The 288,358-nt window shown below is 46.9% G+C and overlaps 1 protein-coding gene across 2 annotated transcripts; it reads right to left on the bottom strand.

Annotated features, from left to right (window-relative positions):
• Positions 1 to 179,473: 179,473 nt before the first annotated feature.
• On the bottom strand, positions 179,474 to 281,387 carry LOC146859283 (uncharacterized). Of its 2 annotated transcripts, XM_085649964.1 has the most exons (7): positions 281,252 to 281,387; positions 258,404 to 258,448; positions 247,228 to 247,299; positions 223,292 to 223,392; positions 215,513 to 215,662; positions 207,507 to 207,676; positions 179,474 to 180,058 (listed from the first exon to the last, which is right to left on the bottom strand). In XM_085649964.1, the coding sequence occupies exons 3-7, from the start codon at positions 247,297 to 247,299 to the stop codon at positions 179,913 to 179,915; spliced, it is 639 nt and encodes a 212-aa protein (XP_085506090.1). In that variant the 5' UTR covers positions 258,404 to 258,448; positions 281,252 to 281,387; the 3' UTR covers positions 179,474 to 179,912. The 2 variants fall into 2 exon arrangements, with proteins under 2 accessions (XP_085506090.1, XP_085506091.1); XM_085649965.1 differs by lacking the exon at positions 258,404 to 258,448.
• Positions 281,388 to 288,358: the final 6,971 nt, after the last annotated feature.

The following is a 288,358-nucleotide window of genomic DNA, read 5'->3' as shown; positions in this document are numbered from 1 at the left end:
CCTGGCAGTTTGTGCTGGACTGTCCCCATGAGGAGCAGGGTCAAGACTGATTTTCCGATGGCTGGGTAAAAACTGGAATGACATGTCAAGCAAAAACCAATGGATTTAACCCAGATCTGTGACTGGGGTAAATGATTTGTTCAGCCTTCTTTCCATCGTCTGTTCTTTTTGTATTCGTGTGTATATCTGCAATAAAATTGCTGCCATCTTCAAATGTTTAATTTTTAAGATCATATGCACAAGAATGTCCCTTCTCTGGTCGAATGGTTGCTTTTTCACTGTGTAAGACAAAGCTAACCACAAGCGATACCGGCTGGGCAGGGGTTCCTAACTGTATAATGGTGATCCTCTCATGAACATGTTCACAAGGGAAATACTCAAATGGTGTCCAACCCGTAGTTACGGGTGGGAAGGGATAAAAACCCTTTTCTTTAAATAGCCCTCACTCACTCTAATAGTGACATGCTTCATCATAGGTCTCACCCCGACTGCTGAAAGTCTGGGTGGACTCAACCGTGTTTTAGGGAGCACTTAGGATATCTTGTATGGGGGCGTACTATTAAAGATAAAATTCCTCCCACTACACAACTCACTGCCGCCAGTTACGAAGATCATTTTCCAAATTTGGAGGCAGGCTCTACGGAGGATGGGGTGGTGGAATAGACTGACGCGGGAGACTCCTCTCTGGAACAATGAGCGATTGCCACAACTGGCTACTCTATCTGGGTTCCATGGATGGGACAGTATTGATATCTCTACTCTGGGAGATGTAATGCAGGGGCCGGTCCTGAAGTCCTTTCAAGATCTACAGAAAGACTGCCAAATGCAGAGAACTCAATTCTATAGATATCTTCAGTTCCGGCATGGTATTTCCCCTAGTTTGGAGGGCTTAGAGTCGCTAGCTGAGTTCAGCCCGATTGAGGAGAACTCTAAAATCTACCAATCTCTGGTTACCCATAGCTCCCCCACGCTACAGAAGCTCAGGGAAGCCTGGGAGGGTGATATTGGCTCGCTGGAGGAGGAGGACTGGACGGAGGCCCTGGCCTCCCCGTGGGGGGCTGCCATAAATGTACGTTTGCGCCTTATTCAGTTCAAGTACCTTCATCGGGTATGCTTCACTAGGGTTAGATTGTGGAAGGCGGGATGGTGGCCTCCCCTATATGTCTCAGGTGTGAACGGGAGGAGGTTACCCTGATGCACACGGTCTGGTACTGCTCTGCCTTGGCACGATTTTGAAGGGGAGTTATGACCTGCCTCTTGGAGGTGTTGGGCTGGGACCTTCCCCGCTTGCCGAAGCTGGTACTCTTACATGTTATAGAAGGGGTGGGGGACAACCTATATGAATGTCATCTTATGCTACTTGGGTTCACTCTGGCCAAAAGAGACATCGCTAGGTCTTGGAGGGCACCAGCAGCGCCCTCAGTGTCCGCATGGAAAAACAGCCTGGACTTTTGCATGGGCTTGGAGATTCCCATTTTTACAGCAAGAGGGTGCCTGCACAAACATTTTAAAATTTGGAAGCGATGGGCGGACTATCAAGGCCTGCAGTTGGAGCCCGTCTCTACGACCGGGCTCCTCGACCCAGCTTAATCTCCTCTTTGTTGGTGCAAGATGTAGTTTCATGTGTAATAGTGTGCTGCAATCTTTGATGAAGGTACATTTCCTAATAATGTGTTGCTCTAGGGAAGACTTTGGTGCGAGGGGGGGAAGTTCTTGGGTTATTGTTTATTTTGTCGTTTTTTCATCTGTATTGCTCTCCATTTCTCCTTGATTGCTTATGTAAAAGTCAAAGTCATGATGATATACGTTTATTATGCAGACGTTGCTGGGTTACTGAGCTCTGCTTCATATGTGCTACTTGACTAATAAAATCTGTTTAAAAAAAAAAAATCCTCTCCCACTCCTAAAGAAATCTTTAATGGTGGAGTGGGGGAAGGTTAAAATATATACAAACAGGGTGACTAAGGATGTGATGGTCCTATGACCCTTATTCTAGCACCAACATGTTTCAGCCCTAACTATCTGGCCTAAATAGGTCTGTGGCTTTCGTCAGGGTGGTTTGTAAAGAGGTTACTACCCCCAAAGACGTGCGTGCGTGTCGACAATTTGTTCCAGGCACTCTTACGTAAATTTAAAAAAAGGAGCAAGCCTAGTACTTGCCACTGGTTTCGTGAGGAGGTACCCCTGTAACTCAGGGCACAGGTTTCCCAGAGGGAGCGCGGAAGGGAGGCCTTATTGTCACACTTTTGTCAAAGGTACTCCCTGCGTAGACCTAGTAGTCCGCAGGCTTCTCGGCTTGCTTCTTTAAGATCACCATCCTGGGATGGTAGCTGTGCATCGCCAGGCATGGGTGGCCATCTTGGATTAATTTTCTTTAAAGCAAAAGAAAAAGTAATTCAATACAACTGCAGTTAATGCAAACACATACGCACAAATGGGCACACACAGGCAATCATCTTGAAATGGTTAAAAAACATTCAAAGATGCCTTCTGTTGTATCTGCTGCAATAGACAGAGTGCAGAGGTGGCACGCGAGTGCTGTAGGAAACTTAATTTTTAAATAAAAAAGAGCAGGGGCAAGAAAGGAAAAGCACAGCACGTATAATAAGAAGAAAGGGAAAATAAATATTCCCTTATGACACCAGCAGTTGAAGGATACAACTCATCTAGTCAACATATAGTGAGACCAAAACGCTCCTAGAAGCGATAAACACAAGAATAGGGAGACAAGCCTGCAAATTAGAAGCGGACAACTGAAATGGACCAGAAAGCCATCATGCTGTGAGCAAGAATGAACACAAAGTCCACTCTAAGTCTATACTGGTTACAGTATGTGTGTTGCCAACACATATATTGTAACCTGAAAAAAAGAACAAGGAAGCATATTTACAAAGAAGTGACGGAGCGCGTTAGCCTTCTTTTTTTTTGTTAATAAATTCTTTTTATTCGTTTTAAACAGTGTTACAATACATGCCAGCTCATCCTTTCAGTTAACACACGAGACATTTCACAATATAGCGGTGACCCCTTGATAACGGCACTTTCAGGTGTATTTTTTTCCGGGCCCTTCTCTGTTTCTGTCTGCTCCTGCTAGTTCAGTGGATGGGGAGACTCAGATTTCCCCTCTTTATTAATTCAATTTTTCCCATTTCTTATCCCACTTTTTGGGTCAGCGCCTACTTTTGAAGACCTCCTTCTCTGCTACCATACATTTATCCATTTCGTTCGCCCAGTTTCTCATTGTTGGTGGGTTCCCAGCTCCCCATCTCATAGCTATACTATGTTTGGCTAGTGTAAGCCCCAGGGTGGCCCAGTGCTAGTGAGATCTGTGGCATCCCATACATTTAGCAGTCCGAGTTTGGGTGTGAGCGTGATTTCTTTCCCCATTGCGTTTTGCATTTGTCATGTGATCTTTTACCAGAATGGTGATATGTTGGGGCAGCTCCATAGTACATGATGGAATGTTGCTTCCTCCATGCAATGCCGGAGACAGCGTGCGTTTTCCATGCGTCCAAGTTTGGTTAATATGGCCCCGGTTAAATACGTTCTATGTAGAATTTTAAGTTGAATCAAATGGAGTCTGAGTGGTATGGCCACGTCATGGGGGACATTAATGCAGTTTGCCAATCGTCGTCTTCAAGCAGCCCTATGGCATCCTGCCAGTGTTCTCGAAGTCGTGTGAGTGGATCTGGTAGGTTATTGTACAGTTTTTGGTATGTCATTGATATGGCATTTATCAAGAAATAAGGGGAAAGTAGAGGTTTAAGGTTAGGTTCACCCTCCACTAATATATTTATCAAAAAAACTACCTGAACGAGTCAAGTAGACAGGAACCTAACCGGGAAAGACAAAAGGTGTAGGAAACAATTTGATCCTTAAGGACACCGTTTTTAGAAAGAAAGGGAAAGATTATCTCTTTCTATAGTCCCCTCACACACCAGGGTTTCCCCACGGTGACATGCTTCATCATAGGGGTCCTCCCAGTCCTCTACGGACTGAGGCGTGCTACGACTTGCGGTGTTACGTAGGAGCACTAGAAACTTGTGGACTATTTGTAGTGAAAGTGAAATAGTGGTGGAGTGGGATAATTAAAATAATCAGCTAGTGGGCTACAAAATAAACTTTATTGGTGCTCTAAGCTGAAAAAATTAAAAACGGGGTAATATGACAAGGGACCCTAACTGTAATGGAAAGGTGTGCCTAGCATATATTCAGGTCAACTAGTTTCGAGCTTCCCCAGCTCTTCGTCAGGACTACACTGGGACCAGCCCAGTGTCGAGAAACTTGCCACTCCTAGTCAACCTCATTAAGGTGCAATAAGTGTGATGCCACAATAGTAAGGCATGCGTTTTTTTTAAAAATACATACGTAATGTACGTCAGCACAATGGTCTGTAAGGTACAAAACAACAGTTAATTAGGGAGAACAAATATATATGTATAATGTAATACGTAATTGTCACTAAAAATTTGTGAGCACACTACACCCAAGTGTATGCACACTTTCTTATCTGACGTGCCGCTAAGTGAAAAAAGAGAAGAAATGCAATTATTCACTCCATGCCGGCACGGTGCTGGAAAAAGTGTGCTGAAATTCATAAAATTATTAAGTCTGACTAAGTACACACATAAACATACAACACAGAACATGTAACATACTTAAGGAAAAGCAACACTGTGCCTCATGGTCACTGGAGGGGATGCGGCGATCTCGTACATCTAATGGAGGATAGGAATCGAGATCGTTAGGGAAAAAGGCGTGTTCCGTAATGACGGATCGCCCTGCGGGGTGAGAAGGAGACGGAGAAGGGTCTCCTCGCACCGTACGGGTATGGAGAATGATAGCACTTACTTGTACGTTGAACCCCGCATACTATGACACCTACTCGAAGCCAAACCTCACGGACCGCATTCTGGCGTGTCCTCGTTGCTGCACTGTTTTAATGTGCTGGCGAGCGTGTCACAAGGGTAGAGAGAGAAGAAAGAAAGCTCCGATGCCGGTATGCGAGTGGAGCCGCCATCTTGGAAAGGGATGAGACTGGGTGTTTAAGTATTGTAATTTATTTCTAAATAAAGTCATTATACTTCACATCGCTCCGGAGTAGGTAGGCAGTCACTCGCAACTTTAAACGAGTTATGAGGGCAAGATATGGAGCGATGTTATTATAAAGTTATTTATGTAAGGAAAAACTCGAACTTTATTGAGAAGGCAGGCTGGAGCAGCTCAGCGATAGGTCAGTAAGACCGGCTGTGATGGAAGCCTCCATCTTGGAGTGGGATGGGGAGGAAGTGAATATTGTTAAGGAATGAGATGCTAGTTTCAAATGATTTAAGTAGCAATGGGGCTGTGGAGAGATAGTAAACGAAAACTGCAGGCCCCCAACGCCTGCTCCAACCCCTACCAGAGGGCCATTTCCCATGCGGTAACTGCAGTGTATGTCACCTCACAAAAGTGACCAAGACAGTGAAATGCAACAATGGGATAACCTGGAATCTTCGGTCTTTCACAAACTGCAACACAACAGGTGTAGTTTACTTGATAACCTGCGTTTGTAATTTCCACTACGTAGGTATGACTACCAGGAAAGTAAACACCCGAATGATTGAGCACCGTAGTAATTTCAGGTGTAAACGTGATAATACCAAGATGACCACCCATTTCCTGGAAAAACGACACACACCCAATGACTTCAAATGGGTTGTCTTGGAACATATCAAGAATCACCCCAACATGGAGAAACAGCTACATGAGAAGGAACAACGTTGGGTGTTCAAGCTACGCTCAGACAACAGGGGTCTTAACGATGACATACCCTGGTGCCAGTTCACTTGACCCACCATCTCTGGTATACCAGCAGAATAAGCCATTAATATCTATCACGTTGGGCATTGCGAAAACCTCGCTTAGTGATATCCATTATTGAAATATTAACATCGTTCCATTAGTCAATATCCTTCCTTCATGGTTTCACTTCTGTATTCTGAGTCACCCTAAGTTGAGAGTGATTACTATCTCTCCACAGCCCCATTGCTACTTAAATCATTTGAAACTAGCATCTCATTCCTTAACAATATTCACTTCCTCCCCATCCCACTCCAAGATGGAGGCTTCCATCACAGCCGGTCTTACTGACCTATCGCTGAGCTGCTCCAGCCTGCCTTCTCAATAAAGTTCGAGTTTTTCCTTACATAAATAACTTTATAATAACATCGCTCCATATCTTGCCCTCATAACTCGTTTAAAGTTGCGAGTGACTGCCTACCTACTCCGGAACGATGTGACGTATAATGACTTTATTTAGAAATAAATTACAATACTTAAACACCCAGTCTCATCCCTTTCCAAGATGGCGGCTCCACTCGCATACCGGCATCGGAGCTTTCTTTCTTCTCTCTCTACCCTTGTGACACGCTCGCCAGCACATTAAAACAGTGCAGCAACGAGGACACGCAGAATGCGGTCCGTGAGGTTTGGCTTCGAGTAGGTGTCATAGTATGCGGGGTTCAACGTACAAGTAAGTGCTACCATTCTCCATACCCGTACGGTGCGAGGAGACCCTTCTCCGTCTCCTTCTCACCCCGCAGGGCGATCCGTCATTACGGAACACGCCTTTTTCCCTAACGATCTCGATTCCTATCCTCCATTAGATGTACGAGATCGCCGCATCCCCTCCAGTGACCATGAGGCACAGTGTTGCTTTTCCTTAAGTATGTTACATGTTCTGTGTTGTATGTTTATGTGTGTACTTAGTCAGACTTAATAATTTTATGAATTTCAGCACACTTTTTCCAGCACCGCGCCGGCATGGAGTGAATAATTGCATTTCTTCTCTTTTTTCACTTAGCGGCACGTCAGATAAGAAAGTGTGCATACACTTCGGTGTAGTGTGCTCACAAATTTTTAGTGACAATTACGTATTACATTATACATATATATTTTTTCTCCCTAATTAACTGTTGTTTTGTACCTTACAGACCATTGTGCTGACGTACATTACGTATGTATTTTTTTTAAAAACGCATGCCTTACTATTGTGGCATCACACTTATTGCACCTTAATGAGGTTGACTAGGAGTGGCAAGTTTCTCGACACTGGGCTGGTCCCAGTGTAGTCCTGACGAAGAGCTGGGGAAGCTCGAAACTAGTTGACCTGAATATATGCTAGGCACACCTTTCCATTACAGTTAGGGTCCCTTGTCATATTACCCCGTTTTTAATTTTTTCAGCTTAGAGCACCAATAAAGTTTATTTTGTAGCCCACTAGCTGATTATTTTAATTATCCCACTCCACCACTATTTCACTTTCACTACACATAGTCCACAAGTTTCTAGTGCTCCTACGTAACACCGCAAGTCGTAGCACGCCTCAGTCCGTAGAGGACTGGGAGGACCCCTATGATGAAGCATGTCACCGTGGGGAAACCCTGGTGAGTGAGGGGACTATAGAAAGAGATAATCTTTCCCTTTCTTTCTAAAAACGGTGTCCTTAAGGATCAAATTGTTTCCTACACCTTTTGTCTTTCCCGGTTAGGTTCCTGTCTACTTGACTCGTTCAGGTAGTTTTTTTGATATTGATATGGCATTCCTAGTCATGGGCTCGGACAATAGTCTATCCTCTAGTGGGGATGCTGCCAGTACCTCCTCCTGTGCGGGTATGATTGCAGTGAGTGCATGTCAGATTTGCTTGTACCTGTACACTTCCCGCTGGGTGAGATCATATTCCTTTAGCAGGTCTGAGAAACGGAGGATTGTCCCTTTTTTCCACAGATCACCAACAGTTGAAATTCCGATAGGGTTCCACTTGTCGAAACTCGGCTGGGTGCACAACATGCCCAGTTGTTGTATTAACCCTAGTGGAGTAGCTTGAGTTATTGTTTCGTGCCATCCGAGTGTTTTGTTTGCCTTGTGCCATATACTAACCATAAGATCTGTGGGGGTTGTATGGCGTTTATTTTTTTGGTTTGGAATATAGGGCCCCATTATATCCTTCCCTTCCCATTTGTAGTCTATCCAAGTGAAGTGCAGGTTCTGTTCGGGGACTGTGTACCCATTTATTTATAACAACTAGCTGGGCCACCCAATAAAAGAGTCTTAAATTGGGAAGTGCTATTCCGCCGTCATACCAGCTTCTTATGAGTTTATGTTTGGTTATGCGTGAAGTCTTGCCATCCCAGAGTAATATTCTAAGTTAATTTTCAATTTTTTTAAAATAGGCATCGGGAACCCCGAATGGACTATTTTGTAGGATATGTAGGAAACGCGGCTGAGCCAGCATTTTGAACAGTGCCGCCCGTCCCAGCAGCAACAAGGGCAGCGTCCTTCAATATTGCACATCATTTTGCAGTCTGTCTAGAGGATTCACTAGATTTTTGGTATAGAAAATTTCCGGGGCCATAGATATATACTTAGGTATTGGAAGCCCTCCTCTACAGTTGTAGCATCACATTCTTTTGGCAGATTTGGATTTGACCCATATAGTGTGAAGATTACTGAATTGTACCAGTTTATGGAATATCCAGAATATTTCCCAAAATTTGTGAATATGTTGAGGACTCTGTTTATCGATCTCGCCGGCGACGCAAGATACAACAGGATATCGTCCGCATATAGGGATATTCTGTCCTCGTGTCCCACTGCCCATTTTAGGCCTCTTAGGATTGGATCTTCCCTGATCCAGGTTGCGAGCAGTTCCAACATCAGGGAGAAAATCAGTGGTGACAAGGGTCATCCCTGTTTCGTGACTCTCCTCAGTGGGAATGCCCGTGAGGTATGGTTGTTTACTTTCATTTGTCCCTTGAGGTCAATATAGAGAAGCTTGACCCATTTGAGAAACTTGGGGCCAAACCCCATTCGGTGCAGGACTTCAAATAGATAGGGCCATTCAATTGTAATAATGCCATTTTGGCATCCAGTGTTACTATTACTGCATCTTCTGCGATTGTGTTTTTCCTGGATAGGACGTTATGTAGCCTACGGCTATTTAAAGCCGTGTTGCTCAATCCAGGTGAGCAGAGGAGGGTAGGTCTTTTGCACTCTCTGCACCGAAGCTACGTGAGTACAGTTGTCTCTTTTGTACATTGCCTTTCTACACTATGGCCATCTTGGTCCCCTTGTTTGACTGCCTATTTTAATCGCAACTACCATTAGCTTGTTCCTACAGTTAGCTGCTGCGCGCTACCCTCTGCTTTTTTACCTATGGGGCATTTTTTATTGATTTAAAGACCCTTCGCTCACACCTGTGGACATCCTATCATTTATGATATGCTGTGTGACACCAACACAGACTGATTTTATGTTGTCTGTCCCATGTATGTCCACTTGCCTGTGATGTCATCACGTGTGAAAGTATGTTTGTTTCACTTTTTTCACGATTGTGGTGACTGATCAGCGCCTTCAATAGCATGTGCATGTCCACCTTTGGAGACACCGCCATTCATTGTGCTAGACAAGCGCTTCTGGTGACGCATTGGACCATACATGCAAAATATTTGTATACTTTGTGTTCTTTTTATTCTTCTCCTTTATCTTTTAGGTTGGATGGTCCATTTTTATCTCTCGTTGAACCAGGTATCTTCTTTTAGGGGAATACCTACATTACACATCACACCTTTTTTTAGGTCCTGAAGAACTGCCGCGGATCCCTTTTTTGGCCCAACGGGAGCAAAATATGTCGACCTGACCACACTCACAGATTTAGGCTATTGGGGTACATCATCCACCTGCAGGACCTCCAACCTTATTATAGTTTTTTCAACCCTACCAAGTGAAACACCATATTAAATTCCAGTCTGGTATCTCTTAGACAGTTTTAACCTCCCTTTACTTTACTACACACACTCACTCCTCCCCATATATTCATGATGCCCTCACAGAGATACCTCTCATCATACACCAAACAAATAAAAAGATCTCCACTAAAGCAACCCTTCGGGGAGCCCATAGGGCATTGCAGCACCGGCCCTACAAGAAGCATGCCTGATGATGAAGTGTGACATCCCCAGGGATATGTGAGGGCACCAAGAAATAATCCTTAGGATTCCCATTTCTCAGTCCTCCCCTTTCTCTTATTTGCTTTCTGATAGGAATAGTACCTCCACTGCTTGTTGTAGAAAGCCGGGGCCTATTTGTTGGGGGGGCCCACACTGCGAGCAGCCTGGGCACAGGAGAGAGAGCCTGACAAACGATGCTGTCTTGTGGAACTGGATCTGTGCTCTCCTCTTGGGCCCCCTCCTACCTTCTTGCCAGAGGCTATTGAGTGGTGGGGTTTGGAGTCGGCCGGGTTGCACGTGCTACCTCTGGGGGCCCCAGAGTGATGGCGGGCGCGATCTGCAACAGTTTGCTGATCCATGATCCTCCAACTTGCCAAGGACAAGACATCCTGTACTGAACAGGGCATGTTGGAGAAATTCGTGCAAGCTGCCAAGAAGCCTACAGATGACCCTTAGGATGGTGGAGGGTCTCACCCTACCGGGCCTGCCACAGAGGTAATACTGCAAAACCAAAGGGGATGATGGACGGAGTGTTGAACATTGCAAGCACTCACCCCCAGTCAACTGATCTGGGTTTAATCCATCATCATTCTTTAGCTCACTCCGCCACCCCAGTTCAGAAATGGCCATATGCAAATCAGTGTGACCCTGTGCCTCATGGGAACAGTCCAGCCCGAACTGCCAAGCCATGTCTTACCTGGACCGGAAACAAGCATCCTGGGACCGGTTTCTGGCTAATCAGCCATCATCAGCCAGGCTAGCTTGAATCCAGTGACAAAGTGAGCAAGGGACCCTCGTCTGGGCATACCTTGCCAACTTAGGGCGAACAAAGCAAAACCAAAGGGGATGATGGACGGAGTGTTGAACATTGCAAGCACTCACCCACAGTCAACTGATCTGGGTTTAATCCATCATCATTCTTTAGCTCACTCCGCCACCCCAGTTCAAAAATGGCCATATGCAAATCAGTCTGACCCTGTCCCTCATGGGAACAGTCCAGCCCGAACTGCCAAGCCATGTCATCCCTGGACCGGAAACAAGCATCCTAGGACCGGTTTCTGGCTAATCAGCTGTCATCAGCTAGGCTAGCTTGAATCCAGTGGCAAAGTGAGAAAGGGACCCACGTCTGGGCATACCCTGCCAACTTAGGGGGAACAAAGCAAAACCAAAGGGGATGACGGACGGAGTGTTGAACATTGCAAGCACTCACCCCCAGTCAACTGATCTGGGTTTAATCCATCATCATTCTTTAGCTCACTCCGCCACACCAGTTCAGAAATGGCCAAATGCAAATCAGTCTGACCCTGTGCCTCATGGAAACAATCCGGCCCGAACTGCTAAGCCATGTCTTCCCTGGACCGGAAACAAGCATCCTGGGACCGGTTTCTGGCTAATCAGCCATCATCAGCCAGGCTAGCTTGAATCCAGTGGCAAAGTGAGCAAGGGACCCACGTCTGGGCATACCCTGCCAACTTAGGGCAAACAAAGCAAAACCAAAGGGGATGATGGACGGAGTGTTGAACATTGCAAGCACTCACCCCCAGTCAACTGATCTGGGTTTAATCCATCATCATTCTTTAGCTCACTCCGCCACCCCAGTTCAGAAATGGCCATATGCAAATCAGTCTGTTTCATCCAGGTGCACAGGGGTATACATTCCTTTTTGGGGTACACAATACCTCCTACAATCTGAACTATTTCTTTGTCACTGAGACACATTCACACAGCATTATAGAAACACAAATTCTCCCTCGATGCCTTTCAGACCACTTACCTGTTGTGCTTACACTGCGATCTGGCCGGCATCAGACCCCCTGCACTTGTGCTTGTCGACGACATTTTCACTTCACAATGCCAAGCTTATCTTGCAAATTGAGTACTCTCTGGGTTGTTACCTCGAGGAAAACTGAGGCATGCTGTCCTCTCCGGCACACTCTTGAAAGCGATGCTGGTGACTCTTAAAGGGGAGATCACTAGTTTTCTGACTGCTAAGAAATACAAGAAACTTCGCAAAATCTGAGAGATGGCGGTGGAGATTTGTCAACTTGAGGAGCGGTTTGCTGCCACCCTTCACCCCATCCAGCAAGGAGACACTGACCTGGAGCGGGAGCGGCTGTGCAGAATCCTGATGGATGACTCTAGGTTGGTGTGGCTCACGGCATAGTTGTGTCTATATAAAGAGGGGACAAGGCTAGCAAGCTCTTATATCACCTATGCTCGACTGTCACGTACAGTGATGCAGTAGGGAATAAGGTCACTGGGGATGAGAAGACCGTACAACAATTTGCGCAAAACTATGCAGCGCAATACACTTGCGGCGATATACTGCCAGACCAGCTGATCTCCCAATTTATTACTGACCTGCCCCTTCAGGTACTCACTGCAGCTGACAGACAATCCCTGGAGGGTGAGATGATCAGTGAGGAGCTTACGGCGGCCTAGGCCCTTCTCTGGTCCCATGTGTTTCCCCAGCAAATTTGACAATTTCTTCATGCCCATGCTGATTGCGGATTACGAGGGGGTAGTTAAGGAGGTGGCTGAATGTGGCAGGCTGCCCCCTATCTTTCACAAGGCTGAAATAGTGGTGATTCGGAAGGCTAGGAAACCCCCAGAACAATGCACCTCATATAGGCCTATCTCCCTGCTCAATATAAAGTGAAAATCTTTGCCAAAGCCCTGGCAGATTGCTTGATCAGCGACATCCCCTCTTTCGTGCACCCAGACCAGACCGGATTCATGTCTAAGCTGGATACCCAGCACAACATTTGCAGGGTGCATAACGTCATTGCTATGGCGTCCCAGATTATAGAAAGGGCATTTGATTCTGTTAGCTGGACCTATCTATTCACTCTTCTGAAGTCAGCTTAACTTTGGCACCAGGTTCATCGCCTATGTTCAACTTCCCTACATTGACCTGATGGCACATGTCCGGGGTGGGAGCAGCGTTGTCTTACCCATATCATATTCGGAGGAGCACATGGCAGAAGTGCTCATTGTCACCCTTGCTGTTTACGAAAGCGATAGAGCTCCTGACCGAATGGCTGCACATCGATGCACAGGTGACAAAATTCAAATGGCACCCGGAGTTATCAGACTGCGTTGCCCTGTGCGCAGACGACACAGCAATATTCTTCACACACCCTGAGAATTTGGGCCCAGGAATAATACAAATAATGCAGATATTCTGGAAGACATAGGCTGTGTGCTCAACCCTTCTAAATCTATTTTCTCCCTGGTCACAGCTCCATAGCCAGCTCTGCGATGGGCAGCTGATGTAGCAGTGGCTGCCGGGGATTTAGAGGTGTATGTCAAACCTGATGTTGCACTGGCCTGGATGATGAACATACAGCCGTAGTTGGATAGACTGCAGGCAGAAGTAAAAATGTGGTCCACCCCCCGCTGCCCCCACTGGGCAGGCCCACCATCTTCAAAATGGGGTCCCTCCCCCCGTCTCTATCAACTGCAAAACTACGATTACGTCCTGCCCAAATCCTTCTTTTCTCATCTTCACTCTAAACTCAGGGGCTTCATGTGGGATCACGGGGCTCCTTGTATAGCACTTACTAAATGCTTTAAGGACACCTGCGATGGTGGAATTGCAGTTGCAGACGTTGAAAGTTATTACAGGGCCTCCCAACAAGTAGTTATAACCAAATGTTGGTCAGACACTCAGGGACCCTGTTCATGCTACAGAGAAATGGGCCCTTGGAGACATGGCCACACCACATCTCCTATACGGTGGGATACTCCCGCCGGCTCTCGCCCTGGCAACGAGGGTGGTGATCTTGAAGCGGCAGACGACCTTGAAGGCCCCTGCATGGGACAAGAGACTGACGGCCAGAAGCCCCTGTGGGTGGGCACCATGCTTCCACAGGTAGCACAGCTGCCAGGTTTTCGAGGCTGGGATGCTGTAGAGATCTGTCTTGGGGGACTTGCATGAGGGGGTGACGCTTAAAACTATCAAGCCCTGCATGAAGAACATGCTCTCCACCGCAGCCAATTTTTCGGCTAGCTACAGCTGCAGCACACCCTCCGACCCTATGTCGCAGACCTAGACGAACTCAATGGCTTTCATTTGCTAGAGGTCAAGGCATCTTTGGTGATCACAAAGTCTTGCAGATGGGCCGCTGCTTGATCCGGAAAACACGTGCCTCATTTGCGGAGTTGCGCTCTGCCTGGGAGCAGGAGCTGGGAGCCTTGTCTGATAAGAACTGGATAGAGGCTCCCGCCTCCCCTGAGAGTGCGGGAATCTCTGCATGACTGCATCGAATTCAGCTGAAATATGTACACAAAACCTACCTTACACGCAGTGGCGTAGCTAGAGCTTATGGCACCCAGGGCTATCCTTCAGATTGCCGCCCCTGGAAGGGGGGGTGTTGCTGGGGAAAAAGGACGCTAGCTCTTGAAAGAGGACCGAGAGACACGTAGTATCGCCGCTAATAGTTACCTCGATCATGCAAGTTACATGCACATACATGACACGGTCCAAGGCTACACAGTTGAAAACACCGGTGACTGGCAGTGACTGGCAGTACAAAAGAGAACACACAGACTGCATGATCTATCTGGGGACTCAGAAAAACCGCATGTGACATCCATCAGAGAGCTGTGTGAACAATTACCTGGTAATCCCCTCAGCACAATGCAAACATGCACATACATGACACTGTTCAGGGATCCATCATCTACAGCCGACATTAAATGACCATTCATCATGGTCCCCCATTAAAGCAGTGCACTTTGTGATCTGCATGGTACATGTTCTTTGCAGCAGGCAAATTAACCCTCTGTGCTACCTTTCCAGGAGTCAATCCTTCCACTAGACAAAACTCGGATCTCTCTCTAGGAAGAACATTAATCACTGAAGTTATCATGACATTTTTATTGTTTCTGAAAATTGCTGGAGGCCAGGAAGGTGGCAGCAAGTTTTTTTAAAACCATAATATACTTGCAAACACTACGCACCCACCCGAAATAGGTACCCAGTGCGGTCACACCGTTCGCACCGCCCTAACCTGCTCAAGGTTCATGTGACCTCAGTGACAGAGTCACAGTGACTGGATCACTATTGCTCTAGGGTGTGGTGCTTCGTAGGCCTGCCCGCAAGACTGGAGATGATCTTCAGTGTGGATTGTGGTGGACAGGCCTTCAAGGTTAACTCACAATTGACACCACTATGGCACACCTGCTTGTGCTAAGACATCAAGCCTTCTAAGGTCTAGTGGGGCCTTGTAAGGTCTAGCATGGGAATATGCTCCCTCAGTAGAGTGGTCTGGTGGACTGGTCATGAAGGCTGAACCCAGTTCCCCAGTTCCAAATTCGACAGCTGTGGCCATAGTGCCACATCCTCTCCCCCACTGAACACCATACTGCCCCACTGAGAGAAACTCTCACTGCCTTCAGCTACAACCTAATTGTGCCCGCTATAAACACTTGGATGTGGCTCAATTCCAATTATGCACTTGATAAGAGTAATATGCTGCCTAAAGAAAAAAAGTAAAAGCAAACACTGTTAGGGAATGCAAGATTAAGTAAAGCATGTGAAATGTAAGCAGAAACAACATGGTTACCTTAACGATCTCTCACTCACTATTCAGAAATCAGTGAGTGGTTTTACCAGAAAAGTTAAGGACATGACTACAGGGCCCTGAAGGGAACCGTTTCAATGTCCATTGCTTATATCCTTAATAAACGTAAGCAGTATGGTTTAAAAAGACCACATCCATAAACAGAGCCATGGTACACATTTTGTTTTCCAATCCACCCATCAACCAGGCATTGCAGTACCTCCAGGAATGGTGCACTTCCCCACCTGGGGACAACAATGCTGTTCAAAGAAAGACGAGAAAACAAAAGTAGCGCTTCACTGGCAAACTCTGTCAAGTGAGGCTGATGTGTTTGGATGTGAAGACAACCAATCTGGCCACTTTGCAACCACTCTGTCTTACTTTATTTAGTTATGTATTTATTTTTCATATTTAAAACCTTCTATTTCTCTCCATCCCGCTGCACTTTGGAATAGAAAAATGTCAGAAAAAGGGCATTTCTCGCAAGAGTGTTTTTCTTTTTTGGATCCATTTCACAGGGAAGCAACTAAATGAAAGAAGGAAAGAGAGGTTGTGAACCGTTTCTTCAAGTCACGGTTTTCAGTAAGTGAGGAGCAAGACAGAAAGAGAGGGAATAATAGGAACAGAGGGGGGGACAGCTGCCAGCACAAAAAAGAAGAGAACATTGCCCGAGTCCTATTCCTTCTCTGCCCGTCCCCGAACGTCCACGAAAGCAAGCCGAGCCTTATCTGAATACCTTTGTCCGCCCCCAAAATAGTGCCGCCTGGGGCGAACCGCCCCCCTAGGTACGACACTGCTTACACGCCACAGGCTCTGCCGAATGGGGGGGATCGCCTCGTCCCTATGCCTGCGGTGCCAGTCACACTGGGGATTATTTGCACTATATGGAGATGCCCTAGCCTTCGCCTGTTTTCGGAGGGGGTACTGAACTGCACGGGGCACGTTTTGATGCCGATCCCACGCGAGCCGAGTTTATCCTCCTGCATATCACCGAAGGCAGAGCACTTTCTCGGTATGGCCTGATACTTCCTTGGATGGGCTTCCTGCTGGCCATGGGTGCTGCGCGCCACTAGAGGGCGGAATCTCCGCCGTCGGTGGCGGAATGGAAGAGAGGAATGCATTGGTGAATGGTCAGACAGCAGTCGGTTTATGCAGCCAGGGGATGCCCCCAGAAGCACGGCAAGGTCTGGAGGAATAGGGGCATATTACTGACGGGGAGCGTTCTGCTGTTCCAGGTGTTGAAAATGAAATAGGGTCATCCGTGGGGCCTGGGAACTGATCTGCACATGATGCATGAATACGACCTTTCTGTTCGGGGTGGGGAGGTGGGGAACCAGGGGCACAGCGCGTCTATCATTATTCTTGTCTTTTATGTTACTATAGAATGCAAAACCAAATCAAAGCTTTATTTAAAAAAACGTCTTGGAACAGGCAGAAGCCAGCGTGCATACAAAACTGATAGTTTCTTATGTTGATAGTTGGGCATGGGCATTTCAGAGAGGCTAATGAGCATGCATGGCCTGCTCACTCTTAATCCACACATTCTAAGGCAATTGGTGGGATTTACATTTCAACATAAGCTTTATGTATCTTCTTTCTCCTTACTTTATTTAATCTCTTCTAACAGACCCCTCTGTCTTTACCTCTTTCTATCTCATACCTATCTCTGCAGATCTATTTATGTACCAACCTCTCTACCTCAACTCTCTCTGTCTCACCTGTATATATATCAGCCTAATATACTTTTCTTTGCCCCAGCTTTCTCACAACCTCACTTCTTTTCCACTCTTTTTGCCGACCTCTACATCTTGACCTCTCTCCCCCATCTCTACCTCAACTCTATCTCATTCTATTTGCACTTCACTGCTCTTATTTCACCTCACCTCCTTGTACCTCTCCTCCATCTTCTTAACCATCCTCTCAACTGTATCTTTTTCTTTCCCTCAACTTTATATCTATCTCCACTTCTCTATACCTTGTCACCCTTTTCCTCCCTACCACACCACTCTCTACCTGATGTCATCTCTTTCTTTGCCTCACATCTCCCTAAATACCTCATCTCTGTCTACCTTGCCTCTTTGTCTCTCTCACTCTCTCTCTCTCTCTATCTATCCTCTCAATATAACTCACCATTCATTTAATATCCCCCATTCCACTTCACCGCTGTCTCTTTTGTACCTTGGGGCACTCTACCTCCTCTTTCATTATCTTACTCCATTCTTACTGACTCTCTTTCTCAATCATCACTGGTGTGCAGTGGTCGCGCAGTGTTGACGTCACACGCTGAAGCTTCAGCATGCGAAATGAGGAAGGGCAAACGGCTGTCCCTCAGTGGCTCCAGTGGCGGGACCCCGGCAAGCGGATATCAGGCCCTCACCGCTGGGCTCGCACAAGCCAGCTTTGCCACCAGCCCTGTGGGCCCAGTCGGTGCTGAGACCTCCAAGCTGTTACGGGTGCTACAGTTCTTTACCCTTCTTCTCGCTTTTCCTGCTTCAAGGTGTGGAGCAAACCTGAGCAGCTGGTAGAGTTACTAGAAATAGAGGGGCAGGTTTACAAGCCCCTTGCGACACTTTTGCGCCACCATTACATCACGTTTGTGACGCAGCGGCAGCGTAAACAATGCGCCACGTTGTGGCACATTTACAACATGATGCATCTAGGGAGATGCATCACTTTGTAAAGCCCTGTGCCACATTATACCTGCGTCCTAGGCTCCCAAATCAGAACCCTTGCGAACCTAGCTAGAACAACACAACCTGCTTCAACAGTGGTGACACGCGCAGGCTGCATAATCAGCTCCTCCAGTGCTACTGACATTCCCCGTCCGACAGCCACCCAGTGGGCCAGGATTCCCATGGGGCCAAAATATTACTTTTGCCCATTAAGCCACCCAATTTGGATGAAACAGGTGATCCCATCCAATTATTTGGCGGCACAGAACCAAACGACCAGTCTCTTCTGGAGATGTTTTTTTTCCTCTGAGTCCCTGGTCGGACCTCCAATCAGGAACAAAAAAACGCAGCCTCAGTTCTTTTTGTGCAATGTGGCCATAATTGCGGCAAAAACTCCAGTCCACTGTTTCAGCTCTAAACTATCATTCTGACAAATGTGTTGTACAAGTGGATCTCTTGAACTCTTTAAAAGTATTTACGGCAGGTATTGACAAGAAGCTGGACAATCCAAACAAACTCATTGTAAGAGCACAATCATCAATCAATCTAGTCCAGTCTATTTGCTGCTGTTATCCTATCATTGACTGCTTTTCATCACTCCCGATGTTTCTCAACACTGTTTAGGATGAAGTCATGGGACTGTCTGGCATCAATGGCAACTGCCCAAGACCCACGCATGTAGCAAGCAACTAAGCAAACACCATTGACTACTGAAAGCAAAACCATCAAGGGAGCTCTTGGCTTAGCGGCCTGAGGCCAGCCCCACTGCAGCTGTCACTTTGGCTTCCAGCATGGCCCCCAATGGTCTACATTCGCTCCCCGAGAACAGTAGTGCTGACGACCTGCAACAGCTTCGCCATGTTAGCAATACCCCTGCCCAATCAATAGACAGGATCGCTGACTCAGCAGTGGTGCGAATTCAATCACTTCAATCACTCCGAGCTGGTAGTCAACCCCCAACTTCTAAATCAACTGTTATTGTCGTTTACAACCGCCTTGACCACTCAGTAAGAGGGAAAAGAGAAGACTCCGGAAACAACTAAATAAAACCAGTGGTAACAGCACCTCTGTTCCCACTGTTCCCAAATAAACACACAGAGCATGCCTGAGTAATGGTGATCAAAGCATCGGGCAACAAACTCCATACACCACCATAAGTACAGAGCCTGTAGGATGAATGGGAAACAGAGTGGATCTTCGCTGTCACTGTATGCTCCTTCTCAGGAACCCTTTGTCGGATTGCTGGTGGCTGTCTCTACAAAGCCACAGAGTCCACCAGAAGCTGTGCAGACCCAAATGCCCAGCCACCAAGGTGTGGATTCAGAAGCAGAGATGCCAAGGAACATCAATCTGGGTGCAAGCCCGCACAGCCTGCAGGCAACTCAAAACCACTGCAGGAAGTATTACGGCCCCTGACACGGGCTCGCAGTGGCGTTACCCAGGCTTGGAAAGACTAGTTACGAGTAGTGATAAGCAACACACCAGGGTCAATTAGTACAATACAACTACATCCCCAACTGCCCACAGTCCAGACGGCACATAGCCCAGGTATCATACCAAGGACACCACTGGTAGAACAAGACTCAATCAGGCCGTGAGATCAGCAGCAGTAAGGAATCTCACATTCCACAAAAGCTAAGCTATTGTTCGTTCCTGAGTATCGCTTGCAAGGCGCTCATGACATCTTAAATAGGAGCAACATCTTCAGACTACTAAAAGTAACCCTTGGGTTGGGCGCCCTAGAATCACGGTACATTGTGTCGATTGAATTTCTCCCGCCAGGGGCTCTCATACTTCAGAAGCTACACTTGTAACATTCAACTCACCCACCTGGGCTCAAACGTTCTTATTCCGCTCAGAGACTTTCACTGCATGGGGCATTAAAATCCGCCCGTATGCAGTGATCGGCTACCCAACTGTGTTGGCCTAATCAAAACCCACCCTTGAGTCGCGTATAAACAAACCATACTCAATTTTCAAAAGTGCTCACAGCTGTGTGGTCACAAATTGCAGACCACGGAACTCGACAGCTATTTCTCACTTCAAGAACAACTGGAACTGGCTGCGCACAGCCTTGTCCAGCAGACATTTGGACTGAATTGAACACCCAGCTCATACATTCTCGACATCGCCCTCACCAGTATTGAGCTCCTGGAACACTGGCAGAAAATGCACTCTTCTGATCTACTTGCCTTTATAAGGGCCATGACATCCTCGCTCTGCAGGATACATGGGCCGTGCAGAGCCTCCCCATAACAGGCTTTATCGAACACAGGAAATTGGCGCTCAGAGATTAGAAATTTGTCAGACCAAAGGGTGGTTTATATATATTCATCTCATGCAATCTGCAAAGTAAAGTCGAATTGATACCCTTACACGAGAGCTGGCTCTCAGGAATCAAAATCATTACTTGGAGACTGGTACACCCCCTGGAAGAACAAAGCGGTCAAGGCTCGATCACTTAATAACAATTTTAAGTGATCTAGACAGAGATTTCTCCCAAGCTGACTACTCGATCACGGGGGGCTCTAACACCAATCTTTTTAAAGAGAGGGCCAAGGACCCTGAAGGCCTCCTACTAAGGTTCCCACAGGATATCACGGAACAATCAAGGCCTAGGGGCCAGTCACCAAGCACATTAGGCGAATTTCTGGTTTTGCAACTCAACAGTGTTGGTTACACAGTGTTGAACGGCAGGTTTCCACAAGATATACCCCCGAACTGGATAAGTGCCAAAGGGAAACGTGCTCTTAGACTACACCTCCAGCAATACAGAAATGTTCCCATACATTGAAAGCTAATGCATTGCTCCTCACACAGAGTGACCATCGTCCTCAGATAATCACCATCGCCAGTAATCTAGCATATCATATTCCAGCTAGAGCGAGACACCGTGGTGTCTGTTGTGATAATCTAAAATGTATAAAGTGGAATTCCTCTGCAGTAACACCATAATGGAAGAGTGCGTGTAGCTAACCGCTCAAGCCAAGCAAAGTTCCAGATCTCCGATAGGGGAATGGTCGAATCTTTGTACTCAATTGTTCACCAAATTTGATCAGTCTGCCCACCAACACGTTCGTCCAAATCCAAGTACCACTTTAAAGTAGACTCAGGTTCTAAAGAAAGCACGGCCCTGAGCAATGTTCAGAAGAATCCTGGGGTTGCAGAGCTAATCATCGTACACAAAATGGTACAAAAAACCTACAGACAGGCAATTCATGCAGAGAAACAAAATAGACTCAAACATGTCTGGTGCATTCTTTTATGTGCGAGTAAGCAGCCCAACTTAAAAACCTTCTGGATCCTGGTAAACAAACAAATGAATGGAAGCCGTGGTCTGGGCAGCGCGAACATCGCAGACCTAGTATGGGCCACGTTTCTTATCAGACATTTCCTAGCAAGTGATGGGAAAGACCACTCTCCCAATTATAGCACAGAAAAGTCCATCTGCAAATCCCCTGGAGCATCTGCCCCAAGCTCAGGAACATCAGTCCTTTTCCACATCAGTTATACATCTTTTGTCAAGTGTGTTGGTTTTGCTAATCTCAGAGGCAAGAACTGATTGGGCTCCAGAGTCTAAGGGCTTGCAAAAAGCCCTCTTTAAATTGAACACCTTGTTTTTGGACAGAGGGTTAACCAAGCTCTTTCATTATTGCCTGCAGAGCTCAACTATACCTTATTCATGGCGTGGGGCAATAACCCATTCCATCCACAAAGGAAGCTCTCAATCAGACCCCAGTAACTACAGGCTGATCACATTACTCGACAATGAGGCCAAGTATTTCGCCAGCTTTCTCCTGGAGGACTTGAAGCATTGGGCGGAGTTGAACAGGATTGTTCCAAAAAATCAATTTGTTTCAGAGCATAGTGTCTGTTACACTCACAAATCTAGTAGCCCTATCAATTCTAATTGACAAGGCAAAGTCCTCGATAGCACTGTTACATTGCTGCTTTGTGGACTTCAAGGCGGCCTTCAATTGTGTACCAAGAGGGGCACTCTGCTCCAAAATAAAAAGTGGGGAATCCCCCAAACCTCTTGGACCCTATAATCCAAATGCACACCAACACCTGGATTTGAGTCTAGTTGGAGGATGCCTCGCACCTGTCCACTAAAATCCCAACATCACAACATGTGAAACAGGGATGTGTGGTAGCCCCCCTACATTTGAATCTGTCCATCGCGGATCCCCCACAATATTCTTGACACGGTCAACTGCCATCCCCAAGGATTGGTGGAGCTCAGATCAGCAACTTCCAGAACGCTGATGACCTCGCCTTATTCAGTCTCACAAAGGTAGGTATACAAATTTGCTTAATCAGCTGCACACCGACCCAATCACCAACAACCTGGAGGTTAACCTGAAGAAGACAAAGGTGGTCACATTTGGCGGAAAAAGGTACCAGGGGAAATTGCATCAATGGCTGTGGCTCTCCAAGCGACCCAATCCAAACTCTCATAAACATTACTATGCCCAACCCTTTACTCAGTGCTAGAAGTCTTGTGAGCCGAGGTCTCTGCCACATTATCTTACGGTTTCGAAATCCATCTGGGCAAGGATAGCAGCTTACTGAATGAACATATCACAATAATCTATAAATGTGTTCTGTGCCTGCTGAAGTCCTCATCCGCCGCTCAGACCAGACTGGAACTTTGCCTTTTTGACCTATGAGCGGTGGGTGCCGGTGCGTTTCTTAATCTGTGCCACAAGTTCCGAAGGGTCAGAGCTGGTACTCTAGAGGCCCTGTAATTAACCTACATCGGCACCAGCAGCCCTGCTGGGTCACACCACCTATTCTGTGAGCAGGTCCTGTCTGCAAACGAACTGTAGGACTTAAACCAGAGCCAATCTGCATCAGGGCCGGACTGGCCATAGCAGGCAATGGGTGTTTCCCCGGTGGGCCGGTTTTGGGCCCCTGGTGGCCGTTTTTGTTACCGGGTGTCGGCATTATCGGCCCCCTGTAACAAAATCGGCCGAAACAGGCCTTCGCAAACTGCTCGGCTGCACCCCCCCCATACACCAGGGGGGGCGGCCAAGCAGATTGCCAGAGCCGGTTTCGGTTCCCAGTCCGGCCCTGATCTGCATGTGAATTGAGTATTTAAAAACGCATTAGTCTCTGGTCCTATCACGCAGACAGAGCAATCTTAGCCAAACGCAGGCATGCATGGGCGGCTGTGAACTCTTATCGGCCTGCTTCACCTTCCTCATACCCGATACCTTGCCTGCACATACTCCAGTCATCTGAAGCTACGATTTCTGGCATTCAGGCTGGGCGAGTGGCTATTTTTGAAGCACACAGCCCGCTTGCGCCGCCAATGGAAGGAACCAAATGCAGGGGCTATGACCAGTGTGATGAATATATTGATCATGTCCTGTGCCTCTGCTCAACCTTTTTAGATGAGCGTAAAGCAAGTCTCCGGGGTGAGTGGAACAGGTTGGGAGTTCGATCCTATGGGGAGGGTCTTAAAGCAGCACTTAACCCAGAAAACACTGCCTTAAACATCCGGCTGACTAAATTTGTCCATCTTGTATACAAAAGGTTTAGGGGCTCGGGTGCCTTGTACCAACACCTTATAAGTCTCTCCCTCGTGGAACTGTTATTTGTGTGCTTACCCATTGTTCAGAAGTGTGCCTCTGCAAATGAGCCAGTTACCACCAGTTTTCTGCTTTATTAAGGTTAACTTCACTTATTCCCTATGAACAATCAGCTGCTATTTTCAAGCACTCTCACTTTCTTAAAGCAGTCAGATGTAATCAGTTTGCTGCCAGTACTTGAAGGCACTTGTTAAATTATTCTGCATTCATGTATTTATAAATTTTTATCTGGGTCTTTTTATAATATCTTACTATTCTGTCTACTTTTATAAAAATTGATTGGTTTTTGCCAGTAATGTAATTTGTAAAGGTTTTACCATATACAATAAAGATTTTTATTTTTTGACTCTCTTTCTCGACCTCTTTCCCATTTTTTTATCAGTCTCTATCTTTTTCTCAGCACTTCCTATTCTAACTCAACGTGCCCTCACTAGCTCACCATTCTCTCATTCTGCATCTCTCACTTTAGACATCTCTCTTTCTCACCTCTCTCGTTGCCTCACAACTCTCTCTATCCCACCATCTCTCTTTCTCTACCTCTCTGTTCACTTACCTTACCTTTGTGTACTTCACCTCTTTGTTTTCTCAATTTTTGTTCTCTCCTTCTAGCCATCACCGCACTCAAGCCGCCCATAGGAGAAGGGGGAGTGGGATGACCAACGCGGGGGAGAAGGCATGGCCTGCTGCACCAGCAGACTATACTTAGAGGGGCAAAGCCCCTGCGGGGGTGACTCTAATATGAAACGACCCGACGGAGCTAAGGGTGAAATTAAGAAAGGCCGCTCCAGACTCCAAAACTGTGAGGCGGATGTCTGCAGCCGTCGTTAGGAAATGAAGAAACTTATCTTGGAGCGGGAGAAGGTGCCGCTGCCCTGCAGGAGGTCTCAAGCCACGTGTAGCCAAGTGGCGGCCTTCATAGAGGGTGCCCAACCCGGCAGGTGAAGAGAGCTCATTGCCAGCAGCATTGATGAGGCAGCACTGGATGGGCCCAGCACTCGGCCAGTAATGGAGATGCGACCGCTGAGGAAAAGGCCTGGTTTGTACCCTTGCTGCGATGTTCTGCAGTAGCGAGCCTAGCTCCCAGTAGAGAGGGGGAAGACCCAACATGGAGAGAGAGAGAGCGCTGAGCCAGTGGAAGGCAAGAGCGCCACCTAGCAGTAGCTCCGTACACCGCGCCGAGGCCTCTCAAGAGACTATGGGGCATATTCTCAAGGACTTATCGGCGTGTTATTGGCACTTCAGCGCAGCAAAAGTGGGGAAAGAATTATCACCCCATTCTCAAGCTGGTGCAAACTGCTGATAACGCCAGTTTTCCAGCGATAGCTTCCGCAAAAAACATCGCCACGGATGAGCGCGACAACTAACGCTAATGATATGCAGAGTAGGCATTCCCGTGCAAAAACACACGAAAACACCACTTCCAATATTATCAACGCCCAGCCAGATCTGCGATGCAATCCAAAAACAGGCGATAAGGCGCATTAGCAGCAGGGATTTAACACCTGCCTTTTACTGGTGTAAAGCAGAATGACTACCTGCAGTATGAAAGGGAACCCAGCCCAGAGCCACGTCTGAAGACCGACACATGTCATGGAGCTACTGATCATGCAGCTCGGAGGCCCAAGAGGTCCACAACACCCACCGCCACCAACCCCATGCCCCTCCCCGAACACCCCTTCCCCCGACTACCACCGAGGCAGTGCAGAACAGAACAGCGGACGTTCTGAAAACGGCATCGCCCCTCAGCCACACAATAGCAGAATGTGGGGAGAGGTGGGAACCAAGTATGTGTGAAGGAGGCAAGTCACCCATGAATAAGAATGCACACAATGCCATGTGTGGCGGTGATGTGGTGGACAGACCTCAGTATGCAGAGCACAGACCTGTCCATGTGGACATATACTGCTGGTGTGTGTAGTGTTGTGGACCGTGGACGCAACCATGTTACCTCAGTCAGTGGGGAAGACCTCGGTCATGTAGCTGTGTCGTCCCCCCCTGGAAGCGTAAGCGGAGTGGGCTGGTCTGGCGTACGCCAGTCCAGCTTAGGAGTGTGATTAAATAGGCCGGGGCTCTGGGCGTGGTTCACTTCCGGGATGGCCAACGTGTTTGCCAGGGCGGCGTCCCTCACCCTGCCATGAGTCTGCCGCCGCGACCGCTGGCCTCCTCAGCAGATCGCTGGCATCCGCGACACAGGCCCCCAGCGAACCCAGCAGCACAGCACCGCGGAGTTATGTCTGTGCTGACTACTGCCTTCAACCTACACTGCGGTCCGCAGGGCTCACAATTCAGATTGAGTCGCGATTGCAGATGACGCAGTCCAGTAGGCAACAAACATTGCTACCAGTACGGCCAGCCCAGACCACGCATCATAGCAGGCTGCGCACCCCCTGAGCGCCTCAGGTGCCACTAACTCTGTGCACCACAAGTCAACGCCACGTGGCCTTATTGAGGCAGAATTCAGTAGGCAAAAGACATTGCTACCAGTGCGGTCCGCCCGGACCACGCATCATCGCAGGCTGCGCACCCCCTGAGCGCCTCAGGTGCCACTAACTCTGTGCACCACAAGTCAACACCATGTGGCCTCATTTAGGCAGAATTCAGTAGGCGAAAGACATTGATACCAGTGCGGCCCGCCTGGATAACGCATCATTGCAGGCTGTGCACCCCTTGAGCGCTTCAGGTGCCACTACCTCTGTGCAGCACAAGTCAACGCCACGTGGCTGTAGGGGGAAGCGGCGTTTACTTCCCATGCATTTCTTCGCATGCCGTTAGTACGCGGTCGTTAGTACGACCGCGTTGTTAGTTACCATACCGTTTGTACGCAATTCGGAAATACGAATTGCAGTAAGGGGGGGAAGGTGTTGGATTTAAAATCCAACACCTTCCCTAGTGTCCGCATAGACTGGAGTTGGAATAGTAAATTATACTATTCTTACATCCAGCACCCCCTTACTGTAATTCATAGTTCCGAATTGCGTACAAACGGTATGCTAAATAACAACGCGGTCGTACTAACGACCGCGTAGCAACGGCATGCGAAGTAAACGCATGCGAAAAAAAGTTATATATTCGGCTGTAGGCCCCTGCTGATCTCTGCCTTCGGCGTACACTGCGGTCAGCAGGGCTCACACACATGGAATCCATTCCTGACCTTCATGGATGACGCATCACCGCAGGCTGCGCACCCACTGAGTGCCACAGGTGCCACTAACTCTGTGCACCACAACTCATGGACCCTTTATGATTGAGTTACGTGCTGTGGACTGCGGACGCAACCATGTCACCTCAGGCAGTATGGAAGAACTGGGATGATGATGATGAAGATGTGGGGAGAGGTGGGAACCAAGTATGTGTGAAGGAGGCAAGTCACCCATGAATAAGAATGCACACAATGCCAAGTGTGGCGGTGATGTGCTGGACAGACCTCAGTATGCAGAGCACAGACCTGTCCATGTGGACATATACTGCTGGTGTGCGTAGTGTTGTGGACAGCGGACACAACCATGTCACCTCAGGCAGTGGGTAAGAGCTTGGACATGTAGCTAAGTCGTAACCCCCTGTAAGCGACAATGTTGCAATGTAGCATGCACCTGGTGCTACATTGGGCTCGCACGAACGGAGTAATGAAGGAGCGCAAGATCGCTCGGGTTCCAGGATCATACATGCCAAGTGTTGTGTGTATCTGTATTGCCGCAGCATGAGCCAAATGCCTAGCCACATTAGCAGTGCCAGTTCAGCGAGGCATGTACTCTACAGCTGTGTCCGCCCTATCCTTAGCATAGGCCTACACTCACGTGGCCCACCACCATCAACGGCCAACGTCACAGTGTCGTTGTCAGGCTTGTGCACATGCGCAGACAGGCATGACAAGACTGTGCCGTAGGAGTGCAAGTGATGTAATCGCGCATTGCACATAAGTAAATAGGTTCGGGGGGAGGGAGGAGCAGCTGTGAGGCAATGTAACACACAGTGATGCCGCTCATATATCACATGCAAGACATGTCAAAAATGAATCCCAAAGTCACACTCATCCCCCCCCCACCCACAACAAGCCACATCACATTTCATGAATGCAAGCAGATTACAAACTGACACTAGGGATGAAAGCTCCTTTGTCTGAACTATCAGGCGGAAGCACATCTGCACCTCCGACCTCGGAATTGCATGTGCCCGGCAACCTCTGACAGATACTATAGCAGCTGATGCCGACTCCCACACTACGCACAGCTCGACGAGAGACCAACGTATACATACCCCACACACAGGAGTCCTTGCTCGAAGTTATCTTGCATGGAATGGCCTTCACACTTACTCCCACAACATCCCAGGCGTTCAACCGGTGCACACTAAAACAACTCATTGATCCGAGATGTGGCATTTCATCCACAGAACTGGCGCAGGTCAGAATAGTGCCACTTCAACAAGAGCCACTAACGCCATGGCCGAACATCCCAGACACATGCACAACCCCTGTCACGTGGAACTGTACCGTGCACGAATGCTGCAATTTCTGGCAGCACTGCCATTGGCAGTGCTGTGGATCAGTTACCGACTAAGCTTCTGCCTTGCCAATGTCACATGCATTCAGCCTGTGTTGCATTGTCGATCGTGTGTATTCGAGTGGTCCATGGATGTCTGCCTGTCCAACAGGACGGTAGCTAAACTGGATTTTGACATGTGTGTGCGCCCCCTGTTGACCCACGTCTAGGAGTGTCACCGTGATACCCGTTTATGGGATGCCTTGATACTTGGCATACATGCTGGTAGCTGGACCTGGGAGATTGCACAAATCCTCGTGTGCAGTGACCACATTGAACCTCTCCCCTATTGGGCAGCAGTGCTAATTGGTGTAAGGGGGTGGACGCATCACAACTGTCCGGACCTGCTAATGGATCGCCTCCCCGTCCTGTTTGATGAAGTCGACAACGGCCTCATGTTGGAAAAGTTAGCCTATGAAGCTGCAATCGCTTTCATGGACGAGTAACTATGTACCTGCCGCCACAACAGATTGGAACATATTGCACATGTCCCGACACCTTGTTGCATCTTGGAGATCTGGTCACATATCCCACGACAACAGTAGACATTGCTGCATTCGCCTGGACTCTGAATACATGAGCGGACAACAACGCGGCTTTACACACACCTGTGAAAGGTGAGGCACTACCCCGGAGTGGGCAGCGGTGCTTGGCAACGTTTTTCATTCTGACATACTGCTGCATTGGTCTGCATGTTGTGGCATTTATCTTTCCCGTACTGACACGCATATGCTAATAAAGTCTATGCACCTTCACTTGTATTCAACTGTGATGAGTGTTGATTTGAATGACAATGTGTCTCAATGCCTATCTGGTTCACGGCCATACATGCGCATTGATAGCATTACCCAGGGAGTGCATTTTTTGGAATCCCTGTCCCTACATTCATCTATACTTCCATTCTTGATTGATCATGGCCATGACACATCTGTGTGAATTGTAATGTTTTATTCACATTCAGTGGAGTGTTGAAGCTGGACCAGTACAGGGCCATGCAAACCCCACTTTACATTGTTGGGCCGTGGAGGGCCAGCCAGAGTCCTTTCGGGATTGACAAGTTCATAGGGAGTGGAAGACTACAGTCCGCAGTGTGAATGCTGTCATTGGTAACCAAACCAAATATTTCATTCCATGTCAAGGTCCAAGGTGAGTTTCGCTCAGTGCATAGGGGGACAGTGGGAGGTGTTATTCCAGGTCATGATGCAGAGGGCAGAACCAAGCTGAACCCGGCCATATGGCAGAGATGAATGCTACCACTTCATTCTAGCCACAAAGACAGATTAATCATCATCTTCGTCCTCTGATGTGCCAGGTGCCTCACATGCGGGTGGTGGTGTTTTGTCTGCATCACTGTGTGGCAGTGACACATCAGGGGACGGAGGTGGAAAATCTGCCACACTGTGTGGCACTGACACTTCAGGGGGAGGAGATGTGGATGTAGTAGTAGCACCAGCATCCATCCACGCCAGGCCTTGTGGTGGCAATGCCATGACGAGGATCCACAGGGCATGGAAGATCACGGCTACATCTCGCTGGTGTGCAGCCGTGGCAAACATTCTTTCCGCCTGCATCCGCTCCGAGCTCTCCATTATTCTCCTTATGTGTCCCAACTCACGGATGACATCGCTGGGGCCCCTCTGACTAGACAGTTGTTCTTGGCTCAGGCTCAGAGTCATGACTCCAGCGATGTCAGCCATGGCTTGTTGTAGAGCAAGGAGCGGACAGTGGGTGTCCATTAGGGACTGTGAGTTGTCGCTGATGGCATCTAGTTTGGCAGCCATGAGGTCGAACCCCACCCGCAGCTGGTCAGACATCTCCTCCTGGCACCCTAACACACGGCATAGGAAGGCCATGTGTTGTTTGTGTGGGTCCTGGGAGACAGCCGTGGTGGTGGGTGCTTCCTGCTGTGTGGTCTGTGCAGGGGGTGGGGTCTCATGGATGCAGCTGGGCTGCCCTGCTCCTGGAGGTGGGGTGCCGGAGCTGTCCCTGAGCTGTTGGAGTGCGTCGGTTTAGATGTTGGGGAGGTCCTCTTCATAATCAGTGCTGAGTTGTTGGGTCTGCTCTGCAGGAGGTGTTGATTCTCCCTCTGCAATGTGAAGGGGTAAGGGGGGTCAGGCTCTGCAGTTACCTCTGTCACCTCTGTCCTAGCTTTTTAGCGCGTCGCTGTTTAGCGCTGCTTTTTAACTAAATGTCCTTCTGCTAGCGCTTTTTTATCCTGTGCTTTGCTGCTTGGCCTGGGGGCAAGGGTTTCCACTTACCTGCACTTAAAGTGTTGATGCACCGCCGTTTTGGCGGGTCCGGGTCCCGAGGGGGCATATCTCATCAACTTTGGCCGCCATTTTGGATTGGGGCTGTTGGCGCTTTTGCGGGCGCCATCTTAGAGCGTCTTGACGCTCGCTTCAGTCCAGGGGACGCCTATTTAAGGCGGACTCGTGGGGTTTGACGGCGGTCAGGCTCTGCAGTTACCTCTGTCACCTCTGTCCTAGCTTTTTAGCGCGTCGCTGTTTAGCGCTGCTTTTTAACTAAATGTCCTTCTGCTAGCGCTTTTTTATCCTGTGCTTTGCTGCTTGGCCTGGGGGCAAGGGTTTCCACTTACCTGCACTTAAAGTGTTGATGCACCGCCGTTTTGGCGGGTCCGGGTCCCGAGGGGGCATATCTCATCAACTTTGGCCGCCATTTTCGATTGGGGCTGTTGGCGCTTTTGCGGGCGCCATCTTAGAGCGTCTTGACGCTCGCTTCAGTCCAGGGGACGCCTATTTAAGGCGGACTCGTGGGGTTTGACGGCGGTCAGGCTCTGCAGTTACCTCTGTCACCTCTGTCCTAGCTTTTTAGCGCGTCGCTGTTTAGCGCTGCTTTTTAACTAAATGTCCTTCTGCTAGCGCTTTTTTATCCTGTGCTTTGCTGCTTGGCCTGGGGGCAAGGGTTTCCACTTACCTGCACTTAAAGTGTTGATGCACCGCCGTTTTGGCGGGTCCGGGTCCCGAGGGGGCATATCTCATCAACTTTGGCCGCCATTTTGGATTGGGGCTGTTGGCGCTTTTGCGGGCGCCATCTTAGAGCGTCTTGACGCTCGCTTCAGTCCAGGGGACGCCTATTTAAAGTCGTCCTCTCCGCGCAGCGGGAACGCGCAGCTGGGACGCCGTCGCCTGGCCGGAGTCGTGCCAGAGTCCTGCCCGTCTGCGCCCGTCCGCGCTAAGGACGCGCGGGACTCTGGCCAGGCCCTGCTGGTACGAGGAGCGGTTGGTTATTTCCAGCCATGTTGACATACTCTTGTGATACCCTGCGTGACCTGGGGCGCCGGACTGCTGGCTGTAGCTTACCCCTCCTACATCCATTGGACGGTCCCTATCATTGTGCTGGATGTCAGTGGTTTTTGGAGCAAGCTACCTCTATTGCCCCCACACGTCCGGTGGCAGCCGTTTGCTACACCTGCCCGGAGCATGTTCTCCGCATTTTTAGTTTTAATGCTAGGTCTCTGGTGTCACATTATCAGGCAGTATTTGACCTGTTGCAGGATGCAAGCCCGGACATCGTGGCTATCACCGAGACATGGCTGAAAGACGAGGACGTAGCCATTATTAATCTGGCATTCCCCCCTGACTATACAGTCCGTACCCTTAATCGATCTTCTAGGGGAGGGGGAATTGCCCTGGCTATTCGTTCTAGTCTTACTTGCTCCTGGACCGCACTGACCATTGCGGGATGTGAAAGTGCGCTGTTTAAGATTCTGGTCACTCCACACTTTTCACTCTCGGGGATGGTGGTCTATCGTCCCCCAGGGAGCGAGGCGGCGTTTCGCGCCGCTTTCCCGGATGTGGTCAGCTCCTTGGTGGTGGGGTGTCCCAATTTTTCGATTCTGGGGGACCTTAATCTCCATTTCGATAGACCTAACCTACCCGCGGTCAGTGGCATTCTCACGGATCTGGAGGCCTTACAGTTGTTGCAGCTTGTTCAGCAGCCCACCCACATCGGTGGCCACACGCTAGATCCCTTCTTCACTAATTTGCCTAATGCTTCTATCACTGCCGTCTCGCCCCTGGGTTGGACTGATCACTCTTTGGTCGCCATTAGTACCCCTTTGTCAGGTAGGACTGTCATCCCTCCTGCAAAGCTGATCGTAAGGCGGCACTGGGGCAAGTTACGGTTGGAAGATCTGCACCGTGTCCTCGCTGCAGAGCCATTAGATCCGTTTGTAACTGTTGATTCAGGTTACGATGGGTTCTGCGCGTGGATCTCCAAAGCACTAGATGCGCTCATTCCACTCACCGCCTGTAAGACCAGTGCCAGAGAATCTAGCCCATGGTACGATGGCGCCCTACGTGCGCTCAAGGGCAGTTGCAGGCGTGCAGAGAGGGCTTGGCGGAAGGCGTACGATTCGGGGAAAAAAGCTATCTATCTCGCCTCCGTCAAAGTATACCATCGGGCTGTGTGCCGTGCTCGGGCATTGTATTATACTGCCGAAGTCGGCAACAGCTCTAACCCCTCGAAAACTATTTTCAAATTGATGAAGGATCTTCTAGCTAAGCGCCCCGATGCCCCGACGACGGGCTCTACTGCTCATTGTGAGGCTCTCGCGGTGTTCTTTCAGGAAAAGGTCCAAAACATCTATATGACCTTTCCATCCACAGGACCCCCAGTTGAGTCTCCGATTTCCATCTGTGGAGACACAGCCCTGCACTCGCTTCCCCTGTTGACATTGGAAGGGTTTAACATCTTGGCAAAGCAGGTGAAATCTGGGTCCCCCGCCGACCCTCTCAGTTCGGCTCTCTTTAGAGATGAGTCGTTCGTGGGTCGGACCGTGATACACTCCCTGATTAACATCTCGTTGGAGTCGGGCACGGTCCCCCGTAGCTGGAAGCGGGCGATGGTTTCCCCCATCCTTAAGAAGCCCTCATTGGACCCAGACAAGCCTGAAAACTATCGGCCTATCTCTTTGCTTCCCTGGCCTACCAAAGTAATGAAGGCCCATGTCAACAAAGTTCTCTCGGCCCACCTCATCCAGTTTAACATCTTGGATCCCACCCAAAATGGCTTCCGTGCTGGTCACAGCACGGAGTCTGCCCTTCTCTCCATGGCTGAACACCTACGCACAGTGATGGATGCGGGGCAGACAGCGGCGCTCGTTTTATTAGATCTGAGCGCCGCGTTCGACACCGTGTCCCATCCTATCCTGTTGCATCGCCTGGAGGAGGTCGGGCTGGGTGGCTCTGCCCTCCAGTGGTTTCGCTCTTTCCTAAACGATCGTTTCTTTAGCGTTGCGCTGCCACCGTACCAGTCCCAGTTCCTTCCTCTGAGACAGGGGGTCCCGCAAGGCTCCTCGCTGAGCCCCACGCTCTTCAATCTGTATGTGAGACCGCTGGCTGAGATCGTCAAGCAATGGGACATGACTATGGTCTCGTATGCTGACGATACTCAGCTAGCGGTGACTATCAGCGGGGATGCGGATCGGGATGCCCCCAGGTTTCAGAGTGGACTCAGGGCGGTGGCAAGCTGGATGAAGAACAACTGTCTCCAGCTCAACGCGAAGAAAACCGAGATCATGATCGTTGGCAGGAAGGCGGAACTGTGGGGGGACAAGTGGTGGCCCATTGAACTGGGGCCGGCCCCTCTCCCGGTCACTGAACTTAGGAATCTGGGAGTGTGGATGGATCCCGCTCTCAGCTATGAGGTCCACTCGAAGAAAATCGCGGCCGGTTGTTTTGGCATCCTGCGGTCGCTGAGGCCCATTCTTAAGTTCTTTGACCGTGGTACCAGGCAGCTGATAGTCCAGGCCACGGTATTATCTCGCCTGGACTATGCCAGCTCGCTTTTGGTAGGGACCAATATGGCGGAGACTACCCGCCTTCAACGAGTGCAGAATGCCGCGGCTAGAGCCATTGTAGGCTTACCCCGAAGGAGCTCTGTCTCAGGTGTCTTGAGATCCTTGCATTGGCTCCCCATTAAATCACGCATCCAGTTTAAGGTGTTGTGTTTGGCGTTTAAGATCTTGAGGGGAGCAGGTCCGCCAATTCTTGCTGACCTCCTGTCGTGGTATGTTCCTCCCCGCGCTTTGAGATCGGGAGGCCAAGCGCTCGCGGTGGTCCCCCGATACAGGTTGTGTCGGGTTGGTGGTCGCTCTTTTAGGGTGAGGGCGGCTGAACTCTGGAATTCCCTCCCAGTGGACTTGCGGCTACTGACTGACCTCCTGGCCTTTCGCAAAGCTCTGAAAACGTTTCTTTTTTAAATAGATCTTTTATCTGTGTTGTGTTTCTGTTTTCTGTTGCACATTGCCTGCCATGCGCCAGGACGCCCCTTAGCTGGGGCAGCTGTGCGCAATACAAAAGTGCATAACATAACATAACATAACATAATGCAGATTGACATTGTGTTCACATGTATGTCCACGCATTGTACAAGTTTACTGTCAGACTGCATGGCAAGGTACATTGTGACTGTTTATAAGGAGACGCCAATTTGAAGCGGGACACTTGGCATTTCTACACCATCAGGGATGCGAGGTTGTACTTGTACATTGTCATCTTACAGTTTCCTGCTATGCCAAATGCGAATTGCCATTTTCTACACACAAGCGGCAGCAGTTGTGTCCTCTGTTCTGTTGTGAAAGTGTTGCAGTTTGTACCACATTGTTGTCAATGTTGGGGTGCTCTGCATCTTATGTGTGTGTGCTGCATTGTGGGTGAGTTGCCCCTTCGGCTCTGATTTGGCTGGCCCTTAGCCCTTTCAGGCGGTGTGTCTTTCACTTCTGTGCTTATACAGTGCTGAGAGGTTGCAGACTTGCGTAAACTGGGCTCTTGGTCGAAGTTGTGACTCTTGGGCATGGTTTGTCCGCAGATGTGCTATACTTACTTGTGCATGTGTGCCATTGTGCCCATCTCCCCCTGTCCCCCCAGTCCCTGGTCGTTACTCACCCTGTTGCTGTTGGCTCAGGTCATGTTGTGCAGTGTCCGGTCCCCCAACTCCTGCCACCGTCTCCCTAAAATGATGGTCCCAGGCTGGTCCTCCGTGGGGCTTGTGGGGTTCTGGTTGTCCTCTGTACTTGCTCCGGCTGCCTCCACGGTGCTTCACAGTTGTTCTGGTCTTGTTTGTGTTTTTGGTTGCCGCTTTTATAATGATTTTGGCCGCCTGACTTGTGGGACTTGCAGGCTGGCGCTGCTTCTCGCTGGATTTTTGTATCGCAGTTGTGCCCATCGTAAGTTTTTCACGTTGGGGTTTAGATTTTTATCGCCGTTCAGGGACTTTTATCGAAACATTTGACGCGTTGTCGGGAAACTAACAAATGTTACCGTATGTTGAGAATACGACTTTGACACGGAGTTATTTTCCCGCGATAGATGGCGATATGGAAGATTGCATTAACCGATTTTGGTGATGATTAACGCAAGTTCTTGAGAATATCCCCCTATAAGGGAAGGCCGCCCTGATGGTGCATGGAGCCTCTAAAGAAAAGAAAAAAAGTAAAAAGAGCATTCACCTTGCCACTCGTGTCAGCAAACCCAGTTATTAAAAGGGATTATAGTCAGAGCGGCATAAATTGAAAGGACCACAGTATGTATGGTAGATGAGCCCTGAGCAAGAGTGGGGGGCATGCATAGCTGCTAAGGTTTCAGATAGCTATGTGTGACATTTTCATAAATTTAGTGTAATTATGAGTGACATTTCAAGAAATATGAGTGACACTTTCTCGTGCACAAAACCAAGTAACAAAGACTAGGGAAATTTATAAATATCTTAAATTACACCCATTTGAGCATAGAAAAGCGTTATATCTTGCCCCAAGAGTACATTGTCCTACATAGAATCTGCAAACCTCAATGTAATAAGCGTGGTCGGTCTCTCCACTTATCAGTATTGTGTGATCCTTGTCCAATCACCCGATATTCATGTACTCCGCTCCGTTACCAACAAAATAGGAGTGCTTGGACACATGTGCCTGCCCTTATTAGATGCTGTGTAAAAAACAAACAGCCACCCTCGCTTAGTGATTATTATTTTTGAAACGCTCGTCTTTTTAGAGCCGCTCCTCTGGTACGGTATGTATGAAAATATTTCAAATGGGCTACAGGTGAAACATGTTTTCTAAGATCGACTTTTTCACCAGATGTCAAGATGTGTTTTCAGTGAGCTATTTCATTACTGACCTGTGTTTTGCCTCAGTACACAAGAGTGTGAAAAAAGCCCAGGAGAGAACTTCAGCTAATTATACGATCGGCACTGCAGGCAGCTGATCGCTTGCTGCCAATAAAACGTGAATTTAATTTACACACTCGGCTGCATTTACTATGTTGCGAGGCCACAAGCCACGGCAATGGGGCCAGACCTGGCCGCTCCAATTTCACGGCGGCGAGGTGACTGTTACGGAGTGCAGTGTACCTTCCAGTGTCATGTGAGAGAGGCCACAACACTCATGATGTGTCATGTCAGGTCTCGTGAGCACTGCACTCTCCCACTTCAACTGCAGATAGCGCAGCTAAACTTAACACATCTCTGACACACTGTGTACTTTCACACGGGGTGGGTGGTCTACTTACTTGTGATGGAGCGGGTAAAATGTTTTCTTTTTATATACCCAATCCATTTCTATATGTTTATATTAAAAGAACTAATGATTAATTATAATAATTAATAGTGTGATGTGAAAGTACTAAACCAACCTTATTAACAAGAAGAATACACGTGGGAATGCATTTGCATGGCTAAAATAATAGGTGAACTAAGTTTGTATGCATATTAAAACGATAAAGGTCGCTTGAGTAATGTTAATGTGATTTGTGCTTAAATAAACCAGCATTAACTGCTTTGAATGTTGCATATGGCTAGATAAATGCATACACATAAGGGTATTAGCAAGGGAATTACACTGTTTGAATAATTTCTATTTATTAATTACGATTTTGTGTTTCTTTGCTTAAAGTTGACTATTATGGCCTACCAAAAGATGGCCGCCGACTGAAGCCTAACTAAAGTACATTACTTCACCATTTGAACAATGGAGAAAGGCGCCTGCACTGACTTCATCCGTATCCTTTGTGTGACCTGTCAGACCATGCCCATGAAGACTACTCTGGGCGAGGTGCCAATGCCCCTGAACGTGAAGCAAATGTTGCAAAAGAAGGAAAATGAACTATCGAACCCAACCTGTTTCAACGAACTGTTACATTTAGGACTACGAACATTCGTTCCCATACATATGCTTGGAGACTTTTTCCCCATGAGAGAATTTGAAAATGTTTCCTAATGTACTGAGATATAATTGATTTCAACCAATCATCGGACGAGAAAATGTGAAATGTAACAGATAATATGTACATTTTAGTATAAATATTAGTAGACTAGAGAGGTAAGCGCCACTTCTTGAACGTCATTTCCAGTATCCTGAGGTTATGCTGACGGTGACTCTACATGATAGACCAAGAACTCTGATGAATTTACTGAGGACCGGTTCTGACTTAGAAGACGACAATTAGCCAGAATAGGTAAATATGACAAAGATGATATTGCATTATTAGGATTTAACCTGCATATAAATTAGATAAAAAAATCATTATTTGAATTACTGTGTCGGGTGATTATTTCCATTGAAATGTTCATTGATTAAAATTAGAGTAAAGTGTCATTGAACTAAAAACAACTAAATGATTCAGTCGACCTCTTGATGGAGGAATTGATAGGGTGATTCAGGAGAAGTGGTTTTTCCTCTATCTAAGAATAGTTGTGGTTCGGATCTGATGTCCCTTTATAGGCACGGATAGTTTGAGAGAATGAATGTTGGTGTTATGGGCCCCACCAGCATATGATGTTTGTATGTGCGTGTGACTGAGAAATCATTCTGTCCGTGGAAGTAAGGGGTAATTGAGTAACCCGAACTGCACCAGTATTTCTGGTAGCTAGAGATGGTTTTTATTGTTTTGGTTTGATGGTTTTGCTTGTATATAGGTTATCGATTATTGATTGGTATTTGAGATGTGTACTAACACAATTGTGCCAATTCCGATCCGGTAAAAAGCGGGTACGAACCGTCGGACGGAGCCTTTTCTCCGTCCGACTCGTACCCGGTGCGAAATCCATCCGAAAAAGCAAGTACGATTCAGACGGAAACACCATTTCCGTTCGATTCGAACAAAACACCCACCGAACAGATTCGAAACACAATTCCGATCCGGAAAAGCGCCGACCTGACGTCGGTACGCATCCAGCCTACGTTTCACGAACCAGGAAGTACGATTCGAACCGACGTCATCTCGCACGGAATATATTTACCGGCTGCCAAAAACTGCCGGGAAATCAGGACGACACACGCAAGGAGCAGCTGGACGCGACGAACAGACATGGACCCGAACCTACGTGCCATCCCTGCCCTCCTAGCAGTCCACCTGGCGTACAGGAACCGACGCAGACGCCGCAGAAGGTCAGCACAACAACCAGGGGCAAAGGGGGGGGCAGGGACAGGACACACAACACCAACACATGGTACCAAATCATACATGGGCTGGACATACCTGACCATCAGGGCCTGGTCACCTCCAGGGGGTGGGGGCGTGGCCAGCAACGCATGCATCCGCCACAGCGGAAGTGGATGGTCACGCGAACCGGTACGTACCCTACCCAGGCCGCAAGAGCGTGGGTACGGAACGTACCACGCGTCCCCCAACGTCACTACAACAATGGCGGTACGGCCCGTACCCACGTCAGAAATGCCTGGGTACGGCTCGTACCAGCATTGCTGGGGTCATGTAGGGGTGGGCGTGGTACGACCCGTAGCCACGCCCCCAAGGACTGTGTACGGTGCGGACCCCACGGCACCGCAACAATGGGGGGACGCACCGTACCCACCCACCAAAGGCATGGGTACGGGCCGTACCCAGGCATGCAGAGCGTGGGTACGGGTATGTACGGACCGTACCCCCACCCCAGCAGTGTATGTACGCTCCGAACCCCCACCCGTGTATGTACGCACCCAACCCCCAGCCGTGTATGTATGCACCGAGCCCCCACCCCAGCATTGTATGTACGCCCCGAACCCCCACCCGTGTATGTACGCACCCAACCACCACCCGTGTATGTACGGACCGTACCCACACCCGTGGAAGTACAGCCCGTACCCCCACCCCAGCAGTGTAGGTACGCCCCGAACCCCCACCCGTGTATGTACGCACCCAACCACCACCCGTGTATGTACGGACCGTACCCACACCCGTGGAAGTACGGCCCGTACCCCCACCCCAGCAGTGTAGGCACGCCCCGAACCCCCACCCGTGTATGTACGCACCGAACCACCACCCGTGTATGTACGCCCCGAACCCCCACCCCAGCATTGTATGTACGCCCCGAACCCCCACCCGTGTATGTACGCACCGAACCCCCACCCGTGTATGTACGCACCCAACCACCACCCGTGTATGTACGCCCCGAACCCCCACCCGTGTATGTACGCCCCGAACCCCCACCCCAGCATTGTATGTACGCCCGAACCCCCACCCGTGTATGCACGCACCGAACCCCCACCCGTGTATGTACGCACCCAACCACCACCCGTGTATGGATGCCCCGAACCCCCACCCGTGTATGTACGCCCCGAACCCCCACCCCAGCATTGTATGTACGCCCGAACCCCCACCCGTGTATGCACGCACCGAACCCCCACCCGTGTATGTACGCACCCAACCACCACCCGTGTATGTACGCCCCGAACCCCCACCCGTGTATGTACGCACCCAACCACCACCCGTGTATGTACGCACCCAACCCCCACCCGTGTATGTACGCACCGAACCCCCACCCCAGCAGTGCATGTACGCCCCGAACCCCCACCCGTGTATGTACGCCCCGAACCCCCACCCCAGCAGTGCATGTACGCCCCGAACCCCCACCCGTGTATGTACGCACCGAACCCCCACCCGTGTATGTACGCACCCAACCACCACCCGTGTATGTACGCCCCGAACCCCCACCCGTGTATGTACGCCCCGAACCCCCACCCCAGCATTGTATGTACGCCCCGAACCCCCACCCGTGTATGTACGCACCGAACCCCCACCCGTGTATGTACGCACCCAACCACCACCCGTGTATGTACGCCCCGAACCCCCACCCGTGAATGTACGCCCCGAACCCCCACCCCAGCATTGTATGTACGCCCCGAACCCCCACCCGTGTATGTACGCACCCAACCACCACCCGTGTATGTACGGACCGTACCCACACCCGTGGAAGTACGGCCCGTACCCCCACCCCAGCAGTGTAGGTACGCCCCGAATCCCCACCCCAGCATTGTATGTACGCCCCGAACCCCCACCCGTGTATGTACGCACCGAACCCCCCCCCGTGTATGTACGCACCCAACCACCACCCGTGTATGTACGCCCCGAACCCCCACCCGTGAATGTACGCACCCAACCACCACCCCAGCAGTGTATGTACGACACGTACCCCCACCCGCGTATGCAAGGAGCGAACCCACACCCGTGTATGTCATGAGCGTACATATTGTGAAATAGGAGAGGTGGGTGCAGAGTCCCCCCAGCAGTGCCCAGACACAGGAGGGGTGTGTGCCTAACACTCCCAGCAGTACCCTGAGACAGGAGGGGTGGGTGCCTAATACTCCCAGCAGTGCCCAGAGACAGGAGGGGTGGGTGCCTATCACTCCCAGCAGTGCCCAGACACAGGAGGGGTGGGTGCAGAGGCCTCCCAGCAGTGCCCAGAGTCAGGAGGGGTGTGTGAAGAGTCCTCCCAGCAGTGCCCTGAGACAGGAGGGGTGGGTGCAGAGTCCTCCCAGCAGTGCCCAGACACAGGAGGGGTGGGTGCCTAACACTCCCAGCAGTGCCCTGAGATAGGAGGGTTGGGTGCAGAGTCCTCCCAGCAGTGCCCAGAGACAGGAGGGGTGGGTGCCTAACACTCCCAGCAGTGCCCAGAGACAGGAGGGGTGGGTGCCTATCACTCCCAGCAGTGCCCAGACACAGGAGGGGTGGGTGCAGAGTCCTCCCAGCAGTGCCCAGAGACAGGAGGGGTGGGTGCCTAACACTCCCAGCAGTGCCCAGAGACAGGAGGGGTGGGTGCAGAGTCCTCCCAGCAGTGCCCAGAGACAGGAGGGGTGGGTGCCTAACACTCCCAGCAGTGCCCAGAGACAGGAGGGGTGGGTGCCTATCACTCCCAGCAGTGCCCAGACACAGGAGGGGTGGGTGCAGAGGCCTCCCAGCAGTGCCCAGAGTCAGGAGGGGTGTGTGAAGAGTCCTCCCAGCAGTGCCCTGAGACAGGAGGGGTGGGTGCAGAGTCCTCCCAGCAGTGCCCAGACACAGGAGGGGTGGGTGCCTAACACTCCCAGCAGTGCCCTGAGACAGGAGGGTTGGGTGCAGAGTCCTCCCAGCAGTGCCCAGAGACAGGAGGGGTGGGTGCCTAACACTCCCAGCAGTGCCCAGAGACAGGACGGGTGGGTGCCTATCACTCCCAGCAGTGCCCAGACACAGGAGGGGTGGGTGCAGAGTCCCCCAGCAGTGCCCAGACACAGGAGGGGTGGGTGCAGAGTCCTCCCAGCAGTGCCCAGAGACAGGAGGGGTGGGTGCAGAGTCCTCCCAGCAGTGCCCAGAGACAGGAGGGGTGGGTGCCTAACACTCCCAGCAGTGCCCAGAGACAGGAGGGGTGGGTGCAGAGTCCTCCCAGCAGTGCCCAGAGACAGGAGGGGTGGGTGCAGAGTCCTCCCAGCAGTGCCCAGAGACAGGAGGGGTGGGTGCCTAACACTCCCAGCAGTGCCCAGAGACAGGAGGGGTGGGTGCAGAGTCCTCCCAGCAGTGCCCAGAGACAGGAGGGGTGGGTGCCTAACACTCCCAGCAGTGCCCAGAGACAGGAGGGGTGGGTGCAGAGTCCTCCCAGCAGTGCCCAGACATAGGACAATATACCCCATCAACAAGTTCAGTGACCAACAAGGGTGATACCCCAGATGCAGGTGGAGCCATCGCTGAGCCAGCATGGCCATAGTGAAAGGCAACCCTCACACATCCAGGAAATGTAGACACAGCACAGCACAGCATATGGGAGACAACCTGCAGGGAACATGGCCGGCTCCACAGAGGATGGAACACACCTTGGGACAATGTCACCATACAGTGAGAGCAAACATGACCAAATACCATTGGCAGAGACCTCTGTGATGGCACGCAGATGGCAGGGTACACCCCATGAGCAGCACACTCCAACATTTCACAGACCCCTAACACATTATCACCACCCCAACTCAGGGAGCACCAGCACCAACAGCAAGTCCAGGAAAGCATCAGTGTGCAAAACCAAAAGAAAATGCTTTATTCAGCAGGAAAATATCTCTGAGAAAATGTCCACTATGTACAAGGGCCATGGGCCAGGCCAGCAGCAAAGTCCGGGGGGGGGGGGTACACATCGGGACGTGTGTCCCCTAGCTTGCCTGCACAGTTCACATGTCCATTTCATCCACAGAAGAGGGGGCATCAGGGGGGAGGGTGGAAACAGGCACCGCAGGGACAGGATGGGCAAGGGTAGGTGTTGTGGGTGCAGGGAGGGATGATTCCGCCACAGGGGGGGTGCCAGCGCCAAAGGTGGAGGACAGAATGGCGCTGCACACGTTGGCAAGGTCCCCCAGCGACTCCCCCGCACCCAATCTAATCACAGGCCCCAAGGAGGGGGGGGGAGAGGGATGGGTCGCAGCGCCACTGGGGGAGGGTGTGGACAGGGTGGGGGACTCAACTCCCCTGGCCGGGTCCTGCCTCCACCGCTTGCGGGGTGGTGTCCTCCTGGGGTGGGGGGGCACACTTGCAGTGGATGATGCCGTCACCGACTGTTGGCCAGGAGAGCTAAGGGGAGTGGATTTGGAGGGAGTGGGTTGTGTGGACTGCGGACTCCCACTGTGGCTGCGTGTTGTACGTTTCCCCCCCGACCCAGTGGGTGTGCCTTCCTCACCCTGTGTGTGCGTGACAGGAGGTGTGCGCTTCGACTTCCCTGGTGGTGTGGTGCCTGTGTCTGGCGGGGTGCGTGCACGCTGACGTCTGGATGTGCGTGGGACAGGCACGGGAGTGGGAATTGTGGATGGGGCAGGGGTAGGGGGGGTAGGCAGCGCTGCAGGAGATCCAGTGCTGCAGTCAGTGTGGAGTCTATGGACCTCAGCAACTGCCGTTGGTCAGACTGCGCAGCCGACATGCCCTCCATGTATGCCTCCATCTGGGTCAGCACCTGGGTGTGGGCATGGAGGACATTTAGCATCGCAGTCTGACCAACCTGCAACTGCCTCAGGATGTCCACAGACTCCGCACTCACCGCAGCAGTGGTGACAGGGGCAGGGGGTGCGGTGCCTGGCAGGAAGGAGACATGTGGGGACCGAGCACGGAGGGAAGGGCCACGAGCAGGTGGGAGGCCGGTGATGGAAACTGAGGTGGCGGGGGGATGTGGAGGGCTGCCATCAGCTGGGGGGGCAGACTCCGCCACCTCTGGGAGCTCAGCCTCGGACCCGTCTGCGTCATAGTCTGTGTTGGCAGTCGACAGGTCCTCTGCCTCACTCCCTTCGGCCTCCGTGCCACTCCATGTGCCAGACAGGACAGCACTGCTGGCACTGGTGCTCAATCCCTCCTCCCGGTCCGTGCTAGTGTCTCCTTCCGTGTCCCCCGGCGATGCTGTGGGCAAGGTGAAGAGACAGGAGATAATCAGACACCTGTACACATATGTCACATGAGTCAAATATACATAGGTCACATTGCATAGCCTGAAAAGCAACAGGAGTAACACCTACAAAACAATGTACACATGTAGGCCATGGAACACACAGTTTGTCGACCCACCATGCCACTGGGACACAATGGAGAGCATGACACAACAGCAAATCACTGCACCTAAATTTTAACAGAGGAGCCAGCCTCTGGGGACAAATGTGCACAGCATCTGCACCACACTGCGTCGTCAAAAAGGGATGAGCAGGAATCAAATTCATTGACTCTTGCCACATGCTGCAAAGGCAATACATGAAACCATGCCAAACATGACTGGGTCAATGCACCTTGAGCGTATGTCCAGTCAAACATCACACATAGGCCACACCCAGCAAGGAGGATGAAGCTTCTGACATGTAGGCCTTGTACGCACAAACCACCCACACCTGAGACAATCTCATTGAGACGGAGAAAGTATGTACACCTCTTACTCTGGGATGACAACACATGGCCTCCACTAATTCATGACTGTACACACACTGCCCCTGGTGCGCCTGTCCACACATCATTGACAGGCAAACATCATCAGATTGTCTTAACAACACACACAGGTAATGCCCACTGTGAGTATGCACAAGCAAAATGGGTCCCACTGTACAGTGGACACATGTAGCAACCTGTAGGTCCTAACAGTTGAGCCCAGGGTACAATGCCACCCTACCCAACCCATGGCGAAGACACATTGAATGGCCATATTGTTGGATGACGCACATGATACCTAGGAAGAGGTGCCCCAGGGCACAGTAGTGCCCACACTCCTCCATGGTCCTGGATGGACATGACTGCAAATTAAGCAACCGTCCCTGCACTTAGCAGGCCTCCCACTCAGGCACATCATGTCAGAGGGCACACAATTGGACATGCATGCTGGAAGGCTGTACATTTTGGAGACACACCCCTATGTCGTGATTCACAATCAGTGCCAAGTGACATGGACACCACAATGACTGAAATTGGCCAGGGCACACGCAAGGTCCCCAGACCTGTGACACATCACGCCCACACATGATGCTGCTAGCATTGGGCACCTGCATAAACTGTCTGCCTAAATAACCTTGTGCAAGAGTGGCTACAGACAGACCAGGGAACACATGGCAAGGAGGGGAAGGGAGGGAGTGAGAACAGCACTGGGCTACTTTGGGGAGAAGTTGACGCACTGCACAATCAAACCCTGGCAGTGTATCCATGCAACTGCGCACTTACATTGGCTGGGGACACACAACTGACACACATGTACCTACCCCCTTCCTGCTGCTGCTTCTCCTGTAGGCGCCTGTCCATATCGGGGAAGACCACCGCCAGCACACGCTTCTGGATGTGGGTCAGACGACGGTGCCCACGGTTCTTACGGCTCTCAGGTGAGTCCCCCAGCAGGACCCGTGCAATCCTCCTCGTCCAGCACCGGATGTCCTGCCAGCGTTTCCTCACCTGAGACAGGCCCCGCATCCGACCCTCTGTAGCCCTCACGGCACTGACGGCTGTCCTCCAGATCTCCCCCTTGGCAATGGTGCCTACCTGTGAGGATGCAAAAGTGAGAATACATTAATCCACATGAGCAAATACACAGAGACACACATATAGAACAATCCACTTCATGAACAGGCCATGGTATGCATGCAACTCATTGCACCTTTGTCATAGGGACATAATCCACTGTGGAAGGCCAAATGCACTACGTGCCATTGAAAGTACACGGGTGGCATGAGGGGTACCACACACTCACTGACCAGGGATCACACTGTGCCTCACAGGCTACACCAGGATTATGTACAGCACCTCAAAGCAGTCACCTGCCCCAGCACACTGATGCTACCTCAGCAGAGTACACAGACACACACAGGCACAGGACAATCACATGGCATTGCCAACTGCGGGTACACACCTCACTCTGCCCATGTGCCAGTAGACGTGGGGTGTCACAGGTGTGGGGCTGGCTCAGCACGGCATGCACACAGCACTGCTCCCTGCTCACATCGGATGGGCAGCCTATATCCATCCCTCATGCAGCTTGTGTGCAACACTCCCCAAATGCACTCACCCACATGACAGGGGACTTACACACACACCAATGTGCAGGGGACGGACACGGCCTTTGGACACTCACAGCACAGGTACACTGAACAAACACACATCCATGGGTACTGTCACCTGTCACACTGGGGGGAACACAGGATCACATCAGGACTGTGGAAACAACATCCACAGGAGGAGTAGCCCGGCAGTATGTGGCATGCACCATGCAATCATTGTCACAGTAGGCACTATGCAAGTGAGGAGTGCACACAGGAAACACAGCATGCACTGCATGGGTGACATGAGGCCTTCCACACCCTGGGACCCACTCTAAACACCAGTGCATGTCTGTCACACATGGACACAATGCCAGAAGTCACTGTCACACAAAAGGGGCACAGTCTAAGCTAGTGGAGTCTGCACTCACCTGAACCCCTGGTCGACCATACAGGCTCTGGTACTGTGGGAGGATCACATCTATCAGGGCAAGGTTCTCCTCCTGGGTGAATGGCTGTGACCTCTCCACAGTCCTGGACATGATGCCAGAGGAATCACTATCAGCAGCAGTGCTCATGGATGAATGGATGTGCAGGCAAGTGCTCTCTCATGGGACCTGGCTGGCTTATATCTGCCTGGCTGGCCTGTTCCTGTACAGGAGTACAGATTGATTGGTCAGTCACATTTGCATTCTACGTTTCATCCAATCCCTTCAAACCTACCCCAGTGTGTGGCTTAGCATGGTTTCAGTTTTGATGATGATGTCAAGTCGACATCCACTTTGCAACAATGTAGATTCTTGCAAACTGACTTCTGCTGGGCACCTGGTGCTCAAATTCAAAAATCAAACTCGGTCTCCATGGCAACCATCATGCATTTAGGCCCTTATACTTGTCCCTCATGTGTCCCCTACGTGTTTTCATACATGTACACACAGGTACGGTGCGTTCCACGCCCTAGGGCACCCCAAAAGCAGTGATACGGTCCGGACAAGCGCTTGTACGGTCCGGATCACAACATGGGCGCTGGCGTATGCGTACGCCTCAGTAGTACGGACCGGACAAGCGCTTGTACGGTCCGGATCACAACATGGGCGCTGGCGTATGCGTACGCCTCAGTAGTACGGACCGGACAAGCACTTGTACGGTCTGGATCACAACATGGGCGCTGGCGTATGCGTACGCCTCAGTAGTACGGACCGGACAAGCGCTTGTACGGTCCGGATCACAACATGGGCGCTGGCGTATGCGTACGCCTCAGTAGTACGGACCGGACAGGCGCTTGTACGGTCCGTACTACTGTGGCGTACGCATACGCCAGCGCCCATGTTGTGATCCGGACCGTACAAGCGCTTGTCCGGTCCGTACTACTGAGGCGTACGCATACGCCAGCGCCCATGTTGTGATCCGGACTGTACAAGCGCTTGTCCGGTCCGTACTACTGAGGCGTACGCATACGCCAGCGCCCATGTTGTGATCCGGACCGTACAAGCGCTTGTCCGGTCCGTACTACTGAGGCATACGCATACGCCAGCGCCCATGTTGTGATCCGGACCGTACAAGCGCTTGTCTGGTCCGTACTACTGAGGCGTACGCATACGCCAGCGCCCATGTTGTGATCCGGACCGTACAAGCGCTTGTCCGGTTCGTACTACTGTGGTGTACGCATACGCCAGCGCCCATGTTGGCCCAGGGACCCTATACACGCCCTCAGAGCGTATGTACGGTGCGTTCCACACCTGTCAGTGGTGACAGGCGGCACACAGACAGGAATGGAGCGTCAGATTAAGCCAAGGGTGGACACCAATGCATTGTCTGTGCAATACCACATGTGTGTGACACAGGTGTGTCAGGATGTGATGTGGCACATTACCCCTGAGGTGTGGGCAAAGCATATGTACGATGAGCTGTGTACACATGTGTGTGATGGTGCGCATCGTGCCACACATACCCTCCACTCCTTTGACATGTGTGCATGTTGTACACAGTAGTAGAGCCATGAGTCACTTGCATGTCCCAGTCACGGACACCCGCACCTGTCCCCTGATGCCAGGTACACGGAATATTACACATGACATGTGAATGGCTGCGTTGCACGCTGCAACCATGTCATGTGTGTGGCATGTGATTCCATGATTTTGCTGTAGGTGTGTGGTCCAATGCATCAGCAGTTGCTGCTACCAACATGTGTGTGTGTGTAGATGGCCATGGCACACTGTTCCGCACACCAGCCCACATATGTGATCTGCCATGAGGTGTGTATGTATGCAACTACACGGAGTTACAATACAAGTACATATCCACATGCTCTCAATGCATGTATGTTCTGTCTCGACATGTACTCCTCCAAGGCAATGTGTGTGGCCTGTCCTTTTCCTATAACATGTGACCAGTGCATATCGCATATACCAACCTGTCTGTACCATACGCATCCTACTTCTGCACATGTGTGGATGTCCGTGAATCCTGTGATGCGTGTGCATGTTCACTTACACTGGCCCACAGCTAGTCTCATGCCATGTCATCGTGAGCTTGCCCCACTCCGTTAGTGGCTGTCCCTTGGTAGGAGTGTCACCTGCCTGGCGTACGTGTCCAGGAAATGTGGCACAGACCTGACTCTGAATGTGGCATATGTGTATTGGCTGTTTAACATGTGCTCAGTGCATTGACAATGTCGTCGTACAGTGCTCACTCATCGGTGTTCCTTCCATTTCACTGCAGGGCTCCCCCTCTCCCTCGACGTATGCCAGACCTGGCTGCCCTGCATGAACGGGACTGTATACGCCGCTACAGATTCAGCCAACGGTTGATTGATGAGTTGACTGGCCGGCTGGAAGCACACCTCCTCCCGCGCCACAGGTATCCCAGTGAACTGACACCCAAGTGGAAGGTGATGGCAGCCCTACATTTCCTTGCCACGGGTACGTTCCAAAATACCATTGCTGACGTCGGGGGCATGTCCCAGACGATGTTCAGCCGTGTTCTGCATGATTTCTTAGAGGCTATGTTGGTTCACCTGGATGAGTACATTAAATTCCCAATTCGTGAGCAGTTGACAGGTGTCAAGCGTGAGTTCTATGCCCTGGGAGGGATGCCCCATGTCATTGGGTCCATAGATGGGACACATGTTGCGTTGGTACCACCACAGGCACAGGAGGTGGTGTATAGGAATCGCAAACATTATCACTCCATTAATGCCCTTGTGGTGTGTCTGTCCAACATGGTGATTTCACATGTCTGTGTTCGCTTTCCAGGATCTGCACACGATGCCTTCATCATGAGGCGTAGCAGGCTGCCTGAAATGATGCAGCAGCTGCGGAACGAGCGAGCATGTATTGTTGGTGGGTAGACTCTGGCAGTTCAGTGTTTGGCGTCATCTTCCAATCTCACTGCCTGTGCTGACACACTTCTGTCCATGATGTTTCCTTGTAGGGGACGCTGGCTATCCCAACATGCCATGGCTGATGACGCCTGTCCGCAACCCCAGCACGGCTGCCGAGCACCGCTACAACAACGCCCATGGGCGGACCAGGAGAGTCATTGAGAGGACGTTTGGACTTCTGAAGAGCCGATTCCGGTGCCTCCACAAGACCGGCGGAGCACTCCCATATGCCCCGGTGAAGGTGTGCAAGATCATCATCGTCTGCTGCATGCTGCACAACATGGCAGTGGAGGAAGCTGTTCCACTCATACTGGATCAAGATGACCAGGACCATCCACCCGTGGAGGATGAAGGGCTTGGTGACGGGGCAAGTGATGTGGAGGAGGAGGAGGCTGTGGAGGACATGCGGAGTCGGCTCATACGCGACTTCTTTGCTTAGTGGTGAGTTCCAGTGTCTGAGTGTGCACGCATTGGGCCGTGTGTGGCATGTGTTGCAATGTGTGTGTCCATCTGCATTTCTGCCAAGTGAGTCAGTGGTGTGCATTGAAGTGTCACTCGAGTGATGGCGCAATGGAAGGATGTTGTCCGAGAGTCATCATTGTCACCTGTCATGTTGACAAGATGAGACGTGTTGAGTACATGCTTGCGGATGTGCTCCTTTGGGCTGACTCCTTGTGTGTCTCTCTTCCACAGGTCCATGGGCATGCTGTCTGCTGGTGGCATTGTTGTGCTCCTGCTACTCCTCATGAACACAGCAACATGTGCTTATTCTGCGTCACATGCACGGGCAAGTATTGAAATCTCCTTAGGGTAAGGGATGCCTCACGGCGTTTTGGGTGTGTAAATTGTTTGTAGTCTGTGTGCACTTCTCCGGTTCATGTGTGGTCAATTTGCATACATGTGGATCCTACATGGGGAACTTGACATGGGGCAGGCCTCACCTGGAGCCATGGTCAGACTTGGTGACTGTCATGTGTCAGGGGATTGGGATGAGGCCATCAATGTGTGTAACACTGGCCTCGGAAACATACAGGTTGCACCGGGTTGACATGGTGTGTGATTGCCCCATCAGGGCCTCAATGGTGTATAGCAGCCTGTCCGTGACAGCAGGGGGTGTTTAGCTGTTATCCGTCACTTGTGTGCCAGTTCAATGGAATACCAGCATCTGTGTTGCAATGGGGGGTGCCAGTGTTGCTCCCACATGTTCATCCACATGACCTGTGTATGTGTTGACAGAGTATCATTGTCATTCCAACACACATGACTAATACATTTGTCCCTCTGTCTCCAAGGAGCCTCTTCTCTGTCAATGGTGGCCTGTTGCCACTGTGCATGCGGCATGTCTGGCATAGTTTTCAGAGGTGGTGCATATGTGTCTATGTGTAGAGTAGCAAGATGCTAGCGGTTTGTCAGGGATTGGAATCTGTATTATGCACAAGATGCACAGTTCCATCCACCTCAAGGCAAGAGAGACCATCCCCCAGGGCAACTACAACATCCGTGTCTAATCCTACCCTGCAGTCTACGGACATGTGCCTTACAACTCCCATGATACTTGTCCATATCCGGAGTGCATCTGCACAGCTCTGCTACTGCATCGGGCAACCAGGCCACATCAACGTCCAAACGGGATGAGGGGAATGATTCACAGCCAGCTGCAGGATGACCTTCGCGATCCACGCCCACACTCATGATGCAGCCCACAACCCCAACACAACCATGTGGCACTGTGATCCAAAACTGCATTCTGGCATCTCCATGCATCCAACCTTGCCTAGCCACCATTCTCAACATCCGCCTGACGCAAGCATGCAGGACATGGTAGGGACACATGTCTAGACATACCTGGGAGCGGCAAGCCAGGTCACTCCACATGATCCCTGACCTCTGCGCATGACTGTTGCTCCCCTAAATGTGTCTGTAGCCACAGTTGTGCGGGAACCACTCAGCTGGTTGGGCCCAGCACAGGTGAGTATGGTACTCCATGTCTGTATCAGATGATACATTGGGACCCATGTGTGTCCTGGGCAAGACTGAGACCCCACGGTTTGGATGGTTGGAGTTAATTCTGAGATCAGGCATGCTTTGACTTTACGACACACACATGTATTGTAATAATGCAGAATCACGGCATCATCTTGTATTTGTGATTAATTTATTTGTGCTGGGGTACGGGTTTGTGGGGATGACAAGAGGTGCACTGCGGGAGTGTAGAATCCAAAGCTCACTGAGGGAGTTGGTATCCTTGCCGTAGCAAATTATCAGAGTCCATGCCACAGTCTTCGTCAACATAGGTCAGACAGTGACCAGCAAGTCCATGTGGCAGAGAATGTCATGTGCTGCTATTGGGCCAGAGGGCCAGGTGCCAGGCCAGGTGACCTGGGAGATGGTGATGTTCTGCTGACTCTCACAGTCTTTTTCGTGGACGACCCACCTTCCTGCGGGGACCCTCGGAAGCAGGCCGTGACGATGTCTGTGACGCTCCGTCGGATGAATCCTCCTCCTCCTGATCCCTCCCTGTGTCTGGTAATGGCCTTCGCCTGGTGCCACAGAGAGGGTTGCCCATGTTGTCGGCAATCCGACGGAGTACACCGGTCATTTGGGTTTGCACCGCCACAAGCTCAGCCTGTCTATCCTCCATCCTTCCTTGGTGTTGCAGTTGACAGGCATGTTGCTGGGCCTGCAGGGTCTTCATCTCCTCGAGGGTCCCCTTGATGTCATTGAGGGTGGACGCAATCTGGTCCATGCCCCTGGTGTCATGCCGGTATGTATCCAGGATGTTGCTGACCTGGGACACTACCGGGTCCTGAGCTCCCTGGTCAGGTTCGCGCCTCCGCCGTCCTCCACTCCCGCCACCCCTGCCCACGTGCACCTGGCCTGCCGTTGTGGGCGCATCGGGTCTCCGGGACCCCTGAGGTATGGCATCTGCGTTGCCGCCTGCCTCCTCCTGGGTGCCCGGAGGACCGTGTCCCTCCTGGGCAGACTGGCTGGGTGGTCGTGTGCGGGCAGGGCTCCTGGACGTCTCCTGGGATGTGGCAGGAATGGGGGTGGTGGTTGGCACAGTTGTACCTGACGCAGGTGCTGCAGGTGGTTGGACACCAGAGGGGCCAGGTTGGTCTGGGTCATCCACGGAGTGGTGAGAGTCGTTGCTGGCGGTGGGGTCCTCATCCCGCAGAGCCTGGTCCTGTGAGACTTCCCCCCCAGTGTTGGGGGGTGATCGACGACGTTGACCTGTGTGTGAGAGAGACAATGTTAACAGTGTTACATGTGGCATCCATGTTTCATGCATTTCTGATTTGGCACTCTTCCTCTGGGTAGTTGGATCTGTCTTGCATTCCTCTCACAGTGCACTTGTGCATGGGTATGTCCCTTGGACACAGCTGTCAGGGCTTTACGCATGTGTGACACAATCTTAGTTGATGCATCTATTTGGGTACACAGTCAGCAGTGTGGTGTGCGGGCGTAGCGAGCCATGCAGAGGCGCCTTACGTGTTGCACTGTACGTGGCCAAATGGTGTTTTGCCAAGGCAATTTGATGATGCAGGTAGGTGACTGAAGCATTTGTGACAGGGTTCTTACCGACACAGTGGGTGGGTATACTGGGTGTGTGGTTAGGTCTGTGCCTGCAGCACGGATGGACTCGTGCACAGATTGACACATGGACCGGTCTTCATCTACGGTAGGGGGGGTTGAGGCACTGCCAGACCTTGTCTGCATGCACACAGTCCACCGGCTGACGAGTGGACATGGCCACACCACCCAAGGGTGATTTAGTCTCCCTGTGTCTCCCTTCCTCCCTCCCTCTGTCACCCTCCTCCCTCTGTCGGTCTCCCTCTGTCACCCTACTCCCTCCCTCTGTCTGTCTCCCTGTGTCCCCCTCTGTCTCCTTCCCTCTCATTCCCCCTCTCCCTCCCTCTATTTGTCACCCTCTGTCACCTCAGGCCAGCTTCCTGGGCACACACAGTTAGCAGGTCTTTGAATGGCCATTGGCTTGTTCATGTGAGTTAGTTCCTGTTCTCCGGGCACCCATTGGGCAGTGTGTCTGAGTGTAGGCTGCTGCTGTGGCGGTGTGTGCTGAGACTCTATCAGAGCGATGCATCTTCATTGTCTGCTGTTATGTGCAAATTGTGCCTTCAGACCCATGTCATCCTGCAAGGCGGCCACCATTTGCAGGCAAGACAGTACTGTGTGGGTCAACACAGTTTGTATGGCTGTGCCCTGGGCCATATGGGCTGAGGGCATTGTTGTGTGCTTGTGAGTTGCTCAATGTTAGTTTTGATGCCCCCACTCCCAGCATCGGCCACGTCCTGTGTTGTGTTGGTGTTTTGTGTGGCCTGTGACTTGGCATGGCCCTGATTGGTGCATGGGGCATGGAGGCGCTAGTGACATGTGTGTGTTTGTGGAGTGTGGTTGTGTCCGGTGGTGGCTTGGGGGGGGTGGCGTGCATGATTGATTGTGTATGGCATCCCCCCCATGTGAGGTGAGTTGTTTGTGTACTCACCAGGGTCTGGGAGTCCTGGTAGTCCGTGTAGTCCCTCCACCGCCAGCGTGGACATCACCTTCTCCTCCCAGGGATGGTATTGTACCGGTCTGGGGGGCGGCCCTCCTCCAGTGATGTTCCCCTGGTTGTGATTGTCAGTCATCTTCCTCTTGACCGTCCTCCGCAGATCGTACCACCTGGATTGGCACTCGTGCCTGGTCCTTCTGGTGGACCCAACAGCATTCACAGAATCGACAATCTGGCTGTGTTTGAATTTTGTGTGGGTGGGTTATGAGGAGTGGTCGTGTTTTGGGCCTCTGTTTGGCAGTTTGGCAGTTGCAGGTCAGTGTAGGTGATGTTTGTGGGGTTGTTGGGCATGTTTGGTGGTGTGGGGAAACTCAAACGGGTGTGGGTGCGGTCCGTACATACATGGGTGGTGGTTCGGTGCGTACATACACGGGTGGGGGTTCGGGGCGTACATGCACTGCTGGGGTGGGGGTTCGGGGCGTACATACATGGGTGGGGGTTCGGGGCGTACATACACGGGTGGGGGTTCGGGGCGTACTTCCACGGGTGGGGGTTCGGTGCGTACATACACGGGTGGGGGTTCGGGGCGTACATACACTGCTGGGGTGGTGGTTGGGTGCGTACATACACGGGTGGTGGTTCGGTGCGTATATACACGGGTGGGGGTTCGGGGCGTACATACACTGCTGGGGTGGGGGTACGGGCCGTACTTCCACGGGTGGGGGTACGGTCCGTACATACACGGGTGGTGGTTGGGTGCGTACATACACGGGTGGGGGTTCGGGGCGTACCTACACTGCTGGGGTGGGGGTACGGGCCGTACTTCCACGGGTGTGGGTACGGTCCGTACATACACGGGTGGTGGTTCGGTGCGTACATACACGGGTGGGGGTTCGGGGCGTACCTACACTGCTGGGGTGGGGGTACGGGCCGTACTTCCACGGGTGTGGGTACGGTCCGTACATACACGGGTGGTGGTTCGGTGCGTACATACACGGGTGGGGGTTCGGGGCGTACTTCCACGGGTGGGGGTTCAGTGCGTACATACACGGGTGGGGGTTCGGGGCGTACATACACTGCTGGGGTGGTGGTTGGGTGCGTGGTTGGGTGCGTACATACACGGGTGGTGGTTCGGTGCGTACATACACAGGTGGGGGTTCGGGGCGTACATACACTGCTGGGGTGGGGGTACGGGCCGTACTTCCACGGGTGTGGGTACGGTCCGTACATACACGTGTGGTGGTTGGGTGCGTACATACACGGGTGGGGGTTCGGGGCGTACCTACACTGCTGGGGTGGGGGTACGGGCCGTACTTCCACGGGTGTGGGTACGGTCCGTACATACACGGGTGGTGGTTCGGTGCGTACATACACGGGTGGGGGTTCGGGTTGTACCTACACTGCTGGGGTGGGGGTACGGGCCGTACTTCCACGGGTGTGGGTACAGTCCGTACATACACAGGTGGTGGTTCGGTGCGTACATACACGGGTGGGGGTTCGGGGCGTACTTCCACGGGTGGGGGTTCGGTGCGTACATACACGGGTGGGGGTTCGGTGCGTACATACATGGGTGGGGGTTCGGGGCGTACCTACACTGCTGGGGTGGGGGTACGGGCCGTACTTCCACGGGTGTGGGTACGGTCCGTACATACACGGGTGGTGGTTGGGTGCGTACATACATGGGTGGGGGTTCGGGGCGTACCTACACTGCTGGGGTGGGGGTACGGGCCGTACTTCCACGGGTGTGGGTACGGTCCGTACATACACGGGTGGTGGTTGGGTGCGTACATACACGGGTGGGGGTTCGGTGCGTACATACACGGGTGGGGGTTCGGGGCGTACCTACACTGCTGGGGTGGGGGTACGGGCCGTACTTCCACGGGTGTGGGTACGGTCCGTACATACACGGGTGGTGGTTCGGTGCGTACATACATGGGTGGGGGTTCGGGGCGTACCTACACTGCTGGGGTGGGGGTACGGGCCGTACTTCCACGGGTGTGGGTACGGTCCGTACATACACGGGTGGTGGTTCGGTGCGTACATACACGGGTGGGGGTTCGGGGCGTACCTACACTGCTGGGGTGGGGGTACGGGCCGTACTTCCACGGGTGTGGGTACTGTCCGTACATACACGGGTGGTGGTTCGGTGAATACATACACGGGTGGGGGTTCGGGGCGTACATACACGGGTGGGGGTTCGGGGCGTACATGCACTGCTGGGGTGGGGGTTCGGTGCGTACATACGCGGGCGGGGGGTGGTGGGGTGTTCGGCGCGTATGCGGGCACATGTCTCCATGGTTGCTATGGGAGTTCGGTTCGGACGGTGTTTTTTGCGTATGGTTGTGAAATGGGGAGGACGGGAGGGATCGTACTTGCGCAGTCGGACTTTATTTTTCCGCACGGTGGGTTTTTCGACCGGGGACGTGTCGGTGACTTTTCCCGACCCGAGGACGTGTGGGGAAATCTTCCCAATGCGATTCGTATGGACTTTTTTCCGTTCGAATCGTACTTGGCAGTTTGTACGCTACTTTGACGATTCGGACGGAAAAAAAAACGGATACGAGTCGGACGGGGAATTTTTTACCAGGATCGGAATTAGCACCTATATGTTGAAGTCGTATTGAGTTTTATGTAGTCTGTACGGCTTCTGGGATGTAAGAAGTCGGTGACAGTTCCGTAGTAGGGCAGAGGTAAGCGCTGCTCTCAGGAAAGACGGGATTGTGGTTGCCCGTAGGTACACGGGGAAAAATGTGTGACAATTGAAGTTGCGCGTCGCATTGTCTGGGTTCGATTCGGTGACATCGCCGTGCGTTGCCATTAGAGACAATTTCTGTGTGAGAGAAGTGCGTATGATAGCGAAGGGTACCTGTGAAATTTTGGTCTTTAAGTACCAGGAAACCAATTGGCATACCGATAACGCTTATCACTGAAAAGGTAGCAGGTGTTCTCTGAGCTTGAGTGCAGGACAAAGCAGAGGTAAGCGCTGCTTTGTTAACGTATGTCATAATTCTGTAGTAGGACAGACTGTTCGCTGTTCTCGGAAAAGACAGGATTCTGTGTGAATGTACTACATTTTCTTGTGTGAAAGTGCGTGAATGAAATAGTATTCAGGTTAATTGAGGAACTCTGGTTTTATTTCTCAGGAGCATTGCGTTTCCAACTATGTGTTTTAATTCCGGAGAAAACTGTTAATTGATGCTTGATAGAAGGGTGAAGTAGAGGGAGGTGCTACTTTATCAACGGAAGTAATGATTCTGTAGAAGGGCAGAGGTAAGCACTGCTCTCGGGAAAGGCAGAATTCTCGTGAGAAAGGTCTATTGCTATTCTGTGGTTAGCGAAGCAGACAATGGAGATGTTTGTATGTTGTGACTAACAGTATCGTAAAATTGAAACAAAGTCTGCCGAGTAGTTTTGTAAAGGAGGGGTGGACTGTAGACAGTAGACAGGAGCAGGAGCTGCTGCAGCGACTGCTGACGTCAGAAAGACCGCGCTGGGATTGGACAGTGGGTCAGAACAGCAGAAACGCCCTGATTGGTGTGTTAGTGTGTGCCGCGCAAGGATTGGAAGAAGCACAGGGTGATGTAGACGCTCCAGGATTGGTGCGTTAGTGTGAGTCGCGCAGGGATTTGAGGATTGTAACAGTGACGTAGACGCTCCAGGATTGGTGCGTAAGTGAGAGTCGCGCTGTTATTGGACTAAAGACCATATAGTTGACGAAAACCCTAGGGGTTCACGAAAGAGAGGAAGATGTATTATCATTCAGCCGAAAGGAAGAAGAAATCCCTATTTAGTAAAATCAAGGGGTGGTTCGTGAAAGACAAAGAGATTGTGACAAGGGAAGGACAGTTAATTCCTCTGACAAAGACACCCGCATCCTTTATGGTTGTGGAATATGGGTACCATACTTGCATTTGGTTAGACAATTGGGCAGAATATACAAGGGATGACGGAGTTTTAGCATTTCCGGAACATGGTTCATTTAATTTGGCAATTTTAAGGAACCTACGCGAAAGGATGATGGGATTAGACCCTCGTCCTAGACCTACACAGTTTGAGGCATTGACTGAGTGGGAAGATGAAATGCATGAGCGAGAAAAACAGAGACATGGTAGTAGGTATCGATACATGTTTGGACGACCAAATGATCGCGAAACTCATTGTGATCGAATGAGAAGGTGGCGAGACGCAGGTATGACTGAAGGACTGTTTCCCGTTAGAGCTGCAGGAGAAAATGAAGGAAGGAAATGTGTAGAAAAGAAAAATAATGTAGAAACTAGAAGGTATGGAGCAAATGAATCGGAGGACGATGTCCTAGATGATATGTTTTACAAAAACCCACCTCCGTATAGAAAAGAATCAGAAATATCAACCCCAGATACTCCAGTAAGGGAAACCCTACGAATTATTAAGACAGAGGTTACGACACCAGAGCTGAAGAGGAGAAATTCCCTTAGGGAAAGAGAGATGGAAAATAAAGCTGGAAGTGAAAATTCAAAAGAATTAGCAAAAACCACGTTAGAATTAACAGAGAAAATAAGAGAACTGACAAAGAATCTAGAAGCAGTTACAGTCCCTGTAACCATAGGTCCAGTAATGCCCATTTTTGAGAAGCAGAAAGAAAGTGAGCATGGTCTAACAGTTCCGTATGTAAGCAGCAGACAAGCGGAACAGCCCCAAATGAAAGCAAGGGCGAATCCTTGGAGACACACCATGAGTGAAGGTGGACTAAATATGTCAAATAACCCGTTTTACAGTCCTGATTCTGTAGAAAGAGACAGAATAGTAGGAGGATCAATATTAGAACCACAAAGAAGGACAGAACCAGGCAATGTAGAAAAATCAGTAGGTATAACTACAGATGAATTGAGCGAATGGTTGAAGAGTCTGCAGGGAAAAGAGAAAGAACCTCAAACTATTGATGTGGCAAAATTACGCATGGTATTAGAAGAATTAATAGTAGGGACAATCCCCACAGAAAAGTTGAAAAATTACCAGGATGAAGAACTGTTGTTTTTGTGCAAGAGGGTCACTTGGAGAGCGAGGAATTTACATGATAGGCTAGAAGAAATAGCAAGTGAAATGGGAATTGACATGGATAAGGTAAAAGCTTCTACAGAAACCTTACCGAGTGGATTTCACGGAAAAGGATATTGAAAATCTGAACCCCGCAGGACGAATAGTCCAGATTAAGGATATAATCACAGTGTTAAGGAAATGGGGAGATGTGGACAAATGGAAAAGCAGGTGGTATAGAAAACGGGAGGATACATCAGACAGAACTTTCCCAGCATTTCCTGTGAGAGAAAAGGAAAAGGTAGTGACAGAGTTCCCCATGAGAGAGATTCCAGGAGGGGGATATGTGCATGTCCCGTGGACAAGACAGGACATTTTGTCATTTACAAATGACTTCCCTCGATTGCGGGAAAAGCCCGTCGAGTGGTACAGACAGGTGGACAGATTTGTTAAGCTGTCAAAAGTACTGTGGATTGATCTAAATAGCCTAGTTGATATAATAGTGCCAGCAGACATATGGGCAGAATGCAAGATAGTCATAGATTGGCCAACTAAAGAATACCCGAGAGACCCAAAAACAGGAGCACCAGACCCCGAGGTAATGAAGAAATACGAACAGGTTATGGTATTCTTGAAAAACAAAGTGCCTCCGAAAGAAACAGACTGGGTTAAAATAGATCAAACAAATCAGGAAGTGAAAGAATCAGTTCATGCTTATTATGAAAGGCTGATATTAGCTTTCAAACAGTTTAGTGGAGATGAAAATCTGGGAGAAAAGGATCTGAGTCATTTTGTATACAGATTTGTGTATGGTTTACGTCCCGAAATTAGCGAGATGATCAAGCAGCATACGGTAGACTGGCAGAGTAAGAAAATAGATGAGATCTTGAGACATGCCAAATACTTTAGTGATGAGATTGAGGCAAAGCAGCGAAAACTGAAGGAAAAGGCAATGTGGGCACAAGTGAAAGTCGCAGAAAGACAGAAAGCTCAGTTGGTCGAACAAGCCAATAACCCAGGAAACAAACCGAGATTTGGCCCAGGCAAGGGAAAGGGTAATATAGAAGAAGCCAAAAAGAAGTTTCCATGCCACAATTGCGGTAGGTTAGGGCATTGGAAATCCGAGTGTAAATATCCACCAAGTACTAATAATGAAAATCCATCATTGAATCCACAGGTGCAGTGTGAGGTGAGTGGCCAGCCGCAGCAACAGCAGAAGGCTGTTAATCCACAGAATCAGGTGCCAAAACCGCCACTACCGCAAAGCAGAAATACCCAAAAATACAATAAAGAAGTGGGATTCTACAATGAAGAACAGGTAAACAAACCGCAACGCGCGAGCGCTGTTTCACAATATTGGCTGCGAAATGAAGAGAGTGATTCAGAGGAGAATTATTGACGGTGCCGAAGGGAGGAAGAAGAGTGCGTGCTTGGCGCAACTCTAGAAATAGATCAGACAGGACCATTTGTAGATGGGAAAATTAATGATGAAAACATTACTTTCCTAGTAGACACTGGAGCTACACAATCAACTGTCAGGTCAGCAGATGTAAAGAACCTTCCTCTCTCGGATGAAACAATCCAAGTAGTTGGTGTGTCAAACACCCAGATTAGGACCTACCTTACTGAACCGGTAAAGGTTAAAATAGGGAAATTCACAGACATGCACCGATTTGTGGTGTGTGATACCAGTCCTGTAAATTTGTTAGGGAGAGATTTGTTGTGCAAAATGAATTGCACTATAGTCTGTACCTCAGATGGAATAGCCTTTGAGACACCAGATGAGGATGTACTGTATAAAATGACAATAGCTAATCAAGAGCATGAAGTTATAGGAACTTATGCAGTATTCAACCCTGATGAGTTACCCAAAGAATTGAAGCAGTCTGTGAAAGCAGGAGTCTGGGATCTTACTGGAGAAGATGTAGGCCTTATGAGAAATGTAGATCCAGTAAAAATTACATTAAAAGAAGGAGTAGTTTATCCAAACATTCCACAATACAGACTGACACCTGAAATAATTGAAGGAGTGACACCTTTAATTGAGAAAATGATTCAACAAGGAGTGTTGAGGGAAATCATGAGCAGTCCATGTAACTCACCTATAATGGGACTGAAGAAGCCTAATGGAAAGTTCAGAATAGTGCAGGATTTGAGAAAAATTAACAAAATTGTTGTGTCATGCTGTCCCATTGTTCCAAATCCATCAGTGATTTTGTACCAGATTCCCCATGATGCAGAATGGTACACCGTAATTGATTTGTGTCATGCTTTCTTTTCCATTCCGTTGCATCATGACAGCCAGCCGATATTTGCATTTCGGTTTGGAGAGCGTATTTTGGCATGGTTCCGAATCCCACAGGGGTATACAGAGAGCCCCTCAATATTTAATCAGTTGTTAAAGAAATCTCTGGAGAGTCTTACGATGCCTGAAAATTCAGTTTTGGTCCAGTACATCGATGATTTACTGGTGGCATCGAAAACGCATGAAGCTTGTGAAACAGATACCATAGCATTGCTAAATCATTTGGCCGATGGAGGACTAAAAGTATCTCCGACAAAATTGCAATTCTGCAAAAAGGAAGTACAATACCTAGGACATAACATTGAAAAAGGGCTGAGAAAAGTGACAATAGACAGAATCAGAATTATCAGAGGAATGAGAGCCCCAATGACTCAGAGAGAAGTGAGAATGTTCCTAGGGATGGTTGGCTACTGTCGTCAATGGATAAGTAACTTTTCCTTGATTGCTAAGCCTTTGGTAAAGTTGACAAAAAGCGAGGTTACGGATCCTCTTGAATTGAACAAAGAAGAATTGGCAGCATTCAGACAACTGAAGGAAAAACTTTGTGAAGCCCCAGCTCTGGGTATGCCAGACTATGAGAAAGAGTTTGAGTTGTACTGCAGTGAGAGAAACGGATGTGCACTCTCAGTGTTAATACAAAAACATGGAAGACTGAGGAGACCAGTTGCATATTTCTCATCAATGCTAGATTCCATAGCGGTGGGTCTGCCAGGATGTCTGAAAGCAGTAGCTGCAACATGTCGAAGTCTAGAGCAAAGTGAGGGAATTGTGATGGGATATCCAGTAAGAGTGTTTGTACCTCATGATGTGGTGATCCTTTTAACAAGGAGCCAAACGCAATTCATGTCACATAGTCGACTGACTAAGTATGAGAAGGTCATTCTAGGTGCAACCAATGTAAGTCTGGAGAGATGTGTGAATGTGAATCCAGCTACACTATTGCCAGATGCGGAGAGAGTGGAGGTAAGAGATGATGTTGATCATGATTGCTTGGATGTGCTTGATTTCTGCACAAAACCCAGACCAGACATAAAAGATTTACCATTGCCAGAAAGTGATTATGTGATGTTTGTGGATGGATCTTGTTTAAGAACGAATGAAGGATTGTTGAGTGTAGCATATGCAATATGCACAGTTGCAGCAGTCGTGGAAGCATCACACTTGAAAGGAGTTAAATCCGCTCAAGTAGCAGAACTAGTGGCACTGACAAAGGCATGCAAAATTGGGAAGAATGTGAGAGTGACTGTGATAACTGACAGCCAGTATGGCTTTGGAGTTGTCCACGATTTTGCCCAACCTTGGCTACAGAGAGGTTTCCTGACCTCCAGTGGAACTCCCATAAAGAATGCAGAAGTGGTTGGAAAATTGCTTGAAGCAATACAGTTGCCTAAAGAGCTGGCTGTTGTGAAATGTGCTGCTCATAGTCAAGGTAGTGATTACATAGCTACTGGGAACAGATATGCAAATGACATGGCTCAGTACTGTCCAGAAACCAGTACTCCATCAATATGGGTAAAGAAACGGAAATGTCTTCTTGCTCCTTAATGTTCACTAATGTTGTGGGAACATGGGAAGAGGTGAGGCAATTGCAGGATGCAGCAGGAGATGAAGAAATGAAACAGTGGGTAAAAGCAGGTTGTGCCCCAAGGGAGAAAGACCATGTGTGGGTCTATAGGGATGGAAGACCAGTTATGCCTGATAGCATGATGTCAACCATGGCACGGATGTAACATGGCCAAGGGCACCTAGGGAGGGATGCCATGATAAGGGCCTTTAAGCAGACCTGGTACAATGCAAAATTCAGGTTGGTAGCAGAAAGTCTCTGTCAAAGATGCCTGATATATCAGCAGTACAATCCTGGAAGAAAAACAGTGGTAAGCCTAGGCACAATAGGTCGAGAGGGAGGACCTTTCACCAGAATGCAAATAGATTTCATTGAAATGCCCCCTTATAACAGGTTGAGGTATGTTCTGGTGGTAGTTTGTCTATTCTCCAGGTGGGTGGAGGCATACCCAACAAGAAGAAATGATGGACTCACAGTGGCCAAACTATTGTTAAGGGAATTCATCCCAAGATTTGGGTTTCCAGTGACCATTGAATCAGACAGAGGAGGACACTTTTACAATGAGATCATGGGTTTGATTTGTGAAGCATTGGGTGTACAACAGAAACTACATTGTGCCTATCGACCAGAGGCTTCTGGTGTGGTTGAACAAATGAATGGTACAATCAAAAATAGAATAGGGAAAATGTGTTTAGCCACAGAAATGAAATGGCCTGATGTCTTGCCTCTAGTCTTGATGACAATAAGGTCTACTCCAGACAGAACGACAGGTTTGAGTCCCCACGAAATTATCATGGGACGCGCCATGAGACACGCATTTGTTCCAGTCAACAAATTGATGACAATAACTGATGACATGATTTTGGATTACTGTAAAGTCCTGGCTGACGCAGTCCATTCTGTGTTTCACCAGGTTGGAGCGGATGCCACCACCCTTGAGAGGAAACCAGCCCATGATCTGAGCCCAGGTTACTGGGTGAGAATAAAAGTCCACAGAAGAAGAAATTGCTTGGTTCCAAGGTGGGGAAGGCCAAGGCAAGTTATCTTGATCACAACAACTGCTGTGAAGTGTGCTGGACTGAAAAATTGGATACATGCAAGTCACACTTTGAGAGTCCCAAATCCAGCAGATAGCTTTGGAAAAGAATATTTTGATGCTTCGGAATCAAGTGCTGATTCAGATGATGAGAATTCAAAGACAAAAGAAAATCCTGAAAGGGGGGAGAAGGAGCCAAGATTAGTTCCAACCCCAAGAGAAGAAATCCTGAGAAAGAGATTGCAGATTTCAGACGGTTCAGATTCTGGAGGCGAGCAAAACGCCAGTGGGGAGCACAGAAAGAGGAAAAGAAAAGAAAAGAATGTATCAGCAGAAGTAACATTCACACCAGACGAAAGAGTAGAAGAAGTTCCACCGGAGAAAATTCTTGAAGGAGAAGAAGGGACAGGTACAGAAATAGAGGGACAGATTGCGGAGGATCCCCGAGGAGGTGTAGGGAACTGCAACATCCAGTTAGGTGAAGGGACAAGTAGTCAGCAGGAAGATTGCGTATCGGAGACCCGAGGAGGGACAGAAGTAGGGCAAACACAAGAGGTGGAAAAAGAAACTGCTGAAAAGGAAAAGCCAAACGAGACAGAATCTGAAGACAGTAAAACTAAAATACCAGAGGGTCGAGTTCTGAGAAAGAGAACTTGGATCAAGGAAAGAAATGGTAAAGAAGGTAAACTAAGAAGAAATGCTAAAGGAGACCTTTGGCCAAACAAAATAAAGAGACTGAGATACCGATTGACACGAGTCAAACCCACAAAAGCTGAACAAGTGAATGAAGTAACAAGTCAGCTCAAAGAGAAGGAGGGTGAGACAGAGGTGTCTGAAGAAAACAAAAGAACAAGAAAACCCAACCAGAAGTATAAGACACCTGAATGGACGTACGTGGCACTGCCTGAACAAGGAGAAGAGGTAGGTAGTCAAGGAAATCCAGACGAGACTTTACTGAAAGTGGTGGAGGAAGAAGAAACAGCGGAAACCCTGAGAGTTATCCTATCCGATATTGGAGAAGAAGCGGAGATTCAGGAATTTCTGTATGTGGATGACAAAAAGAAAGTGAAAAACGATGAGATGCCAAACTGAGTGATTTCTGAAAATCATTGGTGAAAATATAAAGGATTAAATAAGAAATTTAAGAACTGGGTTAACCTGAAAAGTGCTTTGCTCTTTCAGGTGAAGGAGTAAGGAGTGGAGTAGAAGAGGCTAAGTCAAAAGACACGGTCAATTTATTAAGATGGCTAACATAGATAATAATAAGAGTAGATGTACTTTCATGAGAAGATGGTGCAAAATGTGCTGCTGTTGTACAGGATTATTAATGCTTCTATGGAGCGTACTCGCTCTTTTGATCTCTTTCAAAGTAACTTTAGATACATTAGAAGGGCATACAGAAAATATGACTAACATAGTGAAGAGTACACCAAAGGTAGTTCCATTTAGAACAAGCACTGAACATATACACAAGGATAGGTCTATAACTGATTTTTTTCTAGCAATGTATTTTCAAAATTATTGTATGAATATGTAAAAACTATGGATGTAAGGGACTGCTACGTCTGTATGCAGTTACCTGCCTCTGTTTCAGAAGGGGTGACCTATCATCACCTCCCAGCAACTTATGGAATAACATGTAGCGTTATAACAAGTATATTTTATCAATTAGGGAAATTAGAATATAATCTGTCTAATATAGATAACATTCTTGGACAATTGCCCATGAATAATGAATTGAATCCAGCTAAAACTGCTAATGTACTAGGTGAAATTTTTATAGAGACTAAGGAACTAACATTAGAATACATTTTTAGAAACAATTTAACTTGCAGTTTGAAGAAAGTAGAGAAAACATTTCTAGATATGGTTGAAGAAAGGAGATTGAAGATGCATGAAAAGGCAGAAGGACATGAAGTAGGAGAAAATATTTGGACCATAGATGGGAAAAGGGAGACAAAGGGTGGAGTTAGACCAACAATAGCTATAGACTCACCCCAGAAAGGAAAATTATGCATTATGAGGGAAAGATCCCAAAATGATTATTATTATATAGGGACAAGTGAGTGTCATGATACATATTTTATTGCATCTGGATGGGGATTTAGAGGCGGAGAAGATCCAGTCTTTCCTGGATTGTACTACATTTGTGGGAACAAGGCTTATTACAGGTTGCCCGACCATTGGTATGGCACATGTTATGTTGGCCTGGTGTTTCCAAAGATATTTCACATTGATAGAGTAGAAAATAGTGGATCACATAACCTACTAATGCGCAGTAGAAGAGAAACTTGGTTAGAAATTGTAGGTGATATTTTTGGAGCCTTGATACCAGCAGTGGGAATATCTTTGAATGCAAATAATATTCAGAAATTGTCAACAATAGTGGATCGCTTGTCAACAAGCACCGCTGGATGTTTCCTCTTGGTAAACACTGAAATGGTTGCTATGCGTGCTATGATTATGCAAAATCGACTTGCCCTTGATATCTTATTGGTAAAAGAGGGTGGAGTCTGTGGAATGCTGAAAGTTCAACATTGTTGCACTTACATACCTGATGAAAGCAAAGATCTAAAAGTCTATATCAAGAATATTACAGAATTGCATGATGAAATAAAACCACTGGAGGTTGAAAGTATCTGGACTAGGATTAGTAATAAAATGGCTGCTATTAAAGCTTTCTTAGTTAAATTAGGTAGTACTATATTAGGGAAAATATTATTTCCATTAACGTGTGTCATTTTCATACTATTAATACTTAGATTAGGCTGTATGTGTTGCAAACATAAAAGAAATAAAAAGAAAATTAAGACGAGAAATTATCAAAAAGAAGGAAAAGAAACAAGAAAGAGATTTTGAAGAAATAGAATTAGAAGAATGGAAGGAGAGTATGTATGACAAAACAAAAAGAGAAGATGAAGGGGAAACCAAATTATAATTGAGCAAGAAAACATTTCGAATTTCCATAAAAAGGGAAAATAAATTGATTTTGTGGGTTTTGATTTTTGTGGTGATAAAATCACCAAAGGGGGGATTGATGGAGCGGGTAAAATGTTTTCTTTTTATATACCCAATCCATTTCTATATGTTTATATTAAAAGAACTAATGATTAAATATAATAATTAATAGTGTGATGTGAAAGCACTAAACCAACCTTATTAACAAGAAGAATACACGTGGGAATGCATTTGCATGGCTAAAATAATAGGTGAACTAAGTTTGTATGCATATTAAAACGATAAATGTCGCTTGAGTAATGTTAATGTGATTTGCGCTTAAATAAACCAGCATTAACTGCTTTGAATGTTGCATATGGCTAGATAAATGCATACACATAAGGGTATTAGCAAGGGAATAACACTGTTTGAATCATTTCTATGTATTAATTACGATTTTGTGTTTCTTTGCTTAAAGTTGACTATTCTGGCCTACCAAAAGATGGCCGCCGACTGAAGCCTAACTAAAGTACATTACTTCACCATTTGAAAAATGGAGAAAGGCGCCTGCACTGACTTCATTCGTGTCCTTTGTGTGACCTGTCAGACCATGCCCATGAAGACTACTCTGGGCGAGGTGCCAATGCCCCTGAACGTGAAGCAAATGTTGCAAAAGAAGGAAAATGAACTATCGAACCCAACCTGTTTCAACAAACTGTTACATTTAGGACTACGAACATTCATTCCCATACATATGCTTGGAGACTTTTTCCCCATGAGAGAATTTGAAAATGTTTCCTAATGTACTGAGATATAATTGATTTCAACCAATCATCGGACGAGAAAATGTGAAATGTAACAGATAATATGTAAATTTTAGTATAAATATTAGTAGACTAGAGAGGTAAGCGCCACTTCTTGAACATCATTTCCAGTATCCTGAGGTTATGCTGACGGAGAAGACGGTGACTCTACATGATAGACCAAGAACTCTGATGAATTTACTGAGGACCGGTTCTGACTTAGAAAACGACAATTAGCCAGAATAGGTAAATATGACAAAGATGATATTGCATTATTAGGATTTAACCTGCATATAAATTAGATAAAGAAAATCATTATTTGAATTACTGTGTCGGGTGATTATTTCCATTGAAATGTTCATTGATTAAAATGAGAGTAAAGTGTCATTGAACTAAATACAACTAAATGATTCAGTCGACCTCTTGATGGAGGAATTGATAGAGTGATTCAGGAGAAGTGTTTTTTCCTCTATCTAAGAATAGTTGTGGTTCGGATCTGATGTCCCTTTATAGGCACGGATAGTTTGAGAGAATGAATGTTGGTGTTATGGGCCCCACCAGCGTATGATGTTTGTATGTGCGTGTGACTGAGAAATCATTCTGTCCGTGGAAGTAAGGGGTAATTGAGTAACCCGAACTGCACCACTTGTTCACTCTTCTGTCGTCCACTTGATTCGGACCCCAGGCTCGGTTTGTCGGTCGGCTGGGCAATATCACTTGAATTCAAGCCGCGGCCTGCGGCCATAATATTTTACAGCCTCAGCAGGCCGGTGCAACCAGCAGCAGCGCTGCGAGCCAAGCACCATGATCATTGCGGCTGGCGCAAACCAGTTGCCAGCGGCTGACAACTTAACTTCCCGCTTTGGCAGCAAGACATGACGTCCCCCTACAGCGCCACCGGAGGCCAGTCAGTGACTTACAATTACGTGACTTCAGGTAGCAGGCTGTCTGACTCAGCCTCGCTGCGGGAGTCATCATGATGATACATTATTGCAGAGCAGTGACCTTCCATGGCTTAGCTCAGCTGCGAGCGTCCGAAGCCTGCGGGAGCACGGCGCAGGCCACGGGCAATGCGCTGATACTAGTCTTTCCACCAGACTGAGTCACTGACTCATCCCCCGCCCAGCCGCACCACATTGCGCCCGCGATCATCAGCACCACGATGTCGATGCCTCAGATGCGTGACAGCCATGTCGAGTGTCCTGCCGGTGAGTGACAGAAATTAATCAGTCACTGGTCTCGATCAAGCCGCCCTCCCTGCCGGCGGTCCGGCAATGCCGGGGGTTTTATTGAGCAGACTGTCAGCAGCGCACCGAGGACTCGACTACGATTCCCCACCGCTTCTGACCTTACCTCACTTGCTCTTCCTCCAAGACGTGACGAGGCATTACGGTCACATCCGGATTATAATCCCGGGCCCCCCATGGTGTGCCACAGTCAGTAGCACCCACTGCCGAGGGCAGGCCCCAGCCCCCAGTTTTAGTAATTGGCAGTGGAACTGAGTCTGTCTCAGAAGTGCGTGTCTGAAAGCCATGCGGCGCCATGGGCCGCAGGAAATATGCTGCCAGGCACGACAGGCTGCCGGGCAGATTTGTAATTTTGTAGCACTCTCAGCCACTCCAGAGGTGAGAGCAAACATCTTTAACAAATTAACTTACTGCGACCAGCTGCTGGCAGCACGTCCGCGGGGAGCAGCAGAGCCGGCGCACAGAGCCGGCGGCACGCGCTGGCACCCTGCGTAGCCAGATTTTCATAGTGGCATTAAATGCGTGACAATGCATTTCAGTGCGGTGATGCGGAACACCACACTGAAATGCGTGAGCGTCACACCTGATGCGTGATAGTTGGCAGGCTTGGGCATGATCGCCTCCAATTGGGCTAGGCGAGTAAAAGTATGGCCTGCAATGCCACAAAATGAGCTACATTCAAATAGGAAAATATGCAAGACTGGTAATCCCTGAGAAGAACTCCATGGGCCCCAAGATGGACCTACGATGTCCCTGCCAGAGAAAAAAAGACTGCCCAGGCCTATGAAGAGGGTTTCAGTGACACCTATTGGCCATTGGTAGGTACTACAGCAGCAAAGAACACCTGTGGAACAGGAAAGGCCTGCAGCGCTTAGAAGGCTGCCTGGCTCATGGTTGAAGATGGTGGCAGCACTGAACTGTGAAGGGGCGAGCGATGATGTGCCCATGTGAAGATGAGAAAACCAGCAGCGCAAAGAGGGGTACTGTGGTCCTGAACTGCAGTGGAGTCAGCGCCAAGGGGGCATGAACTGGCAAGGGAGACAGAGCAAGTTTGTGCTATATGCTGCCCCAGGTGAGAGGACTGTCGGGGACGGAGAAGAGACTGTGCAGTGAGTGACCCATGGCACCACAGCAGTATCTGGCCAAAAGGCCTGCCAGACATTTTGAAAAAGGAAGGTCTGTAAATCCCCACCAGTACAGCCATGGACCGCCACAGACTGGTTACCCTGGGAAAAGGCTGGAAGAACGTTGGCCGGAGCACAGAGGCCCCACACCAGCGAAAGCCTTCAGGAGAAGATGGGTGATGAGCAACTCCTGCGGTTGTACACCACCACCGCATTCAGGAGGAGAGCGCTGACTGCGCCCCAGTGGCGAAAGGACGCCACTGCAAGAGGCGGAACTGGGTGAACAAGGCACTAGAAGAAGGTGCACCCTCAAGTGAAGGAAAGAGGGCGTAAAGTCAGAAGCGCACCGAAGATCGCACCAGAGAAGCTGACTGCACGGGCAGGAGCCCGGGTGTGAGAGCCCTGTGAGGAAGAGGGCCCATGTTGTAACAGAGTGTGACAGACCCTGCAAAACCTGCCTCAGTGGAGGCAGAAGACAGTGCCACAACGGTGTAACCTGAGGCACAAGGAGTGCATCCTCAAGTGAAGAGGAGACCTGTGAGAGGTCGATGAAGATAAGGACTGTGAGAGACCCAAGAAGAAGACCTGTGAGAGGTTGTGAAAAGAAGAAGGTCACGACGAGAGGTCTGGTCAGTAGCCAAGGAGAAGACTCAGTCCTAGGTTGTAGGACATGGCCAGGAGGACCCATGTGAAGCGCACGTCACATGGAGAGGCCTGGTCAAAAGAAAGAGGAGTCAAGGCAAGATGGCTTCGGACCGTGTTGTAAAGAGGAAGAAGATGAAAGTGTAGAAGTGGCACGAGGGCACAAGTTGAAATCAAGAGGAAGAAGAAGAGAATGGTATGTAGTAGACACCTGGCACACCGCAAAGTATGATATAAGAACTGTGAGTGTTATTAAAATCAAGTACATCCCCAAAAACATCTCAGGAGCCTTGGACATCTGGAGTGGAGCACTGTACCAATGAAACACCCAGAGGTCAGTGAGCCATCTTTGGCACCGTGAGAAGCTGACAGCTCAAAAATCTTCAGTTAGACCAAGTGAACCTGATGCCGGCAGAAGAGAGCAAACTGGACCATTTGTACCATTCACCTCTGGGGTTGCATGTGAGACTGGGTTGTGGTTCTGTTCGGACGTGCTGAGTTACCTCGGTCGTGGGGCCTAAAGAGGATCCGAGCAATTCACACCGGCCCGTGGCAAGCCAGGGGCAAGGGTCTCAGAGATTACTGGTAAGAGAGGAGTACCTACACAAGAGATGCGTCTGCAGCAGCTCCCCAGCAGGTATCAGGAAGCACGAAGGTCTTGTTTCAGTCTGGCTACCCAAAAGACTGCCCAGTCAATGCCGGTGCACCAGAGTCAGGATGGCAGGATTACCTCGACCTGGAAACAACTACCAGTGAGGTGGGGCGAGTGACTTGAAGGTGAGACTTGTAGCGATTCCTCCATGGGCCTATAGTATGGCGTTGGGAGACACGGCTCATTCCACACAGTGCCTTGGAAGCCCAGTGAAGAGGACCTCAGGGGTCTCCTGTGAGAGCGGAATCCTGGTAAGAGAGGGGAATCCTGGTGAGAGAAGGAAGCCAGAACTTTCTCCACCATCATGCAGCTGGAAGCACCACGGCATCCTGGTTAGAATCTTCGACATTCGTCGGTACGTCAACTGTCTTTGGAGGATTGATAGCCATGGAGCCAGGGAACCTTTGAAGATTTCTCAGCAATAGACTTCACTATTGCTTCAAATGCACCCTCACAGTGAACATTTTATATAGTGAGACCAGGTGAGACAGGACCCAGAGTGCCCAGGTAGACTGTAACAAATTGGACTTGCAAACGAGAAATCCCGACTTCATTTACACTGCCATTCGTGCCCAAAGTAGTCTGGTTAAAACGATGGAGGCGTGCCACGACGCCTGGTGCTCCCAGTTGCACCTGTCCACGTATCCTGTCCTGCCAGCAACTTGAATGGACTCAGTGGAGTTTTTGTTTTTGTCATTTTATAAAGGTTGAGAGGGAAGTAGTGACCGGCTGGTCTCGTTTTAGTGCTTCACAGTAATGTGTTTTCACCAGCCACTCCTAGAGGGCTGGCTTCCACACAGCATCCCACACCTATCCATTACAGGTGTCACAGGTCATGTGAGCCCATCAATAAAAGCGGCTGGGCGCCCATGCCCTGGGCCAGTTCCAGATAGTAACTCCCTAGACCTGTGTGGTCATTCTAGGTGTATGGGGGCTTAGGGCCCGACCCCAACACATCCCTCCACATTATGACGTCACCAGAAGTGACATCACGTGAGTTTTGACCATTTTGCCACCACAGGAACTGTAGTTGTGCCCTTTCAACCAGTTGTGAAATAATTTTGAAAGCTCCATAAGGATATTTTCATCCTCCCAGAGTAATCTATCCAGAGGCATTGGGCTGATTTGTGACTGGCTCTACTGCAGCCACATCAGCCATTCAGAGGCAGGTGTCTGACTTGAGACTGACACTGCTGGTCTTGTGCTGCGGTTTGAGCGACACAAACCTTTCAAGGTAAAGAAATGACTTGTGAGTGAATCTGTCATAGCTCATGCAGCCTTTAAGAGGCACATACCTGACAGGTGATCAACTCTGCAGAGGCCTGCCCATTCTTATAGAGCCACCTCACTCCTGTCCACTGCACCTGTGAGGTCATTGGATATGGAACACGTTCCCCTGTAACTCCCATGACTGGACAACAGGTCTGACGAACGCCCCGGGTGAAGCCCTGACCGCCTTCTTGTTCACAAGTCCCGAGAGTAGAGTCCCTGTCTCAGGCCCGTCTCTCTGACTTAGAAGGAGTGGATCCTCTGGCATCATTACACAGGCCTCTGGTGAAAGGAGAAGTTGATGTAGGCCGACACTGAGTAGGGTAAGTGTTGTGCAGGCTGTGAATGAAGACAAATCAGTATACAGAGATCGAGTGAGGGATAAGCCAAGGCAGGGGGTGAGCGCTGGGCCGTGCCTGAGGGGATGGGCGCCTCTGAGGGAATAACACTGCAGAGAGCAGTGAAAGACAACAGGTGTTACTGGATTTTATACAGCATCTGGCGCCATCTGGTGGCATTTCCTTTTTAGGTACTTCTCCATTAATAATTAAAAAGATAACTTTACTTTGTAAATCAATAAAGAGACTAAGACCCAGGAGTAAGGTGCCTGCAAAAACGCGGAGTGCAGCATTTTAAGTACAATGGTACTTAACATGACTGTGCCCAATTTCAAGCGCCTTGTATATTGATACAGTGCCTTACAAGTGTTACTGCCCTACTACACGTCAGTTATTGAGACACACATTTTTGAAAAACAATTACATCATCTGTATTTGGATCGACCTGTTCTAATAACAAAAATAATCAAAGCAGAAAAATATCCAGGAAAAACTTTGGGGAATCCTAGTGGAGCAGGAGATGGGCTTTGGTAGTGGAGTGGGAGAAGGGTAATGGTAAGTACATTATTGTGTATTATTGTGTATAGTTAGTTAAAACCATTACAATTTTACCTTAAAATCATCAATTTGACAAACATTCCTATTTACATTTTCAATATCCAAAAAACATCTAAAATCCAAGAGAAATATAAGCTATGTACTAATTGGTGCTGGGTGCTAGTCATCCTCAATTTCATAGTTAGAATTCATGTGCAAAAATACAAATATGCGTATCGCTATAAACAACAGACATATTAGCTATGTACTAATTGGTGCTGGGTGCTAGTCATCCTCAATTTCATAGTTAGAATTCATGTGCAAAAATACAAATATGCGAATCGCTGTAAACACGGAACTGTCTAGAGTCAACTTAGCACTAAAGGAATTTAGACTTGGAGAAAAATGCACCGCATGCTTATTAATGCCAAATAAAGGCTGTACTTCTACACTAAGCCCTTTATAGCGACCTCCAGGATAAAAATTATGCAAAATGTATGGGTATAATAATACACACTAAAATAGGCATTATATGTTTGTCTTTTGTAATAGTGTGCTAACTTGTTGCAAGAATTTAGCTGCCCTACATGAAATCTGCAAAGTCTGGCTATTTAGTAATGCCATTACGGCTGGTCGGCATGATCTAACTAGAAGAGAACGGAAAGCATGGAGAAGAAAATGCAGTCTCAAATTGTTCACAGCTGGGCAAATGCACAAAAGGTGTACGAGTGTCTCTTGCGCCTGTTCGCAAAGTCTGCACTGGGTGGTCGACCATGTTTGTTTCCATGTTGGGACCAGATCTTTTGAGCAGAATGATCCCAGCCGAATCAAAAGTAGAAGATGCTGAACAGATGGAGTTATATGTTGGACAAGGTACGACTGTGGTGTCCGGATCTCATATGAAAATAAAATCATCCAGCCGTGGTTTTTCTTTGTTAGAACGGCTTTATCCATTAGCCAGGATTTTTGTTTTGCGTGTTCCAGTGCTGTAGGCCACTCTTTCTTGCCTTTTGGCTGGTTCTTCAGTTCCGTCCAGCAATGTCCATGCAAGGACTCTTCTTGGGCTGCTCTTAGTTTCCAGCACAATTTCACTATCGCTGCTTGCCTTACCTGGACTTGGTTTGATAACCCAAATTCCAAGCGCACTTGTGCTTGAAATATAAATAGCAGACTCCGAAAGACTAATTTAAAGAGGCTTGATTGTTGGAGATTCAGAAACTTTGCGTCTTGGCCCTTAAGTAATTCGGAGCCGTAAGAAAGAGTTGGAAGGAACTTGGCCACAATAACTTTTAGTAAATGGGAGTTTGATGGACACTTTAGTTTCTGCTTTAGAGTATTTAGCGCGAAGCGTAATTTATTTGCCTGCACTCTTCTTTTGATTAGATGGTCTTTGAATGTGAGTCTTGAATCAGCCACTACTCCCAGGTATTTGTATGAGCTGCATTGCTCTATGCTTTTCCCTGCTGCGTACCACTTGTATTTTTTCCTATTGGGCCCGGTATTTGCTGAGAAATAGATGACCTTGGTTTTGTTATAATTTAGTGATAGACCGAGCTCCTCTGTGTATTCCTTTTGCACTTGGGATTGGATTGAATTTTACACTTTCAAGGTGATTTGTATTTAGATGTTTTAGGGCCAGATGTAGGAAGCCAAATAGCGAGCGCAAACGCTGAAATATTTGGCTGCTTGCAATGTGGGTAAGTTTAAACCTACTCGCAAAATAAGGAATCGCAAAATTGTGATTCCTTATTTTGTGCAAGCATTTAGAGAATCGCAATTTGCGGGTCCCTAAATGCTATGCTGGTTGGCATCGCAAATTGCTATTTTGCCTTAAGGAATCGCAAAATACCACCAACTTGAAGTAGATGGTATTTTGCGATTACAATTCAAAAAGCACTTTTTAGCTTTTTATAAAGTGCCATGTGACACACATACATGCCCATAGGGCATGCATGTGCGCCACATGTGCACCCATGCACATTTCAGAGGTGCAACAGGGTATCCTTTTGGAACCCTTGCACCCTTGAAATTGCGCCCGCAATTTGTGAGTGCCTCTTGGTGACTCGCAAATTTCAGGTGCAAATCCTATTAATTCCTATGGGCCTAGTGGCCCATAGGAATGAATGGGATGGGATTCCTTGATTGTGAATCTCAATTTGCGATTCGCAATCCAGGAATAATAAGGAATCGCAAATATTTTTGCGATTCCTACCTACATTCGATTTTGTGAGTCCTTAATAGGGATTCGGTAAAAATCGCTATGAGGGACTTGCAAAATTGAATTTACCTACATCTGGCCCTTACTGTTTCGATTGTACTTGTGAGCTTTAATATTGAACTGCGATTGAGAATATCATGACATCCTCTTGAATTGTAATGGGGAATCAATTCTAGCGTTAATGAATCTTCAGAAAGGTCCTGCCCTCATTGCCTGATGGAGTGTCGGCACTGTGGAGATGTAATTCTGCAGCAATTTCACTGAATATATTTTCTCCTCTGGACGGTTTTCCTTCAGTTGGAATTTCAAGGCGAGTGTTGTTTTAGGTGGTGGCTTCATTTCAACCAAACTTTTTCTGTTATGAATATTTGATTGTTTAGGGAAGCATTGGGATATACTAGTTTGTTCTAACCGGGAAACATGCGAGGAGGGTCCATCTTCTTTTTGGTGCTGCATTTCAACCAAACTTTTTCTGTCATGAATATTTGTTGAGGCTGGCGGGTGTGTGGGCTTTCCACAGTGATCGACTTGAGGTCTGGGTTCAGACATGTTTCCGGGGAAACACGCAATAGCCTTATTTCCCATGAACTCATGTCTAAGGTCTGCTTCTTGCGAGTTCGCGCTATGACCAAGTCTGGAGGGTGACTGTTGTGCCTGATTTTGACGAGTCTGTACTAAAACTTGGCACCTCTTCTGTTTGTTAATCCTTGAATTTCTTAGACATTTGCGTTCCCTTTTTGTTAATGGTGGGCTGGATTTTTGTTGCTGCGGGATCAATACTGCTGCATCGATCGATGAACCGCCACGTTGTTGATTGCTTTGCATGGGTGTCTTATTCGAAGTTTCTGGCTGAATGGCATCTGAGTCTGAATCTCTCAGGCTGCCTTCAATTTCCTCGGTGCTTTCCAGAGTGCCCGAAGAAGTAGTGAGATTCTGTTGGCTAGAACCTGTTTTGGTAGAAGCGCTAACAGCGCTAGCTGATGTAACGATATTCATTGGTCTTTTTACTTCTACCAGGATATCTGTTAAAATTGCTGGAATAGTCTTCAGTTGGTTCATATTGCTGGAACATTGACATTCATGATACGTTGTATGGGGGTCTTTTTGCACCCGCTCAATTATGGAATTTAGTTCTTGAAGTTTTTTCGCTATACCAGAAACATGAAACGCCAGGGTTTGCAAGAGGTCGACTTGCAACTCTAGTTTTTCTGAGTGCTGATATAATGCTGAAGAAATAGTTTCCATGATGTTGATGAAAGGGGACCATGACGGAGCATCAAGGGGTGAGAAATGGTCTGCCTGGTGGGCATCCGTGCACTGGCTTGAGAGGGTGCCATCTCCAGAGTTGTTCATGAGGTGCTCTGTGGCGTCCTCCACCGGGCCTGAGCTTGCTCGAATATTACGACCAGACCCTGGACGAGACTTTATAGGTGAAATTAAGGTATAGGAGAAAGTAAAGTGGAGTGGAGTGGAGTGGAGTGGAGTGGGAGAAGGGCTTTGCTAGTGGAGTGGGAGAAGCATAGCCTATTAGGTACTAAATCAGAGTCAATTTCAACAACTAGGGGGCGCTGGTGCAGCGACTCATCGATTGAGCAATGCCGCAGTGGAGTGATTTAGTTGATGACGTTGCTAAATCGCCGTCCTACTGCCGGTGAAAGTCTTTCTGTCGCAACCAGCAGCCATAATAAAGAAAGGCTGTGACAAACTTCAATGCCCGGTCTGTTACCTTTTTTTAACTTTTATTCTGAAAAAACGTTTACAGCTTGTAAATTACCACTCATTAGAATATTGCTGGGAATGGTAATTCCCAGCACATTTAAAATACCAGCAAGGAAACAAAAAAAATCCCCCCACTTTCCAGAAGCAAAAACTATCACCAGGTGCAAAAAGTACCATTAGCTATAAATAAAGATTAGATTTGAAGTTGGAAGTGACATGAGCCATGTGGCAAATATCACTTGTATGTGCTGTCTCTGTGTGTAAATACTCCAGGCAGTAGCAGAGGGTTCTGGCTCATAGCTCATCTTCCTTTCAGTGTGAAACACTATGGGGCAGATTTACAAGCCCCTTGCACCACTTTTGCGTCACTTTTCCATGTTAAAAAGTGGCGCAAGGGGCTTGTAAATAAGCCCCTATATATCTCTGTATTGCTTATCTCGTGAAATTAGGGGGAGTTACTAGTAATAAGATCTCGCCAAAGGTGAGGGCAAAAACACCATCAGTAATTTGCCACGGATGGGCACTATTCCCCTTTTGCAAAGGGTAGTATGTTACCACCAGTACCCTGATCACCGCAGTTACAGACTCTGTTTCACAGCTAGCCTGGTACCCATCTCAGAAGCAGGTTGATGTGTATTTCCCAGGATGCACACAGTCCTGCTGCAGGCCATAGATGCTGGCCTGTAAATCAGGAATCAGCTGCAGATGCTGAGTTTTGTTTATTCTTATGAATATATATATATTTCCTTCCTGTTAAAGCGAGTTGGAGCAGAACCACGGCGGATGGGACACGTTGCCTGGACCAGTTTTGCATTTCCGCCCTTTGTTTCTCGACAATGGGTTTAGGTTGTGCACTTCCACAGGCGCTCAGTATACCGTTTGGGGTTTTGTGTGAAAAGGTTCCCACGTTACCACCAATACATATTGTCCAACTAACATTGCAAACGTGGAGGCATTCATTCTTTCCTGTTTCTCTTAATGTTGTAGATATTTCATTGGGTTTATCACCTTGAACTCTGTTCAGTCAGTTTGCACACAATCAGCATTTATCTGCACACACGGAAGGCGAGGAAGCCCTTTAAAGCCTGTGTTTAGACCCCAGACTGATTAAAGCACTCTGCCTTGTCTTAAATGCTTTATTTTACTATCGAGGACACTCTGCTGGGAGTGTGTGAGAGGGCATCAGCTGTCTGATACCTGTGCCTGTGAGCGCCTGCCCAACACATATAGCTAAGGGGCTCTTGAGGACTGATGGAGGGCAGCTCTACCTTTTAGTGTTGTGTGGGCATGGGCCATCAGGCAAACAGGGATGGTTGTCCTGGCGCCCAACGCTTTCCACCCCCTTGTTTAGAGGCAGGGGCAGGGCTGTGCATGTTGAAGAATCTCAGAAGACATTACAGGACATGATGGTGGTGCCAGGAAGACATAACAATGTGCCCCACTTTACTCCCCACCAAGGCCGGGAGAAAACTCTCAGTGCATCAGGGACATTGCTTTCTATAAAAATAAATAAACTTCAACTTTAGGGATGTGTTTTAGGAAATCAAAACACAAACTAACAAGTTCACTATGTTATGTCAGACCGGTATTGTTGGTTTTCACCACATTAGTTTCGCCAAGCCCTTTTTGAGGTCAAATCTAGATTTGGTGGGCAGGCTGCATCAGCTGCTAAGCAGACGGCAAGCAAAACACGGAATGTGTCTAATGAAGGGTAATATAAGATTGTACCCAGGGGTGCTTGGGCCAGCTCCTTCTCTGTCCGTGGGGAGGAAGGCAGGGCCCCTCCCATATTGCTGCACCAGCATCAGCACGTTGCCCACACCCACACCAGGAGCCATGGCAATTCAACCACGCTTCTTTTCAGGGCTGGAATGGTCATTTATCTAATCTGGCATTTCCCTAGGGGACAGAAGCTATTGGATGTGATATTTGAAGGCCCACTGTTGGCATCTCTGCTATTGGTTCTGGAACTAGGGGTGCGGGTGGTGCTGCAGCACCCGCAGATAACCTTTTCTCTCTTGCAGGAGTTGAGAAGAGGGTGAAAGGGAAGCTGCCGTACACCAATGTTGTATAGCACACAAGCAACCATCTGCTTAGTTTCCCAACTAAACCTTTTGAGCACTAAAAAAACAGAGTTAAATCTACTTTCTCACCACCCTCCACAGAAGTTCAAGTTGAAACTTTGGCTTTTGAGAATGCTGTTTTGAAGGACAGAGGGGAATGGATCCCAGCCTGATCAAGACTTTCCACAATCCAACTAAGGAAGAAAAGGTGACAACAGGGAACAATCCAATAATAAAGATCTAGTGATTAAGTCAGCAGACAAAAGGGGAGCAATAGTCATTCAATCGACTGAGGCATATCCCCAAGAATGCCTACGACTTCTCAGTCAGTCAATCAGTCAGGGTTTATATAGCACGACTACTCACTCATGAGTGTCGCAAGGCGCTCTGTGATGAGAGAAATTACGAGCGACTGCCCACAGACCCAATCTATTTTCTAAGAACAAGAGTCAGCAGTATGATTGAGCAGACTCTGACTAATGATTGGATATCACAGCAAGAGGGAGAATTCTTGATCAACAAAAACCCAATCACTCCCTATTTTTACACAATCCCCAAAATCCATAAAAACCTAGAGAATGTGACAGGTCGCTACATAGTGTAATGGATAGGCTCCATTTTGGAATCTTTGTCCGGGTTTGCTGATGCCTTCCTCAGTCCAATAATTCAGAAAACAGTCTCATGAGGTGCAGCAATGCTATTCGAGTCAATTTCTCAGCAGTGTTTTTTAAATAAATAAATAAGTGCTGCAGCTAAATTGAAAGCGGCCTGCGCTGTATTAAATAATTAAACAAGTGCGGCCGCTAGACTTAAAGTGGACCGCGCTGTAATTTAAATAAATACATTTCTAATAATAAAAAAAGCATGCGGCGTGCTGCAGATGTGGTGGGTGGGTGGAATAGGGGAAGAAAGAAAAACCAAAGGAAATGATGGACGGAGTGTTGAACATTGCAAGCACTCACCCCCAGTCAACTGATCTGGGTTTAATCCATCACCGTTCTTTAGCCCACTCTGCCACCCCAGTTCAGACATGGCCACATGCAAATCTGTCTGACCTTGTGCCTCATGGGAACAGTCCAGCCTGAACTGCCAAGCCATGTCTTCCCTGGACCGGAAACAAGCTTCCTAGGACCGGTTACTGGCATTTCAGCCGTCTTCAGCCAGGCTTGCTTGAATCCAGTGGCAAAGTGAGCAAGGGACTCACGTCTGAGCATACCCTGCCAACTTATGGCGAACAAAGCAAAAACCAAAGGAAATGATGGACGGAGTGTTGAACATTGCACGCACTCACCCCCAGTCAACAGATCTGGGTTTAATCCATCATCGTTCTTTAGCCCACTCTGCCACCCCAGTTCAGACATGGCCATATGCAAATCTGTCTGACCCTGTGCCTCATGGGAACAGTCCAGCCCGAACTGCCAAGCCATGTCTTCCCTGGACTGGAAACAAGCTTCCTAGGACCGGTTTCTGGCATTTCAGCCGTCTTCAGCCAGGCTTGCTTGAATCCAGGCTTGGCAGTTCGGGCTGGACTGTTCCCATGAGGCACAGGGTCAGACTGATTTGCATATGGCCATGTCTGAACTGGGGTGGCAGAGTGGGCTAAAGAACGGTGATGGATTAAACCCAGATCAGTTGACTGGGGGTGAGTGCTTGCAATGTTCAACACTCCGTCCATCATTTCCTTTGGTTTTTGCTTTCTTCCCCTATTCCACCCACCACATCTGCAGCACGCCGCATGCTTTTTTTATTATTAGAAATGTATTTATTTAAATTACAGCGCGGTCCACTTTAACTCTAGCGGCCGCACTTGTTTAATTATTTAATACAGCGCAGGCCGCTTTCAATTTAGCTGCAGCACTTATTTATTTATTTAAAAAACACTGCTGAGAAATTGACTCGCATAGCATTGCTGCACCTCAATTCCTTGCTGCAGCAGGAGGTGGTGAAGGCAAGCAGCCAAAATAGAGACCAGCAGGGGCGCACTAGCACCCAAGAACAGGCAAGGTAGGAAGTCTACAGTTTTATCGTGAAGACCTCATCATTCCCCCATTAAAACATTTTCCAGTTTTACTCGACAGTTCTCAAACTACTTCTCACCAGGGTGCACAAACTCAAAGTACAAGATGAACCTGTTTTTTTTGTTGCTGTGTTTGTTTTTCATCTCCATTACTTACCATAGCCTCAACTTCTTAAAGTTCCATTTATTGGCTGTTCGGAATACATTGTGGCAGTCTGGGTTTGTGTGTCTCCTTTTTGGTGGGCGATGGTTGTGGTAGTCTTTTGTTAGGTGAATACGTTTTACTATGTTGTTGTCTTGTTAAGTGTCTTTGCTTGTGTTGCTTTCTTTTGAATATGCTCTCCCGTTTTTGTTGATGCAATGGGGATTCCAGTTCCGTGTTTAAAGACCGAGAGGCTGTTAGGCAGAGTGGTTATTTCGCACTGCCTCCCTCTTCCCCACAGGTTTGGGGATACGTCTACTCTGCTGATGGAATTTGGGATGGTCGCATCATTTTGAGAAGAGGGAGTATTTGATTTTGAGAACAGCTGCTTATAAGAGGAGATGCCTTCTCGCTAGCGGGTCCAAGCATACCTACATCTGTCCTCTCCTTTTTGGAAGACACCCCATTGTATAGAGTAATACGGCAACTCCACAACAATAAATCCACGCACCACCCCTCGTGAGCGGGCTCGGTCCGAGGGTATAAATAAATGGGCCAGGTCGCACGTGACCTTTGGCCGACACGAGTACCAGTGTGGGTGTATGCCTCAGAGCGCGCTATGCTAGGCCGTAAAACATACCTGACCCCAGCACGCTACACTGGCGATGAGGGAAGTACAGACCTTCACGTCCCCCCCTGCTCTGCTGCAACCTTGGTCCGGCGGGCTGCAACTGTCATACGCAGCTGCCGGGAGATCGGTGTCAATGGAATGCCCCCTTGCACCACCTCACTCCCCGCTGAGGTGTGTTGCGGTGGCTACGAGGGACGGCAAGCTGTTCTGCCCTGAGCCGCGCTGTGACGCACCCTTAATTCGAAGCGGAAGAGCTCCGCAATGCGAAGTGAGCGGATCCTGAGGCCCGGTCTGTGCAAAATGTGTGAGGGCGGGACTTTAGGCCTTGCAACGCTGCCCAGCTCCGGGCAGATTGTAAGCCTGTGAACAGGCGCGGGCCCCACCCTGCCAGCCATAACGAGCTGAGAAACAAAAAAAAAAGGGAAAGGAAGAAATCAAACTTAAGAAGACACAGTGCAGCAGGCAGAAGGCAGTACAGAGACACAGATATCAGCAGCCAGTTCCAGGTGCACAAGCCTGATCCCAGGAGGGACACCGTCAAGTGCTCACACCATGCACCACTATCAGATGCACACAACCAGAAGACAGGAGCACCGGTAGGCAGCCCAACCCCAGCAACCAACAGGTCAGTCTAAAGGCCCAAAGGGAGAAGTGCCACAAGGCCCCAGAGGCTGCGCACCTCAGACACAGGAAGAGAGCAGGCTCATAATTCCATGGGCATAGGGTCGCAGTGACACTTCACCCACTGCACGCATCGTCACACCCACCGCAGGAAGGGACAAGTTTCTGTGCACCATGGGAGACCCACCGCCGCCACAGCCGTAGGCTCAAGCGGCAACAGCATCGTACTCACATGCGTCGGTGAGACCAATACCCCAGTTCAGCCAGCTCGCTGTCCCTGCCACAGCCATCCCCAGATGGAAGTTCTGGGTAGGTTGCCTGAACCACTACTTGACAGGGACCAGAGAGTCAGATGGGACGGTAATACGCTCCCTGTTGATGCATTTCGGGGGCGAGGAACTTTATGAGCTGTTCAAGACGCTGCCTGACACCAGGGAGGCCCATGAATATGATGCAGCCACCACTGCGCTCAACAGATACTTCGACCCGCAAATGAACCCAGATTATGAGCGGTTCAAGCTGCGCCAGGCCCGGAAAACATAGACGGAAATGGTAGACATGTTCTACGCCCGGCTGAGGAACTTGGCTAGCACGTGCACGAACATTTACCAGACGGAGAAAATAAGGTTGCAGGTTATCCAGGGATGCAAGTCCGTCGCACTGAGGCACCAGATGCTTCGCCAACCCGGAATATGCATGGATGAGATCCTTATCCTAGCCCGCTCCCACGAGTTGTCAGATAAACCGGCGGAAGAGATGAAGGCCGTTCGAGTTTGCAACACTCCAGCTGCTCCGATGCAGAAAATGGTCCACGTCAAGAAAGAGACGGTGGAGGTGGTGCAACCTGGACCTGGACAAGGGCGAGCCACCAGGAGCCGGCCCGGTGGGAAGTGTGGGCATTGAGGGTTCGAACACAAAGCGTAAGACCGATGCCTAGTGAGAGGGCAGACCTGCTCAAAAAGCGGCAAGGCCAATCACTACGCCAGCGTCTGCTGAATTGGAGGAGGACGTTCCTGAGAAGTCGCACCCAGCGGACACCCTACAACAGCTAACGCTCGAAGAGGGCGATACCACAAACACCAAAAGAACAAGGCATCACCGCCTACTATGAGGATGACGACGACACGTTTGTCATCTCGTTTGCAGGAAGGCCTGGCCACAAGAAGCGCCCCCCCCTATGATGTACAAGTCAATGGGACCTCCGTGCATGCACTGATAGATATGGGTGCGTCCATAAATGTTATGGACTCCGACCAATACGAATGACTGTCGCTCAAACCACCCCTTGCACCCAGCTCAGACAAAATTTACACCTAGGGAGGTACGGAACCCATACCGCTAATAGAAGTGATTGGGGTCGAGGTCTCGAGCTCTGAATACTCCGTGAAGGCGAGGTTTCATATGACTGATGGGAAAAAGGGAACGCTGCTGGGGTGCCACACTGCGGAAGACCAAGAGTTGGTGTTTTTCGCCAAACAGGTTCATGACACACATGCAGAGGACATGCTGAGTGAATTCCCACAGCTCTTCCAAGGCCTGGGTAAACTTAAGGGACACCAAGTGAAACTGCACATAGACAAAGCAATCCAGCCAGTGCATTCCTTTTCATCTCCACCCCCTTGTGGAAAAAGAGCTGCAAGAACTGGAAGACTTGGGGGTCATCGAAAAGGTGTTGGCACCCAACCCATGGGTGTCCCCGCTGGTAGTCGCACCAAGCTGAAACAACCCGGCGCCATTCGACTATGTGTCGACATGAGGCTTCCTAATCAGGCCATCCGGAGAGAGAGACACGTGACCCCAACGATGGATGACATAGTGGCTGACCTCAACGGTGCACATTGTTTTTCCAAGCTGGATTTAAACTCTGGTTACCAACAGTTATAGTTGGCGCCAGAAAGCCGCTACATAACCACGTTCTCCACACACGTCGGCCTCCGATGGTATACCCACCTCAGCTTTGGTGTGTCCTCCGCTGCAGAGGTGTTTCAAAATGCCATCAAGGAGATCCTCTCAGGCCTGGTCAGAGTGCTAAATCTGAGTGATGACATTCTAATATACTCACAGAGTCTGGAAGAACATCAAGTCCGGCTGAGAGCGACCCTACAAAGGTTGACAGACTGCGGGCTTACCATACACAAAAGGAAATGAGCCTTCTACCAAGCGTCAATAGGCTTTTTCGGATATGTCTTTTCGTGAGACGAACTCTGTGTCGACCCACGCAAAGCTGAGACCATCAGGAACGCCCTGGTCCCACAGAATCCCATGAAAATCAGGAGCTTCTTCAGGATGGTGACATACTGCGAGTGGTTTATCCCGAACCTGCCCACGATCTCTGAACCCCTGCGCCAGCTGACAAAGACCGGAACACCCTGGGAGTCCCAAAGAGGAATCCGCATTCCGAAACTTCAAGAAGGCTCTTCTGGACCAGACAACCGTGGCGTACTTTCACCGCAAGTAGATAGCGGAGCTCGTGGTGGACGCCAGTCCTGTAGGGCTCATGCAGTCCTTCTGCAAGAGAACGCCAGTGCAGTCTGCGTCCCCATCGCCTATATCAGTCAGGCACTATTCTCGACAGAAACACGATATGCACAGATAGAGAGTGAAGCCTTGGCTATAAGGTGGGCATGCCAACATTTTCACCTATACCTCTGCGGTCATCCATTCCGAGTGGTAATGGATCACAAATCCCTCCTGCCACTATTTAAGGGATCATCATGCCTAGCACCCCCAAGAATAGAGAGGTGGGCAAACCAGCTGCAGGCGTACTCATTCCAGCTGCTCTACAGACCAAGGGTGGACAACCCAGCTGATTTCCTGTCCAGACACCCCACCCAAAGGGACGGCAAAACAATGTCGGATGATGCCGCATACACAGAAGCATTTGTGAATATGGTCAAGGCCGATGCCTGCCCCGTAGCCGTGACAAAGGAAGATCTTGGAGATGCCACCGATGCGGATGACACCCTGGGAAGGGTGAATGAGGCCCTGGAGAAGGGGCAAAGGCATTGGTTCCTTGAGGGAGCCAAGCTGCTCACAGCAGAAGAACAGAATTCCAGACTCTGGAGAGTATGGCACAAACTAAGTGTCAGTGGGTCAGGACTGGTGCTATTGGGGCAATGGTTTGTTGTTCCCAGAAGCCTATGGCAGCAAATGGTCACGCTCTCCCATCAAGGCCATCAAGGGAACGCCAAGACGAAGGCAAGAGTGTGCATGAAGGTGTGGTTCCCCAACGTGGACGAAATGGTGGACGAAGAGGTCAAGCACTGTCACCCGTGCACCATCACAGGTGTCGACCCCACTCCGGTGCCTGTACTAACTGAAGAACCCTGTCTCACACCCTGGACGAAGATTAGTACCGACTTCGGGAGCTTCCCGGAGGGGCGGCATACCATGGTAATCCTGGACTCATTTTCAAAGTTCCCCATTGACAAGCTGGTACCATCCACGGCGTTCGGCCACATCCAGCCAGCCTTGGAGAAGACGTTTACCATGTTTGGGTTTCCAGAAGAAGTAAAATCAGAAAACGGATCACCTTTTCAGGGTCAGGACTTCCATGACTTCCAGGCGCAAAGAGCTGTAAGGCATCGCCAAATCACCCTTCAATGGTCTCAAGCCAACGGCGAGGTGGATCGGTTCACGAGGACGCTCAACAGAGCACTCTGGATCGGACTGGACCAGCACCAAGACCCTGAAGTATGCCTGCATCAGTTCCTACAAGCGTACCGGCAAACGCCCCACACAACTGTCATGCCTCGCGGTCCTGACCCAGAGTGACAAGTAGTATATAAGGAGCATAGACGCGAGTAGACGCTGCTTAGCGTTCTAGCACTTAGCTCTTTTCCGTCCCCTCAGTGATTTGTCTGACTTCCGTTCCTTTGTACTTCCTGTTTCCGGTCTTGATGGCGTTTCGTGGTTCGAGAGCCGTCGGAATCCTGCTGTATTGTTCGGCGTGAAGCTGCCGGTTTTCGGTGTAGCGGTAATCTTGAATGCGCACTCAATGTGGTTGGTGTTACTTTGCCCGTGAGAGCGCCTGTTACCAAGTAAGGCTTCGAATTTGTGATCGAGCTCAATAGAGTAGTGGGCGTTCTTCTCTATGCGAGCTATTTCCTTGTTTTGAAACCGGCATTTAGGTTCTTTTGTTCCAGCTGATGTTTAAAGCTTTCCTGTGTTGTTCATATGCCGGTGTGTCAGCACGCCCTGAGACCCTTGTAAATACTCGCTCCGTAGACAGAAGCTCTCCTATTGAAGGAGTGAGGTATTCTTGTTCCAGCGTTTTATTTCCCCCCCATGGACGTTTAAGGTGGGGTTGACTAGCGTGGACCATTGCGCTACAGTTAAGAGGCAGCAGATAAGAGTCCTGGTAAATGCGCTTATTATTTATCTAGGTGGGGTTACATATGAAAGTCCTCCATGCGTCACTAATCCATTGTCATTTCCTATCGGCCCCTTAGTAGATCTCTACCCTCAGTGGAGTATTTGAAGAAGAACGTGTATTTGATATCTCCCTCATTTCATAGGAGAGCCAAGGGGTGAGCCTAACCGTTTGATTAATAAGCTTCATTTCAAAGTCTATTATGAGTTATTAACACAGTTTCCTGTCATAGGGATTACTAGCGTTTTGAAATAACTACAACCAGTTGGGAGTCCACATATATCGAGTGGTGACAATAACTTTGGTAGGCTATCATAACATATTGTTAATACCCTAATGTCACTTGATTGTGAGACCATTAATATATAATTTGTTTTACAGCCGAGATTTCCTGCCCTTAACCTGAAGTGGTCTACTTGCACAGCCAGCCTTCTTTCCCCGCCTTTCCTTGTTTTGTTTCCCTGTTTTCCCCTATCGTGTCTTCCGTTACTCTAGAGTCTGATAGAGTCGGAAGACCGTAGGGGACGACTGAGGATTTTCTCCAGGTTCCTGACGCTCCTGAGGAACATAACTGACGATCTTTACAACAACGACCGGATGCGCCCCAGCCTCGCTCCTGCTCAAGCGATCGCCGAGGGACCTAATTCCAGAGGAATCGGGGTGGGCGCCACCCTACCTGGATGTCGCAAAAGCCCAGCAGAAACAGCGGGCGACCAACAAGAGAGCTACCGAAAGACGCAAAGCAAGAGTTCCGACATTGCGGGTAGGGTCCAAGGTAGACTTTAAGGACCGTCACCCGGGCAGGAAATTTCACATGCTATATGAGCCTGTGGTATGGACTGTAACTCGAGTGGATGGCACCATGATCACGGCACAACGAGGCAGACACCCTGTGGTGAGAAACGTGCCTTGGTTTAAAGAACTGACCGGTAGCTCAGCCCTCGATGACCCATCCCGGGAGGAAGACGAAGAGCTTGTGGATGCTCATGTGATGCCCACTCCAATGGAGACCAAAACCCTGCATCCTCCGCGCTGCAATCAGAGTCCAGTACACCCAGAAGCAACCAAGGTGTACGAGTGTGAAGAGAGGCTTCTGTGGGGTGTCCCGAGAATACAAAAGTTGACTCCTGTGGGGAAAATCACCGAAGTCAACAGTATCTACTATGACCCTATGCAGTACCCAGCCAAAGTCTTAGAGACTTTATGTGCTGAACGATCCTCACACCTGCAGACTCTTTGCTGGGGATCACAGACAATGCTTCTTTCTCAAATGTCTCTTTATATTGATGTTCGTTTGTTCTTTTCTTCATCCTCTATTTTCCTTTCCCCACTTGTTAGTGCACATCTAAAAGAAAGGAGGGATGAAGAGAGCTATCAAGCTGCTCCACAACAATGTATCCCCGCACCACCCCTCGTGACCGGGCTCGGTCAGAGGGTATAAATAAATGGGCCCAGGTTGCCCATGACCTTTAGCTGACACGAGTACCAGTGTGGGTGTGTGCCTCAGAGCGCAGTAAGCTAAGGCCGCAAAACATACCTGGCCCCCGCGTGCTACACCTGTCATTCCACCCATTGAGATAGGCGCAGTTCAGCAGGAAGAGAGGAGAGTACGACACAGAGGTGCCAGAGCCAAGGGGATGAGGTGGGGGGCTCCAGAAGACGCTTCCCAGACTACAGATCCCATGGAAACAAGTTAAGTAAGTTTGGAGGGAGAAGCTGATATTTCACTCTGGCTATTGCTCTCCCTGTCCTCCATTTACCCCGCCCCAATCCTCCCGGCTCCACGGTGAGCCAGGAGATTTCACAAGTCATAGCACAACCACCAACACTCCGAAAACCAAACTTTCCCTATCCCTTGATGATCTCCTCCAGTCCTATCAGCTTTCTTGAGGCTATTCCCTTCCATGTTCTCCTTTACACATTTTTATCTGCTGTCGTGTTTGTATTGATAAGTAGCTTACCCTCATTGTGTCCTGGGGTGTCACTGCTGAGTGGCAGCTTTTGTCACATTGGACTGCTTTTAATTACTGACCAGCACACATGCCCATCTAGTGATTGGCTGTAGCTATTGACCATCTCCAGTGTGCTGGGCGCTGTGATCTGCTCATAATTTGACACGGACAATGCTTTTCCCAGCATTCGAGGACAATGTTTGGGGTAGCGCTTGCTAATCGTTCTATTGCTTGGGGGGACCATGTTTCCAGTTCTGGGTTTTCATTTAAATCATTGTCATCAGGTGTGTTAGGCTCCTTTGCTTCACTGAAACAAACAAAGGCTAAAAGTCCAGATTACACTAATTAGATGAACGCTCAAAACTGGATATCTAGGTATCTTCTTCACATTGGGTGATGTGGCAATGCTACTTCAACGGCAGTAGTCTTCTTTTCAACTCGTAATGGTGCTAATTAATCACAGTGGGATTAAAAATAGCAGAACCAAACCCTGTTGGTGAAAAACCCAGGTCCAATTATTAACTGGCAGTATGTTTGAGTCTTGGCCAGGTTTATGTATAGACCTTGAGGTTTTGTCAATTTTTACCATCATGTGCCCCTCTATATGATCTACAGTAACTTTCCTAAATAGTTCAACATTGAGCTCAGACCAACACGGCAATCTCCATCTTTATCTGACATGTTTCTTTAGTGATCTAAAGTAAACAATCGCCTTTCTTGAGTTAAATGACCTTGGGATTGCTTGCTGTTTTCCCCTGGAAACTATAAATATATTCCTTTAAACCCCAGTGCACAATGAAAAGCAGCCATAGCCTGGTCACAAGTTTTTGTGGTTGTCATAGTTTGAAGTTGGTATATGTTTATCAAATGTCATCCAGTTTGAATAAACAAGTCAGGAGAGACCAGAGATGGATAACGTTGAAATGAATCATTGTACTTTTAGGGCACTGGATACCCTGCAAGATTTACATTTGCAGGATGGACCACATGTACAGGGCTGTCCAGCTCAATTAACTGTTTATAAACTGTAACAAGTTCCTGTTCTGGCTTAAACGTTTACCTTGGTATGCAGCGGGATTCGTTCAAAGCCACCCATGGATATTTGGGATTTTTCTCTTTCTTCCATAGCATTCAACTTATAAAAACAGAGTTTGGGAACTGCTTGACAGCAGATCCGTGCTATCTTTCTACATTAAAATACATGAAGTGGCTTAGCTCAGTTGTATGCAAAACAGTGCCATTGCCGCAAAGTCACAAGCATGTTTTCCCAGCTGTTCGACATATATCTGGGAAAAAGTTACTTTTTTTCTCAAACTGTTGACATTTTAAGTTTTTCTAATTTAAAACTGTTTTCCATAAAAACATACCCTAAAACCGAATTTGTATGTTTTTAATACCTACATCTCTTTTATAGAAATTTTACAATGCCTTATTTGGGATGTCAGATGTTCTGAAAGTCCTAGCATCACATGAGGGGTAGCAAGCACTATATAAATGCAAACCTTTTTCCCTCTTCTATCCCTCCACTATTCTACTCAGTGCAAAAAACTGACAAACATATCCAACTCTCAAATGACTTTCATATTTCACTATACTAATTCACCACTAACCCTTTATGGGTTCCGCTTTGACACTTCATCAGGGGTAGTAAGCGCTATAATATTGCAATTACAATACAATACAATTAACAGTGCGGGCCGCTTTCACTTTAACAGCTGCGCTACAGAATCTTTCTTAATTCTTTTTTTTTTCCGCTTTGGGTGAAAGCGCCCCATACGCGCTTTCACTTTAATGTTGGCCGCACCCTATTGAGACGCTGCTCACTGTAACCTTAATACAGTGAGCAGTGTTTAAGGAAAGGGATGCGCCCACCATTGAAGTGGTCTGGCATTTGCGAGAGATAGAGCTATTGCCATTAGAAATAACAATGCCTTTTATATATGTGTTGCTTATAAAAACACAAAAATAAAAGGCATTGTCTTTTACAAGGACTATAGCAGAAACGCTCGCAAATGCAAAACCTATTGCATTGAAAATGCTTGTTCTCTCTGTGTTTTTGTGAAGGCTTTCCCAACTCTGATCTCTAATCAGCTCTCACTTTAGAATTGTTTTTTATTTGTTTTGCTTTTAACTTTCTTTATTAAGTTTTTGCATTGTGATAACATCATGCATCAGTTTAAACGGATGTTACATTCATGTGCATCATCAGTGATTTATACATAAATTCTTATACGACATCTGGTTAAAGCAACAATCTTATCTATGGTTTTTCATTGCACCCAATTTAGCATTATGACTCAATAGCTGCACTGCTTCCTAAGTCTCTTTCTGCCCCATGTGGTTCAGTGGGTCCAAGCTGAGAGCCAGTTGCTTCCTCTTTTCCATGCGGCTCTAGTAAATACTCCCTTAGAGGATCCCATATGGGATCTCATCTATGCAGAGCTGTTACCACCCCCCTGGTGGTAACAGCGCTGCATAGATGAGTAATTGCTCTTGACAACATATTAAATCATTTAGCCATTCCTTGAACTTAGGGGCTTGTCCTCTCCCCCATCTGCAACCCAGCCTTCGTTTAGCCAATAGTAACACCAGGGAGACATATATTCGGGTCGATAGCCTTAGCCCTTCGGTGTATCCCAACAGTGCCCTAAGCGGGGTTGCAGGAATAAAAGATCCTGGGCTCTCACTTTATAATTGTTTCATACTTTTTCTCTCGTTCTGGATTTCCCTTTCTCTAGATCTTTTTCCAAACGTTCTCACTCTGTTTCTGGATTTATCTCTTACTTTCTCATCTGTCTCTTTCTCACCGTTTTACTATTTCCCAACCTGCTTCTCTCTATAGATTAACTGCTCATTTATAAAAGTTTTTTAATAAGCTGCCTACCGCCCTTTTAACTAATCAGAAGAGGGCACAGAGTACACTAGTCAGGTTAATTATGACTGCCAATAAGGACAAACTTAGGATGAGCTACTCATGACTGATAGGGGAGTCAGTAATCTCGTGGTACCACACCGCTGCTGTTTGGAAGGGGGAGGGTTCACACCATATTAAGCAGGAGCGGAGACACCGGCAAAAGGTCTGGATCCGCTGCCACTTACTGCGGAATGAAAAAAAACCTTGTGGACAACTGACTGTTTCACCCCCCCTTCTACATTTCAAAGCAAGGGAGAATATCAGATGGACTAAGAAGAGTCTTCCCCTATGTCAGGACAGTGCTCCCTATCTCAAGCCAGTGCTCCCTATGTCAGCCAGTTCTTCTCTCAGGTCAGTACTCCCTGTCTCCGGTCAGTGCTCCCTCTCTCTGGCCAGTGCTCCCTCTCGCCGGCCAGTGCTCCCTCTTTCCGGCAAGTGTTCCCTCTCTCCGGCCAGTGCTCCCTCTCTCCGGCCAGTGCTCCCTCTCTCCGGCCAGAGCTCCCTCTCTCCGGCCAGTGCTCCCTCTCTCTGGCCAGTACTCCCTCTCTCATGCCAGAATATGCTCTCTCAGGCCATTGCCCCCTCTCTCCGGCCAGCACTCCCTATCTCAGGCAAGTGCTTCCTCTCTCATGCTATGCCAGTACTCCCTATCTCAGGCAAGTACTCCCACTCTTGGGCCAGTACTCTCTCACAGGCCAGTATACCCTCTCTCTCAGGCCATTGTTCCCTCTCTCATCTCAGTGCTCCCTATGTCAGGCCAGTGCCTGTGATCCATCTCTCAGGCCTGTGCTCACTCTCTCAGGCCAGCACTCCATATCTGAGGCCAGTGCCCCCTCTCTCAAGCCAGTGATACCTTCTCTCAGGCCAGTGTTCCCTCTCTCAGGCCAGTGTTCCCTCTCTCAGGCCAGTGCCCCTTTTCTCAGGCCAGTGACCCATCTCCCAGGCCATTGCTCCCTATCTCAGGCCAGTCCGTCCTCTCTCAGGCTACTGATCCTTCTCTCAGACCAGTGTGCCCTCTCTCAGGCCAGTGCTCCTTATCTGAGGCCAGCGCCCCCTCTCCCAGGCCACTGCTCCCTCTCTCAGGCCAGTGCCCCCTCTCTCAGTCCAGTGAATCCTCTCTCAGGCCATTGCTCTCTATCTCATGACACTGCCTCCTCTCTCAGGCCAGTGATCAATCTCTCAGGCCAGTGCTCTATATCGGAGGCCAGCGCCACCTCTCTCAGGCCACTGCTCCCCCTCTCAGTCCAATGTCCCCTCTCTCAGTCCAGTGCTCCCTTACTCAGGCCAGTGCCCTCTCTCTCACGCCATTGGTCCCTAGTACAGGCAAGTGCTCCTTATTTGAGGCCATTGCCCCCTCTATCTGACCAGCGCCCCCACCGTAGCTCAGGCCAGTGATACTGAAATAATGAGGCAAAACCTTTGTGAGTAAGTTTATTGTAATTCATACTCGACATCCATGGGCCAGGAATGACCGTTATTCTACGGGGGCTCACCTTAGAACCTTCGTAACATTCGGGAGAGTGTAAGAGAACGGGAAGAGGAGGGGGGAGGGAGGAAAAAAGGACAGAAGATACCAATAGGTATAAATAAAACAGATAGAATACAACACATCTCCTTCCTTAAGGAATACAATTTGCATTATGGAAATACAACAATAATACAGAACCAAAGGATTATGTCATGCAGTAATCATTGTGCCATAATGGTTTTTACATTAGTTCCTAAGAAACCTTTTGTCCAGTACAGCGGTAGGTTTGTCAATAATTTGTGTTCCCTGTTTCCCAGAGGAACCTTGAACATCTATGCTGTTATCTCTAACTACTCTGTCGTAACTCTACACCTGTCCATCATCAAGAAGTACCACATTATTAAACACTTTACAAATTATTTTCTTTTCCGAAAACTTTGAACAACCAGAATGGACAGATCTTGGCAATTTTATTGTTACCACATCTACAACTTTCCAAATACTAGTTTCTTAAAATATTTTGTTGTTATATCCCTGTTAACCTATTTCCTTTGGTGTTCTTGGATCTTGTCACTCATCATGTTTCGATCTACCGCCTCCACGTCATTGCCAACTAGCCATAATGGACTTAGCTTTGTGCCTGGTTCTCTACTTTTGAGAGCTTTAAAAGGTGACACTTCGGTGACAGAATGAGGGGTTACTAAATAAGACCAAACCATTTTGTCTAACTCTTTCTTAACATTTGTTCCTCTGTTGACACTCGATTGAATACAATCTTTAATCATGCGATTTATCCGTTCCACTAAGCCATTGGCCCTGGGACAATAAAGAGCCGATTGAAGATGTGTTACAGAAAACGTTTGCAAAAACTCTTTCATAGGTGAAGAGATGAATTGGACCCCATTGTCTGTTATTAAAGTCTGAGGTACACCTTCATTCCTAAACACATCCTGTAGGAACATAATGACTGTGCTGGTGACTACATTCTCCACAACTCTGATAACCACCCATTTAGAATGATAATCTACCAATGTTGAGATAAACCTCCCTCCTAAGCCTTTGACATCCATAGGGCCAACGATATCCAAAGCCAACTTATTCCTAGGTGCCTTGGGTACTTCTACTGCAGAAATTAGACCCTTGTGTAATTGCTTGCTTTTGTCACTACATGCACAACTTACACATTGCCTGATGTTTCTTTCAATCATGGAGTCCATTCCTGGCCACTGATAATGTAATCTGGTCTTGCTCTTAGTTAGACTGCACCCCAAATGACCTTCATGGGCTAATGTCACAATTTTCTCTCGCAAATTCTCTGGCGGGACACGTTTGTTACCTCTATACAGATTGTGATTGTGTATGTATAATTCATCTCTCACCTCCCAGAAACCTCTGACATCACCATTTAACTCAGAACATCCCTTAGGCCATCCATTAAGGATGAATTCCTTCACTTTTTAAACATTTACATCTTCCTCTACACTACCTTCCCATTCTTTTTCTTGTATGCCTTCAGTGATGGTTGCTACCACAAATTCCTCATCTTCATTATTTTCCCACTCATTGCTTGGCAAGGGTAATCTAGACAGGAAATCTGCTGCATGGTTACTTGGCCCTTGGATGTACACAATCTTAAGATTATACCCATCTAGTCCAAGGAACCATCTAGATATTCTGTGTGTAGTTCTTTCCATGTTCTTCACAGAAAACATATTCACTAGGGGTTTGTGATCCGTTTTGAGGATAAAAGGAATACCCCACAAGATATCCGAAAATGCTTTACAGCCCAAAAATATGCCAATGCTTCTCTTTCTATTATGGAATATCGTACCTCTGCATCAGACAGGGCCCTTGACGCAAATGCTACAATCCTCTCCTCCCCATCGACAACTTGACTGAGTGTCGCACCTATGCCTTTTGGGCTGGCATCAGTCGTGAGTATAGTGCGTTTACAAGTGTCAAAGTGTCTTAGGAAAGGTGCATTGACAATATATTCTTTTAGTTCATCAAAGGCTTTTGTACATTCCATGCTCCAGACAAATTTTACATTTTTCTTTAACAAATTTCATAAAGGATAAGTGATATCAGCAAAATGTTTCACAAACTTTGAGTAGTATTCCAATAATCCAAGAAATGACCTCACCTTGTCTTTTGTGGTTGGTGCTGGTGCTGACCTGATTGCTTCTACTAAATCCATCTTTGGTTTGATGCCTTCTCTAGAAATCACATGCCCTAGGTAAGTGACTGATTTCACTCCAACTTGACATTTCTCTCTTTTCAATGTTAGCCCTGCATCTGTCAGTTTATTCACAACTGTCCTAAATGTCTCATTGTGCTCCTTTTCATTCTTTCCAAAAATCAACAAATCATCCTGGATGCATAACACTCGGCTAACACCTTCCAGAATTTTTTGTATTGCCCTCTGGAATACCGTGGCTGCAGATGCCAGTCCGAAACGGCATCCTGCAAAACCTGAAAGCACCAAAGGGTGTGATGAATGATGTTAAAGGTTTGCTAGAGGGATGGAGCCTCACCTGGTGATACGTTGAGGATAAATCTATAACTGAAAAAAATTCAACATCACATATCTGACTTAGCATTTCATTTATGTTCGGTAAGGGATGTCTGTCAATCCAAATATTGTTGTTTAGCTCTCTCAAATGGGGGTGACTCATGCTTGCCGCTGCCATATTTAATCAAGGAAGGTAGCACGTTAAATGTACTTGTAACAGCACCACTTATTATTTACTTCTTTTCCTCTTTAAATAAAACAGTTAGCATCCATAAATCTTTTTTTTTAGCAGTTAATGAAGATAGTACATATTGTAGAGAGATTGCCTCCAATAATGAATATACTTCCTTCAATAATAATTTTAGATCGTTCCTTAAAGTCAGCGATGAATGAGATTCTGTTTCAGATGCAGGAAGGATGCTCTTTTGCCTAATATTCCTTTAACAAGAGACGCTTGCAAGCTCCCTCCACTTCACATCGGTGATAAGTAGAATCATAACCTTCAGTAGCTGAGAGGGTGAAAAGAGCAGAGGCTTAATTCTTCTTAAAGATGTACCCAAAACACTGCATGAACCAGGACCTCATAAGCTGTCCTCAGGGCTCTTATAAAAATGACCGATGTGGAATGTCGTCTTAATGCGCTATTATTAGCTCGTTCCTCTTAAGTTAAACACCAACAAAATATTGTAAGGTAAACTCACCAATGACAATAAATCGTCAAAACAGGTCTAAAAACCCCTCGTAAGAATTTCTGCGCTAAAGGCGTGCCTCTTCTCAGAGACGGGATTCCTCCCCAGGGTCAGACCCAATGTGACGCGTCTGTACTCCCTGGAGTTTCACCACAAGCTCCACCCAAGATCAACGAAAGCGCCTGACCCAGATGAAATCTTCTGAAATCTCCCACAACACACCAGGAAAGCCTTCTTTCGCACGGATTATTCTGAGAGGATAGCGACCATCAGCAATTCTCCACTTGAATTGCCTTCAAAACGGATTCCCCAGCACATCTGGGCTACTGAAGGAGGGGATGTCGAAAAGCTGCCCTCCACGCAACTGGATCCCGTAACTCGTCGCCAGTGAAATAACGAGGCAAAACCTTCTTAAGGTTATTGTAATTCGTACTCGACATCCATGGCCCAGGAATGACCGTTATTCCACGGGCGCTCACCTTAGAAACTTCGTAACATTCGGGAGAGCGTAAGAGAACGGGAAGAGGAGGGGGGAGGGAGGAAAAAAGAAGGATGGAAGATACCAATAGGTATAAATAAAACAGAGAGAATACAACAGATACCTCTCTCAGGCGCACCCTCTGTCAGCTCTTTCTCTCAGCTCTGTGCCCTCTAGATAATAAGTATATCATTTCACTGAAGTCTAATGACGAGAACACCAGATCACTGCTTCCACGCACGATGACGACACACAACACAGTGCAAGCTATAGAAAATACATTCTAAACTAGAGAAATAAGTACAGTCATATAAAAATAAAATGAATACAAGCTATAGAAAATAAATTATTTAAATGGTCAACAGTGACAACATGGGCAGACAGTGCCTGTCCATGATGTCACTACTGACCAGTTAAAGAAGGTTGTTGAGGGACAAAGGGTGGCACAAGTGGCCAACCTTTTGATCTACTTGATGGTTAAAGGAAGTGCAATATCACTGCCGCACCTAGAAAACAGGCTTGAGCTACTAAATATGTGGTATCACAAGTACTGATTACCAAAATATCCACAAGATAAATATATGGAGATTTATGTAGTGATTGCAGGACGCAATGTAGAGGAACCGAAGTTTATTCTTCCTACATGCACATAATAACCGTCACCCACGCCCCAACTGTCAAAACCTCCTATGACATTCCAATCATGGTGCGTGAGCCCACGAGCCTAATAGGGATGGAAAGAGAAAAGGGTCAAGACAATGAACACAACGTTTCTACTAATGAATAATCTCATTTATAATAATGACGTGTGAGCCCGCGAGACTAACAATAGGGATGGAAAGTGACAAGGGACAAAACGATGAACACACCGTTCTATAATAATAACTTACCAGGCACTACAATGTAATTTTTTTAACACAGTTGCAGGTGCGTGGAGTTTAAGTATAAACCACGATATTTAAACGTCGATATTTCCACTTCCGCTACCCCTGACGTCCTGGGAACCATCGTCATCCATGCCTTTTGCCCTTTCGTGGAAGCCGCCTCTAGATTCTGAGAAGCTCGCAGGCCCTGCACACTCGTGCGAGACTACACGTCCAAGGCCTGCCTGGCAGCGAGAGCCGCAGCGAGGCCCTCGCTCGAGATGTTAATGACGCCGAGACCCACCTGCCCACTGGACTGAGACAGCCATCTCGTTCCGCATGGGCCTCCGAGCAGCCGTGCGGCGGTAATGAGGTCCGTTTATCATCGGTTTCAGCTGACAGTGAACTGAGGACGAGGGTGAAGCAGGTGCCTCTGGCGAGCAGCAGGAGACAGTGGCCGCCATTCACCAGTACCCTGCAGCCTCACTGGATCCGGAGCAGAGGGGAAAAGTTATTGTTTGAGATGCGTCACGAGCCCGTGCAGAGAGAATGCTTGCAACGCAAGTTAAATGCTAGACTTTTCAGGGTAATAATTAATGCTCGGGATGCCAGGCGGTGAGACATGGAGACTCTGTATGAGCTCATGGGTTGGACTATGGTATTTCACTCAGCTTTTAAGGTCTAAAGACAAGAATCCCCTGATTTATTACACAGTGATAGATTCCAAAACCATCTTTTGGTGTGAAATCTTCATGTTGGTGACCATTCAGCGAAAGGGGTCTATTTACAATACAGGGTTGGGGATAAATCATTTTATGTTTTTAAATTTGGACACATTCACCATTTTACTTTGTGCAACAGACTGGTGGGCGCATTGTGCAAATACAACAGTTAAGGCCAAAGTGTTTTTTAGGTCTTGCCCGAGACAACGCATTTGCTGTCGCTTGCAGTACACTTTTTTTTTTTACCTTAACAAAGGCTTGGAGCCATTGCTTACCACTCGTAGGTGTATAGGTCCATGTGTTCTAGTTTCACTTTCGCTTCATTTTTTCTCACTTCCTTGGTGCATGGACCAAGTACTGATGACTTGTTTTTTATTAGTGTCCTTCCACCGAGCATGCTGGTATTGGAGTACAGTTTTTTTCTTCTTCAATTTTGTTGCTGCTTGTTCATTGTCCCCCCCCTCCCATATCATTGCTTACCTGTTGTTGCTTGTACCCTTCCTTCTCCTCCCGCTTCATTGCTTGCTCTATCTTTGTGGCGCCCCACTCATTGCTCGCGTCTTGTTTTTGCTTGTCCAGTGCCCCGTCCTACATTGTCGCCTGTCCCATCGTCGCTTGCCCTTTGTTGCTTGCACCTTTCTTGTTGCTTTCCCTCTCCATTGTTACGTGCCACGTTACACGTCCAACACCCGCAACCATTGTTAGTTGCCCCGTTACCATCCACCTGCTCCCACCTCCCAGCCATGGTTTCTTGCCCTGTCTCACCGGAACCCCTCCTGCCAGAATTATTGACAAAGCCAAATAGCTCTTGCGTAGGCGAGAGTTGTTTACTTTTATCAAAGTGTTTTTTTAGCCATGTTGTACAGCAGAACGTCTGCTGTGCAAAATGGCTGAAAGTAAAAAATAAAAAATCTGCTCTGACATGACTAGCTTTGACCATGTCTTAGCACTTTTACGTTTTTTTTCATTTTCAGCCATTCTGCACAGCAGCTGCGCTAATGTACAACATGGCTAAACAAACATTGACAAAGCAAATAGATGTTTCATAGATGAGACTTTTTGCCTTTGCCATTGCTTGTTCAAAACTACCTTCTCACCTACATCAACAGCAGAGTCTATCTAGTTACCCATATTATTATAGTTTGAGCTTATTTATGACCATATTGGTATTTGATGGACATGTCCAAGTTTGATTCTTGTTTTTACTATTTCCATCATGTCACGATAAGGGTAGAGACAACATAGAACTCTGTGTTACAAGGACACTTTGTTACCAAGTACTGTAGTGTCATTCAATACGCCATTGCATTCTGTCACCTGGCTCAGTTCAATGCATCCGTTTGATTATCAACCCCCAAAAAACCACTGAATCCCAAGACTGGAATGGTTGTGCTGTCATGACCTTTAGTCACTCAGTAACCCTAATTTTGGGGGGTGTAAAAGGATGAAATATTGTAGCTTCTCGCTGTGTAATTCTGTATAGTGGAGATGAGTTCAGAGGTACGCTGTACATGCAGTTAGACTGCAGAGGCTAAGTAGGTGCTCAGCCAATGCGTATACATGAGGGTGCTGGGTACATACCTGGGACCACCTCTGCAAATATAAAGTAAGGAGGGGGCCGCTTGGTCCCCTGCATAGAACCATAGATGGCCATGGGGACCGCCAAATCTCCAGGGTCGGCTCCAGCAATGTCACGGGGTGCCCACCCTTGGACATTGCAGTTTGCTATGGCTTGGCAAGCGCACTGCTTTTGCCAAGCCATAGCAAACCCTGCTACGCTTTGTGCAAGCGAGAGCAGGAAATGCCGAGTAAAATTGCTTTTGGACAGAGGGAGCTGCATGGTAGCAGCTCCCTCTGTCCAAAAGCAATGCCAGTCCCCACAGGACGCGGGGAGCTGGCATTGAAAATGACTGGGTGCCCAGGGTGGAACAAGCATTTACAATGCAACCGTCTCGGCATTGTTAAAGATAGAGCTATTGGCATTGCTCATGACATTATTTTTGTTTATGTTTTTGTTTTTAAAACATTTAAAGAAACGGCATTGTTATTTACAATGTCAATAGCTTAATCACTCTCAAATGCGAGACCTATTGAATTTGCAGCCACACACACAAAGCCACCCACACACACAGAGCCACCCACAGAGCCACTCACATAGAGCAACCCACACACAAATAGAGCCACCCACAGAGCCACCTACACACACACACACACGCAGAAGCCCACTGACCTATTTACATTATGTGCACTTTGTGATCTGCATGGTACATGTTCTTTGCTGCAGGCACATTAACTCTATATGCTACCTTTCCAGGAGTCAAAACTTCCACTAGACAAAACTCCGAACTCTCTCTAGGAAGAACATTAAACCCCAAAGACAAAAATGATTTTCTTTTTTGGATCCATTTCACAGGGGAGCAAATAAAAGAAAGTAGAGGAAAGAGAGTGAGAACCCCATCTTGAAGTCAAGGTTTTTAGAAAGAGAAGAACTGCTTGACAGAAAGAGAGGGAGGAATGAAAGAGTGGGGGGGGGGCAGCTGAAGCGTCGGAGCAGAAGCGGACACTGTATTTTCCTTCTCTAAGTAAGAAGGAAAAGACAGAGTCCTGTTACTTCTCTGCCACCCGTCCTCGAACGCCAGGAAACGCCGAGCTTGAGGGGTGAGGAGGAGGGGAAAGAGTGGGGGGAGTCTTAGTGACTGACATGCTCGTGTCACTCCTGCGCAGGTGTCACTATCACACAATCATAGTGTAAGAGATACGTGCTCGCATGTTGTGTGTACTTTTCTGTCCATAATGTAATGTATGCATCTATACATATACGTACCTATCACTATTGTGGATATCGCTTGCATGCCAATCTAGGCATGACCAGGCATTCGTGTGCACCATATCATTCGAAAACCTGTTTCTCTCCTTGGCATATGTGCAGTAATATTTCTGTAGTTCATGCGCATGCCTTTCACGTGTGCATCTCAGCTACGTTGCATCGTACTATAGATTTAATATAGCGCTGCATACCACTGACCAGGCTTGTTCCCGTGACTGTCCCTTGTATATGTGTTGGTAATCCACACACATGCCCTTGTCCTTCCAGTCGCATGTGCATGTCCGTCCCGTGGCACAGACACACCCGTAAGCATGTCCTCATGTGCTTGATGTTCTCATAGTCGGACGTTTCAATTAATAATTATTAGTGTCATGTCTTACTGTGGGCCTGGTATAGTTCTGCCTTTATATGTATGTATATTTGCGCCTGCCCCACATATTAGTGTGAGTCTATGATCCCTGCATATTCGTGTCATTGTGCATCTTTGCGTGTCAGTAACGTATATATATATATATATATATATATACCTGTCCTTTGCGAAGTACTTGGGTTATTCTAATGCCTATATGTTTTAACAATGTTCGCCTGTGCCTGGCGCCTATACCCATGGCACGCATGCAGGTTTCATTTATAGACTGTATTTGTTATGACGTATTCCGTCCATCACTCGCTCCTATAGATGCACGCCCGGGACTCTTACAATTAAGCTGTTTTCTGCTATAGGGCGTGCTACAACAGCCAGTGCGGGGGGTGGATTCTGGGTGGGAGGGGGCTGTGGGGGTTGTGGTGAGAGACACGACTCCGGTGCTTATGGCAGCCGGTGAGGCCATTTTGATGAGCAGCTGCTGTCAGCAGGGGGGGGGGGGGTTAATGACATGACCCCTGCTCCCCCCGCACACAGGCCAACAATAGGGCTCATACCTGCAATGGTCAGGCTCCAAGTGTAGAACTCCATCGTGTCGTTCATCTTCTGACTCAGGAGCTCCAGCATCTTTCCCGGGTAGCCCAGGCCCAGCAACGCCATCATTGGATCTGTGCCGCACCTCGTACTGCAGAGAGCAGGACAAACCCCGAGCCCTGAACCACGGTGTGACAACGCGCTCTGCAGACACACTGTGTGGTCTGCAGAGGAGACCGCGCAGCCGCTGCACCTCTCCCCTTCCCGTCTGAGGATTCGGATGGTGGCTCCCACACTAAGGAGCGGGCGCCTAGCAGCCCATAGCAGACGCACGGGGGGCTTAGTAACGGCACATAGGAAACGCCGAGCCTTGCAGCAAGGAAGAGGCGACCCCATGTCCCGCTCCCTTCCGACCGCGCAAAAAATGGCCGAACCTTCCGATGTAAAAAAAACCAAAACAAACAAACACGCCCATCACGTGTAAAAGGGACGGAAAGGGGAGGGGCTTTAAAAAAGAGAAAGAAACGAAAAAACACACCCCCGAATCCGAAAAAGACGGGGTTTGTTTGGAGAGACAAAGCTCCTTTCCAATGGCTGACCAGCATTTAAGAGGCCAGCCAATGGAGAAGAGGGAAGAAGAGGGGCGGGTTCAAGTCCCACTTCTGAAAATCATTAAATGTCGCGAGCGAGACTGCGTAAGCGCAGCCTTCGCTAGCCGAGACCTAAAAAGGGCACCCAGTAGAAAGGCCAGGCCTCACCCCCGGGATGGTCCCCCTCCCAGGGATGGGGTTCCCGGGGCCTAAATCTGCCTGGGAGGGCGGCTGCACAGCCCGCCTCCCATTATTTACAAAAAAATTAATATAAAGGCCTAGCCGGGGGGGGTGGGATCCCCAGGGCAGAAATTGGCCTAGGGGCGCCCGGCCCTCCTCCCTGTAAATTATTTTAGAAAAAAAAAAGCCGACCCGGGTAATGGGATTTCCCGGGGCCGAAATGGGCCCAGCAAGAGGTGGGTGGGGGGTGCATGGCCCTCCTTACCCATTGAAAAAATGCCTAGCCCTGGGAGATGGGGTCCCTAGGGCGGAAAATGACCCAGGGAAGGATGGCCATGCAGCCCTCCTCCCTTAAAAAAAAAAAAAAAAATTAAAAAAAGACCTTTGGCAAGTTGCCAGAGGCCACGCCCCCTTTCTCAACCACTTTGCAACCCCTCCTCCTGGCATGCTGTTGGTTGGGGAATTAATTCCACTTTACTCCTGTTATAGATATATATATATGTATATCTTATACAGAAGCTGAAATGAGTCTTCTTCATTGAACAGCTGACGTTACAGGAACAGTTGGATTACATTTGACGCTAGGTAAGCAATTAAAATATTAAGCCATCTTAGTTCATTATCTTAGAGGTCTACAGAGTTACACGGGCGTTTTAATATGGATGTTGAATATTATGTATCATCAAATCATTGATAGGTTATAAGGACACTTTAGGACTCTACTATAGAGTCTTCTGTTGAAAGACCTACTGTGTACAATACCATTACTGACAGTGGGCGTTGGGTCAGCCCATTGCTTATCATCATTTGGCTATCCTATCAGACTCATTTGCTAGCCTTTATTTCAAATTATTTCCTTACTCTTCTTGGGTTTTTCCCTTCCCGCTTCTTTACCATTCTTTTGATGGGATAACTTAGATCCTTCCACTGATTACATTCAGGGAACTACTTTGCTCATTTTGTTTTCAGCACTTCATGGGACTTTAAGTGCTTTTTTGCTTTATACCTCTTCCCCCGTCAGCTGCTGCTTCTTTCACATCAAGACTCCACTTCACTCTCCATGTTGCTCCCCGGTAACCCAGCTCGTCCTATGCTTGCTTTACCAATTTAATAGAAAAGAATAATAGATGTTATGTGGTTCCAGGGATCAATCATATCCAGGCTGAATAATGGGTGTTTTATGTATTTAAGCCACAGTAGTGTCGCTGCTCCTTTTTGTGTACCCAAAATATCCCTAAGTCCTATCCTACAAGGTTCCAGCTAGGTCAACCAAATCCTCAGCCAGGACTAAATTGCTTTAATCTTAACTTTGGCTGTTATGGATTGCATTCCCAAATCCATTTTGAAAACGAATGAAGTACTTTGGGGATGTTTTAGTGCAGTCCTCAAAAATTTGTTTTCTGTGACCCCAAAGTACTGATCCATATAAACTGCGATAGCCACTGATTGTGCTCTCTAAATTTCTAGAAGAGGCTATATAGGGTGAAAAGAGGTGTTTTTTGCAAAACTCAAGGTGGCTGCTACCCTATGATTAAGGAGGAGCGTACTCTTGGTCATCTGGCTTGCTCAGGAATTGCGACTGGATAGGTGAATTCCCAAATAATAAAAATCTAGTACTCTCTTGAGATTTACTCCAAACTTAAAACCCCTCTAAAGTGCCTGTGCAAATGGACTGCTATGAACTTAATTGTACTAGTATTACAGGCCAGGCTGTGATTAATACAGCAAATGTTGAACATGACGAGTAAGGTCTTAATTCCTTTGTGAGATTTTGACACTAGTAAAGTGTTGTCGGCGAACAATTAAGCTGGTGTTTTTATTCCCCTGAAGTCTGGGGAGTCATTTTCCCAGCCCAAAAGTAAAGCAACACAGCAATTTATAAATAGTAAAAATAGGGTTGGAGAAAGAACTCATCCTTGTCGAACCCATTTGACAACTTTTATCCGGTCTGTTGTTTCCCTGTTTACTCCCCATCTGATTTGAGCATTGTTGTTGGTATGGAGGCGTACTATGATATCCAGTAAGGGAGATGGTAGCCCTGCATCTCTTAGGATGCGTCGGAGTCCATCTCTGGGAACCATATCAAATGCAGCCTTTAGATCAATGAATGCTACATAAACACCCCCTATTTATGTCTACCACTTTCCATCTTAAAAGGTGGAATGCGAAGACTTGATCTACCATGCTCATTTTGGAGCAAAACACTGCTTGAAACTGGGTAAGGATCTTTTTTGTTTTCGATCCAATTCAGTAAACAATCCAAATTTGTTTACAGAATTATTTTTGGGGATATATAAATCAGGTTTATAGATCAATAATTTGCTGGATCAGATTTTAAGTCCTTCTTGGAAATAGAAACTATCTCTGCTCTCCAGGTAACAGGTATCTGGGTGCCAGCCATAATGTCATTACCAATACAGTTTAAAAAAGGAGTCCAAATGTCGGGCTTTGATTTAAACAGATCCGCAGGGATCTTATCCAGCCTAGGGACCTTGCTCGCTTTCTGTGCACAAATAGCACAGCTTGTTTCAGCCAGGGAAAACATGTCTGTATTGTCAACTCGCTCCTCCATAGGCATAGTACTTAATTCAGGCAAATCAATGTCTAGTTCTAGAGGCAGTTCTTCAAAATCTGGGGTGTCAAACAGCAGAACCAGTGGTGTCTTCACTAAAGAGAGCTTGAAACAGACTAACCCAGTCCTGGGGCAAGATGCTGTTCTCTGGCCATATTATATTTGTTTTGCCACCATGGCTTATCATATGTCAGAACGCTGCCTGGTTCTCTGACCGGACAGCTTCGAGGATGTCACCCCAAACATTTGAATTCCATGTTACTTTGGCCTGGTTTTAGACCTCTTTAAAATTTACTCTGGCAGCCTGGATGTCAAGTGAAGGACCATTTTTAATGGTTTTGATTATGTGGAACTTATTGTACCATGTCGGGTTGGTAGTCGGCGGAATGCAGCACCTGTATAGGGAGAGGAGAGGGTTTGGTGAAGAAAGAGTTCTCCAGTTCCTCGAAGCGCTTGTTATGGAGATCCATAATGGTATGTGAAGAAAGGCCAGAGTCGCCAAATGCGGACAGGGTTAAGCTCATGTGGTGGTATATTTTGGCATATGTGGCCTCAATATAGGCAATAGTGTCTCACCGAACGTTCCTCTGATTATTGGTGATATTTAAGTTACCACAGGGCAATTCCGACCATCAACCAGGCGGAGCAGGCTTGGCCCGGAGTGTAAGGAACAGGAGGAAATGATCACTTTTAGATCTCTTTCTGACTTCCTTGTCAATAAGATTAGACCCAGAGTGTAGGTCTGAAAATATATAATCGATGTTGGTCTGATAAGTATTCCTTCTTAAGGTAGGCTTCCTTGTTAGATGTGAAGCTGTTTGGCCATTGCAGGCTTTTAGCCGGCAACATATAGAGAGGTCTATCATTTGCAAAACTACCTTGGCCATAGACATCATGCAAGGACTGGATAGTTGTGGAATACCCCAGAGTTGGTCTCGCAATGTCCCTTCGGAGGGCTGAGAGCTCAAAACTTACACTGAAATCTCCTCCAACAATAACAACAGCCATATTACCAGCCCTTTCTATACAGTCTCAATAAAATTAATACAACCTTAGACTCAGTCAACTTTTTGTACTGCTATTGCATAGAATTTGTTATTCCCATTCCAGGATGAAAGTTCTAACCCTAGTATATCTGTGGAGTCAATGATTAATTGTTTTACCAGACTTCCCTAAGCAATACAGATCCATTTGGCAAGTCCCCTAGATTGCCTGCCAGCCTGATATCTTATGGCTGGTACAAAAAAAGATTTTGAAACCTTGCTTGTGGGATTGCACTATTTCCCAAGTTTCCTGAAATATAATATCGCCTTTGTTGATAAAAGCCCCAAAGTTTTCTAGTGCCATTTTATTCCTTAATCCTGCTAATAATAAGATATTAGTTTTGGACGTGTCAGTGGTCTGGGCTTCCTGCTGGGATAATGTGGTCGCCCTATGCGAAGTACATGAGGGCATTTGCGTGAGTGGCTTTCCCACAGCAGAGCAGTTAGTTATGCCCCAATCAGGGGATATGATGTCAGTATCTGAAAAATGCCCATGCTAGGTTTTACTTTGGGCCTTGCTGCTCTGCTGTAGGTAAAATTTCCAAGTGGCTCCAGTCAGTCGCCAAGGGATGTATGGGAAGAGACTCGGTGTCTCTCAGCTTTTTCCAACGCAGGCAGATGGATTTTAGATTGAATCTTAGAGTTAGATGGTGAAATGTACAGGCTTCAAGTGATAGAAGACCACTTACAATAGAAGAGTGTTTACAAATCCACTTAGTAGAGTCTGGGTTGTCACCTGCGTGAGACCCAAAGGATGTTCGAGTGGATTACACAAAGACACTATCGGACATCTCTAATCCAGTGGGTGACTTTGTTGATTAGAGAAGCCTCTTTTTCTCTGAGGTGTGACTGTAGTTTAGGGATGTTATCATATATACTATGTGTGGTATCTTGGGAAAGAGTAGTGGAATGTGGAATCATCCACTTGTCGATGTAGGACTAATGGAATGTAACTGTACCTGTTGCTGTTGTGACACTGTTGGAGGTGGAGCTGTGGCTGGAGCTTCTTCATATGGAGTTAATTTATACCAACAAGAATCAGTCTGTTACTTTTCATTGGATTATCATACTATCCTGCTAGATAGGGAACTTTGCTACATAAGCCCTCTCCTAGGCACCTTCTAGAACAGGTTGCTAAGGGTTTAGGCTGCAAGAGAAGAGATGTCAATCAACAATCTTAATTTAATTACATGAAAACCATAAAAGCAGAATGTACATACATAATTAAAATAATTCGACATATAAAATACAGTATACAGCCAGTTAAACAATATTACAGGATCATAAAACTCATAAAATGATTGTTGCACTACTTTCCACTACCAACTAAGGTAGAGGGATCAAGAATAAGATAAATAAATAAGAGATGTTGAAATGAGGGTGCAGGCAAGTTAAGCATGGAAGTATTAAAATAATTAACTACGGGGGGGTCTTGGGCAAAAGGAAAAGGATTCCGGGCAGAAAAGTGAACTCTTGCCCACATGTGCTGGTAAGATTTCAGGTAGCCAATCAAAGCCCCCTATTAAGTAATAGGGGGTTGGATCTACCGTGAGCATTGGGATGCTGGGTGGGCTCACAGCAATTTCTCTTGTACACAATACAGGGGTTCCAAGATTTCTTCCTTTTGATTGCTAGGTGGAAGGTCAGATTGGGGAATAACACGCCAAATGGGTTGTGGGGAACTTGGTTCTGCCCCGTAGCTCTCCTTCACAGTCCCAATTAAAGAATGCTTGTAGGCATAGTAGACGAGACATGTCGAGGGTAGTGCTCCGTTAACAAGCTCACTTTAGCTCTTAAGTCTGTAATCTCTGCCCTCATGATGTTAATGATTTCCTAGAGGTCCTTAATTCGGTCCTTAGTCTGTTTTGGCACTGTTGACTGTGCATTTGTAGCCGGTCTCAAGCAGGGCTCCTTATTTGGTGCATCACAATGTGCAAAGCATGAGAAACGGTTTGTGAAAAGTATCGTGGGTTCTAGCGGAAGATGGGGTTTAATTTGGGGTTGGATTTGGGCAGCTGATACTGTATTGCCCTCAAAGATTGATGCCTGTTTATTGGGCAGAGAGGGTGTCTTGAACCAATGCAATTTGTTTTTAGATTCCTTTTTAGTAAATAATAGAGCCACTTTAGCTTTTTTGTTAATAAGCCTGTTGGGTTTGGATTATCACGGTGTAAGATTTGCTCTACTTCCTCAATAAAGTCATCAATATCTCGTAGCGTGCAATTTTTTGATGCTGGTCCAGGGGCTTTGGCTTTCTTATTCATGGGCTCTCCTGAATGTTTTTCATTGCACTTTCTTTTTCCTATTTTTATTTCAGGTTCTGGTTAGAGCCCATATTGTTAACAGAGTAACAATGTAAGGGACTGCGCAGTTATACCTTGGTGAAAATAAAATATAATTAAATAATAAATGATGCACTGCAGTCACCCTCAGTATACCCTCGATAGGTAACAATGTAGCAATGTAACAACGTTGGAGAACTAGTTTACATTAGCTGGGATTTGTGAGCCTGGATGGCCTTTGTGCTTAGGAAATTAGCCACAGTCAATGTTTTTATGATGTAAAGAAATGTAAATGTAAATGTCAAGGTACTTATAGAGCGCACTGTCACCAGACGGCCACCTTGCGGTGTCGCCTTTGCGGTTTCCTGGCGCTGATACTCATACCGCTGTGGAACCCCTCCTGGCTTTCCCTGTGAAGTGTCCACTCCTGGGCGACCCCAGGGTGAAGCCAGGCATCCTTAGCGCTGTTGGGGCCGGTGTGGAGGCTAAGCAAGCTATTGCCCAGAGTTGCAGCGTTGGGCCCGTGATTAGAATAGGCACCGAGGCGAGAATAGACAGGTCCAAGGAAATTGAGCCCGAGCCCCGCCGAGGCGGGAATCGAACCCTGGTCCCTGGCCAGAACTCTGATTCAGGGTCTGCCGCTCTAACCATTGAGCCACACTCCTCCAAAGAGGAGTGTCTGATGAGCATAGTACTCTCTGGTTAGCTGAGAAATACTGTAAATGAAAATATAAATAATCTTCGAAGCCAAAAGTACTCAAGCAAAGCCTACCCAAAATTAAATCACATAAGTACTACTAATAACAAGTGGGGGCGCCAGAGGGCGCTCAAGCAAGATGGCCGCACTTGCGTGAGGCTCCTTGCTGCCCTGGAACAACATCCTCAAAATCCTGCCTAACCTCCAATCCCATCCGCCTACACCAAAGGGAACCGGGAGCGGAATGTGAGCTGATGTTTCCGGGCCCGAAACGAGGAAGAAATGAGCAACTGCTGACCGGCGAGATCAGATAGCTATCCGGACCTGCCCTTGGTCTGCAAAATGGAGGGCGCCTGGTGAGCGGAGCGGAAAGACAGCCGCCAAGCAATAATACGGGGTAATCAGCAGTTGGCCGCCCCGCTCCCTGGGATATGCCCTACAGGAGAGCCGCGCACGTCCCGACCCCCGAAAGCAGACACCAGCGCTGAGAAACGCCAAACACTACCTGTGCAGAGACTGCGGAGAGCGCCAGAACAATACGCAACAGAGGCTGCAGCCCCCCGGACACCGCTTCACACCGTGAGTACGGGCTGCTGTGCGTCGAGACCGGAGCCGTGCGGACGGCCCTGGGGGGGCTCCGGCCTGCTTCTCTGAGGCAGAAAGCTGCGATAGTGCTTGGGCGGAGGCCCGCGCGCACGCAACACTACGAGAGCCCGCCGGCCCACGACAGTAGATGCTGAGCCTCTGAACTAGGCAGAGAGCATATAAAAGACATTTTACCGCCTGACATTATAGCGGAGAGCTCTGATGGTTCTGAAATTGCTATGGAAGGATATTTCAACATATCTTTACGTTTTAAAAGCAGAGTTGCACAAATTGCTGTGAAAGGAGTTTTCAATTAGGTATCATTCTTAATCCCCGGTCGGAAGAACATGTTATGTTAGATGAAAGTGTTAATCAAAGAATCCTTCATCAAGGAGAAGTATAAAGAAGATTTCACAGAAGCTCTAGGTAAACTTAAAGATTATTCACACAAGATCAAACTTAAGAATAACACAATACCTGGTAAACAGAGACTTAGAAGTGTACCTAATAATGTCAGGGAGGAGTTAAAAAATATGTAAAGTGAGTTGGTCACTTAAGGCATCATTGAACCCATCGATTCTGCTGAGTGGTTTTCACCCATTGTTTTGTTTCGCAAACCGGACCAAAAATTGAGCGTGTGTGGACCTCAGGGCATTAAATGCAGGTATTGTGGTGGATTGTCATCCTCTCCCAAACATAAATGAAGTTGTTTCCATGTTAGAAGGTGCAAAGGTGTTCTCCACCCTTTATTTAAGATCTGCGTATCACCAGATTCCGTTGTCTGAGTAGTCTAAAATGTTAACTGCGTTTATTACCCCGCAGGGTTTGTATCAGTATACCAGGATGCCGTTTGGTTTAGCTTCGACTGCCTCGGTCTTCCAAAGGGTCATGTTCAATATTTTTAGAGATGTAGACAAGTTTGTAAAGTGTTTTCAAGATGAAATATGGATATTTTCCTCTAACGGGGAGGAGCATTTGAAACATTTAATGGAAGTTTGTGAAAGGTTGAAGAACAATGGTTTGACTCTTAAGGCACATAAATGCAAAATGTTCAAAGATACAGTAGAATATTTAGGGCACACACCAACAGGTAATGGTGTGGTTAAAAAAAAAACTAATGTTGATGGAATTGTAGATGCACCCTCTCCCACGAACAAGGAGCAATTGTTGTCATTTGCAGGTTTGTGTGAGTACTACAGTAAATTTGTTGCCAATTTTGCAACAAAAATGGAACCTTTAAGGAGGTTATTGAGACATAAAACACCATTTGAGTGGAAAGAGGAGCAGCAGGAAGCTTTTGTGTCTATCAAAGAGGATATTGTCAAAGCCCCAACTTTAGGACTATTCTGTATGAACAAAGAGTGAGTTATCACAGTGGATGCAAGCTTGTATGGTATTGGAGGGGTTTTGTCGCAGAGGTGTGGAAAAGAGGAGTAGAATGTTTGTTTTTCTCCCGCACCTTGAATGAAACAAAGCGCAGACATGCAGTAATTGAAAAAGAATTGTTAGCCTGTGTTTGGGCGATCGTACATTATCACAATTATGTCTGGGGAAGCAAGTTCACCTTAAGAACGGACCACAAACCTCTAGTCAATATTTTATCTCCAGGTGGAGGATGGAATTTCACTGCACGCATTGTGAGACTCACTTCCCGGTTACAAGAGTATTGTTTTAAGACCGAGTTTGTTCCTGGCAAAAACAATGTAATGGCTGATTTTATGTCATGTCATCCTTGTCAACAAAATGATAGTGAGAGTTTGAATGAGTCTGAGATTGTTACTACCATTCAAGATGTTGTTGCTGGTGGTTTTGAGGATATTTCTGAAGACAAGTGGAGGTTGTGTCAGAAAGAAAATTTGTTATGGCAGATTGTAAAACAGTATATTTTGAAGGGATGGCCCAGGAAGAAAGATATAAGTGCACAAGTCATGCCCATGTTTAAGGTTGCAGATGAGTTAGAGTTGGATGGAGAACTAATGTACAAAGGTGGTAAGTGTGTGCCACCCGCTGGAGTGCAAGATTTATTATTGAAATTGGCTCATAACTCTCATCCTGGCATGTCTGCCATGAAACATCTAGTAAGAAATTATTTTTGGTGGCCAGGAATGGATCGCACGGTTGATCGCATTGTCAGAGAATGTGATGTGTGCATATCTAGCAAAAAGATGTTGAAACGTAATGTACCTCCCCTAAAAAATTCTGAGTAGCCTGATGAACCATGGAAAAAATTAGCTTTTGATATTTCTGGCCCGTACATGTGTTTACCATATGATTCACGGTATGCATTGGTACTTGTAGATTATCATTCAAAGTGGCCGGAGGTTAAGTTTGTTCCACACTCAACTACTAATATTGCCCTGGAATTCTTCAAGGAAATATTTGCGAGGAAAGGTTGTCCATCAATTCTCGTTACAGATAATGGAGTGCAGCTTATTTCTACTGAGATGGAGGAGTTTCTTAAATGTCATAACATCAGCCATGTTACTAAGTCACTATATGAACCACATGAAAATGGTCAGGTTGAGCGCTTCAACCGGGTTTTGAAGGGTTATATATGTGATGTTATCTAGTTGGGGAGTGATTGGAGAAATCTACTAAGAGAAAGGTTATGGCTATATCGCATCACCCCACATACGGTCACTGAAGTTAGCCCTTTCCGCCGTTTGAAAGGAAGGGATCCAGCATCCAAAATATGTCCCTGGTGGTTCAAGGAGAAATGTAAGAAAAAGATGGTGAATGGTATTGCGGAAAAAGTGAAAGCTAAACAGTGTAAAACTAAGGTGTGTTATGACAATAAGTGGAAAACTAAAATTCATCATTTTAAAGTTGGAGATTGGGTGAAAATCAGAAAACCTGGTCTCATTAGTAAAGGTTCAAGTATGTTTAGTAAAGCCATAAAGATTACCAAAGCATTTGATAACAGCGTTATCACTCAAGATGGTCAGTTGTGGAATGTAAAACGGGTGGCCAGATGTCCCAATGGTTCTTGTAGATCTAATGTTAATGATGAGTCTACTGAATATTCTCTTGTGAGGTTGGAGGATGTTGTTCACAGGATGGACCAGGATTTGGCCACCAGTTCACGCTCTGAGGCACTAATTGCTTCTGAAGCAACCAATCGCTCTGAAGATACTTTTGCTTCTAGAGTCAAGGATTCCTGTTGCATTAGACAGTTTCCATTAAAATTGCCAGATTTTGTTAGATAAGCTTTGTCTCCGCTTTCCCATATTTTCTGTTCCTCTATCTGTTTTCCCTTGTTTCCCCTCATACCTTTTATTTCTATATAAGGGAAATATGTTATATTCTTAGATGTTACTGCATGCGACTCGTTATGCAGTTCCAATTACATCTCATTGCTGCGCATGCTATGATCTCTATTCAAATTCTATGTGGAACTTAGTTGTGGGTCAGCTGGAGAGTCAGTTGCACTGGACCTCCGTGATGACCAGTCTGCTACATGTTGCTGTGCTGCATAATAAAAATCTTGGAAGAATATTTGGATTATTCAATTTGTAATAACTGTGTAAAACGTCTTAAGACACCTGCCACCCCGCATTCTAGTAAGAAATCTACTAAAAAAATCATACGACTTTCAGGGAATTAGAAACATCTGCACAGACCTAAATAATGCCCACCACAACTACACCCCAAAATGCCCAGGTCACATTCCCGTGGTAGTCATTATAGCCAACTCAATTAACAACCTAGTTACCATCCTAAAATCCATTTAAGTAACTTGACTTCCCCCCACCCACTCTCATTATATCCCTCTACCCAATGGTTCACTTCCTAAATAGGCGTTATTGACATATCCCTGCAACCTGACTAACCACCTTGCCGACTAACTCTCCCACATCCGTTGCACACGTTATCTTCTGAAGTGATGTCCATGAAAAATAATTGACTCTTTAACTTAGGACTATATTGGCTGCAGCATCTTCTACCAGCGTGGCTTCAGGCCATGATGTAGCACAGACTTTGCAACAATACAGGTGACTGTTGACATACCAAAGACCCATGACCACGGAGACCCCCGCATAGTGGTCTTCCTTAACATCTATACTTCCTCAGAGTCAGTTATCAAGTCCTATTTAGACCATATCCACCTGCACGGACATTAGCCAAACAGTCCACACTTACTTCATCCCTTTTCTCGCCGACAGCCAACAAAATGTCCAGATGGACTTATTTTGTTAAATGGACCTGTAATTTCTCATACTTGCCTCAACAATTTTTAACGTCAACTTAGAAAGAGGGAAGTCCTACTAGCTCAGCAGAGCATTCCTTTGCTCAGTGTTATTTCACAAAGTATTTTCTGCACTTTACACACTCCCTGGTCATCATCCAATCATGGGTATTCACTGTTTATCTTCAACCTAGCTGAACAAAAACATAATTTATTCTAATCAATGGCGGCAAGCCTCAGCCCTTGATGCATTATGGCTTTCATACTTGACTACTTCTATCTGTCCCCTCACATTTTCTTCTACCTCTTATCTCAAAGCTCTAGTTCTAAAATTGTCATTTTTGTTATTAATTTAGTTGAATTTACGTACTTCATTACTTTTCGTTGCAAACATTTCTGCAAAGCATTTCAAACTCTACCAGGCTTTATTATCGTGAACCTCTCCATTAGCCTTTGCAGAAGCAAGTTACCACTTTCTATGGTAACCATTTTCTTTAAAATTATTTTTTTCTCAAATATATCTGGACTCAATCTCCACATAGTCTTTCGCTTTTACTGACATAATCAATGCAGACATGTTCAAAGGAGTTAGATATAGCAATATTGTTTATGTGCGTACTCAACGATTTCCACAAAATCATATTATCTAAGACAAACTCAACGCTAAAACAGGATTTGTGGAAAGACGGTTCAGAAATGTTAGTCCCTTGCTTTTGCTTTTGGATTTACTACATCCATATGTTCCACATTCTTACAAAATTATTGAAATTTTTCAAATTATTTATGTGTTTGACCGAAATGAAATAAAGTCACCACCTATTAACTGTTTTTCAGAATTATTTGCGTTTAATGTTTTTTTCTGTTCATCAGACAGAGATGATGGTAAAGAAGCATAGTGAAGGTATACATTGGATGGTGTTTTTTACAATAACATTCATTTCACCTGAATATTATCCATCTTCTTTAAGTATCATGTTTTAACTCAACTGAAGGTATTTTCCCAGTCACTCATACCTTCCAAGGAAATAACATAAAAAGAACAGTGACTTTACACCCACACCTGGCGGATCTTGGCAAGACCATGGGGTGGTGGAATTTCACCAAACTTTGCCAGATCAGGGTTTTAATTAAATCTCTCCATCTTATCAAGCTGCGTGAAAAGAATGGTTGGTCATGCCCCCTTGTGTGAACATACCTCACTCTCCTTGACCAACCTTCACACAGTTATTCGCCCGCCTCATTGACCAGGTGCCTGAGTGTATAATTACAGCCTCTACTTCGCCTAAATGTGAGGCGAGTTTCCACCTCCCCCTCCATTGATCAGGTGCACAAGAGATTTCATTACATCTCCAATGCATGCCATCTCCAAAGCTGGTTGTTGGGGTGATATTCAAGACTTACCTAAGGACATAAGCGAAACACAAAATAAAAAAAACATGAATTAATGGGAAATGTTCACATGCCCATACTACTGCCATGCATTCTTTCTCAGGTTGTGATTAGGCTGGTGCGGCCTTTGACTGTAGTTACCAACAATCTTGCATAAAGCTTCTGATGGATACATCTGCCTGTGGATTCCTCACCTTTTGAATTATTCCTGCGCCAGCATTCCACGGAAACTTATTCCTAGCTCTCCCACATCGGTGAGGACGTCACAATGACACTGCTCCGCTCGCGACTCCGTCTGATGTAATCAGGGCCACAAATAGACCTCGTCAGCGTACTGCCATTAGTTCCCTTTTTTCTTCGCCGACGACACGTAACAGATTACTGGGACTCTCCATTATAGTTCTTTAGTTACTTTGTTTCTGCTGTTTCCTTTGGAGTGGCAGTGCGATGGCGTCAAAGAATTCAGGGTTTAAACATTGTAGAGAATGTGGGGGCCATATGTCGATCACGGACCCCCACGAAGACTGTTTGTGGTGCCTCTCTTCTGACCATGACATTGATGGTTGTACCAGCTGTCGAAAGATGAACCCAAAGGCCTTGAAGGAGCGTGATGCCAAGTTGTTCATGGCGAAGGCAAGGAAGGAGAAAAGAGGTCGAAAAAGATCGAAGTTGTCGACTTTGCATGCTTCGAAGTCGAAGAAGCACAAGAAGAAGAGGAGGCATGGTTCTCAACGTCATTCGTCGAAAGGTGGGGCTTAGAGTTCGCCCTCACCGGCTCCGAGACATTGTTCTAGAGATGTCATCTCTCCATCGCCTTTTCCTTCTCCTCCCAGCGACTCTGGCTCGTTCTCAGACGCCGATAGGTTCACCGGCATGTTCACTGACGCCAAAGGGTACTCCTGGTCGAGCTCTACGCCAGCGCCGAGGGATTCTATTGAACTGGTCCCAGCGACTTCTCCTGCTTGAGCCCGACGTCACCGGTGTCTTCACGGCCTCGTGGGGATCAGGATACAGCTCCTTACCCGTCCTTTCCTGGGCATGGTACGGATCCATTGCAGTTCCTCAACGCGAAGTATGGCGTGTTTGCCAAGGCAGCCTACCCTACAGGTGCGCCTTCGGGCCCCGTGGGTCCACTTGCGTTTAATTTGGGTGTTGCTCAACATTATGCCCAGGCACATTTTATGCAGACGGCGCCGTCCTGGCACTTTCCTGCTCTGAGGTTCTCGACGCCGGCCTCTCAGTCTCTGGCTCCATCTGGAGGTCGCTCGGTTTCGACGTCACCGTTGCCCACTATACCTTCGCCTGTGCCTGTTTCATCGGCGCCGTGTGTGGCACCGTCGATGCCGAACCCTGTTCCGAAGATGAGATCCAGGAGAGAGGCACAGAGGCTTCTTGAGGAAGAGGAGTATCAGCAAGGTGAGGCTGAGGAAGGCGAGATTGAAGAAGAAGAGTTTGAAGGCCTTCAAGAGGCAAGTGGATTAGATACTTCCCCAGAACAGGAACTTTTGTCTCCAGAGGCTTTACCCTCGCAAGATGTTGCGCCTTATCATGCAGTTATTAGAAAGGCTGCTGAACTTTTAGATCTCTAGCTTCCCACTGCTAATTTCAGGCTGAATATTCTGACGGAGGTATTACATTCTCCTTCTTCTGTGGTTGAGCTTCTTTTGCCGTTTAATGAGGCTTTAAATGAGCTTATTTTGGAAGTGTGGAGGAAGCCTTTTTCTGCACCTGCGGTTTCAAGGACCATAGCAAGAAGGTACAGGCCTGCTGCAAATGATCCTACATTTCTTTCAAGTCATCCTTCTCCTGAAAGTTTGGTGGTGCAAGTTTCTTGTTCAAAACAATCGACGGGATCTTTTCCCCAGACTCCTCGGAACAAGGATACAAAAAAATTGGACCAGTCTGCTAAAAAGCTTTTCTCCTCTTCATGTATGGCTTTGAAATCCACCAATGCAACTTGCTTGTTGGGGAGGTATATCCATGCCTTGATGGACTCGGCTAAGCAGTTAATTCCAAAGCTGCCTCAGAATGTTCGGATATCTTTTCAGGAGATTGTGGCGGATACCCTGGCAGCAGCTCGTCAGGTTATACAGTCTGGATTGGACACTGCTGATTCAGTGGCAAGATGGTGGACGGAGCGGATCTAGGTTTAATCCATCATTGTTCTTTAGCTCACTTCGCCACCCCAGTTCAGACCCAGCTCTATGCAAATCAGTCTTGACCCTGTGCCTCATGGGAACAGTCCAGCCCGAACTACCAAGCCAGGTCTTCCCTGGACCTGAAACAAGCATCCTGGGACCGGTTTCGGAGTAACAGGCTAGCCTGGCTGATGAGGGGTGTTACCCCGAAAACGGTCCCAAGGTGATCGATTCAACTCCGATCTGTGACTGGGGGTGAGTGTCTGAAAAGTTTCAGCGCTCAGTCTATCATCTCCTTGTGGTTGCTTTGTTCGCCCTAAGTTGTCAGGGTATGCCCGGACGTGGATCCCTTGCTCACTTTGCTACTGAATTCAAGCTAGCCTGGCTGATGAAGGGTGTTACCCAGAAACCGGTCCCAGGATGCTTGTTTCCGGTTCAGGGAAGACCTGGCTTGGCATCATCTCCTTCTGTTTGCTTTGTTTGACTGAGTAATTCATCTACAGCTTCCTTAACCGGGATCGGAGTATTACTAGTCCAAAGTCTTACCCAGAACACTAGGACCTTCAGAACAGCAGTAAGTGAAATGGTCTTTAGCCCTAGGTTGAGGCCTACCAGGAGTAGTGGCGTGTTTATCGATAGATTTAAAATTGATCTCATAAATGTATTTTCCACCACCTCTAATTGTTTCAAATGTTCCATACTCTACAATTCGGCATCATGAAGGGCAGCGCCCAACCCTCTGACCCTATGTATTTCAGTTGTGGGGGAAATGGGGCGGAAACCAGATCGATTACGTTTCTTGAGAATTACAATATCTACATGCTGGAGTATATAGGTGCCCTTTTGTATCTGGGATTACCATGTCATCTTACTAGTTAATGTAACTCCCAGGTAGTGAAAAACCTTAACCTGGTATATGATATTTGGACCCAACCTTATTTTCCCTATAAACGATTTATGTGGGTTAAAAACCATAAACTTGGGGCGTGGCTTAGCAAGCCAGCATGGCGGACGGCTTCTAAGTAGGGTCCATCCAGTCCTTCATTAATCCTTACTTGATCCTGCTCCTCTGGCCACGATATCCCCTGCCTGTTGTGCCTGGAGGTTGGGAGACACGGCGACGCTTGTTGGCGGTGTTTTGGGGTCCGGAGCGGCATCCTGCAGCGGGATCAGATCGGCGCTGAGGCCTGTGGGCGGCGCTGAGACCGCGGCCTCGAGTGCGGCCTGGCTGGTGGATCCTGTAGCGGCAGAGTGGTTGTGGATGGGGTGGCCCCCGCTGGTGGCACGGAGTGAGCTATCCTGCTGGCGGGGTTTCCTGTGTGGCGCCCCCCACACCGATCGACAGTCGGTCGGACCAAGGGGTGAGTGTTGGCGACCAGGGAGGTGTTTTCTGCTGCGGCCGCCATTTTGGGCCCCCGGCGGTGGAGCTCCCGGGACCCGTGCCTAGCCTGGTGGTGTTGGTGGTCGGTGGAGGATCGCCCTTCCTGGGGCATTGCTGGTTTGGACATCGAGGAGCCAGGGCCTGGTGCGTGGCCCCCGAGCTGCGGAGATTGGCCCGCCCGTCGTGGTTCGCGGGTGGACTTCCGCCCATCCGCTCTGGGCCTCCGGCGATTCCCGGCCATTACAGAAGATTGCTCCTAATTGTCGGCAGCCGGATCGGGCTGCGGGGAGGACCCGGGCGTCACGGGGTGAGCTGTCGTATCCCCCGCTGTGCCCAGGGGTGTGCTGCGGTGGACCGGTGGTAGCGGCCTGCTCTCTGCGGATGGGCTTGGGTCCCTGCCCTCCCCCCGTCTTCTCCAGGTCTGTGTGGGGGTTTGGCGGTGCTGTCGGACCGCGTGGGGGTGCAGGGTGGTGAACTTAGCCTGCAGAGTCTACAGCGTTTCTTGGGTGGCCCAGGGGCGCATCCTGTCCGTTCCCAGGGGCCTGTCTGTGGCTCTGTGGGGTTACCATTGAGGACCCAGGCTCTGGGGCATACGGTGATATTGGGTGCCCGTGCTGTGATTTCTGTGACGCCCTGGCAGAATCCTCATAGCCCGCAGGGTCGCTGTGGGACATTGACATTCACCCGTTGGGTGGCGTGGAGCGGTGCCACCTGGCGCACAAGGGTTAGGGACAATCGGCGAGGGCACCCTGACGGCCGCATCGGCAGTTGGATCGAGCTGCGCGGACCGCTGCCGGACAGTAGTGTCGCCCCTGAGCTACTTACGCTACCCTACCGGGGTGCACAGTGATAGCGCCTGCCTGTTGGGAAGGGGATCACGAAGGTATACCCAGCTCATCATAACGAGAGACAAAACCGGTGGAGGGTCCTCCAAGCAAAGTACACTGGACAAATTTGCTGGCCCTGGGGGCTCCGTGGTGGCGGCGGGTGGGGCCCAAGGTACTGTTCCGGACAATGCCGCCCTCTTGGCAGCTATTACCAAATCCAGGGACGCCCTGGATGAAAAAATAGGGGCGGTGGGTTCAGAAGGAATGTTGCTGCGCCAGGACCTGCGAAATGCGGTGGCACGCATCGCTGAGACTGAGACGCGGATCTCTGGGGTGGAGGATGTGGTGATGACCCTGCAACAACGAGTGGCATCTCTGGAGACTACCCAGCGGGGTTTGGCGTCTAGGGTGGAGGATGCGGAGGGCAGGGCACGACGCAACAACCTCCGCTTTGTTGGTTTTCCGGAAGGATGTGAGTCTGGAAACATGGAGAGGTTTCCTCACCCAGTGGCTGGAGAGCTGGATACCCCCCGACTCCCTATCGAAATGCTTTGTGGTGGAGCGGGCACATAGAGCCCTGATGCAGAAGCCTCCCCCGGGGGCTCGGCCGAGCCCAGTGATTGCGAAACTACTTAACTATCACGATCGGGATGTGAACCTGAAGCGAGCCAGGGCCCAAGAACCTTTGCCGTATAACAATGCCCATATCCTGATATTCCCGGACTATACTAAACAGACCCAACAACAGCGGCAATCATTCCTCGCGGCTAAGGCCCGCCTGCGGGAACTCATGCTTCCATGTGCGTTGCTCTACCCAGCCCGGCTGCGGGTTGTCTACCGCTCCCGCACGTATTTTTTTGACTCTCCGGAGGAGGTTTTCCGTTGGACGGATGAGACGGTGCGGCTGCGCCCTCACTCTCCGCCCGGGAGAGAATCTGACTCATCCTCGAGCAGAGTGGTCCGGAGCGTGTCTGATGGCCGGGTGAGGGGCTCTCGCCGCTCCAGGTCCAGGAGGCGGTCCAAATCCGGCGATGTTCCGTCGCGTGTGGGATCTGCTTTGGATCAAGCTGCACCAGCTGACTGATTAATCTCTGTGCATGCGCATCTATGATTCTTAGAAATGTTAACAGTGGTCAGAGGAGCCCGATGAGGGCCGACATCTCTGTTGGTTATTCCAGATGGGGATGGAGGCTAGGGGATGATGGGCTGTAGTTTGGGGATCCATTGGCGGGTGAGGGGTGGTACCCCCTGTTGGGGTCTGCCTGCTCTGCCTGCCGCGACAGGTACTTCACTGTTTTCGAGGTATAGGGTGGGGGTAGGGGGTTCGTTGGGTTGTTCTGGGGAACTTCATGTTTCTGATGTTTTGGCATGGCCGCCATTGCGGGTAGATCGTTAGATTCCTTGGGGTCCCTGCGCATTTTGAGCTGGAATGTCAGAGGGGCGCTAGATAAGATTAAGCGTGGCGCTATCCTTAAGCAGGCTAAACGCGCCTGTGCTGATAGCTTGATGCTACAAGAGACACACCTTATGGGGACTAAAGCACTCTGTTTTCAGCGCTTCGGATATATCCAGGTGTTTCATGCGGGCTTTGTGCGGGGTTCAAGGGGAGTGGCAGTATTGATCCACAGACGAGTTCCTTACATCCACATTAGAACGTGGGGTGATGCGCAGGGCAGATATCTTTTCCTACAGGGTACGTTGAGGGGTGAGTCCATGATTTTCGGAAGCGTCTATGCCCCACCGCCGCTGTCCTGGGGTTTTGTAGAGAAACTTGTGATCGTGTGGACAGATATCCCAAAGGGACTGGCAGTGGTTGGTGGGGACTGGAACGATGTGCTGGATCTTGCTCTTGACAGGCGGAGGCCCGACGGGGCCCCGATGGTTCGCAATCCCACCAAACTTCAATCCCTCGTGGTGGGCCAGGATTGGGATGACCCATGGCGTCGGTTGCATGGCGGGACTCCGGGGTTCACCTATCTCTCGGCGGACCACGACTCCTTGTCTCGTATTGATTATATCTTCGTGTCTCGGGGTGATGCTGGCAGGGTGGTGGAGGCCGACATTCTCCCTCGAGGGCTATCTGATCACTCGCCTGTGGCCATTACACTGCGTGCTGGCCCTGCGCGAGGACCATTCCGGTGGTGTCTCTCCACATGGAATCTCCAAAACGCAGAATACAGGGAACACATGGGGGACGCCATAGATCACTATTTGCTGCACAATGTGGGAACGGTGTCGGCGGCGGCTTTCCTGTGGGAGGCGATGAAGCCCACACTCCGTGGGGTGGACATCTCCTTCTGCGTGGCGGCCCGCAGGGAATCGCTTGTTCGGGCAGAGGCGAAGATCTTAGTCCTAGAAGCGCGCAGTGGAGACGAGGGGGGGCGGCTGGTCCGTCGCCAGTTGTCGCTAGCGCAACAGGATTACTCGTCCCTTTTGCTGTACGAAGCCCGCCAGGCATGGTTGGCAACCTGCAGCAGAATATATCAGTGGGGGGACAAGTCGAGCAAACTCTTACATAGATTGTGCCAAGGTGCGACGGGCTCCCTTGTCCTCCTGGGTATAGTTGGACCCGATGGAATACCGATCTCGGATCCGTCGGCCATCGCAGAAAGTTTCGCGGTCTACTACGCGGACCTCTATGCTCCCCGAGAATGTCTGCCGGCAGAGGTTATTGCCCGATTTTTGGATGATCTTCCGCCCAGAACGCTGACTGACGAGGTAAGCGCAGACCTTGATCGCCCATTCTTGGCAGATGAATTGAACTCTGCTCTCCAGGAGCTGCAGACTGGTAAGGCACCGGGTCCTAATGGTTTCCCGAACGAATTCTTTAAACGGTACTTCCAGCAGCTTGGTCCCCATTATTGTAGGGTGGTGGAAGAGGCTAGGGAGGTTGGTCGTTTGCCCAGAGACTGGCGGCATGCTGAGGTGGTGGTTTTCCACAAACCCGGCAGGCCTCCTGAACACCATGCATCTTACCGTCCCATCTCCCTTCTCAACGTCGAGGCTAAGGTTTTGGCCAAGGTGCTTGCTAATCGCCTCCGTCCCCACGTCTTGTCTATTGTTCATCCGGACGAGGCCGGGTTTATGCCTCAGCGGGCGACCCGTCATAATATTCGTAGAGCTCATACAGCAATCGCGGCAGCCGAGAGCTTGGGGGTTCGCGCTGCCTTATTGCTTGCGGATATGGATCGAGCTTTTGATTCATTGAGCTGGGAATATTTATTCGCCCTCCTACGCAGATTGAATCTAGGACCTCGCTTTCTCTCCTATCTGACTTTACTTTACACGGACATAACAGCGTCTGTGCGCGTGGCGGGTTCTGTCTCGTCGGTCTTTCCTATTGGTCGAGGCACCAGGCAGGGGTCCCCCTGTCACCCTATATGTTCGCCCTGGCAATGGAGCCCCTGGCTGCATGAGTGCGTATTGATGCGCAGGTGTCAGGGCTTGAATGGGCCAATGGACTGTCGGTTGCTGCGTATCATGCAGGTGTTTGGGGAGACTACCGGCCTGTATATGAATGAGCGTAAGTCTACCCTGTGGGTCCTGGGTGGAGGGGCTGACCCTGGTGCCTGGGCCTCCGCGGTACAGGTGGTGCGTGGGGGGCTGAAATATTTGGGTGTGTTCCTCTCGGACGCACGGTCGATTTCCTGGGAAAAGAACTTGGTGCCGGTGTGGAACAGGGTGCGTGAAGATCTTAGAGTCTGGTCCCACATGCCCCTATCTATATATGGCCGCTCGGCCATTTTCAAGATGGTCGCTCTTCCTCGCTTGCTGTACCAGCTGCAAAACCATCCATATCCTATCTCCTCGTGTTGGTTCCGCCAGGTTAATGCGACTTTGGGCCAGTTTCTCTGGGGCGGGGGTGTTGTTAGGGTGGCTCTCCGTACTTGCTTTAAATCCACGTATTGTGGGGGACTCGCTACTTCCGACATTCTTTCGTACTATATGGCCTCCCACCTGTTGGTTCTTAACGAATGGTGGTATGGCGACAGGTCGGATCCGGCGTATATCCTAGAGCGCCGTTTAATGGGAGATCATTCACTACATACGCTCCTCTATTCTGCGTCTTTGCGGCGCTCTTTGCCGAGTGTGACACAACTGGTGTTTCAGGTTTGGAGACAGGCGTTGCGGAGGATGGGCTGGTGGAATCGCCTGACTCGAGAGACGCCGCTTTGGCAAAATGGAGGCCTGCCGCAGTTGGCGGCCTTGCCCGGCTTCCAAGACTGGGATGCGATTGGGATCTCCACCTTGGGGGATTTTATGAGGGGTCCTGTCCTGAAATCATTTCAGGACTTGCAGAAGGACTTTCAAATGCCACGCACACAATTTTTTAAATACTTGCGATTCCAGCATGCTCTCTCTCCTAGCTTGGTGGGTCTGGGGGAGCTAGCCGACTTCAGTCCAATAGAGGCGAAAGTTTTCATGGGGGACCTGCGGGACCATAAGATATCAAAAATATACCAGTCCCTGGTAACGCACTGCTCCCCATCTTTGCAGCGTCTCCGTGGGGCATGGGAGGAGGATGGGGCTCACTTGAGGAGGAGGACTGGACGGAAGCCCTGGCCTCCCCAGGCGGGGCGGCCATTGCTATGAGCCTTCGACTTATCCAGTTTAAATACCTCCATAGAGTGTATTTTACTAGAGTCAGACTGTACAGGGCTGGTCTGGTGGCATCCCCGAATTGCCTTCGCTGCTTGCATGAAGAAGGGACTCTGCTGCATACTATATGGAATTGTTCTGCGCTAACTAGGTTTTGGCGGGGTGTACTGGCATGTCTCTCAGAGGTTCTGGGTTGGGATCTCCCTCGGTCTCCTACATTAGTGCTCCTGCATGTTATGGAGGATATAGGGGGCAATGTCTACAAGCGCCACCTGATGCTCCTAGGCTTTACCCTTGCCAAGCGCGACATTGCGAGGGCTTGGAAGGCGACGGCCGCACCCTCCGTCTCAGTGTGGAAGGCAGGGCTGGATTTCTGTATGGGCCTTGAGGCCCCCATTTTTATAGCACGGGGCTGCCTGCGTAAACATTATAAAATCTGGAAGCGCTGGGCAGATTACAGGGGATTGGAATTGGAGCCCACTCCAGCGTAGGGATTGTGTGGGTTGTAGTCTTTTCCTCCCTTGTCCTGGGGGGGGCATGTAACATACGCGTATTGGGCAGCATGGTGTCTTTTGGACATGTTTCATAGCGAGGGTAGAACTGTAGCTCCGATTATACTTGCTGATTTTGCTGGGTTGGTTGTGCGATGGGGTGTGGGTTGGGGGATGTTATTTGTTATGTTGTTTAATTGTGTTGTATTTTATATGCATGTCCCTTCTTTATTCCTCTTTTGTTACTTCATGAGAAAACTGTCAAAGTCAGGATTTTGTCCATTGATGCTACGGAAGCCTCTGGGTTACAGAGCTCCGCTGAATGTGCATTTGACAAATAAAATTTGTTTAAAAAAAAAAGAAAAAAAACATAAACTTGGTTTTGCACCAGTTAATTTCAAGACCCTGATCATTGCATGCTGTTACAAACCTATTTTAAAACATTTTGGATGCCCATTAGGGTTTTGGAGATAAGCACCATATTGTCAGGGAAAAGAAGGGAGGAAATAAGTCTGCCTCCTAACTTGGGAGGGTCACCCCTGCAGTCATATAAAGCATTGATGAGCCCATTCATGTGTAAAGTGAACAAGGTTGGGGCCAATACACAATCTTGTCGTATCCCTTTTTGTGACACTTATATTTTTAGATAAATCTTACCCAGAGCTCTACCAAACTTGGTCATCGTTGGTGCAGACACACTAAAAGTTGTAGTAAACCACTTGGCAAACTAAGATCCCTAGGGGCAACCCATAGTTTATCACGATTAATAGAGAATCAAAGACTGATTTAAGATCCACAAACACAACATACAGGTGTCTCTTCTTTTTTTTTAGTTAAATAATTTTGATTGATGTAATAATAACAGTACCAAAGTTACAGTGAAGCATAAGATGGAACAATAGAATAATAAAGAGTATAACATCAAAAAAATATATAATAAGAAGCAATCTAATACAGAGACATAAGGAGAAGGAAAAGGAAATCACCTTATGGTTGAGAAATGAATAGGAAGAATAAGGGTACATATTAAGAACAGGTGATATTGGAATAAAGGTTTTAAAGATAAGGAATAAGAAAGGAGAAAAATAGGGGAAAAGAAAAAACAAGAAGAGAAAGAGAAGAGGAAAGGGGAAAGATGAGATAAAAACCTAAGGTATAGAAGGGTGAGAAGACAGATGAGTAGTAAAGGGAATCCAAAAAAAGTCAGATTTGATTTTCTGAGATCGCGTTGATGATGAGACAGTAGAAATTCTATGTTCATTACAAATAAGGTTCCACCACATTAACGTACATATTTTGGAATTATGTTTCCAGCAAGTTAAAATGACTTTGAATGCAAGGGAAATAAAAAGGTTAAATAGTTTCAAATTTGGTGTAACGTCAGAAAAATCAGGAGACATAGATCCAAGAAATACATTTAAATTGATAATGGTGTATTACAATGAAATATCTTGGAAGATATAGACCAAATGGATTTCCAAAATTTAAAAACATTGGGACAATAAAATAATAAGTGTAACAACGTGCCATCCGTGGAGAGACAAGACCAACAAAGAAAAGAGGAAGAGGGATTAATCTTGTGAATATGAACAGAAGTACAAACCGCTCTGTTGTAGAGAAAAAATAAAGATTGAGTAATGTTAGCAGCTTTTGATGTAGTGAAAATGTTATGCCATAGTTTATTCCATCTGTTAGTGGAAAGGGATATTCTATTGTTCCCAAGTTAATTCAAAAGAGGATTTTGGCCTATCACATGTGGGAGTGGACAAAAGCTAGTATATAATAGAAACTTTGGGATTGAAGTCGAGAATAATGGTGGCCAAAGGGGTCAAGGGTGTAAGTGTTTTAGATGAAATGGTGTCATCAGGAGAACAATTTGATGACCGAAATGGTTGTAGAGCATTGAATATTTGTGAGTATTGGGAAGAGTAGGATAGAGGTAAATTATAACGTTGTTGTAATGCAGTAAAGGGTATGACAGAATTATGAGATATAAGTTGATAAACATTAAAAAATGAATTTATTATACCAAATGGAAGATGTAAGAAATTCTTGTTGAAAGGTGGTACCCTCTGTGAATAATGAATGTATCAAATGTTGGGAGTATTTTAAGATGGGATAATGAGAAATAAAGGTACAGTTAGTCATAGAGCAAATGTGAGAAAAGGAGAAATCATGCAGTAAGGAATGCTCAAAATCAATCCATTTGGGCATCAGTGAGTCGTGAGTCTGCTTATTAGGAGTATAGAATTGTCTAAGTAAAAAAGCGGTATGATATAATTTAAAATTAGGAAATCTTACACCTCCTTCAATCTTTGGTTTAATTAATTTAGATAAAGTCAATACGAGAAGGCTTATTATTCCACGGGAATTTAATACAGAGAGAGTTAAGTTGTTTAAAATAATAATTGGGGATTTTGAATGGGAACATGGAGAGTAAGAAAAGAATAAGAGGAATAATTATCATTTTAATAGTATCCAGTCTACCCCACCAAGAAAGAAAAAGGGGGACCAAGAATTAAATGAATTTTGAATCTTTAGTTTTAGTGCATTAAAATTGTGTAGAAGAGTATGAGGAATGTTAGAGGAGAACCATACACCCAGATATTTAATTATAGAGGGACACCATTTGAAATTGGTGTCAGAGAACATGTATTAATAACAGGTGGAGTTTAAAGCTAATACCACTGTTTTAGAAAATTTTAATTTATAGCCAGAAACTTTAGAATATAAATCAATTTCCTGTAGGAAAGGGGGTAAAGCGGTGGAGGGGTTAGAGAGATAGATCAAAATATCATCTGCATAAGCAGATAGTTTGATTTTGTAAGATTTATGTTTAAACCAGTTATTAGGGGGTTATGTCGGATGTGTTCAAGGAAAGGTTCAAGACATAATAGAAATAGAAGAGGGGAAAGTGGACAACCTTGCCTGGTACCTCTCTGTAAGTTAAAATAGGGGGATAAAAGACCGTTAACAGCAATAGATGCACGGGGTTCAAGATACAACAACTTAATAAATTAAATAAATTTAGGGCCGAAACCAAACCAGTGAAGAGTTTTAAACATGAATGGCCAATCAAATGCTTTTTCAGCATCAAGAGATAATGCAGCTAGGGGGTCAGGGTAGCTTTTCCCCAATGCAAGTACATTAGATAACATCCTAGCGTTATCAGAGGTAAGTCAACCTCTAATAAAACCGGATTGGTCAGGTTTGATTAGCAGGGGTATAACAGTATCCAATCTAGAAGCAAGAATCTTCGCAAAACTTTTACAATCATAATTAATTCATGAGATTGGATGATAATTTTGACACAGGGTATGGTCTTTTATCAGGTTTTGGGATGATTATAATGAGGGCATCTAAAAAGGATCCCTCAGGTTTTGATTTAGAAATGAAGGAATTAAAAAGTTCAAGGAGGTGAGGGGCAAAAATAGAGGAGAATGTAGAGATTAGTTCAATGGAAAAGCCGTCAGGACCAGGAGCCCTGGCACTTCTCAAGGATTTAATGGCATCAAGGATCTCTTGGAGAGATATATCTTTTTCAAGAAGAGACATTTCATCAGGCACAGACGGGGAAAGGGAAGATCGTCAAAGAAAGATTGAATATCTCTATCATAGGGAGAAGTATCATCCGTATATAGGGAATGATAGTAGGGTTGAAAAGCATTAACAATTTCAGAATCAGAATGAAGTAATTTATTAGTGGTAATAGGGCCGATGGTTTTCTTTTCCGTTTTGACTTAAATAGTTAGCCAACATTTTACCTGCTTTATTTTGACCCCCTTGGTATTTGGATTTTATTTTAAGTAAAATATTGCACGCATCAGTAGTAGCTAATTTATTTAAGTCAGATTTTGCCTTAATGAGGTCGCGAAGGTGTGAAGGCGAATTGGATGTAAAGAAAGAGTGTTCTAGAGATTTAATGTGTTTGAGAGCAGAGAGATACTTGGAGTTTAGTAATTTCTTCTTTTTGGCCGTGTATACAATGGTGAAAGCCCTAAAGGAAGCCTTAAAAGCGTTCCAGTTATTATGGATAGAAGTATCAATGGCTTTATTGAACAGAAAGAATTCATTTATGAAAAAGATCGCTTCAGATATATAGGATTGGTCGGATAGGAGAAAGTTGTTGAATCTCCATCGGGCATGTTTAGAGTTGGTAAGGGAGAGATCAAATGGTCACAAATAAAAATGGATTCAATTTCTGAGGATTAAACAGAGGGTAAAAGGGAGTTTGAAACCAAAATATAATCAATACGTGACATTGTATGATGAACATTAGAAAAAAAAGTAAATTCATATTGTTCAGGATTGAAGGTTTTCCATATATCAAAAAGTGGACGAGAGGCAATAGCAGATTGAAATGATTTATTAGACTTGTCGGGTTTAAATTTACATTTTGATTTTCTATCGGAAAAAGGATCAAGCCAATTGTTAAAGTCTCCAGCAACAATAATATTGGGATTGGAAATGGAAATGGAAGATAATTTAAGTTTAATCGAGTTCCAAAAATCAGGGTCAGGTTTAACTGGTCCATAAATATTAAAGAAAGTGATCACTTTATTATGAACCTTAGCCTGAAGTATTGCCCATCGTCCATTTGTATCATTTTCACTAGATAAAATGTGAATTTGTAAGGATTCATGGCAGACGATTGCAATCCCACCCTTGCGGTTGACTGCAGGTGAAAAAACAACCTTGCCCACCCAGTGGCGTATTAGTTTAAGAGACTCAACATCATTACAGTGGGTTGCTTGTAAGAAAGCAATTTGACAGTTTAACTTTGATAAATGGGAGAGTACCTCTGACGCTTGACAGGGTGACCCAGACCACGAACGTTCCACGATACAACATTAAGCATATATTATTTTAAAGACAAGGGTACTGGAACAATGATGACACACTGCAGAGACAACAATGGGAGGAAAAAGACACTATTTAGCAATAATGAGGTAATAAATAAGAAATATAAAGAACATAAATGGAGTAACCATGAAGACAAAAAAACACCATCTATCAATAGGAAATGATACAAAGAAATAGCAACAACAAAAAATGATAAAGAGCCAAGCAGAATGAAAAAGATGAATATTCATATGCATATAAGAAAAATTAAGAGAGGATAAACAAAAATAGGAAAAATGGAGGAAAGGGGACAAGGAGGAAAAAAGAGTTAGAAGGAGAAAAAGGAAGAAATGACAAATCAAAGACAAAAAGCCAGATCTGTAAGAAGCAGAATAAGAAATAGAAACCGGGCATGTCCGCACTCAAGGGCAAGACAGACAACATTGAAACGCAGGAGAGGAAGAGGATAAGAAAATCATTGAGAAAATAATATAAAATATAGTATAAATGGAATAATAGGAAAGTGATTATTTGTCTGGACTACTGAGGATTACAATAACTGAGGAACATTTAGAGCTAAACAAGAGGTAACAGTAACAATTGCAAACCATTAGCAATGAACAATTAATAATATTGGAGTGTAAAAAGTTCAGGAACATTGAGCAGAGGTGACCATAGGAAGTCGAACAATGGAATGTAGAAATTGTTTTAGCAGAAGAGGATCTTCAAAGGTACGGGAAACACCTCCATGTGTGATTTTGCAAAAACAAGAATGCAGGATGCCATAGCGGATATTCATAGATCTCATTTGAGGCCGGAGGGCCAGATATGCTTTGCGCCTGGCGTTGGTAGCATTGGAGAGGTCTTGTGAAATGAAGATGTTATGGCCTGACCAAACAAGACGACGTTTCTCTCTAGCAGTTTTGACAACACGCATCAAGTCAGTAAATTCAAGGAACAGCATAATTATTCCACGTGGCTTGGTAGAATGAGGTTGTGGACGACCAAGACGATGATCTCGTTGGATGTTGAGGGGAGCTGAAGACTGAAGATCTAGGAGGTCAGCCAAGAATTTCTTCAAAAAGGAAAGGAGATCCGGACCTTCGATATTCTCCGGTAAACTATACAGGCGAAGATTGTTACTTCTATTGCGATTTTCTAAATCCTCGGTGTGCAGTTTGAGCTTATGAATTTCTTGTTCTAACAAAGGAATTTTAGTAGTCGCGTCTTGAAGGTTACTTATTCGCTGCTCCATTTCAGACATTTCATCTTCCATGTTAATCCATCGATCTTCAATCAGTTGTAATTTTTCGTTAGTGGCGGTCATGAATGGCCTTAGGGTGCAAATTTCCTCCAATATGGTATCTAAGACCGGATTGGAAGATGATTGAATAAGTGATGGAGGGTAATTTGGTTTGGCGCCAGATGAAGAGGACCTCGCAGAAGAAATGGACTTGTTGGCCATTTTAACAAAGTGAACTTGACGTCGGGAAGTAGGATGATTTTTAAAAGTAGAGATCCTGCCCATATATAAAAAACACAAAAATGATGGAGAGCAATCAGAAGAGCCGCTATTTCATATACAGTATGATGAACCAGACACGACCCTCCAGAGGACAACTCACTTATAAGAGAAATATAAGGTCATGCAACAGCAGTCATAGGCAAGTAGTGCGAGCGAGGATAACCTATAGAATGATTGATGACACCAGACCTGAGAGGTTATCATATCATCAAATGCTTGTTGCGTAAATAGGGTATCGACAACCTAATCTCTGCGCGCCATGGTAATAGGCAGGCATACCAATATACGAGAGTGCATATGATAAAGGTGGTCACAAGCAAGCATGAGTAATATATAGATAGAGGCAGTTGACAGTGGAGAAAATAGGCTCCATGTATTAGAAGGTGCCAGCAAACAGCCAATAATGTCCATTCAACAAAGAACTCATCCTGTCTTCCACCAGCGACATGGATGTTGAAGAAGATGAGGGACTGGCACACAGACACCAAAGCAGCACGACCACAGCACCACCGGGGGTCACTCGTGGAGATTTCCACACACGCGATGGCCGCCAAGCATACAAAATGGCAGCTGTTCACGTTCGTGAGGAAAAAAGGATTTGCGGCAAAGAAATGCAAATACGAGTGTCCCGCTGTCAAAAAAACAGACCAAAAGGTAGCCGCCATGAAGCGGGTGACGTCCGCTACCTTCAGGTACTTAAAGAGGGCACTGCAGCGGATGAAATCCTCTTCCTGACTCCACGTCGCAGCCGAGCTCAGACGGGAGCTGCCATCTTGCGCGGCGCGGTAGCCACGCCCCCCAGGTGTCCCTTCTTGATCGTAACTTCCTTCCATGTAAGCAGTAACAAATGAAACACTTGATCCAAAGTGCTTGTGGATGCCATAAAACCAGCTTGCAGGTGGGACAGTATGTTAATTCATCTATCCACGATTGTAAACTTGTCAGGATCAATTTGCAAAAAAAGTTTTGTGCGATATCTAGGAGGCTGATAGGCCTATAATTTGAGGGGGTCCCCTTTTTCCCTGTCTTAAATATGAGGATTATTTTAGTGCCCTTCCAGTTTCCTGGTATATCCACCCTCATGCGATAGCATTAACAACCAAGGGAAATAAATGATCCCGTATATTTGGCTCAGAGTGGTAGAGATCTCCAGGTATTCTCTCTGGCCCTGGTGCTTTTCCAGGTAGCAGCGTAATAATTGCGGTCACAATCTCTTCCAGGGTAAAGATGACTAGACCCCCTACTTCTGGCTCAAAAGAAAAATCCATCTCATCCTTAATGTTGTGATTGTCGGGCTCCCAGTCATCCCCGGTGTATAATTTCCGGAAATGATCTTCCCAGACATGTGAATGAATGAAGAAGTCCTCCTCTTTTACCAAATTGGTTGTCCCTTTACAGAGTAAATGCCAGAATAACTGACAGTACTTCAATCTAGAAGCCTCTACTAAGGTAAGCCAATTCTCCTCCCAGTTTCTCTTTACCTCAGCCTACAACTTGTTATAGGTTGTTCTTCTCTCTGCAATATCTCCACTAATTCCTTTCTTCACAGCAGGGATTAATTCTATTCTAGCTTGTTGACAGGTCTCAGTGTACCAGGGCATATCATTCCGCCTGTTTATATTAATTTGGCTCTGTCCGCAGAAGTGGTTTGTAAAAAATTAAAGTAAGGCAAGAGGAGAGGGGAATAAGGATTTTTTTAAAAAGGAAACAGAGGAAATAGGAGTAAAAAAGGAAGTAAAGCAGGAAGCTTATAAAAAAAGGCAGTATATTGGAAGGAGGAGTAAGGGGTTCAGAAAAAAAGTGAATAAAGTGCGAGAGGGAGTAAGGAGTTTGAAAAAAAAATGGGGTAACTCGGTAGAGAAGTATAAAGAAAGGCAGGAAACAAGGTCTTGGGAAACAAAGGGCAGGGGGATTAAGGGAGCCCACAAAACTCTTAAGAATAAAAGTTTTTGGAAGAATGGCTTTCAGCAGGTTGGTTTCGTCAACCTGGTGAAAACTATTTTTAAGGAAAAATTGTCAGCAATAGTTCGACAAAATTAATTTGAGACATTTTCTGCATAGTGTATTTTCGTTGAGGTCGCATACAACCTTCATGGATACCTCAGGGTCCACAAGACATGGGATTTTCAGCCGTCCTTGTCTAGTACGAGTTTTGTGACTTCACCATATGCGGTCATGAAGCATAGACCGTAGCGGAGCCACTGAAAGTTCGAGCCTGGCTCAGCTCGAAGTCCTGTTGGAACCTCGAGCCTATAACGAGCCGAGCTTTCAAGTGACTTCTGCCTGCACCCTCCCTCCAACCAGGATGTGGCATTACGGCTGAGCTGCTGATTTTGGAACTGGGGAACCAAATTAGGCGACAACTGAACATTCTGTTATACTGGGCAAATTAACCTCCCCGTGCCTATAAACAATACATGTGCCCTTCTGTACTGTAACTGGCCCTCATGTAAAGCGCTCCATTGCCTTCAGGGTGAGTACCCGCTATTAAAACGGCAGGAAAATGCACAAAGAGGAAGCCTCAGCATAAGTTAAGACAAATAGATGCTCGTTTCCAGGCTGATAATTACAAACTGAAACCGAAAAAACCTGGCTAAAATCCGGCCTTCCCGCTTAAATTGTGTGATCTGAGGCAAAGATTTTATTTCACCAAAACGTTTTTCTGCATTATTGCATATGAATTAAAGCACTTTCAATTATGGGAGTTCAAAATCGGGGTAGTACAAAAATCTATCGGTCTTGACTTAATGGACTATAATGTTGCTGTATAATAAATAATCTGGGGCACATACAGGGTTTGTATCACAATTATGGTTTAATGTTTAAAAACTGTCGTTTTTAATAAGTACTTCTCAGTGTGGTGCTATAATGTGACGTACTAATGTCAAAGTTTCGCATTTTGAAGAAATACACTTTTTTTCTTAACTTTTGAAGCGACATTGTCATATTTGATGTGATGTCTGTTGAGTTATCTAATATACATAGCAAACATTTTCAGGGCTCGGCTCGTGCGTGGGCTCCAAGATCCGAGCCAGCTTGACTCTGGTCTCCCTGTACATTTGATGGCTCGCCCTCCTTTAGTAGACCCTAATAACATTGCTCCACATTGCACGTTCTCGAATGTTGAATGAATCACTCGTGCAGCCTCTCGCGTGAGCTCTCTCATTCGGTGCCTTGACCTGCGTGTCCGACCATCTGACTCAGAGGAATGCCTCGGAGCATCATCTGGAGAAGAGTGAGGCAGCTTGCTGATTTACTGTTTGACCTTGTGCACATTCCTAAATTGGCCTCTCAAGCTGTAAGCCCTGCAATCATTGGATTGCAGGGTGTTACTCGCCAATGTGAGAAAGGTGATATCCACAAGTCTTCATTTGTTTGCTGTCATCCATACAAGCCCCAGCCTTCACCGTGTAACTCCTCTTGCACTGCTGCAGACCTATATTGCTTCAGCCTGGGCACTGCCTGAATGGGCAGCAAGTGCCATCCTCAGAGGGTCCTCGGGCTTTCCGGGATGCTACTGCATTGTCTTCCAAAAAGAAGATCATTTTCAAATTCAAGTACTTTTGACCTACAGTTTCAAAGATACCTCACATCTAGGTTTGTCACTCTCGCAGTCTTTAGCCGTGTTTATGGCATCTGTTGATTCACGCACAACAGACAGCAGCGCGGATAGTGCCACAGGGCCCCGCCTCGTCGCCACTGTATTATCTAAAGCAACTAGAGTGGAAATGACCGGGCGGGTGTGAAAAAGGATTAGCCTGTTCCAGTTTTCTTACCCACCCAGGTGGAGACATTCGTATCATACACGTGAACCCTCCTATGAGCAATTCAGCCATTGAGCGTTTGGCTGCAGCTGTGCTTCTTGGCTCTACAGAGCCGCCACGCGGCAAATTGGTGAGACATGATGTACATTATCTTGTAACAAGAAGTTTCATTTTACAAATACTATTTTAAGACAACTTGTCTAACAAGCATTTGCAATGCAATAGGTCTCGCATTATAAAAGTGTGAGCAGTTGGTATTGCTAATAATAATGCAACACTAGCTATCGGCATTGTAAATGATAATGCCATTTATTTATGTGTTTTTTTAATAAAATAGATAAAGGCATTGTCATGAACAATGCCAATAGCTTACACTTTTGCAAATGTGAGACCTATTGCATTGCAAATGCAATAGGTCTCGCATTTATAGGAGTTTGAGCTATTGGCATTGTAAATGACAATGCTTTTTATTTAAGTTTTTTTTTTTTTTAAACATAAATAAAAGGCACTGTCATTTATAATGCCAATAGCTCAAACTCGTATAACTGCGAGACCTATTGCATTGCAAATGCTTGTTAGAGGGGGAGTCTTAGGCTGTGGTGCACATGTTTGAAATCACTGTGAGCAGCCACCTCGAAGGTGCAGGCTGCAGACTCATCTTCTGGTGTATATGTAAACGTAGTGGGGCCGCTGCCCCTCTTTACATTATTGAAAGTTGACCATGTTTTCTGTCCCCCACATACAGATCTTCGGTGCGGTTCGCAACAATTTATCTGAAACAACCATGCTAAAAGTACATGAAAGAATCAGTTTGCTCCATGAAATGGGAACCCTGCAGCCCCAGGCAGAGAAGAATGCCTGGTCTAATTAGATAAAACGCGCAGCTCAGATTACCGCGGAACTTTGAACTCAGCCAGAGGCCCAATTCTCACCTCTCTGACAATACCGCGGTATCGTCTGAATGGCTGGCGGACCAGAGATCACTTAAAAACTCTGTTCAGTCCCAGTGGCAAATGCCCAAAAGAGAGATACCCTGTTTGGTGTGAGAGATGCAGGCAGGAGTCGGCTTAAGTAGCAGAATGCCAGAAATGAAGACAGGGAGAAAGAGAGTGTGTGAGAAAAACACAGCGACAAAAGGAGACCCAGAGAGACTCAGTGAGAAAGAGAAACTAAGAAATTGTCAGAGAAAAGGGGAGAGGAGGAGAGGAAAACAAACAGAGAGAATGACATAGAGAGAGAGAGAGAAAATATATTAAGAGAAAGGAAGGAGGGGCACAGGGAAACTCAGAGACACAGAGTAAGAGGCAGACAGAGACAGACAGAGGGAGCGAGAGAGAAATAGGTTCAGCGATGTAGAGACAGAGAAAGACTGAGATAGATATTATACATATCGAGAGAACTAGATATATATATAGAGAGGTGAAAAGAAACAGAGGGAGAAATAAGAAAGAGACAGAGAGGAAGGCAGAGTAGTAGAAAGAGAGATAAAGAGATGGGAACAGGGAGAGTGCAAGAGAGAGAGCGAGGCTCAAGGGAATGGGAAGAGAAAGACAGAAATGGAGTAGAGCAAAGAGAGAAATAGATGAAAGAGACAGGGAGGGAGAAAGAGGGAGACACAGAGGGAAAGGGGTGAAACCGAAAGAGAAAGAGAGTCAGATAGAGAGATGGACATAGAGAAAGTGAAAGTGAGAGACTCAGAAAGACAGAGAGGTAGAACATTTCATGCAATTTGGTGTGTGCTGCTTGAAAAAACTGTTTAATCGGGAAAATAAGATTTTATCTGACTGACTCATTGTATGACTAAACCCACCCAAAGGGGAATGGTGTCAGAAGTGATTGTTCTGTCATCTTGTCAGCTCAGCATTAGGCAAAGATAAGGGTGTTTGTCCTCTACGAGAGGGTCTGGAGGTTGCACGAGTCTCTCAAAAACAACTACGGCATCTTGAATTTAAATCAGATAGCTGGGTAGACAACAGAAAATGTGCCGGGGAGGCAAGGCTATGATGTCGCTGTAGGTAATGCATGAGAAAGGGGACTGAAAGTAGTTGGGCGTTGATACACAGGAAAACAAGCATTAGCCGCATGCGCGCCTCGCGCTTAAAGTTTTAAAAAAAAAAGACAAGCCCGGCGGAGCGTGGCGCGCGCGCTTGGGGGCGGGGGAGCGCATTCCAGGATGACACAGATGGTTTCCATCGAGTTCTGGTTCGCATGGCTGAAACAGTCTAAGTTAGAAAGGGGGAACAAAAAAAGAGAAACAGAACACACAAAATATGAAGCAAAAAAACGTACAAAGCGCACAAACAATGGGAGATGAAAAGAAATAGAACGTAGAACTAAAGATGGAAGAGAGCTGGATAAGAACAGACAATTATACCGCAAGAGGAAAGGGGTGAACACGAGACATTAATACGAAAATAGAGGAGATAAAAGAAGAAAACGACAATGATTGAAAGAAAACTGCATAAACACGAACACACTGTGGTGGATTATAAATCCTGCAAACAAAAGTCACCTTGTGCACGTTTATGCGTTCACCAAGCACGGATCTGAACTCGGTAACTCGAGCAGCACCCTAAGTGATGAAAACAGTGTGCGTAATGTCTGGCGCGTAGCTTGGTCAATACGTTTGGGGGAGGGGGGTTGGGAGCTTCTTTTCAATATAGCCTCAAATAATGTCTCAAAAACACCCGCCGCCTTGCTTTGCAGACAGATATAAATGCGATTTACTCAGCAGCATGTACATTTTCTAGTTACTTTAAAACGTGTATGAGCACAGCAAGTCTAGAAGCAGCTAAACTATTTGTGTAGAAATCTACGGGCGTTGTGCATAAACACGAACACACTGTGGTGGATTATAAAGCCTGCAAACAAAAGTCACCTTGTGCACGGTTATGCGTTCACCAAGCACGGATCTGAACTCGGTAACTCGAGCAGCACCCTAAGTGATGAAAACAGTGTGCGTAATGTCTGGCGCGTAGCTTGGTCAATACGTTTGGGGGAGGGGGGTTGGGAGCTTCTTTTCAATATAGCCTCAAATAATGTCTCAAAAACACCCGCCGCCTTGCTTTGCAGACAGATATAAATGCGATTTACTCAGCAGCATGTACATTTTCTAGTTACTTTAAAACGTGTATGAGCACAGCAAGTCTAGAAGCAGCTAAACTATTTGTGTAGAAATCTACGGGCGTTGTCGAAATTGGTTCCTTGCTGAAAGAAAAAACGTATATAAAATTCACTCTGCAACAAGACTACAACTGAATATTAAGACTCAATGAGTAAAGGAGAGGCATTCATGGAAGGAGGAAGGGAGGCGGCCGTGCGGCCACGAATGTGAAAGTGATCGCGATCGCGATCAAACATCAAAGCGGCCGTGCGGGCGCGAAAGTGAAAGAAAACGAGTGCTTTCAGGCTGCCAAATGGTGCGCGCGCCCGGCGCACATGCACTGTATTTGGAGGCCTGAAAGCACTCGTTTGCACTTCCAAAACTCGCTTACTATAAGTCTCGCCAGAGCAGCGCTAAAGCGCGGTCTCAGGCGAGACCTAAAAACGTAAGAAGAGAGCGAGGTGCTAATGAGTGACATGGATGTAAGTCCTATTTCTTAAATGGCCTACTTATTGTATGCAGCACCGCCTTTGTAGACTCTGCGCCCTGGTTCAGTCCCCAGGGACAGTGGCGAGAGGAAGCACTAATACACGAGCCTTATTTACATTAAGTAGTTTATAAAAAAAAAAAAAAGTATCTTTCGACTTCATTTTCCCCTTTCGCCTTGCTCTTGATAAAAACCTGATGAGGAAAGGGAAGTCCCGATCTCCGGAAATGAGTGCGGTGCACACCATCTGCAGCCACGGGCACAGGTTAGCACTAGAAGTTAAGCTTTCGCAGACACTACTGTCTTGTATTAAAATCCAGCCTCTGCAGCCTCTGATATCCTAAATTACTGAGGACCGCCATTATCCATGTGTCCCAACCACACTGTTTTGTGGGGTTCTTTTTTATCAGTCATCATCTCACTAAATGAGTGCCCTCTTTTACACGGAGAACCTGTGAACATGTGCCCGGCTGACTTGCAGCGCTGAGAATGTAAAACGACGCCAGCTGTTCAGGGGTAAAGGTCGATTGTCTTAATGGCAATGACCACTGAGGTATTCAACAGCTCTTTTATAAACAGCCCACCAATAGCAGCCTGGGTTTGGAAAAGTACTCATGGGTCTTAATTATAAAATATAGCATACGTTCTTCTGGGCCTTCGGTATCTTTAAAAATGTTTAGCATATATATTATGCCCTTTTATCGAATATACTTGCCAAGCAACACCGTTGGTAGCAGCTTAGCGTGACGTCATCTATACTTTGCCACAAGCAATGCACCTGAAAAACAAAGCTGCAGGAGTCACATCATCACATGTGTAGGAAAGTGGAGTATAATGTAGTATGGGTGGTGAGGCTGCACTATGTAATATTCTCACAGTACCCCAAAATAGCTCCTTTAAATTCCAACAAATACATCCTTAGCTCAGTCCTGTTAGTATGGTAAGGAGCAGTCAGGCTTTACTAGAGGCACATGTGTTAAGCATTACAACCGGGAAGAAGGTCCGGGGTAACGACGGACAGAGCGTTGCCTCACGCCCTGAGTTGTAACCAGGAGTGTAGGACGCATCCCCGATTCTTTACGGGTGATTAATTTACATTCCTACGGTGCCGCATATCTTCAGATAAGTAGGTACATTGGTAGGTTGTATTGTTCCTTTTTCAACTTGTTTATCACATATTCACATATCGCAGTAGTGTTATCATACGGTCCTGACGAAAGCCACTGTCATTTGTTTAGACACAGGTTGGCTGAAACATGTAGACCTATGAGGACGTGTTCCTATATCATTTGTGGACACGGTCTCCAAGATTCCTGCTTTTTTTAGTTTGACACCATCGGATACTGAATAAAAATATTTTTCCAATGGTAATCAATTTTAAACCACTTTTTCTAGTTCACACACTGCATTTAGCTTCACTACACTTTTGGAAGTCTTTTTCACCCAGAGATATTTATCCTCCTTGTCACATCAATTAAAACATCCCTGAGCTCCTCCTTTTTATAGTAATTAAAGGAGTTGTAGCTCTATAACTGCACCAGGTGTGGTTATGGGAGGTCCCAGATGATGAAGCATGCCACTTCGGTGGGTGATGGGACTTGGTCCCTTATAAAAGGACTCCTCTATGTCTGAATGTGCTGGTTTGCTGTTTTTGTTTCTCTGTTAGACTGGTGTAGACCCGCGGACTCCATTTGTTGTTTAAGTCCGAGTGATTTGGGGATTTGTCCGCGCAGGTCTTTAAATTCCCTGAGACCCTATAACTAATTGTTTTTTCAAGCATTCCAGAGTACCAACACGGAGGATGGGCAATTGACTCAAATCAACAGAAATACAACACCAATTTATACAAATAAAGCAGATTTTTATATTAATTTAGACACCAAAATGAACACAATCCGATGAGTATAACCAGAGTTGGGGATTTTAGAAGGAAGAATAAATCAGTGCAATTCAATACTGCAGAACTTTAGCATTGCGGTCAAAGGTAAAAAGCACTAGTGACAATCAGTCACTTGCAGGGTGAGTTCCATGGAACCCACTGGTGGGGTAACGGGAGGCAGGTCCCACGACCAGGCCACGACAGTCAGTAGAATTTTTCCTGGGTCGTACGGCCAGGGTGCAGAGTTGCTCTGGCAGTCCTTGGTGCTGAAGTGGGAGTCGCCAGGGAGCTGGTTATACCATACAGGCGGTTCTGGTGAGAAAACGGGTGCAACAAGTCGACAATGAAGCCACGGAGGTGGTCCGTTGAAGGTGCTGCGGAGTTCCCTTATGGTGCAGCGTCAAGTAAAGGCAATGGTCGCCAGACTGGCAACCAACAAGCCTTGGCAGTGTTAAGGGAAGCAATTAGATACTTCAATGTCTGGGGGGAAATGGTAGCCACTTAAAACGTGCTGGAGATCAGGACTAAGTTTCCCACAATGCACTGGACCATTTACCTTTGAGCGATCTCTCAGAAGGACAGATGGCCAGAGATTCTTTGGTTTCAGGCCGTTGTTTTTACCTGCGGGATCCAGTGAACTAGTGCCACTAGTTCAAGGGACTCCGTCGCTGCCTTTGCTTTCAAATGGGTCTTTTTGCTCTCAAATGAGCGAGCGGCAAATCCGCCCCTGAGGTGACCTCATCCGGGGGGTGGGAGGGGTCACCTTTTCTACCAAGAACCCTCTATTCTGTCACTTTTAAAAATGGCAGAAACCTTCCCTGGCTATACAGGCCAGGTAGTTCACCCTAGCGGTGTGGCTAGCCTTCTGGGTGGTGTACACCTCCTGACTACATAAATTTCCCGCCTGCCCAGGTGCAAATGTGCCTGGAGGCAGGGAGAGGGCTGGGATGCAGCCTGGTTGTATATCAGAGGAGGTGAGGGCTGTGAAGCTTCCCACCTTGATGTGCCACTTAACTAGCCATCCTGTCACGGAGGGAGGGGTCACCTCCTTCCCAGACAGGCCTTTGTTTCTGACACCTGGGAGAGTTCGCACCTCCTAGCAAGGGGTCAGATTCCTGTTTTTGGCAGCAACTGCAAGCTGCCAGCCAGAGCACACGAAAGACTGAAACGACCAGGTGGGAAAACCCTAAGGTAGTCAATGATTGATGCGGGGGGCGGAGGAATGAACTACAAATGTCTGTGTACCAGAGTCTCTGGGAAAATAGTTCTGGAAACCCTCAACCACACTTTCACAGGTCCCAGTGTATATTATCTCCGCTTGTGTGGTTTGGTGGATAGCATAATCATCGGGTCTATCACTTGAGTGTCCTATTCTGCAAGTGACTCACCCTACTCCACCAGCAGGGAGACTGTCTGGGTATTAACAGTGGTATGTCACTTGAAATGATTTCATATCAAGTGAGGATAATTTTAATATGAACACACTGGATAGGGATGAGGTTAAAAATGGTTCCATAGGAGATAATCCACACTACAAGAAGATGCATTGTATTATATCATTTTGTTTTCTTTTCCCCTTTTGATTTTCTTCACGGTTATGGGCCAAATGCAGCTCTTATAAACCCTCCGCGTCTCAAGCCAAGTGTGCTCTGAGACAAAGACTGTGGAGTAAATATGCCCATTTATATTACCAGTAAAGTATCCTACAAATCTAGATCTTTCACAAAACCGCCCTGATGTAGATGACTAGACCCGTTAAGGCACAACCTGGCCGAAACATGTCAACCTAATCTAAAGGTGTAGTGGGTAAGTAACTTATCTACGTATGCACCAAACCGTTTTTAACCTTATCCCTGTCCAGTGTCATCATATTAAATTTCTCCTCTTGGATATGAGATCATTTTAAGTTACTTACCACTGTCAATACCCAGACAGTCTCCTGCTGGAGGTTGGTGAATCACTTGGAGAGGAGAACAAGACACTCAAGTGATAGACCCGATGATGATGATGCTATCCATCAAACCACACAAGTGGAGACAGTGACCTGTGAAAGTGTGGTTGAGGGTCTCCAGAACTATTTTCCTTGAGACTTTGGTACACAGACATATGTGGTTCATCACCCCACCCATTGATTACTGACCACTGTTAGTCGGAAGCTGAACAAACCTCTGCTTCTCTCTTCCACCACCTCTGATTTAAAAAAAATCTAAGGTACAACCTGTGTGCACTCCACATCAGCTCTGGCATGAGACAAACATGACACATTTCAGGGGGACCATAATGGAGCTGGCAACCGCGGGGTGCTCCGGTGAAAGCCCATGCTAACCTATGGCCCTCTGACCACTGATAGTAGACCTTAATTGAAAGAGGACAAAATAGGGACATATAAGCTTGTACTTATATGTCCACACTTTTATTATGCTTCACCCTGCATCCTGGGCTTTGGAGGCTTACCTGAGGAGTGACTGATATATGTTAAAGGTAGTGCTTTGACCTTGCTACACATGGTGAGGGCAGAGTCGAGTTTAAGCAGTTTGCATTACTCATGGAGTCTGCAATGACAGGCCTGCTGTTGTCTGTTTACTTGGGTCATTCAGGGTATCACAATCAGTGCTTCAGGCCCTGGTGACCCCTTTAACTCCCATGCCCTGGGAGCCATTGGTGACTTATAAGTGGGTCAAAGTCCTGGCTAGCAGGCCTCAGTGCACTTTCAGAGTCATATACCAGCAGCTAGTAATCCAAATGGGGCAAAACGTGGGGGTACACCTGCAAAAAGCGTGTTTTCTTACAACATGATTAAGAGTTTTAGAACACAAAAATGAGGTGTGGTAGTTGTATCTCAGAACCGTACGGAACAGAGATGGACCAGGTCTGGATGAGTGGGTCATAATACTTTATGAACACAGAACAGTGTCATGTTTTGTGTATCTCCTCTTGAAAAATGGAATTCCAAGAAATGGACGAGGTGGGCTCACTCACGTAATGTGACTTACGTCATCATAGGCCACCTTCGTCTCACCCTGGTAGGATGATGCCACCAGGACGGACTCGACCTCGGATTGGACTATTCAGAGGGAGATCTTAGATATTATTCTTTTTTCTGAACAACCCTGATCCAGTTACTAACAATATCTCAAGGTATACCACAAAGGACCTCATTTTTATGTCGGTCAGAAGATCTCCGACCTGTGGCCAAAGGCTTTCCGACTGACATCTTTGGTTTCACTTTCGACCGCCGTATTACAATAACGGCGAAGTGAAACCAGCCAGTTCATTCGGCTAGCTTTCTTCCAACGGGCTCAAGGAGCCTGTCGGGCAGTCAGAACTGGCAGGTAATCCCTTAAGGATGGTGTTTCGGCCATCACGATTACGATGTCGGTTTCACATAGGCTTTTAATTTTGGGCTTTCCGACATGAAAAGCCTGTCGGAAAGTGACTTTGGGCCCTAGCAGAGCCCCCTACTTCCTGTGGCCTTTGGTTGGGTGCCGAAGTGGCACCTATGGTGTGCCCTTGTAAATCCCTGCATCATGTGCCTGCCACACGGTGCATGGATTTACACAAACTCCGATTTCTCCATGGGAGCCTGTGCTGTGGGTGGAAACCGTCCGCAGCACAAGCTCCCATAGAGAAATGGGAGTTTGCAACGGCACCATGTGCGATCTCATTGAAATTTGGTGGTCGGAACTGCTGGCCTCAGGTTGGTCGGTTCCAACACTGAAATGGCGTTGAGTGGACGCAAGTCCACCCGACATCATAATAAGTCCCTAACTATCCTTTTATTCATGTGGTACTTTGGGTATGAAGAAAACAAAAAATTCCGTAAGGTAATAGCGGGGTATAGACACAGATATGATCCTTGCAGCCCCAAATTTTTCACTAACGTTTTTCTGCCCTCGCTAATCACCTAACTGGTCTGTGGCATTCATCAGTTATGAGCTTTTTTCCTATCCTTAAGTGAGGGCCAAGGTAACGTAATTACGCTATAATTGCAAAGCAAAACAGAGGGCATACCTCTCCAAGATAAGGACATCTAAGTTAGACACCTATAATAATGCAGCTACTAGCATCATAATCTGTTTGGGGGGGCACCTACTGTAGTCACACATTCGTCAAGGAACAGTGCCCTCTTTCAACCTAACCGTTCCCTTACCAACAGCTGTCTGTTAACAATTTGTGTTAAGGTTTCTGCTCACTTTCTGCTTGTTTTTCTGTCCACTTCTGCTCTTTATTTTTGCCTCTCTGCCCATTATCTTTCATTTTGCTAGTTTCGGACTTTTATTTTGCCTCTTTCTGCTCGCTTCTGATCTTTATTTTTCCTCTTTCTGCCTGTTATTTTTGCTCTTTCTGCTAGGTCTGACCTTTATTTTTCCTCTTACTGCTCGTTTCTGACCTTCATTTTTCCTCTTTCTGGTCGTTTCTTCCCTTGTCCTGCCATTTCCCTCGTCCCACCAGTCAACGCCCACTCTCCCCCCAGTACCTACTTAATGGAGACTGCAGCACCACTATGCAGGCCTTCGTACCAGCTCCCTCTGCAACAGTTCTGTCCAACTTGCCCACAGTCCGCTACCCTCTGCTGCCTTAGGTTTGTACCCATGCTGGTTTTTGCCTTCTTTCTGCTCACTTTTTGCTCGTTTTTCGACTCGCCTAAGCCCTCTATTTTTGCCTCTTTCTGCTTGTTATTTTGCCTCGGTATGCTCATTCCTGACCTTTATTTTGCCTCTTTCTGCTTGTTTCTGACCGTTATTTTTTTTCCTCTTCTCGTTTTCTGACCTGGCTCTTCGAGGGAGACGTTGCATTCACAGCTCACAGATACCCTAGGGGTAATAGTGCTGCGCTATACAAATGCTAATGGAGTTGAGTGTGTCTGCTGAGCTTGAGCCTGGCAGACCTGAGCTGCCATTCCGGGTTACTATTGACCAGCTCAACTGTTAAAAGACACTAGAGTAGGATCTCAGCTACACCTCAAGAACAAGACCTGGCCCACGTTGAGGGCGTTGCGTATCTTCCGGACCTGGCACTCCACAGACTGATATTGTTTCCCCTTTTCTCGGACGCTTTGCAGCTGCCTCAGGGGGGGGTGGCGGGAGGGGGTGGTGGTGGGGGGTGGGATGGGGTACTGGAGGAGTTCGAGGAGGGATTCCCATGGGCCGCACATGGAGCATCTGAACCACCTCTGGGGCATTCTGCAGATACTTCTGGCCAGGGGACACCCGGCAGTTACTTGTTATTGTATGATTACACATGTGCACTGATACTGTTATGAAAATCAATAAAAATGATTGCTATAAAAAAAAAAAAAAAAAAAGAACAAGACCTGGGAGTGAGATAAACACCAGCTGGCCTGACCGATGGTTGTGTTACGAAAATTCAATAGATTGCCCCACCTGGAAAGGTGTTACCACTTTCAGAAGGAAAGAGGCCCTAATGTGAAGCACCAACTTAGTAGTGAATATTGTCAGGTACGGAGGCTTGGATGACAAAGTCTGCAATTCGCTCACCCTCCTGACGGATGTGATTGTCACTAAAAAGGCTATGTTGATGGTAATTTGTCGCAGGGGGTAATTGTGCAGAGGTAAAACTGGAGCACACGTCAAGAAGGTAAGAACCAAATTAAGTTCCCACTGAGTCATAATGAAAGGGGAAGGCGGTAACATATGTACAAGGCCTTTGAGGAATCTAATTACAAAGGGAGATTTAAATAATGAGGGTTGGTCTGGCAGCCTCAAAAAGGCAAACTGGGCTGAAAGGTACCCTTTTACAGTGCCCAGAGCAGAGCCATGCTGGGCAAGGGTTAAAATGAAAAGCAAAACATCAGAAAGGGAAGCAGAAAGAGGGTCGATAGACGTTTCTGTACAGTGTATGTAGGAAAGTTCCTTTGTTGGACATGGTTAGCCCTCGAGTTTTGCCTGGAAAATGATGTTGTTTCAAGTGGGTCCCTGCCAACCAGGTCCCCTGTGCCAGATCTCCTTCCCTAAACTGTTCTTTTTGTTTCGACAATTGGCACCCCTTTAGCTCACATATAAGTCCCTAGGAAAAGGTACCCCTGATATCAAGGGCCTTGTGGTCAAAGAGGGTCCCTAAGGGCTGCAGCACAAATTGTGCCACCCTGAGGGACCCCTCACCAAGCACATGCATACTGCCACTGCAGCCTGCGTGTCTTGGTACAGACAAAACTGAAGTCAATATCCAGAAATCAACGAGGATAGTGCAGGGGCATATCTGCTTAAGCAGATATGCCCTCACAGGAGATATAGTACAACCTGTCTTAGGGCTAAGGCCTGCCAGAGAGGTGTCTTACCTATATCTCGCGCAGTCTGTGGGCGTGGCACACAGGGACATGTAGAGCTACACCGTTCCTGTGTGGCACCGGTGAATTACCTTCACTGAATTAGTCCATAACTCACATCTGTGCAGCCACAATTCCTTTACACCATAGAAACATCCATGCAGCATTTACAAAAGGATGTGGTAGGGTGAAACTTAGTCCAGACATACCCTAACATAACAGACCATACCTGTGGTCAAATCCATGGAGTAAGTTCCGGCTGAACAAACACGGTGGTAGGGGCCGTCCGATGACATGGACACTGGTGGGGCTGGCTTGCCTGTTGCTCCAAATGAAACTCTCTTTACCTTTTTATGGTTAATTTCTTCCGTCAAGGTATTCAAGTTTCTTTTGTCCTCTAGGTTTCTGTAGTCTTTAGTTTCTCTTTGTTTCTGTTACATCCTTAAAGACGCTTGAGTCCAGGTCTGTCGTCGCCAAAATAATGTTGTACCCTGCACATAGAGACACAGGTAACCATGTTGTATATTTCAAGTCTTCTGTATTGATTCCAGGTCAGGGTAGTATCAATCATAGTCCAGCCAGCTATAGTCAGGTACTAGCCATGTACCAGCCCCACCAGGAGCAGCCTGCTTAGCTGCTCAGCCCATCTCCAACTGTCACCACTCATCCACACAGGCACCTAGGCATTCCATTCATCACAGTCACACCAACATTCCTTTAGCACCTCCCACTCTGGCTGAGCAGCTAGGAGGACCTAGGCTGATTACATATAAATGTAATACTTAGGATATAACAGACTCTATGACCCGAAGAACTGCAAAGCCTGCCCCCGGTTCCACCTCTGCACCCGACACCTCCGGCCCGAGTCCAAGCGGCACACTGGTTCCAGCACGGTTCTCCAGCGCACTAGAGCGAGAGTCCATTGTGAGCTGACCTCTCCTGGAATCCTCTATTGTTGCGAGGATTCTGCTCATGCACAGAACTATGCGCAGGAAACCAGGACCTCAGTGAATTGTGGTGTACCAAAAAACTCACCTCAGAACCCCTATCCGACTATCATCAGTGTCTCATTCGTTCTCCGTATCATCTCGAAGCTACCAATGATTAGACAACCCAGAACAAGCGACTTAGAGTACTCTCAGGAATGGTGGGAATCAGAAACACCTTTTCGTTATTATTCTCATATCAGTCCACAACAAGAGTAATCAGAGACACGGCAAAGTTTAAAATGTTTATTTTAACTACGTGCTCTAAGGTGCAGTACTTTGGCTAACATAAGCAGACAAATGTTTAGAAATAAAACCATCAGCATTGTTACAATTCCATAGAAAATAAAGGGAGAAATCAAATTATAATGATAGTGGAAACAGGTCCAATAATACCTTGTGAACCACCCTCCCCTGGCTAGCAAGCTAGTTTTATATACTAATAGAAGGTCTCTAGGTTTGAATGGGGAACCCCATACCTCAAAGATCAGCTTAGGTGAATCACATCACAGGATCAGCTCTGCTCTCTGTGTCTGGAAAGGTTTTCTCCATGTCACTGAATCATGCATGCAAATGCAGTATTAAAGGCACCCAAGTTTCAGATATTTGCAGCTGTGTGCTTGTTGTGTCTAGAGCGTGGGCCGATCAACCTGAATTCAACAGCATGCATTGTTATTTGACCATGACGGTTTCTGCACACAGTGTTCAGACTAAGGTCGCGGTGCACATCTAGAGATGTGAACAACAAACCGTTCTCATGTGAAGAAAAAGCAAGCAAGCAGTTTTACTTGTAATAACTAGGCCTGGGCGGTAAATTCCGTTCCGTTCGCGGAATTTGCGGAATTTGGGTAATTTCGCGTTCCGCGGAGAACGCGAAATTGCCCAAAAATCTGCGTTCCGCGACTTCGCGAAATTTTTTGCTTGTTCGCGTTCGTGTTCGCAAGATATTTCACCCCGAGCATGCAAACAGCGATCGCGAACAGGAAAAAAGTATCGCGAACAGGAAAAAAGTATCGCGAACAAGCAATTCCGCGTGTTCGCGGAATTTCTGCGTGTTCGCGGAGATTTTTTACCGTTTCGCGGAGATTTGCGTAACGCGATTACGCGAATTCCGCCCACCCCTAGTAATAACTACCTGTAGTGTCATGTGCAAAAGCAGCAAAGTGGCAAGATGGCATTTAACTTCTAAAGCGCTTATGCTAACATAGCAATGTGTGCACATAAATCCCTGTCTTCACTACACCCTCCCTTGATCGGACCACGACCAGACTAGGGAAGCAATGTAGGAACATAGAGTTAAAGTTCGAGTGAGACAGAACCAAGTTCATATATTGCCAATCCAGATAATTGGTAGTGATAGTTTAAAAATTTTGTTGGGAAAAAGTAAAAAACAAAAAAATCAATCAGGGGCGGTATACAGCCCATTTTAGAGGAATTTTTCTTTAAAACATTTGGATTAGGACGGACAGAAGATGGACAACTGCCAATCTAATCCATCAACGTGTAGGCACAGTATGTTGCAACGGCCTCCAAGAGGAAGTCACTGTAATGTTCAGTAAATGAATCAGCCATCCAGTCAAGTCAACAAACATACATGTTCTTCGAAAACCGGAGCCTCTAGCACCATCAGAGCACAACTTGCGTGTTCTTCAAGATAACTTTGCGCCAGGAAGTCATGGGCTGCAGCATATATATCCCAATTTCCTAGGATTCCATGTGCTGCTGCACAGGCCATAATCCCAGATACCAGAACAGTCTAACTCATGAGCCACTAAGGGACTCATCAGTCGATCATAATCCGGGGAAGGAGACGCCGTGTTGGACAGGCATAAATCCAGAGCCCATTCGAATGGACAATCTAGGCAATGGAAAACAGGTTGCACGCAAGTAAAGTATGAGAACCGGAAGGATAATCCATAGGCTACGCTCAAAGTGGCCAGTGGTAATGTTCCATAGTATTCAAGCATCCGGTTGCGCAGCTGAAGCAGCCGGGGCAGGCTGTCATATGGCACATATCGTGCAGCCATTGTGGAGCAAACAAACCAACAGCAGCACGCCAGCTGTCAAGGCGAGGATTAACGGAAGCCCGCCGAAGACGCTGGAAAAAATAGAATGAAAAAAAAAGCCGGTATCACACCAAATATTGTTTGGAAGGCGGTCACAAGGCCGGAGCCCACAACTTTGAAAAAATGCACCAAGCCAGTCGTTGACGATGCATTGAATATAGTGTGAATCAGAGCACCGAAATGAAGGGGGAGATCTGTATTCAAAAGAGCATGCACCTCAGTGCGAGTGTTAGCCACGTGAAGGACAAATGTTTCACACGAGGAAGTCAGGGCGACTTCTTTTTGAGACAATAGAGCCCTTATTCTGCTCATCTTGTTGAACTCTGCTTTCAAGGTTGGTATGGAGTGCCAGATGGATACATCCAGTCTCCCATGCGGGGGCGGGAAAAACACATTCTTACAGCAGTCTACTCGCTGTGAGACAGTTACAATGTACGGAATCCCTACTAGCATCCCGCAGCATGCCTCATTATTTAAAAGCAAATAGCTACCGTTAGCTAATAACGTAAAAGTTGGTGTAATCGCTGGCACGGGATTTTCCTTCAAAATGCAAGCTAAATTTGGCGCGTGAACGTTACAAGCGCCATGCAATTGGATGTTCCTACAAACTATTGAGTGATCAGGTGTGGAAATGCATTCCTCTTCTTTCAAATAAACCTCTTTACCCTCTCTCGGACACCTGTATGTAAATAGGAGTGACCAAACTTCATGTAGGAAAGCGGTACCCAATGGTTTGTATCTGCCTAAGGCATAGTGTTTCATAACTGAACTTGAACAATGGAAATGGTAGTATGATTAACCCATAGATAAGCCACACAGCTGAGTTTGATTCGGCCACAGAAAATGGTAAAGGTTCCAACTTTTCAATATGCAATAGTGAATATGTCGCATCCTTCATGGACATGAAGTGTTTATCAGTCAGATTGAACGGCATGAATAAAGACTAAGTATTCATGTATTCCCAGGGAACTTTCCCAGCCTTCAATGTTTGTAAAGTCCATGCAAACTGCATTATTGAGCGCAATTAATTTTGACCATGGTATAAAACAGACATGTCATGTTGTACAATGTCCACAACTGAAGAAACAATATTATCTAATGTGTAAATTCTGGAAGAAAGGGTGTTAATGCTATTATCAATCACAGCAAGCACTTTTTCCAAATTTGCTTGATCAAATCGAGGGTCCATTCTATCCTGTTTATAACCGGGGAGCAGACCCAGAAAACGATGTTGACAGGAATCTGAACTTTTCTGCCATACCAACCATCCTTCGGGATCTAAGTTGGAAATATTGAATGATGTATTAGTAATGAATGACTGCAATTCATCAAGGGACAGATCTGTGTGATTATCCCATGTTGGATAAGCACCCAGATCAGGAATAGAAGGGGAATTCATTTTTTTATTTTTTTAAATTTTTTTTTAGAAGTAGCCAATCCAAAGCAGGTAGTCTGAAAAATAGTAGAATTCAAAAACAACAGCTGGCTGGGTATAAGGCATGCACGATGCAGTGCTTCGGTGACTTGTACCTGCCAAGCTTTAGAACTCCAAACAGATTTAAGATCAATGGTATCTTTCCACAGCTCATAGCCCCCTACAGCTAATTCATCCCTAAACGACTTCGAATACAGTAATTTAGTGTGGGTCAGTCTAAATTTGGAAGCTGACTCAGCAGCCATTTTAAAATAAAAGGCTTTAGGTTTAGATACACTGAAATCAGAAAAATATGTACATTTTTTCACTAGAGTTTTGGAGCTGCCTTCAATTGGTGCTGGACAATGTTCCCATTGCGTATAATTAACGACATTTTATAAATGTATTCGCTTTATGCAGGAAAAGATTGCCATAGTGTTGGTAACAAAACAACTCTCCATAATTTGCTGTGTCTAAATACAAATCTTCAGCATCAAAAGCAGCATAATATTTCTAATCCGAAAAAAGAGCCTCGATGGCTTGAACATCCCAATCATTAGAGTGTATGTTTTGTTTCACAACATCCCCCATAGAAACACAAAGTACATTGGGGACATTAATCACCTCTGTGGGGCCATGAATTTGAAATTTTACAGCATCCCATACAATCCCATCTAACACAGGCCAAGCAGTATTATTAACAAAAGTCTGGTCTTGCTTCATGATGTGTGACAAGGAGTGGGGTGCCAAAGTTCCATCAATTAATCTAATTGCAGATCTTTCGGTTAGATAGTGTCCATTTACTAGATGAAAAAATACAACCACAAATCAGATCGACATAAACAAAAAAATAGATATGAGCACCAGCCAAATGTAAGTCCAAGGGGGAATTATAAAATGTCTTTTAAACCAAACAGAAAAAAACAGATATTTTCGATGGGGCATTCAATGTTGTAGAGTTAGTGTCAAATGGAAAACATGACTGGTCAACCGCACTTGATTGCACACCAGGCAACGACACATCTGTGGGATAGGTATACTCAATATCTTCAACTGGACCACCAGCCGGTGGAGTTAATAAAGGATTAGTAACTGTATGCATCTCGATGGCAATGTCAGGCCTGTTGGTATTTGCCAGAGCCAAAACAGAATTTATCAGCATTGCTGGACAAGAGACCGCTGGAGACATACTAAGAAGAATCGGCCACTCGTTGTAGTTTGACATTGTCAATGAAGATGTACCTGTTATGCTTGTGACCAGGAAGTGGAGGTAAAATGACTGTTCTTGTACCCTGCACGCCAAGCACTGGAACCGGTGCACGATAAGAGGGGCCGAACTCCTCGTTGTTCTCCACCTTCTCACGGGCCAGGTCACCAACTCGAGGTAGCCAGCCAACTACCGGAATCTGAAGTGCAGCATCAGTTGTGGAGGGCAAGTGTTCCTTTGCAAGACTGTCTCGAGTCTCTTGTAGGTTCTGTAATACAGCAGAATGATCATCTATGTCAAAGGGTGCGGCCGACGCTGCCATGTCTAGACCATCAAGGTCCGGGACAAATATTTTTATGCCAAAGAGCATTTCGTATGGGGTCCGCCCACCCAGAGACCTTCTAGGGAGATTATTAAGTGCACGTTGAATGCTATACAAATGGGCCAACCAGTTCCTGCCAGTACCTAAAACCCTAGCTGTCAGGGATTGCTTTAAGTCACGGTTCATTCACTCCACAACACTATTGCCCTTAGGCCGGTATGGAGACAAAAATTTGACTTAGACCCCCAAAGATCTCATGGCATCCTTGTACGTCTTCGAGGCGAACGCTGGACCCCGGTCTGAATGGAGGGTACCACATGCAAAAATTCCCACAAAGACATGCAAATCCCCGATGACAGTTCGAGCATCAGCACTCCGTTGTGGCCAGTCCCATAGAAAACGTGTGCACGAATCCACTGCAACTAAGATGTACTTAGACGCAGTATCAGAGGAGAAAGGACCGCAGTGATCTAAAACACACCCAAGTGGTTTATTAGATATGTACAACTGTGTTTGAGGTGGACGCGCAGCAGTCAAAGGTTTAATCTGCTGGCAAATGTCACAATTAAGGACATAAGCACGAGTCTGTTTATACAATCCGCGCCACCAGTAACGTTGTTGTAAGATAGCAACAGTCGCCGAAACGCCGGCATGGGCAGAAGCCATACCTTCGTGAGCTTCTGTTATCAAGGAAAGTCTGCAGTCCGCGTTGGGAATCAACCTGTCACCAACGTCGTTAATTCTCACATAGGGAACTTTATTAGGACTTAAATGATAAGAGTATTTAGAAGGGAAACCATGAGGGTAATTATAACCCTTCTCTGTTTAAGCAATTGCTGCCAAGATGTCATCATCAATCTTACTTTTGGATCTTGTAACTGCTGCTACTAGATATGTTGCCACTGCTGTTTTCGCTGCTTCGTTAGCTAAACTGTTGCCAACTGCGTGGACACCCACGTGCTGGTGACCAAGAGTATTAATTACATTCACGAGGGGCAGATGTTTAAGTTCTGCAACTCGTACCCAAAGCATTTTATGTTTGATTGTGCTACCTTTGGAATCACGATATTGATTTTGAGACCAAAAGAATAAATTGTCATTGAAAGATTGAACACAGTAAAAAGAGTCACTCACTATAAGAGTAGTCACTCGAGGATCAGCAAACTCCAGTGCAAGTACCAGAGCACGTATCTCTGCCAACTGAGTGGTACAATTACCCAATGTCTGCGTATGCACAACTTCAGACTTGAATTCTACATTCACAAAAGTACCAGCCACTATTGCGCAGGCTGCTGAATAAGCGTGCGTAGAATCCGTCACCGGTTGCGCCGAACCATCAGTGTAAATGATACAATGGTAATCCTCAAGCGGGCGCAAGGACAGAGGAGCTGGATGAACAAATTCATACTGTAAATACTCCTGAGTCTGCAATGAGGCATCAAAGATGAAAGTGACATCAGGAGACGTCAAAGAAGTGGCCCATTGTATCCAACGCAGATGCAAAGGTTTAGAATTTGGTACACTGGCTTTAGTCACTGCCTCTAGGGCAGAATACGGTGTGACAAACAACATGCGTTTCCCTTGCGACAGCGCTCTCTCTTTTAGAATCGCCATATGCACTGCAGTCAAAACTATTTCGACAGTGGAAAAGCACATTTCAGCCAAAGTGTACAAGTGTGACTTGTAAGCAATAGGGACTGTGTCTCCCTCACTAAACGTTAAGTACGTGAAACCCACCGCACCAGGCACAATTCTTATTATGAGGTTTGTGTGGTTATCACGCGTCAATAAGTATTTAGAAGCAAGAATTTCAGCCTGCAAAGATTGCAGGATAGCTGAATGTTCTGGCAGCCAGCTCAATTTGGAAAAAGTTGGTTGTACCATGGCATATAGCGGCTCGATACGCTGGGCATAATCGGGAATGTAAGTACACCCGAAATTCCAAAAACCCAGCAAAGATTGTAGTTTTTTCAGAGTTGTTGGAGCGCGCAAACATGCGCATTTCTCCTGGAAGTGAGGTGCTAAACATCGACCTTCGTTGTTGAGTTCATAGCCCAAAAACACTGTAAACTCCGCAATGTGTGATTTTGTAAAGTTAAATTTGTAACCGAAGTCCGCAAATATGAAAATCATGCGGTCAAAGCGACACAGATGCGGCCATAATTTGTCTGTGAGATCGATATCATCAACATATGAGGGTCAATGTTCTCCAACAGAGAGACTACTCGTGCGGCAAAGACACCAGGACTGTTTTTATAGCCCATGGCCAATCTTTTAAACTGTTTCTGTTTGCCGCCAGAAGTAAAGGCTGGTCATTGACTACTAATGGAGGACAGGTTATGGCTGTAAAAGCCATTTGAGATGTCAAGTGTGGTTTTAAACCTTTTTTTCACGAGACTATCAACGAGGGCAGAACTGTGGGTATTTTGTACTGCGCACGTCCGACAATGGCAGTTCAAATGCCGATAATCCAAAACTAGGCGGTATGACCCATCAAGTTTGGTTACAGTGAAAAGAGGATTATTCATGGGTGACACACATGTTTCAATTACACCTTGATATTCCAATTGTTCAAAGATTTCTGCGACGTGAGATCTAGCTTCGCGGCGCCTGGGATATTGGTGTTGTGTCTGTGGCATAGATCGTAACGGAATCTCATGGCTCGGTGATAATTTATCCCATCCGACCTGAGTATGGTACAACACCGGAGCAAGCACCTGTGCCCACTGTTTTGCAAAGTTCTGTGCTTGCTCCTTCGGCACAGTGTGCGCAAAAGATGGGAGGATTACCTCCTCCCCGCTAGGAGCGGCCAAAACGAAAGCTGGGGGCCAGTCCGCCTCTGCTAGAAAAATGTCATATGTAGAGGTCAGGTTTTCCCCAAAAATCCCTTTTATGGTACGTTGTATGTCACCTTCAATTAAAAGGACTATGTGATATAGTCAGTGGTCGAAGTGGGGGGGAATGGCAGGGCACGGCGTGCCCCTACTTCTTCAATTCCAGCGATTCCGTTCCCCTACTTTTTTATTTTGAAAATGCATCCCGGGACGCAAGAAATCACCATCGCCTATAAAGCTCGGCATTCGAGCATGGGCGTAGGAAGTGTGGGGGAAGCGGGGGATATATCCCCCCCAGATTTTGGAGTGCGGGGGACACAGGGGACAAGGGTGGGGGGGACGAGGGGACAAAGGAATTTCCCCTCTCCCTTCTGTTATCGCAGGGCCATTTGCACGCGAAAGCGCTACCTAATGGCCCTGCACTTGACCTGCCGGGAGTCAGAGGCCACCCGCCCTCTGCCTTTTGTTATGCTGCAGGAAGGCTCAGCCGTTCTGGGAAAGGGAGAGAACTGAGAAAAAATAAACGCTGTCTCTTTTCCTTCATGGCAAGGACCGTGTCCACTACTCCTGATCTGCCTCTGGCGGCTGCCCTCCTCTCTTTATTCCTCCATCTCTTTCTGTCTCTGTCTCGCTCCTGCTTACGTGCTGATTTCAAGAGGCAGCTCTTAAGGTACTCTCTCTTGCCTCTCCTTTTCTTTATTTGCTCCCCTGTGAAATTGATCCAAAAAAGGCTGAACACTTTGGCTGTAAATGTCCTCATTTTCTGACCGTTTTCTATTGAAAAGAAAAACCTCGGAATGGAGAGAAAAAATAGTTAAATACCTAAATAAAGCAATACAGAGTGGACAGCAGACAGGCCAGACTGTTATTTACACCCACACACATTAGCGCCACTTTACAGAGTTTGCCACTGAAAGCGCTACTTTCTTTTTATTTTCATTCTTTGAACAACATTGTTTTTCCAGGGTGGGTAAGTGCGCCATTCCAAAAGGGACTGCAATACCTGGTTGATGGGTAGAGTGGAAACGTTTAATATGATCGTTTTCAACTTTTTAATTATTTTAGCTTATAAAATGCGGCTCTGTGTTTGGGGATGTGGTCTTTTTTAAACCAAACTGCATACATTTTGAAAGGATATAAGCAATGGACATTGAAAGGGGTCCCTTCCTGGTCCTGTAGCCAGGTCTTGAACTTTTCAGGCAAAATCACTTACTGATTTCTGAATAATGAGTTTAAAACCGTTAAGGTAACAATGTTTTTTTCTGATTACAGTTCACATGTTTTGCTTATTCTTGCATTCCCTATGAGTGTTTGCTTTTTCCAGGGTGTTATTCATTTTTGTTCAGGCAGCATTTTACTGTTGTCTAGTGCAAAATTTGAATTTAGTCGCAGCACAATTGAGTTGTGCTGAAGGCAGTGCGAGTTTCTCTCAGTGGGGCAGTATGGTGTTCAGTGTGGGAGAGAATGTGGCACTCTGGCCAGAGCTGCTGAATTTGGAACTGGAGAACCATGTTCAGACCTTCATGACCAGTTCACCATACCACACTCCTGACGAAGCTTATTCCGATGCTACACCTTAGAAGGCCCGATTGACCTTAGAAGCCCAGGTGTCTTAGCACCCGCAGGTGGACCTGTCCACCACAATCCATACTGCAGTTCACTTCCAGTCTTACGGGTAGGCATATGAAGAAGCACATCCTAGATCGACAGTGAATCTGTCACTGAGGTCACAAGACGCTTGAGGCCAGTCTACCTCACCCATTGGTACCTCCATTGGCCTTTTTCCAGCACTAGCAGTGCAACTTGCCAGGGGTTGGCAATGTAGGATTTGCATGCACACCAAACTTAGGGGGTGATTATAATGGCAGTGGGACCGCCACGTCACCCCGTCGGTAGCGGTCCCACCGCCATTGGTGACTGCATCACAGCCCGCCATATTACAATGGCGGGTGGTTACCTGGCGGTCGGAAAGACCAACCACCACGCACCCGACGGGCTTCTTGAGCCCGCCGGTGTGGTGGAGGGGCTCGTGGTTCCTACAATGCTGGTGGTGCCTAGCATGCACCGCAGCAGGGATTACGATGTCCCTTACCCGCCAGCTTATCAATGGCGGTTCACCTGCCATGGAAATGCTGGCGAAAGGGACATTGGGGGCCCGTAGCAGGCCCCTTTACCCCTGGCCCCCCAGACATGGGTCCTGGGGGGCATCTATGATGCCCCACAACATATCACTGCACCATGTGGCAGGCACCGATATATTTAACATGTTCCTTTTTTTTTTACTTTGCGGCGGATGAAGCAGCCAGCAGCACCTGCTGCAATATAAAAGATAGGCATTGCGAACACCGTAGTGGCAGTCGCATTGTAATGCCTATCGTGGGGCCTCCACCTTGAAGACCAGAGGTCCCATTCCCCGATACGATGGCGGTGGTACTGAAGTCCGCCTGCCATCGTAGTCAGCCCCTAAGTTTGCATTTTATGAATATGATTCAGCGGGAAATAAATTGATGTTTGCAATTTAATTGACTTTGGTTGCCCTCTTATCTATGAGATTTCCCTGTTGAATGTGCCTTTACATTATACATTTTCGGTTGTATGAATTGATTGCATACTACACTCTCCTACAGGTATTAACTTGAGTGTCATTAGGAGTGTCTGGGACCAATTGTTTTCTTAGGAATTGTTTTCTTTACTAACCTTTGCAAAGGGCCCTAAACTTCACAGCAACACAAGTCACATTTCTTTTAGTAATTTGGGATCCGTTTGAGCTACAAAATTGTTTTGGAGGAAATAGTTAGATTATGCAGCAGATGATGTATTATGTGGCAAATATGATACAGCCATAGTTAAGTGGAAAACATTTTTCCACTTAATTTTGCCCCAACATTGTAGTTGATCAATTTGTAAGTTCCCCAAACCCAAAAGTCGAGTTTGGGCACAATTTGCATTTTAAAAGCAGCCCTATAACACAGGGCTACTTTTAAACTGACCTCAGGCTTCAGCAGTGCACACATGCAAGCGCAGAAAGGGCTGTTGGCCTCTAAACTGCCATGCCTTATTATATTCTAGGGACTTAAAAGTAGTTCTAATCCCCCTGCCCTATTATGTACTAGGGCCTTATAGGAGAGGTCATGCCAATCATAGGGGTACCCTAACCCATAGTGCACCCTAGTGTATGTAGGTGTTTTCATTGTATTTTTAAGTGCCTCTTTCAGAATAGCACTGGCTGTTTAGGCAGAGGCCAGGGTCAATCAGTCAGGTACCACCAGTACCAGTCAGCAAAAAGTTAGGGAGTGCCCAGGGCGGCTTTGCAACACTAGAGAAACACAAACTCAGAATGTAAAACAAAACACCATGGTTGGGGGCTTCTCTTCAATAAGCAGAATTGATTTCTATCCTAATGAACCCATTTTCCAACATTAGGATAGGGAAAGACTGGGGAAAAATCATAACGTTCTAATCTATACATTGAAGTTTTTATGCAGCTCTTTGATGAAGGTTAATAGCTCACTGTTCAATGTTAGGATTTTAACTTATAAACTTCAAATACCAAAAGAATATCTCAGACAAAAGCAGTAACTCACTGACCTTTTGAATTAAAACTTTCACTAGACAAGCCTTCGATCTCTCTCAAAAAAAGAACATTAATCACCAAAGTTATCTTCACATTTTTATTGTTGCCTGAAAATTGCTGGAGACCAGGAATGCAGCAGCAGGTACTTATCAAACCATAATGCACTTGAAAACACGACGCCCCCACCGTAAAGTCAGCGGCCTTTGTTTGCTTTGTGCATTAAGATGCAAGATTCATATATATGTTTTTTTTAAACATTTGGTCTCATTACTATATGAATGTAAATAACAATAAAGCATACATGCAAACTGTGACTACATGCCTGCTTTTCTCAATATTTCACTTCGAAAGTATGCAATTGTATTTGTGTAACGGGCGGTGATTTGTATAGGGTCACTGGAAAGTGCAAAAGGTTCTCCCTGTCCCCCCTAGAATTTTAGTGTCTCCTACGCCCCTGCGTTCGAGGACGGGCGGCAGAGAAGTAACAGGACTCTGTCTTTTTCTTCTTACCAAGAGAAGCAAAATACAGTGTCCGCTTCTGCTCTGTAGCTTCAGCTGCCTTCCCCCCTCCCCCCCAACTCTTTCCCTCTTCCCTCTCTTTCTGTCTAGCAGTTCTTCTCTTACAGAAAACCGAGATTTCAAGACGGGGTTTTCACTTTCTTTCCTCTCCTTTCTTTTATTCTTCCCTGTGAAATGGATCCAAAAAAGAAAATTTTTGCTGGAAATGTTCAGCATCTGGAATAAAAGGTTAAAAATAGGAAAAATAACTAAGTAAAGTGAGACAGACTGGTAGCCAGAGGCACTACTAGAGCCAAATTTCGGGGGGAGGGGGGCTTAATCTTTAAGCAATAGGCAGAGTGGAGCTGCAGGGGCTCCTGGAGGGGTGAAACAACAGCAAGGCCTCATTAACATGCAAATGGTCTTTAAAAGACCTTTGAAGTGCTCGGGTGCGGCTGTGTGTGTGCTAATGGGTGTTGCGCACCTGCTGGTAGCAAACTGACCAGATTGATTTTATTCACACCCAAACACATTAGCGCCACTTTTACAGAGTTTACCAGTGAAGCGCTATTTTTGTTTTCTTGTCTTTGTTTTCCCTGGACTTGCAACTAGTGCCCCAATCCTGGAGGTACTGCAAAGTGTGGATTGGAAAACAAAATGCGTCCAGGGATGTGGTCTTTTTACCATACTGCTTACGTTTTGTAAGGATATAAGCAATGGGAAAAATTGAAATGGGTCCATTCAGGGCCCAGTAGTCATGTCCTTAACTTTTCAGGCAAAAGCACTCACTGATTTCTGAATAGTGGGTGTAAACGCATTAAGGTAACCATGTTGTTCCTGCTTACAATTCACATGGTTTGCTAAATTTTGCATTCCCTAGGAGTGTTTGCTTTTCCCGGGATGTTGTCACTTTTTTTTGTAGGCTGCATATTGCTCTGCGTCATTTAAATTGAGCCGCATCCAGGTGTTTATAGCTGGCAACAATTATTGGGTTGTAGTTGAAGGCAGTGTGTTTTTCTCAGTGGGGCAGTATGGTGTTTAGTGGGGGAGAGGATGTGGCGCTATGGCCAGAGCTACTGAATTTGTAACTGGGGAACCAGGTTCAGCCTTAATAACCAGTCCACCAGACCACTCTCCTGAGAGAGCACAATCCCATGCTAGACCTTAGAAGGCTTCGCAAGACCTTAGAACCGCTGGTGTCTTAGCACCAGCAGGTGGACCCTAGCAGTGGCAAGTGTGGGTTAACCTTCAAGGTTTGTCCACCACAATCCATATTGAAGTTCACCTCCAGTCTTGCAGACAGGCCTATGAAGCAGCACACCCTAGAGCGACAGTGACTCTGTCACTGAGGTCACAGGACACTTGAGAAGGGCCAGCTCTAGGGCAGTGCAACCAGTGTGACCGCACCGGGTGCTGACTTTGGGTGGAGGCATTATGTTTGCAAGTATATTAAGGTTTTAAAAGTGCTTGTGCCTCCTTCCTGGCCTCCAGCAATTTTCGGCAACAATAAAAATGTCATGATGACTCTGGTGTTTAATGTTCTTCCTAGAGAGAGATCATTTTGTCTAGTGGAAGTTCTGATTCATGGAAAGGTAGCTCAGAGGCTTAATGTGCCTGCTGCAAAGAACATGTACCATACAGATTGTGAGAAGTTGGCCTGGTATATGCTGTCCACTAGTTATAGTGGGCACCTGGTACCAGTCCAAACAACCCTTATTGATGATAGGTTTAAAGACAACCTTTATTGAAAGCTATCCTAGTGGTAGCTATGGAGAGCAGCCTTCAGGCTAAGTCTTGAAGGAGTGTAAAGCAGCTTGGTTTACCAGATTATAACCTCTTGAATTACTAAATGAAAGGAGAACCACACAAGCTAGATATAAAATATATGTATTTATTTCTAAACACTCACTACTAATCTCTTTATGAGATTAGAGTCCAAGATACACAATAATACAGTTCTAAAACGACAGTAAATCGCACAATATACAATGGGCCCAAGGGGCGGACCAAACCATATATTAAGAAAGGGGTATAAGAACCACGATTTGACTAGACACAGTGCCTAAAGCACGTAGAATCGCTGGGACCCCAAGAAACCACCCACCGGAGTACTTGAGTTACCTCACCTAGATAAACCGGGTGCATAGGTGTCAAATGGTGTCAGGGATCGTCGTTGATTTCAATGGCGATCTACTGCAAAGTGCTGCTGCCGTGAAGGAGAAAAGTGTCCGGTGTGATCCAAGCCTGGATCGAAGATCAGAAGAACCTGAAAGCAGAAGGTACACAGTCTGGGTCACTTGCCAGTGACCAGGGGCACGGTACATAAAAGCCCACCGATGTTGGGTGATTCAAGTGCGAAGAGGTGAAGCTTGACTCTGCAGCCACGAGGACCAGGAGGCGTCGACGACAACCAGAAACTGGATTTGAGCTGTCCCACAAAGGATGTCGAGTGCTGGGGTGTCGGTCCGCGTATTGAACACAACAAGCCTTGGCAACAGCAACCCACGCAGGAAGAGAAAAGATGCTTTGGTGCGGACCAGCAAGGTCCTGGGGACTTCCCAAGCAATGGAGAGTCAGGACATGTCTGGAGCAATCGGGTAAGCCTAATTAGAGGTAAAGTTGCCTTCACAGGGACCCACCAGTCGACGGACTAGGGATCGCGAAGGGACCTCGAGAGAAAACACAAAGGGCCAGCTCACGGAACACTCATGGAGTGTAGGCGGGCAATCTTCAGTGCAAATGCTGCTCGGGGTCAGCGCTATAAGTAATCCAAAGCTTAGCTGCAGGAGTTGTTGGAAAGCTGATGCTTCTGCAAAGTGACGTGGTGTCCAGGGGTTCGGTTTGCACAGTCGCCACGAGGGATACGGGCCTCAGACTTGCTGTGGGCACTGTTCGACCTCTAAGACCACGGAAACCCACCTCCTATGTTACAAAATTCTTCGGAGTCTGGCGGGAGCTTTGGAGCTGCAAACCGTTCAGATCTGTCTTTGGTGCCTGCCTTGCAGGGGAGTAACTCCTTTACTCCAAGGGAGATTCTTTACTTATCTAGTTCAATGTAGATCGTTGAAGTTCCAGGATTCAGTATCAGAGTTTCGTCCAGGTGTAATCTAAAGTCCTGTAGCCAGGGCTTCCTTTCTTATACCCAAGGAAGGGGTGGGACAAACTCTAGGGACCCACCTATGGGAGGGTCAGGAAAGAGGGGTGGCTACACCCATTTCCTTTGTCCAGTTTTGCGCCATTGCAGGGGCTGGACTATGTACAGGGACACCAAATGTGCCCCCAGTGCTGAACTTCAAAGCACTCTTGGAGTGCACCCACCAAGCCCCAATACACTAAAGCCTTTCTGGGAGGTGGGGACACCTCCCTGTGACAGGAAACCTATTGTCCAGGCCTCCCCTGCCGGAGTTTCGTCCAGCAACAGGAGGGCAGACTCGTGTCTGTGGCTGGCAGCATCCATTTTGTGATGCCAGGGCTCTGTTAGCTGGTGCCGGGTATACCGGTGCTGTCATGTCTCTCCCTCTAGAAGGGTGGGATCATACTCCCACACCAGTTACTGGTGTGGGGGTATGATTCCAAAGTGTTTGACACTAAATACAACATGTTTCCGTGCAGCCATTCCAAAGTTAGCATTTACCGTTTGGTTATAATGCACTTAAGAGTGTATGGTTTGGCAGCATCACAAACAACCCCAGAATAAAGGTTCTGAAGGCTGCTGAGGGGCTCTGCTCATGAATGGGCACCCTCTCACATAAAACCCAGCACCCTGCCTTCAGGATTGGTAAGGCCTGCCATAGGGGTGACTGATAGGTTTGTATGTGCAGTGATATGGAGAGATATAGTGAACCTATATGTCAGTAAGGGGTGCATACACCACCTTACCCAGGCTGCAGTAGCAGACCTGTGGTGTCATTTTGGAAGGCTTCCCAGGGGTGACACAATACATGCTGCAGCCCTTGGTAGGCCTCTAGGGGACCTATGCCCTTGGTACATAGTATACCATATACTAGGGACTTATAAGGGTACCCCAGAATCCAATCTGGAGTGTACCTAAAGTACTTGTAATCAATTTAAGGGAGAAAGCAGATAGGCTGGGGTCCTGAATAGCTGGATCCCAGGCAGACTAAGTCAAAAACCAGCAAAACACCAGGAAAAAAGTGGGGCAACCATGTAGTCAGATTCCACCTTCCTACACAGATCACAAAGTGCACATAATGTAAATAGGTCAGTGGGCTACTGCTTTTGTCAGAGAGCTCCTTTTGTTACTTGCAGTTTAGAAGTTAAAATCCTAACATACAACAGTGAGCTATTAACTTTCATCTAAGAGCTGTATACAACCTGCAAGGTATAAATTAGAGCGTTATGTTCCCCCCCCCCCCTGTCTTTGATTATCCTAATGTTGCAAAAAGTTTTCTTTTGGACAGAAATCAATTCTGATTATTAAAGAGAACCCCCAACCATGGTATTCAGTTTTAAAATTCTGAGTTTATGTTTCTCCAGACCAATCACTATTAAACTTTACCGCCTAGTAGTATGGTTGTCATGTGACTCCTACACCTTGTAGTCCTTAGCCTTATGTAACATTTTCTATACAGTGATTTACACACATATTGATTGTCTCTGAGTAATGTGTGTGATGTAAAGTGCTCTGACACCCTACACTGGTATGAGTGGCGCTGTAAATCAAATTAAATGCATCTGAGAGAGAGTGTGGTTATGGAGACTTGAGGGGCACTGTTAAATGGTGGTAGTGAGGGAATCCATGACAGAGGTGGCCATTAGAGGGTAATAAACATTAATGCACAGGGCACCGCCAGTGCCCTTGAGGCCAGTCTGCCTCACCCATAGTTAGCTCCATTGGCCTTGTTTCAGAAGTAGTAGCTGCAACTCACCAGGGATTGGCAATGCAGAATTTGGCACGCACACCAAACTAAGTTCGCAAACTTCACAGTTTCTCTGCTTCATTCACAAGCACTTTTAACATGTGCTGCTTGCTGTGGGGACACTGGAATTAAATATGCAGCAAAGGAGGACACAATTATGCCACAGTGTTGACTAAATTATGCATTTAAAAAAAGGCTGCAGCGTAATGCAGTATATTTTCTGATATTTTATTATTTTGACGGTACACATGCTAACAGTCTTTGGAAAGATTTTGCCTTGTTAGCACCAGTGTAACATACAAATGCAACAGTGAGGAAGATGATCAGTCAACCTTTGCAATAAGCCATCCACTCCGCAGCAAAACAAGTCACATTTTTTGTTAACTTTTGATACATTTGAGCTATAAACAATTAGTTTAAATGATCAGTTCATGCAGCAGATCTTGCATTAGGAGGCAAATATGGCAGAGCCAGAGTTATATAGAAAACATTTGCAAACTAGGATATTTTGCCATTCATGTTTGAACTGCTGTTGTGGAAAAAGGGAGAAGTGCTGATGATAAGCACCATGGCTCTGCGACAAATGGCTTGTGCTTCCACATTTTATCGTATTTGGGACAGTCTGTGATTAGTAGCATATCCCACTTTGTGAATGTGTTTTACTGTCAATAACTCATTATAACCTTATATAATCATGTGTATCCATTGGTTGATTAAACTAGGCAGTGAAATGCCAAACAAATACTAAAAATTGGGATATTTGCGCATTCTGGCCACACCTCTGGATCCGCCCACTGAGCCAATCCTTGGGTTATTCCCGCCCTCTGATTCTCCGCCCACAGTTCCCCTACTTTTTTCCCCCCACTTCGACCACTGGATATAGTCTGTCAGGGGGAGCCACTCTAGTGTCAGCAGTTTCTACAGTGATAAATGTGTCAGTTGCTGTCGCCTTCAGATATGGACGCAGTGCTTGCGGCACTATTGTAACCTCCGCTGCCCTGTCTAGCAGCGTCAGTGCCCATGTCAGGTTCCAGAGCTGTGTTCTCACTATCTATGGCATACCTCGCTGTTAGTGCAGCAACCTTCTTTTTCTGAAATGGGGGTCGTTGACGTGCAAATTCGTCCTGCTTGCCTTTACCGTCAGCCGGGAGGGGCTGCTCACGTCCTTGTGGGGCACCCCGACCTTTGCCATGTTCTCCTCCACCGGACTGTGAGACTGATGTTTCCTGTGAAGAACGAGGAGAACGTTGTTCAGGAACCTGAAATCTATCAGGAGACCTCATTCTAGTGCAATCTCGCAATTCATATGTGCGTTCAGTAGCCACTGGTATCGGTGACGCGGGATGAGACACTCGTTTCTGTTGCTGCTTCCCCAGTTTCTTAGTTTTCCAATTTTGTTTAGGAAAAACTGGACGGTCGTCTTTAGTAGACTTAACCGTCTGAGTTTGCGGTTGCGCTGATGTTTTAGTAAAAGGCTTAACACCCAAACTATTGCGGCCAATGGTCTTATCAGCCTCCGCAATAATTTTCGATAACTGCCGGGGTTTATCGACGTCGTCGACGAGGTGCAGGGCATTCGACACCTGAAAGTTAACCGCATCTCCCTTGACGTTAGCAAGGATGAGATCAGCAACTACGTCGAACACACAGACAAGCCTCATTCCCAACCTGACCGCCGCCTCCGGACCATGCTCATCCTGAACACGCTTGATCACGGAGGGCAGTACAGTCATAGACGGTGTGCCGAAGCACTTCGCGTAGACTGCTGCAAACACTTTACCCCATTTCTTACAATCTGTTACCTCTGGGACTAAGTCTTTCTGCAAATTAATGGTAACGATCCTGTGCTTTTCCACAGGAGTAGAGTTTGGAAATACCGCTTCCAGCTGGTCAAATTTCTCAGCAAGCCAATAAGGCATATCGTCCTTATTCTGGGGGCGCTTGCCCATTACCGAATTAACCCCTTCGCTGCTAGTCCTTTTCCCTTCCTGTGCCAAGCCTTTTTTGGGCTATTTGGGGTAGTGCGCGCTTAGGCCCCTGTAACTTTTTGACCACATTAGGTATCCACGTCAAATTTGCGTTCTTTTCTTCCAACATCATGCGGATTCTAAAGGTACCCAGGGTTTGTGGATTCTCCTAGAGGGTTCCCAGAAATTAGTCAAAATACAGCAAAATTTTGTTTTTTTTGTGAAAGATGGGGAAAAGTGGCTGCAATTGAAAGCGTCTGGGTTTTTCTCTGCAGATGATATCAAATAAGGGTTTGTGGGGCTGAAATATCAATTTCTCCAGCTTTTAGGGAATGACAGATTTTTGTCAGAAATCCAACTTTTTTTACACAGTTTTGACATTTTTCTGGGACATACCCTATTTTTGCAATTTTTTGTGCTTTCAACCTCCTTCCAGATAATGGTAGAAATGGGTAGAAAAGCAATAATGGATCTTGGAAAGCTATACATTTTTGAAAAGTAGACAAAATTCTGAATTCAGCAAGGGGTCATTTGTGTAGACCCATCAAGGTTTCTTTATAGAAACTAACAGTTAAATATAGGAAAAATTAAAAATTAGTTGAAAAAAGCAGCCTTTTGCGTCAACGTTTTCACCTGTAACTTCTTCTAATTATGACATCTCTTAGAAAGCAATGTACCGTTACATCCGCTGGACCTTCCTGGTTGTGGGTATATATAGGACTTGTAGGTTCACCAAGAGCCCAATGAACCCAGAGTAAAAAACTGAGCAGCATTTTGTAATGTTTTTTTTTTTAGTTCCGGGTATATAGCAATTATAGTGTGAAAATGTATACATGGAAAAATTGGTATGAAAGACACCTATGTATTTCTGAACTGGGAACAAATTATAGAGTTTAGAAATTGGGAATACTCATACTTTCATGACAATTATTGGTCATTTTTCAAAATGACATTTTTTTACACAATGTCTTTCATTTGGAAGGGAGAAATGCATCAAAAATCAATAGGTAATAACAGTTGCTTTACAAATCTGAACTACCCTAAGTCTCCCGATAAAAATGGTACCTCACTTGTGTGGGTAGGCATACTGCCCACGACAGGAAGTGGCTCAAAACCTAAGGTGAACACACCACATTTTCACACTGAAAATGTACACATTTTTTGCGAAGAGTCTAGCTGTAGTTCTTTAACCCTAGCTCTGCCGGCACCTAGGGAAACCTAGCAAACCTATACATTTTTGAAAACTAGACACCCAGGGGAATCCAGGATGGGGTGACTTTAGTGCCTCCCACCATGGTCTGTCACCCAGAATCCCTTGCAAACGGACAAAATTGACAAAAAAAAACACATTTTCCCCACATTTCTGTGATGGAAAGTTCTGGAATCTGCGTGGATCCACAAATTTCCACCCACCCCGCGTTCCCCAAAGTCCTACGAGAAAAATGGTACCTCACTTGTGCGGGTCGGCCTAGTGCCCGCGACAGGAAACGGCGCAAAACGCAACGTGGTCACACCTCAATTTTGCAGTGAAAAATGACCCTTTTTTGGCAAAGTGACTAGCTGTAGTTTTTGAACCCTAGTTCTGCCGGCACATAGGGAAACCTACCAAACCCACACATTTCTGAAAACTAGACACCCGGCGGCTTCCAGGGAGGTATGGCTTGCGTGGATCCCCCAACGTTTCCTTACCCAGAATCCCCTGCAAACCTCAATTTTAGCTGAAAAAAAACACTTTTTTCACACATTTTGGTGTGGGAAAGTTGTGGCATCACCGGGCTCACACAAATTTACCACCACCCAGCATTCCCGGTCAAAATGGTGCCTCACTTGTGTGGGAGGCCCAAGTACCCGCGGCAGGCAAGGGCCCAAACATTTTTTTGATAGGCAATGTGGATTTCGCCTCATAACGTTTTGGGCCCTTGCCTGCCGCGGGTACTTGGGCCTCCCACACAAGTGAGGCACCATTTTTACCGGGAGACCTGGGGGGAACGCTGGGTGGTGGTAAATTTGTGTGAGCCCGGTGATGCCACAACTTTCCCACACCAAAATGTGTGAAAAAAGTGATTTTTTCAGCTAAAATTGAGGTTTGCTGGGGATTCTGGGTAAGGAAACGTTGGGGGATCCACGCAAGCCATACCTCCCTGGAAGTCGCCGGGTGTCTAGTTTTCAGAAATGCGTGGGTTTGGTAGGTTTCCCTAGATGGCCGCCGAGCACCGGGCCAAAAACCCAAGTGACCCCCCTTGCAAAACCAGGTGGTTTTGCGATAGGCCATTTTGATGTCGCCTCACTACGTTTTGGGCCCTTGCCTGCCGCGGGTACTTGGGCCTCCCACACAAGTGAGGCACCATTTTTACCGGGAGACCTGGGGGAACGCTGGGTGGTGGTAAATTTGTGTGAGCCCGGTGATGCCACACCTTTCCAACACAAAAAAAAAGAAAAAAGCGTTTTTATCAGCTAAAATTGAGGTTTGCAGGGGATTCTGGGTAAGGAAACGTTGGAGGATCCACCAAAGCCATACCTCCCTGAAAGCCCCCGGGTGTCTAGTTTTCAGAAATGTGTGGGTGTGGTAGGTTTCCCTATGTGATGGCTGCGCTAGGGCCCTAAATCCACAGGTAGGCATATTGCTAAAAACAACTCTGTGCCTAGTTGACTTTCTGCCACCACGGGGGGGTGGGGGGGGGGCGAGGTGAATGCCCCGATATGCCCAAAGGGGGGCTGAAACACTGTGGCTATTTTTTGGGGGGTGGGGGCATTGGTATGCCCATTCTGGGCAGCCCCCACCCCCACACATAAAAAAAGCCAGCGTAATCGTTGGCGTCCAGTGGGCTTATAGGGGCAGATTGAGGGCTACTGCCCCTATCTGCCCCCCCCGGGAGGGCAGAAAGTCCACTACATGCCAGGGATTTTTTTGGGCAAATTTTAATTAGGGTGGGGGCTGTTCATAACGGACATGCCAATGCCCCCACCCTAATTAAAGTTTGCCTAAAAAAATCCCTGGCGTCTAGTGGGCTTTTTGCCCCCCGGAGGGGCAGATTGGGGACTACTGCCCCATCTGTCCCCCACGGGGGGCAGGAAGGCTGTAACTTTTGCGGGGAGGGGGTGGGGGCATGGGCATGGCCGGTTTGGGCAACCCACACCCTAATTAAAATTTTCCCCCAAAAACTCCCTGGCGTCGTGGGCTTTTTGCACCCCCCCCCGGTGGGGCAGATTGGGGGCTAATGCCCCCATCTGCCCCCCAGGGGAGGCAGAAAGTCCACTAGGCGCCAGAGAGTTTTATGGGTAAATTTTAATTAGGGTGTGGGTAGCCCAAAACAGGCATGCCAATACCCCCACCCTAATTAAAATTTTCCCCGAAAAATCTCTGGCGTCTAGTAGGCTTTTTGCCCCCCGGGGGGCAGATTGGGGGCTACTGCCCCATCTGTTCCCCACGGGGGGCAGGAAGGCTGTAACTTTTGTAGGGAGGGGGTGGGGGCATGTGCATGTCAGTTTTGGCCAACCCCCAAACTAATTAAAATTTGCCCCAAAATAATCCCTGGCGTCTAGTGGGCTTTTTACCCCTCCAACAGGGCAGATTGGGGGCTGATGCCCCCATCTGCCCCCCAGAGGAGGCAGAAAGTCCACTAGACGCCAGGGAGTATTTGGGGCAAATTTTAATTAGGGTGGGGGCTGCCCAAAACGGGTATGCAAATGCCCCCACCCTAATTAAAATTTGCTTTAAAAAATCCCTGGCGTCTAGTGGGCTTTTTGCCTCCCGGAGGGGCAGATTGGGGACTACTGCCCCATCTGTCCCCCGGGGAGGCAGGAAGGCTGTAATTTTTGCAGGGAGGGGGTGGGGGCATGGGCATGGCCGTTTTGGGACCCCACACCCTAATACAAATTTGCCCCAAAAAAATCCCTGGCGTCTAGTGGGCTTTTTGCCCCCCCGGTGGGGCAGATTGGCGGCTAAAGCCCCCATCTGCCCCCAGGGGGAGCAGAAAGTCCATTAGATGCCAGGGAGGTTTTTGGGCAAATTTTTATTAGGTTGGGGGCTGCCCAAAACGGGCATGCAAATGTCCCCACCCTAATTAAAATTTGCCTAAAAAATCCCTGGCATCTAGTGGGCTTTTTGCCCCCCCTGGTGGGGCAGATTGGGGCTACTGCCCCACAGGGGAGCAGGAAGGCTGTTATTTTTGCGGGGGAGGGGGTGGGGGCATGGGCATGCCCGTTTTGGGAGCCCCCACCCTAATTCAAATTTGCCCCAAAAAAACTCCCTGGCGTCTATTGGGTTTTTTTGCCCCCCGGCGGGGCAGATTGGGGGCTAATGCCCCCATCTGCCCGCCAGGGGGGGCAGAAAGTCCACAAGACACCAGGGAGTTTTTGGGCAAATTTGAATTAGGGTGGGGGCTGCCCAAAACGGGCATGCCAATGCCCCCACCCTAATTAAAATTTGGCTAAAAAATCCCTGGTGTCTACTGGGCTTTTTGCCCCCGGGGGTGGGCAGATTTGGGGCTAATGCCCCCATCTGCCCCCCGGTGGGGCAGAAAGGCTGTCATTTTTGCGGAGGGTGGGTGGGGACAAGGGCATGCCCATATTGGGCAGCCCCCACCACAAATTATAAGAAAAAATTAATCTCTAGCGTATAGTGGGCTTTCTGCCCCCCGGGGGGGGGGGGGCCAGATTAGGGGCTACTGCAGAAAGGCTGTACATTATGCGGGATGGGGGCATGGACATGCCCTTCATGGGCAGCCCCCACCCTAAAAAATGATGTGCGCAAAGTAAATATCCCTGGTGTCTAGTGGGCTTTTTGCCCCCCCGGGGGGCAGATTGGGGGCTACTGCCCCCATCTGCCCCCCAGGGGGGGCAAAAAGACTAAATGACACTAAAAATATTTGGGGGGAGCAAAAGCCCTTGCCTAAGGGGCCGCTCCCCCCTCCCTGGTGTCTAGTGGGTGGATCCCTGCTTGGGGATAGCCCTCCTGGGGTCAATACCCCAGGTGCCCCCACCTGGACATTGAGAGAGACGTATTGCACTAAAGCCCTATGCACCGCAATCAAGGCGGTGTGGAGTTGACGTAAGTCATCCAGCGGGCTAACAAATATCGTGGATGTGGTGTGAACCTGGCCAAGACTGGCCAAGTGGCCCCCGGAATAGACAAGGGACCTAACCGAACCGGTGTGGGGGAGTGCGCCATTGAACCAAATATGATGCTGCCAAGCATAAATTGGAATTTCCTGCGTCCTATACAGCGTGTAATTAGCTGGAACTGCCGTAGGAGTTTATGCGTGAAACGTCTTATCATCCACATTCACCTCCGGAAAAGTAACCCAAGAGTAAAACAGCTCAAAGGGGAACGATGCATCGGCACTCACTACAAAGATAATAGATATTCCATCATCCGTCACCCCGAACTGCGTCAAGTGACGACGGAGAGGTGCGCGACTATGCGCTGTAATAGCAACCTCAGCCATAAGGACGCCGAGAAGAAAAACAATCTATATTAACCCATAGCACAGGGTCAGTAATTTAAAAATGAAAACCTTTTTAATTGTTAAGCTTGAATGAACCTATAAATCCACTATATAGGTAGGTTTAAACCGTCACTCCCGTCAACCGGAAACAGTGAGGGTGTTACACTACTGAGGCATCTAAATCATAAGACCAAAACGTTAGGTGCACCATGTTGCGGGGATTCTGCTCAGGCACAGAACTATGCGCAGGAAACCAGGACCTCAGTGAATTGTGGTGTACCAGAAAACTCACCTCAGTACCCAGAACCCCTATCCGACTAGCATCAGTGTCTCATTCGTTCTCCATATCATCTCGAAGCTACCAACGATTAGACAACCCAGAAGAAGTGACTTAGAGTACTCTCAGGAATGGTGGGAAACAGAAACACCTTTTCATTATTATCCTCATATCAGTCCACAACAAGAGTAATCAGAGACACGGCAAAGTTTAAAATGTTTATTTTAACTGCGTGCTCTAAGGTGCAGTACTTTGGCTAACATAAGCAGACAAATGATTAGAAATAAAACCATCAGCATTTTTACAATTCCATAAATAAAGGGAGAAATATTATAATGATAGTGGAAACAGGTTCAATAATACCTTGTGAACCACCCTCCCCTGGCTTGTAAGCTAGTTTTATATACTAATAGAAGGTCTCTAGGTTTGAATGGGGAACCCCATACCTCAAAGATCAGCTTAGATGAATCACATCACAGGATCAGCTCTGCTCTCTGTGTCTGGAAAGGTTTTCTCCAAGTGTCTGAATCATGCATGCAAATGCAATATTAAAGGCACCTGCGTTTCAGATATTTGCAGCTGTGTGCTTGTTGTGTCTAGAGCGTGGGCCGCTCAACCTGAATTCAACAGCATACATTGTTATTTGACCTCGACAGCTTCTGCACACAGTGTTCAGACTAAGGTCGCGGTGCACGTCTAGAGATGTGAACAACAGACCGTTCTCATGTGAAGAAAAAGCAAGCAAGAAGTTTTACTTGTAATAACAACTACCTGTAGTGTCGTGTGCAAAAGTGGCAAGATGGCGTTTAACTTCTAAAGCGCTTATGCTAACATAGCAATGTGTGCACATAAAACCCTGTATTCACAACACTATGTTGCCTGCAACCTTTCCAGAGACCCTCCCAACCACAACCTGATCTGGTAAGCTGCTTCCAACACCAAATGGCACCCCTGCACCTTACCACCAGGTGCCTTGGTGAAGGGGAACTAAGGTCTCCCTACATCCCAGAGCATCGCAACTTACCTGCCCAGCTGTTTTCCTTCAAACAGCCTCCTGGCCTGGGCCTGTAGCCTCTCTCCGATTTGGTCTGTCTCCGTTGTTTTGTGTTGGGGCCCCGACGCTGTGTTGGCCCCTGGCACCTGGCCGCCCGTGTTGGTGCTGCTTTGGGCCCGGTCCAGTGCTTGTTTCAGCAACGACTTACGTGACCCTTCCCTTAAGGAGAGTATGGGGCAAGGTTCAAGGCCACACCAGAAGGTCACCTTCAACAGGTGCAGTGAACAGCGTTGGGTGCCCAGTGTTTTCTGTCCAGTGTTTTGCAATGGGAGATCGGTCCAGTCACAAAGAGGCTGCAAGTGGGGACTGAGAAGTCAGCCCAGCTGAACCAATAAGTGGGTTCAGGTCTTGCAATGTCGGGAGACATGGACACCCAACTTCCTCTTATCCTTGGGGTGGCTGGGTGCAGAGGGTCTTTGGGGTCTTGAGTTTCTTCATCCTATAACACTTGTTTTTGAGGGGGGCTGCAGACAGAGGCTGCAATCCGGGGCCATGCCAAAGTGGAGTCTGTCTCTTGAAGGCTTTTGGACCACACTGACACCGTTGGCCCACTTCAACGTGAGCTGGGGCGCTCAGGTGCAGTGGTGCTTGGCAGCATCTGGTTTTGGCGGTACCAGAGTCCTCGCGGTTCTTTTTTGGATGTCTGCAGCTACGCCACTCCATGTGTGTCCTTGAGTCTTTATTGAAGGCAGGCAGTCCTCCCAGGCTTTGAAGGCATGACAGCTTGCAGGACAAGATGACTTTGGCGCCATTCAATGGGGAAACAGCAGACAGGCCAGCAGGGACCACATCAGTAGCTCTTCCGCCATCTTTGCGGCTCTTCAGTAACCTTTGTAGGTTGTCAGGATCAGAATCTCTTGTGATAGGGTTCCCGTAAATATTGAATGTAGGGGCATGAGGGGACTCCAGGGTAGTAGTCAATGGAATACCTACCCCTGGGGTCACTATGCCCCCTATAGGACCACTTCCTGTGGGAGGTGGTCATAACCCTGCCCCAGAATTCCTACTTTTGCTATCACCAATATGGCAAACTGTTAGAAATGGGTTTTTTGGCAGGCTAGGGCATGCGCCAAAGCCAGGGAGAAACCACCACTCTAGTTAGGATAAGGGAGTTACACTCCTAAAATAACCCCTGCTCACCCCCTTGGTAGCTTGGCACAAGCAGTCAGGCTTATCTTAGAGGCAGTGTGTAAAGCATTTGCACATAACCAACAGTAATACAGTGTAAGCACTACAAAAGTACACCACACCAGTTTAGAAAAATATCCAATATTTTTATATACTGAAGACAAGACCAAAAACGATGAAAATCCACAATACAGTCCTTAAAAATCTACAGTTACCAAAATACGCTTTAAAAACAGTTCTATGATGTCGATAGCTCCGGCCGGGGCTATCACGGCGTCGTGAGCCAACAAATCCAAACAGTTCTGGCTGACCGCGGCGTCGCGGGCCAGCTACGGTGTTGGGAAGACCCGCCAACAGTACCTTTTAGAAATGCAGGGTGCCGGCGACCTCTCGTTGAGTTTCCGAAAACACGGCATCCGCAGGCGTCGTTCCGGAGGTCGGGGCAGCCGTCGGGGCCCTCGAAGTCACATGCGTTGCAGGTCGATCTCCTCCCTGTTGGAGTCAGGAGAGCTGGCGTCGGCATGCGTCTGGTGCTGCGGTGCGGTGCCCTCAGGTCGCGATGCGAGCAGCGGCCCTGTGGCGGCATCAGATGGCGTCGACGGTGAGACCAGGGTCACGGTGCGAGATGGAGGCATTGCTCGTCACGTTGCTGACCGGTCATGGTGCAAGCAGCGGCGGCGTTGTTGGCTGACAAACTGGAGTCGATGACAAAGGTGTCGGTAGGCCAAGGCTGCGGTGCGGGATGAGGGCGGTGCATCGTGTAACTTTACAAGCATTGTCCTCAAACCACGGTGCAAGCAGCGGCATCTATTTCGGCTTGGAGTAGCGTCGTCGGGGAGGACAAGGCGTTGTCATGAAGCGAGGCGGTCGTGGTGCGGGCAGCGGCTCAGTGGCGGCATCATCGATGAGACCAGGGTCACGGTGCGGCGTTGCCCTCTGCGATGCCAAGGGGGCGGCGTGAAGTGAGGCAGTGCGGAGTCCACAGGTCGCTGTGCATACAGCGTCTCGGTGGCAGCATCAGCAGGCGTCGTCGGTGAGACCAAGGTCATGGTGCGGCGTGGTGGCGGTGCCCTCTGCGCTGCCAAGACACGGAGCAGGCAGCGGCGGCGTAGACGCCGTCGAGTAGCTTTTCCTCTGTTGCAGCACAAAACACACAGTCCCCAGCGCTGTGGGCAGAAGAGCTTGAAGTCTTTGTTGTTCCCGAGACTTCTTGAACAGGGGGCAGCCCTACCTCAAGCCCTTGGAGAAACTTACAAAGCAGATTGCAGAAAGTTCAGTCCAGTCCTTTCACTGCCCAAGACAGAAGCAGCCACTGCAGGCCAACACAGCAAGGCACACAGCAATGTGGTAGTTCCTCATCACAGCTTCTCCAGCTCTTCTTCTTGGTAGTCTTCTTGGTCCAAAAGAGTTCTAAAGTTCAGGGGTCTGGGCCCCAATATTTATATCCCAAAATCCTTTGATCTCTTAGGCAGAGATTGTCTGTGCCCAGCCAGAACCAGTTCTGCCTTCTCTGGTGCGATTTCTTGGCAGGAGGTGGAGACGGCGCTGTCAGAGGCAGACAAGGCCCATTGAGGTGCAAGGAAATCTCCTCCCCCATTGCAGCCCAGGTCTATTCAGCCCTTTCCTGACCCACCTAGACTATCTGGGGTCACTCCTGCTCCCCAGCCTTCCGTCATCCAAAACCAGACAGGCAATCCACATTCCAGCAGAGGCACACGGGATGACTGAGCAAGAAAATACCTACTTTCTAAAAGTAGTATTTTCAAACACTGAATGTAAAAATCGCCTTCACTAAAAGATGCATCTTTAGATTCTGAATTCAGGCATACTAAATTTTATTTCCCTACCTAGTTCCCAGGGCCACTTATGTTTATAAGATGTTAAAAACAAACTTCCCATTCTGTCCTATGGGGAACAGGTAGCCTTACAATAGTGAAAAAACGAAATGGGCTGCGATTCACTATCCGGACATGCCACACACACACAAGGGCATGTCCTACCTTTCACATACACTGCACCCTGCCCACAGGGGTACCTTGGGCCGTCCTTAGGGGTGCCTGACATGTAAGAAAAGGGAAGGTTAGGAACTGGCAACTGTGTGCACTGGCCAAGTCGACATGGCAGTTACCAATGGCGCGCAGACTCTGCAATGGCAGGTCTGAGTTACCTTTTTAAGGCTACTCACCTGGGTGGCACAACCAGTGCTGCAGGTCCACTGGTAGCATTTGGTTTACAGGCCCTGGCACACACAGTGCACTCTACTAGGGACTAACAAGTAAATCAAATACCCAATCATGGAAACACCAATCCATAACACAATTTACACAGAGAGCATATGCACTTTAGCACTGATTGGCAGTGGTAAAGTGCCCAGAGTCCTAAAACCAACACAAACAAGTCAGGAAAAAAATAGGAGGAAGAAGCAAAAAGTTTGGGGATAACCCTGCAAAAAGGGGCATTTCCAAAACTAAGTTTGAAAAGTCAACTCCACATCATGTAACCCACGTTAGAGGTGACACTAGCCGGAGGGTGGACACCTCAACCTGACTAGGTAATTTCCCCTCCTGTCCAAGTGCCAAATGGCCCTGGCCAAAAGACGTTAGCTTGTTCTCCGGTGAGAGAAATTAGATTCACATACCAAAGGAGGTAGGTACTTTGAAGCTCCCATGCCTTGGAATGTTAATCTGCAGGTGATCCTGTGGGAGGAGGTGGAAGCAACCCCTACCCAAGTAGGCTCGGTTTATGGCCAACAAAGAGCTGAGGCCCTCACCCTTGAGGGTCAGACACTTGTCTATGGTAAGAGTCTGACGAGAACCAGTCAGTCAGCATCAGGGCTGGTAGCTTTTCAGAGGAACCTCTAAGGTGCCATTTGTGTGCATGTACTACTAAATCCAACACTGTCATCAGTGTGGGTTTATTGTAATGATATGCTTGATATAAAAAATCCTTATTTTCAGTGAAGCCATTATGTATCTGGGGAACTTATTTTCACCATTTTCCAGCACGTTTTAAAATGGTTTCCATGATCACTGGTATTGGCAGTAATGGAACTGACCAGCACAAGGGCATATCTGTTAATGCAGCTATGTCTTGATGTGATATAAGGCACCCTACCATAGGGCTGTAAGACCTGCTGTAGAGGTGGATTAGAAATATTACATGCAGTGTTAGGTGGCATGAAATACAGGGATGTGTATCATGTTGTGTTTTCACTTTTGTCTGCACCAAGACACACAGCCTGCAGTGGTAGTTGGCATGAGTTTGGTGAGGGGTCACTTGGGGTGGCACAATTCCATTGGGGACCCTCTTCAGTACCTCAGGCCCTAGGTACTAGGTACTTTCAGAGGGTACTAAAGTTATTGCCAATTGGGGAAAACAATTGCACAGGTTTAGAAAAGAGAGCTGGCCCTGGGGGCCTGGTTAGCAGGAACCCAGTGCACTTTCAGTTATAATCACATCAAATACCCGTCAACAAGTAAAGATGACCATGTCAAAAAGGGCACTTTACTGCACCAGTTTTCAAATAATAATTTAAATGTTTATGAACATGGAGTTTGAGCCCTTCTGGGTAAACCTCTGTGACTATCATTTGTGAAGAGCAGGAGATTACCACCTCTTCCTCTGAAGGCCAGTGGAATGCGGGAGATACCAGGGCAGATCCAAAACAAGCACTGGGGGAGCATACTATCTTTTAGAGTAAGGGATCTCAAGATAAAGCAGTTCACATCCTCGGAGTGATCACTTGCAGCAGGCAGCAGCAAACAATTAAACTTTTGTAAGAGAGAGAGGAATCATGGTGAAGAGCCCCTGTAGATGTACAATAGGACAAGAATTTTGTACAGTGGATCAGTGGTGTTGTTGGATAAAGGGTTTTAGTCGGTAAAAGAAATGGACTTAGTACCACTCCATCTGAGACTTTTCTTAATACATTCTCCTTTAAGGATAGGCACAGTTTGATAGCAGCACCAGAATATGAGGGAAGAAGCAGACTGCATGCAGCTTAGCCACTCAACGATTTGTTGTTGGGATTCAAATATAGGCTGACCGTTGTCATTGATGCTTTGAGATGTAACTTGCGCCACTGGTGTAAGGCGGTGTATTGACCAGTAAGGGGAGAATGGGTGAAGTAGAAGCTCTTTTATAATGTCAAGCTGTATACTGGTTAGAAAGGAGGCAAATTAGTCAAGGACTTTACCAATTAAACCCAATGGGACAGAGATGGACTCAAGAAGTGTTTGCTAAGTTTGTGTTTTCCTGTGTCCTTCCTTTAATATCCCCAAATTAGACTTTGTATATGGTGATAGACATTGGTGGTAAATCCGTTTGTGCTGTTTCTGTGCACATTGCAACCTTTCACTCTGCTAAACGCCGACAGGTGGATCCCTGCACTCGATGTAAAGACAACAGAGAAAACAACATGTTGAAAAAAACAACTTTAATCATGGCAGATAGATGAAAATAATTGTTTTGTAAAACTCTGCATGACTTCTACTGTTTGCCCGTTTCCTCAACATTGAGTATTATAACCTAAAATGACCTTTGGTGTTCACACACAGCACAGAGTACTAACCACTAAACCATCACGGCCCCATAAACTTTGGTGTTCACTAACAAACATAGAACCAGGAAGGGACTCACTTCCATGCAACTATAGAACGTAGGTGCTCATCCTCCTCCTTCTGGTTAATGAATACAAAACCAGATCCTTTTCTGTCCTGTATGCCATCGCCTATAAAACCAATGTGGCCAGTGCACCAGTATCTGTCACAGGATACCCAAATACATCAGCCTCCCTTATGAAGTGACAGGACAACCAGTCAACAGGACCGAACACCTGTCATACATTGAACACCTATCAGTCATTTCGTTTTCTTAGTAAGACGCTGCAGCATTCCCAGTCGTTCCAAACATGCATCCACAAGCCGGTCTGTTTCGGTCTCTGCAGGGGACGTCACTGAGCATCCACGGGAATATTCTTGCTGTAAAGCACGAAGTTCTTCCTCCGCTGTAGAAAAAAAGGAAACCCAGACGTAAAATATTTTATTCAGATCTATCCAGTATCTTTCATTGAAAAAACTACAAATTTCTTTAAAACATTTTTCAACACTATAATATGCATACAGTTTTGCATTATTTGTGCAGTTGCTACGGCCTACCCCTCTTTCCAACCTTGTTCACCAAATCAATCCGATTCCAACTGAGAATTGCGGCTAACAACTCAGTTTTGAATCCTAATCCTTGATCATTTTAGCGCTTTTTCCCCCCTAGCTGCCAAGCTCTGGAATATTCTTACTCTCTCTGTCTGCTATGGTCCTTCCCTTTCCATGTTGTAACAAAGAAATACCTGCTAGTTTCTGCTTCGTACATGTACACAAAGCATCCTTTGCATTGGCTATCAAATGCTGTATGTTTCACTCACTGCATACTATTAGTATATGTTCTGTCAAGTGCCTTTTCCAGAGTGCCAGATACATTGAATACAATCCTATGTTTCGCAAACTGTCAAATTTTTCGATAGAGCTCTAATAACATAGCATAGAAAAGACCTGGATCTACTTGTACCATTTAGTAAGGATCTGTGAGCATATCGTGAAGATGGACCATTTTCTAGCTGCTGTTTTGGTTCCTGAAGAGGAACTTTTACCATGGATATCTTTGGCATCCTCATTGCTTAGTATAAGCAGGTGAACACATTCTTTCATCATCTACAGTATGCTTCATTTACAGCTACCCACAGGGTGTCAAAGATCAACAGCCAAACAGACATCTGTGTGTGAGAGACCAGCTTAACTGAACAGATGCACAATTCTGCAGATATTTAGACCCATCTAAAACAAGACATCTATTTTTGTTTGTAAAATATTTTATTGATTTTCCCAAACAATACAGCATGCATACACCGTCCAAATAACCAATCCCCAACGCTCCCCCTCTACTGAGGTTACGGGCTAAATTACCTGAAAAATAACTCATTCATCCTTTTCAACTTTTTAAAAACGGCTTTGGGCATCCCCTTCTTTTACAAATCTCCTTTTCATGCACATAGCTTATGTTCATTTTTGTTTCACAGTGGCTTTGCATGGGAGCCACAGAGGATCCCCACACAAGGGCCCCTTCTCCCTGGGCTAGGAGAAACCACAGGTAAATTAATATGTCCTGGTAAAAAGATGCATCAGATCCACTCCATATCCTTAACAATATCAATAGGGCTCCAGAGTAATCCGGATATCAGTAGCATCCTCCAGTGTGAGAGGGCCCCCCTCTCAGAATTCACCTAGTATCGGGTACTCCAAGAGTGTGTTGCAGAATATACCCTTCTGTTCACACCCTCGCAAAAAGTTCTCATCCAAGATTTTACCTAATTTATGCCGGAGAGCTCTGGTACAATAGACCCTGAGCAGGATCTTTAGTTGCATCAGTCTGTAACAGGTCTTCATCACTACCTGCCTGGGGAATTGCAAGGCCTCTCCCCAGTCCCCATCCTCTGAGTCCCCAACGTCCCTCTGCCATCTTGCCCTCAAGCATTCAAGTTCTCTTTGGGTATTCCTCATCAGAGTCTGGTATCCGAGAGAAATTGCTTTAATGAGCATTGGCCCCTCCAGCTATCTGTTCTTCAGAGGCAAGGCCTTCATAACCGCCACACCCGACGCGATACTAACCTGTAGCCCATGTCTCAGTTGGAGGTACTTGAATACCTGAGAGGGAGTCGTCTTGTATTCGGTTTGAAGCTATGCAAACTGTACCACCCCACTGGCATCCCATACATCTGCCAGTATGTTATGCCTAACACTTCCCACGTATGGAAGCCATCCATGCCAGATACTTCTCTCAGTCGTGTGCCCATCAACAATGGGGTCCTTGGAGTGAGGTGCACTCAGGATCCCTTTCTCTTTGAAGCTCATGCCATATAGCCACTACCTTTTTAGTTGCTGGGGGGTGGGGGTGAGGGGGCATTCTCAGTCAGCCTCCCACCGTAGATAACAAGCAAATAGCCCTTCTCTCCCAGCATCTCTCTGTCTAATCAAAACGCCAGGTCTTCTGATTGTACATACACGCAGCCATTGATCACGTTTTAATGTGGCACCTTATAGTATCACTTAACATTAGGCAATGCCCTCATAAGTAGAGCGCTATAGAGTAGACAATGCTAATCTTGGGGGGCCCACCTCCCATAACAATTTCCTCAGTAAAGTATCTCGTCTTTAAAAAACCTATTGGTGACTCGATAGCGGCTATTCTGTGGTATATAGGTAAAACGGGGGCGTGCCACCATCTTAAACAGCGCTGCTCTACCCATTGAGCCCGGCATGAGCACTTGAACCCTTGCCTACATGCACAATGTAGGGAGCCCGGGGGATTGCTACCACAGCCCCCAGTCCTCCTATGGAGCGTTGGCAGCACCTGACCAAGCAAATCCTTGTGCTGCTCCCATGCTGTTTCCTAACATAACCAGCAAGGGAGCACCGTCTAAATTGGCCGGGTGTCGTGGTGGTGGGGCTCAGGGCCGAGCTGGTGGTCAGTTCACTCACAAGCTTAGTTTGATACACGACTAGAGATACTGAGTAAAACCCCGCTCTGCTTCTGAGGAGTTTGAGAACAGGGGACAGAAATAATTGGCTCGGATGATCTTGTTTACACGACCCACTTTGATAGCAGCTCACACCAGCAAAGGAGCAAAAGTAGCAGAAAAGCTATTGTTTGCATTGATAAGTGTGATTATGTACACATGTCAGTGCCTATGGATAAGGATTTGACCTGGCTTATGTTTGAAAAAGCATTTTGGATGAGATGGGCCAGGTGGAGAATGCGGGTGCAGCTTCCTCGTCACACCCACCGGTGGTGACCAGCCTGCCAGTCCCTCTCTCTGCCGTGGTATACCCCCATACCAGGACTCGACGGCCCTCCCTTTCGCCTTCACTGGGGCGGGCTTCGCGCTAAGGCAGAGTCTGATAGGCCAGCAGCCCCCCTCTCCCAGGGACCTACAACTCTAAAAGGCCCCACACTCACCCCGGGCCTGCTGTGTTTTGGCCATCTATGCTTAGCTGCTTCAGGGCTTTGGGCCTGGGGTGTGCAAGGCTGCCCGGGGGAGGGGGGGGGAGGGGGGGTTGTGCCGCAGCCCCCCCTAAAAGGGCGTCCGCCTTAGTGCCACAGGAAGGCACTGGAGGCACCAGTCTAGTCCCTGGGCCACGGCCAGGGAGGATGTCCAGCGGACCCACTTCCAGGAAAGGGGGAGGGGACAAGGGTATTTAGGCTGTCCCCCCGCGATGTTCGCCCTCTTGTCCCTCGACGTCTCGCCTTGCGCTGGTCGATCGTCTCGTCGTCGCTGGTCGCTGTTTGTTTGTCGCTCGCTCAGCTTCTCCAGTACATTTGTTGCGGTGAGTTTGCCGGTCAGCATCTCTCCGCCCCGGCCCTGGGCAGTACCAGGCGACGGGGCCCTGTGGTCGGCGTGCCACGGGCGGGGGGGGGGGGGGGGGACCGTGCCCGGAGCTGAGTCGATGTGTCGGCCGCGGGGCGTGTGTGGTGGGGGTCACGAGTGTTTTAGAGAAATTCCCAGAGCAGGGCCAGGCGCTGGTAGTGTACCAAAGATTGATTCACACTGAGGCACAGAAGTGGGGGGGGAGAAGGATGGCTGACCTACGACAGGGAATTCCGGAAAAAGATGGCCATATGCCCTGAGATGGAATGGGATCAGAAGGAAGTACAGTTGTGGATGGACCACATGGGTTCTCGGGGAGCACAGAACCCAGTCGCTCCGACTAAGGTCACAGGGGGAGGGAGTGCTCAGTCTGGGAACAGCCAGCCCAACACTAAACCGTTCAGGCAGTCCTTTCGGGGGGCGCGCAGGGGAGGTGGCAGAGGGGGAGGCAGGAGAGTCACTCCTGGGACATGCAACCTTTTTAACGCTGGCGCATGCTCGTGGGGGTTCAAATGCAAGTTTCAGCATGCATGCAGCAAGTGCGGAGGTCGTCACACAGCATCATCGTGCCAGGTCAAGCAAGACAAGAAACCGGCTGAGTCCTTAAAGCAGGCCAGCTGAGTTAGTTCGGAGTCCCCCAATTGCGCCCTCTCCACCTATCTCCAGCCCTATCGTGCCAATTAACAGCGCGCCCTCTACACCCCCCATTGGGCATGTAGACCTCCCTCTTTCGCTACCCCTCTGCGCGTCCGCATCCCACGCCCGCAAGGGCCCATCTCCGGTTAACCTTGACCAAATGCTACATCTCCTGAGGCGGTATCCCAACCAACATGACAGCGCGCTCCTGCTGAAGGGGTTTTCCGAGGGCTTCATCATCCCATTCATGGACGCGCCGTCTAGTAAGGAAGCGGATAACCTCAAATCCGCCAGAGACCTTCCTCAGGTATTGCATGAGAAAGTCTGGAAAGAACTAAGACTGGGGAGGGTGGAGGGTCCGTTCAAGGATTCTCCGCTTCAGAACTTCGTGGTCTCCCCGCTGGGGTTGGTACCCAAGAAAGAGCCAGGAGCCTTTCGACTGATACACCACCTATCATACCCGGAAGGGGACTCCGTAAACCATGGGCTGCAAGAGGGTGCTTGCTCTGTGTCTTATTGTACGCTGGACGTGGCTCTGGACCTTGTCAGGAGGGCTGGCAAGGGAGCCTGGTTAGCAAAGGCGGACATTGAATTGGCTTTCCGCCTGCTACCAGTGCACCCGACCAGCCAAGACCTGCTCGGCTTCAAGATGGACGGCCTGTACTATTTTGACAAGTGTATGCCCATGGGGTGCGCAGTCTCCTGTGCCTTCTTCGAAGCCTTCAGCTCGTTCTTCCAATGGGCTTTCCAGCAATTCTCGGGGGTGAAGGGGGTCTCTCATTACTTGGACGACTTTCTATTCATAGGGGTAGATGGCTCCCAAGAGTGCAGGGCAGCCCTTTCTAAGTTCCAATCCCTCATGCAGCAGCTCGGCGTTCCCTTGGCCTCCAAGAAAACTGAGGGCCCAGCGCAAGTCCTCACCTTCCTGGGCGTTGAGATAGACACTGTTGCGGGCAAAGCTAGGCTCCCCAGAGATAAGGTGCAGGACTTGAGACAGCAGATTGGGCTTACAGTAGGGAAAGAGAAGGTCTCGCTGGGTGCCCTTCAGGGGCTGCTGGGTAAACTCAATTTCGCTGCCAGAATCATCCCCGCAGGTAGGGTCTTTGCGCGTAGGTTGGCCCGAGCTACATCCCAGGTCAAAAAGAAACATCATATGGTCAAGCTGAGCAGGGGCATGCGGGAAGACTTACTGATGTGGGCGGACTTCCTGAACGACTTTAACGGGTCGGTCATCTGGCGCAGCAACGCAGAGCTAGCGCTCTTTTCAGACGCGTCAGGTCAGGAAGGGTTCGGCTTGATCATGGACAAGGAGTGGTGTGCCGAGAAGTGGCCTAATGCATGGCATAAGAAGAAAGTGACGTCCAATCACTGTCCTGGAACTCTTCCCCATAGTCGTAGCCTTTCATCTTTGGCCTAGGGCCTTGTCAGCGAAACGGGTCTTGTTCTGGTCAGACAACCTAGCTGTGGTGCAGGCCATAAACACTCATTCAGCCACTTGTCCACTGGTATTGTGTCTGCTGCGCGAACTGGTGAGGGCATGCCTAAAAAACAATGTAGAGTGTAGGACCAGGCACATCCAAGGGGTTTTGAATGTAGCCGCTGACTCGCTCTCTCGTTTTCAGTGGCACCGCTTCCGGGAGGCCTGGCCGAAGGCGAGAGAAGAGGGGACCCCTTTCCCGCCACACTTGTGGCTGCTGCTGAAGTGGGACTGCGGATGAGGGAACTGGGGGAACGGTCCTTAGCCCCTAGGACAGCGAGACGTTACAGGAGCTGTGTGGCGAAGTTTTGCGCGATCACCGGGGCGTGGGAAGGAGAACAGGCTGGCTTGGAACTTAGGGTGCAACAATTCCTCTTGTGGGCCAAAGGTGGGGGGAAGTCGCATTCATGGATCATGGGTCACCTGTCCGCCATCAGCCACCACGCCAAGTTAATGGGACAGTCAGACCCCACCAAAGCCTTAGTGATCAAGGTGGTGCTGCAAGGGTGGGCCAGGATGCAGCCGCGCGTGCCGGATTCCAGGTCACCTATTGGGTATCCTATTCTTCAGGGGATGATAGATTGCATGGTTAGGGCCACTCAACCAGGCTATGAAGCTACGCTGTTCTCGGCCTGCTTCGCCCTGGCCTTCTTTGGGGCTTTCAGGATCGGGTAACTGGTGGCGAGATCAAAGGCAGACAGTTCAGGGGTGGCCCTGAACGTAAAGGACGTATACCTGGATTCTGAAAGTATCAGAATTAGCATGAGACAGTCCAAAACAGACCAAGGCGGGCGGGGGAGGTTGATTGTGTTGCATAGCTTAGGGGACGACAGATATTGCCCTGTGGTCAGGCTCAGAGCCTACTTGGCCCTCCGCCCGGTGACAGCGGGTTATCTACTGGTACATTCTGATGGGGTCCCGGTCACTAGATTTCAGGTGGACCACATCATGCAGACGTGCCTTCGCTTATCAGGGCAGGTGGACGGGAACAAGAAATTCAGTAGCCACTCCTTTAGAATAGGGGCGGCGACCACGGCTTTTCTTGAAGGGATGCCAGCAGAAGGGATCAAGAAAGTGGGGCGCTGGGAGTCGCAGTGCTACAAACGATACATCCGGCCCTAGGTGAGGGGACTAGGGCCTCGGCCCGGGGCGCAGTCAGTGTTGGTATCAGTAGGATTGTGGGGCGCCCTGGCCACACCATCCTTGTGTGCAGTTCAGGATTTTGTGTGTATTTTGAAGTGTTGTGCTTTGTGGTATTTGTCAATAAAATACGTTCAAAAACTTCATTTCTTTATTTAGCAGGAACCAAGGTATGGGTAATTGGCCATTCAAGCATCGCGAGACTGGCTCGGTGGGCGGAGGTCAGAGAGTGGCGGAATGGCTTCATAGCCACAGACCTCACGTGGTTGGGCTACCCAGGCATGCGCTGGAGTGAACTGACAAGGAAATTGAGGCAGAGACTCGGGGGTGGGGGTGTCCTCCGCCGAACTTGTTGGTGATTCACCTGGGAGGGAACGACCTGACCACATTAGGCAGAAGAGCCTTGCTCCAGGACATGAGGGACACCTTATGCCAGCTAAGCAGCATCATGGGGTCATGCGAACTGTGGTGGTCAGAGATGACACCACGTACTGTTTGGAGCTGTTGAGGTGTCTAGGAGGAAAGTTAATCGAGCCATGCGCAGTTTCGAAGAGCAAAGAGGTTTTGGCTTCATCAGGCATGGTCTTATACACGCCAAGTCCACAGGGTGCCTGGAGGGAGATGGGGTGCACCTCTCTAGTTTAGGCATGGATCTTTTCCTACTGGACCTAGGAGAAGCTTTGGCTGCAGCAGGTTGTAAGTAAATAGGTCTACGTTGGTGGGGGGCCCTGGTAGTGACGGTGGCCACTCCCAAGGCTGTGGAGGAGTTACAGGGCGATCCAGAGTCTGCAGATACCAAGGGGTACGTCATGCAGCAGCACAGTGGGGTGCTAAGCCAGGATACCCAGGGATGTCTAGCGTTGTCCCCTGGAAGAACTACGGCGCCCCGTTAGTCCTACGGGCGGTTGTGGGTCTGAGCAACCGGGGGCTGCCAGCATACGCTCCGCCCACCTTTTTCGGGGGGGTGGGGGGGGGGGGAGACGCGAGTAAGCAAGTGGACTGTTGGTCCACGGATGGGAGGGGTGGCCCCTCCCAAGATTTGGTATGCACCAATTGGCGACTGCCACGGTGTAATTTAGGCTTATCAGACGGGCAGGCGGCATAGGAGTTGGCCTGCCCTGGGATCGGATCGCCCGTAAGATAACCCACCATGTTTGCATATTGGTTATGCTAATAAACCTGCAGCAATATTTCTCCACTTACAAAAGTGTCGTGTGGTTTATTGATGTATTATGTGTGTTATGCGACTACAGTTGCCGATATTGGCACTATTACCGGTGCCACTTAATGCATGCAGGCAGCCCCCTACTGTGCTCTGCCTCAGGGCGGGTCGTGAAAACCCCAGAGCCTTGCGAGTCTCGAACACTGCAAACAGGTTCTGAAGACCGAATCAGCCCACTGCACCGCATCACCAAAGCTCCAGGGCTGGCGAGCACTTTAGACATTTTCTCTAAAATAAACATTTTACAGGTGCGCTGCTACTGCGGTCTAGGGACATAGGATGTTATTGTATTTCTTATTATAGAATATCGTGCTACTATCAACCAGCATCATATTGGTTTAATTCACGTACAAATTTAACACAATGCGTGCGCTGATGTCGTTAATGCTTCATGTGTAGGGAATGATCCGCCACAAGGACAGATGTATTCAAGATTTTCAGGAGACCATCACGAGTTAGCTGTACACACATTAGGTCGGTATCTATGTAGTGTGTCACCTGCATGAACAACCACATTTCCTTGAAACACTAACATTGTGTGTCAGAATATCATATCATAGGTGCAATATGAAGTGCCAGATATGGTGAAGCGAAGTACAGATTTACTATCCTCGTCTCCAAACCCATGGACCTTGTAGATATGTGTTGGTATGGTACCTATAATTGAAGTTACGTGTCACAAGGATACTCTGGTTATGATGTTTTTGTAGCATATATTTAGGAGGGGTTTTCCCCACAGTACACCATACAAAGTTCGGCACTATACCCAAACTCTCTCCAAGTTCCCACAATAGCACGGAATACTGTACTTCATCCTTTTCTCAGCTCCGTAATTTAAATGACAAACATTAGCCATTGTATGGTGGTTACAACCACAGAAGGGTGGAAGGCTGAGGATGATGTCAAGAACCTAACATTTGGCAGTGGCGAGCGCTCAGCTCACTGAGCTATCCTTTGGCCTAGCACTCGGACATACCACATCTATTATTTTAATACCCATTCCCAGTTACACTGGCTTTGTGCAGGCGCCTGGCCCGAAGACATAGGTAATATTTACACACTATGTCGAAAAATGACTTTACATGTGAAACTTGCTAACTTGCAGAGTACAACATCTAGAAGTATGGAATGATTATGGTAAAGAAAGCATGTTAAGAAACAGGGTAGATCCTATGTTTAGATCCATATATCTAAGACTTTGCAGGCGACCCCCTCCTCCGACACTCCAGTCATAAAAACTTTGAAAAATAAGCTAAAAGCTTGGAAACAGTTGTTACAAGCAGTGCTCCGTAAAATCGTGTTTAGCATACAAATATACTTAAAAACAATGGCCACACTGAATTGCCGACGATCTGTACACAAAGTTGGGGGCTAGACTTAAGTAAGATGTTATAATTCTAAGCAAAACAATCGCAACTCAAGCCGTTAGAACATGAATTTTAGTCAACATCTGGGCTTAACTACACCCCACACACATCTTCCTTAAACATTAAAAATCGGTGCACATTCCCATGCACGGGAAAGAATAGCCATATGAAAATCTAGGAACGTAACCATTTAAAATCGTGTAAACAAAATGTAAAAAGCGCACAGCAGTAGAGCGCTGCTTCACAGAGGAGTGCCGCACATGGGTACTATACAAGGGGCAGGCGCAACCAATTAAAATCTGGGCGCAGAACTCGTGGCACATGATCCGGTCTTTCTGCTGGATCAAAATTGGAGCGGGAGGCCGACCTTTCCTTTTCCTCCACAGGCCAGATTATCTTCATCAACAAGCATTGAAGATGCAATAGGTTTTGCCTTTTATTAAGTTAAAGCCATTTGCTTTGCTAAAGAATACCATTAGCAAAGCAAATGGCTTTAACTTAATGAAAGGCGAGACCTATTAATGCTTGTTTAAAAGTGATGTGGCATGGCAGCATGAAGGACAGGGAAGCAATGGAGAGGCTTGGAGAGAAGCACCAAAAAAGGGGCTTGGGTGGGGCAGGTTCAATGGGCAAGGACAGAAACAGACAGGGAGTGAACAATATATAAAGAAAGCTCAGAAGGAGGAAGCAATGGGTAGGGAGGAGGAAGCATCACTGTGCATGAGGGAAATAAAAAGCAGCTCACAAGAAGAAAGCAAGTGGGGAAGGCAGAAGCAACATGGATGGAATAAAGAGTAGCTCACAGGGCAGAGAGCAAGTGGGGAGGCAACATGGAGTGCTTGAGGAGGGGCTGGAAGAAACATATGCATATGGAGAGATGCTGAAAACACAGTATCTTGTGGAGTTTAAAGAAAAAATGAGTTCCCTTAATGTGAGCAGAGGAAGGATACAAGTTAGCCAATCAAAAGGATGGTAAACAAGACACAAACACAAGAAGAGAAAGAGAAGCCATTGAATAAGAAGCATGCAAATTAAATTAAAAAAAGTCTACCAATGGTAAGCAGCTGGCGGGCTTCAAGCAAACTAAGTTTTTGGTATGGTCAACAAGAGGCTTTCGCCTACCAGGGGTGAGATCTAAAAAGAGATCTTGCATATTCACATGATGTCATTGCCACAATGCTGTTTACTTAGATTTGGCTCACGCCACGTAGTGATGTAAAACTGCTACGTACCAGGTATGAAAACACCCCCCTGTTCAGTTTTTTCATTCTGAAATTTGTAAAGAAGCTTCTTGTATAAGGAAACACAATAAAACTATGAGTACCAGAGCAAAAAAAAACACCTTTATATGCCGCAACTTCGGAGCTTGGTGTGACATTATTTCTTGCAATTTCATCATTTGGTCAAAGAAATTATGCGAACAGTTTTAAACCTCGACAAACTGCACCTCACTCTAGTAGTCACAGAGTTCTGGCATGTAGTCAGCTGTAATACAGCTGACTCAGGTGATCAACTTGCAATGTGCAGCAGTTAAACATTCACTGAACATAAGGCCCTTGGTAAATATTTTGTCACAGGGTGAATCAGACGTGTACTGACTCAGCAGAATCGCTTCTGGGACTCCTGGATTATATAGTTTAGGGTCTACGTATAGCATGTGCAAACCTGCTGACACGTAGAGGAGCGCATGGAGAACACTCCATCCAGGCCATGAAACATTCTCCCTCCACCCTTGCTACAACTAATAGTGTTTAAATACTGTTCTGGAGTACCAGCATGTGTTCATCCCCCAACTCGGGAAGTAAATAATTTGGTTTAACAGGATCACCCTAAAAACAAAACATGCAAAGGGTATCAGAAATATTTTTTATTGAAAGGTGGTGAAGGATAGGCGGAGGAGACAAACTGAGTTTCGGCCTGGAACCTAGCAGAGCAATGGCCAGTCATGATACATGTGACTCCGGAGGTGGTTTGCGGTTCACAGGAACGAGAGGGCAAGGCTCAAATAATTATACGGAAAAGTCCCTGATGCTGGGGCAATTCGCAGGAAGCGAATATTAAAAGCATACCCTTATCGTCCATTGATACTCAAGTCTTTTGTCATTACTAAACAATTTGTGACTGCGATACAATAATTAAAACTCTACAATTACTTCTAGTCTGGGGCGCCGTGCATCCCCGGGATCCCTAGATCCACCCATGTTCAGAGCCCCTTTAATTGCTTCTTCCCCACTCACCTCCCACTCCTCAAGCAACCGCGCGATGTCTGCATCATTATAGTCTCGGATGTCCTTCGTTTTGCGGTGCTGAGTCCAGGAGGCAACGGCCAGCAAAAGGACAGCGGACACACAGAGCAGCAAAGGAAATGCTTGACGAGCAGACATCTTCCGGAGTGGAATAACGAGAGCTACAGACCCGAGAGCCTCGATAGACTAGGAAGACCTCACGACAGCGGAAGTAAGTATTCAAAGGCTGCAGCAAGACGCGGTCTCTCATATGCTGTATTAGAGCACTCACCAAAGTGAGGAGTTTGGTAATAGGCTGGAGAAGGAGGGATTTGTAGTCCATTCTAAAATAAAAGCTGTGCGGCCATGTCATACTGCAGATTGATCTCTATGGTGCCCCCGGGGGATATATGCACTCTTCTTCGCTTCCTGACGAGTTTTGGTGCCGAGACTGATACAAGGCTGTCAGTGTGTCTTTCTTCTATGATAGATAAATCTGAGATTGTGAAAGCTTTTGTCTCTGTAACGCTAAACACAGAATGAAAACAAACGCGGTCCCAAAAGTGAAAGAGGGCCGCGCTGCAGCCGGAGCTTGGGGATCTCTTATCTTTATGGGGCCATGTTTTTCTAATTAGAAACACATGGCCCCATAAAGATAAGAAAGTGCTTTGCGACAGCAGCAAAGCAGGCGACCCAGTCCGGCTCAGAGGCCAAAGGGCGTCAACCCAAAAAGCTAATATCCAATGGCAGGCCACCGATTAGCATAAACGGTGACGCCAGCCAATGGAAATGAGGGGCGGGGCTTAGGGAACCTCATGCAGGCTGCCAGACTACCTTCCTTGACTATTCTGTTGACCTGACCATAGAGATTGGTCAGGTCTGAAGACAAAACTTTAGAAATTAGAATATAGGACTACTACCTGGACCGGTACATCTCTTTCCTTTTGAACAGGCATCATTTTCCAGAGATGGGCTTTTCCTGATCGCAACTGGATGTCTGCTAAGGCTTCTTATGTTCCCTTGATGTTCTCTCTATACACGGTACCCATAGAACTCATACTATCCTAGCAAGGCCACAGTCTACACAGACACTCAGGGGATGGAATATTTACACTTAAAGGTGTCAGGTGCTAATGACATGCAGTGCCTCGCAGCTACCATACATACCCACCACTCCTAGGAATCTGAAACTAATCTCAAGCATAACTCAACGTGCCTAACAAAGAATTAATGTGTGTCCTAATATAAGGTAACTGGTGCTATGTAAAGCGCTCTGATACCGGATTGGATTCGGGTCAAGTTCGCGCTATATAAAACTCTAAAAAAAAAAAAAAAAAATCTTCTTCACAATAAATATCGACGAGGCGAGCAGCGCTTTGCGCTGGAACGCCACACAACACCTAAAAACAGATCACGGCATCTCCATTAGAAGCTGCACCAACAGCTGCCACTGAATTATACAGCACCCAACACTGCGCAAACCGCAGCTACTGGCTCGATAGAGTGCTCTGTGTAGAGCCAAGAGTAACTACTATCTTAAAACAGTACCCAGCGCCAAGAGCAGCCAATGCATTGAATCAGTCCCCAGTATAATGCAAGGACAAACCACTGTGTTGAAATAGCACACTAGTCGGCGCCACTAGCAGCCCCAGGCTCAACACAGTAGCCCCCCAACCCCCCAATATAGTGCCAAGAGCAACCATTACTCAACAACCGCATCAAATACATGGGTATGTACAGCCTTTGTAATAAAAACAAGTATTGGCAAAGCCAGTAGGTCTCGCCTTTGAGACCTTATGTGTATTTCGCCATGCAGCACATAATCATGGGTGCTACAGCATATACTGTTATTTTACTTGCCACTGGTGAACGGCCACACACAGCCAAGGATAGGCTTCCGTGCTATTTCATGAAATACGATAAAGTCTCTTCAAAATTCTTTAACATAGAAGCTTTGACACTAATAGGCACGTTATAGCACTCAGAGATGTACTTATAAAGTGTTAGGTTTTGTACAACTGGTAGTCTGAACTTGTATATTTGGCAGTGCTTTCATACGCGATAATGAAGAAAAAAGAGGTTTAGTGAAACAAGGCATGTTAAACCATGACATATTAAATACCCAAAACCCTAAAGCATTCAAAACTAAACAATCACATTGACTTTAAGAAAATGAGCAAATAAAACTCCTCAAAAACCTATTTAAAATGCACAAAATAGACCATCGTCAGCTATATAAGAGATATGTCAATCAAATTTCAGAGCAGTGGTTGCTTCAAACCATGAAACAGGACTGTGTTCACAACTTACAAATACTGTTGTGTACTGGGTGCTTGAACACCCCAATGCGCATGGTTCCAACTCTGCTGCTTGCAGCCGACCCAAACAAACCGGACTTTTACAGACACCATCCACTATCCAGGGGGCTACCCGCCTGTTCACCCCATTTGAAATGCTGGTTTGCTCCTATGATGGATCCAGGGGACTGATATCCCACACGTACAAAGTGCTCCAACACACCCCTCGGATCACCCTGCATGCTTATCAGTCGCAATGGCAATCCAGTAGTCCTGATGAGATCACTCCTAAACAATGGAAACAGCTTTGGCATTACATACTGAAGGTCTTTCGCAGCATGCTTCAGAGGGAGACTGCCTACGAGGTTATGACACAATGGTACTACACTCCTCATAGTTTACATAAAATGTTTCCTAACTACCTATTGGAAGAAGGCGGATACGCCTCCAGTGACCTTGTGGTTTTCCCGTTTGTGTCATAATATGGCGATGGAACTTCTCACAGCACGGCTCAGTCTCCATAAGACTAAGTTTGCAAGCACATGGCAACCATTCGTGTTTTTGCACATTAGAGTACGCTAACCTCCAGCCACCTAAACTCCGGCCCTTGCATCTCTTTGAAGATAACTTTGGAGGTCGGACAGAGAACATACGTAGCCGGCTGGTTATACAGCACTTGACATATGCACCAATGCGACTATTCACTTCACACCTCCTTCCTTCTCCCCAGGGTTTTGTTTTGTTCTCTGGAGTGATATTTTGCGCCTTTCTCCTCTTTTCTCCTTTTACCGTTTTTAGCATCAAACAGCCTACTTGCACGGCTCAAAGCTTTAGATCTTTTATGGTGCCTTTTTATCCCTTAAAGGTGTGGAACATGATATTGTACAGTAGCTCAGTCTTAGCGTAAATGTAACCTTTGGATTTCAATGCTTTACTCTGGGAATGTCGACTTGCATTTGTTCTCCCTCCCCCATCCTCATTTTTCTTTTTTTTTCTTTTTTCGTTTTTGTGAGAAGTTGGCCTGATGTATGATGTCACTAGTTCTAGTGTACACCTTATATCAGTCCAAACAACCCTTATGGTGATTGGTTGTAAAGTCAACCTTATAGACCAGCTATCCTAGTGGTAGCACGGACAAGAGCAGTCTTAGGCTAAACTCTGAATGGCATGTGAAGCTAGCTTTGATACCATATATAATCCCTTGAATACCAAATGAAAGGACACCACAACAGATATATATATAAAATAAAGTGTATTTATTCTAGTCAAACCCTCAGCACTCTTTATGAGATTAGAGGTAAGTACAATACAGTCTTATTTAAGCATACATTGAGTCACACAGGTAAGTAATACAGTTAGGCCCTAGGGGCCACGCAAACCATATACTAAAGAAGTGGTATAAGGACCACTGTCACGGAAATAGGATAGGCCTAGGCCTAGGGAATCGCTGGGGCTACACTACACTAGCAACAGTTAGGAAGTGGGAGGCCCACGGGATTCAGGTGCAGAGTGGAAACACTCACGCGTAATGCGTATAGTCGATAGAAATAGTACAGTTCTGAAATAAACAGTTTAAGGACACTTCTGAAGCAGCTAGAGAGTCAAGACTCGGAAACTAGACCCTAGGATAGTCACTACCCTTGTGAGCACCGGAGTACCCAAGTTACCTAGCCCACGGGCTGCGGGTGCATAGGTGTGAACTTGCGTCGGGTTTCGTCGTGGACTTCTATGGATGCCTGAAGGAAAGTTGCTGACAGGCAGTCAGTGAAGAGTGTCCGGTGGATCCCAAGGCTGGGATCAAGAAGAGAGGAGACCTGCAAGCAGAAGGGACAGAGTCAAGGTCACTAGCCAGTGACCACGTGGAACCAGGAAGGAACCAGGCGATGTCGTGAAGATAGCAGGGGAAGGTGAAGCTTGTCGCTGCAGCCACGAGGACCAGGGAACGTCGAGGACGACCAGGACCAGGAGGCGAGCTGTCCCACGAAGGCTCTTGCTGTCGGCGGCGTCGAAGTTGGACTAGGACTCACCAAGCCTTGGCAAGCGGGACCCACGAAGAACGGAGGACTTGCTTCTGGTGCAGACCAGGAAGGTCTGGGGTGCTTCTCTTTTGTAAAGAAGCGGGAGCCAGTCTGGAGGAGCCAAACCAGCGGTGAAGATTTCAGGATGCGTCGTCGCAAAGGCCACCAGCCAACGGGCAAGCAACCGGACAGGCGCGGCAAGCAGGAAAATGCAGAAGGGCCCCACGCAGGACTCGTGGAGTATGAGGGGCTGATCTTCGGTGCAGATGGTGCTTGGGGCTGGGGCTTCTCAATCCCCGGTGCACAACTTCGAGGGAACCTCAGAAGCTGCGCTGGAAGATACTCGCCACTTTTCCCAGGTAGCCGGTCCCACGTCTCTCGTCGCCTCCACGGATCTCAGCTCGGCTGTGGATGTGGATCAGGGTCGGAGAAGTCTGGAAGTCAAGGCTCTGGTCGGGCTCTGCAGTCGGTCCCTCGTAGAACTTTAGCAAAGCAAAGGGTAGTCTCTTGATGGTGCCTGTTTGCATAGGGTAGCCACTCCTTGGCCACAAGGGAGATTCTTCAGTCTTCTTCTTTCGTCGAATGTCGAAGGTCCAGAGTTTCTGTTCAAGTTGCAGGTTCAGGATAATCTAATCTCCTGGGGCCCAGCTACCACTCTTATACTAATCTGGGGGGCTGGGTTACCTGCTAGGTCACACCTTATGGGTGGGACCTGGGAGGGGGGTGGTTACACCCCCTTCCCTTTGTCCAGTTTCGCGCCAGGACTGGGGCTGGTGTGCCCCAGCACCGGTTTGAACTGGACTATGCATGGGACACCTTGTGTGCCCCAGGCATGTCTCATTCCTTTCAGCCCTCCCTGCCCCAATACACTAATGTCTGTCTGGGGAGGTGCTAGCACCTCCCCAGACAGCAGGAAACCTATTGTCCAAGCCTCCCTTGCCGGGATCACTCCCAGCAGCAGGAGGTCAGACTTGTGTCTGTGGCAGCAGCATCCATTTTGTGATGCTGAGGCTTTGGTTAGAGTTAAACAGCAAAGTAGGATTTTAACATGTCTCTCCCTCTAGAAGGGGGGAATAATATCCTCATCACCAGAAATGGTATGGTATGGGGGTATTATTCCAAAGTGTTAGACACCTTACACGACATGTTTTGATAAAGCCAAACCATAGTTACCATAACCGTTTAAGATTATAAGGCACTTTAAGAGTATATGGTAGGCTATATCATAGAACAGCTATAAGGACATGGTTCCGAAAGCTGCAGACAGGCTCAGCTCATGCTAGAGCACCATCTCACATGTTACCAAGCACTCTACCTCCAGGATTGTTAAGGCCTGCCATAGGAGTGACTGATAGGTACACATGTGTCTATATATAAGGGTAGATATAGGCATACTATATCTAAGCAAGGGGTGATTACACGACCTTGCCCCAGCTGAGTGATCAGCCAGTTGTGTCTGATTGGAAGGCCAGACCAGGGGTGGCATAATACATGCTGCAGCCCCTGGGAGGCCTAGGGTACACCTATGCCCTGGGTACCTAGGGTACACTGTACAGGGTCCAATAAGGTGATCCTTACCAATTGGGAATGTACCTAGGGTACATGGAGTCCATTTTAAAGAGAGAGCAGACAGCCTGAGACCCTGAATGGCAGGATCTCAGGCCAACTAAGTCAAAAAACCAGCTAGACACTAGGCAAAAAGTTGGGGGTAACCATAGTCAGATATCCACCTTCCTACAGTTTTCCCTCTTTATTTTTCCCTTAGGATTATTGTTAGGGTTTATATTTTTGAGATTTCAATAAAACAGATTTGAAAGGGAAAAAAAAACCTCCGCCAACCCCAGCAAACTCAAAAACTACCGGCCAATCGCCCTGCTCCCATTCCCAGCGAAACTACTAGAAAAGATCATCCACAATCAACTCCGGACACACCTGGAGCAGAACCAGCTACTTGACGCCTACCAATCCGGCATCTGCAGCCATCACAGCACCGAAACCGCCGTGATCGCAGCCTCCCACCGACAACATACGGACCCTCCTCGACTGAGGAGAAACAGCAGCTTTGATCCTCCTCCACCTCTCCTCAGACTTTGACATCATATCCAGACAAACATTGATCGAAAGACTCCACCACATCAGCATCCAAGGGGGATGCGCTTAGATGGATCACCTCCTTTCTGACCGGAAGAAACCAGAGGATCCACTTCCCACCTTTCACCTCTGAACCAGAGCAGATAACCTGCAGTGTCCCCCAGGGCTCAGCCCCACGTTCTTCAAGTCATATATGACCCCACTGGCCAACATCGCCAGATCACACAGTCTCAACATATTTTCCTACACAGACGACACCAAACTTATCCTCTCACTGATCGACGGCCCGACCACCATCAGAACCAACTTCCACAGATGCATGACAAACGCCACTAACTGGATTAAGAACTGCCAGCAGCTGAACTTAGACAAGACGAAAGTATTGATCATCGGCAACAGCAGCAACACATGGAACGACTCCTGGTGGCCACAAGACCAAGGCTCCCCCCCCCCCCGGCACACACTCATTCCAAACATGCCAGAAACCTCTGAATCATCATTTACAAGAAGCTCACCATGAAGCCATAGATCAACCCAGTCTCCCCCACCCACTTCCTCACTCAGAAGATCTTACGTAGCATGCTCAAAGTGTCTATCCCTACACACAAGACGCACCAGGACACAAGCCCTCATCACCATCCAACTGGACTACAGCAATACCCTCTACATAGGAATCGCCACACCTTCTACAGAAACTTCAGACCCTACAGAAATCCGCAGCTAGATTCATCCTTCGCCTTCCCCAATGAACCCACAGGACACCCCACCTCAAGAAATTCTTTGAGTCAGTGGCACAGCCTGCATACGTCAGAAAGCAGATAAAACCCAGTGCTTACTGTTTAAGAACATGCACTAATTCTGACAAATATACGCAGTTAAGAAGTTGCAATTGCACAAAAATAAAGTCACATTTGTGTCCTGCGTAACCACATACATTCATGATGGGGTCTGAGGTCGCCACTTCTTCCCGGATAAAAATATTGGCCATCTGTTCACGTTTTAACATTCTGATAAGGCTCGGACATGAGTTTTTAGTAGAACTTTAAATTAACTTGTCCCTATTCATTTTTAATATGATCTTTGTCTGGTTTACTTTAATTTGAGTTATTTGAGCAGCTGAAGAACATATTTTAAGATTTTTTTGTACTTACATTCTCCATTATAAACTATGTACTGATAAGGGGAAAAAATTCTGCCTAGGTGTGATTTTTCCAATTTTTCTACCGGCTGGACACTAAAATATCGGAAATGCAGGTCTACAGGTGGCACCCCAAATAGGGTACATCTCTCATATCATGTCTACCCCTGTATACAAATTTTAAAATCCTGTGTCAACCTCTCGCCCAGCAGGGTTTGAGCCCTTATATTTCTTATTCATACATCAGCCACACGTTACCCTGGTTAAGTGTCAACTGTGTGCTTCAGCAGCACCTACAGATCACACTACACACAAGGGAGGAAAATGAGGGAACCCATGTTTGCCAACAGAACAAGGAGAGGTCTAACTGTGATCTACAGTTGTGGGTTCGATGTGTTTTTTTTCCATATGGTTTACAAGGCGCTCCCACCTGCAGAACTAAATGATTTCAAACGGAAACGTGTTACTAAATAATAACAACAGCAGGTCATTTATATGAAAGTCGTCTGCTGGTATACGAGTACACAAGCTGCTAACATTACATAGGCAAAAGACCAACCACTGTGCTATAGCTGTAGCATGCTGAATGAAGTTCACAATGTTAAGCATGTGGAAATACAGCTACCACCGCATACATCTAGGGCTGGTAGCAGCTTGTTGGGAGCGGTAGGGCCTCCCATAAAAAATAAAATAATGTTTTGTATACAATGCGTTTCCGAAAGCAAAGCACAAGGAACAAATGATTAAAAATTAAAACCTTTTTTATGTAATATAAATTGGCAGATCAATTATACCAAACACCTCACATAATGAAATAAAGTCAGTATCGCCAAAGAAGAATAGCCACCACACTATTAATTATACATTCTTGAAGCGGTTTGCAGCATTACTATCTCTGTAAAAAGGCCACTGCTCTTTACTATCTAGGTGACAAAAGAATGCGAGCTGAAGCAAGCAGCCTGTGGCTTGCTGTCGGGTGCACTCAAAAACAAATACGCTTCAAAAGCAAAACTAGTAACCAAAAAAATAAATAAAAGGTTCATTGGTTCACAAGCCGTGCCACCGTAGTGCACTATTTTGCCAGAATGTTTGTTGACAAAAAATGTCACTCGCCATGTGAAAAGCCAACATCTGAAGTGGGCTGACCCGTTGCCCCATGATGTATGTTGTGGGGGCGGAAGCAAAATGTAAATGACAGCTGAACAAACCAATGGAGAAGAACGCTGTTCGGAACCCCCTTGATGTATATATAGCCTTATGTATTTTATATTCATGAATTTTACTGAAACTAGAAGTCTGTCGAGACAGCTAAAGCAGCCTCTAGGTGTTAGAAATGGGATTCTTTAGTTGGCAGAGGTTTGCACCGTGTCCAAGTAGGGGCCCTTATTCTAGTCGGGGTAAGTGAGTCAAACCGCTTAGATAACCTCTGCTCACCCCCCTCGGTAGCTTGGCACGAGCAGTCAGGCTTTTCTCAGAAGCAATGTGTAAAGCATTTATACATAAACACACAGCAACGCAGTTAAACTACAAAATGAGTCCACACCAGTTTAGAAAAATAGTCAATATGTATATGAATAAAACAAGACCAAAACAACAAAAATCCAACATACACAAGTAAAGATATCACTTTTAAAACGTTAACTAAGTTCAGTCAATAGAAATCTATGGATGCGGCTGTTTTAGCACAAAGTACCTCAGATGCGGCAAAATCAAAGACGAAAACAGGTGCAGGGGAGGTGAGATGTCAGAAAACAAAAGTGATTCATCCAATCCTTAATCACAGGGGAGGTGAGGCGCAGTTCCTTGTGTTAGGCAGGGGAAGTGTTACGTCGATTCCTCACTGCGAAGGGAGGTGATGCGTCGATTTCCAGACACGCGGCCTCGGTTCCTTACTGCTGGGCAACATCGATGAGGCAGCATCGAAATACGAGGTGTCGAAAATTCTGATACGCGGTTTCGACACGGTGGTGGCGAAGCAGGCACTGCGTTGATTTCACAGCTGCAAGGCAGGTGACGCGTTAGAGAAGGAGCAGGTGCCAAGACGAAGGTGACACAGTGCTCGGGACTCACAGTGCGGCAATCTTTCAGCTGCCAAGTAGGCGATGAGTCGATTCTTCAGCCGCACAACGGAGCTGCATCGATTCTTCGGCCGCACTACAGGTGCTGCATAGATTCTTCCGCCGCACTACAGGTGTAGAATCGATTCTTCAGCTGCAAGGCGATGCTGCGTCGATAAAACATTCGCTGAGAGGCGATGCACTGGTTTTTTCACCAGATTCATTTCCAAAGGCCCAGACAATAGATTTGGCACCACTTGGCAAGTCAGGGCTCTCAGGTACTGGTGGGAGAAGTGTTTGATGGCCATTAGACTTCTTAACAGGAGGCAAGTATGCACAAATCCTTGGAGTACCTTGGAAGCAGGATGTAGAAAGCAAAGTCCAGTCCTTTCACTCCCAGGACAGAAGCATCAAGCAGCAGGCCAGCACAACAAAGCAACAGGCAGAGTGCCAGTCCCTCCTACAGCATTCAGCTCTTCGTCTTGGCAATATGTCATTTAGACCAGACATGTTCTGAAGTTATGGGGTCACAGCTCCAGTACCTATACCAGTTTCTACCTTTGCAGTAGGCAAACTTCAAAAGACAGTCTTAGTAGTGCACAAGACCCTGCCTTTCCCTGGCCTAGCTCCAGACACATTATAGGGGGGTGGAGACTGCTTTGTGTGAGGACAGGCACAGCCCTATTCAGGTGTCAGTGACAACTCCTCCCACCACTCTAGCTCAGGAAGGCCCATCAGGCTATTGATGGCCCATCAGGATATGCAAGGCACACCTTAGTTCCCTTTGTGTGACGGTCTACAATGAATGTACAAGAGCCCAACTGTCGACCAAACCCAGACGTGGATTCCACAGGCAGGCAGAGAGAGGCACAGAATGGCAAAGCAAGAAAATGCCCACTTTCTAAAAGTGGCATTTTTAAACATTCAATTTAACAACCGACGTCACCAAACCATGTACTTTTAAATTATGAGTTCAGAGAGCCCAAACTCCAAATCTCTATCTGTTCCCAAATGGAAGATTCACTTGCAATGTGTTGTAAGGCATCTCCAATTCTATGGCAGGATCCGGAGCCAAGGATTAGGCTTATCTCTCTTCACTTTAATTTTACTCCAGCAGCCATTTTAACATTGAATATAAACAGAAAAAAGCGACATCTCCCATGAACCATCGGGAGTGACATTATCACATTTCAACCAATCAGGGTACAGTCCGTCCAATAACAGTCCTCAGAGACCATCTATCTCCCACTTTCTTCGCTGCTCCAGTAGCAATCAGATAAGTGCTGGTTATTCTCCTCAGTTAATCTTTGTTCATTGACTGTATGCTGGTACGTTGCGTTTCGCGGCCGCTCCCTTTGTGATTAACGGTGGTTTACTCTATAATTACAATTCTCCTCAATTATTTGGCATTGTTAATGTAATTGTGCTCAGTGGGACATCACGCTTCACAAACACCGCGGGAGCCCGGTCTCCTACGCGGTCAAGTTCCACAAGCTCACGCGCAGTGCAGTCTTCCGACCGGCAGGGGGCCCAAGCTTGATTGCACGCAGAGCGCCTCTCTCTTTGCCTCCCGCGGCGGCCGGAACACGTCAGCTTTGAAGCTGAAGCAGTGTTCCGGTGGCTGTTTGAACATCGCAGGAGGTTTGGAGAGAGCGCGCGCCTGCAAGTTTTGAAAGTGACACACACGGGTGTAATTGAATAGAATTCCTTCTGTCAATTACCTTCTCCTGTCCATTAATTTAGTCGAGCCGGTGCCTGAAGGGATCAACACCCTACGGGGTAAGACCACTCATTTCCATCTAGGCAAGGGAGACCCCAGGCACTTACCCCACAATAAATTAAGGGGGCAGTCCCTACTTTCAGTGCACTACATGCAGTAACTGACTTTGAGACTATTATCCCTCTTTTTTCTGTGGGAATAATTCCCTTACATCGCTATTACCCTCGTGGAGTATGAGGAGGTTGGAGACTATACAGAGGAGGTTACTTACCTCCCTATAGATGACCAGTTCTGCAAGGTCATGGACGCATCCATCCTACGGGCGGTGACGCAGGTGGTGGCCCCATTGGAGAAGCGACTGGCGGCACTCCAAGCACAGTGTCAGCTACCCCTCAAACCGAGGTAAGACCCTCAAGGGCTCCTGGCTCCCTACCTCCTACACCGGCGGTTAACCCACCAGGCGTCACCCCTCAGAGTGCGGAGAAGCGTAAGCGCGTAGATGCCCCGAGGGCTGATTTGCACACCTTCGCACGCCTTAAGAAGGGTCTTCTAGATGCTCAACCTGTTGTAGATACCTAGGTACCAGGGCCCTCTAACGCAAGCCCACCCTCTCCCCCACAGACTGATTTAGGGGATGGAGATGATTCTCCCAACAATTCTGACGGGGAGGGAGATGGTTCTCGACCTTGGCACCAGACGCCTAGCTCTCTGGGAGGGTCAGACCTGCCGACTTGACACCGCTCTATCCACCCATGAGGATTTATTAAATCCTGACTACCTCCGACACCCCAATGGTGGCAGCCTACATGGCCAGCCGCCTTCAAAAATCTCTGGACAAAGAGGCAAGAGGCTGCGTCAAGGCAGAATGCCCTCGTCCTGCCCTGGACGGAAAGGTGGCCACGACCCCAGAGATAGATCCCAAAATGGCCACCTTTCTCGCGAAGTTTGTACGCGACCCTAAAAAGGGGATTGATCGTTCTTGGCGCTCATGCCACGACAAACCCCTGGATATCGCTGGGCCCCTAGCCAAAATAATGGATATTGCGGAAGACGCCAAAAGCCTAGGGCTCCCTCATATCCCCGGAGGTTCTTTCCAACTAGGCCCAACGGGCAATCATTTTTCTGGGAAATGCAAATTGCGTAATTTCCACAGAGGCGCGCAGGTCGCTCCTCGGCTCCTTGGTGCTTCACCAAGCTGATGAAGCTGGTGGTCGTACACCTGCAAGCTCAGGGGATGAGGCTTATCGTCTATCTCGACTATATCCTACTTATGGATCAATGCCCGACTTGACTGTCCAGTCATTTACAGACAGCAATAGACTTACTGGAGTCCTTAGGTTTCGGGATAAACGAAGGCAAATCAGTCCTAGTCCCATCCCAGTCAATGGAGTTCCTGGGCTTTGTAGTGAATGCTACAGAAGCAACTCTCAGCCTTCCAACATGGAAGTTAGCCAGAATTCAGCACGAATTACGATGGCCAAATCACACATCTCACTTCAACAACTTGCAAGGATAGTGGGGCTTCTATCTTCCTCCATTCAAGAGATATTTCCGGGTCCCCTCTATTACAGGGCCCTGCAACTCAAAATCGAACATCTGCAGTAAGGTCTTTCCTACTCACAGATGGTTCCTCTACTACCAAAGGCCAAAGAGGAGATGGGTTGGTGGTTAAACCACATTGAAGCCTGAAATGGCAGAGCGATCTTCAGCTCTCAACTCGATCTCATAATTGAGTCAGACGCCAGCGGTTCCGGATAGGGAGTTCTCCACAGGCGACAATGGTCCTCCGTCGAGCGTTTGTTACACATCAACTGCTTAGAGTTGATGGCGGGTTCCTTCGGGATCCGCTGTTGGACCAAACACAAAGTGAAATGTTCTGTCCTCCTCAAGATGGACAACGTGGCAGCAGTCCGCTATGTCAACCATCTGGGAGGGACGAGATCACAGACTCTGTCGGATCTAGCCCGAACCCTTTGGGAGTATTGCCTAGCCAATCAGATATCTTTGTCGGCGGAACATATGCCGGTGAGCTCCAATCAGGTAGCCGACTGGCACTCTAGTTATTGGGAGAGAGGTCAGCCTCTGGAAACTGAAGCCACAGGTCTTCTACCAAATTCAGGACAAGTAGGGTCCTTTCTCCATAGACCTATACGCATCTCGACTAGACTTCCAACTTGCACGCTACTGCACTTGGAGACCAGACCCACAGGCGACAGCCTTGAATGCCTTCCTACAGGATTGGAGCACGGAACAACCATATGCCTTTCCCCCCTTCGCTATAATAACCAGGTTGACGGCGCAGGTGCGCAGATAGAAGGCAGAGGTGGTGGTAATAACACCAATTTGGAGATCTCAAGTTTGGTTTCCAGTGATGATGGAACTTTCCTGGGATTCTCCAATCCCTCTACCCCACGTCCCAGATCTCCTCCAGGATCCTCAAGACAACCTTCACCCGCTGGTCCTAGCTGGGTCTCTTCGCCTCGTGGCCTGGAGGGTTACAGGCGACATTGGCAAGTCCCAGGCCTTTCGTCAAAAGCTTCCTCATTACTCACCAAAGCCTGAGCGGATAATACAAGTAGACGATACAGCTCGGATTGGTCGCGATGGTTACGTTGGTGTAATCAAAAACAAGTTGATCCCTTGGGGGCAGACTGTTGTCCATGTCGTACATTTCCTTGCAGATCTGGCTTCCCAGGGTTTTGCTTACCGATCAACTAATACCAACTGGTCGGCGATTTCAGCAGGACATTTGCAGATGGATGACCATCCAGTCGGTGAACACCCTTTGGTCAGGAAGCTGTTGAGAGTAATTTGACTTTAGGTTCCTCCTAAACCTAAATATACATCCCTTTGGGACGTTAACAAGGTTCTGTCTTTGTTTCAATCTTGGCCTCAGAATAAGTATCTGACCAGTAAACAGCTATCGGACAAATTGGCAATGCTTTTATGTCTCTTATGTCGCAGGGTTTCGGATGTCCACGCATTCGATATAACAGGTAGAGCGTTCACCCCGGAAGGGGTTTTATTTCACACATAACGAAAACTAATTCTAGGTCTGTTTCTTATCCAGCATTAGAAACAAATTCTAAGGTGTGTGTGGTTCGCGCTATTAAAGCTTACGAAGTTATGACTGAGGAACTCCGTCCTCATGGGCAAAAAGCAATTGTTAATTGCATTGACCAAACCTCACAAAGCAGTTTTATCTCCTACGATTACCAGATGGGTCAGGTGGATAATGCAGGAAGCAGGGATTGATATGTCCCGTTTTGGAGCCCACTCAGTCAGAGGGGCCATGACTTCTAAAGCATTCAGTCTAGGAGCTCGCCTTGAGGATATCCTTAATGCAGCAGACTGGTCAAATGATTCCACCTTTAAGACTTATTTCAGACCGGCTCCCTCTCTCGCAAGCGTGGTAGTGGATAAGCTTTGAACTAGCCTAATCCTCACCTCCGGGTCCTGCCATAGAATGAAAAATTTCCTGGCTAACGTAACGGAAAGTTTCAATTCTATTAAAGGACACAGAGGCCGGGATTAGGCCACCCTATGAATTCTTGGTGCAAATAATTCACCCTTACCCTAATGAGAAATGTTATGGTTATAAGTTTGTTATTGAAACGATACCTATATTGTTCAGGGTTGCAATTCTGACTTTAACCTTATGACATTATGATGTAAAAATACCTTTCATTACCATGGCAAGTAATGGGGATTCCTTTTTTGCAGGAGCCGATTCCAATAAACAGGAGCAGTGATCATGGCGTTTGTCGTCTGTCACAGGAAGAAAGACGGAGATAAGTAGTCTCAGAATACTTTCATTGGACGGACTGTACCCTGATTGGTTGGAATGTGATGAGGTCACTCCCCATGGTTCATGGGAGATGTAGTTTTTTCTGTTTATATTCAACGTTAAAATGGCAGCTGGAGTAAAATTAAATAGAATAAAGTGAAGAGAGATAAGCCTAATCTTCGCCTCCATGTCCTTAATAGAATTGAAACTTTGCGATATGTTAGCTAGGAAATTTTTCATTATAACCTATGGGAGAGATACGCCTTGCAGTAGTGAAAAAAGAAATTAGCAGTATTTCACTACCAGAACATGTCCTACTTTTAGATACATTGCACCCAGCCCGTGGGACTCCCTTAGGGCTGCCTTACATGTAGTAAGAAGGAAGGTTTGGGCCTGGCAAGTGGTTGCAATTGCCAGCTGAACATGGCAGTTTAAAACTGCACTCCCAGACACTGCAGTGGTAAGTCTGAGATATGTTTCCAGGGCTACTCCTGTGGGTTGCACAATTAATGCTGCAGGCCCATTAGTAGCATTTGATTTACAGGCCCTGGGCACCCCTTGCACACTTTACTACGGACTTATTAGTAAACCAAATATGCCAATCATGGATAAACCAATCACAAACACAATTTACACAGAGAGCACTTGCACTTTAGCACAGGTTACCAGTGGTAAAGTGCTCAGTCTTAAAACCAGCATAAATGACATGCAGCACAGAGTCAAAAACAGGAGATCAGAAGCAAAAAGACATGGGAAAAATGCAACAAAGATACCAGGTCTAACACTAGGCCAGACTTAAAATGACCATTAAAATTGTTGAGAAAGTGAACCTGCTGACGGGAGGCCGTCTCAAATACCTTACCTGCACGCTGCTGCTCACGCACATTTGCAAGGGAGGCCTGCGCAGCTTCTAGTTGCTGGTTTAGTCGCTCCTCTTCTGCCCTGAGCTGGCGCTCTCGCTCTTCAAGAGATGCCAAGGTGGCCTTCGATTTGGTTTCCAGCTGTTGGAGCTGATCAACATCAGTCTGCTCACTAGAAAAAGACCAAAAACTAGGCTTTAGACTTATGACCTGCTAGGTTTAAGCTACTATTGGACTGAAAAAAGCTCCCTGGTTTAATCACTGTGCAAACAGGGCCTTGGCACGTTTTAGAGCCGCTGGCAGATCTTAAAAAGTTCAAGGAGCTGGGTCAGTTTGTATAAGTAATAGCTCGAAACAGACTCCCAACCCAGCTAATGACAACACAATCAGTCTAATGAAAATTGGATCGATTAGAGGTGTTGGAAACTCAAAGCAGTTTATGGTTAGGTTTTCAGGCGGTAGAACCCTTAAATATCCGGTCCCAAGTTTGGATGTAGCAAGAAATCCTGTTTCTTTGTTACTCGCACCTTTGTCCATGTCGATTTAGTGACTCTTAAGTCCCCTAAATTTCAAATATATATTAATGTACATAAATCCTATATAAATAATCTCAAATTGGATCGTATTTTTGATTGCGAAGTTAGTTGGTTGGGAGGACTAGTGGGATTTCGCCATTCCTATTTTATGCATGAATTTCACGTTGTAATGCTAGGAGTGATTCTGATATGCAGAAAGTATTGATAGGGGTACTAGTGTAGAAAATATGAATTTGTAGAACAAAAGTAAATTGCACAACTGGAAACTGGGTTTATTAGCCAAGTGCTGGACAATTTAAAAAAAAATATATATATATATATATATATGTGAATTTTATCACAACAACAAGATGCTTTTAAATTTGATTTCCTGGTGTTTATATAATAATTATTTCATGTTTGGCAATGATCTGTACCTTCAAAAAAGAGGCGTGGCGATGGGGGCTTGCTTCTCCCCCAGCTATGCATGTTTGCATGTTGGTTGGTGGGAGGAGCAGGTCCTCAAAATCACCCATGCTAAGGTTTTCAAAGAAAATGTTTTGTACTGGATGAGATACATCGATGATGTGTTTATAATTTGGAAGGGCAGCGAGACTAAGGCTTCAGAATTTATTGAGGCAATGAATATCAATTCCGCAAATCTCAAATTTACGTCCAATATTAGCAGTACAAACATTGATTTTTTAGATGTTAAAGAATATGAAAGAGATGGAGCATTAGCAACAACATTACATAGAAAAGAAACAGCGGGCAATTTGACTTTACATGCCAGCAGCTCGCATCCTAAACATATGGTCGATAATATCCCATATGGAGAATTTTTGCGTCTAAAAAGGATTTGTAACAATTATGAAGACTTAAATAGATGTACAGAGGAAGCATACAGGAGATTCATAGACAGAGGATATAGTAAGAAGATCTTAAAAACAGCCTTAAATAAAACTAAGGAAAGATCCAGGGAATCTCTTTTCAACAACAAAGTGGACTCCTTACCTGATGATAAGTCTGCCCCTAGGTTGATTACAGCTTTCAACAAACAAGAGAGAAAAATCCGCGCCATTATGAAACGTCATTGGCCAATCATCCTCACGGATGGAGTATTATCTACTAGATTACCATCTCAACCAACTGTCACATACAGGAAAGGCATTTCTATGCGAACACAAATAGGAAAGGCTTGCCCGGAACTAATTACAGCCAAAACGTGGCTACAGCCCAAAAATGGCTTTACCAAGTGTACTACATGTAGGGCTTGCAAGTTCGGCACCAATACTACACATTATTTTTCCCCTTTTAGTCCAGACAAAATAGCCATTAGGGGCAATTTTACCTGCAAAACTGAGTTTGCGGTATATGTCTTGACATGCACCTGTGGACTTAGGTATGTAGGTAGTACGAAGTTGCAGGTGCATGTTAGGATATTACAGCATCTACGCGCCATCGTCAATAACGACAGCACGTATCCAGTGGCTCGCCATTTTAAATCGACGCACAACAATGATCTTAGTTGTCTAAATTATTATGTGGCAGCCGCCGTCCCCAAGTTACGTCGGGGTGGTGACCGTGAAAAAGCCCTCAGACAGTTGGAATCTAAACTCATTCTGGAACTTGATACTAAGTTCCCATCCGGTTTAAATAATACTGAGGATTTACACAACTTTCTATAAACTAGCACTTTAGAATTTCATGAATTTTTCAATATCCGTTTTAAGTCCGGTGTTTTTATATTCACATATATACTCTGTGTACATACATTCCATTCCCCTTTTTTTAGATTTTTTTATATGGTGTCTGTATATTTTTAATTCTCACATTTGGATCTTTTATGCTATGACATTTTTTGTATATGGCATATTCCAGTACAATGTGATAATTTGATATTTGCTGTTTTTAGATATACAAGCACCATAATAAGTTTAATACATTTCTTGTTATTTGCACAATCACACTCCCGCGCATTTTGCACATACCACAAATGCTTTGGGTGGTTCTTTCTTGTCAAGAACACAGTCCTAGAATTACGACAGAATAGTGGCCCTTCTGTTGTTGTTGTTGAAGACAGGCTTGGCAGCATTATTTGCAACAATATTATTATTAATATTTTTGAATAGCCTTTGTAATGCTTTTAAAATATTTACATATTTATATTTGTTTTATCTTTTGCCTTGTTACAGATGATATTGGATTCATGAACTGTATCAATTTGCCGTCTACATAACTCCACAGTGTCGTGAGATTTAACTCTGGACTTTTTTTTGCTGTGTTTCTAAGAATATATCGAATAGAAATCTATAAGGATAACATATGTATTTTAATATGTTCTTCTGTTATGCGCTATACCTGAAATGTATTCTAATCAGCAAATATGTAGAACTAAGGGCACTCTTTGTAAAGAAATAGAATGAAAACAACTATCCAAATGTTAAAACGGAAGTATTTATATTGTATATACATAGTATTTTGTCTATGTCTATACGTGGTGTGTGGTCACATGGGTGTTGGCATCACGATTTAAAAATGGTCTAATTACCTTGCCTCGTTGATGTGAACAAGGGCGAGTGACGCCCGAAACGTGTCTTCAAGAGGACTAAACAGCTTCAATAAACAACTTGTTGCTTCAAATCGGTGGTTCGTGGTTCCTTGGTGTAAAAGGCTGGTGTAATGGACGCTGTTTACTGACCGAGGACCAGGTGTGCCTTGATATATATATATATATATCAATCTATATATATCTATATAAATAGATATATATATCTATATAAATTGATATCTATATAAATTGATTATATATATATATATCTAATCAGACCGTCAATCAGTAAGCTTCACGCCATAGACGGAGACGGACCACAGGTAGGTGCCAAAAGTGCGTAGTTTATTCGCCTGTACGGTCTTGACGCGTTTCGGTTCGAAAAGAACCTTGATCACATGACAGGGGTACAGAGTGACCTTACGTTATTTAAAGTGACAGTGCAATACGGCAAGCATAAACATGGTAAAAAGACTGTGTTTAGCCGACGGCTACTTGCATCATATCTTAATAACAGATATTAAACATCTCTGACCGAATCATCATCCTGCTGACCAGATATAGATGCATGTCACAACAAGAGATATTCTGAATAATAACATTTCTTTCGTTACAGTAACATACATTTGTGTGACAATATTGAAAGTCTTAAACCTTTATGTCTCGCTTCCACACTGTGGTGCAATCTAACAGTAAGGTGCGAAGAAAGTGTCATAGTGAATAAAGTGCAAGTGCTAAAAAATATAAGTGTATATATGTGTATGACCGGATACATATATACTTAGATATCTTAAGGTTTCATCTCATATAAATTCATTCGGTCTTAGTAAGAGTATAAAATATTCATGTTGTTATTGTGTGTATGTATAATACATTTATCAAAACATTTTTCATATGCTGAGCATAAGCATTGTCTATAATCAAAGTATTGCCATCTGAGGGAAATCACAGTGTTGATATGTTGTGGAGGTGCATAATATACATGATCTATCATAATAATAAATATTGATAATAAAAAACATGGTATAATAGTTAATCATTTAAAATCTAATAAATTAGTTGAATTAAATATCCTAAAATTCCAATGTTACAAAATTAAATATCATAAAAACTAATCTGATAAAAGTCATTATATATATATTGTATGTAATGTTGTACTCCTCATATCAATGATTGTAAGCATGGTATTATTCTTATATTTGTGGACATTTTAATATGTCTATACAATACTGTGTTACCCGCAACTACTGAGAAGTATACAGACAAAAATATATATATATAACTCACATCACATCGGGTCCAATGCAGTGACCCAAATGCATATGATGAATGTATTGTAACTGCATTTATATAGCAATGTGAGAATCTTGGAAGACATACAATGAGAGCCATAAGATTTGGAAACATTATGGCTAGCCAGAGAATACATTTGCCAACAAGGGATGTAAGCGAGGTATTGAGGAATGTCAATGGCATTATTTGTAGCCACAAATGACTTCACAAGTGACAAAAATATACATTCACTGCTTTTAAATGGGCTTTACCTATGCTTCAACAAAAGCACAATAATGCATCATTTTGCCTATCATCATGATATATTGAATATGGCATGGCGGAGAGGCAGCCCGTCTCGTACTTTGTAATACTGGGTAGTGTGCCACTGTTCAGTGGTTTGTCTGTATGTTCTTCCAAGCTATATGTGTGCCTGAGCTCTTCCAAACCCCGTGTGTCTGTGTGTGTGCTCTTCCAAGATCTGTGTGTGTGTGCTCTTCCAAGCTCTGTGTCTGTGTGTGTGTGCTCTTCCAAGCTCTATGTTTGTGTGCTCTTCCAAGCTCTGTGCCTGTGTGTGCTCTTCCAAGCTCTGTGCCTGTGTGTGCTCTTCCAAGCTCTGTGCCTGTGTGTGCTCTTCCAAGCTCTGTGCCTGTGTGTGCTCTTGCAAGCTCTGTGCCTGTGTGTGCTCTTGCAAGCTCTGTGCCTGTGTGTGCTCTTGCAAGCTCTGTGCCTGTGTGTGCTCTTGCAAGCTCTGTGCCTGTGTGTGCTCTTGCAAGCTCTGTGCCTGTGTGTGCTCTTGCAAGCTCTGTGCCTGTGTGTGCTCTTGCAGGCTCTGTGCCTGCTCTTCCAAGCTCTGTGCCCGTGTGTGCTCTTCCAAGCTCTGTGTCTGTGTGTGCTCTTCCAAGCTGTGTGTGCTCTTCCGAGCTCTGCGTTTGTCTGTGTGTGTGCTTTCCGAGCTCTGCGTTTGTCTGTGTGTGTGCTCTTCCGAGCTCTGCGTTTGTCTGCGTGTGTGTGCTCTTCCGAGCTCTTTGTTTGTCTGTGTGTGTGCTCTTCCGAGCTCTGCGTGTGTCTGTGTGTGTGCTCTTCCGAGCTCTGCGTTTGTCTGTGTGTGTGCTCTTCCGAGCTCTGCGTTTGTCTGTGTGTGTGCTCTTCCGAGCTCTGCATTTGTCTGTGTGTGTGCTCTTCCGAGCTCTGTGTTTGTCTGTGTGTGTGTGCTCTTCCAAGCTCTGCGTTTGTCTGTGTGTGTGCTCTTCCGAGCTCTGCATTTGTCTGTGTGTGTGCTCTTCCGAGCTCTGTGTTTGTGTGTGTGTGTGTGCTCTTCCGAGCTCTGCGTTTGTCTGTGTGTGCGCTCTGTGTTTGTCTGTGTGTGTGTGCTCTTCCGAGCTCTGTGTGTGTGTGTGTGCTCTTCCGAGCTCTGCATTTGTCTGTGTGTGTGCTCTTCCGAGCTCTGTGTTTGTCTGTGTGTGTGCTCTTCCGAGCTCTGCGTTTGTCTGTGTGTGTGCTCTTTCGAGCTCTGCGTTTGTCTGTGTGTGTGCTCTGTGTTTGTCTGTGTGTGTGTGCTCTTCCGAGCTCTGTGTTTGTCTGTGTGTGTGTGTGCTCTTCCGAGCTCTGTGTTTGTCTGTGTGTGTGTGTGCTCTTCCAAGCTGTGTGTGTGTGCTCTTCCAAGCTGTGTGTGTGTGCTCCATCACGCTCTGTGCCTGTGTGTGCTCTTCCAAGCTCTGTGTGTGTGTGTGTGTGTGTGTGTGTGTGTGTGTGCTCTTCCAAGCTCAGTGTTTGTGTGTGTGTGCTCTTCCAAGCTCTGTTTGTGTGTGTGTGTGCTCTTCCAAGCTCTGTGCCTGTGTGTGCTCTTCCAAGCTCTGTGCCTGTGTGTGCTCTTCCAAGCTCTGTGCCTGTGTGTGCTCTTGCAAGCTCTGTGTGTGCTCTTCCCAGCTGTGTGTGCTCTTCCAAGCTCTGTGCCTGCTCTTCCAAGCTCTGTGTCTGTGTGTGCTCTTCCAAGCTGTGTGTGTGTGTGCTCTTCCAAGCTGTGTTTGTCTGTGTGTGTGTGCTCTTCCGAGCTCTGTGTTTGTCTGTGTGTGTGCTCTTCCGAGCTCTGTGTTTGTCTGTGTGTGCGCTCTTCCGAGCTCTGCGTTTGTCTGTGTGTGTGTGTGTGTGTGTGTGCTCTTCCGAGCTCTGCGTTTGTCTGTGTGTGTGTGTGTGCTCTTCTGAGCTCTACGTTCGTCTGTGTGTGTGCTCTTCCGAGCTCTGCGTTCGTCTGTGTGTGTGCTCTTCCGAGCTCTGCGTTTGTCTGTGTGTGTGCTCTTCCGAGCTCTGCGTTTGTCTGTGTGTGTGTGCTCTTCCGAGCTCTGCGTTTGTCTGTGTGTGTGCTCTTCGTCTGTGTGTGTGCTCTTCCGAGCTCTGTGTTTGTCTGTGTGTGTGTGTGCTCTTCCGAGCTCTTAGGCTGTCTGGGCTCTTCCGTGCTCTGCGAGTGTGGTGTTCTTCTTAGCTACGGGTATGTAAACAGTTTTCTTGCTGCCTGCGTGACCGATAGTGTTTGCTGCAGTCCCTAGAGACACATGATTTAGCTAGCCTGCATGGCTACAGACAATTCAGAAAATTAGCCACGAGTAAAAAGGAGAAGCCACACCAGTTTGACTATAAAGAGAAAAAAACATTATGCAGATACGATTAAAAAAGATAAAAACAATGGCTAATCGCACCACAACTGTTTTAATACAACGAGAGTGCGTCCATGTACGCCATTCGGAGGACAACTTCAGTCTATAAATGAAATCAACATAAAACTTAATTATTACACTTTGTGAGGCAGTGCGACGTGTTTATGGTGCAGAAGATACCTGCATCGTCCATTTCTAACCAGGATATAAGGCACGTGACTGCAGGACGCGCAATGTCGGAGGAACCTGGTGAATTCATCATGATGAGAAAACAAAAACATCTCACTGTCACCTGGATGAGGGTGGTCTCATTATTGGACAGATTAGATCTTTATGTTCACAGTTCAATGTGGACTGTGAATACAATACTGTGGAACTCAATTCTTCACTGAGGCATGTTGGTATGTAATCTAAAATTCTGGGAGGTATTTTTTTTTAATCAACTAATTGTTTTAAGAACTACTCATTATACTCCTATTGAATGTATGTTGCACATCATATGCAAATTAAATAGATCTTATAAATGTACAGAAGGAGAAGAATTTAGGTTACTGTTTATCCATTAATGACGTTCATCTGTATGGGAATAGGATATCTATACAGCAAAACGATTGTGTGTTTGATTCTACTATGACTGTATGTTACTGGATTTATTACATATTGATAATGAATTGCAAATATGACTTGCTGCCCTGAAAACGCTCCTGCTTTAAGGGAACAGAACACAGCGACAAAAGCCAAGTTGTTGATTTATTCACAAATATAAATAAAAATCAAAAATCATCTTGGAATCTTTTCACAATGTGGTGGCTGAATGGTGCACTTTGTTACACTGACTGAAACTGAACTCAAGTTCACAATACCAATAAATATGACCTTGGTATGGGCACTGGTCTGTGTGGCCTTCGAACGGTGCCATAAAGCTACATTTAGACTTACGATCTAGAGCAAGGGCCAGCGAAGCGGGCATAGTACCTCGAACCCCAGATAGCCTCTTCAGCGAGCAAAGACCATACCTGTGGGTGTTCCGTGACTCACTGTTTGCGTGTTCTAACATCTGCGACACCTTCTCGATGTCCTTCTGGGTTCTGGATTCCTCGACCAAGGCAGACTCCAGATCCACCACCTCACTGCTTCGCGATAGGAAGAGATTTCTTTCAGCGGTACTGTAAAGATCAGGACATCAAGTCAGCTTTGTGCTTCACTTTGTGTATTTGATCTAGACGGCCATGGATGGTTTGCCACCATACTACATTGTTTCCTCTACATCATGGGACTTCATATCATCAAAGGTAACTAAAGAATTGCAAAAACATAAGCAAGGGTAACTCAATTGAATATTTAAAAATGAAGGAGTCAGGGCAGTGTCCTTTTTATCATGCGAACAGTGCTGTATTCTGTTATCTCTTAGTTCCTTGCTGCTTGCTCACCCTGTGTGAGTGAGATGTAACAGAAGGTCCATGAATGCATGGCTTGGATGAGTGGTCAGTTGGAATGAGTGGGGCTGAGCAGCAGGATGCTGCTCCTGGTGAGGCAATACTTGCCATCTTACTTGTAACTGAATAAACTTACTTATACAATCTACACTACTGGACAGATTACCTCCAAGGGCCTTATCTCGTTTACAAAAATCAGTATACCACAAATGGCCTTCTAGTCTCTAGAGAAAGACTGCAGCCCCTTGCCCTTCTTTCTGAATTGCCTAGGAGCTGAATAAAAGTGTTGCACATGCATGCATGACGCCTCGCACTAATACAAAAGTGCAATTCACTAAACATAGAGGTCACTACTATGTCTGTAGCCAGCATGTAGATTATACCAATAGTGGATAGCCCCAGCAGATACTTAATGCATTTAAAAGGGAGCATGACTAAATACTTTTGGATAGCATTCTGTATGGTTTACGGTAATAAAGTGGCACTGTATATACTGTTACCAAATAAGCAGTGCTTTAAATGGGCTGGTACTCACCGGCACGGAGTACCGGCACTTCTAAATTTTCGGCGCTTGAGTTCCGGAACTTCTCTTTGTCCAAAGAGAGTACTGGTACTCATGGACCAAGCTAAGTGATATTGGCATATACAAATAAGAAGAGCGATACAGCTGACAACGAGTGGGTCCGTTTTCCTGAAGCACTCTAATCGAGTGCTAATCTCCCCTTTCAATGTGCTAATAGAGCCGCGGCCAGGTCGTAGGCATTCATTCAGAGTTGGGAGGGTCAGACTCGTACCGTAATGCCTGAGGCAGTGTCCACCTGGTAGTGATGACCGTGAGATTATCTGCCAAGTGGCACCGCTGTCTCAAGAGCCGTGCTTGTTGCGCCTTTTAAAGAAACGCAGCACCTGCTCTCAGACTCACGCTGTGTGGGACACAAACTTCAGGTATCCCACACGACAGGGGCTAAAAAGGCAGGAAGTGTCGTGTTCAGGAGGTGACAGTCCGAACACCGGCCTCAGTAAGGTTGCATTTCCATGTAAAATTTCAAGAACTTTGATCTAAGACAAACGTGAGAAATGTGTGCTAACAGATGTCTGTGTTAAAAACAATGACATACAAAAATATGCCGTCGTGTGCTTCCCAGGAGGGTATTCGAAAATGATTGTCCATTAAGACAAAACATGGACTTCGAATATAATTCCTGGGTGAAAGCACAGCAAGCTCCGTTTGCCGTTTAATAAACAGCAGTGTATTAAAGCCATAATTCTCAGGTATGATGCAATACCTGTAAATTGCATTAGTGACTTATGTGTAAAAGAAGAGTTAACCAGAATTTCAAGAAAAATCTGCTTTTTTATCAACTTGTAAAACTGGGCCACATACACTGCACAAATGGTGAACTTGAGAAATGTCTAGATTTGGCAGTTAATGCAAATTGTTTGGCTCTCCCAGGTAAAATGGGGTCCAGGGCGAACCAGACGAGCTGCTCGTAATGCCCCTTAACTGGGCAGTTTGTGTAGTCTGTGTGGGTCTGATTTTATTAGAGAAAACCACATGAACTGCCCGACAGGTCACTTCTCAGGGCTTAGGCCTCTTTCTGTGTGGTCGGTGGAATTGAATTTCACAGAATTTCGTCAAATTTTACTTTCCTGTTATGAGGAATTAAAAAAATACAAATTCACCCGGTGCTAGCGGCGGCATGTCAGGTTCAAGAATTATGGAGCAAAGGAAAGTCTAAACATAATGGCCGATTAGTGACACAGTGAGACAAGGTACTCCCCAATAAAGTCTGAATTCACAATTGAGGCCTCTGTGCAGAGACTGGAGACAGCAAGCACAGATTCTATACGTGTGAAGTCCGCCTGGTCCTCCATGCATTAGTAGTATTGTGCGTGGGCTCAGGTGAGCCTTGTGGGTGCAGTGACCAGAGCCTGCTGATCTCAGGTGCCGCTGCGCCTCCTTCATCAAGGGGAGCACATTGGCATGTATATGTCCTAAGGAGCTCATATTTGTCAGTACTCTACCGCTCTGGGATGTCATCTGTGGGATGGGGTTTGCAAATTACACTGCAACGCCTTCCTCTGCTGTATTAATGCGGAAAAGAGAAATCAAAGGTGCAGCAGAGCATTCCTTTCTGATTGGCAGATAAGATAGTTCAGTGGACTAATGCAACCACTGCAGAGATCTTTGTGTCACCTGAAAGTCTTATGTTCGAATTTCAACGGGTCCCCTCTGCCTTTTACCCTACTGATCTCAACAAAATGAGTAACATTGAGTTGGGTAACACCTGTTATCAGCTCTTAGAGTCCAGGCAAACGATAGTTTACTACAGAAGTGTCACAATTAGTCTTAATGAAGGATGTTCTTTCATGTGTGCTTGTTACACAAGTAGGCATGTCCTCACATGCTAAATGCATATGCAAATGCGGCATTGTAACCTATTTTCTGAACTTCCAAATGTTCTTTGGGAATCTGTGCGTGGTCAAAACGCACCTATACGCAGGGACACTGGAATTATGCGGTAGGGGATGGCTACATTATGTGGCAGGGTTGAGTTAATTATGTTGCTAGATACAGCATATTATTAGGCATAATGTGGCACATTTTGAGATAGTATTACTTTATTATTTTGTCATATTTACACTTCTTAACAGTCTGGGCATTGGTTGCACCTCATTAGTACCAGTTTAACCCCTTTCCCCGCGGTGTGGAGGGGGGGGGGGCGTGGCGCAGCTGTGCTCGTGACGAGCTCAGCTCGTCATGACTCACAGTGGAGCTGTGCTCATGACGAGCTGAGCTCGTCACGACCCCGCCCACTCATTAATTCTCTCGCACAGGCGGGGAATTAATCGCGCGTGGGCGGGCCGCGGCAGTTATGACGAGCTGAGCTCGTCATGAGAACAGCTCCACTGTGACTCATGACGAGCTCAGCTCATCATGAGCACTGAACGGGTTAACACCCAAATATAGCAATGAGCAACAGAAAGGTGGCCAGTCAACCTTTGCAAAGGGCCTTTCACTGCGCTGCAACACATGTTGATGCAATTTTTGTAACTTTTTAACCGTTTGAGCAAGAAACATCCTTTTAGTTAAAATCTGCAGATTATGCAGCAGAGTATGAATTATGTGGCACATGCGTCAAATCTACAATTATGCGTAAAACGCCACAGCTGCACAATCACATAATGCCAGTGGCCCTGCCTATAAGGAGAAGGATTTTGTGAGTCGGGACCAATGTTTCTTTATGTGTAAAAAACAAAGGCTGCCTTGTTGTTTGTCATCTTGTGACCTGAAACCATTGAGGGTGTTATAGAACCATAAAACATCACTTTGAGACCAAGTTTGGTTTATAGTGTAGGCTTAAAATTCACTGTACAGGAGAGGGCAGAGGTCTTCAACTTCTCTAAAAGGCTAAGCAACAGAATTATTTGTACCTCTCCTTGCACATTCTCTCCATCACTTCACTATCCTGTTCTCTGGGCACCCAGTACATGGGATTTTTAAAGCAATATATTGAAAACCGGACTGATTTCCGTGCTAATCTTCTGATCCAAACCACCCATTGTCACTTCTTTTGTGTTACAGCATTACTACTACCTATTTTAATGGTCCTCAACTCACAGGCCTCAGAAGGACAAAAAGCTGAGTTCGACTTGCTGAGATTCGAACTTGTGAACTGTAGATCGCAGGACATATAAGAGACCAGTGCTGAACACATTTAGCCTTTTCATTTAGTATCAGGGATACAACATTATGTGGATATAATCTGCACACACCGTTTTGGTTACAGCTACGATTTTTAAGGAATACTATTGTATTTTAAAAGTTGACACTTAGAAACTTTTTCACATAGAATCACCAATGTTATCCTATGGGATGAAATTCACTTAGCAGGTAAGTAGGGTTATCGTTACTTTCTCTAACTCAGTGTTGGATCCTGGATCCAGCACTGGGGCATCTCCAGTAAACAGTTGGAAGAATGCGTTTTTGTTATACAGGCGATTTTTAAGGAATATTTGTAAGTTTCAAAAATCTACACTTAGAAGAATTTCTGGCAAAAACCAGGCAATGTTATCCTATGGAGGAAAAGTGAGTTATCGGCTTTTGGGTAAGTACTCGACTGGCAGAGTTAAGGTTCTGGGCATAGACTCAAGTTAGCGGTAAGTACGGTTGTAATTACTTTGCAGGGTCAGTGCTGGGCACCAAGCTCCAGCACTGGGATCTCTCCTGATAGCAGGTGAGTAAATTCGTTTTCGTTGATCGGCTGATTTTTAGTGAATATTTTAAAGTTTAAAAACTCGACACTTGGAAGAATTTCCAAGTGAAACCAGTCAATGTTACCCTATGGAGGAAAAGTGAGTTATCGGCTTTTGGGTAAGTACTCGACTGGCAGAGTTAAGGTTCTGGGCATAGACTCAGGGGTCTCCCAGGGTCAGGTAGGTACAGTTGTTACATCCTCAGCGGCACAGGGGGCAGCCGGGTGCAGAGAGAGTTAGGCCCAATGTTATCCTATGGGAGGCAGGGGGCCCTTGGTTGGTGGCTGCTGGCTAGCAGGCCACGCGGCTGTGGGAGCTGGGCTCCTGGTCACTTACGCAAGTGGGGAAGTAGATTAGGATAGAGGTTGCACTGCCAGGGGCACTCGGGCGGCTGGGTGCAGGGTGCTTTTGAGCCGTCGGGCGCTCAATGGATTTCAATGGAGAAGCTCAGTGACGAACAAAGGCTGCAAGCTCTGGGACGAAGATTCTTCAGGTGGGACCACCACTTCGAGAGGTAAGTTGGGAAGTTGTAGGATGGGTAGGCATCCAGGAGCTGGGCACAGGGGGCCACAGGGCGCCGGTGTGTCTTTTTGCATCGGGAAATCTTACCCTCAGCTGGTCGCGGTTGGAGGGGTCCCTGGTTCTGAGGCTGCAGGCATCGTCAGGAGCATCGAGGTGGGTCCTTTGGTGCCGAATTCAGGGTCACAGTAGCCGGGGGGGATGTCCTCGTGGTCTTTGTCCACTCCGGCACAGGCCAGGCTTGGCGGGTGCAGAGTGTGCAGGAGTCGCGGTTCCTGGCTGATGCCAGGGGTCAGTTACTTGCTTTGAGCAGTACCACTGCTCGTGGGAGTCCCAGTTGGTTAGAGTCACAAGGCAGTCAGGTCCTCAGGGGTTTCTGAGGTTGCGGACCACTAGAGATGCCGGGGTTTAGCAGGAGCAGGTTCGAGGGTCGACAGGCCTGTGGGGCTGGGGCCAAATCAGTTGGTGTCTTCCTTTTGTTAGCAGCTGCACGGCAGGTCTTCTTGTTGCTTGATCGTCTTGCTTGTTTCGGAATCGGGATCTGAGGAAGGAAGGTTCAGGGGGCCCCTAAATACTAAATGTAGGGGTATTACAGGTAGGTAAAGGGCAGGGACCAATGGGTCCCTTCCTTGGGATGGGTACACCCCCCTATCCTGCCACTCTCCTGTGGGAGGGGGCAGTAGCCTAGTCCTGATTGGGCAGGGCTCCCCATCTTCAAGATGGCGAAAGCCCGGAGATGTGATTCACCTCGCCTCCCCCACCTGAGGGGTGGGGTTAGCAGAGGCTGGCACACCCACTTTCCTCCCTTGGGGTTTCCCACCAGCCTTCCCGCCAGAGTGGGGGTCAGAACCGGTACGGGCCAGCTGCGGAGTACAGTAAGTGGCCTGGAGAAGCTCACAAAGGCGGCATGCCTTTGAAGCTTCCCCTGCCCATCCTGGGGGAGGAGACCTAGCACCTCGCCCAGGATGTGCATTGTTGCAGGCCCAGGAGAGCGGATGGCTCTCTACCCAGGTGTCCAGCGACAAGTCTGCTGTGTGGCAGCCTAGGCAGCCCCTCTAACAGGATGTGGATTGTAGGTTAGGTTCAGGGGGCAACTCTAAGTTGCCATCTGTCGTGCATCTTACATTAAATGCCACACTGGCATCAGTGTGGGTTTAATGTGCTGAGAAGTTTGATACCAAACTTCTCAGTCTTCAGTGTAGCCATCATGGTGCTGTGGAGTTCGTGTTGACGACCTCCCAGCACCATATACTCTTAATGGCAGCACTGCACTTACAGTGCCCAGGAATGGGCCTGGGTACTGTAGGGGCACAGGGCTCATGCACCTGTACCCACACCACTGGCATAGGGCACCCAGCTAGAGGGGTAACCGAGGTATGCCAGGGCAGTGTGTGTTGTGGGCATGGCACACAGGGATGTGCGCCATGTCGACGCTCTGTTTAGTTCTGCACCAAGACACTCAGCCTGAAAAGGCAGTGTGTGTGTGTCAGGGTACAGGGCCTCTAAGGGTGGCACAATAAGTGCTGCAGACCTTAAGGGCCTTCTCTGGTCACAAGGCCCTGGGTACCTAGGGTACCATTTGCCAGGTGCTGACATGTGGCCAGGGATGCCAATTGGGTTTAGGCTTCAACACAGTTTTAGGGAAGGAACACAGGCCCTCGGCACCTGATTGGCAGTCAAAGTACATCAGCAATTCGGCAAAAAGTGGGGGCATACCATGCAAGAAAGATGGCACTTTCTCACATTCATCAATTTAGGATTATCTTCTACTAGCTGAAGTCCAAAGGGTGGTGTTTGAATATCCTCTAAATGCAGGGTAAGAGGTAATACTGCACATCAGCCTGGGAAGGGCTTTTCATAGCTTCACCCCTACTAGGCTCCCAAATTTAGATTAGATGCAGACCCTCAATTCCCAATAACTATGCAAGTGAACAAGAATGGGCATCATCTAGCCCACCAACCAAGGATATGCCAGCTACAATTCAACCTTGCTTTAATACAACACTGCATACCAAGTCTACAAGCATTTAAGTCCAACACTTCTATCTATCTAACTCTTTTGGTGGGTTTACTCCTGAACAGAGGATCAGAAAAGAAAAATGACTATCAGTACCGATAACCTGATTGTGGACAAGTCCACTCTTCTCCAAGCTTTCCTAAAAACCTGGTTTACTGGCGCATCTGCTCCTTACTTCATGGACCTCCTCCCAGACAACCACAGCTTCATAACAACAAATAGGGAAAACAGCAGGAGAAGTGGGGTACTGTTCACTCAAATATTGATTATTTGTATGGAAACAAAAGGCCCAGATTGTGATTGCTTCACATATAAGTTAATTACAAGCAACGCCAATCCATCACCAATCTTCAAATCTCCTGTACTAAATCTCAGGCCAGGAGCTCCCACTGCACTGGAGTATTGTTGGACTCCCAGGAATAGAATGTGAACAAACACAATAAAGAGGACATGCCACGAGCTTCCCCAGAAATCCTACTCGCCGTTTCCAAGAAAAGGATTTCCATAGGAATTCTTAAAAGATTGGGACCACTGCTCCACTTTCTACTCCCAAGTGCGAAACTTACCTCTTTTCTACATCAGCCTTCAGTTTCTGAACTTCCTCTTTCACAACCTCAAGGTTCTCCTTTTCTGCAGTCACGTTCTCTGACAAAACCTCCACCAAATTCTGAAAATCAAAACCAGGGCTCAAAAGAAATGAACTTGGCATGCTTTCACATCATGCTGGATACGGCTATCAACAACAGTGTTTTTTCAATGTGCTACATGTCAACTACTACAAAATCTGAGTTTCTATTATGCGGACAAAATTACAACATCTATTCTTGGCTCAGAACCAGGTGATGGCCTAAGGGACTCCGGGTTATAATAGATGCAGCCCAATCTCATGTCTGCAAGCCAACATCAAGATATATACTGCTTCGCACATGTAGTCTGCGGTGCTGGACAGCATGGGGTGCATGGCAAGACCATCACCTTTTGCGATTTTACGTTTTGCAAAATAAACTTGAAATTAGATGTGAAGCCTAATCCCCACATTTTCAGGACAGAGGCTGCAATAAAATCAAATAAACCTTGAAGATTGCTGTGGAAAAGGTCGTGTGAATGGATGGTAAATCAATCAGCACTTTGATTATCATAAGAAAAAAAGTTGATTCTGAAACTATTTTAAATCTTAGAACTCAACTTTTTATTTCAACTTAAACCACCCAAATACATTGGTTGATATTCTTTCCCACAATGATAAATGAACTATATTTTTCAGTCAGTCAGTCAAAAATCTTTATTCGGATGTATACCAGCCATAAAAGAATGCATCATAAAACATTTCATTTTTAAAACGCAGTAAAAGTAATAAAATACAAACAAAAAATAAATCATGGCCGATGGTAGTTACAGATATCCGGATGACAATCTTTTAAAGCAATTTGATCACAGACATAGCCATAATGCCCAATTATAATAGTATTTCAGTCAAATTGATGTCAAACTCAAAGATGTCATCTATATTCAGAGTCCTTATAGGTGTCGATCTCATTTTCCAAAATTAATCAGTGACATGGTTGTAGATCCACAGAAGGGAACCTTAAATCCTGGGCGTAATAGTATAATAAACATACAAAAATACTCATTTTCCAACAATGTTCCGATGCCAAACAGCTGCGGAAAAATATTTATGAACCATTAGACAAATAAATTCTTCTTTTAAAAGCAGAAGATGATATAGCTCAGCCCGACACTTTCTGATGTTTAAAAAGCATAAGAGCGGTTTTAAAAAGGCACATCTTTATTTCGTATAAAGTTTTCAAAAAAACAAAAATGTAAAGTGCTCTGAACTGACTTTGAGTCACATGGAACTTTATTTTTAAAGTGCTTGCCTTCGCCACTGCCTCCTGCTAACATTTTCTGGGTAAGGAAATCAAGTCAATGCAGTACCACATAGCGCCTATTTCACCTTAACTTCCACACTGAGCGATTGATGGCTGCATTAATTCGAATGTTTACTGCAGATCGAACATTAAAGTTCATCAACAAATAGAGGTTAAAACCCAACAAACAAAACACAGTACAGTTCATTAGTAGGGACATCAACCATAAAAACATTTTTTAACAGCAAAAAAAATGTTACAAATCCCCCAATACCTATCATACTATCAATAAAATATTGTAACCAGTATAATCTTCCTTGTGAACTATAACATTTCAGACCAAGGTGGCATATAAGATTAACATAAATAAGCCAGCAAGTGCATGATTTGGATTCATCAGAATTAATCAGTAGTCACTTTATGCCCAATTAACCATGCAGAAAACATGATTTTAGAGACCCTAGTTAGGTCAGTTTTACAGATTCTCAGGGCATCTACACGGTTTGTAAGACCGAAAAGACGGCACATGGGCACTATCCAGCTAGCTCTCGGTGCAGAATATTTAGCGCGGAAACATAGTATATGCTCTTAAGTTTTATCAGTAAGCATTACCCCGGACACAAGCAGGACCTCCAGCACCTTGAGACTCTCACCGGTGATTTACAGCGCATTATAAATCCTTGATTGATCCTGTATCGAAACCTAATTAGAGGTAATCACAGCAATCCGCAGTGTGCTATACCTAAATTGCAGGAAGTGCGAGTGTGCGTGCAGGCGCAGAGGAGATGAAAACTAGGAATGCCTTTGCCTTGGGTAGGTTCTTATGCAAGCGGAAGAACCTAGTGCAACTACCTGTACAGCTAGATGATTCGTAATCAGAGATAATTTGCTCCCATAACCTGGCTGTAGAAACCACTACCACAGGAGAAGTTTGGTGGAGGGTTCTTTCCAGTAATTGCCCAACCCTAGGTCAATTAAGGTTTGTTAACTTAAACCAACCACATAATCTTCTGGGTAATATGCAAACTCATGTCAATGAGACCATGTCTATATGGTTGAGGTTCCTCAGTGGACCATACAAGGCTCCAATAAAGAATAGGCCTCAATCTAGCAAGCTTTGAGACAGAATTGAACCCGAGATCTAATTTAAGGGGGGGGCTAAGGAAATACTTCACCCCATGCACACAAGAGCTCTTATGAAAATGTTCTCGCCAACACCCAGAGGACCCGTGGGGCAATGTCCCCATAGTTCCACTCCATACAAGGTATCACTCCTTACTTGGGCCTTATAAATCTCCACCGCTGAGTGAATCGGATACCATGAGGCCCTCTTGGCAAATCTGAGAATAGCCAGAGCCCTATGATTTATCAAGAGTGAGCTCTAAAAGATCTGTGTGGCCCTTGATTTAGACAGAGTTTGATAAACAGATTCCCCAGAGACTCTACTTCCCTTACCGTCTCCAAGGATTGCCTACCCAGATAGATAGTGCCTCTAGCCCTCTTGCCTTTACAATAGGTCATCTACTTCATTTTAAGCACATTGATTTGAAAGCCACATAACTCACAAACAAGTTGCAAGAGTCTGTAAACTATCCCTGGTCTTAGAGAGCAGAAGAGGGTCAGCCACAAAGATGAGGGACGGAAGCTCCTGACATTCTAAAAATCGGGGAATAATTTGGGCAGTTTGTCAAAAACTCTATACAGCTGTTGATGTAAAAAAGAATAAATGTTGGAGCCAAAACACAACCCAGTCGGACTCTCGTTTCCGATGGCAATTTACTTAGTTATTTCGCCATTGGGGCCTCAACGAACTCTTTTAAAATTTCCCTTATGAAGACAAACAATGATGTCAAGCAAGTTGCGGGGAATTCCGAGCTCACAAAGTATCTCCCATAATTTCTTTCTAGGCAGCAAGTCAAAAGCAGCTTGAAGGTTGATGAACACGACATTATTGCCTCCCAAGATACACAGTCTTCCACTTAACCATAAGGAAGTGGAAGACTTGATCCACTGTGACAGTCTTAGATCTAAATTCTGCCTGGAGACTGAAAAGGATCGTATGGTTGTCAATCCAGTCTAATAACTTCTCCAGCACCTGCTTTCAGAAAACCTTTTGCAGGTTATCTAGGAGACTCCTACTAACAATAGTTAGTTGGAATATCAGGACTCTTTTTCAAAGACCGAACAATCTCTTCTCATGTAGCAGGCATTGCATCACCAGCCACAATCACATTACAGACATTGATGGAGGGCACCCATATGTTTGTTTAAGTTAGATTTTAAAAGATCAGATGGGATCCTATCCATCGCGGGAGCCGTGCCCTGCTTCTGCAGCTGCTTTCTCAGTGAGAGAAAAAACAAACTTGTGAAGAAGGTGACTCGAAAGTACAAACCACTCCTTCCACACTGCTGTAATGCACCAACTGGGGTTTAAGTGGGAGGGGGTAACGGATCCCAAAATGAGCTACCTACTTGCTTGGAAGGATTGATGTCTCTGCAGGTTTGGCTAGATTCCCAGCACCCTGGCTCCCTATCCGCCAAAACAACTTGGAGTCTCTATTGATCGAAGCTTCTAACAAGTCATCCCATTTTTTTTATCCTCCCAGTTTGCTTTAGCTGATTTTATTGCAGCCCTGTATTGGATTCTCAACTCCCTAATATCATGCCTGGCGCCTTTTTCAATGCGTTACCAAGAGTGTTCTTTGCCTCCTGCACTGTGGTGAGAAACACCCAATGAATTTTCCCTCCCTAGGGGCCAGCATGAAGCTTTTAACAAAAGCATCTTTAAGCCCAGCAAATAAATAAGTGTACTCAGCCATGATTGTCTCGTCGTTTCTCCAGCTGTTGAGCATCATAGCCATGTGGGTATCAACATTGGCATACAAGTATGAAACCACCTTGGAAGAAGAACAAACTGCATCCCACTTCACATTTCTATGATTGTTAGTCACCTCCAATACATACGCACAACACTGAGTAAGTGTCTCTGTAACATGTGGTAGTAGATCCCTCATAGTTAAAAATCAGTGGGTTATGGTCACTCTCGTTCCTGTCTACCACTAACGAACAAGTTACTTACCTTCGGTAACAATATATCTGTAAGAGACATATATTAGTTATAGATTCCTTACCTTAGAATTAGCCCCAGGCGTCAGACTGGACCCGGAGACAATTTTTCATAGAAGTACCCCTGCGTGTCAGTAGGTGGCGTCCGTTGACTCCGCGTTCGTCGTCGGCATCGCCGGGATGACGTTGCGGTATCTGCTTAGTCAGTTCTTTACACGACATTCCACGCCAGAAGCGCTGAGCCATGCAAGACACTGACCACTGGTGCACAATATGGCCCTGAAAGGGAGTCCCTTACCCTAGAAGTCAGTTCGCAGAACGGGGAGGATGGGTGGGGCGGTAAGGAATCTATAACTAATATAGGTCTTTTACAGATATATCGTTACCAAAGGTAAGTAACTTGTTCATCTGAAAGAGACTATTAGTTATATATTCCTTACCTTAGAACAGATACCCCAGCAATACCAACCTCGGAGGTGGGTCTGTGAACTAAGTTCACACTAGAACGTCCTGGAGAACTGAACAGCCAAAGAAGCCGTCTCTCCGAACTTGACGGTCCAGGCAATAATGTTTGGTGAACATGTGCAATGAAGCCCACGTGGCTACCTGGCAGATGTCATGAAGGGGGACTCCACGTCCCAAACCAGTACTGGCTGCCATCGCCCTGGTGGAATGGGCGTGCAGCCCTACTGGAGGTTCCTTTTTCGCTAAGGAATAACAAATCTTGATGCAAAGAACGACCCATCGAGAGATGGTCCGTGTTTGCATGGGCAGACCTTTCTTGGCGCCCACATAGCCAAGAAAGAGCTGATCATCCACCCGGAATTGTTTTGTGTGATCCAGGTAGAAGGAAAGCACACGTTTTGGATCCAGATGGTGGAGCCTCTCCTCCTCTTTAGAAGGATGCGGGCGGGAAGAAGGTGTGCAAAGTGAAGGTCTGATCGATATGGAAAGAGGTGACCACTTTGGGAAGAAAGGAAGTCCTAGTGCGAAGGACAACCTTGTCCGGATGAACAGCCAGGAAAGGAGGTTTCAAAGAAAGAGCCTGAAGCTCACTCACCCTGCGAGCAGAGGTGATGGCAACCAAAAAGACAGTTTTGAGTGTCAAAAGTCTGAGAGGACAGTTATGTAGAGGCTCGAAAGGAGCGCACATAAGGTAGGTCAGGACAAGATTCAAGTACCACTGGGGCATTACGAAAGGAATAGGAGGAAACATGCAAGTAATGCCCTTAAGGAAACAATTTACAATAGGGGACTTGAAAAGAGAAGGTTGATCTGGAAAGTGAAGAAAGCCATTGAGAGTGCCCAGAGCAGAGCCCTGCTGGTCCAAGGAAATAATGAAGAGGAGACCCTCTGAAAAAGGGGCAGGCAGAAAGGGGATCCACAGCCATTGCTGTGCACCATGCCACAAATTTGTTCCATCTACAGGCATATACCGTTTTGGTGGAGGGACGCCTGGCTGCCAAGATAACGTTACAGACTTCGAGAGGAAGGTCCAAAGCTGTCAACTGTCGCCACTCAATCTCCACACAAGGAGGTGGAGGCTGGACAGGTTCGGGTGGAGGACTGTCCCCTGCTGCTGCGACAGAAGATCCTCCTGAAGAGGCAGTCAGATCGGAGGATCGATGGCCAGATTCAAGAGCTTGGGATACCAGACACTACGTGCCCAGTCAGGAGCCACAAGAATGACTTGGGCCCGGTCGCGCTTGATCTTCTTCAGCACTCTGGGCAGAAGTGGTATAGGCGGAAAGGCCTATAGTAGACTGCAACTCCACTTGCGATGAAAAGCGTTGCCTAGCGAGAGCCGCCTTGGAAATTCCAACATGCAGAACTGCTGACATTGCGCGTTCTCTACAGTGGTGAATAGATCTAACCAAGGCTCTCCCCACTTCTGAAAGAGACCTTGCACCACCTCCGAGTAAAGACGCCATTCGTGATCCATCATGCATCGGCGGATGAGTTTTTCCACCTTTGCGTTCAGAGAACCTGCCAGGTGTTGAACCACCAGGGACATGCCCCGACGTTCCAGCCACATCCAAAGGCGAATAGCTTCTTGACATAGGGTCCAGGACCCCACCCCGCCCTGTTTGTTTCAGTACCACATGGCGGTGCTGTTGTCCGTGAACACCTGCACTACTCTTCCCTGGACAGAGGGAAAGAATGCCTTCAGTGCAAGACGAATCGGCCAGAGCTCCAGAATGTTGATGTGGAGCCCGGACTCTGCCGGAGACCAGAGGCCTTTGATCTCTGCCTCTCACATGTGGCCGCCCCATCCCAGAAGTGACGCATCTGTCACCACCGCGAACTCTGGTTGTGGAAGGGAGAGGGATCTGTTGTTGACCCAATCCTGGTTTGTTAGTAACCACTGCAATTGGTGTGTAGTGCCCTCCGAGATTTGGACGCAATCAGAAAGATTCCCCAAAACTTCAGGTCCCACTGCAGAGCCTGCATGTGCCACCTGGCATGATCCACCAGCAGGATGCAGTAGGGCATGAGGCCCAACAGCCTCAGGGTCATTCTGGCCGAAACCTGGGATAGAGGCTGAAACATCGGTATCATAGTCCGAATATCCCGGGCTCGCTGCTCGGGAGGATAGGCCCGAAACTGCGCTGTGTCCAGAACTGCTCCGATGAAAAGGAGCGTCTGAGATGGGTTCAGGTGCAACTTCGGCATGTTGACCGTGGGCCCCAGGGAATGTAGAAGGGCCGCCGTAGTCTGGAGGTGGGCGACGAGAGCCTGGGGCAAGCCCACCTTCAACAGCCAGTCGTCGAGATAGGGGAAGACTGGAACCCCTGATCTGCGAAGATGAGCTGCGACCACCACCATCACTTTCACTAACACCTATGGGGCGCTGGTAAGGCCAAAGGGGAGCACAGTAACTGAAAGTGCTCGTGGCCTACCGTGAACTGTAGGTAACGACTGTGGGCAGGCACGACGGGAATGTGGAAATAGGCGTCCTGCAAGTCCACGCTAACATCCAGTCTCCAGGGTCAAGGGCAGACCGGAGCCAGCGTCAACATTTTGAACTTCTCCTTCCGGGAGAAGCAGTTGACGTTCCGGAGATCCAAGATAGGACGCAGGCCTTTGTCCTTCTTGGACACCAGAAAGTAGTGGGAATAGCAGCCAAGACTTACTTCTGGGACAGGAACTCGCTCAATTGCCCCTTTGGCCAAGAGAGCCGTAACTTCCTGATGGAGAAGAGCCAAGTGATCCTCTAACATGCGATGGAATTGAGGTGGCATGGATGGAGAGGTAGTCTCGAAGGGGAGGGAGTAGCCCCATCAGACTATCTGCAAAACCCACCTGTCAGATGTGATGGTTTGCCAGTGATGGAGGTGATGGTGGATCCTGCTTCCCACTGGCAACTTGTGGCCCTGAAAGGACAGACTAGGAGGGTTTGGAGGATGCTGCAGAGGGGGCGCTGGTGGACTGGCCCGCCCGCTGGCCCCCTGACCCACAACGCTGGGTCCCGCGTCCCCGGCCGCGCAGGGGCTAAACAGTTTGCGCAAGCCTGTGGCTCTGGCCAGAACGTGGTTGGGCGCCCCTTTCATAGCCACAAAAAGGGCGAAAAGAATACTGCGCGGGGCGAGAGGTGGTACCGAGGCCCAAGGATCTGGCCATAGCCCTAGAATCCTTAAAGCGCTCGAGCGCGTTGTCCGCTTTGTCACCAAACAGGGGACGGCCATCAAAGGGCATGTCCAAAATAGTCGATTGGACATCAACCGAAAAGCCAGTGGATCTCAGCCAGGTGTAGCGTCATAGGGCTACTGACATTGACATTGTTCTGCCTAGCGAGTTGGCGGTGTCGAGCCCACACCTAATGGTTAACTTCGCTGCATCTCCACCCTCAGCGACTGTGTGGGAGAGAGAGGCCCGGGCCTCCTCCCGGCACTGTGGCAGCACCTATGCAACCGTATCCCACACAGAGTGGGAATAACGGGCCAAAAGACATGCGGTGTTCACTGACCGCAGTCCCAAGCTGACGGAAGAAAACATCTTCCCAAGATGGTCAAGCTTTTTTGATTCCCTGTCTGGGGGTGCGGTAGGGAATGCGCTCTTAGAAGTAGAGGCTTGGACCACCAAGCTCGCAGGGGTAGGGTGTTGGGAGAGGAAAAGTGGCCAGACCGGGGCCGGGCCGTGGTGTCGGGCAATCATCCCATCAACAGAAGCCACTGTGCTGGGCTTGGGCCAGGTGCCCAGAAGGATGTCAGTAAGAACCTCATTGAACGGCAGCAGAGGCTCCAAAGAGGCCGCTGCCGGTTGAAGCACCTCGTCAGGAGGTTCAAGGACTCAGCCGCCCTACGCAACACCACTGCCTACGAGTCTCCCTCCTCCGTAGCCACGGTAGGGGGAGAAAGCATACCAGGGTCTGGGGAGGTGTCCAGACTACTGGCATCACCCAACTCCTCTCTCCAGTCCGGTTCACTCAACTGGTCAGCCAAAGGGTCACCAGACCCCTCCCAGTCCTCCTCTTCCTCTTCTGGCTGTCACTCAGGGCAATAGGGAATGCCAGGATAGCACACTGGCCCTAAAGCATCACTAGGCGCCAGATCCAGCGTCTGGATCCCTGGGGGCCCTGCGGCGCCGGGACTGAAGCCGCCGGCATCGAAGGCCTAGAGCCCCCAAGGCACGCCAGCGGAGTCGGGCTGCCCAAAAATCGAATGGAGGGCTTCGTAAAGACTACAACGTTGGGCAGGGGTCGCTCCGGCTCCCGGGAAGGAGGCTCGGAGTCGACGCAACCGGCTCCGCGGGCGGAGCCAGGCGACTACCGTCCACATCCCGCATCGCATCGGCCGACGGACGGGGAGAACGCGGAGAGCGACGATGCTTCTTTGCCTTCTTCTTGTGCTTCGACTTACCCGTAGACTTCGACGATAAGTGGTGGTGATGGCTCCGCGACCGGTCCCGCGACCTCCCTCTCGACCGGGACCTTCAGCGGAGCGGACTGCTGGGCTTCGAGAAGCTTTCGGGACCGCTCCCGCAAAGTCTTCGGGTTCATGGCCCGGCAGTCGGAGCACAACTTCGGTTCGTGGTCGCTCTCCAAACACCAAAGGCACACGAGGTGTGGCTCTGTAACAGACATCAATTTGCGACAGGAGTCGCAAGCCTTGAAGCCGGTTCGAGGAAGGGACATCGCTATGTGCACCAGGAGTCGCACGATGTAACGCCCTGAACGTCTCAGGATCGTTTAACAGACACGATAATGAGAACGCAACCACTTGTGAAGGTTTAGTTATTTTAATGAAGGCAAAAATAATACAAGGAATAAACAAAGGTTATAGTCACTGGAATCCTCCAGGCTAAGTACGTTACCAGCCCACAGCACGGATGGTCCTAACCGTCCTCTGCATATACGCCGATCCCGGCGTATGCCAACAGAGGGCAGAAATGAAATGGCCGACAATGCCAATCGGTAGGCTGTGAGGGGCACGAAGAGTGTTGGGGAGAATCGAGGAGTCAGGGAAACACCCAGCCGGGGTCTCTACCTGAAGGGAGCAGCCGCTCAACCTCTTCCTCAGACTGCACCGGGACGCGGAGTCACCTCCTGGTGATGCGTCACCGATACCCCAATCACAAGCAAAGAAGACTGAACCGAGAGCAGCCGCTCGATCGATCCCGTGGACTTCCGAGTCTGTAACGCGGCAAACACCTCCTGGTGTGCGTTACAGCTGGCAGTCCCTGTATCTCTGGTCGGGCTGGGAGTTACGACTCCAACCAGCAAAAGCGCCACTGCGCTTTGACTCAGCCGAGTCAAAAAGCGAAGCTCAATGGTTATCCGGTAGAGCTTCCGGGTCCTTCACAGGTGACGATGGGGCAAGACACGGCCCAGGGAGTAACGACTCGACCTACCTCCGTTCTTGCCTTACTGGAGCACCACTCCGGAACACTGCTCTTCACTAAGCAGGTACGTCGGTGTAAACACAATATCCGACAGCGTTGTACCTCCCGGTTCCTCCCTTTATAGGGCGTGTTTTCCTTGAGTTATGTAACAGCTCTCCTGTTTACATAAGGGCGTGTTTTCCTTGAGTTATGTAACAGCTCTCCTGTTTACATAAGGGCGTGTTTTCCTTGAGTTATGTAACAGCTCTCCTGTTTACATAACCTCTCAACCGCTAAGCATCCTGGGAGATGTAGTCCGTTTTCGCTGGTTACCGTTTTCCTCCCCTCGCATGACAGGACTTCTTGACAGTACATCCTCCCTCTCAGCGGCTCCCCACGGGTCCAGCGCTGGCAGGAAAACGCCGATGGAACAAGAAGACCAAGCGCGGAGCATGAACCCCTTCAGCCGGTTCCCATGACTGCTCCTCCGGGCCATAGCCTTTCCACGCAACCAGGTACCACAGCTTCCCCCTGCGCCATTTGGACGCCCGTATGCCCGACACTTCATACTCCACCTCCGACTCCACGCATACCGGCCTAGGTGTCCCAGACGGCTTGGAGGGTGCTGGTTTGAGCAATGATACATGAAAGACAGGGTGTATCCGCAATGACTGGGGCAAGCACACCTTCACGTTCACGGGACCCATACACTTGGTAATTCGATAGGGGCCCATGTACTTGGGATGGAACACACTGTTCTTTCGAAACCTCATGTTTCTTGTGGATATCCAGACGTAGTCTCCAGTGCGGTACAGTGGCCCGGGCCTTCTCTTCCTGTCTGCCGCAGCCTTGTATCTTCTCTTGGCCTCTATTAGGACAGCCCTTGAGCGCATCAACGTGTCTTTTATGTGTGCCACCCTGTCCGCTGTGGCGGGAATCCTGTCCTCTCTGAACGGATGTAGAAATGGCAAGAACCTGGGATGTTGGCCATAGTTGCTATAGAACGGAGATGACTGTGTGGAGCTGTGAGTGGCGTTGTTATAGGCTATCTCTGCAACCCATAGCAAGTCGACCCATTCTTCCCTGCCCTGGTCCACAAAACATCGCAGATACTGTTTGAGCGTTTGGTTCAGGCGCTCGGTTTGGCCGTCCGTTTGAGGGTGGTAGCTGGTGGACAGGGCGGTCTTAACATGCAGCGCAGTGCACCAAGTCTTCCAGAATTGCGCAGTAAACTGCGACCCCCGGTCCGACACGATCACCCCAGGTAATCCATGCAGTCGTACCACATTCTTTAGGAGTAGTGACGCCAATTCCCCGGCCGTAGGGACTCTCTTGCAGGGGATGAAGTGCCCCATTTTCGTCAAGTAATCCACCACCACCAGTATTGCCGTCATCCCCTGGTCTACCGGTAGGCCCACCACGAAGTCCAGTGATATGCTATCCCATGGTCTATCCGGGGTCGGAAGTGGATGTAAGAGCCCTTGGGTTCGGCCATGGTCGGCCTTCATGGTAGCACACGTAGGACACTCCTGTCCCCACCTCCTGACATCCACTCTCATGGTTGGCCACCAGAAATGCCGTCCCATGCTAGCCACCGTTTTTTCAAAGCCCAAATGACCTGCGCATGGAGAGTCATGGCACCAGATGAATGCTTGTTTCCTTAGCCTAGGCGTGGGTATCAATAGGCACCTGCCCTTCAGGGGTATCCCGTCCTTCAGCTGCCATTCTCTGTGACTGAGGAGCCACCTCCGCCATGCGAATGACCTGATCCCTCTCTTTATTCCCCTCAGGAAAGTATCCGGTTGGATAACCCCCAATACCATCCTCGGGGAAATGATGGAATGCTCGGTCGCAGGCAATGGTTCCTTAACTGCAGATTGACGGGACAGAGCGTCCGCCTTCCGGTTTTCCGTCCCCGGCCGATATGTGATGCGGAAGTTGAACCCCGCAAAGAAGATCATCCACCGCAGCTGTCTGGGAGAAAGGTGTCTTGTGGCCGTCATGAACTGTAGGTTCCGATGGTCCGTGTACACCGATACCACATGTCTTGCCCCCATCAACCAATGCCTCCATTCGGTGAAGGCGTCCTTGATTGCGAGAAGCTCCTTCTCCGCAATATGGTAGTTGCGTTCGGCGTCGTTGAGTTTGCGAGACATGTACGCAACGGGATGAAGCACCCCTGTGTCGTGGTTGCGTTGGGACAAGATAGCCCCCAGCGCCACATCCGATGCGTCCGCTTCCACCACGTAGGGGAGATCCGGATCGGGGTGAGCCAACACCGGCGCCTTACCAAAGGCGCTTTTCAGGGCCTCAAAGGCTGTGTTCGCTTCAGGGGACCAGACAAACTCCTTGGACTTCCTCAGTAGCTGTGTGATTGGGGCCACCAATCCTGAAAATCCATCTATAAACCGCCTGTAAAAGTTGGCGAAGCCAATGAAACTTTGGACGTCCTTCACGCTTTGGGGCACCGGCCATTCTTTCACCGCCTTGATCTTTCGTTCTGCCATCTCCTGTCCCTCTGGACTCAGCATCACTCCGAGGAATTCCACGGATGTGACGTGGAAGTCACACTTGCTGAGTTTACAAAACAGCATGTTTTCCCTCAGCTTTTGGAGCACAGCTTTGACGTGGTGTACGTGCTCCTCCACACTGGATGAATAGATGAGGATGTCGTCGATATATACGACCACGTAGATATCCAACTCCTCTCTGAATACCTCATTCAAAAAGTACTGAAAGGCTGCCGGGGCGTTGCACAGACCGAACGGCATGACGAGGTACTCAAAAAGGCCGAACCTGGTCTTAAAGGCGGTCTTCCACTCGTCTCCGTCCCTCATGCGCACCAGATGGTATGCCCCTTTCAAATCCAACTTGGTGTAGATACGAGCTTTCTTGACCTGTTCCAGAAGTACACTGATGAGACGCAAGGGGTACCGATTCTTTACGGTTATCGCATTCAATGCCCTAAAGTCCACACAGGCTCTCAGCTCCCCATTAGCCTTCGGGATGAAGAAGAGTGGCGAGGCGGCCGGAGACTTGGACGGGCGGATGAATCCTAGCTTGAGGAGTTTATCCAGGTACCCCCGGAGATGCACGTTTTCAGGCTCCGTCAGGGCATACAGCCTGCCGCTGGGAACGCTGGCCCCTGGCACCAGGTCGATCTGGCAGTCAAACTGTCTATGTGGTGGTAGCACTTCCGCCTTCACCTCATCAAATACATCCTCAAAACTGTGATAAGCCTGGGGGAGAGCCACATCTTTTTCTGCCGCTGTAGCCACCGTCTGACTCCCGCTCTCATCTGCGTCAAGGGATTCCGTTCTTATTCCACAATGCAGGATGCAATACGGTGACGTCAGTTCGATGCGATGTGTTGGCCAATCCACAGAGGGGTTGTGTTTCTGTAGCCACGGCAATCCCAATATGACGCCATATTGGGGCGCTCGGATGATGTTAAAATCGATTTGTTCCAAATGGTTCCTCCCACATCTCATCGGAAGGACCCCCGTGTGCTGCCCGATGGGCCCCGTCACCAATCGCCTTCCGTCTACAGCATAGACGTCTTCGGGTACAGCTTTGGGAAGAAGCACTAGCCCTAGCCTGCATGCCTCGTTGTGGTCCATAAACGTGCCAGTGGCCCCTGAATCCACCATGGCCACAACGGGTATCCACTGGTCATGCACTCCCACGTGCACCGTGAGAAACAGGTGTCGTTGTCCCTTGGTGACCGAGTTGGAAAGTGAAGGGATGGAAGAGTGACTCCGAGATGCCCCTTCTTTGGTCTGGGAGTCCTCTAGTTTTTCCGCCGGTACGTCCACCACGGCTGTTACCGACCGGTTGGCCCGATAACGTGACGTCTTCGGTTTGGCAGGGCATTCACGTACGTAGTGGCCTTTTTTTGCCACAATATAGGCACAATCCTTGTTTACGGCGTGACTCTTTCTCCGTGGCTGTGAGGCTCGCTCGTATTGCGCCGATGTCCATGGGTTCTCCCTTGCATGCGGTGGCAGTTTCAGGACTTCCCACTGTCACATAGGATGGAAGGGATTTTCCTTTTCTCCCATGATCCCCCTTTCTTTCACTTAGCCTATGTTCCAGCCGTAATACCAGGTTGATAAGGCCCTCACATGTCTTGGGTTGTGGGTCAATATGAGCCACGGCGTCCTTGAGCTCATCGCACAGCCCGTGATGGAAGAGCGCCGTCTGTTTAGCAACAGGCCACTTGGTTTCCGCAACCAGCCTTCGGAACGCGTTGAGATACTGCACCAGGTCGTTGGATCCCTGTCTCAACTCAAGCATTTCACGGTCCGCCGTGTACGAGTCAGCCCTTCTGTCGAAGACCTTCAGGAATTCCTCGCGAAAAGCACCCCAATCACATAAGATGGGGTCGTCCCTGCTCACAAGAGGTACGGCCCATTGTGCCGCGTTTCCAGCCAAATAGGATATAAGGAAAGCCACACGAGCCTGACTCGTGGGGAACGCCCTTGGTTTGCACGATAAATGTAGCGCCACTTGTGTGAGGAATACCTGCACTGTGTTAGGATCCCCACTGTACCTCTCTGGTGTTGCCAAGGGGACGGCTACCGGCATTTCCACTACTACCGCAGGGGTCTGGTGCGTGAGGGAGGTGCTGGGCGTGAGCGGGTCCAATTGGATAGCATCCAGTCTGGCTTTTACATCGGCTGTTTCTTGCCTGGAGGCAGCCAATTCAATTTGCACGGTCGCTAAAGCAGCCAGCACATCATCAAGTGTTGCCATGTCGGTTATCGACCGGGAGACAGTTAGTGTTATTAAGGTCGGATATTTTGTAACGCCCTGAACGTCTCAGGATCGTTTAACAGACACGATAATGAGAACGCAACCACTTGTGAAGGTTTAGTTATTTTAATGAAGGCAAAAATAATACAAGGAATAAACAAAGGTTATAGTCACTGGAATCCTCCAGGCTAAGTACGTTACCAGCCCACAGCACGGATGGTCCTAACCGTCCTCTGCATATACGCCGATCCCGGCATATGCCAACAGAGGGCAGAAATGAAATGGCCGACAATGCCAATCGGTAGGCTGTGAGGGGCACGAAGAGTGTTGGGGAGAATCGAGGAGTCAGGGAAACACCCAGCCGGGGTCTCTACCTGAAGGGAGCAGCCGCTCAACCTCTTCCTCAGACTGCACCGGGACGCGGAGTCACCTCCTGGTGATGCGTCACCGATACCCCAATCACAAGCAAAGAAGACTGAACCGAGAGCAGCCGCTCGATCGATCCCGTGGACTTCCGAGTCTGTAACGCGGCAAACACCTCCTGGTGTGCGTTACAGCTGGCAGTCCCTGTATCTCTGGTCGGGCTGGGAGTTACGACTCCAACCAGCAAAAGCGCCACTGCGCTTTGACTCAGCCGAGTCAAAAAGCGAAGCTCAATGGTTATCCGGTAGAGCTTCCGGGTCCTTCACAGGTGACGATGGGGCAAGACACGGCCCAGGGAGTAACGACTCGACCTACCTCCGTTCTTGCCTTACTGGAGCACCACTCCGGAACACTGCTCTTCACTAAGCAGGTACGTCGGTGTAAACACAATATCCGACAGCGTTGTACCTCCCGGTTCCTCCCTTTATAGGGCGTGTTTTCCTTGAGTTATGTAACAGCTCTCCTGTTTACATAAGGGCGTGTTTTCCTTGAGTTATGTAACAGCTCTCCTGTTTACATAAGGGCGTGTTTTCCTTGAGTTATGTAACAGCTCTCCTGTTTACATAAGGGCGTGTTTTCCTTGAGTTATGTAACAGCTCTCCTGTTTACATAACCTCTCAACCGCTAAGCATCCTGGGAGATGTAGTCCGTTTTCGCTGGTTACCGTTTTCCTCCCCTCGCATGACAGGACTTCTTGACACACGACTCTAAAAGAAGAATTCGACAAAAGTAAAAAAATAGTAGTCAAAAAGTTACTAGATGTACCGCTCTCTCCGGACCTGCACTGGCTGGCGCGGAAAAAGAAAGAAATGACGTCAGCGCGCTAGGGCGGCATCTAAGTAGATACCGCGACATCACCCCAGCGATCACAACACCGACGACGAATGTGGAGTCGACCAACGCCACCTACCGACACGCAGGGGTACTGCTACAAAACAAATTCTCCGGATCCAGTCTGACGCCTGGGGTTAATTCTAAGGTAAGGAATCTATAACTAATAGTCTCTTTCAGATATATCCTGCATGAATCTCCATATCCTAAAATCAAGAATGATGTAATCGATTTGGCTAGTGTATGTCCCTCTCCGAAATTGGGGTGGGAGACGCGTCTGAGGGTGAACGTCTGTTACATGGTTGAAGGCGGTGGGTAAGGAATAAGTCCACCATTTGGAGAGCAGTCCTGGAAATATTAGTCCTTATAGGGGATGTTAACTCAGGAATTCCCCACAATAGGTCTTCCTCACGGCACAACGGCACAAGTCTTGGAAGATACTGTTGGGTTCATAGGCTAAGTTCAAGTCTGCTGTGTGATGGGTCCCACTATAAGGAGCCAAGAGCTTATCCAATAAGTGGTTAGATTGAGAATCCTTCTGGCTACCAGAACTCCAGTTATAGATGTTAATTAACAAAAGGGATAACCCCTTTGATGGAGTAACAATCAGTCCTCGGATGTCACACAAGTGGGAGCTCTACTATGGAGCAAGGCCATGCAATATTCAACCAGGGGTGTAGACCACCCGATGGGTGTCCTGCTGAGGACCTCTCAGTGGTGGACACAATAATTAGTGAATACACTTCTAGGAGCATTTTCATTAGCCCACGTCTCCTGAAAAAGACAAAGTCCTTGGGCATCAATTAATTGACCCCCACTTCATATCACCTAGTTTTTAATTTATTCCAGCAATATTCCAACTAAGGGTAGCGGTTGTGATTGTTGACATTGTCAACAAAGAGGGGAGTGCGCCTCCGCCTACTGGCCCTGAATAAGCTAATGTAGAGTCAACCAAGTGCGACTCCAGTCACCTGCGATTCAACTACAGGTGCCCTAATGGAAGGTCCTTTAGCAGAAGCAACATTAGTTTTGCTGGTAACCAATTTAGGGGGTCAGAACCCGAATTACAGCAATGAGGTGTAGAGAGAATACAGGGAGCACTCTTTTTCAAAGGGACCACCCACAATTACCCCCCCTACGAACCATCAAGAGGTCAGACACCATGGAAAAATACAAATTAGCATTGAAATAAATCTAGGAGAACCTTGTTTTGTAGCTGGACAAAAGATCCAACACTATTTGGAGACAAGCAATGGACATTTGCCAGTTCTCTAACATAAGGAGCATGACCTCTGGGGGTGACTGCGCTCCCGACCACCCCAAACTCCCTTTTTACTGCCCTTTCATGCCCGGGGCCAACCCTCACAGCTCTCGCAGGGGTAAATGCAGTAGAACAATTAGGCCTAAAGACCCCCTTATCAGCTGGCCGGTTTATAGTCATGCTGGAATTGTCTACTACATGTACATTGCAGTTTGGGGGAGGGGAGTGCACCTCCCAAACCAGGGTCATCAGGTTGAACTGGGGGCAAAGTAAGAGGCAGCACAACAGAATTCAATTTAGGAATTTCTACCTCAATTGCTCTCAGTCTGTCATAAATAGGTTTCAATTTGGCCTTCAGTATCGACATCGCTACCTCCACCTAAATCCCACCTGGCTGAGTTAGGTTGGCGACTATTCTTAGATTTTGCACCTGGCTGGGATCTCTTCCTTTTCACAGGCAGACCTACTGCTGCGGAGCAAAGCTGATTAGTCGATGGCTCCAAGGGCTAAGGAGGCGAAGGACTCAAGGGACTCAGATGCGGTAATAGCAGAACCCACAGACTCTGAACCCCCACTGTTGAGCAAATGGATTGTGCTGGGGAATCAGTATGTTATGTTAGGTTACAGAGGATTTTATAGCGCGCTCAATTACTCAAGAGTGTCCTGGCGCGAGCAGTATCGGAAAACCTAAGAGAGAGGGATGCTTGGAACAGCTAATAAAACCTTTCTTTTTAAAGTCGTTTCTTGAAGGGCTCCGAGCTCCTGAATACTCCGAATTTCTAAGGGGAGAGAATTCCAGGCCAGCGCAGTTTTGACAGAGATGGACTGACTTCCCAGCCGGGACCTACGAAAGCGGGGGATGGTCATCAAGTGTTGGGTGGCTGATCGTAATGCTCTATTAGGGACATAAAAGCTGAACCGCTTCCTTATATATAGAGGGCCCAAACCATGCAGCGCTCTGTGAGCCACCGTAAGACCTTTAAATTGCACTCTTTGGGCCACTGGAGGGTCACGCAGATGCTGTCTCACGTTAGATCTTCTAGAGAGGTTAAATAGAAGTCTGACTGTGGTGTTTTGGATCGTTTGTAATTTACTCAGCAAATAGCCGTGAATGACACAGTAGAGGGCGTTGGCGTAGTCCAAGCGGGAGAGAATGAGTGCCCGAGCGACCGTTTCCTTGGCATGGCTGGGAAGAAGGGGAAAAAATCTTCTAAGAGATTTAAGTGTGCCAAAGCAAACACCAGTGAGTTTCTTAACTTGCACCGCAAAGCGGAGATCGTCGCCGAACCATAGTCCTAGGTTCTTAGCAGGCGCACCCACTGACTTAGGACGAGGGAAGTCATGCGGCCACATTTTCATGGAAGGCAGGTGGAAAAGAGCCATATAGCAGCACCTCTGACTTATCCTCATTGCACTTCAGTTGGGCACGTGCCAGCCACTAAAACACAGAGGAAAGGCAGTTCTGCGCTCGAGAAGTTGACATGTCACCATCTTTCCAAGTAAATAGGAGCTGGGTGTCATCAGTGTAAGCAATTATTTTTGCCCCCATCTCCTCAGCCAAGTAAATAAGAGGTGTCAGATAGATGTTAAAGAGTAATGGGCTCAAGGTGGATCCCTGAGGAACTCCCGTAGCCACTTTCCTAGCAGTTGAGGAGAAAGGAGGTGACCAGTCCTGCTGGGAACGATCTTCCAAAAAAAGATTTCAGCCAATCCTGGGCAGAGCCTGCGATGCAGATGTTAGCCAGGCGAGTGAGTAGAAGATGGTGGTGTACCGTATCGAAGGCAGCAGAGAGATCCAGTAAAACCAGGGCCGCCCTGCCGCTCGCGTCCTGGCACTCCCCGATTGATTCCGCCATTTCCACTAGAGCCGTCTCAGTGCTATAACATTTCCTGAATCTGGATTGAGCCGGATGAAGGGCACCGGAGTTTTCAACAAAAGTATCCAGCTGACAGAAGACGACTTTTTCGCAGACCTTGGACAGGGCTGGAAGAAGAGAGATGGGACGATAGCTAGCTGCTTGTAGCGGATCCAGTGAGGGCTTCTTTAGGAGTGGCAATAATTTGGCCTGCTTCCAGTGCAAAGGAACCCGCGCTGTGCACAGACAGATTAATAATTGATGTCACTTCCAGGTAAATAACCTCAGCTACACCCGCAAGTACACTGGCAGGACATGGGTCAGAAGGGGAGCCTGACTTAAGAGTATTAAGAATAGCCAGTATATCTGAGCCAGTAGCAGGAGAAAAACAGGAGCATGTAGACGACACTGAAAGCGGGGGAGGGAGGGGGGGGGAGAGAATAAAAGCTACTCTTAGCCAATTTAATGGCTGTGTAGTAGATGTTTTGAGCTTTCCGCAAAGCAGATTTCGCTGATGGAGAATACTCCAAGCGCCAGAGGCGTTCCAGTTTCCTACAGCCTAATTTGAGCTCTCTTAATGCACCGGAATACCAAGGGCAAGAGGGAGAGAGGCGGGACTGCTTTTTACAATTAGGGTGAGAGACAGAGCTGACACCCTACTTGATCCAGGTGGCAAAGTCGTCGACCGCCAAATCCAAGTCACTAGAAAGCACTGGGCGAGAGAGTGAGAGAGCCGTGTAGAGGGCAGGAATTTCAATTTTCGGGGGAGGTTTACAAAAAGCAGAGGCACTGGGGGGCCTCGATGATCCCAGTGGCCAAGAAAAATGAACCAAGAAATGGTCAGACCAAGAGACCTGGATAATATTCTCTATAGATAGTCCAAAGTTGGAACACACCAGGTCAATCGTATGGCCGCCAGAGTGAGAAGGCATTTTCAACCACTGGGTTAGTTGCGCCAAGTCGAGCAAATCATTAAGTTCGTTAGAGCCCTGAGACCCGGGACAGTCCAAATGAATGTTAAAATCACCTAGCAAGAGAAAGTGTTTAAAATGGAGAGCACGAGGCACAATGATGTCGTCCCAACTCTTCAGGAAGCGTTCGATGGGCCTGGGGGACGATACACCAATGTGCCACCCAATGTGAAGTGCGGAGACAGGACAACGGAGAAATCAAGAGCCTCGCTGGTGAAAGCCCAGGTGTCTCTTAGCACTACAGCAATCCCTCCCCCTCTGCCGGTTAGACGGTCAGCTCTGGCAATTTTATATCCCGTAGGAATAGCTTCCTCAATGACTGGTGCACAAGAGTCATTGAGCCAGGATTTGGTGACGAACAACAAATCCAGGATGTGATCAGAAAGGAGTTCATATATGTCTGGGGCATGCTTGACTAAGGAGCGTGCATTAATAAGCGCAGCCCGCAGCTGGGGGGATCTAACAGAATGAGAGTGAGAAACAGGGGCTGGAAAATTATCTTGCAAGCAAAACTGGCAAAGAGGACATTTCCTCCCTATGCTATATACGCCGGTTGATTCACTGTCGCCACAACAGATAGACGTCTTCAGTGCTAAAAGTTACGAGCGAGTATATGATTGACTTTTAATCTGATCTCCTAGCCTCAAACTCTCAGCATGGCTGGCGCTGGGCGCTCCCGAGGCACGGACGGGCGCAGACGGGCTTGCCTTAGGCGCGTTCGCACCAGCGTTCAAATTTATACAGGCAGGCAAGAGGAATCAGGTGAAGGAGCCTGGGGGACTAGACCGTCAACCCTGCCTCACCCAAAATGGCGGCGCGGGAACACGTAATGCCAAAAAACGAGGAACTGGCTCCCTCTTAGTTCAGATAGGCGGAGGAACCTCACCAGAACAAGGTATTAGGAGCAGCAACTGTTAAAAATGCTAAGTCACATTTATTGAATAATAATAAAAGAATCTAAGTGCGCAAAGTAAATAGGTTAAAAGGACACAAGGTTACATCAATGGCAGCGCGCTAGACAGGTTAGCAAATCCAAAAGCAAAAACTCCCGGCTCAAGCCTCAGGAGCGAGGAGGAGGAGTAGTAAGCAATAAGAGTTGTTCAGCAAGTTCTTTTTCTTGATTGATTAACCCTACAAACAGATGAAGAACCCCATCGAGCGAAGAGGCCGTTTGCAGTTTGGGAAATCAGCTGCAGTCTTGCGCTTACCCATCCCAATACTGCAAGCCAGTGATCAAGGGCAATCACAGAACACAAAGAAGAATATGGAACCATTTAACACTAGCACTAGACAAATGGCTAAGCGGCAGAAGGGAGAGCCCAAAAAATAAACAGTAGGGCTAGCCCGGCCTGGCCTCTTCTGGGAAATGATGGCCGAAGAAGGGCCCGCGCGCCCCTCGCCACGGGGTGACTCAAGCCCTTCAATAGCACGACTCATGTTGGAGCCCTTTCTTATCCTCTGAGAGCTCTAGGAATTGTGGGCGATGTAGTCCCCACTCAGCACTCCACAGCAAAACCTGCATCAATGTATCTGTTGTAGAAATCGGAGTGCAACCTTCACAGGTTCAAACCCAAGACTGCCAACTCAGCCTTTCATCCTGTCGCACACAATGGAAATGCTACAGATTTAAGTAATGTCAGTCCATCCTCCGGATTGTGAAAGCCAGTTGTCAGTGCCAAGGTGCCTCAAGTTGTTTTGGATGTGATCCTTGCTGGATAATGTTGCCACTATTACGAATGCCAAGATGAGACTCTGTAGCTGTGTCTTGGCAGAAGTGGACAAGCAGCTCAAGACCCAAGCCCTACTGAGCTGTTAGAGGGCGAGTACTAGAGGCAGTAGAACAGTTATCCCTAGTCAATGATCCAGAACGTCCCTTCAACTACTTACTTTGGAACAGTACTAACTCTTTATTGTAAAAATAAAAGGAGAATTATAGAAAAAAAACTGGTTTCTTCCCGAAGGGTTACATAGTTCTTACCCTGCACAGGTTGGATAAAGCTATAGACCATGGGTCTGATTACAGGTGGCCCAAGGCTGTACTTATCATATCCGATTAAATCCAACACTGATGTGGTAGGGATTTACTGATAACTATCCACTATGTGCAAAGAGGTGCTGGTGCAGACATCCCAGATGAAGGGGTCACGGCCTGGGCGTCCTATGGAACAGTGGACACATAGGATAACCCAACATCAGTCACTTCAATGATGTGTTCCAACTGACAGATTTTTTTAGAAGCACACCACAGGCATGATTGAGTAACATTCGCATTTGTATTCCCTGAAAAGAAAGTATGTGGTGCTAGCGTGCTTGAAAGTGGCCTCTTGAAGGGAACTGTAACTGGGCTCAGTGCTCCCTGGAGATGAGGGTAGCACAGTATTGAGGTTGTCCGCCTTTATACTGGGTCAAAGATTCAGGATAGAATGAGTCAGCTATTCTGCACAACTCTCACCCTTCTTTACCTCTTTACTGGAGGTGAGGAGTGGGGGCGGTGGGAGGTGAGGAGTGGGGGCGGTGGGGGTGTGAGGGTGGAAGGCATGAGTGACCTGAACAATGTAGCTGCAGCAGGCTTGGACAAGAGGTTGGGTCTCCAGCACAGACTGTAGGCTGTTGCTGCTGATGGTCCTGATGCAGAAGGAAGGAGACTCTAAGGCTTGACTTCAGTCTTTAACTTTCACAAGAATGCTGGTGAGTCTCCAATTCTGTTTAGAGGCCCAGGCTGGGAGCTCCTGCGTTTAGAGTGCTTAGAGCTTTAAAGCTTCGATCCTTAACTTGCATTACATCAGCTCTGCCCTTCAAGGCCAACAGCATATTTCAGTGAAAATGCATAGAAGGTGCCCTGACTATTTGGTGAGGTTTGTTTAACACCCAAAATGCCAGAGGTTTTCCACACAGCCCCATTGACTGTAGGCAGGAGCAAGGTCAGCAAATGGCATTTGCGTCTTTGCACTGTAAGCGTACTCAAGAAGGGGTGGTGAATGTAGTATCTGTAAATGGCAACTCAGGTTCTCTGGAGGCTTGCATGTAAACAGCTACGCCCAGTGGCAACCATTGAACCCTCCGTCCATAGTCTCCTATTTACGAAGGTTTTATGGGGCATGTAGGAGAAAGCTGAGGAGAAAGGTCTCAGTACTCGATCATGCAAAGAGAGGAACTAGATCTGCAGGTGTTTGGACAGAATTCTAGCCTTCTTTTTTCCCACTCATTTTGTGAAAACTAAATTGCAGACCTACTAAGTCATAAAACATAGGGCTGCTTTGTGATATCGAGTTTACTAACTATCCCAGAGGTACTCGAACTTAAGCACCCGAGTTCCTGTATCAAGGATTCAAACATATATTCGAAGCAGGACGCCAAAACGTGCACCGTGATAACAGGATTTGCTGCATAAGGAAAACAGACATGGAGGCAATATAATACAAGTGTTCATTATTCTAACTAGTATGTCAAGAAAAAAATCTCGCATGTAGCTTGGGGTTCTATCTACAAATAAAGGTTAGCAGTTCGGGTAATAGACCTCTTCTCACCACAAAGTAACATAGTAGCTTGCTTTTGTGTACTCAATCAAACACAGAAAACAATGTATTTTGGTAAACAGTAAAATCAGACAACCAGTAATATACAATAGAGATAAGGGTGCAAGGCATGTACCTCAAGATCCAAAGTGCTCTCAGATAGTACGGCATCACCGTCCTCGCTTACAAACAACTCCAACTTCTCCATCTGTCCAGTTTAAAATATGTTCGTTATATTTTCAAGTAACAATATGAAATACATCAAAATTGAAACACCAAATCAATGTATCATCCAGATTTTAAAAAACAAGATATTCTTTATGACAGGGGAAAGGAGGAGAAATATTATAGATGGTATCAAATAAGAACACAGACATCATAAAGCACTATTCATAAATTAATCTCAAGAGAACCTCGAAGATAGATTCCTGAAATTTAAGTTAGAAAATGGAGAAATGGCTCGATTCATTTTTATCTTTGTAAAATCAGCTCACTCCCACCAAGTCTGATAAGATAATTCAGTAAATGTCAAACTATAAGTAAAAGATTCAACCCCCAAACTATTAGAGTATCAAATAATTTACATTCATCTTTGTTTAAAATGATTTCAAACTTTTAGACAAATAATGATCTTTTAAGAAATCCAGATTGATCAGCATGGATTATTGAACAAATCACCTCCAGCAAATGTCTAGCCAGAAAGCAGAATAAATCTTGCAGTCCAAAGTAATTAACGAAATTGGTCTATAGTTGGTGCCAATGTCATGATTCTTCCAGGATTAGCAATTGGTATAATTAATGCTTCTTTAAAGGAAGCACAGACTTCATGGTTCAAAAAGTAATTAAGTGTGGAACTAAAGCATCAGAACAAGTTTTTTTTTTTTTTTTAAATTAACCCCTTCCCTGCTCATGACGGAACCACTCCGTCATGAGCCACGGTTGCGCTGTGCTCATGACGGAGTGGTTCCGTCATGCTGCGGCCGTTGGCCGCCGCTCCGCCCACGCGGTGCTAATTCCCCGCCTGTGCGGGCGATTAGCGCAGTGGGCGGAGACGTGACGGAACCACTCCGTCATGAGCACAGCTCAACCGTGGCTCGTGACGGAGCGGTTCCGTCACGAGCACAGCGCCACCGCGCTGCCCCCAAACCCCCCCCAGCGCCGCGGCGGAATTCCTGCCGCGGCGAAGGGGTTAAGAAGGTTCTCCCTCCAGACCAAGACCTTTCCAGGATTTGATGGGTATGATTACATTTTCAATTTAAGAAGTAGACATTTCAGAGAATTATTTTCACCTGAAAGCTTTGGCAATAGTGGCTGGATCTTAGGACTGATTATACATACATATATTCACTGAAAAAACCATAGGTTTCACACATGTTATAGTTAGCTAGACATTTTACTGATAAAAAACCTATGAAATTCCCTCGTTATAGTTAGTGCAGGCAACTATAACTCACGCGACCGCAATCCTCACGTTACGCTGGATGGGCCATGTACGCACTATGCGCTTCGCGCACCGTGCGCACATGGAGGGCATATTATGCGCTTCGTTGTGCAAGGTAAACTTTTAAATTTTCTTTTAATGCATATGACATGCACAAATGGTGCCCTGTGGGCACCATTTGCACACGGGTTGAGGAGAGTATAGTTGATTTTTTATTAAAAAAATTTTTTTTACCGTACACGTACGGTAAGCGTAAACGGTGATTTGTTGAAAAAATAATAAATTTACTTTTTGGCCTTGGGGGTTCTTTGGGGACACCATCAACAAGGCTAGGGGGTTAGGAGCTGTCTAAACAGCCCCTTTACATGTTTTTTGCCTTTGTTTTTCCTCCCCCCCTCAGAGTGCGAGAGAGAAAATGGCGGCCGCCGCTTCCTGGTTTCGACCGATTCGAATGTTTACTAAGATCTAACAGCCAATCAGAATCGCGCTCGCGCACGTCACCGTACGCATACGGTAAGCTTACCGTAAGCGCACGGTAAGCGCACCGTAAGCTGCCACAGATATATATATTGATTTAAATGCTATTTTCTCAGGAACTACTGAACAGATTTACACCAGACCTACAAAAGGCACTTCCTTGACCTGAGGACTACCTCTCTGCCAAATTTCAAGTAACTCTGTTCAGCCGTTCGGGCTGTAGCTGTGTCTAAAGGTCCTATGGAAAAATGCATGGGAAAAATGCGTTTTGGGACCCCCCTTTTTTCTCAGCCCCCGCTTGACGAATCCCCCCGAGACTTTCAGGGTAGGAGCGGAGCGTAGCGCCCCACCTATTTTGAAAATTTCGCGAGGATTCGTCGACCGGCGCCAAAGTTATTCCAAATAGAATGTTGCGGTTTTCCTATGGAAACAGGGTCCTAACTATAACTACCTACTGGCGACCGCCAGTAGGTAATATACACATATATATATATATATATATATATACACACACACACACACACACAAATAATATATACAAATATACATATATACCCACAAATAATATATACATATAATATACAGAATTTCTTTTTAATATTACCCACTAGCAGTCGCCACTTGGTAGCTATAGTTAGGTCAGCTGTTCCATAGGAAAAGCTTTTTTTGTGTTGCTGATAATGTTGCCACCATTTACGAATCTAGACGAAACTTTACAAAAGAGTGCTCTCTTTTGCCTGGTTTACGCATGGAACGATTTAGCGGTGATCCGTCAAGTGAGGCTGGAGAAAAAAAAAAGGGTGTCTCAAAACACAAAATCCCCATGCATTTTCAATAGACTTCTTTAGGCAGGGCAACAGCAAAAACTGCTGAACGGAATTACACCAAATTTGTCAGGAAGCTAGTTCTTGGTCTGCAGATTGTGCTTTCTGTGATTTTGTGTAAATCCATTAAGTAGATTTTGAGAAATGAAGGTTAAAAAAAAGAATTGAATATCTGGACGGTTGGGTCCGCGAGAGTCTCTAGGGAGCGCCAACTTAAAATTAGAGAGCTCTAGTTGGCCCAGGGAGCGATCCTTACTGTGCCTTCTTAATGTTTTTATGTACATAATAACAGAGATTAAGGGATGTCAACACACGAGTGCATGAAGATTATCACAATAGCACAAGAGATAATGCATATAAACATAGAAAATGCATATGAGAATTGTCTAATGATATCCATTTTTTGCTCTATTTATAGTTCAGACCATAATAAAGGAAAGAGTCCAAACAATGGGCCTTTATACGCCGAGTGCATGTTTTGTACCACATGAATGTATAAAATCTTGGAATATCGGCTGCAACTCTCAACATTATATAAGGATGATCACAAGGTGTACAGTCCTGAAGAAAGCAGATTGACCCATGTGGGCTTTTAAATGGCTGAAACATGTCACTTTTTCAAAAAATAGGAGGGACTGGGGGCTAGGTTTGCATGAGGTCCTGCACACAGGCTCCCAAAGGGACAGAGGATCAGCAGGGTGTGCAGTTCCTAACTAGACATGAGGGGAAGGGAGGTCTTTCTTCGTGATGCCCTCACACACCCGAGAGGATGTCATGCTTCATCACTGGGCCTTGCTCCTTGTCGGGCCGGCGCTACAATGCCTGACGGGCTCCCGTAAATGGGGCTCTTTGTCGGAGATCTTTTGAAGAAGTCGTTGGGTGCGTGTGGGTGTGAGGGCTGGGTAGTTCACAGGTAGGTGAGATAAAATAGGTCAGGAGCAGTCCTACTTTGGTCTAGTTTATTGGTTTAGGTAGCTCGAGCCTAATTAAAAGACAGTGTGTGGGCCCTTACGTGGATTTAATGTTCCTCAAGGGCTGCCAAAGTGAAGTAGGTCAACATTTTACGTGCCTCTTTAGCCCCTAACGGGTCTAGTGGCACTTCGTCAGGACCAAAGAAACTAAAATGTGAGTGGTGCACTACCGCCTGGTTCTGCTAATAATGTGGCTAGTAACCAGAGACGGCAGGGAATACCCGAGTAGGCTTGTACTGGGGTAATAAGTAGACCTGGTTAGAAGGGGGGAAAGAAACGGGACAACCAAATAATATTTAAAACAAACTTGCAAACTAGGAGAGCATCAAAGAATACAAGCAATGGTTAAAACTACGGTCGGGCATGCTAGTGCACTTGTAGAGAATCTTAGTGCGTGACAGGTCGAGTGAGGGTGCTCATAGATAATCGTGTGTACCATGGACATTGGCTGATAAACAGCAGGCTTGGTGACCTGGTTAGCGAGTACAAGGAGCTGTAGATGCTGACCCCGTGGTGGGAACTATGGTCGCCCGTGGTGGTGCACGTAGTGTAATAGGTGACTCGGACTAACCGATAATAGCATGCGGATGTTAGCACCAAAGTCAAAACCGTTTGATAGAATGTAGGCTTATGGTGCAAAAGCGCACGATCATTACATGCGTCCGTGCATTCGAATGAAATGGATGTTAAAAGCGCCAATACCGCCGTGCTTTATGTCCACGAGAACATATGGTAATGCTCAGCAAAATGTGCGTAATTTCGCTGTTGGTGCCGGTTGGTAAGCCGGCAGAACCCACGCTTGTGTGTCAGTTTGCCGTTGTGGCATGCTATGCCAGTAGCGTCGTACTGTGAGCAAATAACTAGTTCCGCCATGTTAGCAAGTGGTCCATGGTGCCAGTAACGCCGTGTTGGGTGCATTTGCTACAAGGTGATCGACAAAATATGCACATAGCCTAGATGGTACAAGAACTCAACTAATTGCCAGAAATCATGCCTGAAGGTAATCACACCTGATGCCTCAGACTGACCGGGTATACATTGGTTACAAAGGCGTACTGTAAATTGTGCACGTGGCCTAGATTGCGCCCATGTGACAGTTTACAATTAATTATAACAAGACATGAACTCGTTGCCAGAAAACATGTTTGAATGTACTCACCCCTAGAACCCAAGCCTAGGGCCGACGGGGGAGGCACAGCACGTAGTTGCTCTGTAGCTGCAGAGAATAATAGGTATAAGTGGCCTGTGTGCCAGTGGTCTTTCTCTTACCAGAAAGGCTGGAACCTCCGTGTCTCAGAATACTCACAGTGGGATGCTGGCGACTTGCTTTTCTCCTACCCTGTGCTCCAGGCCCTGTAACGCTCGCTTCCAGGTGCCGGCTATTTATAGGAACATCGGGAGCCTGGAAAGGCTAGACAGTTAGCTGCGGCGGCCGTCTTGGGTGAAGGATTGAGAGAACTTTATTGAGACAATCATGACGGGCCATCGAATTATGTGTAGTGCTACGCTGTGGGTGCGCAAAACAGGTGCTTGCTTTTAAAGCCCCTTCAGCAATGGTGATCTTCATTATAAGTTCATCGGCCAGCCGTGGGAGACTAATTGTCTCGGGCATAGGGTCAGTCTTGGAACCCCTGTCTAAATTTTGTGACCACTTTTTTCAACCCTTGGTCTGTACCACACCTACCTTTTTACAAGATACCAGAGACATCCTCAGAATAATTGAGGCGACCAACCAAGACGGTACCCAACCCAATGTCCTGCTGACACTAGACATAAAAACCCTAAACACCAACATTCCTCAACAGAACACTCTTGAGGTTGTGGAAGAGATACTACACATCAGCCTTTGGTCCTCCCCTACCCCCATCAGTTTCATCATGGAATGCGCACAAATCGCATTAACTGAGAACTTCTTTCAATTTGAGGATCTCCTCTTCCACCAGATCCAGGGCACGTCCATGGGTAGTACCTTCGCCCCAAGTCTGGCGTGCCTCTAAATGTTGGACTTTAAGGCGAGGCACGTGCTCACGGACTCCAACCCCTTTTCAGACAAAGTCCAATTGTAGCGACGCTACATCGACGACATTTTAGTCTTTTGGAAGGGTCAGATCAATGAGATTCCCACATTCCTTACATGGATCAATAGCCTCAACCTCTATCTGAAGTTTACTGCCAATAGCTCTGAACAGGAACTCCTTTTTCTTGACTTAATGATCATCAAAAAACATGACAGACCTGAGACCATTACCTACAAAGAACCGACTGACAGCCATTGTTCACTACTGTACCATCGTTTCCAACAAATGGCTCTGAGAGAAAATCTGCCTTACGGCCAGTTTCTGCGTATTCGCAGAAACTGCAGCAATGTAGAGGACTACAAAAGACAAGCGTCAGAATTAAGTACACACCTAGCCAAGACAATACCTGCCTCGCACCATAAACAATGCCCAGAAACGAGTACGCAATACCCATAGGCTGACCCTTTTGGAAACCCATGCTAAACCTGAAAATGACCTCATCACATGTGTTACTACTTGCACTTCAGGATCCAACATGCTGAAAAAGGTGATTAACAAACACTGGAGAATCCTTCAGCTGGGAGAACTCTCCTTGAAAAAACCAAGGTTCACATTCAAAAGCACCTCCAATATCAAAGACCTACTCATTAATACTAGAACGAAACAGATTACCCCATCAGCTTCCAACACATAAGTTGCTCCGCTCACTTCTAGATTACCATCTAGGCCACGTGCACAATTTACTGTACGCCTTTGTAACAAATGTATACCCGGTCAGCCCAAGGCATCAGGTGTGATTACTTTCAGGCATGACTTCTGGCAATTAGTTGAGTTCTTGTTTATAACTATTTTTAAACTGTCACATCGGTGCATGTCGCTGCGCTCACCCAATAGCCGGTAGTACCATCTAGGCTACATGCATATTTTGCCAATCGCCTTGTAGCAAGCGTTACCGACACCATGCACCACTTGCTAACATGGCCGAACTAATTATTAGCTCACACTACGACGCTACTGGCATACCATGCTACAGTGGCAAATTGACACACAAGCGTGGGTTCTGCCGGCTTACCAACCGGCACCAACATCGAAATTAATACGCACATTTTGCGAAATTAATACACACATTTTGCTGAGCATTACCTTATGTTCTTACGAACATACAGCACGGCGGTATTGGCGCGTTTGACATCCATGTCATTTGAATGCACAGACGCATGTAATGATCGTGCACTTTTGCACCAATAAGCCTACATTCTAGCAAACGGTTTTGACTTTGGCGCTAACATCCGCATGCTATTACCGGTTAGTGCCCGGGAGTACTACCTCATACGCCCGAGTCATCACTACGTGCACCACCACAAGCCACCATACTTTCCATCACGGGGTCAGCATCTACAGCCCCTTGTACTCGCTAACCAGGTCACCTAGACTGCTATTTATCAGCCAATGTCCATGGTACACACGATTATCTATGAGCACCCTCACTCCACCTGTCAGGCACTAAGATTCTCTACAAGTGCACAAAACCAACCATATGGCACTAGCATGTCCGACCGTAGTTTTAACCATTGCTTGTATTCTTTGATGCTCTCCTAGTTTGCAAGTTTGTTTTAATTATTACTTGGTTGTCCCGTTCCCCCCCCCCCTTTTTTCCCCTTCTAACCAGGTCTACTTATTACCCCAGTACAAGCCTATTAGGGTATTCCTTGCCGTCTCTGGTTACTAGCCACATTATTAGCAGAACCAGACAGTAGTGCACCACTCACATTTTAGTTTTTTTGGTCCTGACGTAGTACCACTAGACCCGTTAGGGGCTAAAGAGGCGCAACACATGTTGACCTACTTCACTTTGGCAGCCGTTGAGGAACATTAAATCCAAGTAAGGGCCCACACACTGTCTTTTAATCAGGCTCGAGTTACCAAAACCAATTAACCAGACCAAAGTAGGACTGCTCCTGACCTATTTTATCTCACCTACCTGTGCACTACCCAGCCCTCACACCCACATGCACCCAACAGCTTCTTCAAAAGATCTCCGACAAAGAGCCCCGTTTACGGGAGCCGGTCAGGCATTGCAGCGCCGGCCCGATGAGGAGTAATGCCCAATGATGAAGCATGACATCCTCCGGGGTGTGTGAGGGCATCACGACGAAAAACCTCCCTTTCCCCTCATGTCTAGTTGGGGAACTGCACATCCTGCTGCTCCTCTGAAACATGTCAATCACAGATGGCTGGGGCCACTAGAACCCCCGAACATCATATTGTTTTTAAACGTTGTAAAGGACCAACTGATTAAAAAGACAGTAGGATCTGGCAGGCAATTTTGACATAACAAATCCATAAACATATGTTCAAGCGATCCGCTTAGAAAAGTATTGTGCCCACCCACCCACACTAGATGAATGGTATCTGGGTCAGATGATGAAGCAAGCAACAGCTGGTACCTGTGGGTGATGATCTGACACTCTGATGTGATATACTTTGGGCCACGCACCAATCTCACGGATGAAAATGGGATTTAGAAAACAAGGGTGATCCTCTCTAGTGTTTGTAATTAATCAACATTGACTATACACCATACACTTTATGGCTAGCAGAGTTCATTTTGACTAACAACCACAGATAAAAGTGTAACCTCTACTGCGCACAGTGTTCAATCTGTATACTACAACTGTTCAGAGAAAACCAAATTCCTCTAGATACTGACACCCTGTTACATAACTAATGCCCTATTACAGAAGTCTTTGCCTATATCAAACACCTCCAAGGCACCAAACCTACAGTGAGAAATGAAGTGGATATCAGTAGAAAAGTGGGTACTGTATACAGTGTTTACACTATGAAGACAGTTTTGCAGATAGTGAAACTCCTATGAGAAATACACCACAGAGTATAAAAAGTATCTAAGATCAGTGTACACTCTATGCAAAACTTGTCCAAAGAGAGACTATTCACGTAAAATAACCAAGTTCTCAAGGTGCTATAGATTATACTACCTGTAGCCTTCATAATGTGGTGAAAACTTTACAGACAGTCCATCTTGTGAAGCAAAACAAGCACATGTACATACCTCTAGTGCCTGGTGCCCACAGTCTTGTATGTTATGCAGAAATTGTTGTGCCGAGACCATTCTCTCTAATAACTCGAGGACGCTTACAATACTTAGGATATTATATGTAAAATCTTTGCTCTGTTGGAAAGTTCTTCTGCAGTACGAAAATCCTTGTGTGGACAGGATGTCAACTGCACATAGAGTTACTCTTCAATACAAAAAAGGTATAACGAGTGCAATACCTCTACACACCTATGATGTATTAGGCGTATATGCATGTTGTAAACACTTACACCCATTAGCTAGACACAGGCTGTAGAAAAGTAGGTAGAAAAGTAATATGGTAGTTATTTGCCATTATGTAAACTATAAAAACAAACTGACACACTCTTTGGATGATGTTACCAGTGATGTAATTTGAGATGCAATTATAGCGTTATTTTAACCTTTGGTTATATAGATCTCACAAATAAAAAGCCTGTATTTCTTAGACATATCCTTGTTTCGTATTAAAAGGAATTTACTTTTTAATAATTGTTAGATAGTAAGCCAGTACACGGGCTTCGTTGTGTAACCTAGGAAGTATTTTTCATTGTTGTAAGCATGAAAATCACCTGTTTTTTATTTGACTTAAAATGGAACTATATTATAAAAATTATCTTTAGCAGAGTTCAACATTCTTTCAGTAGATTTTATTTCGTTTTTAACATTGAATTTTACTAAGAAGTCAGCAACTATGGAAATAGCGTTACTTATTGTATCTTTATGACATCTAAATTTAAACCACGAGGTGTTACTGGGATCATTGGTCAAGAAATAATTTAGAATTGCTTTATGTTGTACATTTGCTTCCTCCATTCAAAGCAACATCAGAGATCATATGCCATATGGAACTTAGAAATGCAATGTCTGACATTTTTAAATTTAACAAAATCATAGCATGGTCAGAAACATAAAATGGAATAACAGGACAAACAGAATGTAAAAAGTAACTAGAAGTCAGAAAGGAGTCAAGAGTAGAATGTGTTTTGTGAACATTAGATAAAAAGTTAATATCTTTGCAAAAGGATCATTTAAACACCAAATTGTGTGAATCAGATGATGCCGGATCTTCGTGGGTTTCGGCTATCAAAAGGTAAATTTTGGCAATCTTTCCGGTATAGGGTCTATAAATTAGTTAAAGTTCCCACCTACAACAACTGGGAGAGTATGGTTTTGATCTGTGGCTTGCATGTACCTTTCTGTGTATGGCAGCTGCACAAGTGCAGTACTCTGAATCTGAAGGTCCTGCACTCATTCAAAAGCAGGAAAGTCTGGCGGTGCACGCAGAGCATTGGTGCTGCTTGGAGAGAGGCTGGGCATCTTCAAAAGGACCGGAGTACAATATAGAAAAATACATTTCCCATAATGCCACAGAACTCACAAGGTTTGCAAATGGTGGTGGCCATTTTGAAGTTATTGAGTACAAGATACTCGTGATATAAAGCGTCCTTGCCAGGCAATCAAGCTACATTGTTGCTGCAGCGAGGACCTTGCAAGCAGAACTCATGAAAAAACTCAGAAATCGTTTGTTTACATTTTGAAAGGGTGTTTTAACCCCAACCTCAATACAGAGATGTATTCTTTGGAACCCCCTCATTGTGGAAATAAGCCTCTATTGTTAAAGTACTGTTTCAGAAAGACCTATTAGGAGTATAAATTTGTATTTCTTTTGCACAATGTTTGCTAACTCATCTGAGGAACGGAAAGGATCCTCATCTCATCAAAACACTATTGATAGTTTTCGCATGACACATGTATTGCAAGTATGAAATTAAGAAAATGATTATTTAGTATTAAGTGTGAACTGTATAATTCTGATGAATGTTTGAACTATTACAATTTAGGAAAACAAGCAAGATATCTTGCTTGTTTTCCTAAATTGTAAAAAGTTCAAACATTCATCATAATATATCAGAGAGCATGTACTCGAACACCGAAAGGTAGTTGTTTCCATCAATATCAAAGACGGTATGGAGCAGATTCCAACAAGTATCTCTTGAGCTACTGGTAGCTCGTGAGCTAACTTTAAGTAGTTGTCCTGGATGCAGCCCAGCCTGCTAATTAAGAAGCTTTTGCTTGGTTGAATTAATATTGCTACACTAGAAATGAAAAGCATGTATTGTAGATTTGCAAAATACATTTAAGGCGGATATTTAAGTGATAAAAAAATGTGATCTTGTCTGATGTGGTCACTTATCACACTAATTGTAGTCTCGAGATAAATTTCATTGAACATAACTAGCTCTTATGACAGAAATGTTTGGAGACTGGTATGGGGCATAAACATATCTAGGGGTATACTATTTGGTGTAGCAAGCATTATATACATCTCTATAGAAAGGTATGGTGTTAAAGATAGTAATCTTGTCTCTAGATATCCACTATGACCCAGAAGATATAGATTAGACATCAGTGCACAGAAGCGTGATACGTCAGTGTCGATAGCCAGCAACGCTGTTTCTTTACTTAGATCATTCCTCTTACCCCAGGGCTTCGGATAATCAACGAGTTCCTATTGACAATGGTTTCCTGTGGATACAGAAAAGTGTGGGGGGAAAAATCACCCATTGAATTTGGAATTCAGGTAGTGCATTCTGACAGAGATCAGTACATTGTGTGTGAAGAATGTAAGACTGCTAGCTTTGAAGATTTTTTTTTTTTATTTCCAATAAGTGAAATTAATTAATCAGGCAACTGCTGGAGACAAAAAAAACCTTGGATATGAAGTAGTGCAATTTATTCCTAAGGATACATTTACCATAGTGAGATATTAATGCAAAACATTACCTTACAGAACAGATGCTTTATTACAACAAGTCCGTACTTTTTATATATGTCTAAAGCCATAACAATGCAGTTGAAGACTTAACACACAAACATACCTCAGTGCAATTTATATATAGTGCACTTTAAGTAAAGTGGTTAGGGTAAGCTTCTAGAAACGTCAGACTAAGAAGTTTTATAAAATATATGCTTGTCCATGGGATGGAATGCTTCTTAAATCTACTTGTCCTGTAACAAAATCCACTTGTTCTTTGGTTGGAAACTTACTCCCGACAAGGGCAGATATAAAATGTTTTCCAGGGTGGGAAAAGCGATTGTAGGAAAAGTGAACTTGCAAACACTCAGTAGATTTTTGCATGAGCAAACATACACATGCTTATTTGCTCATGCTAAACGCAGTTCACAACCTTCTTGTACAAGTACGGTTTCCATGCCTACTTCTATAAATTCATCATATTCGTTGTTAAAATATATAGCTGCATATATAGTTAACTTCCCTGTGAAGGACGGTATTCCGCTCCATCACAAGGAGCACATAGGGACAAAAAGTAGTTTTCCTTTAGTGCCAGTCCCTAATATGTTAACCTGTGTTTTTTTAGACAAAAAACATTTTTGCTTTTAGTCCATTTTTTGAGGGGTGCTTTGGTGAGGGGCAGTAGCTCCCACAACAATCAGGTTTTACAAAAACTATATTGAAACAAAACACACATTGAGGGTGTCAATTAGCTCAAGACCAGTTGCTTTGGGAACATTATTTATATTAACCATAATCATGCTGATTTTAAACACATTTTTTATTATTAATATTTTTTAGAAATACTGGCGTGTTTCGAACACATTTTACTAAATGATGCCTCAAAGAAATTGTACCTAAAATTGCAGTTTAGCTAAATGCTTTTCTTCTCGTTGCAATGCTTTGTGTACATTTTATTTTGAATGCAAAGAATCATCAATATTGCTTTCAGGTTTATGCGAGTATTTGCATCTAATCAGAAAATATTCTAGGAGCATTATAGGTAGCCTCAAATTGTTAAACTTTGTAAACATGTGTGTACATGTTTATACTGGAATCATTGTCAGTAGTGCAAGCCAAGCTCACAGCATTTCCTTAGAGCACCCACCCTATTAATAAAGACTTTCCGCTAATGAACTTTTAATACAATTTGAAAAGCATAAATCTTACCTTAACTGCAGACAATGCTCTTTCAAAGATCGATAATATAATATTGTGAACTGGCTGGCAAAGTACGTCAGAGGTTGGGCCTACTTGTCCAATGGCCAAAATAAACATGAAAACTTGATGTCCCTGACCCTTAATATTTTTGTCCAAAGTGTCCGGTGATGAATTCGCTGCCACACTAATCCCTCATTTCCTAGCCATGTACCAGTCTTCTATGGAAACCAAGAAATTACCACAAACACTGTGCGAAGCGGTCATTATCACCAGGGACGGACTGGTGATGCCGGGCACCAGGCAATCCCCTGGTAGGCCAGAAGGGGTGAGGGCCGGTTTCTTCACAGTGGGATGTTTTTTTCAAATCGGCATCCAGCAACAAAATCAGAAGGCCGTCCTGCCAGGCCTGCATCCGTGACACAGAAACAGAGTCAGTCTCTCTGCTCTGCGGGGAAAAAGCACAACTGCCGTTGGTGAGGTGATCTCATCTCACAAATGGCAGTGGTGCTTTTTACCGGCACAGACAGAGATGCAGTAGTTGGGTTGAATTTAGTAGTGCGTGAGTCATACACGCACTACTAAATTCAACCTAAGTTACCAGCCTAGCAACTGCACTGTGCGTGTGCACTGCACAGGGACAGGGTGCACTTCCAGGGCCATGCCGCTACCACCACTCGTGACCAGGCACAGAGGCACCTGGCCTTCCTTAATGTAGGCAGTGATGTAGGAGGGGGAACAGATCATTCATTGGTCAGAGTTGCGTGTCACACGAGTCTGACCAATGATCTGCGCCCCCTGTCGCCTGCTCTGCAGAGAAGCTAGTTCCCCGGGCCTTGAGCTGGTTTACTTCACAACTGGCAACTTAAGGTAAGTAAAAAAACGTCCCCTTTACAGAAGGTTTGCCAGAGCAAAAGAATTACATGCACTGAACGTGTATTTTCTATTTGCACAAAGCGGTAATCCTGCATTACTGTAAATGATCCAAACGTATTCACACAAGGGCCCTTTTTAAGGTTAAAATGGAAAAATACATGATAAATATGCGATATTAGGCTTACTGCACCTTTAAAACGATTTTGCTACTTTTTGCAGATATTGCCGCAGTGCAAATGTAGTAAAAGAGCTTTTGTTTGTACAAAAAACATTCCATTTCGCACAAGCAAGGTGTGTGTGCTAACATTACAAATTTAAACGCAGAACAAGAAAATAAAACACTGTTTCGGATTGTTATTAGTAATCCCCTGTTTCCCCTGTCTTTTTGCCCTCCTGGTTTTGACTCTGTTTTTGCTGGTATAGTGTCTCTGTGCACTTTCCCATTGCTGTTTAAGTGTTAAAGTACAGGTGCTCCTGTATAAATTATTATATGAATCGGTGTTTCCATGATTGGCATATTTGATTTACTAAGTAAGTCCCTAGTACAATGCCCTGAGAGTGCCAGGGCCTGTAAATCAAATGCTGCTAGGGGGCCTGCAGCATTGATTATGCCACCCACAGAAGCAGCCTATTTAACCATGTGTCAAACCTTTGCACGATTGTTTGAGGTTAAGTGTGTTTTCAAATGTCTTTATACTGAGAATAAATTGGTTGTATTGAAATTCATGTTTCGTGCTCGACATTTCATTTTTTGGTATTCTCTGTAGAATATTTGTGATTTATGACTGTTTTGACTGGGTATCCCGGTGCACCATAAGGTCATCATTTACTATGCTTTAAAAGTTAGTACAATTAAATATGTAATGAAAAATGTTTTGAAAAATGCATTGTTTTGGCCTTTCTGTCTCCAAAATGTTCTTGGTGGGGGAGAACCTCCCCAACTTCCCCTAGTAGTGGTCGCTCACTGCGCTTCCTCACTCCACACTGTATGGGGGCTAGTCTCACTAATACTTTGTGCTCTCTGATTCACTACATATGTGTCTATTTTTGGTGTTCTCTGCAAGAATGTTTATGGGTACACATGACTGGATAACCTGGTGCTCTTTAAGGTCATTATCTACTATTTACTGTGCTTTGAAAGTTAATAGAATAAAAGAAGTAGTGAAAAATGTGCTGCAAAATGCACCCTTTTGGTCTGCCTTTTTAAAAACTTTTTGGGGGGGGGGGGGATCCTCTCAAACCCCCACTAGTAGTGGTCGGGCACGGTCTCTGCGCTCGCTCGCTACGTGTCCCGGAGCTGGTAGGGAAATATTTGCCAGGGCTGCTTTCAGTTCCCAGTCCGGCCCTGATTATCACCATATTAAAACCCAGCAAGTCAGCCACTTCATGTGATTCATATAGGCCACTCCCCATGATTAATGTAGATAACAGCTTTCCAAACATTTCATGTTGGTGACACTTTTTGGAGATGCATCATTTTTGGGACAAGGTAAAGCAGTGTAGCGAGCAAGCCCAAACCACCTAAGGGGGTTGGAGGGGTTGTCCCCCTGAAGAAAATTTTGAAAAAAAAGTGGGCAAATGGTGTATTTCTCAAGCAAATTTGAGCAAGCAGGAAGGTCATAAAGCAATTGTAAATTTGTTCTAACAAAGACAGTGACTGGCAAAACTGGGTGTAAGGTTAGGTTTGTGCCTGAAACAAGAATATAATCATTCACACATTGACACATGCCCCAGTGATTTACGGCACTAAAAGGGCAGGTGCACGCACTGCAAACCCTTTCAACCATGCACAAAATCCACCTGCTGCCGAGCGAGCGTAGCAAGCGATCCCGAAGCACCTAAGGGGGGTTCGGATAGGTACTCCCCCGGAGAAAATTTTGAAAAAAAAATGGACAAATGGTGCATTTTCAGGCAAATTTGAGACAGCAGGAAGGTTAATAAAGCAATTGTGAATCTGTTCGAACAAAGACAGTGACTGGCAAAACTGGGCGTAAGGTTTGTGCCTGAAACAAGAATATAATCATGCACACATTGACACATTCCCCAGTGATTTACAGCACAAAAAGGATGGGTGCACGCACTGCCAACCCTTCCAACCATGCACAAAGTCCGCCTGCTACCTTGCTGAATATGAGTTATACAAAAGTCCGTTCAGGAAGGGGAAATTGTGAGTGGTAAAATAATCATGCAACTGATCAGCTGGTCTCTGAACATTGAACTCAGGTGGGACTGCTCTCCGCAGCGCGCCAAAAGCCAACAGAAAATAAGACGAGTTATATGTTTTTCCATTCAGCACTTTGGGGTAAAATTAACTGCATATAAGAAATAAGGACAAATACATATCTCATAGAAATTGTAAGTATCAAAAATAAATATCAAAATGTATGGGGAAGCAAAGAGGTCTCTTGCAGCCTCAATTCAAAGAAACGTCTGGAAACTTGTATTACACGTAGCTGACGGTTTCACTGCAGGTACTGATCTGCAGAAAACACAACACATGAATCGCAGAAAATGTTTTTCAGCTCTCGCTCTTACTCACAGGCGGGCCTTGGCTATAAGTTCCCACCGTCACTGATCTTCGGGTAGGAGCACCAATCACAACCAAAGAGTTGAAGCAGCCACTCTTTTCACACTTCACCCTCCAACCACTTCAGGTTCTCTCGAGCTTAGTTTCCCAGTGATGGTTTAAGTCAGACATAGCCACTGTCAATGTACATTAGGATCACTATATCCCCATTTCTATAGTTATATGGAGAGAGAATGTGGCCTAACAGCTAGGGCGGTCGACCTCGGAGCTGGGGAACAGGGTTCGAGTCTCAACAGGGACGCTCAACATTCTGTGATTCTGGGCAAAGCCCTTAATCTCCTCGCGCCTAACAAAAATGAATGTGTCTGTCTGTAACGTAACTGGTGCTCATGTAAAGCGCTCCGATACCTTCGGGTCTAATTTGCGCTATAGAAAACTCCACCCCAAAACAAATACGGAGCAAGTGATGAGTCTGGGTCATAAAGATCACAAAGGTTTGTGCATCAACTTCCCAAATCCTAACAGTAAATGTCTGAAACAGAAAACAAGTGGGATTTTCTGAATGTCTGCATTGGAAGAAGTGATATACCTGGGGCAAGACCACTATGTATTTAAAGAAAGACCTCCTCTTAAAAATAACAAATCTTGGATTGGGTTTTATTCCATGTTAAGAGCAAGAGAGACAGAGGATGTAGCAGACATCATGCATAATTTAAATGGCAAAACGCAACCTGCCTGTTCGTGAAAATTACCAAACAATAAAATAGCCAGAGGTACCACATATCTGTATCAGAAACTCAAATTGTGCATCAACTTCTGCCTCCTTTCATAACGACAATGGCAAACTTCACAAGTAAAAATAAAATATATGAAAAATAAAGTATGAACATCGATTCTATGGCACAACCTATGTCTAAAAGGCAAGGGTAGGCGCAAGGCGTAAACCACAGTTTTGTGAGCTTCATTTTAAAAGGAGGTTATGTGATTATTTATAAGTACTTAGTTTGAATTGCAGCTCACGTGAATCACATGGCTATAATACTAATGGAAAAATCTTCTTCGCTGTTCAAATTTCTCATAACTAAACAGTACTGGCCCTACCCCCTAGCTCCCGCAAAGACCATGCCAGTGCAAACCCCTGCAGCAGCAACCATGCAGTTCCTCCCAGTATGCTAGGGCCTAACTACAGGTCAATCTAAGCACCTTCTTCGTTGGAAAATCCGTCACTGCGGGGCCTCCAGGAGATGTTTGGGTCGGCTTTACCTTATTATGGATGCGTCTGTGCCTCAGTCACACCGCATCCCCTCAGATGCAGCCTCCTCCAGTCTTTGCAGGGGGCTGCCGGGAATGGTCACCACAGACAGGCTCGTTACTCCGGTCCTGATCCAGGCACCAGCCTCACTGCTTCTCTGGCTCCAGCTTGGCCTTGCAGCCCCCAGCAGCACAAGTGTAATGCCGCTTGGAAGGTGCAGAGGTGGACCAGGCTGCAACGTGGTCCCATCACCTCACCACTGCAGCCTCACGGAGACCGAACTGCGCATGTGCTGCGCGCAGCACGCACACGCTCGCCTAGCGGTCTCCTCCTTTCTCCACGTACGTACGAACTGCGCGTTTACAGGAAGGAAGTGAGGCTCGGTCCCTGGCAGTTAAAAAATAAGTAAACTACCGGTGTCATCCCACGACACACCCACCATTTGCAGGCGACACAGTGCCGTGTCACGACACTGAGTTTGGAAAGCTCTGATGTAGATAATAAAATTTTGCCTACGCTTATCTCTAACCACCTATCGCCACTTCTCCCGGCCATAATACGAACTGACCAGTCAGGCTTTGTGCCAGATCGATCGACCGGACACAATCTCCGCACCTTCTTCCCGGTCATGTATGGGACAGACCCAAGTGAGGGAGCAGTGGCTGCCCTACTTGACGCCACCCAGGAGATTGATTCCCTTGAGTGGCCATACATATTTCAACTCCTCCAACACATAGGGATCAGCACACATTTTTTAAATATCATTAAACTTCTTTACCCGGCCCCCTTAGCCAGAATACGTGTAAATGGCCTGCTATCCAAACCATTTCCAGTTACACGGGGTACAAGACAGGGATGCCCCTTGTCCCCACTTCTTTTTGCCATAGCCATGGAACATTAATCAGCTAAACTACGCCAATACCATGCACACTGGGGACTTCAATTCCGAGAGCGAATAATCCTAGTTTCTATGTATGCGGACGATGTTCTCCTGTTTGTCAGACAGCCTCAGGAAAACTTTGAGTGTGTCATCAGGGAGGTCGTACAATTTGGAGGCCTTTCAGGCATAATGATAAACTAGACTAAATCTGTCCTCTTACCCCTAAATGATAATACGAAATAATTTGCATCTGAATTCGAATTGCAATGGGCAACAAAACCAGTGCGATATCTGGGCGTATGGCTGAGCCAAAATATTGGTGAGCTATGGCAGGCCAACTATGGTAGAGTTATCGCGTGGTTAGAGGAGAGGATTCCGTTATGGAATTGACTTCCTCTCTCACTCAGTGGTAGACTGGCCATTGTCAAGATGGTCGTGCTGCCTAAATTTCTCTCTCTCTTTATCAACCTCCCGATCCCCCTCACAATACATTTCTTCAAACAACTTAAATAAAACTTAATTTCCATCGCCTGGGCGGGTAAGCAGCCAAGAACAGCATGGGAAGTCCTCACACTACCCTTCCGCCAGGGAGGCCTAAGTGTCCCAGATTTGACACTGTATGCGCTCAAGCACATTTTCTACATTTCTGGTTATACCCGGTCAAATTTCAGGCAACACCGTTGTTGAGGCGGAGCTAGCTTCACCAGCACCATTATCCACAGCCCTTTATAAATCCTATAGATGCTCCCGGGCACCAGCGAATACGGTGGACTGCGTGAGATGGGCTTGGGACGAATTGAGAAGACATACAGCTCTGGACTGTTTATACGCCCCATCTATCCCCATCACGCGTAATCCTGCTAGACCGGCTTTAGCGGAGGATAGAACTCGAACACGGGCCCATAACAGGCACCTTTATACATATGCTGATCTATACCCGAAGTGCTAATTCTGAGTTGCACCCAAGCCGACTGACAGGCCTACACCCACAATAATTGATATGCTTCTCTATACTCAAATACAAACTACATGTAGGGCAAAACATGCTACTTTCCCGGCTCCCCCTCCAACGCTAAACACTCTGGAGCACTTACTCACGCACACTTCACACCGCAACTAAGGGTTGGAGGAAAGACCTCCAACCCAAAGTCTAGGTCCACTCTCTCCCCGCAGCTCCGCTGTGCCATCTCTTGCCTCCAGACCCCGACTTCCTCCTCAAGAGGTTCGAGGCTGCTGCCCGCTCCATCTGGGACTAGACTGCCTGCAACCACCGTAACCTATATCAGCTGTTTTTTTTCTTAATTTTTCCCTGTTGTGCCACAGTTATTGTGCCCCAGTTATTGTGCCCATCTGTGTCTTGCTCTAATTCCACCACTGTTTTTATTTTCTTGTGCTTGCTTGTTCCTTTCGCCTTTCGCCACTGCTGCCCCTGGAATTCCCCCCCCCGGAATTTCCCTGCTACTGCCTCCCAGCCTCTCCTCCCTCCCACCTCCCCTACTTGATAGCGGTCGAGCGCCGCCGGCGCGCCAAAAGCAAGCCTGTCTGCGACCGTCCGTGACCCGACCACGGCCAGCACCAGGAACCCTGGACCTCCTACTACCCATCACTACGACCACCACCCTCCTCGCACTCAACCCTGGAAGACTTAGAGAATGCCAACAGGCCTCGCCGAACACGACCTATGGCCAGTTCTCCTGCCTCCACTGCCGCCAGACCCTCACCGCCACCCTGGCCTCCAACATCGCTGACCCCAGCACCAGCGACACCCTAAAATGCATCCTCCTCAACATACGCTCCGTACACAAACACGCCATAAAAATCTGGAACCTACCCGACTCTCTCTCGCCCGTCATCGCCTTCTTCACAGAGACCTGGACCAACGCATCCTCTGCCCTTGACATCAGCACCGCCATCCCAGAAGGATACAAGATCCAGAGGAAAGACCGCCCCAACCCCCCAGGAGGGGGTCTCCCCATCGCCTACAAGAGCACCCTCTGCCTCACCTCCTCCAGCGAAACCTTAACCTCCGCCGAACACCTGCACTTCCAGATCCAGACAACCCCCAAAGCCACACTCCGAGGAACCCTTGTCTACAGACACCCCTCCCCCCCCCCCTCCGGCCACCAAACATCCTTCACCATCACCGACTTCATCGCACCCCACGCCATTGTCTCAACAAGCTGCATACTCATTGGAGACCTGAACTTCCACCTTGACAACCCCAGCAACCCCCAACTCCACTATCCTTCGTGACAACCTCGCCAGCATCGGACTTAAACAACTCGTCAACACACCGACCCACAGAGCAGGACACACCCTCGGCCCCATCTTTGCGGCAGGAAATAGCGTCCAATTCAGCCACACAACGCAGCCGCTATGGACCAACCACCACTGCGTACACTTTGCCATCAACAAACCCAAACCAGCCCAACGCCCACCACGAAGGAACTGGAGCATGGTTAACAAGCAACTTAACTCCACCCTCACCCGAGACAACCACACCTGGGCACCCGACGGAAACTACTCAAACGCCGCCAGAGAACTCCACACCTGGATCTCCAACTGCACAGACGAGCTCGCCCCGCTATGCAACCCCGAAAGAAAACGCCCCAGGAAAGCCGCCTGGTTCACCACCACTCTCCAAGAAGCCAGACGCACCTGCAGACGCCTGGAGAAGAACTGCAGAAACAACAAGACAACCGAAAACCACACCACCTACGAGCCACCAAGAGGAACTTAATCCACAACAAAATCCTGGCCAACTCCAAGGAACTTTTCAGTGTCATTCAAGAATTCACCAACCCACGCAGCGAAGCCACAGACATCACCCCATCCCAAGACCTCTGCGACAAGCTTGGAACCTATTTCCACCTCAAGATCAAAAACCTCTATGACAACTTCATCAACCATCCACCAGGCACCACAGACGGCCCCCTGCACCTCAGAAATAACAGCCAGCACACCATCTCCAACTGTACACCGATCACGGCCAAAGACACCACCTCGACCATGAAAAGCATCCACTCGGGGGCCCCCACTGACCACTGCCCCCCCCACATCTACCACAGAGTCGCCAACGCACCCGAACTACAACGCATCATCAACACCACCTTCAAAACAGGCACCTTCCCAGACGAATGGAAGCGCGCAGAAGTCAGACCCCTGCTCAAGAAGCTCACAGCTGACCCCACCGACCTCAAGAACTAATGGCCCATCTCGCTCCTCCCCTTCGCAGCCAAAGTTGCAGAGAAAACAGTCAACAGGAAACTGACACGATTCATTGAAGAGAACGCCATCCTCGACCTGTCCCAATCCGGATTCCGAAGCAACCACAGCACAGAGACCACCCTACTCGCCGCCACAGAAGACATCCGCACACTCCTGGACCAAGGCCACTCCGAAGCCCTTATCCTACTCAACCTATCAGCGGCCTTCGACACCGTCTCCCACCGCACATTAGTCGCCAGACTACACGACACAGGCATACAAGGAATAGCCCTGGACTGGATTTGATCATTCCTCACCAGAAGAAGCCAAAGGATCAGACTCCCACCCTTCCTCTCTGACCCCACGAAAATCACCTGCGGAGCCCCACAGGGTTCATCACTGAGCCCCACCCTCTTCAACATCTACATGGCCCCCCTCGCAGACATCGTCCGACAACACGGGCTCATCCTCTCACCAAAGACCCCACCACTGCCAAACTCAATTTCCGGAAAAGGAATGCAAGATGTCGCAGTCTGGATGACCAACAGCTGCCTGAAGCTCAACACCGAGAAGACATAAGTCCTCATCCTCAGTACCACCCCTTCTGCATGAGACAGCACCTGGTCGCCGACTGAACTCGGAAGCCCACCTACCCCCTCAAGAACCTCAGCATCGTACTCAACTCATCACTCACCATGAACCAACACTTCCAGCTGCTTCAACACCCTCCGCAAGACCTTCAAGTGGATCCCCCCCTGAGTCAAGGAGGACAGTCAACCACGCACTCATTACCAGCAGACTGGACTATGGAAACGCACTCTACACCGCCATCAACAAGTCCATACTCCGCAAATTCCAGACAATACCGAACACTACCACCAGACTCGTCCTCGGCATCCCCCGACACGAACACATCAGCCAGCACTTACGAAGTCTCCACTGTCTCCCTGTGGAGAAAAGAGTCACTTTCAAAATCCTCACTCACGCCTACAAATGCCTACACAACAACGGACACAAATACCTCAACAACAGAATCATCTTCCACGTACCCAAAAGAAACCTCCGATCTTCCAACCTCGCACTGGCCGAAACCTCACGCATCCACAGAGCCAGAGCAGGCGGAAGATCCTTCTCTCACATCGTAGCCAAGACCTGGAACGAGCTATTGGCAGACATCAGACGCGCCGCGCCCCCTCCCTGAACACCTTCAGGAAGACCCTCAAGATCTGGCTCTTTGGCTAAACAGATCTGTGGCCCCCCTTCCCCTCCACCCCTCTCAGCGCCTTGAGACCCTCACGGGTGAGTAGCACGCTTACAATTCCCTGAGTGATTGATTGATTGATCACTATGCAGTGACACAGGACATGTCACCAATATGCTCCCCAAAGGCATTAGACCAGTGGCAACTGGATACAGATCCGCCATCACCACAGACCAATGGTATTACTGGTGAGCGCAATCCGAGGCACTATCTCCCAACTACAGGGTGCGCCTCATACATTTCAAATTTCTAGACTATATCGCACCCCCCCTGCAGTTGAAACGCATGGGACTAAATGAGAAGGCACGCTGTGAAAGATGCGGAACACCCATGGCAACATTCCTACATCTAGCCTGGGAATGCCCCAAGATACTGACAGGGGATACACTCCACAATTCAACAAATAATAGGACACGAGATCCCCTTCACCCCACTGATCAGCCTGTTAAGATACGTTAAGGATGTGCCTATGTCTTTGTGACGCCTCACAGCTATGCTGCTATTACTAGCTAAATGACAGCTCGCTAAACACTGGGGGAGGAGGGGTCCCCCCCCACGGTTGCCTCATGGAAAAAAGAAGCGATATACTGCCAGGAACAATTGGCCCAATATTGGGAACGGATGCCCTGGCAAAACTGCCCAAAAGATATTTGGGAACCACTTCTGGCCCATCTACGCTCACAAGCTACCACATCTCCCTAACCACCACTTTTAATAATGTATTTTAAAAACCCCACAATTAATTATGGGGAAGAGTTTAACGTAGATCTGCTGTAGGATGACATAGCCCAACTTTATGACCATATTTAAAACTCAAACTATTCAAGATATCAACATAACTCCTCTTTCAGACCAGGGTGACGGTTACTTGGAAATGCTCGTTCAAGATGTAATGTCTAGCCGACGCCTGTAATGCTCTCTATAATACTGAGGATGTAAATGATAATTATCCATTTCCCTCTTTTCCCCTTCTTCCCACGTACCTCCCCTCCCATTATAGTTTACTGTTCTTATGTATGGAGATGCATCTATTGTACTGTATGCAGTTTCATTTCATAAATGCCAATAAACAAAATATTAAAAAAGAAAAAGAAAAAAAAAAAAAGGAGTCAGTGATAGAAATTCCACACCCCCTGTTGCACACACAGACAAAATGAACAAAATGTCTTTGACTAACCTTTGAAATAATTGTGTGAACATAAAGAAATACAAAATCCCTCCAACTGTGGTGAACAATATCTACGAATAACCAATCAATGTCAAACGAAGTAGCTCAGAAATGAAAAGGTGGGGAAGACAGTCGAGGCAAGATGGCGTCCGAGTAACTCGCCTGTAATCTCCTCTTCCCACTACACTCCTCGCTCAGCGGTGTTCCTGTCGCAGGAAGAGAAATGGACCCCAGATTTAACCAGCAGTAATGCCAAACCACGGCGGCACATCTACTCCCCCCAAAATTACGTTAATTCATTTGGCGGGCGCCTGGATCGAAACACGGTGAAACGGAGCAGGCGGCAATCTTCATCCTGGTTCTTCCGATAGCGCCGCAGGAGCCGATTTACCCTGAACCACCCACCAAACCGCTCACCTGACTAGCAGATACTCTTGGACTGATGGCGGGTAGAAGAGGCAATACGCTCAGGTCTAAGAACGACGCTGCAGCGGCAACCTTGGCTTCATTTCCAGCCGGCACCTCCAAGACGTCTGCTCACCCAGAGCACTCACAAGAGACCGGTGTTGAGGGGAGAGGCAGGAGAAGAGGTGGTGATGCAGTCAGCATTGGAGGGAAGCCCAGCTAAAACCCGAGCTGTGAAGGAAACGGCACTGCAAATACTTAAGTCCACCAGCAATTTCTGACACCAAGCTTAATAAAAACCCCAGAGTGTCATGAGATGCTCGCTGCTGCCTCCTTGTCTACAACTACAGTTGCCCCTGCACAGTTGGATGAAATTGCCAGGGGAATCCCTATCCGAATAAGAATTCTAGAGAAAGTGGGGACATGACTCAGGTATACAGTCTAAGAGTAATTCCAGAGAGTGAATTACTTTCTCACACAATTTTTGAAAATACACTTCCTAACACTATGGTCACGGAACAGGATGGACTCGAACAGCTGGGAAGGCCCCCTGTTAGCCTCCTAGGTACTGCTAGCATAATTTTGTCAAAACCGGGCTCTCTGGGTTCTTTGGGGGGTGCGAAGTGGATCCCCTCTCCGGATCCAGTGGGAGGGGAGAGGGGGAGGGGGAGAGAAATTATTCTCTTTCACTGACAACTCTGACTCTTCAGTACCGGATCTAGATTCCTCAAGCCCCACATTATCGTGTTCATCCAGCCGTGATTCCCTGGACAAGTCTGTTATTCATCCCAGACGCAAGAGTCGCTTGAGTGGACGAAGAGACAAGAGGAAATCTATAAGCATGGGAAAAAAACATGAAGGGAGTGGCGAGAACACAGTGACCCGACGTGAAGGCTCACCCAGGAAAGATACCCCCCCAGGCTGAGATGGGACTACCACTAAATCCAACTACTCGATCAGCAAGAGGGCGGGGTTGAATGCTCAGGACAAGTATCTAGTGACACGGTGAACCGTCAACCTCCATTATTCTGGCAGCCATCAAACAAATACAAGAAGAGGTCAGGAGTGATAAGAGGCATGCTAGGCAGGCCACACAAAAACTACAAAGCTCTGTCTGGAAAATAAGCAAAACCTACTCTGAGATCTCTGATAGGACGACTATGGTGGAAGCACGAACAGAGACCCTTGAAGCAGAGGTAGCAGAGTTAAAAACTTTGTGTATTTCTCAGGACCCCAAACTCACTGATAAGATTTGGAAGCTCGAGGTTCAGGAAAACAGACAAAGGAGGAATAACCCGAGACTGCTGGACATTCCAGAACGGGTTGAAGGCGGAGACCCTAGAGGCTTTGGAATCAGGCTCCTGAGAGGCGCCTTCCCCAGACTTGTGGGAGTGGGCTGGAAAAAAGGAATCCAGAAGGCGCACAGGTTTCCCTAATCCTCAAGTCACAACAAACCAGCAATAATGCATATCCTCAAGTGGTTTTGCTATATTTTGGCAACTTTTTGCTAAGACAGACCATTTATGATCAGGCACATCCCAATTCTGAAAAAGAGTTTGAGGGAGTCTAATTTTTCGCTCGGCCAGATTTTGCTCAGGCCACTGTTGAGCACCGGTGGTGTTTAAGACAGATGACTTCACCCTTTCACAAGCTTGGGGCCGAGGTTTATTTATAAAACCCACCAAACTTGAAAGTGGTTTGTAAGGGTTGTGCAAGAAGCTTCTTCTCGGAGGTGCAGGCACAGGAATATTTGGATGAGCTGAATGGGGGGTCTCAGCCTAAGGCACAAATATGAGGGGGTGGGGGGGAAAGAGCCTGGAGAGTATGGGTGGTCATACTTGGGGGGCAAAAAAAAAAAAAAAGAGAGAAGTAAAAAGGGGAAAAATGTTTTGGGTTGTGAAGAAAGGGTGATTGAGGTTAAAAAAAAAAATTAAAAGAGGGGAAAACCATAAGGGGATAGAAAAGCTGGGGAGGAGGGGGAAAAAAGAAATCTATAGGGTGTTTTATTCCGACTGGGGGGCGGGGGGAGCTGGGGAAGCGTTTCCTGGGACTTGGATACCATCACTCAGGCCGGGACTGACTGCCTATTGGATGGGTAAGGAGTTTGGGTGGGGTTTTTTGGGGGAGGGGGTTTGGGTAGGAGGGGGTGGGTCCCATCCGCTCAGAAGGAAAATCGGTAGAAATTATAAATTACTTAGGAAAATGAATAAGCCTGGGAGTGTTGTCACTTTTATACTACAAACTAGGGACCAGATAGCGCTCTCCTTTTTGTTCAATAGATTAAATGGGTCAAATACAAAGGGTATGTATTGCCTCCATTAACGTCTGTGGCCTGAACGATCCTAAAAAAAGATAAAGAGCTGCAATAGGAATACATGTCCTGAAGGCAGATGTTGTTTGTTTACAAGAAACACACGCTGAAGCCTCACAAAGGGATATTCTAAACACTATGGTATATAATCTTATTGGTTCAACGTCACAAGGGGCACGTATGGGGGGTTGCAATTCTGGCAAATTGATTGAAATTTACACATGTGGATACTCAGGGTCAATGGATTGTGGTAGTCTGTCATGCTACTAGCGGAGCTAAATTTACCCTCTGCACAGTGTATGGTGGCATCCTGGATAATCCCTCTGTTATCGACCAAATATCCCAGGAATTGATATCTCGGACCCTACCCATAGTTCTGTGTGAGGACCTGAATATCAACCGCCAGACTGATTGGAATATACTGGCTCAGTTTTCATATGCCGGCCAGAAACCCAGAGTATTTAAAGCCCTAGAAGGGTTGTCTAAAGAACACAGGTTGTTTGATGTCTAGGCTAGATTAAAACCAGCAGAGCATGGTTATACATATGTTTCTGCTCCGCATTCTACACATGCCCGTCTGGATTATTTCTTTGTCTCCAATCGACTCCTCGCTGCTTGTAAAAACGAGAGATACCTCCGGTTTTTTCGGGTCATAACCCTCTAGTATTCAAAATCCAAAGAATGGGGGTAAAACTAGAAATGCATGGAGCTTTGAGCGTGGCTTGCTCACTAACGAAGACCACTGTACACATATCAGCAAGATCCCAACATACTTTAAAGAGAATGTTGGTAGTGCCACACTGAGTATAGTTTGGTATACATTCAAGCCCTGTTTAAGAGGTGAGACACTTAGATTTTCACTGAACCAGGCAAAGACAGAGAGGCAATACGTGCAGACCAAACAAGATAGCTTTGCCGTAGCGGAAGAAAATCTGATTAGTGTGTTGCAGCAAGGAGGGGAATTGAAAGAAGCCCAGGTTAGGGTCAGAAAAGCCAGGCCTGCAATAAATGCAATTTTTGCAAACAGAGCAGCAGAGAAATATACAGCCTGGAAGGAGAGAACATATGAATACAGTGAGCAACTCGGGCATCATCTGGCGGTCAGAGCTAGGCAGAAAGGCTTGAGTAGTGAGATACGAGAAATTTGTGAACCTAATCTCGGGTTAGGATCAGATTCAAATAAAATCAGAAGCGCTTTTCAAACTTATTATCAAGCCCTATATACTGAAGATATTAGGAGCAGTTCACCATATATTGAGGAATTTCTTCAAACGGTGCTCGGAAATAACTTGTCCATCACAGAAGGGGAGTCTCTAGAAGGAGAATTATTATGGGAGGAGATTCTTTTAGGTCTTTCCAGCTTATCCTCCGGTAGAGAGACAGGAATGGACTCTGTCCTCTCTCCATATTATAGAATATTCGCCCCTCTACTTAAAAATCATTTGACTGTACTATTTAATCAAATATACGATGGTACTACTCCCCCGCTTTCGTGGTCTGTTGCTAAAATTGTAGCATTTCTGAAAAAGAACAATTAGCTGTGGAGTTAGGGTCATATCAGCCGATGACACCAATAAATAGTGATTCGAAAATATGCTCTAAAGTGTTGGCAATGAGATTAGCCCAGGTCATAGCAAAACTGGTGGCAAGTCAACAACACTGATTTATTGCAGGGAGGGATACCACCGACCATATTAGTGATTTCACTGTTCAATGCAGTGTCAGGAGACCCTATGGCTTTAATATTACTCAACACTGAAAAATCATTCAATACGGACTCTTGGCAATATCTTTGGAAGGTTATACAAACAAGGGGTAGCAGTCCAAGATTTATACAGGGAGTGAAAGCTTTATATTATAACCTGGTAGCAAATGTTTCCATTTCTGGGGGTATGACAGAACCGGTGCCGATTACCCTTGGGACTTGGCAGTGATGTCCTTGTTCTCCACTCCTGTTCGTTTTATATATTGATCCAACTATAAGAAAGATCATGCAGAGTATCATAACCCCTCCTATAATCCTCCAAGGATTTGAAAGTAAAATCTTAGCTTATGCGGACGATATCGCAGTAGTAACTCCCAATCCAGAAACAGCCATTAAAGCAATAGAGATGAAGTATGCCTCTTTGCGGGCATCTTGGGCTTCTCTCTGAATAAAGAGAAAACTCAAATCGTTATTAACGATAAAATTGGATGGGCAGATAAATGAGTAAGCAGTCAAGCAATATATTTAGATGTCTGCATATCCTCTAATGTGGGGAAGATCACAGATTTAAATCTAGAGCCTGTGTTAGCTAAAACTAAGAAAGATCTATTAAGGCTGAACAATTTAAATCTTACTATGATTTGCTGGAGCATTCTTTTAAAAATTATCTTATTTCCAAAAATTCCATATTTTTAAAGATGAATCCCCTTGGAATTTTCCAACAGCTGGCTTAAAGTGTTCAACGCTATTTTTTCGAGATTTTTATGGGCCTATACCAAACCTAGGAGAGCATTAAGGTACTTATCACTTCCAAAAGAAAGAGGTGGGTGGGCACTACCAAATCTTAAACTATTAATTTGGCCACGATGCTGCAATATAGCTGTATCTTATTGATGGATTCTCCATCTCCATCTCTATTGAAGGATTCCCCACAAACCACCCCCACTATTTATGAACTATTAATAGGACAAGAAGCGCAGGGATGCCTCTGGAGGCAAATAGAACAGAGTTACTACAAAAAGGTACAGTTTAAGTACCTTCTGGGAGCCTTTAAGATAATGACAGTGCTGCGGAAGTTGCTCGGCCTACGGAGATTAAATTTCTATACCCCGATTCAGAACAATTTGATTTTACCCGTTATCTTTAGGGATGGTTATATTCAAAATTGGGTATCAGCTGGTGTAGATAAACTGGGTGTCTTCTTTTCTCCACATGGCCTGGTCACATTTGATGAACTGAAGACAGAGTTTGCCATTAATAACAAGGAATTTTTTTAAGTACCTACATACATGGGATTTTTTACAATGTAAGGGGGTGGGCCTATTGGTTTTGACAAGAGAGCTGGTTGAAAATTTACAGGCATAGACTCATATACGTATCAGGACATTATATCAACTATTAAATATTGAAATGAAGGATGGCCTTGATAAGGTCTCCCGAAAATGGCAAGAAAAGATGGTAATTTCAGAAGCCGATTTCTCACGAGCTCTAAGTACATCTCATACTGTTTTAATGTCTGCCAACCTACAGGTGCAGTTTTATAAGACTTATTTTTTGCTATATTATACACCTGCGAGAATTGTGAAATGGGGTACGGGCCGTGGGACAAGTTGTCCTTGCTGTGCATCGTCTTGTGCCAATATAGTCCCTATGTTCGCCACTTGCACTTTATTAAGTCCTGTCAAAAATGAAATTCAAGATTATGGTAAGATTATGGTAAATTAAATATAGAAATTTTATTGACCCCAAAATTGATCCTATTTGGACTATCTGATGAAGGACAAATGCATGACACTGAACTATTCCTTGCAGTTGCAATGGCGATTTCAAGATTGGCAATTGCCTCGGCATGGCTCAATCCACAACCTCCACAGGTTTCATATATGGCTGGCTCGCTTACTAGCAGTTTGTATTCTTGAGAAAGCGATTTATGCAAGAAAAGGCCATAAAGCAAGGAAAAAAGGGTTATCAATCTGGGCCCCTTTAGCGAAGTGGGGAACATAAACTAATACCTTTTGCCAAGCATTTTGTCTGGCAAAGTTTTTAGCAACTTTCGTTGTCCTAACACTTGCACTTTAAAAACAGCTTGTTCCCAGTATTTTTGAATTTTTTAATATGTGTGGTATATTTATTCCTAACCCAACAGATTTGATCTGCTCTGTTTTGTTTTGTATTGGTTGAAAAGATCAAAGAAAAAGAAATGAAAAGGTGCACTGTATTATTGGAGAATAAGTAATCAGTTCAAAACTGAAAATTCGTTAGAAAACGTCTGCCGTTTCTATGAAGCAAACATCCTTTTGAAAAACTGGTTAAAAAATAACGCATACCTCACTGATACAGAGCTCTAGAGAGGAAAGTGTTTGGACACAATCAAAGCTCTGGGAAACAGCAACTGACAATGAATGGAGGTATTTGTAGAGCGCGACTGTCACTCAGAAGAGAGCTTCCTGGTGCTGTGATACAACAAATTCCTGAGAGATTGAATTAGATTAACAACCTACAGAGTGTCAGAGGCTCAGAAGAGCCAGCTTTTAAGCTCTTTTATTAAAAATGCTTCTGCATCGATGGAACGAATAGTGCTAGGAAAGAGGTTCCATGCCTTGGAACCTAGAACTGCAAGGCATTTTCTGCCTCGAGATTTCAATTGAAAAGAGGGCAGTTTTAGAAAGGTTAGCACAGGAAGATCATTGTGTCTGTTGGGGGAGATAGTGGCAAAACCGGTCACTAAGGCATTTAGGGCCTGTAGTATTGAAAACTCGGTGCACTGTCAGGAGTGATTCAAAGAGGGAAAATGGTTCAGTTATCGGTTATCAAAAACTTTTGAACTTCATAACACAATTAATAACGAGACGATCGAACAAGAATAGACTTAAACCTACAAAAAAAAAATCTAATAATGAGCCCTGGTTTGATCATGCCTGCAGACAAACGGGTGGGGCTGGGGACTAAAAAGCTTCATCCAAATGAGAGCAACAGTTGAAGACATTAGAACAGCAAGGAATAAAATACAAATCTAATAGAAAAAAGGATTCGGCAATACAAAAGAGGTGGAATGATTTAGAGAAAGTAGATACCGATAATTGTTCCACGACATCCTGAATGAAAGTTTGCGAAGGAAAACGGGTCAGAAGGAATCTCTTGGAAGAAATATCAACGAAGAATACTGGATGTCACTTCCCAAAAAGTCTTTGCTATATAACACTCTCCTAGTTGACTAGCGACTTGATCAATTCTGTTCAAATGCTCACCTTTCCACAAAAAAGACCACAGTTTTGTAAAATAAAGTACAATTGGAGCTAAATTTGAAGACATCTTTCATGAGGAATACTGGCTATAGTAGAACTCCTCGATGAAATTCCCCGGGTCTGCATAGATGATCCCACCTGAAGTTTATAAACTGCATCCAGAATGGTGGGCAAATATTTTAGTTATAATCTTTCCAGAGATTTCAATCACGGGAACATGCCTAAGCTCCTGTCGGAACAGTGTCATCACCCCGCTTTATAAGAAGGGACAAAAGAACGATCCAAATTCATACAGACCTATCAGTCTTTATTGAAAGACTAAAATATATGCAAAATTGTCACTCAGTGCTATTGCCAATTACTTTCTTTGAAACTAAACATTCTTAATACAATCCAAGGTGGCTTCAGGGAAGGCTTCTCAACTGTAGACCAAAAGTTCATATTTCTGCGCATTGTCCACAAATGTAATACAGCAAAAGACGATGCCCCTGTATGTGGCCTTCTTGGATTTCACTTCAGCGTTTGACTTCATCCCAGGACAAAGAATATGGCTTAAGCTCTCATGGTTAGACCTTTCTCCAACTCTACTATCACTTAAAAGTATTCTGTACACGAAGACAACTTTGCGATTCTTATTAATGCAAATCAATACAATCACAGAGCAACCAGTATGATGTCACTCTCGAGATCCATACAAAGGCTGTCCAATCCATAGCTCTCAACCTACGGAGTCTGCCAGGAGAGTTACAGAGGCCGGGTTATTTAAGGTGGACCATACTGGGAAATGAAAAAAGGGTAAATCCAAAGTTTGGGCGAACCCATTTAAGTCTTTGGGCAGCATTTAGCAAGTTAGATTCCAGGACTTTCTGGGGGCTTCTATGCTGGCTGGGTGACAACTCTCCAAATTCGAGCGAGTTGCTGAATATGAAAATGTGCCACCCCTAATAAGTTCATTCTGATCTACTGGAAAATAAAAAAGGGTTCCCAAATGCATAACAGTCAGCTGTCATTCTTTCACAAGGGTACTGCCGGTTATAGGGATGGAGTTATTAACCTTTTTTTTGTATATTACTGATGTTGTTTCGCCTATTCTCTTTTGCAGCACGTTACGTTTAAGCATGCATGTCCTCGGCACCAAAACCACCCTCGTGTGATTTTTAAAATTCTAGGAACAGCAGCCTTGCGAAGTACCATGTATCAGGGGTTGGACTAACTTATTTTAGTGCTGGTGTCCCCATTCACGCATTGAAGTGCAGTAGTCACATTACAGTGCCCCCCCGGATAACTCGGAGAGGAGGCTGACTCTACTTGCGGTGAGTGCCACTGCAGCTACGGAGAGCATGCTTGTGCTTAAACTGTCCGGTCTTCACCACCACGTCAAGCCAAGCATAGCCCAACTACCACGTGTCAGCACGGCGTGTGATGGTCAATCATAAACAACAATATTTATTATTCCCCTCATTGGGCTCCACACAGGTCTAGGGTGAGGGCCAGTGGCTTGCTTATTATGTTCTAGCGGTGCCTGGCCCTCTGCGACCACACACGGTAATTGTCCCCAAAAGCAGACACTCAGGCGGCAGCTTTTACGCACACCCCACCTCCAGAGTGGCAGCTTTTCCCATGCACGACCAAGAGAAGGTCTTGCTCTCTGACTGGAGGAAGAAAGCTCAGTGGTTGACTCAACACTGAACTAATCCCAGTAGTCGGGGCTGAAAATGAAAATATTTTGAGGGATTAAGACATCTGCTGCAATCATCTTTATGTACCCAGCAAGTTCCATGGGATAATTGTGGTTGATGCACTTCCTGGACGATCTGTGTCCAGTCTAGTCAGACCTTTGACTCCTCAGCTAGAAGAGCTGATGTGCCTGCCGCCAAGCACAGTGTGCAACAGGCTGGACACATATTTGTATTTTACCACTTAATGTCTGGTAGCTGCAAAGAGATGCTTACTTTATTTCTTTTCAATATATGTAATTATTCTAATGTTGCTAAGAATGTTGCTTCTGGGCAGTGATAACGAATTTCAGGCGCTTTACGAAGTGCTATATATAATAATTAGTATTAGTTTAATTACTCAAACAGGCAAATACATATGTTTACAGTACTTGCCGTATTTTTTACACGCAAGCACGGCTGGGAACAGTTTTTAAAATTGCCCCATGGGTTAGTGACCCTCTGTTTCGGGTGTTTTAAAGCAGCTTTAATGCCCTTTCAGAGCTCCGTATTGCTCAAAAGGGTGTAATGTGTAATTTGTATGTCTTTACATGTAATCCCATTGCTTGATGTTCAGTCGTGATAAAGTGTTACTCGAGGTGTCATACACTTAGCAGTGAAATGTCATCGATATGCATACAGAAACTTTGGAAATGTTACACATAAGCAATTTGAAAATTGAGCAACTATTCGACAGTGTAAACAATGAGAAATGTGTAGCCAATGCATAAAGGAGAGTTGTATTATACTCCCTAAAGAGAACATGCACCCCCACCCTAAACCCTGTATTATAAGTAAAAAGAGCTGTCTGAATTCAACTTTCACCTCAAATTTCGATTTATCAGGAACAGGAGTCAGCAGCACCGCCCACGCGAAAGCTCAAAGAATAGACATTCCCAAGCACAATCTACTGTCTTGTTTCCAAACAGCTGCAGGTTCCCGCGCGTGAATAGGATTGGCCCTTCCGGACACCGTAGCCGAAGTCACAGCGGCGAGAGTAACAAACCCGCCATCTTAGCGTAGTGTGCTCTTCGGCAAAACCAAATTCAAGCTTGACGTATTTGTAAACGACGTCATATATTTACGATTTATTTTAATGCCACAAAATACGAAATGCCAGAATTAGGTATTTTAATGAGTTTCTTTTCAAATATAGTTGCTATGTTTTTTGTGATATTTTTTAAAGAGAACAAAAATATTTTGGCAATATATGAAAACATTAAACTTGACTGCTTCTGCTATTTATATTATATGAGTAGATTTGAACATTAACAAGCTTCGAGGCGACTAACAGGGAAAAAAATTGCCCCATCCGCAGTATATACATATGGCGTCCGCTTTTCGAAAAGTGGACCGGCTTCGTTACCTGAGTTGTAGGGATGCATGCAACGTCTAAAACATTATTTCGTCAAAAAACATTATTTCTCATTACATCTCTTTTAGATAACCGCGTACTTTTCACTTTCGTCATTCTTCTTGGTACATGGTGCCTCAATTTGTTTGTGCAATTAGAGTTTCGTGTTGATGTGTGTTTTTGCACTGCTCTCCTGGCATGATTGGTTTCTTCACAGCAGAGCGCCTGGTGTCGTTTTGCATTTCTTTTAAAAGCCACTAGATGGGGGTAATAGAATTGATTGTGCATACTGAAGTAATTTCCTCGGAATATTGTTTCATTTTTTTCTCCTTTTTGGGGAGTTTACACATTTGTAGGTCTGGCTGTATCAAGGCATTAAAAAGCTACTTACGAGGCAGAATACAGCACATTTTGTGACAGTATTACTTCTGTATTTTGTCATTTTTGCACAGGTTAGCACTCTCTGGGCAAAGGTTTCACCTCATTAGTACCAGCAGTTTAACACCCAAATATAGCAAAATGCAATAGAAAGTGGGCAGTCAACCTTTACAAAGGGTCTTCCACTGTGTGGTCAACAACCTTTATATTAACTTTTCATAATAAACAGAACATGCCAGGAGCCTTATTCATTTGCTTGCTATCATAAACAAACCAGTTGTGCATTATGAGCGCAGGGCCATTGGAGTTAGATGATTTTGAGGTTGATGCATTTTCCACATAATGCATCATCTGTTACATAATCTCCAGATAAAAAAAAAGAATAATTTCTAGCTCAAACAATCAAAAGTGACTACAAATGCAGCAGTTAAGATAAAGGTTGTTGACAAGATGCATTTACTGTGAAAAGCATACGTTAAAGTCATTTATGGATGGATTGGTATTACTTAGTATTTCTTCGCTCTCCATGTGGATCCACATCGACTGACTGCAACGACCTGGAGTGGCATTACGCCCGAAATTTAGAGAATCCTTAAGAAATCTATTGACCAAGACGACCTGATCTACAAATATAATCTTATAACCGCCCTGAGGAAGCCCCAGGCCGGATGGCCATGTAAAGGGGTGAAAAACGTGTTGGCTGTTTTTTCACTCACTATCACTGATAGAGTGACAACACCGATATAAAAAAGCTACAAAATGAACAAATGTGTGATTGGAATTTTTCCATAAAAAAATATAGGAAACAAATCTTGCCCTGACAATTGTGTTTGAACTCTATTTATGGTGTGTTGGCCTGATGAACGAGCTCATTCAACTCTATAACATAGGTCGTAACAGCTAATTGCAAAGGGGGATCTACATGCTCCCTCAGGTTATGTGATCATGCAGATAGGTCAGCAGGAGGTCCCAAATGTCTTTAGGACTAGACGACAGTGGTAAAAGTTCCGCATAAGTTGTTATTTGGTCTTTGCAGTATATCAGGCCCCACCTGAACACCCCTCTTCTCTTTGTTTGTAGCAGGCTCAGTGCAATGAATTTCCTATGTATTGCTGGTAGGTCTTCTGTGTAGCCCAGGAATTCCAGAAGCAGTGAGACAGGAATGGGGGAGCCAACCATCTTAGACTGAACCCCCAGCACCTCCACCCAGTACCTCCGCACTCCCTCACACTGCCATGCCAAATGGAGAAAAACAGCTCCCTCTTGTCTATATCTATCACAGTGGTCAACCAACCTCAATTTGTATTTGTGTAATCACACGGGTGTGTAGTAAACTCGGTGTATAAATTTAAAATGTATTGTCCGCAAATGGCTAATCACTGTTATAGCACCTGTTTGCATGCAGAAATATACCCATTGTTTATCAGTTAGCAAGGCCTCTAATCAAAAGGCAAATACTAAGGGTTTGTGGTCGATGCATACCTCAAAAGGTTCACCCAACAGGAAGAAACAAAAGCGTTTAATGGCCCATAAGCAGACCAGTGCCACTCTTTCATAGAATAGCTGTATTCAGGACCTGGTAAGTACCTGGAGGTTAAAACATTTGAATATACCTCTCCGTGTACAATTTGAGACAATGTGGCTCCAAGACCTTTAAACTGGTGTACATGATAAGAAAAGTCTTGCTGCCTACAACAAAATACCCCAACATACATTTTTTTCCTCCAAAAATTTGCATAGCATTTTGTAAGGCCTATGAAAGATTGTACAACGTTTGTGTCATAGGGAACAAGTATAATTTTTCCCCACTTCAACAAGGTAATTTGGGGTTTCATACCATGATTAGAGATGGTATGCCCAGGCTATGTTACAGAAACCATGCTAATCTGACATTTTTCTCTTTTGACAGTAAAACCCACCTCTTTTAATATTACTAGAACACATCTCAATGTGCTGTAATGTCAATTACAAAAAGAACTGATGGACCGAATGCTACCCATGGGAACAGTCCAGCCCGAACTGCCAGGACAGGTCCTTCCTGGACCAGAAACAAGCAACCTGGGACCTGTTTAAGGGTGTCACCCCTCATCAGACAGGCTAGCTTGACTCCAGTGGCACGGTGAGCATGAGACCCACATCTGGGCATACCCTTCCCACTTTGGACAACAAATCTGAAAAAGTGCTGGACAGAATGCTGAAACAATATCTAACATTCACCCTCAGGACAGAGATCTGGGCCTAAATCTATTGTGTCTTTTGCACACTATGCTATTCCAGTTTAGATCCAGCTATATACAAATCAGCCTTGACCCTTCTCCCTATGGGAACAGTCCAGCCGGAACTGCCAGGCCAGGTCCTCTCTGGACCAGAAACAAGCATCTTGGGACCGGATTCGGGGTATCACCTTTCATCAGCCAGGCTAGCTTGACTCCAGTGGCATGGTGTGGACGGGACCCACATCTGGTAAAAATCTTCCCACTTAGGTCGAAAAATGCAAGAAGAACAACTGATGTACCTGGAAACTGGTCCCAGAATGCTAGTTACTGGTCCAGGGAGGACCTGGCCTGGCAGTTCGGGCTGGACTGTTTCCATGGGGCGCAGGGTCAAAGCTGATTTGCAAATGGCTGGGACTAAACTGGGGTGACGTGGTGAGCAGAATAACAATGGATTAAACCCAGATCAGTGACAGGGGTGAGTGTTTGAAAAGTTTTAATACTCCGCAGACCATTTTATTTTGTGATGTTGTAATGCTCAATTACATTCTCTCTGAAAATTAAAACATCTTCTTTAAAGAATACATTACTAATATTGGTTAGAACATGCTGTATCATACGCTGAAATATGCAGGCGGCTCACTTACGCAAAAGATACGCATCCGAACATATAAGCACCTAAAGAAGGGATAAATGCGGGTCTTGAATTGGTTGGAACTCTACTTGCAGGTAGGTTGATGAGACGTCGATTACACAATAACGTGGTTTGGTTTGATTGGTTTTGCAATCTTCATTATTCTTCCACTCGTTCACAACACAAATAAGTTGATCACAGAATGAATTTATCCCTTTACTACAGGAACCTGTATGCTCAATGTGTTCAGTTATATTTATAGCATCTGTAAGATTAGGATTTTTTGCAATAGTGTCTCTTGAAATTTAGTATTATTTGTACATCTTGCAATTTGGTCACAGATGAGTGAGTCACAGAGATCTCCAAGTTCATATGTGAGCTAACGTTACAAAACGTTTTTTCTTCCATTTTTCCCTTTGAGTGTGGCCAAATCATGTGTGGCTTTATAGGACTGAGTTAATCTTTTCCCCAAACTCTTTTTTTAACACAATTTGGAAAACATCACTTTGCTGCACCCACCATCTGTGTGAGCAAAACATGCTGTTTGCGCAAGGGAGGAAAAAAAAGATATAGCGCCCACGGAGCACTTCAATTGGCTTAGTGAGTTCCGCATGCTGAAAGGCAGTACATGGAATGCATTGGCACATAGAGCTACAAGATACCACAGTTTGCACTACTCCTTCTTACTTTCCTCTACTAAAATCAGAACAGGAGAGCGCAGCGGCATACAACACCACCTCAGTACAGTTCACTCCCATTAAAGTAATAATGCTTGCAGAAAACCTTATTAACTGATAAAGCTCATTACTCAATCCGAGACAGGAGTGCTGGAGCGGGTAAAATAAAAATTTTTGGTATACCCAATCCATTTACATAAGTTTTATTAAACCGACTAAGAAACTAATTCTAATGAATAATAATGTATGGTAATTGAACTAATCAACCTTATTAACCAAGAGAATACACATGGGAATGCATTTGCATGGCTAAAATAATAAGTGAACTAAGTTTGTACGCATATTAAAATTATATGTTTAGTTTAAGCAATGTTAATGTGTTTTGCGCTTAAATAAACCAGCATTAACGGCTTTAAATGTCGCATATGGCTAGATAAATGCATAGTATACAACAAAGACCTGTTCACACTGTGAACAATTATTTCATACATCCGTATCGGTTGTCATAGACATTGGACACTCTTTACAGCTTGCGATTCTATCGTCTAAGCTATTCAACGGTGTAGTTCACTAAAAGGAAGGAAGAAAAAGAAATTTTGCGTACGAGGTAAGTCAAACTGACTATCAATGTGTAATAACCTTATGTCTCCGCCACCCAAATGTGGTGAGAAAGGGAGTGAAAAGGAGTGAAAAGGAGTGTTGGTGCCTCACGGTAGCGCCACCAAGGAGGGTTAAGCAGGATGGTACTCGCCTGCTACCTCAAATTCTCATCATCAGCTACCAACACTCCAAAAGCAAGAAAATTGTGTGTGATGCCAGTGATTAACTGTACAGGTGCTAGGGTGTGTAGTTAAAGAAAGAAAGAAGAAACAAAGGACTGTGCTATAATGTGTGCACCGTCTCAAACCCCTAAGTGATATATACTAATATCAAAAACTGAGCTAAATCACACTGGCTTGCATACTTTATTCTAAGCTGCGTGATAATGCATTTTAACATATGAGTTATCACGCAGCTTAGAATAAAGTATGCAAGCCAGTGTGATTTAGCTCAGTTTTTGATATTAGTATATATCACTTAGGGGTTCGAGACGGTGCACACATTATAGCACAGTCCTTTGTTTCTTCTTTCTTTCTTTAACTACACACCCTAGCACCTGTACAGTTAATCACTGGCATCACACACAATTTTCTTGCTTTTGGAGTGTTGGTAGCTGATGATGAGAATTTGAGGTAGCAGGCGAGTACCATCCTGCTTAACCCTCCTTGGTGGCGCTACCGTGAGGCACCAACACTCCTTTTCACTCCTTTTCACTCCCTTTCTCACCACATTTGGGTGGCGGAGACATAAGGTTATTACACATTGATAGTCAGTTTGACTTACCTCGTACGCAAAATTTCTTTTTCTTCCTTCCTTTTAGTGAACTACACCGTTGAATAGCTTAGACGATAGAATCGCAAGCTGTAAAGAGTGTCCAATGTCTATGACAACCGATACGGATGTATGAAATAATTGTTCACAGTGTGAACAGGTCTTTGTTGTATACAGTGTATTGAGTGGGGGATGACCTGTTCTCTGCCCCTTCAGCTCCTTATTGTAGACTAGATAAATGCATACACATAAGGGTATTAGCAAGGGAAAAACATTGTTTATTCATTTTCCATGTATTAATTACGTTTTGTGTTTCTTTACCTTAAGTTGTCTATTTCGGCCTGCTAAAAGATGGCCGCCAACTGAATCCACACTAAAGTACATGACTTCATGCAATTGACAGCAGAGGAAGGCGTCTGCACTGACTACATAGCAACCTTTCCTTGAACCCCTGAACCAGGTTCATGAAGACTACTCCGGGGGAGATGCTAATGTCCCTGAACGGGGATGAAAATGTTGCGAAGTGGGAACCAAAAGCCACCTTTCCACAAAAGACTGATACTTTCCTGACATGGGAACGATTTTCCCATTTGCCTAGTTTAATACATCATCCGTATGTGAACTTTTAATTTGTGGCTTAAAATCTTGGGACGGGGTTGAATTCAGCCAATGAAAACCCTAGAAATTATGAAATGTTTCTATTATATGTAAAATTTCAGTATAAATATTAGTAGTCCAGAGAGGGAAAATTAGGTTACCACCCAACTAGCTGAGACGCACCCTGATCGATGCTATTCACTACGCTGACAGCAGAGGACGGGACGCTAGACTCTTTGATGATTTCCTGAGGACCCGATTCTGACTTAGAGAACGACAATTAGCCAGAATAGGTAAATATGACAGAAGATTCTATTGTATTTGTTAGGATTTTAACCTGCAATTTAATTAGATAAAGAAAATTTATTGTTTGAAGAAATGTGTCGGGTGGTTATTTCTTGAAATGTTTATTTTATTATTATAAGAATTTAAGTGTTTTGGTCATCAAATCACTAGTTCAACTAAATGATCCACTTGACCTACGGATGGAGGAATTGCTAGGATAAATTAAATAGATGTGGTTTCCACCATCGAAAGGAAGTAGAGCTGTAGTTCGGAAGATAAGTAGAAGACCACTCTCCTCTGTAGGCACGGATAGATTGATGAGAATGAATGTTGGTGTTATGGGCCCTACCAGCGTATGATGTATGTATGTGCGTGTGACTGTGGAATCATTTCGTCCGTGGAAGCAAGAGGAGATTTTGCGTT

This window comes from Triturus cristatus, chromosome 3_2 (assembly GCF_964204655.1).
Source record: "Triturus cristatus chromosome 3_2, aTriCri1.1, whole genome shotgun sequence".
Taxonomy (NCBI): Eukaryota; Metazoa; Chordata; class Amphibia; order Caudata; family Salamandridae; genus Triturus; species Triturus cristatus.
Note: the sequence above shows the minus strand (reverse complement) of the source record. Positions and strands in the feature narration are given on the sequence as shown.

Excerpts from the sequence above, each read along its gene's own strand:
- LOC146859283 (XM_085649964.1), bottom strand. The coding sequence starts at position 247,299 with ATGGAGAAGTTGGAGTTGTTTGTAAGCGAGGACGGTGATGCCGTACTA. Across the intron at positions 223,393-247,227 it reads AGAGCACTTTGGATCTTGAG|AATTTGGTGGAGGTTTTGTC; the intron begins GTACATGCCTTG and ends TTTGATTTTCAG. Across the intron at positions 180,059-207,506 it reads GCGTGAGCAGCAGCGTGCAG|CGGAGGAAGAACTTCGTGCT; the intron begins GTAAGGTATTTG and ends TTTTTTCTACAG.